At 51.0% G+C, this 285,217-nt stretch overlaps 3 protein-coding genes across 3 annotated transcripts in view; 2 read left to right on the top strand and 1 right to left on the bottom strand.

The window, feature by feature from the left end:
• Nucleotides 1–3,376, bottom strand: part of SNN (stannin) — a 9,256-nt gene extending 5,880 nt beyond the window's left edge. The window contains exon 1 of the mRNA XM_032392156.1: nt 3,269–3,376. The gene's annotated coding sequence lies outside the window, so the exon portion shown is untranslated. The remainder of the gene's footprint in view (nt 1–3,268) is intronic.
• A 72,161-nt stretch (nt 3,377–75,537) lies between these two features.
• On the top strand, nt 75,538–103,378 carry LITAF (lipopolysaccharide induced TNF factor). The gene is made up of 4 exons (XM_032392198.1): nt 75,538–75,593; nt 95,656–95,880; nt 98,518–98,674; nt 101,766–103,378. Exons 2-4 carry the CDS (start codon nt 95,661–95,663, stop codon nt 101,872–101,874), a joined length of 486 nt encoding a protein of 161 aa, XP_032248089.1. The 5' UTR covers nt 75,538–75,593; nt 95,656–95,660; the 3' UTR covers nt 101,875–103,378.
• A 17,592-nt stretch (nt 103,379–120,970) lies between these two features.
• LOC116624395 lies at nt 120,971–264,653 on the top strand. Its single transcript, XM_032392234.1, is given in 67 exon segments — nt 120,971–121,135; nt 124,651–124,704; nt 125,871–126,031; nt 128,487–128,557; nt 130,295–130,460; nt 130,546–130,680; nt 131,309–131,489; nt 133,507–133,637; nt 138,960–139,063; nt 141,274–141,439; nt 145,086–145,271; nt 145,404–145,556; nt 146,977–147,121; nt 149,188–149,346; nt 149,881–150,005; nt 151,841–152,035; nt 154,585–154,740; nt 155,384–155,568; nt 156,506–156,688; nt 157,755–157,846; nt 159,079–159,242; nt 161,244–161,403; nt 161,528–161,607; nt 165,641–165,827; nt 166,625–166,780; nt 167,146–167,279; nt 168,428–168,586; nt 174,269–174,449; nt 178,682–178,893; nt 180,596–180,784; nt 181,216–181,355; nt 182,337–182,499; nt 182,612–182,698; nt 186,401–186,538; nt 186,630–186,749; nt 187,824–187,916; nt 195,912–196,129; nt 197,944–198,137; nt 206,876–207,184; nt 207,927–208,156; nt 208,253–208,414; nt 209,312–209,389; nt 219,554–219,761; nt 222,323–222,489; nt 223,663–223,775; nt 224,112–224,193; nt 227,417–227,554; nt 229,123–229,285; nt 231,305–231,432; nt 231,996–232,136; nt 233,682–233,795; nt 233,895–234,023; nt 234,709–234,870; nt 236,937–237,101; nt 239,345–239,513; nt 239,934–240,118; nt 240,347–240,439; nt 240,610–240,808; nt 241,956–242,086; nt 242,134–242,273; nt 245,197–245,378; nt 246,897–247,102; nt 247,254–247,431; nt 248,138–248,247; nt 248,417–248,530; nt 248,684–248,825; nt 263,691–264,653. Coding segments are annotated over 67 exon segments (9,963 nt in total). The 5' UTR covers nt 120,971–121,038; the 3' UTR covers nt 263,696–264,653.
• The last annotated feature ends 20,564 nt before the right edge of the window (nt 264,654–285,217 follow it).

The following is a 285,217-nucleotide window of genomic DNA, read 5'->3' as shown; positions in this document are numbered from 1 at the left end:
GACTTTCACCCCCAAGTGCACAGAGCCCGGTTGACCAGGCCATGGGCATGCCTGGCCTGTGCTTACTGGCGCCACCCTTCCCCACCCCAAGTGAGTTGTTTGTCCCTGCATTCACTCAGCGAGTATTTCCTGAGAAATGATGGTTTAAAAACTCTGCTCACATCACCCACTGCTCAGAGCCCTTCCTGGCATCAGCAGAGAAGCAAAACTCCCTGCCTCCCTGGATTTCTTCACACCCTCCCTGCCCTCCCACCTCAAACCCTCTGAACTTTCTGTTCCTTCTTCCTGGAATGTTCTTTCCTGACTGTCCCGTGACTGGCTCCTTCTTACCATTCGGGACTTTCTCCTTGGGTGCCTCTGGGAGGGTACCTTCCCAGACCAGCCTGGCTCCAGACGCCCCACCACCCCACACCTGCCATTGCCTTGCATTTTACCATTTCGATCTCCAGCTCTATTACCAGTGCACAGCAGGTGCTCGATAAATGCCCGCTGAGTGTTCCAAGCCCAGAGACATAGTGATGAGTTAGAGGGGCCCCTGCCCTCATGGGGATTGTGGTCGGCGGCTCCCACCCCTGAGCCCGCTCTCCAACCCAAAGCCACTCCCGGGACCTTCTGCATGGGTCCCCACACCTATCCCAATAGACTCCAGGAAGCTGGCAGCCTGAGTGCAAGGGCAGGTGGATTCCCAAGAGGTCTGAGCCCATGAAGGGGCAGCTGTCTCCACGTGCTAGGAGGCAGGGAGAGTGGGGTGCCACCAGGAATCAGAGCCCAGGGGACATGTGAAGCATGAGGGTGGCCGGCTGGTTCCCCCTGAACCCCCGTGGCCCAGGCTGGACCCTACCCACTTGCTTTGCCTCTCCTGACTTCCCTCATGCCCTTCCGAGCCAAGGTATCTCCTGCAAGTCAGCTGACCCCTCACCCTGATCCAGGCAAGCACACAGGGTAGGACAGGGATGCCACAGCTTGGGCCGGGTCGATGGCCAGGATGGCGCGTGGGAAACCTGCACCCTCTCAGAACAATCATCAAAGTAGCTCAACACTCATTCCATACACTTGCTTCATCCTCTCAACAACCCTGTGGCTAACACGGCTCACCGGTATCGGTCCCACTTTACAGATAAGGAAACTGAGGCACAGAGAGTTTGAGTGCATTGCCCAAGACTGAAGAGCCAGAATGCGGGATGTGCCCCCAGAAGTGGGGCCCAGGAGATCAAAGGAGGGGGTCTTCCAAGTGCAGAGGACGGGGCCAGCCTGGTGGACAGAGCAGAGCCAGGAGCCTGGAGGCTCTGGGCGCTCCGCGGGGGGCGGGGGTGGGGGAACAGAACATACCTCCCCACCCCCAACCTCTGTAGCAGCTCCTGCAAAGTTCCCTCAGTCAGGGTGAAGGCTAGCACCCGAGGCCATCTGGATCCCCCAAAACATACAGGACCAATCCTCCACTCTCCCGCTCCGTGGACCCTCAATCCTGCCTCCCTGGGCCAAGGGTGGCCTGACCGTCGGATCTCACCCACAGCTCCTAGAAAAACAAGCTCTAAAGTCCAGGGTCACCAGTCTGCTGAAGCCCGCCCAAGGACAGGGCACTGCTGGGCAGAGTCAGGATGCAGGGGGAGTATATACCCCGTGCCAGATCCAAGCAGGCACTGGGACCCAAGGACGCATGGCACAAGGCTCCTGCCCTCCAAAAACCAGGACCAAGAACAGCAGGGATGCAGATGGGAAAAAGCATTACGGGGCTGAGGCTATGTGCAGCCATATAGCCAGTGTCATCTGGGCCTCCCATCAGCCACCCAATCACACCCCATCCTCCAGAAGAGGAAGCTCGCACCAGAACCCCCTAGGTTCCCTGGGGGCAGAAGAGGAAGCTGGTGCAGACCGAGCCCAGGGACTGCCCCAAGGTCAGTCTGGGTCTCCTGGGGCCCAGGCTTGGGACCCAGACCTGCGGCTCGTGCCCCCACCCTGTGAATCAGCCACTGATCATCCTCACAGGGTCAGCCCACTTGGCCAAACAACTTTAGTAATAACAGCAGATGCCCGACGAAAGTTCCCAATGATTACCATGTGCCAGACGCGGAGAAGCTAAGCACTTCATACAGATCCTCTCTCCGCTCAGCCTCAAAACAACGGTAGTGTTGTTATTAAGCCCACTTTGCAGATAAAGAATCTGTGGCTCAGAGAAGTTAAGTCAATTGCCCAAGGTCACACAGCTCCAAAGTAGCTGCACAGGACGTCAAACCCAGGCAGCCTGGATTCTGAATCCCAGATTTCAACCCTGAGACAAAAATGTCATATTCTTGGCCCCCACCTCCCCACTCCCCTGCCTCAGGCCCAGGGGTCAAGTAAACCCCAGTGCGGCTCCCACCGGGGCAGGATGGGTGACAAGGGCTCGATGCTGGGGACACAGGGATGACAGGCGCCCCGGCAGCTACCGCATGCTGAGCGCGGGCAACGTGCAGGCGCCGTGCCAGGCGAGCTCCACGCACCGTCTCATTTAACCCTGCCAGGCGACGCCGTCTCCCCCACTCCACCAAGGAGCTGAGCGGGGCTGGAGGGACGAAGGGGCTCGGCCCCCTGGGCGACAGCTGGAGGGGGGCGACAACTGGAGAAGCAACTCCAGCCAGCCCGACTGGGGCCGGGGGGGGGGAGGGACGGGGGACCACGATACCCAGTCATGCCCACGCCGCGCAGTCACCGCCGACGAAACTCGGCACCAAACGCTGCGGCCCGTCCTCAGTTTCCCCACCTGCTAAATGGGCGCCAGACGTCGCCAGGACCCGCGCTCCCACCCCTAACCCCCGAAGCCCTCCGGGCCACCCTGGGGGATGCTAGGACGCCCGCCTCCTCCGTTAATTTTAAACATCCCGAGGCGTCCCGAGAAAGCCAGCGGCCGGCCTGGGGCGCGGAACTGCGGGCCGCGGTGGCGGGCAGGCACGGGGTGGGAGAGGAGGGGCGGAGAGACCCGCTCCCCGCAAAGCGGCCGCCGCTCCCCGCAAAGCGGCCGCCGCCCCCCGCCGCCTCCTTTGTCCCGATCTCGCCGCAGCGCAGCGGACAAAGAACCCCCGCCCGCGGGCGCGGCCCCCCGGAACAGACCCTCCTCCCGAAGCCGCGCCCCCGCACGGGCTGCCCCTCCCCCGCCGCAGAGACGCCCCCCCAACCCCCTGGCCCGCGGCTGAGCCGCCCCGCGCGCGCCCCCAGCCCACCGGGGGCCGCCCCTTCCCCTCCCGCGAACCCCCGCCTGGCCCGAGCGCCCGGACCGCCCGGCTCTGCTCACCATTGCGCCGCCCGCAGCCCGGCCCGATCGCACCGCAGCAGCCCCGCGGGCCCTGCTCCGCCCGCCAACCAGCCCGGTCCGGCCGCGGCGCACCGTCGGGACGCAGGAGCCCCGCTCTGCGGCGGGCGGGGCATCTCCGGCTCCGCCCCGGCCGGAGGCGTGGCCCGCTCGAAGCGGCCAATGGAAGCCCGCGCTGGGACGGCGGGCCGGGGCGGGCCGGGGCGGGCCGGGGCGGGGTCACGTGCGCGCGGGGCCGGGGCGGCCCCGGCGGGGCGGGGGCTGCGCGCAGCCGGCAGCCCTGGGGGCGGGGGGCGGACTCGGCTTCGGCGCGCGCAGATTGGGCGCCGGTGGGTGCGGGGCGCCCGCGGCAGCCCTCCCTCCAACGCGGCGAGGTTGCCCTTATTCCCGCCCACTCACAGAGAGGGCAACTGAGGCGCACCGCAGGTAAGAGTGTTGTCTGGGAACAGGGTGCCCCGGCACCCTGGGCCGGGGCTGGAGAGAGAGCGGGACATTGCAGTTGAATGTCCTAGTTTGGGGAAGGAGCAGGTCATTCAGTCGTTCGTTCATTCATTCATTCATCATTCGCGCATCGGTTCACTCCACTCTGCGGAACACCCACCGGGTGCCGGGTTCACCGGTGGCCGAGAGAACATCCACGAACAAAACCAACAAGGACCCTGCCCGCACGGAGCTCTCCTTCAGGTGCGGGCTGAGCTGCGGGGAATTTGCAGCCCTTTGGCCGCTTGTAATCATGGCTCTTTAACGTAATAAGCCCGTGATTAGGCCCCCACCACGTGCCACGCCCTGTACTCTTGGCTTAACACACTTTATCCACCCGACCCATTTTACAGATGAGGAACCCAAGGCTCCAGAGTGAAGTACCACGGTCTCCTCGTGATGGAGGCAAAATTCCAGGCCAGGCCTTGTCTGCTTGGACACGCCGAGGTGCCTTTTAGTGCGCTAATCCCCACTTGTCCACCCAAGAAGACAGTCCAGCGAGATGAGAGCCCCTTTGTGGCCAGCTGGGGCCTACAGGAGGGGTGAGAGTGGGTCCTTCAAGGCCTCTGTGGCCCAAGTCCTCAGGGCCCCCACAGCTTGGAAGGTCGGAGGGGTGCAGGTAGAGCCCCTCATCCTGGGAGCTGGAGCCTTTGTCTGCTGTAAATGTCTTTCCAAGCCTCAAGCAAAGCCTCTGGGAGCAGATGGAGGGCCCAGCTCACGAGGCCTGGTGGTCAGGCCCTGCTTACTCTCCCCACTCCAGCATGGCTGGCCTCTTTCCTTCCTCACAGGCACCAAGCTGTTCCCTCCCCCACCCCCCCCCCCCCCAACGCCCAGCCACCCGACCTTGGCCAGCGCTGTTTCTTTCTGCTGCAACATTCTTGCCCTTCATCTTCCAGATATGCACCCAAGAGCAGTCCCTTTCATTATTTTCCCTCCCCGTGCATTGTGAGGGTGTGTGATTAACTTCTGGTGTGTCTCTCCCGCCAGGCCTTGGTCTGTTCTGTGCATTGCCACGTCTGCAGAACAGTACCTGACACACAGTAGATCCTGAATCCAGGGATGGTGTGTGAGTGAGTGAATGCTCACACTGTAGACCTCCAGGCCTGGCCCAGCCTCCACCCTAGCCAAGGGGGGCCAGGCGCCAATAGTGAGCTGGAGGTTAAGCAGGAATGGGGGACAGAGAAACAGAGGGAAGCCTGGCTCCAGGTCAGCTATTCTTGAGGCGAGATCAAGCATCTCAGAACAGCTCTAGCTCCTGGCTCTGCCCAGCGCTGCCTTCAAAGGCTCCCCTCCGGTCAGCCACACCTAGGAGCCCAGAGCAGGGGGAAGCAGGTTTTTCCCACGGAGCCAGTTCCAGAGCTCTCTGCAGTCCCAGGGTTAAGTTGGCAGAGACCTCATTAGTGGTGAGGACGTGGGAGGGGCAGGCTCAGAACCCCAGAGCCAGGACTGGCAGATGACTGGAGAGGCAAGGATACTGTGGGGGGCGGGGGTGGGGGAGACTCTGGGGCAAAATGGTGAGGGGAATGCCATGTGACATAGAAGTTGAGAGCCCGCTGGGGCTCAAATCCAGCCTTTCTTGCTGGGTAGCTTTGGAAAAGCAGCGTAACTTCTCTGTCCTTGAGTATCATCTGAAGATGGGGGCAGGAGTAAGGTCGCCATCAGGGGGTGGTTGGGAGTCCCTCAAGTGCCTGCTGCAGAGGACGCAATCCTACCCGTTCCCTATGAACAGTAGTAACAGGGTCAGTCAGGTGTGGGCTGAACTTGGGCTTCCCCATGTGGAATTTGGGCAAGTCACTGTGTCTCTGGAGCCACAGATTTCTAGTCCCATGAAACCCACCTGTGAGCTGCTGAGAGGTGGGGGGCTGGGAGTAGGCGACCTGGGACCAGCCTTTATCTTGCCCAGAGTGAGTTGTTTCAATAATAACAAGAGTGATAAGTTATGATAATAGCAGCAAACAGCAAGCACCCCATACGTATAAGCACATTTTAATCCTGTTTTACAGATGGGGAAACTGAGGCACAGAACTCCCCTGGAGGTCTTGTTGAAATGCAGGTTCTGGCTCAGTAGGTCTGGGCCTGAGGTTCTGCATTCCTCACAAGCTCCCAGGTGGTGCTGATGGTTTGTGAACCACACTTGGAGCAGTGAGGGGCTAAGGCACTCACTAGAGGTCACCCAAAGTGGTGAGCTCTGAGCCTGGTTTCATCCTCATATGGTAGGCTGTAGAGTCCTACACTTAACCTCGGCTCTAACTGCCTGCCTGGCCCCAGCTATCTCCCCTACAGAGAAGAAGCAGGAAGTATAGCTCCCCTCTCCAAGCCCATATCCTCTTTCAGGGCCCCTACCACCTCCCTCCGAGGTGACATCTGGCCCTTAGAACCTCCCAGCCCTGAGCATCCCAGGGGTCCTCCCTGTTGATGGCATGGAGCTTCTCAGATGTTCATTAGCCAGGAAGATAATTAAGGGCGAGGGATGAGTTCACCCTGGCTCCCTGGGGCTTGCCGGGGCCCAGTTGGGCCTGCCCCGTGCCAGTCTGGCCCTGTGCCTGCTTCCCTGGGGTGCTGGAGGGGCCGGAACAAGGGAGGGGCTCGCTGGGGAGTAGAGCTAGGGAGACTCCTCCAGCTGGGCCGCCCTGCCTAGCTACAGCTCTCAGGCTGGGCAGGCCTCTGCTCATGAGGCTTCCCCGTAAGGATTCTGGGCCTAAAAACAAAATGAAAACTGCTTGGCCAGGGGGCAGTTTCCCAAAGGGTGAGGGGCAACCCACTGGCGAGTCCTGCAGGCTGAGGTTAGGGTGGGTCACAGAGAAGGCGGCCACTAGCTCTGAATCACACAGCAATTCTCCTTCAAGGGGAGAAAGCTTCACTTACTGTTAGGCAGCATTAACATCCCTCCCGCGCCGGCTCAGCCACTGCCAGCCGGGGAGAGAGCGGGCCTTGCGCTCCGAATCTCGCTCCGTCTACACTCTTGAGCTAGAATTGCACAGCCTCTTGTTTTCTGCCTGTTTATGTTTACAGTCTCCTTCTATTTGTGGCACAGGTATTGCTTTTCCATTTATGGTAGTGACATAGCCATTCCTTTTTATTTTTATTTTATTTTTTTATTTTTTTTAAGATTTTATTTACTTATTTGACAGAGAGAGAGAGAGCAGGAACACAAGCAGGAGGAGTGGGAGAGGGAGAAGCAGGCTTCCCGCGGAGCAGGGAGCCCAATGCGGGGCTCGATCCCAGGATGCTGGGATCAAGACCTGAGCCGAAGGCAGATGCTTAACGACTGAGCCACCCAGGCGCCCCAGCCATTCCTTTTTAAATCCATCTATTTAGGAGGGAAAAAGTGAGTCACCTTGAAGCAGCATATAATGGGAGTGACTAGAGGGGGTATGGGGACATGGAAGCATTGGGGACGGTGGCAGACGGTTGGATGATGTGGGGAACCTCTTGGAGCTGAACCACTCACAGCTCAGGCACCCCACCATCCCCTGACTGCAGGGCCCAGCAGAGCCCTGGCTGGGAGACCGAGATATCCCCCAAGCTCCTGTATCCACAAGAAAACTCTATCTGGGTGGTCATGGGTTGTGTAGGGTCTGGGTCAGATCTGGTCCTCATTCCTGGGGTCTGTGGTGTCATTGTGGGGATCAGCATGCCTCACCTGAGGTGCTCCCCACACCCCTACACCACCCCTGGGCTGCCCTATGTTTCCATCTGTGGTATTCACCCTGCCCCCCCCCACTTGACCACTGGAGCCCGTTAATCACCCATTCACTAAATCATTCATCTATCCAATCTTTATTGGGCACCTACTATGTGCCGAGCCCTGTGCTGGGTGCTGGGTAGATAGCCATGAGCTGGACAGGCAGAACTCAGGTCATGAACTTCAGGTACACAGAATTATGGGCACATCATAATCCGGATCATGGTGTATTCTCTTTGGTCCTTGCATGACCTGCTCTTATTAAAAATGTCCATGATTAAAATAACTCTAGTCATGTAATACACACCCCATAGCCCATCGATCAAAAGGTAGGACCCTAACAATGGCCAACATCTAATCCCGAGGGACCCCCATCCCATCCCTGCCTTGAATCCTGTCTTCATCACTCCCTGCCTTCCTGTTTGGGCAGTTTTATCATACCCACATCCTACAGGTATTCGGGCACACCTTGGAGATATGGTTGGTTTTGTTCCAGACCAACGCAGTAAAGCAAATATTGCAATAAAGCAAGTCGGATGAATTTTTTTTTGTTTCCCAGTGCATGTCAGAGTTATGTCCACACTATACTGAAGTCTGTTAGGTGTGCAATAACATTATGTCTATAAAACAATGCACATGCCTTAATTAAAAAGAAATATTTCTAAAAAGCGCTAGCTGGCTTCTGAGCTTTCAGTGAGTCATAACCCTTTTGCTGGTGGAGGATCTTGCCTCGGTGTTGACTGATCAGGCAGCTGACTGATCGGGATGGTGGCTGCCGAAGGTGGGGGTGGCTGTGGCAGGTTCTTAAAAATAAAACAATGAAGTCTGCCACTTGGATGGATTCTTCTTTTCCTGAACGATTTCTCTGTAGCATGGGATGCTCCTTGATCGCATCTCACCCACAGTAGAACTTCCTTCCAAACTGGGGTCAACCCTCCAAACCCCATCACTGCTTTATCCGCTAAGTTCATATCATATTCTCAGTCCTTTGTTGTCATTTCAACATCTGCATGGCATCTTCAGAAACCACTTTGCTCGTCCGTGAGAAGCAACTCCTCATCCCTTCAAGTTGTATCAGGAGATTGCAGCAATTCAAATAGAATAATAATGAAGAAGTTTGAAATACTGCAAGAATTACCAAAATGTGACACAGAGATGCCACCTGAGCAGAAGAGTATATTCGTTTCCCGGGGCTGCTGGGATAAATGGCCACCAGCTGGGTGGCTTTAACACAAGAGAAGTGTCTTCTCTTCCAGTCCTGGAGGCCAGAGGTCCGCATTCAAGGTGTCGGCGGAGCTGTGTTCCCTCTGAAGGCTCCAGGGAAGGATCTGTTCCCTGCCTGTCCCGGCTGCTGGTGGCTGGCAGCCATCCTTGGCAACCCTTGGCTTGTGGATGCGTCACTCCAGTCTCTGCCACCCTGCTGTCACGTGAGTTCTCCTCGCGCCCCGCCCCCCAACATTATTGCGGAATCATTGACAAATATAATTGTATATATTTAAGGGGTACAATGTGATGATTTGATACACGTTATGGAATGATTATGTGGTGAGAATGCCTAAGATCTCCCCTCAGAGATTTCCACGCATACAGTACTGAGTTGGAAACTGTCCTCATCATGCTGTGCATTAGATCCTCAGGACTTCTTCGTCTTTTAACTGGAAGATTGTACCCTTTGACCTCCCATCTCCCCATCTGCCCTTCCCCCCAGCTTCTGGCAACCACCATTCTATTCTCTGTTTCTATGCAACTTGCTCTTTTGTTTTAATTCCACATAGAAGTGATACCATACAGTATTTGTTTTTTTCTGTCTGGTCTATTCCACTTAGTATAATGCACTCCAACTTCATCCAAGTTGCACATGGCAGGATTTCCTTCTTTTGTATGGCTGAACAATATTCCAGCATGTGTGTGTGTGTGTGTGTACCACATTTTCTTTATCCATTCATCCATTGAAGGACATTGAAGTTGTCTCCGTGTCTTGGCTATTATAAATAACGCTACAATGACATGGGGACACAGATATCACTTCAAGATAGTGATTTCGGGGCGTCTGGGTGGCTCAGTCGGTTAAGCGTCTGCCTTCGGCTCAGGTCATGATCCCAGGGTCCTGGGATCGAGCCCCGTGTTGGGCTCTCTGCTCCGGGGGAAGCCTGCTTCTCCCTCTCCCACTCCCCCTGCTTGTGTTCCTGCTCTCGCTGTGTCTCTCTCTGTCAAATAAATAAAATCTTTAAAAAAAAAAAAAAGATAGTGATTTCATTTCCTTCAGATCTATACCCAGAAGTGGGATTGCTGGATCCTACGGGACTTGTATTTTTTATTTTTTGAGGAACCTCCATACTGTTTTCCGTACTGGCTGTACCAATTTACATTCCCACCAGCGCTGCACCAAAGTGTCTTTTCTGCACATCTTCCCTGACCCTTGTTATCTCTTGTCTTTGAAGACAGCCATCCTAACAGATGTGACGTGGTATCACACTGTGGTTTTGATTTGCATTTCCCTGATGATGAGTGATGTTGGGCACCTTTTCATCTACCTGTTGGCCATTCGTATTATCTTCTTTGGAAAAATGTCTGTTCAGGTCCTTAGCCCGTTTTTTAATTGGATTGTTTGCTTTTTTGCTGTTGGGTTGTATGAGTCCTTTATATATTTGGGATCCCATTCTGTAGATTGCCTTTCCACTTGATTGTTTCCTTTGCTCTGTATAAGCTCTTTAGTTTGATATAGTCCCCCTTGTTATTTTAGCTTTTGTTGCCTGTGCTTTTGGTATCTCATACAAGATATCATTGCCAAGTCTAATGTCAAGGAGATTTGCTCCTATGTTTTCTTCTAGAAGTTTTATGGTTTTATTTATTTATTTTAAAAGGATTTTATTTATTTATTTGAGAGAGAGTGAATGAGAGACAGAGAGCACGAGAGGGAAGAGGGTCAGAGGGAGAAGCAGACTCTCCGTTGAGCAGGGAGCCCGATGCGGGACTCGGTCCCGGGACTCCAGGATCATGACCTGAGCCGAAGGCAGTCACTTAACCAACTGAGCCACCCAGGCGCCCTAGGAGTTTTATGGTTTTAGATCTTATATTTAAGTCTTTGATCCATTTTGAGTTGATTTTTGGGAGTGGTGTAAGACAGGGGTCTGGTTTCATTCTTTTGCATCAGATACCCAGTTTACCGAATACCATTTATTTATTTAAGATTTATTTATTTATTTTAGAGAGAGAGAGAGAGAGAGAGAGGGACAGCACAGGGAGCCAGCAGAGCCCACTGATGCGGGGCTCACTATGCGGGACTCGATCCCAGGACACTGAGATCATAACCCGAGCTGACATCAAGCGTCAAACACTCAACCGACTGAGACACCCAGTCGCCCCCCAGGACCATTTATTGAAGACACTTCTTTTTCACCACCGGCTGTTCTTGTCGCCCTTATCAAAAAAACTAGTCAACCATATATGGGCTAGTCCCATTCTAATTCAATAAGACTTCATCTAAACTTAATTAATCACATCTGCAAAGACTCTTTTTCCAAATAAGGTCAGATTTATAGGTTCCAAGAATTAGGACTTTAATATATTTGGCGGGGGTGGGGGACACAAGTCCATCCATAACAAGGGCATCCAGACAACCAAAAAAGTGTATCAAGGTGTTTGAATCTTCTGGGGCTTAATTTCTTCATGTAATAGTACGTAACTAAGATTGACCCATACTAGTTCACTTGTTGTTTTTTTTTTTTTTTAAAGATTTTATTTATTTATTTGAGAGAGAGAATGAGAGACAGAGAGCATGAGAGGGAGGAGGGCCAGAGGGAGAAGCAGACTCCCTACCGAGCAGGGAGCCTGATGCGGGACTCGATCCCGGGACTCCAGGATCATGACCCGAGCCGAAGGCAGTCGCTTAACCAACTGAGCCACCCAGGCGCCCACTAGTTCACTTGTTTTAACTGTCCTGTCATATTCCACCGGGTCAGCGTACAGCTGCTCTCTTGTGGATGGCCTTTTGGGTGGTGTCCAGGCATCTGGAAGTGCTGTTTGGATGTTCTTGTGAATGGCTCTTGGTACACACATGCAGGATTTCCTCTGGGGTGTTTACCTAGAAATGGAATCACCAGGACTCAGAATATGTGAGTGTTTAGGAGGCAGTAGGAAACAGCTTTCTAAAGTGGTTGTACTGGGGCGCCTGGGTGGCTCAGTCAGTTAAGTGTCTGCCTTCAGCTCAGGTCATGATCCCAGGGTCTTGGGATCAAGCCCCGCATCGGGCTCCCTGCTCCGCGGGAAGCCTGCTTCTCCCTCTCCCACTCCCCCTGCTTGTGTTCTCTCTCTCGCTTTGTCTCTCTGTCAAATAAATAAATAAAATCTTTAAAAAATAAAATAAAATAAAGTGGTTGTACTATTTACACTCCCACCAGCAACGCATACGATCCATGTCCTCTCTGACACTTGGCATTATTAGATTTGAAAATGTTTGCCAATTGAGTATAAAGCTGTTTCCAGTTGAGACCTTGATTTGCATTTCCTTGATCACTAGTGATGCTGAACATCTTTCTCAACCTAAGGTCTAAACTAGATTCACCTATACTTTCTATTAAGGTTCTGAAGCTTTGTTTTAGACATTTGAGTTCATAATCTATAATCAACATCAAGTTCCAAAGGATATTTACCTATAATTTCTACAAAAGATTTTTAAGTGGTTTTTGTTTGTTTTTGACATTTAAGCCTTTAATCTAGAGTTGATTTTTGTACATATGGTATGAGGTAGGGATTGGTCGTATAACCTTAGGGGCTTTTGTAGGGTGACAGGTGTATTTGGGGGACAGTGGGACAGGACATAGACTGGCACTCTTGACTATACTAGAAATTGCTCACTGGGTTTTGAGTTCAAATTCTGCTTCTCTTATGGATTGCCTGTGAGATCCTATGCTTCAGGTCTGTGAGCCTCCATTTCCTCATCTGTAAAATAGGAATTCCAGTGGGTACTGCCCTTGGCTTGTTTGGAGATTCCATGAGTTAAGTATGCAGAATGCTCCCCACATTGCTTGGTCCATAGCATGAGAACACCGACTAGCATTTATTGAGCACCTGCTCTGTGCCAGGTAACTTGGCAAGCACTTTATATGTGTTATTAACTCATGGAACCCCTGGCAACTCCATGAAATAGATGTTTCCCCCCGCCCTTTACAGATGAGGAAACGGAGTCTCAATAGGAGTGAGTAAATCCTCCAACGGCACACACCTAGCATGTGGCAGAGGACTTGAACCCTGGCGTCACCACCACGCATCAAAGCCATCTCCTTCCTTTCCTCCAGCCTCCAGGATCCGGTCCCTTGGGAGTGGAATGGCTGTCTCTCCAGGAGGAAGTGTCTAAAGGTTGAAATGGAGGAGGGGTGGGCAGTGCAGTTGACCCTCCCCTCCCCGCCCCTCGATTCCCCTGGGGCCCTTGCCTTTGACTCTGAAGCTGGCGAGAGGCTGGCAGCAAAGTCCATCCATCCTCTTCCTCTAGGGCCGTCGGAAGCCACATAGATGACTCACTGGCCGTAATGTTCCCCCGGTGTCATCCATTATCCACAGCTGCCATCCTGGGCCTGGGTTGCTTTGGGGTCAGGCAGGAATTACCCCCAAGGCCCAGCTCTCAGGGGCTTTTCTCCACAGCTGAGCCCGAGTGCACACAGCCCTCTTCTGTAGATCCGAGGGCTGGGGGCTTCCCGCCAAGAGCGGACGCAGACTCCAGCATGTGCTCCAGGCCTGGGGTCTGCCAGCAGACAAAGGGCCCTGAGCTGCCCTTGAGCCCAGCTTTGTCACCTCCCAGTTACCTCTTCTGAGCCTATATTTCCTTATTTGTAAGCTGGGAGTTAACTAGCTCTTCCTTGCTGAAAGTTGTAGAAATAATCTGCACAAGAGGCATGAGTAGACCGCAGCTGAGCTTGTTCACTAGAGTTACTATTATTATAGTCACGCCTCCAGGGGTTGTGTCCCAGCCCGGCTGAGGGTATAAGGCTGGCATGTCTCCTACAGGAGACAGACCCCCAGTGCACTGCCTGCAAAAAGGGCTTCTAATCAGCCAATACGTCCCCCCATAGAAGCTTGTTTGGGGTGATGAGTCGTGGAATAACTGTTTATGGAACACCTACTATGTGCCCTGCAGGCTTCCGTGGTGACTGACAATCATGTCCCTGTATCCACGGCACTTACAGTCCAGCGCCCCAGGAAACGCGGGGTCCTGCTAGGAGACCTCCCAGGGGGTCAGCCCTCAGCCAGGCTGGGGCACGGGCTGGGGGCAGAGGGCTCCCAGGTCTGCCCCTGGGTGGGGTAGGGGCTCATGCACACCGTACAAAGCTCACATCCCCCACACCTGCCTGTTGGAAGGCCCTGCCTGAGGAGCAGGGGTAAGCGTAGAGCTGCTGGGATCATGCAGACCCATTTTTGTCTTATGGCATGTATTAGTTTATTGCTACATAACAAACCACCCCAACCCTCAGCAGATGACGTTTTTCCTCGCAGCTTCTGTGGGTGCGGAGTTCAGGAGGGGCTCCGCTGGTTGGTTCTGGCTCAGAGTCTCTCAAGAGGTTGCAGACAAGATGCCAGCCAGGGCTGTGGTCACAGGAAGGCCTGACAGGCTGGAGGACCCATTTCCATGTGCTGTGGGCAGGAGGCCTCTGCTCTTGAGCGTCCTCACAACATGGCAGCCGGCTTCCCCCAGCCTGAGTGATTCCAGATGGGGAGCAAGAAGGATGCCTTGTATGAGCTCGTCACACAAGTCACCCTCCCCCATTCCCACTGTATTCTCTTCCCTGGAAGTGGGTCAGTAAGGCCAGCCCACGCTCAGGGGAGCGGCTCCATTTTTTGAAGGAAGGGATGTCAAGGAATTTGTAGGTCTATTTGAAAATCCCCATATTGGGTGACCTTGGGCAAGTCCCTTCTGTGTGAGCCTCAGTCTCCTTATCTGTGAGATGGGGGTAATGAGTCATAGCCCCTACCTGGCAGGGCCTTTGGGAAGTTGAGACAAGAAGATACAAGTGCAGAGCCTGTTGTGTTAGTGACGCCCCCAGTAAACCCAGGTGGTTGATACCACTGTGGGTATTTAAAGGGATCTATCCAGGACCAGCCCCTTTAAAAATAAATAAATAAAACAATCAGGTGGAGAGGGGGGTATATGTTAAAATGATTGGCCATGAGTTGATGGTTGTGTGGAGGGGAAGGATGGTGTGTGGAGGCTCCCTTTATTATCATCTGTGAGTTTGTATATATTTGAAGTTTTCCATAAGAAGTTTTTTTAAAAAATGGTGTGAGCCTAATGTGCCCATTTTACAGATGGACAAACCCCAGAAGCAGGCAGGAGGATTGGAGTATGAGTGGGGGTACGTAGGGCTGGACTGGGGCCCCACGTGTGTTTTGTTCATCCTGGGGAAGGGGCGTGTGCATGGACTCTGGGGCCTGCTTCCCTGCCGGAGCCTGGGTGTAGAGAGGGATCTCCCCTGCCGTCTGAGTCCAAGATCTCCAGCAGTCCATCCATCTGAGAGCACCTGGTGCCTAACTATTATGTCCATACCTGTGAGAGGCATCTTTTTAAAAAGATTTTATTTATTTTATTGTATTTATTTAGAGAGTGATCGAGTGCAGGGAGAGGGGCAGAGGAAGAGAGAGAGAGAGAATCCTAAGCAGACTCACACTGAGTGCAGAACCCAATGCAGGGCTCGATCTCACAACCCTGAGATCATGACCTGAGCCGAAATCAGTAGTTGGACACTTAGCCAACTGAGCCACCCAGGTGTCCCTAGAGGCATCTTTTAAGTGTATAAATGTTAATGTTGTTTTGACAAGGGGTATATTTTATTCTTTTTTATTTTAGATCTTTTTTTTTTCAAAGAAGATACTTGTTCATGGTAAAATCAAAGGGACAAGCCAAGCTCCTTCCCTTATGTCCTCCAGTCACTCCCCAAAGACAACTATTGAATTTCTTTATTCAACAGGTGTTTGTTGAACACCTACTATGTGCCAGACACCGTGGTAGGTGTGATGTCCACTGGAAATATGATATGAGCCTCGAATGAGAGCCACACGTGAAATTTGAGATTTTCAAGGAGCCACATTTAAAAAACGTAGAAACAGGTGAAATTAATTTTAATGTATTTTCTGTAGCTTCATATATCCAAACCCAGGATATGGAAGCGATATAAAAATTATTAATGAGATACCTTACATTGTTTTTTTCGCACTGAACTAGTCTGCTCGGGCCGCTGTAACAAAGTCCCACAGGCTGGGGGTTCAGACAACAGAAATGTCCGTTTTCACGGCTCTGGAGACAGCAAATCCGAGCTCGAGGTGCTGGCGGGGTGGGTTTCTCTCCCTGTTTCTTAATCTCTTCTTACAAGGATAGCAGGCAGATTCGGGCCCATCTTAACTGCCTCATTTTACCTTTTTTTTTTTTTTTTTAATATTTTATTTATTTATTTGACAGAGAGAGAGAGAGATCACAAGTAGGCAGACAGGCAGAGGGAGAGAGAGAAGCAGCCTCCCCGCTGAGCAGGGAGCCCGATGCGGGACTTGATCCCAGGACCCTGGGATCATGACCTGAGCTGAAGGCAGACGCTTAAGCGACTGAGCCACCTAGGTGCCCCAAGATTTTATTTTTAAGTAATTTCCACACCCAGCATGGAACTTGAAGCCACAACCCCGAGATCAAGAGTTGCATGCTCCACCGACTGAGCCAGGCACCCTGACATATAACATATTAATTTCAGATATACAACATAATAATTTGATATTTGCATGTATTGCAAAATGATCAACGCAGTAAGATTCCCTAACATCAGTCACCAGAAACACAGTTACAGATTCGCTTTTCTTGTGATGAGAGCTTTTAAGATCTATTCTCTTAGCAACTCTCAATATGCAAGACGGTATTATTAGCTGTAGTCACCATGCTTTATATGACATCCCCAGGACTTCCTTATCTTTTTTTTTTTTTTTTTTTAAAGATTTTATTTATTTATTTGAGAGAGAGAGAATGAGAGAGACAGCATGAGAGGGGGAGGGTCAGAGGGAGAAGCAGACTCCCTGCCAAGCAGGGAGCCTGATGCGGAACTCGATCCCGGGTCTCCAGGATCATGACCTGAGCTGAAGGCAGTCGCTTAACCAACTGAGCCACCCAGGCGCCCAGGACTTCCTTATCTTATAACTGGAAATTTGTACCTGTTGACTACCTTCACCCATCCCCCCCCACCCCACCCCTCCCTCCAACTGTTCTTTGTTCTTTGTTTGTGGCAACCCCCAATCTGTTCTTTGTTTCTATGATTTAGCGTTTTTAGATTCCACATGTAAGTGAGGTCATACAGCATTTGTCTTTCTCTGTCTTATTTCATTTAGCATAATGCCCTCAAAGTTCCATCCATGTGGTTGCAGATGGCAGGATTTCTTTCTTTGCTTTACGGCTGAATGGTGTTCCACTCTATACGTATACACCGCATCTTCTTTATCCATTCATCCATCGATGGACACTTAGGTTGTTTCCATGTCTTGGCTGCTGGAAATAGTGTTGCAATGAATCCATATCTTTTTGAGATAGTGATTTCATTTCCTTTGGATCTATACCCAGAAGTGGAATTGTTGGATCATATGGTGGTTCTATTTTAATTTTTTTGAGAAACCTCCATACTGTTTTCCACAGTGGCTGAACCAGTTTACATTCCCAACAGTGCAGGAGAGTTCCTGTTCTCCACATCCTCGCCAACACCTGTATTCTGTCTTTTTTGTAATAGCCATTCTGCAGGTGTGAGGTGATCCCTCATCGTGGTTTTGATTTGCATTTCCTTGGTGATTCGTGACATTGAGCACCTTTTCATGTACCTTGTACTTGTGTACATACTTGGCAAGTACTTTCACAGACTTGGCCATCTGTATGTCTTCTTTGGAAAAATGTCTATTCAGATCCTCTGCCCATTTTTAAATCACATTTTTTTTTTTTTTTGCTATTGAGTTGTATGAATGAGATATCCCCATTTTTAAAACTACAGATGGTAATATTCCATACATGCTGTTCTTTGCTTTTCTCACTTGAAAATAGATCTCAAAACTCGCTTCCCATCATCTTGCATAGATATGCCTTATTCTTTTTGATTTCTTGATTTTAAAGAATAATTTGAAACATATAAAAGCATGGTGCTGCTGAGCTAGAATCACAGAACCCGGCGTTTGTTGAGTGCTGACCACCCTGAGCTCCGGTCATCTCATCCAGTCGTCCCCACAATCCCACAAGTGGGTGCTTTTCCAAAAAAAAAATTAAAATGCATGAGCTGCTTTTATAAAAAGGTGGAAAATAAAAACCACTAACTTTCAGGGAAATATCAAGTCCTGGATCATAGAACTGCCAGATGATAGGGTCTGTGAGACTTCCGTGTCGAGGTTAACAGAATAATAAAATACTAATGTATAATGTTATCATATTTCATTAATATGGAGTAGTATTATAATAGAGCGATATATGAGCAAGAATATAATATCATCAGGAGGAGCTGAGAACTGGGCTGGCTCCCAGTGGTTCCCTGTGGTTCCCACAGGAACTGTGACTGGGGCTGGTTCTGGGGCTGTACTGTGGACACTGTACCAGAGCCCAAGGGTCCAGGCAGGACTCTGCCCGCCTTGGATCTCACTCGAGGCAGGAGGAAGCTTCTAGAAGGGGAAGTGGTGCCAGGAATCAACCTGGAACTGGCCTACCGGCCTTCACGTGTGAGATGAGAGATGGGTAGAGGGCACATTCCTATACCACAGCCCACCTTCTAAGCTCCAGAACCTTCTGGGCCCAGGGCCAGCTACTCTTTCCTGTTTGGGGATAGGGGTGGTCGTTCTAAGCCAGCAGGCTCTGTCAGGACATCCTTGGGGCCTCTGCCAATGCTGGGATCCCAGGCAGTGTGCCTGCCCTGTCAGGGGCTCCCTGTAATTCTAGAATGGGCTGACGGGATGACCACAGTGCCTGCCTCCGAGGTACAGTGAGGGTGTAGCTTACATGGGTAGCTGATACTGTTGTGAGCATCTTGAGCCCCAACAGGCCCTGTGTGACCCAGGGAGGGGCTTTGCCCAGAACCAGACTGCCCCCGTGGAACGGGCTCCTCAGGGAACGTTGTTCTGGGCTCTAAGCCACATAGGCTGTGGGTTCAGGCCTGACTGTGCCTCATCCCAGCTCTGATACCCCCACCTCTCCGCGCCCCAGTTTCTCCATCTGTATGTAGCATGGGCTTGGTCCAGGGGCAGCCTGAGCCCTTGGGAAGAACTCTGGTCAACAGGGGCGTGCAAGAAACTGAGAATCGTTTCTGAGTAGAGCTGGTAGCCCCGCAGGGCTCCCTGATTCCTGATGCACTGAGGAACCCCCGCCTGCCCTGAGCTGGGCCCCTGCCAGGCCCTGTCCCTGCCGCTCTGGCTCCCGAGGGAAGAGGTTGTGGCTGGCAAGCACGTCTCCAGCAGGTCCTGAACTGCCGGGCCGGGAGGCCAGAGCAAAGTGAGCGGCTGAGGCAGGAAGGCGGCTCTTGGCTCCGAGTCTCCTAGGGCCTCTGCCTTTCCACCTGTCCTTGGTCCCTCTGTCTCCTCCCTCCCTCCCTGCATTGCAGTATGTGTAGCCACAGCCGCTCCTGTCTTCTCCCATCTGGTCTTTGCACACGGGCCGCTCCTACAGCCCGCGGGTCCCCTCCCCAGCCTTTCAGGCCCCCCACCCATGGTCTAAGACTCTGCCTGGGAAGCCCTCCCTGAGCTCCTGCTCTGCGGGCCCCGGAGGGCTGGGATCAGGTCTGTGCCAACTGTGCAGCCCAGTAAGAGTGGATCCTCAGGTAGTGCTTGCGTGTATGTGTGAACATGTCTCCCCGGCCCCCAAACTTTGAGATACCAGGTGCAGTCCTGGGAGAAGCAGGGAAGAGAGGGTGCCCACCCCCGGGGCACTTGCGGTCTACAGGGAGGCATACGTTAAACATATAGTTCTATAATTACCCCATACAGTCCCTGAAGGAAAATACGGTGCCATGAGAGTGTGTAACGGAGGGGATGCAACCCGGCCAGGGGTCTGAGAAGGTCTCCTGGACGTTTAAGCCTAATCTGAAAGCTGAGAAAGAACAACCAACCAGGCCGAAGGAATGACAGGTGCAAAGGCCCAGTAGTCACGGAAGATGCAGAGGGGAACATGTGGGAGAGGCTGCAGACACACAGAGATTGGGGTGGGAGGCTGGGGGCAGAGGCGAGAGAGGGTGGCTGAACTGTACCCTCAGAGAAATGCGAGGGCACTAAAGGATTTGCCGTCCCCGGGGAAGATGGGACCCCAGTCAGATGTTAAAAGCATACCATGTTGGTCTGCCCTTATGGAAAACAGATCTGAGGGGCTGGGCCAACAGGGAGGAGGCTCCTACAGCCCTGAGTCACTTGGACTGAGGCAGGGATGAAGAGATGAATTTGGAGGAGTTTTCACCAAGAGCTAGCGCCACCCCCTCCCGTCCCCCCGGGCCAGGTGGGGACTGGCTCTGCAGAGAAGAGCAGGAGGACCCAGGGCGAGGCCTGGAACAAGGTCTGACAAGCCTCAAGTGCCTGGCTGCCCATCAGTCCCCAACCAGACAAGAGTCCCGGGACCAGAGCCACGGGCCTGGGGACACAACGGGTGCTGACCCTGTCCCCCTCCCCCCCCTGGGAAAACACATTCCAGGAGCCAATACCCTTCTCCCCCCCAGAAATAGGCACCCTTGGGAGGAGACTTGAGCCCCGCCCTGCCCGGGCGCTGCTGGGTGACCCTCTCTGGGCAGGGAACCTCACCTGCCTTCTGGGCTGAGAGCCCACTGCTGTCCCCAGGCTTCCTCGGGGACCTGGGGCTCTTCTCGGGAAGCCCCTGCCCTTGCTCAGCCCAGCCCCACCCTAGAAGTTCCCTTCAGCTGTTCAGGAGGCCCATGCCAAGTCCTGGGGACAGGTCGCCAACAGGAAGAGCTAACATTCTGGAGGAGGCGGCAGGGAACATGGAAGCTAATAAAGTCGTTGCATGATAAGTTTCAGAGAGGCCTCAATGCCCTAAGAAGTGATGTGATGGGGAATAAGGGGGAGGGTGGGCTGGAGAAGAGCATTCCAGGCAGGGGATCCGCCAGGGCCAAGTCTGGAGGTGGGAACAAAGAGGCCAGGGGATGGGGAGGATGGAGGCTGTTGTGACCGTGACCCTGGAGGTGGGGGGGTGGTTCACTCTCTTAAGCCACCAGAATCTCCCTTCCCCTTCAGCCTGGAAACCCCCTCACCCATAGTGCCCTGTTGCAGCCCTACCCAGGGTCTTTCCAGGGACTGCCCCTTTCCCCCTGTTACAGGTCCTCCCCTAGAGTGGGATTTCCCTAGGACCTGAGCCGGAGCGGGGAACTCATGTTCATGGTGATGGCCACATGCGTGGACCTCCTAGGGCGTGCCAGGCCTCAGCCCCTCAGCCCCTCACAGCCGGCGCATTTTATGGATCAGGAGACCCAGGCAGACAGGAGGATTCATTCAAGGCCACGTGGCGCAGAAGGCAGGAGTCAGGGTTTGAACCCAGCTCAGAGTCATCCCGAAGGTTTGCCTCGGTTTTGTAATGGGAGGAGTTACGGATTCTCATGCCCCTTTCCTACCCCTCCTTTCACTTACCCAGTAGAGGAAATGTCTCCCCCAGCTCCCCAGGGGCTGAGCCAGACACTGCAGAGCTGTTCGGAATCCTCCTTCACTGTTCCCTCTCTTCCAGGGGCTGGTGCCCCTCAATGGGCCTCATGGCAGCTTTAACACCCACCCCGTAGGTGGTGGTTCTCTCTCCCTCTGCCTTGAGAAAAAGGGAGGAAATTAAATTGTGGCAGGTTATCACTGATCTTGAGAAAGCCGCACTGAGGTCTGTGGGCACTTCTCTCTGAAGATACACCTCACGTGACTGCGGTACGTGCAATGTGTCGACAAGCCTGGTGTTCCCGAGGGACACCGCAGGTCCTGCTGGTCAGCAAGCCCCCCCTGCGCCCCCAGAAGCTCCTGGAGGTGGGGGTCCTCACAGCCCATCCCATCCACCGTAAGAGAAGTCATAGGAGGGCTCAGAGTCACCACCCTACCTTCCTTGGAGCAGTGCCCTGATTTGGGTAATATCCTAAAATCGATTGTGGTGATGGATACATAACTCCATGAATACACGAAAATCCACGAAACTGTACACTTTAAGTGGATGGACTGCACAGTATATGAATTACATCTCAATCTGTTTAAAAAAAATCTCAGGTGTCCTGTGTCCTCCCCCACCCAGGGAGGGGCGGGGATCTAGATCTGCTTGGACAAATGAAAAGTAAAAAATGCCACGTGAACAGTCAAATATTTCCTAATAGCAGTAATCAGAGCTAACATTTCTTTCTGACCGGTGACGTGCTGGGCTCTGTTCTGAGTGTCAGCTCGTGTGGCTCACAACAACGCCCCCATCAGGCCGACGTTACCATCCCGTTTGACGGATGGGGAGACTGAGGCACACAGTGGCGACATGAGTGGCCAAGGTCAAAGAAGTGTCAGAGGCGGGGTTTGAACCCCACCATGTAGTCCAAACCCTCATTCCCACCTCTTCCCCGATACACACAAAAGTAAAGAGGGTAATAATAGTATAATGATCAGCAGGTGTCACCACCGCCCAGTGGGCCAACGGGCAGGTCCCGCCGCTTTCCCCTGAGCGCCACCAGGCTGGCTCAGTTCCAGACACAGCGCATTTACTGCAATCATGTGAGGTATGTCTTTTGGGAAAGATACAACTTCCTCTGTGTTTCTTTTCTTTTTCTTTTCTTTTTAAGGGCAGCTTCCTACAGATGACCTTGATTCAGCACCATCCCCGCCCCCCCCACCCCCCCAACCCCCGCTGGATTATCCTGCTGTAAATCATATCATTAGGTCATTTCATCCATAAATTCTTCAGAATGTATCTATAAGTGAAAAGAACTCACCCTTAAATATCCACATTTTCATTTAATTCTCACACCTACACGAAGTTAGTGATTCTATAATATCCTCTAATATCACATCTTCCCACCACTGTCTGCTAACTATATTTTTATGGGTGGCTGGTTCACATCGGGAGACCAGGTCTGTACATTGCATCTGACTGGTAGATCTCTTAAGTCCCTTTTAAGCTATAATGATTCTCCCCTCTTTATTTCCTCACGTTTTGATCACTGCAGTGTGGAGCCCTTGCTTGTGATCATTGATTTGCTGCCTCTTTAAAAGCTCCAGCAGAAGTTTTGGGAGGGGGGAGGTTGAGGGTGGAGTTGGGGGGGTTTGGCCCAGCCTCCTGGCCTTGTGGAGAGCCTGGGATTTGCCACCTTACTGGTTGTCTGAAAAGAAAGAAAATTAGGTCTGGGTAGAAAACAGAGGCATACTGATGTTGGCAGCAGCTAAATATATTCATTTGTGCATTTTGTCACAATGCTGTCAATCCCACCTTCACAGCATATCAGGAATCTGCCAGCTTCTCAGACAGAGCTGATGGTGGCCTGGGCCAGGGTGGTGGCTTTGGTGAAGAGGGAACAGTGCCCAGGTAGACTTGATCGGGTGCTGTATGGATGCAGAGGAGGGCAGGAGTCATCCAGGGGGCTTTGGATAGCAGGCTCCTTTCTTGCTGGGAAAAGCAGCCTTCTTGCCTCCAGCTCGTGTGCCCAGACCCCTCTCCCCAGCTCACAGCTGCAGCTGGGGAGGTGACACACACACACACAAAATGAGGGTGACTCACTCCTCGGCATGGGCCACCAGCACCCGCGCTCAGCCTTCCAAGATGATTAACCAACAAGAGGAAAGAGGGGTGAACAAGGGGGATGATGCCAGCATGAGCTGCTTCCCAGCGGCCTGACCTCAGTCAGTGCAGTACCTCTCTGAGCCTCAGTTTCCGCATCTGAGTAGTGGCATTACGTGGTGATCCCTGCTCTTCAGTGATGGTCCTGGAGAGAGCCAGCATGGCCCCGAGCAGGTCAGGAGGATGTGAGGAGTGGCCAGTAGGGAGGCTGGGATGATGGCAGCTCAGGGTGCAGCTGACCAAGATATGGGGCTGAGCACATCCCAGCTGGCCCTTAAGCCAAGCCTGAGCACCCTGGTTATAGGCACAGCTGAACTGATGAGTGGGGGGGAGGGACATGATTGGGGTGCTGTCCGTGGTTCTGAAGCCTTCCCCCCACTCCCCTGCCCCGCGACTGGCCTCTTCCAAGCTGCTTTATTTTCCTGTTCTATCTATCTATCTATCTATCTATCTATCTATCTATCTATCTATCTAAGAGAGAGAGAGAGAGAGAGCAGGGGCAGAGGGAGAGGGAGAGAAGCATGGAGCCGATGTGGGGCTTGATGCCAGGACCCTGAGATCTTGACCTGAGTCAAAACCAAGAGTCGGATGTTCGACGACAGAGCCACCCAGGTGCCCCTTTATTTTCCTTTTCTACTTTGATGCTGAACATGTAACATTAATAGAGAGGCAGCTGAGAAGATGACTAAGGCATGGGCTCCAGAGTCAGATAGCCTGGGTTCAAATCCTCACTCAGCCACCTATCTACTATATGACCTTGGGCAGCTCACTTAATCTCCCTGGGACTTAGTTTCCTTATCTGTAAAGTGAGCACAATCATACAACCCTCCTAAAAGGCATGTTGCAAGGACTAAAAATGAGGTGAGTTAATACTTATAATACTTGCAAATGCATGCTTAGAACCATGCCCAGCACAACTAAATGGGAGCCCCTTGCGCCCTGTCCTGCATCCTTTTGACATCACCTCCGTAGCCTCTGACGGTTTCTTTGATCTCTGCGTGATAGCATGTCCCAGGATCGTCTTACATGCTTTCTACCTGGAATCAGCTGTTTCTTACAGGAGTCCTGTTCCTTCTGGTGATCAATGGGAATTAGGGACTATAATCTAGACATTCAGGGTGCTCACTGCTGCTGGGTTATCATTGAATCTAGGCTTCAAGCTGGAGAAACTGAGAACTCACTCACATTTAAGATTATAAGGTTTCATTTAATTTCTTTGATTTTGTTTTTGTATCTCTTTTTTTCTTACACAGAAAATCTTGGTTTCTAACACATTAACATGATTTCTTATCTTTTTCTTATAACATAAAGCTAATAGTTTCAAAGTAATGATGCCAATATAATTAGTACCTATAAAATGATGGAGGGCAGTTGAACCTTGCCTTGTGGTTCTGTTTCTTTGTGGTTCTGCGATCCTTAGGATAAAGCCCATTAGGGATGTACAATCAAAGTGCTGTTTTAAAGATACTTCCAATGATCCTTCTTCATGTAGTTGCCAAGTTGTAGTTGCCAAGTTGACTTTCAGCCAGGTTTATTCATTCCTGCTGGGTTTTTTTCTTTTTATTTTAGGAGATTGCTTTTTTTTTGTCTTTGCTTTACACTTTTATAAACAGTTTACACTTATAAAATAAGAACTCTAAAACAAGGGGCGCCTGGGTGGCTCAGTCGTTAAGCGTCTGCCTTCAGCTCAGGTCATGATCCCAGGGTTCTGGGATCGAGCCCCGCATCGGGCTCCCTGCTCCGCGGGAAGCCTGCTTCTCCCTCTCCCACTCCCCCTGCTTGTGTTCCCTCTCTCACTGTGTCTCTCTCTGTCAAATAAATAAATAAAATCTTTAAAAAAAAAAAAAGAACTCTAAAACAAGATATACTCAGGGAATTCTAACTTCCACTCCTGTTCCCTTTACTTATTGCCTCCCTCCTTCATAGGTAGCTATTTTTGTTAGTTTATGCTTTCTGTCTCCATTGTTTATTTTTGAAAAAAGAAGCAAATGTGTATATATCCCCAGACATAATCAGAAGATAGCAAACCCTGCATACAGGGTTTTGTTTTTATTTTTTATTTTTTGGATTTACGTGGATTTTGTTTTTATTTTTTGTTTTTGTTTTGGATTGGATTTTGTTTTTATTTTTTCATGTGACTCCCGTATCCTGGAGATCAGTCCAGTGCAGTATCAGGAGAGAGCCTCTACCCCTTCTTGCAGCTGTATAATAATTCTCTCCTATATGGCAGGGTCTACAGTTTATTCAACCACTTTCCTCTTGGTGGATGTTTAGGCTGTTTCCTTTCCTGTGCGTACATGATTTCTTATTTTGGTCAGTGCACTTTCTTTTTTTTTTTTTTTTTTAGAGAGAGAACACTTGTGCGTGGTGGAGGGGAGGGACAGAGGGAGAGGGAGAGAGAGACTCTCAAGCAGGCTCCACACTCAGCAAGGAGCCTGGCGCAGGGCTTGATCCCATGACGCTGAGGTCATGACCCGAGCAGAAATCAAGGGTTGGATGCTTAACTGACTGAACCACCCAGGCACCCTGATCTCATGGAATTTTTTGGGGTTAACTTTTCCTTAAGACTCTTTCTCTAGAACAGTTTTAGATTCACAGCAAAATTGAGAGGGCTTCATGGGGTTTTTAATTATAGCTGTGATATGTATTACATAGGAGTTCATGGTGCTATGGGGGTGCATAACAGGGACTCTGCTCTAGTCAGAGCAGTTACTGAGGGCTTCCTGGAAGAAATGGTGGTCATGCTGAGATCTGAAGGAAAAGTTGGAGATAGATGGTAGATGACAAGAGGAAGAAAAATTGTTCCAGGTGGTAGCATGTGTTAAGGTCCTGTGGCAGGAGTGAGCATATTTCCAAGTAATTGACAGAAGGCCCATGAGGCTGGAACTCAGAAAGTGAAGGGAGTGAGGGGGTCATGCCTTAGTCTGGGGTGAAGTTGGTGGAGATTTGAAAGAAGTAGGTAAACACGGGTAATAATTAAGAGGTAAAATGCATAGAACGTTATGATTCTATTAGGTGGAGTACAGATTCCAAGCTGCCCACTTCAGAGACACAAAGTACTGGTTTAAATACTGGTTTAAAAAGAGGGAAAGAACCCTCTTTTCACTCTTGCATGCAGTCCTGGTGTACGTGTTCTGGTTCTGGTTTGGCTGCTCCAAGGCATCACGGACCCAGGCTCCTTCTGTCTTGTTGCTCTGCTATTCCTATGCTCTTGTCCTTGTTCTTATGGTCCAAATAGATCACACCGTGTCCTGCACTGTAACTAGTGGGGAGGGAAAGGAGAAGGTAAGGGAGTGAAGAAGAAGGAGGACTTAACCCTTTCCTGTAAGGGCAGAACTGGGAAGTTGCACACATCACTTTTGCTCACATCCCATTTGCCAGAATTTTTTTTTTTTTTTTTTGAGAGAGAGAGAGCATGAGAGGGAGAGAGAGAGAATCCCAAGGAGGCTCCCCACCCAGCACAGACCCTGATGTGGGGCTCAATTGCACAACCCCAAGATCATGACCTGAGCTGAAATCAAGAGTCAGATGCTCGAGGCGCCTGGATGGCTCATTCGGTTAAGCATCTGCCTTCAGCTCAGGTCATGATCTCAGGGTCCTGGGATCAAGTCCCACATCAGGGTCCCTGCTCAGTGGGGAGTCTGCTTCTTCCTCGGCCCCTCCCCACCCCGCTTGTGCTCACTTGCTCTCTCTCTCTCTCTCAAAAATAAATAAATGAAATCTTTAAAAAAAAAAAAGAGTCAGACGCTCAACCACCTGAGCCACCTAGCCGCCCCCCACTTGCCAGACTTTATTCACTTAGCCACCCCTAGCTACAAGGGAGGCTGGGAGATGTAGTCTTAATTCTGAGTGGCCTTGCCCAGCTAGACCCTGGAGGTTCTATCACTATGGGAGAAGGGCGGGTGGAGGTTGGGGCGCAGCCAGCAGTCTCTGCCACTGTGAGGGTTTGGACGTGGAGGGGAGGGGAGCAGAGGGAGGTGGTAAGGAGGCCTCCGCACTCTCGCTTGTGCACATGTGTGGCTGGAGGTGCCACTGGCTCAGACAGGAAGCACGGCGGGGGGGGGAGGTTCTTTTTGACCTTGTACCACATAGTGTAGCACATGAGCTAGCCTTGTGCGTGGTGGAGGGAGCATGATCACGGTGTTGGGGGAGCGGAGGCTGAGTGTGGAGGGGCACAGTTCCGGCAGCAATGTTCCGGTTGCAGCTGACTGGGTGACCCCACACTGTTCTTGGAGAAGGGGGCAGGGGTGGGTCTGGCCCACCTGGCATGCCCACCTCCAGCTCCCCATGAAAGGACTGCCTAGGGGCTCCTGGGGGGCTCAGTCAGTTAAGAATCCAGCTCTTAATTTCAGCTCAGGTCATGATCTCAGGGTCCTGAGGTCGAGCCCCATGTTGGCCTCCCTGCTGGGCCTGGAGCCGTGCTGAGGATTCTCTCTCCACGTCTCCCTTGGCCCCTTCCTCCCCACCCCCTCTTTCTCTCTAGAAAAAAAAAGAAAAAGGACTGCCTATATCCCCAGGCAGAAAGCAGGTGGGTGCCGGGGGACCAGTGTCCACCCCTTGCAGTCCCCTCTGGGCTCTGGCGGGGATAGCAGTGACTGCCACCCCTGAGGGCCTGGGGAAGGCAGCCTGAATCTGTCCCAGGACTAGGAGACACTCTGATCTGAGTTCAAATTCCACCTCTACCCTGTGACCTTCGGCAAGTTACTTAACCTCTCTGAGCCTCAGTCCTCTCCTCTGTCCAGTGGGGATGAGGCAGGACGTGCCTCCCTGGGGTGAGGACAGGGCGCCTGGATGGGGCTGGCCCATGGCATTGAGTACCCAGGGAGTGATCATGTTCTGTGTTCTCCATGCCAGTGCTGGGGTTCAGCTCCCAGGAGCCCTGGATCCCACCTTCTCTGTGCTGGAGCAGGTGGGATGCGCTGGCCCGTGCTGTGGGATTGAGTCTGAGGGGAAGTCGGGCTGGAGCGGAGGTGGTCAGCACCACAGTGTGCCCCTCACTCCCACCCAGAATGATCCCAGGTGCCCAGTTCCCAGATGTTGACAGAAAATCACCACGAGCAAACAGGAGCCTTCACAACCAGACTTCCTTCTGCCTGATTCAGGTCAGGGCGGGAGGTTCCCACCACCCCACTCACTTGTAGACAGTGGGGGAAAGCGCATGTGCAGGAGTCAGGCTGCTGAGCTTCAAAGCCTGGCCTCGCCACTTCCTCTCTAGCTGACCTCACCCTCTCTGAGCCTCAGTTTCCCCGTCTGCCAAGTGGGGGTAAGGAGACACCTGCCTCACAGGAACATTGGATGTCACAAGCTCAGACACTTAAATAGCTCAGTCCAGAGCGGGGCACATGGAAAGCACCGACTAATGTCACATGAACCTCCGTCGGTCTGGGCATCCCTGCCCGAGGGGAATGCCGTGTGCAGTCAGAGGCGGTGAGGGGCACGAGGGCAGGGGACTTGCAGCCGCTGAGAAGGCAGGGCCATGAGCACAGTTAAAACTCATGAGTCTCGGGGCGCCTGGGTGGCTCAGTTGGTTAAGCAACTGCCTTCGGCTCAGGTCATGATCCTGGAGTCCTGGGATCGAGTCCCACATTGGGCTCCCTGCTCGGCGGGGAGTCTGCTTCTCCCTCTGACTCTCCCCCCTCTCATGTGCTCTCTCTCATTCTCTCTCTCTCAAATAAATAAATAAAATCTTAAAAAAAAAACAAACTCATGAGTCTCGTGCAAATATAAAATCTTCGAACATGTGTCAAAGATTTTATTTAACTCATCAATTAATGGAGGAACTAAGATGATGTAGCAGCCAACTTAAAGGAGCATTACAAAGCACACACGTGTGTCCGCAATCAGGAATGCTGGCCTGAATGTACAAACAGGTGCAAAGCTGGTCGACATCCACAGGGCAATAAGCAAGTGTATCTGTGCTGGATACAATTCATTTGTATTTCTGTGACTGAGGATAATTTGCATTACAATCAGTTTGCTACAACTTAGAGTTGTCACATAGCTTGAAGATGAGGCCAAGATGACCAAGAAGGGTGCACTAAGCAAGGCACCCAGTAATCTTTTTTGCCTGTTTCAAAATGTCTCATCACTTTTCCTGACAGTGTGCACACACACAGACACACGTACACACACATGTATGCGTGCATGCACACATAGTCACGCTAACGCATGCCCGGATCCCACAGGCATGTCTCACACTGTGTGTGTGTGTGTGTGTGTGTGTGTGTGTGTGTGTGTGTGTGTGTGTGTATCTGGGTGTCTTTCAGTCTCAGATGCTCTCTCTTTGAGAGAGTGACATTGACATTGACTCCCACCTCCGCACCTTTGCTCCAGCTGCCTCCCCTGCTAAGCACACTCCCTCGGGGCTTCTCTGCCCACTGAAATCATGTGCATCTCTCAGAGCTCCTGGTGAATGCCTCTCTGAGCTGGAAACCCTCCAAGCCTCGGGTCTTCTTTCCCTCCCTCCCTCCACGGGGCGCCCGTGGAAGTAGTGTGGGCTCTGGAGTCATTCAATCTGCGTTTGAATCCCGGGTCTGACACTTCCCAGCGGGAGGCAAGTCACAGCATCTCCCAGAGCCTCAGTCTTCCCACCCAGAAGGTGGGAGAACAGAACCAACCTCATGGGGATTTTGTTTTGTTTTGTTTTTAAAGATTAAATTAGCAGAGGCAGGGAGTGCTCTTGGCAGAGGGTCTGACACATAGTAAGTGCTCAATAGATATCCGCTGTCATTGCTATGAAAATAGGGCTCAGAGTTCCCATTTCCTGGGTGGCTGTGAGGCCCCTCGAAGCAATGCTTGCAAAGGGCTCTGTCAGCATGTCTGGGGGGGAGGGGTTGCCTACAAACAGCGGGGTGTGTGGGGGGGGTTTCCTTGGCTCCTCGGGCCTGCCCCTACCCAGCTGCTGTCAGGAGATGCTGGGTTCAGAGCTGGGAGGAAGTGGAGAGGCTGCCAGGAGCCCCAGCCCCAGGTGGGGGTACTGGGGGCCCGATGGCTGCAGCTGAGCTCAGTCCTGGGGCTGCTGTGATGGATGCGGGGCTGGTTGGTGGAGGAAGTAGCTGCTCCAGCCAACAGCTGGCTGACACTGATGGACGGCAGAGGAAGCAGGGATGCAGGGAGGACCGGAGAGGCTGAGAGGCTGCAGAAGGCTAAAGCCCAGATCCAGGACAAAGCTGCCTGGTGCTCAGCTAGAAGAGCAGCCGGGTGCCCCTGGTAGGCTTATGGGGTGGCGGGGGATTGGAGACAGCACGGGCCTCCCAGCTGGATGACCTTGGGCATGGCTTGTCCCAGACACTCCTTCCTCGTATCCCATCATGAGGGCAACTTTAAACAGCCCATGAACTCCAACATCAGGCACTCAGGGGACAGCACAGGGAGTGGGAAGGAGAGATCTTTTCAGCAGTGGGGACATTTGAGCTGTATCCCAAAAGGCAAGTGGTGGACAGAAGTAAAGGTGAGTTTTTCCAGGAAGCAGGGGCAACATGTGCAAAGGCCCAGATGCAGGAGTCACACAGGGTGAGAGGATAGGTATATGACAATGATTTTATATAGGCATATATTGTAAAATGATCACTACAGTGAGTCTAGTTAACATCCATTACCACCCACGTAGTTACCATTTTTTTCTTGAGATGAGAACTTTTTTTTTTTTGAGAGAGAGAGAGAGAACACGTGGGGTGGGGAGGGGCAGAGGGAGAAGAGAGAATCCTAAGCAGGATCCACACTCAGCATGGAGCCTGAGGTGGGGCTCGATACCATGACCTTGAAATCAAGACCTGAGCTGGAATCAAGAGTCGGGTGCTTAACTGACTGAGCCACCTGGGTGCCCCAAGATGAGAACTCTTAAGATCTACTCTCTTAGCGACTTCAAAATATACAATACTGTGTTGTTAACTAGAGTCACCATGCCGTACATCACATCCCTGGAACTGACTTATCTTATAAGTGGAAATTTGTTCCTATTGACCACCTTCACCCATTTCACTCCCTGCCCCACCCTGGCTTCTGGCAACCCCCAACCTATTCTCTGCATCTACGAGCTCAGCGTTTTTAGATTCCACATATAAGTGAGATCATACAGTGTTTGTCTTTCTCTGTCTGACTTATCTCACTGAGTGTAATGCCCTCAAGGTCCCCCCATGTCATCACAAATAGCAGGGTTTCTTTCTTTTTTTTATATAGTGGAATGGCATTTTATATTTATATATATATATATCGCATTTTCTTTATCCATTCATCTGTTGATGGACACTTAGGTTGTTTCCATGTCTTGGCTGTTGGAATAATGCTGCAGTGAACATGGGGGTGCAGATGTCTTTCCAAGGTAGTGGTTTTATTTCCTTCGGATAAATACCCAGAAGTGGGATTGCTGGATCATATGGTAGTTCTGTTTTTAATTTTTTGAGAAGCCTCCATAGTATTTTCCATAACAGTGGCTCCAGTTTGCATTCCCACCAACAGTACACAAGGGTCCCCTTTTCTCCACTTCCTCGCCAACACTTGTTATTTCTCTCCTCTGTCTCCCCACCCCCCTTTTATAATAGCCCTTCTAACAGATGTAAGACTATTTTGAATGCTGGGCAGGGTGTGACTTTATCCTGAAGGTGCTAGGGAGCCATGGAGTGTTGCAAGCGGGGGAGTGATTCATGAGATCTGTGTTCTAGAAAAAGAACCCTGGTTGCAGCTTGGAGGGTAGACTGGAAAGGAGACGTGGGCCATTTGAAGGATGAGGCACTAATTCGAGAGAGAAGCTAGCCCGGGCAGGGAGCCAGGGGTGGGTGGGCAGAAATGATGGTATTTTGGATGCACAACGGACAAGGCTCAGGGATGGTACTTTTCTGGGCAGATGTTACCACCGAGAGGCACAGATGTTCTGGTCATTGGCCATTTAGCCGGTCATTCTTCCTCACTCAACATGGGCTACAAAGACAGCCACGAGGAAAGGACTCTGCCACTGACCAGGAGTGGGGAGTGTGGAAGAGAAAAGGACACCAGAGCCACACATGGGGCGCTTTTCTACATGCTCAGTGGTTTGCGGTGCACATGACCCACATCTGATCCTCATCACAACCGAGAGGAGGGTGTTAATATTAATATACATGGTGTGCGGTGTTGGAATTTAGGCTGGTGGCTATATTTGGGGAGGAGAAAGGAAGGGAGCAGTGATTGGGGGTGAGAAGGATGGGGTTTTCTGGGATGCCGACAGTGTTCCAGTTCTTGTATGAACTACCGTGTGCCGGCTCATTGAGCTGTGACTTAAGATGTGTGCCTTTCCTTTTTTCTGTAAGGGTTTTATGCCTCAACCAAAAATAAAAACATAAAGAATGTGTTATATTGCATTTTACAAACGACAAAGCATTGGGTTAAGTTTTGATGGGGTCAGGGGCACACTTAAGGTTCCGTTAGTAAGTGGAAGAGCCGAGATCGGAACCCAGGAGTGCCCAAATCTGGAAACTTGGTTCTGGTCTCCCTCTTGGTGAGTTTCAACCGAGCTGCCCTTCCTCGAGTGACCTGCAGTGGGAGGCAGAGAGCAAGGGAAGAGCCACGAGGGCCAAGAGGCACCCTGCCAGAAGGGGGCGCTGCTGTCACAGGCGGCGGGCGCGGGGAAGGGAGGCAGGCAGGACAGGGCATGCCCCAGGGAGTTAGCTCTTACTCCATTTTACAAGGAGGACCCCGAGGGCCTGGGAGCAGGAAGGAATCTCCCAAGGGGTAAACTAGCATCGCAGGATTCCCCCAGTCCAGTGCTCTGGTGGGGGAACCTGAGCTGCATTTCCCGGGTTTGAGGGCACCAAGGAGCACATAGAGGTCAAGAGTAGGGTCCAGGACCCCCAGCTCTGCCCTTAGGAGTAAGCCCTTCTGGTTTCACTGATGTCCTGCCCAGCTCTGCTAGGAGGCAGGGGGATGATGGAGATGAGCCTCAGGGCACGATCCAGGGAGGGAGCCAATCCTCCCTGAATGAACCGTCCAGGCTTCTCCCCGTGGGTGGGTACCCAGCACACCCTGTATAGTGGGGGGAGGGGCGATGCCAGGTGGCACCCTTCAGGCGAGGTGTCCTGCAGCTCATCTCTTGACCTTTTTAATTTCCTAACTCGAGGTGCGAGAGCAGCAGGGGGAGGCCTCTGAAGTTACACACCTGTGGGGTTCCAGCCTCCCACCCATGATGCCCCATGGGTAGAAGGCAGAGGATCCAGGCTGGTGTAATTGCCCCCCTAACGTGGCCTGGGTTTCTTCCTGCTTGCCAGCAGTTAGCTTTAGCAAGCACAACCTCAGGGAGACAGGTGGGAAGCTGGTGGGTTCAAACCCCATGCAGCTGCCTCCCACACGGTGTGACCCCGGGGCTCTGTAGTCACCTCTCTGAGCCTCGCTTGTAAACTGGGGAGGCTGAGCCCCATTTTTGCCAGAAAGCAGCCTCTTGTGTGAAATGAAAATGCCCCGCACAGGCCTGGCACACAGAGGGGGCTCTCTTTCCTCTGGCAGACCCCATTTGGCCAGCTGGAGTCTGCAATGATGAGAGCCAGAATTTAGGGCTTTGCTGACAATTAATTTTTTTTTAATTGGGAGAGGGGTAAATCTCCTATGCAGATTTCCAAATAATTTGCCTTGATCAGCTCAGTGAGAAGGACAACACCAACGGCGATAGGTCATCTTGAAGGCATATATCCTTTGTCACATATACCTTGACGAAATGGTCTTTCTTCTCAGTGGTCTTCTTCCCCAAATGCACGACCCCGTTCTGATCATGAGGAAGACATCAGACAAATCCCAATTGAGGGACATTCTGCAAATGCATGACGAATACTTCTCAAAACTGTCAAGGTGATCAAAATAGGGGAAGTCTGAGAAACCGTCCCAGCCCAGAGGAGCCCAAGGACGCATGACAATTACATGTAATGTGGTGTCCTGTCTGGGATCCTGGAACAGCAAAGGGACATTAGGAAAAACTAAGGAAATCCCAATAAAGCTTGGACTGTATGTAGTTCATAAGAGTGAGTCAGTGTTGGTTCATTACCTGGGGCCAGTGCCCCACGGAATAGTAGGAAAAGTGGGTGTGAGTCTGCAACATTCTTAACTGTACTCACAGTCTCCAAGTCTTGAGTCTATTAAAATTTCAAGGTTATTAAGAAAATTTTTGAGGGTGGCCCTGAGATTGCTAACTTCTTATTTTCACTAATGAGCACATTAAAAACCTCACCAAGCCATTACCCCCCCTCCCAGGGTTTCAGAAAAAGAAGGATGTTCGCAACAGCAGGAAGGCCTCCTGTCTCCGAAGAAAGGATGAGAGTTGACAGGGAGTGAGTCCAGGTTAGCAAAGAATTCAGACTCTTCATTTTTCTCATCTTGCCGAGGACCCATGAGAAGTTGGGGTTTGGCATCAGCCCTGGAGGATGTGGGCAGAATGAGAGATGGTTAAAGACCGTGGGCCAAGACCAGCAACCACCCGACAAAGGAAGGGGTGAGGTTCTGTAGTACAGAGTGCTCGGGGGGGGGGTGCAGAGCTGGGTGGCAGAGATGGCAGGTGATAAGTCTCCAGAGCCAGCAGGGTGACCGACTATCCCGACTTGCCTGGGATGGAGGGGATTTCCTGGGCACAGGCCTTCGGTTTATAACCGGGACAGTGCTAAAAGAATAAAATAAAATTTTAAAGGCCAGGATGGTCTTGGGTGAGCCGGGTTGGATAGTCACACCTAACCAGGCAGGTGGGCTGGGGGGTAGTAGAGAGCGCAGGCTTGTCCTGAGGGGATGGCACCAGCCTTCAGCAGCTGTCCCCAACCTCCTAGAAGGAGAAAGGCAGGGTCTATGTGGCCAGATCTTGTGATTTCTATTATTTATTTGTTTGTTTATTTATTTTTTCAGAAGAAGCTAGAAAGTTTTTTTAAAAACACACAAACTTCCAAGTTTCAAATATGGGCAGCTAATTCAAACAACTGTGGAATACTCTCCAGGCAAAACCAAACAGCGCGTTCCATGATGGACCCCAGGCGGCCAGTTTGAGACCTCTGGGAGTAGCTCTGATTTGCATCCTTGAGCCGGTCCTGTGGCTCTTCTGAGCCTCAGTTTCCCTGATTGTGAGATGGGAACCATTTTGCCTCCAATAGGGCTGTGGGATCTGTCTGCAAGGCAGGTGCTCAGGCTGACACCTAGGAAGCTCTCAATCAATGGGAGTTAATCAGAAAGCACGCAAACGGCCACCACAGGAATGTCCATCACCAGATGAATGGATACAGTGTGGTCTGTCCATACAATGGAATATTATTCGGTCTTTCGAGGAATGAAGTGCTTACACCTGCTCTAAAATAGGTGAATCTTGAAATCACATTGCTACGTGAAAGAAGCCGGTCCTTAAAGATCATGTACAATTTATAGGAAATGTTCAGAAGAGGCAAATCCATCAAGGCAGAAATGAGCCAGTGGTTGCCGGGGGTAGGGGGTGTTGGGGGAAAACCGGAGTGGGGGGCAGTTGCTAATGGGTATGGATTTTTGGGAAGGGTGATGAAAATGTTCTAGCGTGGATGGTGGTGATTGTTGCACAACTCTGCAAAAAGCCACTGAATTATACACTGTAAATGGGCGAATCGTCTGGTATGTGAATGAGATTCCAATTAAGCTGTTAAAGAAAAGCAAGTAAGCCACGAACACAGCTCATCCTCCTTCCAGCCCTGCTCCAGCTCCCTGTGCAGCCTGGAGCAATGCACTCCCCCTCTCTGGGCCTCAGTTTCCCACTTGGAGAACTCAGGTGTTGAATCAAGTACGTCCTGAGCATGCATCCAGCTGATAGCTTCTTTTATTGTAACAGATGGTCACATATTCACCAGGGCCACCTGCCCCTCCAGACCCGGGATAATGTGGGCTGTGGGTAGCCCATCAGCTTGGAAGCTTGTCATTCCACCCTTGCCTGACAGACTGCAGAGAGACTGGTAGGAGCCAATGGGATCCCAGCGGAGACACGCAGATGTTTGCTGTTGACAATAGACATGTCAACAGATGGTGACGAAAGAATTTGCCAGCATTTGATGCCTGTTTACCAAAACTCCCGCAGTGAAGTTCACCTTCAGCTCCCAGAAGGGGTGGACGGGTGGCTGGGGGTGGGGGGAGGCGCTGCTTGGCTTGGAGTCAGGGACGCCTGGCTCTGATGTCCACTTTCCTGCTGTGTGGCCTGGGGCAAGTCGCTTGACCTCTCTCAGCTTCAGAAGTCTGAATGGGAGGTGGTAATGCCTACCTCCCAGAGTGGTGGCAGGGATCCAGGATGATAATTTGTAGAGAGCCTTTACTGTGGGGTCAGCGCCACATAGGGGCCCCAACGAGGGCAGCGCTTCTGATTCCTTAACCTCTCTAGACATCTGTTTTCCCATCTGTAATCTGACAGGATTTATCTGGATCAGTGGTCCTCAACCGATTTCACCTCCCCTCCCCCAGAGACATTTTTGGTTGTCACAACTGGTGAGGGGTAAGGGGGAAGTGCCGTTGACATCGAGTGGGCAGAGACCAGAGATGCCGCCAAACACCCCACGGTGCCCAGGACAGCCCCCACAGCAGGGAACAATCCAGCCCCAGATGTCCATATGGCTGATACTGGGAAACCCTGGACCAAGGTCGCCTCTAAATTTCCCTTCAGCTCTAGAAGATATTGGGGTTTGATCGGCATTGTTCTGGGCCATGCAGTCTGCAGACTTGGGCCCCACATACCCCTTCTCGCCTCCTGTGGGCTGGTTTTCCCTGTCTCAGACTCAGTGTGGGCAAGCGTCGCATGGCACCCGGCCAACCCCACTGCCACGTCTGTCCCCCGCGGGGAGGAGATCGGGTCCTTCGTTCCGTGACACAAGAAGGGGGTGTGCAGGCCACTGGCCATCCAGCGGCTGTCAGGAGGGCCCCACGGTCCACGGGGGCCCAAAGCCTGCCGCTGAAGCTGTAGCATTGTTCCATCCCCTGCTTGACTGTCTTGCGTTTTCCTTGGTGACTCCGAGACCACCATGCCGTGGGCACCAGCATCGGGACTCTCCTCGGTGATAGGCAACAGATATGACCTGACCGCCAGCTTGGTTTTCTCAGCCCCCGGACGCCGTTTCCAGAAAGTTGCCGTCCGATGATTCTTCACTTCCCCAAAGCATAGAGCTCTCCCTCTCCCTTTCCTCCCCTGCCTCCCCCGGGGCGGGTGGGGGGGATGCCGCTCCAGCGACCCTGGGGGTAGCAGTCGCAACAGTAATACTCACCAATGAGGAACATTTGTGTGTCCTTTGCCGTGCACCACGCCTTGTGCTAAGTGTTTTATATGCGTCCACCCGCCTAATCTTCACAAGCACTTAGGAGGTTCGGTTATTAGTCCACTTTGCAGATGAGAAAACCAAGAGATAGTTTCTTGTCCAGATCATACCGGGATTAGGTACTCCTCCCAGACTGGGGTGGCTTTTTAGCTCAGGTGAGCTGGTGCACACAGGCCAGTGCCCCGGGGGGTCCCGTTTTCTGATCATCTCAGAAGTTAGAACCTAGTGACAGGCCTGGAATTCTGGGCTCTTCTGCCCTCTTGGCCTAGACCTTTCCCTGGAGGCCTGGGCAGCATCTTGGAGGTAGGAGGGGAGAATCCTACAGCCCCAGGACATCTGAGCCGGCAAGCAGGGCCCTGGGGTGGGTGTTACCCTGTCTTACCTGCCCAGGTGCCCCAACCCCTTCTGGGATCAGCACCCGAATTGCATGACTCCATTTATACGAAATGTCCAGAATAGGTAAATGCATAGAGACTGGGGATTCGGAGTAGTGGTTGCTAAGGCTGAGGTGAGCTGGGGTAAGGGATAGGGAGGTGATAGCTAAAGGGTTTCTTTTGGGGGTGCTGAAGATGTTCTAAAATTGATGGTGCTGATGGTTGCACACCTTTGTGAACAGACTAAACACCATTGCGACGTGCATTTAAAGGGGTGAGTTGCGTGGTATATGAATTGTATTGTGATAAAGCTGTTAAAAAAAAAAAAATCCCGAGGCTCCTGGCTGAGCCAGGCCCATTTTGCGGGTATTTCTTTAAATGTGACATACTTGGCCTCCAGGGGGCCGTGTTTGGCTGGTGAAAAATCAGGGCATTTTTATTCCTGTTCTGCGTTCTGTAGTTACATAAATTCCTGTATCTGCCTTGCTCGCCGCCGGCGCCAGCATTTCACCTGTGCACTGCCTACTTGCTCATGCTCAGCCTAGCTTTTGGGGTGCCCTGGCTGGGTCCCCCCTCTGCATCCAAGACTGTCTGTCCCTCAGCATCAGTCCCAGCCTTGTTTCACTCTTTAAAAGGGGCTCCCAAGGGGCTGGGGGGGGTCAGGTGGGGCCACTGCAGGAGACTGCACATGTGAATAGAGGGATCAGGTATCCCCGTGCTGGGACAGCCAGGGTTCTGGAAAATAGCCTGGGGCAGGAGGGACACGAGGAGGAGGCATGGTGACCCGAGCCCAGAGGGCCGGGCTCCGACCCCAGAGGAGACACAGGGAGAGTGGGAGAAACACCGGCTTCTTGCATGGGGTCTGAGAAGGGAGGTGGGCTCAGTCAGCTGATGCAGTTGGGTGCAGAGGGAACGAGTGGGCTCTGGAGACTACTGGGTTCGAATCCCCCCTCTATCAGCCCCCAAATGTAGACTCTGGGCAAGTGGTCTCCCTTTATCAAGGCTCAGATTCCACATCTGTTAAATGGAGCTACCAACAGCCGGTATCTTGTAAGTTTGTTGTAAGAAAATTGAAGGCCGTGATGTGTTCTAAGCCCTTGGCAGGCAGCCAGGGTGCTTTACTGTCAGTTGGAACGCTGTGGGTGAGGCTCTGGAGTTCGAGCCCTGAAGGAATTCTGGCCCGCTGTGTGACCATGGGCAAAGCCCTCAACCTCTCTGAGCCCTGTTTCTACATCTGTAAAGTGATGATAACTGTCTTCCGCACATCACAGGGGTGCCGGTGAGGAATTAAGTGGCACCCAGCAGAGTGTAGGCACCTGGTGCGCCCAGCGATTCTTGGAATCCCGACTTGGTCCTGCCCCCCCCCCCACCCCCCGGCTCCTGGGACGTCGGTCCAGACCACGCACCACAAACCAATCCTCTCCTCTCTCCAGCTTGCTTGCTTCATCCCTCCCCAGCAGTGTCTTTCCCGTAAGCAGCCTTGCTGTTAGCTGAGCGAGGACGGGGTACGGGGCTGGCTTTGGAACACCTGTCCTGGTGCCATGGTTGGAAATGAGGTGCTCTAGCCCCTGGCTGTGACTCAGCAGCTGGGATGCTACTTCCTGTCCCATGGGAGCTGGGGGCAAGTCAAAGAGGAAGTCTTCTAGAGCCGCGTCTGCATGGCGTGTGTGTCCCTTTGTCCTTACAGAACATTTCATAGTAATAACCTCAGCTGTGCAGGTGACTCTGGCTCTGTCTCCCATGATGCATGTGACCTGTGAAGTCACCTCAAATGAGCTTCAGTTTCCCAGACTACAGAACATGCATCGGGACTGGACCCCATTTGTTCATTTGTTCATTCGCCAATCCGTGCATTCGTGGGGTTGTCCCACCAACATTTGTTGAGCACCTACTGGTGTACCTGCCGGGTACTGGGCTAACTGGCAGGATCCAGCTGTGAACACCTGGAGGAGGGCCACGTGCTGGGTCCCGTGAGGAGTTGCCGGTGGGTTGAAACCTGCAGCATGGGAAGGAGCCGGCTGTACAGGGTGTTGGAGGAAGAACATTCTGGGCAGCCGAGCAGCACGTGCAAAGACCCTGAGGCAGGATGGGGTTTGTGTTGTCAGCGCTCACTGGAGGGTGAGGGATCTTCGTGGGCAGGAGGAGGGAGCGGGGAGATCAGCTGGGGCCCCCAAGACAGCCCGGGGAGCTGTGCTTCATCCTTGGGCTCTTGAGGAAGCCATCATGGGACCCTTGCTGGGGAGGGACTTGACTGGATCTCTCAGACATTTGCTGCGGGGCCTCTGGTGTCCTATCCACCGCGCTGGGCTCCGGATACAGACGATAACTAAGGGAGTTAGAGCTGATTGCATACTCTGTGCCAAGGACCACAGTAAGCCCTGATATTAATATATGTGTGTATTTTAATTAAAAAAAACCCCACTTCAGCCTCATAATGACTCTGACATAGGCCTATCCTTATCCCCATTCTAAAGGTGGGGAAACTGAGGCACAGCAAAATCAAGTGGCTTGCCCAGGTCCCTCGGTAGTGAGGGGAGGGGTTGGAGAAAGGGGCTGAGTGTTGTCAGGATTGGGGTGGCTGGGGGCACCTCCCGGGTGTCTGGCTGGGTGACTGGTGATTGGTATGCCCACAGCGGCATGGGGTTCTCCCTGATTCTGTGTATTGGGGTGCTGTGCTTGGGTTTCTGGCCCTTCCTCCAAGAGGCAGCATGGAGTGGTTGTCCAGAATACAGGCCCGGAGCTGTGTGACTTTGGGCCAGTCACATAACCTCTCTGTGCTTCAGTTTACTTATTCATAAAATAGGGACCCTCGAGGGTCTGTAGGAATTAAATGAGCTAATGCCTGCTCTCGGAACCTGCTCGAATTGTGTTAATAAGGAAGAAAAAGGCTCAAGCTTGACCAGATGGGCAGCAAAAGGGCCCCGTTCCAGGAAATGCCTCCCAATGAGTTGCTGACAATAGTGACAATGAGCCCAGCCCGGGCCCACTTCCTGGAGCTCAGGTATCCCCGCTGCCTGGGGGTGCAGGGGCCTGACTTAGCTCCATGCCAGGCTCCGGCGGGGGAACGGGGGGGGGGGGCCTCCGTCACTTTGGCTGGACTCCTCCCACAGTTTCCTTAATCTGAAGCAGGGACCAGAAGTGCCAATCCTCGTGCCTGCCCCCGTTGGGGCTCTGCCACTGCCCACTCAGAAGGGTCAGGCGACTGTCACACGGTGCCTCATGTGGACATGGTGACCATCTTTGGGTGGCACAGTCATCTGGTCAGAAACAGAAACCACGTGACCCTCAAAGGGAAGGAGGGCAGAGAACCCAACTGGGATGTCCCCAAATCCTGAGGACTCCCTCTGGCAGCCTGGTGAAACCCACGGGCCCCATATAAAGATTTTACTTTATTTCCAAATATCTTGGGCTCTAGTTGGACAGTGTATTTTCCAGAGGTACTGACCACGAGAAAAATGAAAAAAAAGGAAAACAAAACCAAAAAACCCCATGTAGCTCGAAGGTGAGCAGAGGGCAGTGCTGATGCCCTTCCCGGGGTACACACATTTGGCTGGCTTCTGAAAGAACAATTCTACAAGCACGGAGAAATGTGTGTATCTTGGTCAACTCAGAGTTTCCACGGTGGGCACTTCCTGTGGACCAGTCTTACCCAGTAGAAACATAACTAATGCAGGCCACGTGTGCCTAATTTTCTGGTAACTGTGTTTAAGAAAGTGAAAAAGAAGCAGAGGAAATTAATTTCAACAACATATTTGATTGAGTCCGATATACCCAAAATAGTAACATGTCAGCCCATAATCAGGGTTTTAAAAACATTCCTGAGGTATTTTCTGTTCTTTTTTGTTTTTGTGTTTGTATCAAGTCTTCAAAACCGGGTGTGTGTTTTACAGCACGTCTCAGTTCCGACCAGCCGTGTTTTGGCGGCTCAGTTGGCCACACGTCGCTAGAAGCCACCGCATTGACAGCAGCTCTAGACGTTGAAATTTCCTTATAGGGAAACTTGGGGTTTTTTTTTCCCCCTTCATTTTACAGTTACTTAAGACCTGCACTTTGTGTCTGGTTCTTTTTTTTTTTTTTTTTTTAAAGATTTTATTTATTTATTTGAGAGAGAGAATGAGAGAGAGCACATGAGAGGGGGGAGGGTCAGAGGGAGAAGCAGACTCCCTGCCGAGCAGGGAGCCCGATGCGGGACTCGATCCAGGGACTCCAGGATCATGACCTGAGCCGAAGGCAGTTGCTTAACCAACTGAGCCACCCAGGCGCCCTGTGTCTGGTTCTTGCCCTTCTTTTGTTCTTTTCCTTCTCTGTGTAATCTGATTTTGATGAGGACTTGATAAAGCTGATCTTTAAGGTGAATCTTCTGTCTTTGCCCATACTTTGAGTGTTCTTTTCTTTCTCAGTGTCATCTTTTCCTCTCTTTTGAGAATATTTTCCTCCAATATTTTATGGTGAAAATGTTCAAACATATAGAAAAGTTGAAAGAATTGTCCAGTAAACACCCCTGTACATATCATCTGCATTGTGTTTTGTTACATTTGTTTTATCACTTGCCCATCCGTCCATCCTTCAGTCTCTCCATTCCTCCATCTCTCCATCCCTCCATCCCTCCATCTCCCATCCATCCATCTATCCACCCTCCATCCTTCCATCTCTCCATCCAACCATCCATCCATCCATCAACCCTCCATCCCTCTCCATCTAACCATCTATCCATCCATCCTTTGGTCTCTCCATCCCTCCATCTCCCATCCATTCATCAATCCATCCATCCATCCATTCATCCATCCATCCATCCATCCATTCATCCATCCATCATCCATCCATCCATCCTTCGGTCTCTCCATCTCTCCAACCCTCCGCCTCCCATCCACCCATCATCCATTCCTCCATCCATTCCTCCATCCATCCATCCCTCTATCCTGCCATCTCTCCATCTATCTTGCCTTCCTATCTTTTTGATGCATTTCAAGGTAAGTTGCTAACATCAGTACCCTATCCTTAAACACTTGGGCACTTTTGTTTTTGCTTTTGTTCTGGGCATGCATTTCAGTAACTAGAGTTGAGTATTCAGGATCTTTTTCAATGCCCCCCCCCCCCCCGCCCCGCAAAATAAAATACACAGCTTACAAAAGAAGCTAGCTAAGTATAACTGCAGTGACAGTCATGGGATATAAAAACCCTTGTGATTCCTGTTAGTGACAGAGTCACAGGCCTGTGGGTGTTGCTACATTAGGAATGAAGTTGTATACTAAATTTCAGTTGGAGGCTAGTGCAATAAAATGTAATTTTTTTTCCTATCTAAACCCACAGATCCTCTGAATTTGGGGACCCCTAGTCAGTTTTTATTTCATGAAGCTCAAATAAATCCTGCCATTACCATGTTAAGGCAAATGCTACCAAGAAGAAATACTGAGCATTATCATGTGCATTATCTTATTTAATCCATGAGGATAAAAGAAAGCTGTTTCTCTACTCACAACATGTCTGACATTAAATATGCAGGGATTCCCCCAACCAGTTCTCCCAACTCTCCGCACACCAACTAGGTATCCCCTAATTTAATTCAATTCTGACCCTGACTACCTGGAGTTAACCCCACAGGTTAAGGGCTCAATCCCACAAGACGACCCCACTTCAGACACCAGTCACAAATATTAGGGCCCCAGAGTGTCCCCACTTTTGTCTGACTTGGCTGCAGTTGAGGACCTTCGTACCCCACCCCACCCAGGTTTGATAATTTGCTGGCACAGCTCCCAAAACTCAGAGACATCTCTGTTTACCAGTTTATCACAAAGGGTATGATAAAGGAAACCTATGGATTATGGACAACCAGATGAAGAGATATAATAGGGTGAAGTCTGGGAGGGTCCTGAGCACAGGAGCTTCCAACCCCGTGGAGCTGGGGTGCGCCACCCACCCCGCCGCACATAGATGCGTTCACCTTGGAAGGTGGCCGAAGCCTATAGTTTAGGGGTTTTTATAGAAGCTTCATCATGTAGGCATGATGGATCATTAACTCAACCTCCAGCCCCTCTCCTCTCCCTGCGGACAGAGGATGGGGCTGAAAATTCCTTCTAATCACCACTTGGTCTTTTGGGAGAGCAACCCCTATCCAGGAGCCCACCAAGAGTCCCCTCATTAGAACAAAAGACACTCCTATCACCCAGGAAATTCCATGAGGGTTAGGAGCTCTGTAGACTATGATCTGGACTGACTGAGGGAAGCCATCCCGCTGGGGCACACAGCCCACCTCTGCAACCTTGGACAAGTCACTCAACCTCTCTGTGCCTAGTTTCCTCTTCTGAACATCCAGATAATAGGACCCATCTCAGGGTTGTCGAGAAGGTTAACTGAGTTAATGTATGCAAGCACCGGGAAGCCTAGTACACAGGAAGTGGCGTGTAAGCGTTTGCTACGATTATGATCTAGAAAGTGCCTTTATGCGAGGAACATTTCAGATGAGGTTCCAGCCCTGGGGCTGCAGGCCTGGCCCAGAAGGTGGGTGTCCCTGCCACCTGCTGTGGAGCCCCCCCACCCCATTCCTGCTTCTTTGTGGACTAGTGCCCACTCTGTCCGGCACTGTGGACCTGATACCCCAGCTTGGGTCACATGCCCCCGTCCTGGCTGCCAGGAGCCTGGAGTCTTCCCAGGAGTCTTCCCAGTGGGAAGCAGGGCTTCGGCCCGCTGAGACCCATAAGGGGGGGAATTTCTCCAAGTGTGGGAAGGGCAGTCTGGGCCCCAACAGATGGTGCTCTTCTTGCCCTGTATGCAGATGAGCAGAATGAGGCTCAGGGAGGAGACAGCCGGCCTGCGAGGGCCCCACCGTCTGGCTCTCTCCTACCTCCTGCCTCCCCCATAAACACCCAGGGGCTTTGTGCCGCCAAGAATCTGCTCTTGCCCCAGGGTGGAGATGCTGGAGGCGGCCCACAATGCAGGCCTTGAAGGAATGAAAAGCCCCAAGTCCTGGATCAGAAACGCCCTTTGTTGTCCCCCACACAAAAGGTTTCAGTCCCTAGGGTCAGGAGTGGGACGCTGATGGCCAAAGGGGGTCCCGCTAGGGATGCTGATCCCTGATCCAAGGAGGGAGGCCAGAGGAGCTGCTGCAGTTTGGGTTTGTGTTCTGGTTTCCGGCGGAGCCTCATTTCTCACTTTGGGGCCCACTGTCAGGCCCCAGGCTGTGCCCCGGGGGGGAGGGCAGCACGGGGGTGGGCAGTGGGGTGTCTGTGGTCAGACAGACAGCAACCACCGTGTGTGGGATGACGTGTTGCAACCGGAGAGATGACACAGGTGCGCTAGGACGGGAAGGCTCCCCGGGCCCCATGGCCACACCCAGATGTGTCCTGTCCCCAGCTGGCCACGGGAGGCAGGGGAGGGGAAGGGAAGCACTGGAAAGGGAGTGACCCACGTGGGGGGCTGGCCAGAGGGGCTGCGTGCACGCATGTGGCACCTGTGCATGCATTCTTATATTCTGAATGCATCTGTGTGCGTCTGTGTGTGTATGAGTGTGTGTGGGGGCATACGTCTCTTTGTGTATCTGTTTGCATGAAGTTTCCATCTGGGATTACATGTATCCCCTGTGCGCGTCTCTGTGTATTGGTGGGTAGCCTAACGCATACCTGTGGTTTATGCTCATAACCATAGCACTTACATGGCGCTTCTTGTGTACCAGGCTTCCCAGCGCTCACGTGTATTAACTCAGTTAACCCTCTTGCCAACCTATTGGGGCGGGTACTATTATCTCAATTTTCAGAAGAGGGAACCGGGGTACAGAGAGGTTGAGGGACTCCCCTGAGATTCCAGCCATGGGATCTGACCCAGGCTGGCTTCCCTAAGTCAGCCCTCAGGCTCTACCTGGATAGGCACCTCTCGGGGAATGTGTCCACCCACGTTCCATCCCAGCATGATGTACACACGGGGTGAAATGTACACCTGCCTGTGCGGTCAGACATGCGTGTGGGCAGCTCTGTGGTTCACGTATGTGTGTGCATATGTGTGTGCTGGGGGCTGAGAGGCCTTCCTCCCTCCCCCCCAGGCCCTCCCCCACCCCACACCCCACCAGGCCCCTAGCCAGCCTTTGTTCCCTCTGCTGTGGGAATCCTGTGGAATTCTAGGCATTTGCTTTTCGAGGGTGAGGGGCGGGTGGAGGGCGCAGCCTGGTCACTTGCAGGGGCTGGACCCTGATCTCCCAGAGAGCAGGGCTGATGATGTTTGCAGAACCCAAAACAAGGTCTGGGTGACATCTCCCCTGGGCCTGGAGCCCTGCCTGCAGCCGCCTCTACCTGACTCTGTGGGGCCTCCTCCAGGATGGGCCGGCCAAGGGACCCCATGTGCCAGGACACCAGGCCAGAGGGCGCAGGGGAGGTGGCGCAAGACGCTCTGGGTCATAGAGTCAGACACAGCTCTTTGTCCTGAGCTGGGGCCTTCGGGAGCCTCTCGGCCTCCCTGGGCTGCTTCCTCCTCTATAGAGGCCTTTCCAGCAGGGAGTGCACCCTGGTGGCCCTCTATCCCTGCCCAGCTCTTGTGCCTCCCCCCACGTCCTCCCCTTGCTCATCCTCTCGGCTTTCTCAGCTTCCCCTTGCTTTCTCACTGCACCTGCCCTGGGTTGAGAGTGACCCCTCCCACCCCCCAAAAAGATATGACCCCCGGGACCTGTGAATGTGACCTTATTTGGAAACAGGGTCTCTGCAGGGGCCATCAAGTTTAGGATCTCGAAATGAGATCATTCTGGATTTAGGGTGGGCCCTAGACCCAGTGACTGATGTCTGTAGGAAGCGGGAGGGAGGGTTTGCAGCAGAGAGGCAGAGGTGCCCGTGACGACCGGGTGGATGGAGGGAAGCAGCCCCAAGCCAAGGAGCCCCTGGAGCCCCTGGACACTGGGAGAGGCAAGGATTCACCCCTCAGGCCTCCAGAGGGAGCACGACCCTGCTGACACCTTGATTTCAAACTTTTGGCCTCCAGCATGGGGAAAGGGGAAGTCTCTGTTGTTGCAGGGCGCCCAGTGTGAACTTTGTTCCGGCGGCCCCGGGAACCCACTGGGCCACCCCTGCTGCCGGCCCTGAGGTGCACTTAGCCCGGAGCAGCCTGGTATTGGGGCTGAGGGGCACCATATTTGCCAGGAGGTGGAGAGAACCCACCTGAGAGTGACGGCAATGCAGAGGAAAGCAGGGCCAAGAGGTTGAGACAGGTCCCTGACAACACTGCCTGAGCACCTGGATTCAGCCAGACCTGAAACTGTCCCAACCCCAGCTTCCTTGTTGTTCTGCAGTTCTGCTCCTCGTCTGAATTCCACCACCTGCTACGGGCAGGTGACTTTCACCGCGTTAAGCCTCGGTTTCCACACGTGTAAAACAGGGTCGATCATGACAAAACTTCTGTAGACATTGCTCAGCTGAGCCAGGTCCATGGAGAGCAGCTGGGATTGCTGTCCTCGCGAGGACTGTTACCCTCGGGTGGCACCTGTTGTCCACCCGTCAAGGGGCAATGGGAAACTTTAATTTGATGGGGAGGGTGTACATGATAAATAAACGTATCTTGTAATGTGTGGCCATCACAAACCATGGTCCACATCGGCTTGGAGGACAGTGTCATTGGCTTAGCGTGGTGCTTGGCACAATCACCGTACAATTAGTGGTGGTGTCTGATTGGCCGCTGGCTTTCATTCATTCACTGGCTTTCATTCAGTCACACCACACCTGTTTCCTGAGCATCCGCACCGCTCTGGCACCACCTTCATGAAGGCAGTCAAGCCAGAGGGCTATCCTCAGGGTGCTTGGTCTTGTTGGGGAGGCGACCGAACAAGGAGATCGACAAGCACAAGACGGGGAGGCGGGTGGGGAGCAGGAAGGAGGCCGGCCAGGGTCAGGAAAGGCTTCCCGGAATCAGGGGCAGCCTGAGGCCAGAGCAGAGGACAAGTAGGCCACGAGTAGGTAGGGAAAGGCATCCCAGGCAGCAAGACCAGCAGGTGCAAAGGCCCAGGAGCAGGAGTGTGTGGAACAGTAGGGACTCATCAGTATTCCGAGCAGCCAGGGCCGAGGAGGTGGGTCCTGGTGAGCCATGAGGCCCAAGAGGTCTCCCCCAAGAGCTTGGCCTGTGAGGGGCTGGGCTTATCCTCAGGGCCTTAAAGATCATTGAAGTAATTCTGGTTCAAGGCCAAAGCCAGACTTCCGACATCTCTTACCGAGTTCCTTCTGTTAGTACCCCCAACTTTATGGTCCAGACCTGATTCTCATGCCCATGCTTTTCCATCCAGAGGGACCACGACTGGGAAGGGAAGTGAGGAGCCAGGACTCCCAACACAGAGAGGTTTAGACGCCCCAAAGACTGGGGCTCTGGTAACACCTGGCATAAGGAAGGTCAGTCAGTGTCTTTGGGAGTTGGGTAGGGCCCAGGAAGACCCTACACACACACACACACGCACGCACGCACGCACGGTGACTGATTCCAAGACTTGCACCACAGCCCCCCCAGGCCTGGGACACTGAGAGATATGTGCAAAGGTGAGACTTTTGGGGCGCCTACCACATACTGGGCTCTGGGTGGAGGAGCATCTAACACAAGATCATGTTTTATCTGCACTGCATCCTGCGATCCACACACCGCTGTAGCCCCAGAGTCAGGATTTGAACCCAGGGTGCTCGACCACGGTGCTCCACTGTCCCTGGTGAAGTCTTCCCAACCCAGCTGCAGCCAACTGAGGAGTCCCTTCCCTGAAAGCAGCTATGGGGTCCCGCTAGGGAAGGAAGGAGCTGCCCAGATCCCGTTTGCCAGGCCGCGGCGTGCTGGTAGCTGTGAGGAGAGGCTTGCGAAAGCTCAGCTGCCGCCCCCACCCCTCACCGCCCCCCTGCAGCCCAAAGGGAATGACATTCCACTGCTCCTGGGAACCTCCCCCTCAAAAAGCCTCATGTACCCAAATCCCTATCTCAGGCTCGGTTTCTAGGGGACCTAACCCAAGATGAGGTCATGTCTGATTTCCCCAGCCTAGAATCTTCCCATATGCTCTCCATCTTTCCAGAAAGTCTCACTTCCTTGGCTCCGCCTTTGAAGCCATTCTTCATCTGTCCTCTGCTGCCCTCCCCCCAACCCCTCTTGCTTCTAAGGTCCTGTGCTAGCCCACCACTCCATAAGAAGGGGCCAGACCGACTTCTTCGGACACTTTCTATGGAGATGTGTATTTCCATCCATTTCCAGAGGCCCCCTGGTGCATTGCAGGCATTTGTTGGGTGTTGATTTGGCTGGACATTCCCTAAAGTGTTTTCCTGGAGCTTTAGAAGACCCAGTCAGTTCCCAGGATTCTGAGCTGGAGGAGAAAGGAGCCATGGCACAGATATTCTTTTCACAGGAACATGGAAAATCTGGGGTGGCTCTGAGCATAGCAGGTTCTCTGGGGCCACACCAACCTCAGGGCTGGTTGGGGCCAGGATGAGTAATGGTTGTTAGGCAGAATAACCTGCTTGAGGAATGAACCAGGTCTTAGTTTGGCTGCTGATTCATCACCAAAGAATGAGAGGTATTTCCCCCTCTCTCCAATCTCCTTCAAAGAACAACTACGTGTTTGTGTTCTGAAGGGCTGTGTTCGCCTTGGGCCAGTGGAGAATCGAGAGGCCTTGGTACATTAGTACAAAGCCTAGTACCTTCGTCAGGACTCACCCATTGCAAAGAACAGAATCCCACTGAGATTAGCTTCTGCCAAAACAGAACCTATTGTTTTGTGTCCCTGGAAAGTTGGGTGTGCAACAGCTTCAGGCCTGGCTGAATCCGGGGTTCGGGCAGTGTTATGGGGGATCTGTCTCCATCTCTTGGCCCTGTTTTCCTCTGTGTTGCCTTCATTCTCAGGTGGGATCTCTCCATCTGTTGTCAAGATGGTGCCCCTCAGCCCCAGGTTTTTATCTCACTAGCCTAATAGAGATTTTCTCTTCAACAATTCTAGGAACAATCTTGGGGTTGAGTCTCATTGGCTCAGCTTGGGTCCCATGCCCCTTCCTGAAGCCATCACTATGGCCAGCCTTGGTCATGTGCACAGTTCAGCCCAAGAACCTGGGGTGGGGCTAGGAAGAAGGGGAGTTTTGGCAAAATTGGTGAGAGATGCTGTCTACACCCGGATGGGGTGTCTAATCATAGGGGGTGTAGACGGGGCTGCCTGGCAGAGCCTTGTGGTGGTGGTGGAGGGGTGTCTCTAGGGAGGCAGGCTTCTCTGTGGCAAAGGCCTGTCCCCCTGGCGAGGAGGATCAGATCCCAATTTCATCAGACTTAGAAAAGTAAAGTAATGAGATCATTCTCACAAGTATTATGGAAAAATTCATACCATGTCCTAAATTCTGGGACTTTCCTCAGTCAGCTCAGTCTCCAGAACTTTTAAGGAAGTGGCTAAGAACATAGGATCTGGAGTCAATCCCTAGGTAGGAATCCTGGTTGTCAGTGTGACCTTGGGGCAGTCACTCAACTTCTCTGTGCCTCCATTCCCTCATCGGAAAAATGGAACCATGGCATTTCCTGCTCATGGGACCTCTGTGAGGATTAAATGAAGCTCTGAGAGTTTGGGTGACTTGCCTATATCTCAGGGGCTAGGATTAGCACCAGCTTGGTTGACCCCACATTCTAGGCTCTTTCTGTCCCCAGCGCTGACACAAGCAAGAGCTTGCTGACTGTTGTATGAATGAAGGAAAGCTTTCCCTCCTTCTGCTCCGAGCTCCATCACTGGGCTCCTTGAGTACCCAGGACAGGGGAGCTCAGGGTCTCCTGAGAAGCCTATCTTAGACTCGGTCCCCCCAGAAGCAGACTCAGACAAAGATTCGGGGGGAAGTCATCCCAGGGCACACTGTCATCTTATCTGACCATGCTGACCTTCGTAGAGTCTCATCCACTGCTTTGCTTCCACACTCCAAACCTCATGCATGTTCCTCTTCTGGCAAATTCTAACCCAGAAGGTTCTGGGAAACTGGTTTCCAGCTTAACTGGGTGGACGCAGCACACTTGTCCCCCCTCCTCAGGTCCTCCATTCCATAGCTGGGCAGCTGGGTACCTTGGCTCTCCCCCACATGACCTGCTCCTCCTCCCAGAGGGAGCTCATTTCCTTACACGCTGGTCTCAGGCAGAATTCCAAGAGGGTGAGGGTGGAAACCCGGCTTCCTATGGCCTAACCTCAAAATTTGCAGGATCACTTCTGCTGCATTCTGTGGGTCAAAGCATGTCACAAGGCCAGCCCAGATTTGAGGGGTGAGGAAACCAATTCCATCTCTTGATGGTAAGAATTGCAAATTACTGTGGCCATGTTTTTCAATCACAACACACCTAACTGCCATCGTTAGAAGTTTGTTATGGGAAACATATTTAGGTACGATGACAGAGAATGTCAATGGAGCCGCCTCGAGATGTGCAGTGCACGATCTGTGCAACTGTTTGGATGGCCCTGCTGATGGCCATGGACTTCAGTGTTCTCACATACTCGCTGTGGTAGGTATCTGTTACTTTTGAATGCCCAGTGTCCAGCACTCCTTTTGGGGATAGTCACTACCCATCCATCACCTGTATTTTAGTGGGGCTGACCCTCTCAAACTCCAGGTGTGGGCATGTGACCAGGAATTCTATCACTCTAACCATAGTGATCGGTCAAAGGATGGGCATATGATCCATGCCAGACCGTGAGATTCAGTCATGGGCCTTTTGCTGAAACTGTTGGGAGAAAGGTGTTCTCTTTTCCCCTTTTGGGGTTGCTTGGCTGATAGGAAGCCTGGAACTGCTGGAGATCATCTTTGCAATCAGAAGAGAAGGGACTGCCTGAGAATGAAACAGTCACAGAGGAGAGCAGAGTTGAGAGAGAGAGAGAGAGAGAGATTCCTGATGACAGCATTTGAGCTCCTGGATCCAACCATGCCTGAAGTCCTTACTGTGGACTTTCCATTTATGTAAGCCCATACATTCCCTTTGATGTAAGTTTCTAGCCCTTGCAACCAAAAGACATCTTAATGATACAATGCTATACAGCTACTTGGGTCATAATGAGGATTCAATGAGCTAACAATATATAAGGAATATATGGCTTATAGGGGTCCTGTGAAAGGTAAGCTCTCAGGAATTTCTCTTCTCCCCCACCCCCTACCCCCCAGTGGATATAGTTCCAACTTAGAAACTACTAAATGTATTGAACCATTTAGAACAGGCATGGATGGGTTTGGCTGGTTGTAGAAAAATAAGCACGTAAAACCAAAATTTTACATTACCGCCTGGACTCTTGACACCCTCTATTCTTCATTTAAATTCCGAAAAGGCAGCAGAAAAGCCACGGCTTTAAATAACCGTGTGAAATGATGCAAAAACAATCTCAAGAGACACCCTTTGTGTTTACTCTGCAAGAGGACAGAAGTGGGGCAGTGTGGAGAGATGGACATCTGTAAAGACCGTCTCCTCCATCTGCACAGAATTAAAAAGGAGTTCACGAGTGTGGGGTCTAGAAGTGGCGCTGTCATGACTGCCTTCTCCTCGGGCGCTCGGGCTGCCCTGAGTTTGTTTTTCCTGGGCCTGAGCTTAGATGTCGGGGCACGGGTGGAGGGGGTCCTGGGATTTCTCCCCACCCAGTGAGTCGGGGGAGGCCGCAGGCGGCTCGGGGTCTGCATGTTTGGAAAAGTGTTCCAGCTGATTGTTTACTCTGTGTCTACAGCCGGCCCACTATGGTGGCCACACCGGGCCTTCCAGATGCTTCCAGCTGGGGCCCCATAAACAGGCCGTGCTGCCTGGCCCATCATGGGGCCTCGTCCGCCTTCCCCACTCAGGCTGCTGGAGTGGGTTGCCAAAAATGCCCCCCCCAAAACTGAGTCTCCCCCCCCCCCCGCCACCAACCGCTTTGAACTGGCAGGTCAAGGACCAGAGCAAGCCCACAGATGCGTTTTGTTTTGCTCTGTTTTATTTTGTGTCGTATTGTTTAATTTGAGCTGGCAATTCAAACTCAGAAGGTTTCATAGGGGACTCTGGATTCTGGTTTGTCTTGAGAAAATGGGAAGGTCTTGCAGTCCCGGGCCTGCAATCCCCCCACCAGCAAAAAGGGGCTACAGTTAAGCAGCACTTGGGTCTGGCCCCGAGTTTTGGTGGCCCCCGAAGCAGGCTCTGACGCCGAGACCTGGGTGCAAAGCAGTTGATGAGGGAGAGGGTCCCGGGAAGCACGGGGAGGGGCTGGGCAGGGATTACTGGTGTCGGTGGGTAGTCCCTGCTGCGGCCCCACTGGGCACCCCTGGGACACCATGTAGAACGTGCCTCGGGGAACTAGGCTGGTGCCCTGCAGCTCCTGTCTGTTGCTGGTGGGGGGCTGCATCTGGGGTATTTACTCCCCCCGCACTGCAGGTCTGCCTAAGAGAAAGACCTCACGGATGGGGAGTCATCGTACACGCTGTTGACGTGTCCTGGAAGGGCCACCACAGCGCCTGCCACACACTTTGCGCAGGGCCTTGTTCTCTATTTGCCACACTCCCCACCCCTCCCTATCGCCTGTCCTCCTGGTAGGAGGCCATTTGGGATTCCTTCCTCGTGTCGTCATACTCAGTGCGGCTGATTTTCTTACAGAGGAGAAACACCCCCTCTCTGTTCACATCACCTTCAAAAGTGCAAAAGAAAACTAGTAGCTCAGGATGCCCTGTGGTTTTAAGTATACTCGGCTCACTTCTATTTCTGCTGCTGACCTGGTCCCTGCAGGGGGCTGAGCAGGTGGCCTCTCACGCGCCATGTGGACCCCACGTGGCAGTTAGGGCCCCCGGGGTGCTGGCTTCCCCCTGATGACCACGTGGAGCTATGCCCACTCTCAGCCCGCGTCTCTCTCATCCACCCTCATGACAGCCCCCGGCAGTCCCCTCCACCCACCAGGAAGCAAGGGCATTACGGGGTCCCTTGCTGGGAAGAAAGCCATCCTGTGCTTAGCCCACCGCACACAACAAAGGCCCAGAGGAACGCATCCAACATGCTCTTTAACCCTTGCATTCTGACAGTAACCAGAGTAGAGGCAGACCCCACAGACTAAGGGGTCTGACCCCTGGCGGCCCCCACTTTAGATGTCAGCCTCCCCACCCTTCTGCCCAGCTGACTACAAACTCGGGGCTGCCCATGACTCCCCGCCCCCCCCCCGCCACTGCCCCAACTTCGGGTTCCATGATTTGCTAGAAGGACTCACAGAACTCAGGAAAGGACTATTCTCACTCTTATAGTTTATTATAAGAGGACAGAGGAACACCCAGATAAAGAGGGATGTGGGGTCTGGAAGGGCCCCGAGTGCAGGGTCCTCAGTCCCCGTGGACTTGGGCTACGTCACCCTCCGAGCACGTGGATGTGTTCACCAGCCTGGAAGTCCCTCAAACCCCATCACGTAGGGGTTTTTATTGAGATTTCATTATTAGGGAGGCTTGACCGGCCACACGATCCCCGGGCCTGGAGTCATCTTATTAGCATACGAAAGACCCTCTGTCATGCAGGAAATCCTAGGGTTTTAGGGGCTCTGTGCAGGAACCCAGGGCAAAGACCAAATACCCCTTCATGCTTCTGCTTTTCTCAAACTCCTTCAGCTTGAAGATGTCTAATCCTTACTGGAGCTGGTCCCCTCGGCACCTGCGACATCTTTCTGACCCCTGCCTGAGCCTCAGCCTCCCCGTCTGAACAGCGGGGATGACCCTTTCCTTGCGTGTTGTGGGAACGAACGAGATGTATGGGTCTGTGCGTGGATGCGCCAGGCCCCAGGCCTGGCGGGGAGCCGAGGGGCCCCATAGAGCAGTGACGTTCGTCCCCATCACTGTTCCCATCTTCGAGATGAAACCGAGCTTCGGTGAGTGAAAGTGTCTTTGCCCAGAGACATCCGGCAGCGTGTGGCAGGGCTGAAGCCAAATTCCCGCTTTCCAGGATGTTCTTTCTGTTCAGCCTTACCCTTAGCCACCACTGTGTTCCTAGTTCCGCCAGCCCGAACTGCCCTGGGGTCACCTGCCTGCTGAGCCTGCGCCAGTGCCACACCTTGATCTCAATGTTCCCCTGTAACAATGCCCTTCCCTCTCCTCTGCCAACGAACCATGGCTTCACCCGGAGCTGCTTCCTCCTGGAAGCCTTCCCTGACTGCCCTCTCCCTCTGGGGGCTCTCCCGGCAGCCCAGTATGAATCAGCAGGGGCCCTGCCCTCCAGGAGTTGGCAGCATGTGAATCACGGATGCCTCTGCAGTGGGGCAGGTCTAAACAGGCAGACAAACCTGTCTGTGAAGGAGGTACCCAGATAATTAGGAGAAAGCAGCCCCAGGGACCTGGCATCTGGCTGCATTGCCTGTCCCCCCGGGTGGTGCAAGAGCTCTGGTCTTCCCGCCCACGTGAATGTCCTTCCCTCTCTCCCACCACAGGGATCCGAAGTGGAAACATAACCTAGAGTCAAGAACCCGACTGGCTGCCCTCTCGTGGGAAGCGGGCACCTCCTGGTTATGCCCCATACGGGACAGCTTTTGCAGGGACCACGTGCCCCTGTACCTCTCCAAGGAATAGGGATCTGGGAGGGGACCCACCATCATCAGGAGCCACAGGGAAGCTCTGATGCCCCCCAGTCACCTCTGCTCTAGCAAGGTGGAATTGCTCCCACAGAGGGCTGACTCACCCCTACCATGTCATTTCAGCGCCTCCTGGCCTCCCCGCCCTTCCTGGGGGCTCAGACAGACAGAGAGGTGGGGAGCAGGGGTGAGGAAGTCGGTGGCCGGTCGTGAGCTGGGGCAGGGGAGTGGGGACACCCAGGGCTCTTCAGAGGCTCAGGATCCAGGCCTTTTGTGCTCTGGCCTTGGCTATCTTTCTGTCCAGGTTGCCCGGGCATGTAGGTGTCCTGCCGGCTGGGTTGGTTCTGCTGCCCACTGGCCACGTGCCATGTGCTCTGGCTACAGGTGGCCCCACGAGAGGTCAGCCAGCCGTTTCCATGGAAACCACCTGGGAGGAGACTAACGCCCCTCCTTCCTCATTTTTCTACCTGCCATCCAGAAAACCCTCCTGTCTGGGGCCTGAGCATCTCCCCGCCTAGGCTGACACCCCCCACCCCCACCTCAAGCCGTGGCCCCAGTGCAGATGAATGAGAGCCCAAGGCCACCGCACTCCCGGAAGCCATAGTGTCACAGGCCTGGGAAACTACCTGGTCTGACTTACGGGAGAGGCCCGATGGTAAATCTGGACCCAGCTAGCCTTGTTTGTGCAAGATCCACTTCTCCAGTTTCGGTGGCGTGGGCAGTGCCTTGAGATCCTCAGGCTCTGAGGCTGTGTTTCCATCCTCCCCAGGGGCATGTGGCCACGCTGGGCACCTACATTCTGATAAACCTATTCGCCAGGCCAGGTGGTGATCTCAGGGCCTCCACGGGGGGCAGAAGGCCACCGCATGTCACTTGTTTGGGCAGGGGGGCGGGGGAAGGCTGCTCGCACTCCTCTATCTTGCCTACAGCATGGCAGCCAAAAAGGCTTGGGGGGACATGCTCTAATTAGCTGCTGCTTAAATAGCTATTTCCAGGCAGTGGTGGGTGGTAAAGAGTCTTTATAGGCATGTCTTCTGAAGATAGGGTTGCTAGATTTAGCAAATAAAAACAGAGAATGTCCAGCTAAATTTGAATGTCAGATAAACAACAGATCATTTTTAATGTAAAAATATCCCATGAATTATTTGGGACGTACGTATGCTAGCAAAAATTATTCATTGTTTATTCAACAGTCAAATTTAACTGACTATTCTGTTTTTTTCTGGTAACCATATCTGGGAGGTAAGACGGCCCACAAATTTTGAGGCTCCTACCCCCTTGGCTTTTCCTTCCTCCCCCTCCCCCTTAGATTTAGTTATTTGTGTGTACTGGGTGGGGAGGGGTGTCAAAGTGTTTCCATCTGGATTGACATTGTGATGAGGTCTTGGCTTGTCCCCGACATACAAACTGGCCACCAATTCACATCCGCCCAACTCCATCCAAGAGTGAGACCCTGGCCACATGAGCCAGCTGTTCCTCCTTCCGGTACATCATGGGCCACCTTGAATGGTTGTACAGGTTGTACACAGTGCAACTCCATATTTGAAAATACGATCCTTTGCAGTTGTGCAGTGCACAACCTGCACAACCCTATATAGCAACTCCTTTCCCATGTCTAGACTTTAACCACCAGGAGCTTTCTTTCTCTCATTTGCTCCTTAAATTGGGCTGCCCAAGGACACCATCCCCTTGCCCCCAACTCCCTCCATCCAAGGAAAACGTGGGCAATCTGGGAAGGCCTGTAGCAGTGTTTAAAAACAGTTGAGTGCCCAGGCTGTGCACAGAAGGGCTTTTGATTCTCAGGGCCGAACTAACATCTGCTGGAGGGGCACTCCCTTCCCGCTGCCCAGCGTGCGCAAAGAGCCGGATTAAAGATTTCCTGCCCGCCTGCCCGCCCACCACATCCTTTCCTGCTCCTCGGCCTGGCCAACCCCCCCCAACCTAGGCATAATTTTAGAAACTTAATAAGATGCTGTGCCGCACATTCTTGGCCTGGAGCCTGTGGGGGCAGGTCCTAGAAGAATACAGACATTTCTTTCTTAGGCCATGCCAATAGAGATCCTCTGTTTTCCCCGGGGACAGGTTTCTGAGGGGCCATTGTACATAGACGGGCTCCTCGCACACTCGCTTCTTTGTAGGGTTCCCCCCACCACCCCATCCCACCCGCGCTGGATTATTTTGCAGGGTCAGTGCCAGCGTCTCTTCGCCTTTCCTGCGGTTCCCCCAAAGCTACCAGGAGCAGTGGGGATGGGGGCGGGGGACCTGGATTCAACGGCCCCCAGTGGCGGTGGCGGTGAGGATCCCTTTGCACATTGCTGAGGTCAACTGGTATCTCGAAACTAGAAATGATGGGCGAGGGCCTCTGGGTCTGGGGAAAGAAGGCTGGCTTGATTTTAGGATCCAGAGCTTGGACAACACTGGAAGGCTATTATTCCCTTCCCAAGCCAGGAAAGCCTGAGTGGTCTTTTCAGATTTCAAGGAATTGCCTCATTCCTGGAACGGATGTTCTCGAGGCTTCTGGAGTTCAAGGGAGAAGCGGGTAGGAAGATGCACATCCAGAGTCTACTATCTAGTGGCTAATGTCTATGAAGCACTTGTATGGCAGGCTCCGGCTGCAAGCGTCTCCTTCATCTTCTCTTCCTTCAGCCGTAGTGGATGGGTGACCATTGATGTGCCCATTTTACAGATGAGGAAGCTGAGGCTCTGGAAGATGAGGCGTCCATGGTCACGCGGCAAGGCAGGGTCACAGCCAACACTGAAGCCTGAATCCTCAGCCTTGAGAGTCACCCACCCACCCGAGTCTTTTGTTGTTGTTTAAAAAACAGCTTTTTTGAGATCTCATTCCCATACCATACGATTCCCCATCTCAAGTGTACAGTCCCGTCAGTGGCTTTCAGTATCTGGAGTTCTGCAGTCATCCCCACCCTGAGTTTTAGCATGTTCTCATCATCTTGGAAAAGAAACCCTTACCTCTTAGCTATCACCTCCCCTGCTCCCCCAGCCCCTGGCAATGACTCATCTGCTCGCTGTCCCTGTGGATCTGCCTCTCCGGGACATGGCTTATGCATGGAATCGTACAAAATGTGGCCTCTTGTGTGCGGCTTCTTTCACGGAGATCATGTTTTCAGATGTGAGGGCGATCTGGCTGGGACATCCGTCACCCCATTGATCGCCGGGGTTGATTCGGTTGATCCGGCTGCCTGGGCAGGCATCCCCTTCCTCCCTCACCGCCCCACGTGCGTCCCTCCCGAGGCTGCGTGCTCTGTGGAAGAGCGTGACCTTCCCTGAGAAAGGAGGACCGTTCTTCAGTCGAGGGTATCCGAGTAGCTGTGCTCCCCCCCTGCTAGAACCTCCAGACAAAGCTCTCACTGAGCATCATGTTTTCAAGGCTCATCCACATCAGAACGTGCGTCAGACGTTACTCCTTTTATGACCGGATAATATTCCACGACGTGGATGGACCTCATATTTGTGCATTTGTCTGTTGATGGACATTTGGGTTGTTGCCACCTGTCGATTACTGTGAATAGGGCTGCTAATAGGGGATCTCAGGATCCCCCCCATCATAAGAAAGCTGTTCCAGTGCCTACCTGTGGGCCTTCCTCATGCTGGGATTTCCCTGCCTGGGGTCCCCCTACCCGGTCGGATCTGACGATGCGTCAGGCTCCAGCTCACCTCCCTTTCCTTGCAGGGGTCGCTCTCTGTTCTTCTCAGCTTCCGCAAGAGGCGGGGAGGTTGCTCTGCTTCTGCATCCTTTGGCCTGTCATCCTCTTGCTGTGTGATATTGGGCCACTCGCTCAGCCTCTCTGGACCCCAGTGCCTTTCTCTGTGAAATGAGGACCTCATTCTGACCCCATGGGGCCGCCGTGAGGACTGACGTGGGCAAGAGCTCAGCGTGCTGGCAGCCCGGAGACAGGCGATGTGGCATTGGGGTGAGCGTGTCTTCGTCTCTGCAGCTGGGGGGATTCTTACCCCGCCAAGTCCTAGCCCCCACCCCCACCCCAGGCCCTGGTTGCTGTCCTAAAACACCCTCAGCCTGCCTTGGAGGAGCTCGGGCTAGAGCACATGTTCTTCACCACGTGCAAGTTTACCGCTCAGGGACATTTGGCAATGGACCTCTTCAGTTGTCACAGTGGGATGAGGGTGCCATTGGCATCCGGTGGGTAGAAGCCAGGGCCGCTACTAAACATCGTCCAGAACAGGACGGCCCCCAACAATGATCCTCCCCAAATACCAATAGCGCCAAGGTTGAGAAACTCCGATCTAATAGATAGTATCGTTACTCATTTTTCCTGTGTGTATTTATTCACCTATTAACATTTTTCTACTGAAGTATAATTGACATAGAACATTACGTTAGTTTCAGGTTATAATGGATTGGTTCGATATTTGTATATGTTGTGAAATGATCACCACAATGAATCTAATTACTGTCACTATTCAGTTACGAAACCCTTTTCTTCTTTTGATGACAACTTTCAGGATCTGTTCTCTTAGCAGCTTTCAGATACGTGCCACGACATGATTGACGCTGGACATCACATTCTTAGGACTTGTTTATTTTATTTAGCACCTCTTGATCCCCTTCATCCATTTTGCCATCCTCACTCCCAGCACCTCCGCCAGCAACCGGCAATCTGTTCTCCGTATCTATGAGTTTTGCTTGGTTTTTATTTGTTTGTCCAGTTGTTTAGATTACAAGTGGAAGTGAAATCATATGGTATTTGTCTTTCTCTGTCGGACTTAGCATCACGCCCTCAAGGTCCATCCATATTGTTGCAAATGGCAGGATTTCATTCGTTGTTATGGCTGAGTAGTATTCCGTCGTATATCTGTACCACATCTTCTTTATCCATTCACCCATCGATGGGCACTTAGGTTGTTTCCATGTCTTGTCTCTTGTGAATAACGCTGCAGTGAACATGCGGACGCAGATAATCTTTCCAAATTAGTATTTTTGTTTTCTTTGGATAAAAACCCAGAGGTGGAATTGCTGGATCAGATGGTAGCTCTAATTTTTTTTTTTTTAAGATTTTATTTATTTATTTATTTGACAGAGAGCACAAGCAAGAGGAGTGGTGGGCAGAGGCAGAGGGAGAAGCAGACTTCCCACTGAACAGGGAGCCCGATTCGGGACTCGGTCCCAGGACCCCGAGATCATGACCTGAGCTGAAGGCAGACGCTTAACCGACTGAGCCACCCAGGTACCCCGAGTTTTAACCTTTTGAGGAGCTTCCGTACTGTTTTCCAAAGCGGCTGTAACAGTTTGCATTCCCACCAGCGGTGCATGAGTAGTCCCTTTTCTCCACATTCTTGCAAATACCTATTATCTCTTGTCTTTTTGATACTAGCCATTCTGACAGGTATGAGGCGATAGCTCATTGTGGTTTTGATTAGCATTTCCCTGAGGAGTGATGTTGAACATCTTTTCATGTGTCTGTTGGCCGTCTGGATGTCCTCCTTGGAAAGAAATGTCTATTCCGATCCTCTGCCCATTTTAAAGTTGGATTGTTTGGTTTTTTTGTTATTGAGTTTTATGAATTCTTTCTTTTCGGATATTAACCCTTTATTGGGTATATGGTTAGGAAATAATTTCTCCCATTCAGTAGGCTGCCTTTTCATTTTGTTGATTTATTTTTTATTTTTTTGTGCAGAAGCCTTTTAGTTTGATGTGGTCCCATTTGCTTAGTTTTGCTTTTGTTTTCCTTGCCTTTGGAGTCAGCTCCAGAAAAATCACCACCCAGAGTGATGTCAGGGAGCCCACCACCTATGTTTTCTTCTAGGAGTTTTATGGTTTCAGGTCTTACAGTTAAGTTGTTAATCCATTTTGAGTTAATTTTTGTGTGTGGTGTAAGAAAGTGGTCCAGTTTCATTCCTTTGCATGTTGCTGTCCAGTTTTCTCAACACCATTTATTGAAGAAACTGCCCTTTACCCACTGTATATTTTTGCCTCCTTTGTCATAAATTAATTGACCGTATACGCATGGGTTGATTTCTGGGTTATCTGTTCTGCTCCATCCATCTATGTGTCTCTTTACGCCAGTACCACGCTCTTGATTACTATAACACTGTAGCGTAGTTTGAAATCAGGGAGCATGATGCCTCCAGCTTTGTTCTTCTCAAGTTTGCTTTGACTCTTTGGGATCTTTGGTGATTCTGTACAAATTTTAGGATTGTTTGTTCTATTTCTGTGAAAAATGCCATTGGAACTTTGATAGGGATTGCATTGAATCTGTAGATTGCTTTGGGTAGTATGAACATTTTGACAACATTAATTCTTCCAATCTAGAAGCATAGAATATCTTTCTGTTTTATTTGTATTTTCAATTTCTTTCATCAGTGTCTTACAGTTTTCAGTGTACAGGTCTTTCATCTCTTCAGGTATATTTATTCCTAGGTATTTTATTCTTTTTGATGCAATTATAAATGGGATTGTTCCCTTAATTTCTCTTCCTGATAGGTTGTCGTTAGTATATAAAAATGCTAACGTGTTTTTGTGTGTTGACTTTGTACTGAATTTATAACTTTTCCGAATTTATTAGTTCTAACCGTTTTTTTTGTGTGTGTGGTCTTTAGCGTTTTCTATGTATAAAATCATAGTTTACAGTTTTACTTCTTCCTTTCCTAGTTGGGTAGCTTTTATTTCTTTTGCGCACCTAATTGCTATGGCTAGCATTTCCAATACTATGTTGAATAAACATGGTTAGAGTGGACATCCTTGTCTCATTCCTGATCTTAACAGATAAAGCTTTCAGCTTCTCACTGTTGAATATGATACTAGCTGTGGGCTTGTCATACACGGCCTTTATTATGTTGACATATGTTCTGTTCATACCCATTTTGTTGAGAGTTTTTTTTTATCATAAATGGATATTGAATTTTGTCAAATGCTTTTTCTGCATCTGTTGAGATGATCATACTATTTTTATCTTTCATTTTGTAATGTGGAATATTATGTTGATTGATTTGTGGATGTTGAACCATCCTTTCATCCCTGGAATAAATCCCTGTATGTATTTTATTGATAACCTTGCCCCTTGTCAAAATGGATTAGAAGTAACTAACAAAGATCACAACAAAAACAATGAGATTTTTTAAAAGGAGGCAACTGTCATTAAAAAAAAAAATAGGAGGAAAGGAAAATAAAACAATACCCATGTTAAAGCACACTACTGCTTCCAGAGCTGGAAGGTACATTTGATCTGAGGTTCCTAGTGGCCAGAGCAAAAAGGGAAATAATCACAATGCTTACCATTCCAAAGTTGAAGACAAATTAAGAGCTCAAGGGAAACCTGGCTTTCCCGGGTCTGAAGAACTCAAGGCTTTTCTCTTATCTGCCCTTTATCCAGGGCCCCCAGCAATGTGCTAAAGCCGACACTGTCCTCGACGACTACCCTACGCAATAGCAAATGTCACAGTCTCTAGAGCAGGCCCGTGACATAAGGCTAAGGCCAGCTCAGCAAACGCAGCCCTTTTTCAAGCGCCTGACCTGAGTATGGTTGTTTACTTTCCCGACCTATTGGCAGAAAGCAGAGTCTGTGCTTCAGGCAGTTCAGAACGATGACGGTAACAGGCACTACTAGACTTCAGAGCTATAGTAGATTTCAGATCCTTCTGGGCTCTGCGTGCTCTTAGTGCCTGTGACTCCAAAGTCACCTTGTAACGGACCTAGGGTCGCGGTTGGAGAAGGGAGACAACTTGACAGGATTCCATAAGGCCCTAGGCCTGGGTTCAGCCAGCAATCCATCAGGCATTCCATGATCCAGCCGGCCTGGGTTCAAATTCCAGATTCACCACCCACTGAGTTCTGTGACTCAGCTAAATTCCTTCACCTTTCTGAGCCCCGGCTTTCTCTTCTATAAAATGAGGTTTACAACAGTCTCTACTCGTTGGGTTATTGTAGAGATTAAAGGAGATGCCGTACATAAACAAACACACAAAACCACATAAGCCAGTAATTGTTGGCATTGCGATTCTTGTTCATAATTATTATTGCTATGAGTACTTTGTTAATTGGAATTGTTCAAAATAAATAATAAGAGGACTCAGCCACTAGCTTCAGGAGTTTACATTCATCAGTCTTGGCCTCACCTCTTCCAGGAAGCCCTCACTGACCGCTCCACCCTGATGCACCTAGAACCTCACGTCCTTCCTCTATGCCCTTTTCCCATTGACCATTATAAATGCATTTGGTAGTCTCATTTACGTCCTGCCTCCCCACTGGACTCAAACTTGGGCTTGGCCATTTCTTGTTCTCCAGGGCTTGCCATAGTCCCTGGCATCTTGTAATGATCACTGCATATCTGTTGCACGACCAAACGGGGACAGGGCAGCCTCGGATTCCTTTCTCCTTCCTGGAGGAGAGAAAGCAGGTCAGGCATTTCTCGGCAGGGTGCCGATGAAGCCAAGGGTGATCACATGGGTGTCTGTCTGCAAGAGGGATTAGCTCCTGGCCTTGGAAACTGTGCCACACGTCTGTCTGTCTTCATGCTGTGGGGGAGCAGTTGGGAGTGGGTGAGGCCGGCCCAGCACAGCCTCAACTGCAGACTGAGGGCTGTTGCTGGGGAACGGGGAGCACCGAGCACAGTGAGCTAGTTTCCCACACCCTCTTTACCTGTTCATTCAGGCATCACCTCCTTGCTGTGTGGCCTTGGCCAGGTCCTTTCACCTCTCTGAGCCTCAGGCGTGTCCTCTGTCAAATGGGACAACCAAAGTACCTCTCAGCATGGCTGTCAGGGTGAGATATGAACATCCACGTTGCCCAGCTTGAGAACTACTCTGAAGATGTGAGCTGTCTTCTGAAAATTCTTTAGCCTTATTTGTTCACCCGGCAAGGATTTATGGAGCACCTACTACGTCCCAGACCAGCTGAGTGCCAGGGCCGGGAGACATAATCAACACGATCCTGTTTCAAATAAACCAGATTCTTTTAAAAATGTTTATGAGACAGCTGGGGAAATGTAAACCCAGACTGGATGACATTGGATGGAATTCAGAAATGTGTTAATTTTTTTTTTTTTTTAGCACGTCGTCGTTTTGCAGTTATATATTTAAAAAAAAATCCTCATCTTTTAAAGACTCACACGAATGTGTTTACAGATGAAATGTGATGATGTCAGGAATTTGCTTCGACATAATGCAGTCCATAAAACTAAAATGATTCCCCAAAACAAGTTTATTAAAAAAAAAGAAATCCAGAGGCGCCTGGGTGGCTCAGTCAGTTAAGCGTCTGCCTTTGGCTCAGGTCATGATCTCGGGGTCGTGGGATCGAGCCCCGCATCGGGCACCTGCTCAGTGGTGAGTCTGCTTCTCCCTCTCCCTCTGTGATCTCTCTGGCTTTCACTCTATCTCAAATAAGTAAACAAAATCTTAAAAAAAAAAAATCCAGTGGTGGAGAGGATGTAGGGGGGCATGGATGAGATCAGTAGATGCTGTAATAGTGCTTGGTGAGTTTAGCAAAAATGCAATCCCTTAACTAAGTGGCTAATTACACGCCCTGCGTGAGCAAGGCCCTAAGGAGAAAATGGGGAGCCAGAAGTAGGGGTCCGAGTCAAAGGCCATGGTGGGAGTTTTGTGTTGATTCTAACTGGGCGGCGGTGCCAGGTACATGCACTGGAGCGCGGGGGGGTGGGGTGGGCAAGGGGTGCCCAGAAAGTGCCTGCCAACCTCCTTTCCTTCTTGCTGGCCCTTGTCCTGCAGGAGCCTGCCTGCAAGCTTTAGCGACGAGAACCCCAGACCTCGTGGAGGTTCATGGGGGTCCCTGGAGGCAAAGCCAGCACCGAGCTGTGTCCCCAGCTGTCCATCTGCCCCGTCTCAACACCTGCCGGCCCTTGTCCTCTGTGTTCAGCATATACCCAGTGCTATGGACCAAATGTTTGTGTCCACCCAAATTCACATGTTGAAACCTAACCCCCATCATGATGGTGTTAGGAGGTGGGGCTTCGGGGAGGTGATGACAGAGAAGATGGTTGCCTCCCAGCCTCGGGAACCATGAGAAATAAATCTGTGTTGCTTCCAAACCACCCCATCTATGGTATTCTGTCCTAGCAGCCGAAACAGATGGAGACACCCAGCATAACATGCTCCGGGCCACATTCTTCATGGTCACAACCTACTGATGGTTGGGGTCCATGGCCCACGTGACAGCCCACCGAGAAAAGATGCCCACCTCCCAGCCCTGGCTTTGAGAGGCTTCCACGGTGGGAGGCCAGGAAGGGATGCTCTCCCCACCCTCCAGAGTCCTGGGGGCCCCACTCAGAGAGGAGGATGCTCTTTCCCACATTACTGCGGCTCCCTGACACGGGCACCTGGGTCACCGATGGCTCACGTCAGGGGACAAAGATGGGGATGACCCAACCACCCCAGCGTCAGCTCTTTGAAAAGGTATGAGTCCTAGCTCTTTCGGAAAGCTGTTTGGCAGAGTGTTTCAAGGGCCCGGAAAGGTCTACACTTTCCTTTCCAGTGATCACACTTCTGGGAATTTGCCTGAAGGAATTAATCCTTAAAAAAAAAAAAAAAAAAGAAAGGCCACGTGCCTAGTGGTATCTACTGCCGCGACATTTATAATAGGGAATCATCGGGCGTGCCCCACGTGTTGTAAGCCTTGGTGGATTCATAAGTAGGCATTTTTTAAAAGGGAGTCAAGAGGGCTCTTTATCCACGCATCATCCCAGGGTCCTGGGATCGAGCCCCGCATCGGGCTCCCTGCTCTGCGGGAAGCCTGCTTCTCCCTCTCCCACTCCCCCTGCTTGTGTTCCCTCTCTCACTGTGTCTCTCTCTGTCAAATAAATAAATAAAATCTTTAAAAAAAAAAAAAGAAAAAAGAAAATGAGGTCTGGCATTTTAAGGCGGGTTTCTTTTTTGGAGGATCCTGTGGCTTTCTGGAAGGGAAGAGAAGGACGAGTGGAAAAACCCAGGGAGGCTCTTGAATTCCCCCCGGGAGGCAGCACCCCTCCGGACAGGGATTTGGCCTTTTTCACACTTGGGTGCAGCTCAAACAACCCGGCCTCTTTCCTGGAGACTGAGGCAGGCACGTTTGCTTCTTTCTAAAAGGTTTTGAAAGCTCTTTATTTTATTGCAAAAGCAATTCATGCTCATTGTTAAAAAAAAAAAAAAGTACAGAATTGTAGAAAATAAAGCTCCTGCCCATCCCCCCCCCCCCCTTCAGAGGGCCACCTTCAGATGTTTGGGTCCTTTCTTTCTTTTATTTATTTATTTTTTTTTCCGTACGAAGGGTTTTCAGACTTTTTTTTTTTTTTTTTTAGCTCCAAGCCCCAGTGAAAAAATAGATTTTGCATTGTAATGCCGTATATGCGGACGCTGACGGAAAGCTACCTAGAAATTTTATGCATTGCTGCTTATTATAAGAAATGCTGCTGTCTGGGGTTGTCTCTCTTATCCTATCCTGTCCTGTCTGTCCTGTCTATCCTGTCTGTCCTATCCCATTCCATCCCATTCCATTCTGTTTAAAAGACAGGGCGGCTGGTCATGACCCAGCCGTATGGCTTCACGTCCCACTGCTGGCTGGGACGTTCCGGAAAACAGAGGCTGTAGGTGTTCACGTTCAAGGTCAGCTGTCCATCCCCTACTGACCGCCCCCCTTCCTCCCTGCTCTACAACTTGCCTTTCCCACTTGAGGATTTCACGGCCCCATCTCCGGAACTGGACATACAGGGCTGGGACCACTTTTTCTTCCTTTAATGGCGGCAGAGGACTGTCTGCAGTGACTTTTCATGATGTGTTTGTCCAGCTCCTTCTCAGTAGCCATTTGCATTGTCTACGCCCTGGGCTGTCACCAGCGAGGTTCTGTGGGACGTCCCATGTGCGCACACAGCTGCAAGGACATCTGTGCAGTGAGATCCCAGGGTGGAACCCCCAGGTCCACAAGGGAGCACCTCTCAGCCACCTCGATGGCAGCCGGGAATGGTCCGGAGAGGGGCTCACTGAGGGGTGCTTGAGGGGTGGGGGTGCAGGAGGACTGATTGCTCCCCGCGGGGCGCCCTGCATTCCATGACTACACAGGACTTCACTTCTGTTTCGTTCGAAACCTGCTCACGACGCTGGGAAGTACTGTATGGGTGTAAGAAATGAGGCAGGCCCCAGATTCACTTCTCCTTTCTCCTCCTTCGCTTCCTCTTTTGTCACTGGAGGGCTTTGGAGGAGGGGACCCTCCGCAGCCCTGATTCCACAGCTTTCCCACGCCATTGGCCTTTCTGGCCAGGGGCCTTAGGGCTCTCGTGTTGTGCGACATGGCCTACCGGTTCGCAGGCAGGAAAAGCTGGCTCCACGCACACGTGCATGCGATTCGGAATGGGGACCCCTGGCTGCAGTGAATTAGAATGAGAATTCGAGCAGTTAACATCAGAATTTATTCGTAGTCCTACCTTAGTTTCGAGGGTCTGACACAGGTGGCAAAACCTTGGGTCTTGATTGCTTCCTCACTAATAATGTTTTAAAGAGGGGACAGCCAGTGCAAAGGCCCTGAGGCAGGACTGTGCTAAGACCGCAGGGAGGCCAGTGTGGCTGGAGAGGGGTGAGTGAGGTCAAGGTGTTTGGAGATAAGTGCAAAGAACGGGGCTTCAATCATCTAGACTTCTGGAGGCCTTAGGGAGGGCCCTGACACCTCTCTAGATTGTGAGGAAACTGAGTCAGGAGCTCAGGTTGGGGGGGGGGGTTTGGTGACTTGTGTCCAGAGTTCATTTGTTTGAGTGGGACCATTTTCTCATCACTGGGCCGTGGCTTGCTGCCCGCAGATCAAGACTGTGATTCCAGAAACAAATGGAAGCATGCTCCTAGGCCTTACGGGTTTTTGTTCCTGATGGAAGGAGAGCTTCGGAACAATAGCAACACACTAGTAGCAGCCTCGCTCCGTGCCAGGCAAGGTGCCATACTGCCTCGCTCCGTGATTTTTTCTCCCTGTCATGGCCACGCGGGGAACTGGCAGGACAGCCGAGAAACCGGGGGAGTCTGGAGGCGGGGGCCAGCTGAGGTCTTGCTGCTGGGAAAGAGCCAAAGGGAACTTTGGCCCAGGCCTCCTGCCAGAATTGAAGTCATCACCGACCGTTTCCTCTGAGCGGAGGGGCCTGACCACCTACCCCCCACCCGCAAGCCCTGCTCAGGGCCTCTGGAGGTGGGGCAATTCCAGGCTTCCCTGGGCCCACAAGCACAGCCCCCAGCCTGCACTTCTCCTTCTGGCTGGTGGGAAAACCAGCCCGGAACCAAGTTCTGCAGCTGGTGTCAGGCGCCCCGGATCTGGTGGACCAACACTGGCGTTCAGGTTCAAATTCCAGAGAACGCAGGAACAGGCCAGCAATGGTGTGCCCGGGAGAAAGCCCCAGAGGTGGAGGTCCCTTTGAAAGCCGAATGGGAAGCCCTGGACAGACACACATCCATTCCACAGCCCTGGACTGGAGGGGTGGGGCGGTGGGGGTTGCACAGGGGTGGGTGGAACGTAAATCCCAGAGTCATACTTCTGTAACCCACAGTCACATGGCGCACCAGGCACCGCTGTCCCCAAACCCTATGACGAAGCATTATCATTTCCGCTTGACAGATGTAGCAGTCGAGGCCCAGAGAGGTTTACGCAAGGTGCCAAAGGTCACACAGCTGGTAATGGGAGCGGCGGCCTTTGGGGCCAGTCTTGTGTTTAGCGCCATGCTGTGGAGAGGTTCTCGGAGCTTAGAGCCTTCCAGATCACCTAGACCTTCTGGGCCGTAGAACCTCAGAGCCTTTCCCTCCAGTACAGCCTCCTACAGAGCCCCCCAGGGAAGGAGAGGCTGACCCACGTAATGACAGCTCACCTGGGCCTCCATCCGGGCACTGGCTGCAGGTGCCCCCGCTCACGAACAGAGACCAGGGACTGCCTGCTGACCTGGGCCTCCCGCTCTGGCCCCAGCAGACTGGGCAGGTAGCATTGCCAGACAGAATGGAGAACATCCAGCTAGATGTGAGTTTCAGACAAACAAGGAGTGATTTTTCTTTGTTGTTAGTCTTTTTTTTTTTTTTTTAATGTTTTATTTATTTATTCATGAAAGTCAGAGAGAGAGAGAGAGGCAGAGGCAGAGGAAGAAGCAGGCTCCCCGCCTAGCAGGGAGCCCGATGCGGGACTCGATCCCAGAACCCTGGGATCATGACCTGAGCCGAAGGCAGACGCTTAACCATCTGAGCCACCCAGGCGCCCCTGTTGTTAGTCTTAAGTATGTCCAGTGCAGTATTGGGAATACATTATAATTCTGCAATATTTGGGACATACGTACACTAAACAATCACTGGCTGTTTGTCTAAAATTCATATTTAACCGGGCGCCTTGTGTTTTGATTTGCTACATCGGGTAGCTCTCCCAAGGCCGCTCTCCACGCCCCCTCGCCCCCCAGCTCACCCCATTTTCGCTCCATCTCTCGGCAGCAGAAACAAAGGGCTTGTCCAGGGCCAGGATGTGGGCACAGGATTCCCCTGGCCTCAGTTTCCCCATCTGCCTGGCTCAGCAGTAAAAATCTCTGCTCCACAGGGCTTCTTGGAGGAGGAGTCGTGTGACGTGTGCAGGAACTGTGTTTTGCAAACGGAGGAGGTATTATGGAAACATTAGGTACCAGAATTTGTTGTTAGGAGTAGCACAGACTAGTCCGTGGAGGCTGTTTCTGGGGACTGAGTTCCTTCTCTGAAGATTCATTATTTTATTTTATTTTTTTAAAGATTTTATTTATTTATTTAACAGAGAGAGACACAGCAAGAGAGGGAACACAAGCAGGGTGAGGGGGAGAGGGAGAAGCAGGCTTCCCGCTGAGCAGGGAGCCCGATGCGGGGCTCGATCCCAGGACCCTGGGATCCTGACCTGAGCCGAAGGCAGACGCTTAATGACTGAGCCACCCAGGCGCCCTGAAGATTCATTATTTTATTTTATTTTATTTTATTTTATTTTTTTTATTTATTTATTCATGAGAGTCAGAGAGAGAGAGAGAGAGAGGCAGAGGCAGAGGGAGAAGCAGGCTCCCCGCCTAGCAGGGAGCCCGATGCGGGACTCGATCCCGGGACCCCGGGATCATGACCTGAGCTGAAGGCAGACGCTTAACCATCTGAGCCACCCAGGCGCCCGGAGATTCATTATTTTAAACAAGCAATTTGTACGTGTCCTGTAAATGTCAGATAAATGGAGGGGAGTAAAAGGACACAGTCTCATTATTCAGAGACTACAGTTTGTGGTGCTCTTTATCCTCAAGAAAGTGCAAAGGCATTTTCCCAGGTGTGTGTGTGTGCATTTTCCCCCCCTTTTAAGAAAAAAACCAGGATGATCTGCATTCTTCTAGACAACTCGTTTTTCTCCCCCAGCTGCTGTAATTTCTGATGTTCTGGAGGGCATTTGAGGGCGGTTCTCCCTTTCTGTCCTGTTTGTGTGATTCCAGGGATGTGGGCGCACATGTGTTCACTTCCCAGATCTCATGCTGAGCCTTTTTGGGTTAGAACACAACAGCAAAGTCTTTGGTAGGAACAGAAACAGTCACGGATGTCGTGAAAAGCCATGTAGCCCCCCCACCTTTTGCTGTGTCCTAACAGGGCATACACGGGATGCCTGGTTTAATTTCTTTTTTTTTTAAGGATTTTATTTATTTACATGGGAGAGAGAGAGCATAAGCAGGGGGAGGGGCAGAGAGGAAGAAGCAGACTCCCTGCTGAGCAGTGAGCCCACCACGGGGCTCGATCCCAGGACCCCAGGATCATGACCTGAGCCAAAGGCAGACGCTTAACTGACTGAGCCACCCAGACGCCCCCCTTTTTTTCTAATTGAGATAAAATTCACATATATAAAATTTAACATTTCAACTATTCTGAACCCTATGATTCTGTGGCATTTAGTACATTCAAAATATTGTGCAACCACTCCCATGATCACCTTCCAGAACATTCATAGCACACCCTAAGAGAAACCTCATACCCATTAGAAGTCGCTCACCGTTCCTTCGGGCCCCAGGGCCACCACTAATCAGTCCTGTGTCTGCGTAGAATTGTCTGTTCTCGAAATTTCATAGAAATTGAACCATATGATATGGGACACCTTTTCTGTCTGGCTTCTTTCAATGAGCATAATGTTTTCAAGCATAATGTTTCCATCCACCTGGTAGCACGTGCTAGTACTTCTTTCCATTTTATGCCCAAATGACATTCCATCATATGGAGACACAACATTTTTTGTATCCATTTATGGGTTGACGGACATCTGGGTCATTTCCACCTATTGACTGGCGTGAATGTTGCCGCTATGAACATTCCTCTCTCTATTTTTGTTTGAATACCTGTTTCCAATCGCTTTGTGTATATATTTAGGGCTTGGGCAGAAGCTGTACCATTTTGCATGGCCACCAGCAACGGGTGAGAGTTTCAGTTTCTTCACGTCCATCCCAGTACTTGTTATTTTCCATTGAGAAAAAAAAAATTTTTATGACCAACCCAGCGGGTATGAAGCGGTATCTCATTGTGGTTTTGATTTGCATTTCCCCGATGACTAATGATAGGGAGCATTTTTTCATGTGATTCTTGGCCATTTGTATATCTTTTTTGCAGAAACATCTACTCAAGTCCTCTGTCTATTTTTAACTTAGTTTTATTTCTTATGGGAAAATATACATTAAAATTTACCATTTCAACCATTTTTCAGGGGACAGTTCGGTGGCATTAAGTACATTTGCAATGTGCAACTGTCACCACCACCCAGCTCCAGAACATTTTGTAGATGAGACTATTTTTTAAAAGCAGTTTTAAGGGGGCGCTGGGGTGGCGCAGTCGGTTGAGCGTCTGACTCTTGGTTTCAGCTCAGGTTGTGATCTCAGGGTTGTGAGATCGAGCCCCACATCGGCTCCATGCTCAGTGTGGAGTCTGCTTGAGATTCTCTCTCCCTCTCCCTCTGCCCTTCCCGCTCGTGCTCGCTCTTTCTCTCTCAAATAAATAAATAAATCTTAAAAAAAAAAAAAGCAATTTTAAGTTTACAGCAGAATTGAGAGGAAGGTACAGAGATTTCCCACACCCCTATCCCCCTGGCAACCCGGGCATGCACAGCCTCCCCTGTTATCAGCATTCCCCACCAGAGTGGGACATTTGTTTGTCTGTTTCTGCCAAAAAGGCAGTTGGGATTTTGATAGAGAGCACACTAATCTGTACATCAGTTTGGGGAGTCATGCCCGTGATGGTTAGTTTTATGTGTCAACTTGGCCAGGCTATAGTAGTCAGTAATTCAAGTAAACACTAATCTAGGTGTTGCTATGAAGGTATTTTTAGATGGGGTTAACTTCTACAACAAGTTGACTTTAAGTAAAGGAGATTATTTTGGTAATTTGGGCCTCATCCAATCAGTTACAAGACCTTAAGAGCAAAACTGAAGTTTCCCAGAGGAAGAATTATACCTGTGGAGCAGAGCTTCTGCCTGAGGGCTTCATCTCTCTCTCTCTCTTCCTAGCGCTCTTTCTCTCAATCCATCCTATCCTGTCTAACTATCCATCCTATCTATCTATCTATCTATCTATCTATCTATCTATCTATCTGCCTACCTACCTACCTACCTTATCCATCCTTCCTATCTATCTATCTATCTATCTATCTATCTATCTATTATCTATCTATCCATTCTATCTATCTACCTATTATCTATCATCTATTTATCTATTCTCTCTATCTATCCATTCTATCATCTGTCTATCATCTATCTATCCATTCTATCTATCCATTCTATCTATCTATCTATCTATCTATCTATCTATCTATCTATCTATCTATCATCTCCTTCCAGTACCATTTTTCTGATAGAACTCTGACTGATATACTACATGAATATCTTTCCATTTATTTAGGTCTTTAATTTCTTAAGCAATATTTTGTAGTCTTCAATGTACAAGTCAAACTTCCTTAAATTATTTTCTGAATCTTATTTTTGTGCCATTCCTTGCTAGTGTAGAGAAATGCAACTGATTTTTGTTGATCTAGAATCCTGCCACCTTGCTGAACTTGTTTATTAGCACTGATAGTTTTTTTGTGTGTGGGTTCCTTAAGATTTTCTCTATATAAGATCATGTTGTTGGGGAGCAGAGACAGTTTTACTTCTTCCTTTCCAATCTGGATGCTTTTTATATCTTTTTCTTGTGGAATTGTCCTGGCTAGAACCTTTGTCCTGGATAGAAGTGGCAAAAGCAGACGTTCTTACTTGTTCCTGACCTTGGGGGGGGCGGGGCGGGGGGAACATTCAGTCTTTGACCATGGAGGATGTGAGCAGTAGATGTTCTTTATCAGCTTGTGGAAAGTTTCCTTCTATTCCGACTTTGTTGAGTGTTTTTCTCATGAAAAGGTGTTAGATTTTGTCAAATGCTTTTTTAATATCTAATTAGATGATCATGTGCCAGGTTTGCTTTCCTTCCCTTCTCTGAGGCCTTGGGTTGGAAATTCAATCTCTGTGGTTTCTCAGGGATTAAAAAAACAGTCACATAAATAATCACCACCTCACAGGCACAGTTAAGTGTTCAGTTAAGTGTTCAGGATATAGGAAAAAAACAAAGCCGGCTCCGGGTGTGCTCAGCAGTTGTGGGGAGAAAAACAAATAAAAACGTGGTAGCACCGAGTAAAAGACAGCAGTAAATTCAGGTGTGCAATTACTTCTCCCCCTGCAGAAAGGAAAAAGGAAAGAAAGGGGAAGGGGAAGGCAGGTGGGCAGGCAGGAGGGAAGGAGAGGAAAGGAGGCAGGGAGGAAGGCATTCACACGTTTCCTAAACATTTTGCTCTGAGTTTCTCTAGGCCTTGTGTCTTCCTAGTGGCAGTCTGTGATGCTCTGGGTTAATGTCAGGACGACAGGTCTTTTTGCCCACCTTGAGAATGGAGAATGGCAGAGGTTGGGCATAATCCAGCTTCCTCTATCATTCTAAAATAAAAGATTGGCCTCCCTAATAACATCAACCTGGCGATTTCTCATGGGGACTTTGAAATCCCCTCCTCCAGTTGAGTTCATGGCTGATAATGGCTGGGTGCACATGGTGAAAGGTGGTGAGAGCTTTGGACAAGGACGGAGGGGACAGTTTGCTGTGGGACTTTGGGCAAGTCCCTCTCTCTGAGTCTCAGTGTCTCTGGGGTCTCTGTGCAAAAGGCAGGGGGTTCTATCACCGGAGGAGTTCTAGGATCCAGTAGGATCCACGTCTATGAATCCCTCAAGTGGCTCATAGGCTTTCCACCCAAGTGGCATTTCTCTAGATGGCCACATTAGGGTTCCTGGCATCTCCAGGACTCTGTACTTTGAAAACCACACGAGCTCCTTAATGCCTTGTGATGACTTCTCAGAGGGCCCATGCTGGAACAGGGCAGCTGCTATTACTTGAGCAGGCAGACAAGGCTCTGATCAGATAGGCAGGCGGTACCCATTTAGGGGCAGAGGACTGAGTGGATGTTGGAACAGGAGATACTGATTTCCAGAGCTTTTACTGATGGAATGAGAAAGTACCTAGGGGCTGTGGACCACCCTGGGGGCATAGGAAGTAGTAAGATAAACACTCAATCTGTGCTAACCCCTTTGCCTGCATTATCTCGGTGAATTCTTCGTAGAATTTTTGAGACAGGTACAGTCATGCCCATTTTACAGACAGGAAGCTGAGGCCCAGAGAGAGTGGGTGACTTGCCCAAAGGCACACGGAATATTTCGGGCTGTCTGGATGCATCTGAACGTACAGAATTGAGTACTGGGGAGAGAAGGGCCGCCCTACGAAGGGCAGGGAACCTTGGATCTGGGACTGGAGGTTGATGGTCTGCGTTGTCTGAGGGTGGGGAAGGAATGCCAGGGATGGGGTACCTACGGGAGTGGGGAGAGCAGGGGGCGGAGATCAGGAGGGGATGGGACCGACGTGCAGGGACAGAATCCCCAAGGGGAGACTGAGGATGGGGCGACTGGGGGCCTCCGAGGTCAGAGCGAGGGGCTTGGGCTGAAGCTAGGGGGTCCCGGGAGTGAACGGGGTCGGGGTGTACTCTGGGGGTGTTCCGAGGGACGGAGGGGACGGGCAGGACGCGGAGGGTGGACAACCTCGGGCAGGGTCCTGGGCCGGGTGGGCCAGCACGCGAGTCGAGGCACTCCGCGGCGAAGCGAGACCCGGAAGCCGGAGCCGCCCCCCCCCCCCCCCCGCCCCCCCCCCCCCCCCCCGGCCTCGCCCCGCCCCCCCGGCTCCCGCCCCCGGCCCGGCCCAGCGGCTCCCCAGCGCCGCGCGCTCAGACCTCCTGGCTCTACTGGTGGCGCCGGCGGCGGTGAGTGCAGCGCGGGCGCGGGCGCGGGCGCTGGTGGGGGGCGCGGCGGCCCGCGCGGGAGCCGGTCTCGGCGGCGCGAGCACTGGCCCCGGGCTCGGGAGCAGTCGAAGCCGGGAGACCCGCGGCATCGCGCCGGTCGCGGCGGCGGGGACCCCGGCGGGCCCCGGGAGTCGAGGCGGGCTGGAGGGCGTAGGGGTCCCGCCGAGATGTGCCGCGCGGGGCCCGCCGGAGCCGGGGCACGGGATGGGTTCCGGCCCTGCTCCCGCGAGTGGGTCCATCGCCCGTTCTGGGGTAGTCCGAAAGAATTTCCGGACGCCGGTCCCAGAAATTCGGCTTCTAAGGGCCGCGCTGTTATCTGCGCTTTTCGCCCCGCCACCCTCAGCGGGTGCCTTTGTGGACACCGCGGGGCGGTGGGGGGGGAAGGCTAGGGAGCCCCCGAGAGGTGAAAATCCGGACAGAGCGCGAAGGGAGTCTTGGCCCTGGCTAGATCCCCTCTCCGCGAGTTAAGGTGGGCACCGGGTGAGTGCAGGGGTCGGCCCAGACCCGCCCACTGCCGGTGCCGCCTGGATGCGGGTGGCACCGGCTGGGGAACCTGTGGCAGAGGTGGACATCCCCCCTCCCCCGCCAAGCCTGGCAGGTGGCCTCCTCCCCTCTGTTCTCCAGGTCAGTATGCATCTGGGCAGTGGGGTGGGTGTTGTGTCCGCACCTCCTGGTCAAGGTCAGGGGTTGGGGAAATGGGCATATTCTGGAAGGGGCGGTACATTCCAGGGATCAGGCCAGTTGGACCTTCACTAGTTTTCTCGTCGCCTTTGTGCTTCTGATTCATGGGGCTGATGTCATTACCTGTTGGACTGACCTTTGGTGTTTGGGAAACCCAGTTTCTGGAAGCCACGGGCCTTCCCTTCTTAACCCCTCAGGTTAGACTCTCCCACCCGTCTTCCCAAGAGGGATAAATCCCTCCCTTTGGCCTGGTGGGCTGGTGCTGGTTCAGGGGCTGCCTGGAAGGCAGGTTGGCCCTGAGGTTCCCCTGGGGCCCTTGTAAGGAAGGACATGGTTTGCATTAGTGTATGCTTGACTGCCTCACTTACCTTCCTGACCCCACCCCCAGCCTTTTCAGGGTGGTTCTTTTAAAATGGGACTAACCTGGATGCCATTGTAAAGAGAGGAATGAGCTGGTGTCTGGGACTCCACCACCGTGTTTGGTTTTGTCACAGTTGGATCAGAATCCAGAGAGCAGGTGACTTGTTCTACCTGGCATGGAATAACATCTCCTGCTGCACTTGGCTTACCTCTAAGCCAGCCTTTGTCTGGGATCTGAATGTGCACCAGCCTCTCTAAGAAACATTAATTGTAGCTCTCCTATGCGGGAGGCCCATCTTCCCTCTTTACTGTTTTCCTCTTACTTTAAGGCATTGATAATAGATGCTCTTATTCACATTTGGAAAATATCCTTGTAATGTTTTTGTGGATGAAGTGACTGGGTGATCGATCTGAGATGGAGGATCAATTTCTGAGGTCTCTAAAATACTAGATAGTTTGGTGAGTATACCTCCCTTTGCTCCTTCAGTCCCTTTTATGGGCTGGCTGTGGGGAAACAAAGTGCTACCCTTGCCCTTTAAAGGACACAGAAGAAATGGCTCCAGGCCCTGAGGGGTTTATGCTGTGGGTCGAAAGTGGAAACACATGCAGGCAAAAAAGTCAGTGTTCTCTAATTTGTGGAAAGAGCTTGAGGGGAGTGGAAAGGAGGGAGGTGTGAGCGAGGAGCCAAGATAGCCACAGTGGGTTTAGTAGCAAAGCCGAGGCCTGAGTTTATGTGGCAGAAGGGGCATGTAGACATGGTGAGCAGCATTCCAAAGGAGCAGAAGGGTCTCGGCAAAGCTTCAGAGGAGGCACAGACAAGACAAGGGTTGGACCATAAAAGGGAAGCCGCGGGGAGGGAAGGAGCCAGAAGGCATTTCCAGCCTAAGTTAATTTTCAAGGAGATCAGCAGTATATATTCTTGCTGTTAACCACCCACGCTGATTGGAGGTGTGTATTAATACCACTCTAAGAATGGGCCGGTGCCCACCTGGGACTTAAAATTCTTCCACCAAAGATGAATCAACCCAGAGCTACAGTGATGGTGGAAGACAGGAGACTCATAAGAGGAAGTCCTAGAACCTTGGCATTACGTGTTGTCCTGTATTTCTTTTTGCTTTTACAGCAATGAAAACAGCCCAGTGGGAGAGGTGGTCCATCTCATCAGGCAAACAGACCTCCTTAACTCTGCCTTTCTCTAGTACAGACGTGTTTATGGTGTCTTTGTTGCCCAGTTGGCCTGCACTGGTCTGTTCTGAACTCAATTGGTGTTTTCTTAACATTAAAATTGTTACTTATGCTCAAAGTGGTGCTTTTCGTAGGTCCCCGCAATTTCTTCTTACTGTTTGAGCCTCTGTTGCTGTTCTGGGCTGCTGTGAACGCTTCCTTGGCTAATGTAGTTGTCCCTCGGGTGCAGATTATTTTAGTAGGACTGTGTGTAATTTCATAGGATTTAAGACACGGACAGAGGACTGCCTGGCTGGCTCAGTCAGTATAGCGTGCAACTCAGGATCTCAGGGTTGTGAGTTCAAGTCCCATGTTGGGTGGAGAGATTACTTAAAAATAAAATCTTAAAAAAAAAAAAAAACAGAAGAAAGGAAATATTGAGGGTGTTTGTGTGGTGGTTCTCTGCTCACCTGTAGTAGGTCGGAAGTTCATTCACCGGGATCCTAAAAGTCCGAGGCACTCCCTCCTTTATTACTTTCTTCTTTATAGGTGTTAACTTGAGAGAAAAGAATGGAGAATTTCAGCTACTTAGCTCATGGACCTTTAGAATTGACAGTGTTCCTGGAGTAAATTTAAGAGCTCAGCATTGCCTTGCCTTAACCTTGAGTCTGGGGAGGTTATTTGTAGGTGATGCATTGATGTTTTTTGAAAGTTATATAAAAAATAACACTATTGCAGAAAGCATGGAAGGTAAAGAAGATTGGGCATAATCTCAGCCTGTGAACCAAACAGCTAGCATCAGCTTTCCTTGTTTGTTCCGCAGCTTGATCTTTTATCATGGTGCCTGTTTATCCGAAGCTACAATCTGGGTACATACAATTTGTATCCTGATGCAGTCCTGTTAATGTTCTCATTGTGCCGCTTCATCAAAACCCATCATTCCTGTGGAAACTTGCGGATGTGGTTTCACCAGGAATCCAGAGGGAAGTCGCCCTCTCTGATTCCGGGGGAGCAGCCCACCTCCCCAGTGGAAGGATTTTCCATCCCGCAAATCACTGTAATTTGTACTTACGCCATCTTTGAACCTGGCTCTCAGACTGTGGTAACTTTATCTTTGATTTGTGGGACATGTCACCCTGTGGAAACAGACAGAATTCAGAAGATGGTATTTGAAAATAATTTCTCTGAAATATTTCCTATGAGCTCCGGTGTTTTTATTGAGGTATACCAAATTTGAATTTGTTTGAGGGCAGCTAGCCCAAGAGCTGTCGTAGTGTTTTCTCACTTCCTTTCCCGAAGAGGGCTGGAGATCCCATTTTCCACTTTTGTCTAAATTCTTCCTCCTTACTAATTTAGAGTTTAGAAAGCACCATTCGCCTGAGACATTTTCCGGAACCGTGGGCAAGTTAAATTCCATTATAACAAAAACAGCATTGCAGTATCTTTGTATTTTCAAGTTTGCTAGCTAGTGGCCCTTAGTTTAAGAATTTTGAGCAATATTCGATTTAATACATGTACAAGCTAGATAGTTCCTTAGAGTTTTTATAATCAGATTTCACTTATGTTCACATTATTGAAAGAGCATTTTTCTCCAGAGATCGCAAAAGACCAGATCTTTTTGGCCTTCCCAGCTGGTTCTCCACCTTGTGTACAAACAGGGCTGTTTTCTTAGGCGTCGGGGACCATTTGCAGGAATGCCCTTTGCAGCCCCCCCCCCACCTTTTTCTTTTTTTGCTGAAGGAATCCCTTTTCCCCTAGGGTCATTTCAGTGATGTGAATATTCCAATATTGGGAGCTGGTCTCTGGGTTGCTTCTCTGGGGCTGGAGGGTGGGGGCAGGGAGTAGAAGTGAATAATCTTCCTTTTCTCTCCTTGAAAGAACTGATTTTAAGAAGGAGGATTAAGTTGGTGGTGAAAAAGCTGCTTTATCTTCTCCCTGAAGGCCTTGCCCTTTTCTGTGTTGATCTGATGTATTTTTAGAAGAGTTTATCACCCACATGTGTTTAAAACCATTGTGAGAGTTTTGAAATCCATGTTTTAAGGGAGGGGTACAGATCCTAGGCCAGGCATCCTTGTGCATCCAGCTGGGAGGGGTTTTGGAGATTCCTTAAACCTCAAGGCCTGTACATTGCTTACGTTTGGGGATATCTTTTTCTTTCTTTTTTTCTCTTTAATCTCCCCAATTAGAAATAATTAGAAACCCTGGTCACAGAAACTGGCTTCACTTCATCTTTTGCATTTAACCAAAATACCCTTAAAAAAAATGCTTTCTTAAAAAACAACAACAACAACACCTTTAAAAAATTTTTTGTGTTTTAAAATTGAACTTGAATGTCTTTGGGTGAGACCTGCCTGCCCTCGTTCACCTTATAGTTTAGTTTTGAGTTTGCAGGAAAGTTGTAGCCAGCACAGGGAGTTTCTGTTGTTAACACTGTTGCGCGTCATCCCCACAGTACCCTCAAACCAAGGAACTGACATTGGTGCCTCGCCATTAACAAAACTCCAGATTCTATTTTGGAGTTCACCCGTTTTTCCCCTGACTTCCTTTTTCTTTTTCTTTTTCTTTTTTTTTTAAGATTTTATTTATTTATTTAATTGACAGAGAGAGAGACAGTGAGAGAGGTAACACAAGCAAGGGGAGTGGGAGAGGGAGAAGCAGGCCTCCCGCCGAGCAGGGAGCCCTATGCGGGGCTCGATCCCAGGATCCTGGGATCATGACCTGAGCCGAAGGCAGTTGCTCAACCAACTGAGCCACCCAGGCGCCCCTGACTCCCTTTGTCTGTACCAAGTTTCCATCCTGGGTACCACATGGCATTTTAACACCTTTTCCCAGCATCCTCTGGTCTCACAATGTCTCAGTCTTGTTTCCATGACTTCTTGAGGAGTACCGGTCAGAGATTTTGTAGAATTTCCCTCAGATTGGGTTTGTCTGGTGTTTTTCTCATGGGCAGGGGAAGAATTGGCATGGAGGTGAAATGCCTTTCTCATGACATCAGGGGGTACCTGATATCCACAAGACATTGCTAATAATCTGAACCTTCTTCATTAGGTTGAGGTGGTGGTTGCCAGGTTTGCCCATTGTCGAGTTCCTGTCTTTGTCTTTTTGTAGACTGTCCCTTAATAGCAAGATACTAAATCCAGCCCACCCCAGCAAAGGGGTGGAGAGACTAAGCTCCACCCCCTGGAGGGAGGGGTATTGACACACACCATTTGGAATTCTGTAAGGAAGATTTGTCTTCTGTATTTAAAAAATACGCACTTATAAAATGCTTGCACGATAGATATTGCCATCGTATATGGGGTATATGTGCTGTGTATGTTTGTAAAATCTCAGTTCTACAAGGATGTAGTGTGGGCATAGCTCTCCCAAAGCCCCGTGGGGACCCGGGAGAAGTGTAGAACCCAGCCCTTGCCCCGGGGAGGTGTAATGTGGTCCAGGTAGGGAGACAGAATCTAACTTGCAGACAGGATGCAATTAGGATGCACGAGGAAGGCGTATGTTGTAGAGGGCTGGATTGTGTAGGCTCGGCCAGGGGCATGGGGGCAGGCTTTAAGAGACCTCAGTAGGTAACATTTACCACCCCGTTCTCACCTGAAATCTTGCTAAAGGCGAGGCGGATGTTTCCCATAATTTTCAAAGACATGACAGTTATAATCCCCGCAGTCAACTGGAATATAGCCAGAATTGAGGAAATAAGCAAATAGAAGACTTCCAAGTAACACAGATATTTATCATCAAGGCAGACGCCCAAACGTGTTTACCTTACTCATAGAAGGCACCCAAGGAAACCAGGAGCTCTTACTTTGCATAGAGTTCTTACACAGTGGGTGCTGGTTTCCCATGCTGAGAGGCTTTGGCACAGTAAAGGCAGGGGTGGTTAGTTAACCAGCAGCCCCAGTCTGGACCTTCCGCGGTCTGGGATAGCACAGAACCACCAGATGCCGACCCAGGCGCCATCTTCTTATTTTTTGTAGACTTTAAGGAAGCAGAGAGAAATATGGGATTGATATTAGAAAATAGTTCGGATACTTTTTGGGGAGGGATGCTGCAGGAAGCTTCCAGTCAGAATAAAGCAGTAGCAGAAGTTATGAGGCTAGAGTTCAGACATGATGCGGGGAGAGGGACCCCCTTGGCTATGGACCATTGGGCCTCTGATGTGTGTTTACACTGATGGGAGTTGCTGCGAGGCTTCTGCCGGGGTTGGTTTCTCCTGGTGTTCTACGTTTTGAGGCTTATTTTTAGAATCTAACTCTCTGTCTTGGCAGGAGTTGAATATTTTAAGGGGGGTTTTCAAGTTGCTCTTGGGCTGCTGGTTAATTAAGCAGAACCCTTGTGTGGGGTCCCTCCCTGAAAGGTCCAGCCTGGCACGCACCTTGCCTGGGCCAGGGAGGCCCTTGGTGGTGGGAAGGCTCCTGTGATCCGACCCCACCCTCCTGGCCAACTGCCACCCGCCTCCCCATAGGACACAGGTGTGCCTGTTTCTGTGCATTCAGCCATGCTGTTCCCCCCACCCCTGACCTGCCCTTGCCTGTGTCCCCTCTAGACCCTCCACTTGCCTTAGAATCTAGACTCAGTTTCCCCTTTGGGTCTGTTCCCATATCTCCCCCATGTTGGTTGACTTTGCCTCCCCAGAGGGATTCCTTAAGGCCGGTGAGGGAGAGTCCATGTATCCCCAGTCCCATATAAACCACCAGCCTTCAGAACCCCCTGCATGAAAAATGGGTCATAGCACAAAATTCAAAGAGAAGAACTTTATTTTGGTAAATAGGATGCTGTTGGTACAAATTTGGGGATGATGTAGTGAGAATAATTGTTTACACATCTCACTAAACAGAAGTAATCAGAAGCTTTAATCACTCTGCAAACACTCAGGGAGGGGCTAAGGGCCAGGTGCTGAGCAGCAACGTGAGATGGTTCAAGGGACAAAGGGCTGTAATGATGTCATTTCACCCACAGGTGAAAGTACATGGGAGGCTGGGCTGGGGAGGGCAGATACAGGTTCATTTTTAATTTATGTCATTTAATTGTAAATATGTTATGATTAATAAATACTGAGTCATATAAATTTAATAAGCTGTATTTAATAAATCTATTTTATTGAATTTCTTCTTAATTTAATTTTTTATTGCTATGGCTCAGTATACAAAAGATCAGCAGAGTGTAAGTGAAGAGTGTCCTTCCCACTGCATCTCCCAGTCTGCCCCCTCCCCTGCTCGTAGACAGCCGCTGTTACCAGTTTCTTATATATCCTTTTGGAGACATTTTATGCATATTCTATAAGGTGATATATATATCCTTCTTTCTTATACCCAAATGATGGCCTGCTATGAACACTGTTGGGGCTTTTTTCATGCATTTTTTCAATGCATCTAAGAAATGCATTTCCACACATAAAACTCTTGCTTGTTCTGTTTTGATGGTTGTGTACTATTCCCTTGGCCTGGATGGGCCGTCACGGATCTGCCCCGTCCCCTGCCGATAGATAGATAGGCGATACCCTTGTGTGCTCATCATTTGTCACTTCACCCATGCATGGGATAGCGCGACTATAAATACCTAGAAGAGGAACTGCTGGGTCAATGGACCGATGCACGTTACATTTTGGAAGATGCTTTCATTGCATATTTACAGAAAAGTTGCAAAGTTAGCACAGAAGCTTTCCCATCCAGTTTCCCCCACTGTAAACGTCTAGGGTCATCAGGGTGTGTTTGTCATGACTACGAAACTGACATTGGTGTCCCGGACTCTTAACCAATTCCAGACTATTTGAACTCAGAGGAAGAACTTTTATTCTACTGGACTCTGTTCCAGGATCTAATCCAGGATGCTGCATTGTATTTAGTTATGTCCCATTCTCTTCTGGTCTGTGACAGTTTCTCAGACTTTCCTTATTTTCTGTGACCTTGGCAGTTTTGAGGAGTACTCTCCCAGTCCTCTGTAGAGAGTCTGGGTTTGTCTGATGTTACTCTCATGATGAGCCTGAGGTTGAGGGTTTGGGGGAGGAAGACCACAGAGCCGAAGTGCACTTTTCACCCCATCATATCAGCAGGTGCATGGTGTCCATGTGACTTCTCACTGATACTAAGCTTGACTCTGTCTCTGTGCCATTTTACCTGCCTTTCCTCGAGCGAGATGAGCGTCTTTTTGCTTGTGATGACCCAGGGTCAGCTTGAGTGTGCGGTTGAGGAGTGGGTGCAGACCCCTGGGTCCCTGGGAGCCTTTTTGGGGGAGGGCTGGTGGGGAAGGAGCACCCCCTGAAGGATACAGAGGTGCAGGGCTGGGCCAAATGAGAGGAAGACCCTCCAGCCTGGGGAGAGGAGAACAAGAAATAGAAAGTGGGCTTAGTGGGGTCATGGCTGAGGGAGGAATGAGGCCAGTGGGGGTGGGGGTAGTGAACCTGGGGATGAGGAAGAAAAGCAGGGAGCCAGAGGGGCTGAGCACCCAGGCTGAGGGAAGAGGGGTATTTCTTTTTACATTTTGGTAAGGAAGGATTTGAGCCATCATAGAGCTCTTAGGAGGGAGCCAGCTGAGAGGTGGGATTGGCAGGTGGGGGACACTATTGGGCCAGAGTCCCCGGGGAGATGGCGGGGCATGCCCAGCTGGCCACACTCAACACGGTTAAATGAAGTTTGAGCCAGAGAAGGGCTCCTTCTGGATTGAGGGCAGGTGGACGGGCCTGGGTATTTTGGATGGGAGGTTGAGGGAGTCGGGTCTGCAGGGGGCAGAGGCGTGGGGGCCCCACGTGGGAGGGAGGACAACCAATGACCACAAGCTCAGCGGCTCAAGTCACACAAGTCCATTATCTCCCGGGTCTGGAGGTCAGAAGTCCAAAATGGGTGTCCCTGGGTTAAAATCAAGGTGTCGCGTTCCTTCTGGAGGCTCTAGGGGAAAATCCATCTCCCGGCCTTTCCTGGCTTCCAGGGGCACCTGCGTTTCTTGGCTTGCAGCTCCTTGCTCCGGTTTCAAAGCCGGTAGGGGAGCACCTCCTCTTTTCTCAGGCCCTCCTGCCTCCCTCTTATGAGGAGCCTGTGGTGACATTGGGCCCACCAGGAACTCGGGACGGTCCCCTTATCTCTTAACTGAAGCAGAGCTGTTTAAGGCACCACGCTCACACACTCACACGTTCTGGGGATTAGGATGTGGACGACTCTAGGGGGCGCTATTTCAGGTGGGTCATGGCCCCAGAACCGGAGCACGGGGTGCAGTGGGGTCTGTGCTTGGATCTTGGCAGTGAAACCTCTGGGCCACTGTGGGCAAGCGATCCCCTCCCTGGTCCTTGTCTGCTTCCCTGCAGGTCATTAGCACGTGCCCAGGATTCTGAGCACATCCACTTGCCCCCTCTGAGGTATGGCTACTATTAGCCCATTTTCCAGATGAGGACACCAAGGCACAGAGAAGTCGAGCAACTCTCCCAAGTTCACACATCCTAGAAGTGGCAGAGTTGGGCCTTTGAACCAAGGGAGCTTATTAGTTCCAGAGTTTCTGTTCTTAAACAATTCGACCTGCCTCTAGATTCCATCATCTTAAAATACATTCCATCACCTTGACTTTTGAGCTCTTCCATTTCCCTCTCCGTGCCCTGCCTGTTCCCATCCTTCCGTGTCTTCTCTTGTCTCGTGATCATCAGTGGGTCTTCAGCAGGCCAGGCCGTAGTCTGAGCCATTCCTAGTGACCCCTGAGACATGGGTGGTGCCTACCCACTCTTGTAAATGACCGGGGCCTGCATGCAGGGGTTTCTGGAAACCCACCAGGCCCACCTGTACCGTCCCCGAGCTCGGTGGTGGCTGTGGCCTCTGATTCCCCATCAGCTCAGCTCCTGGTTGGATTCTGCAGTGAAGCCGGTCGTGTCTTCTACCATTGCCCAACGAGACCTCTCAGCATCAGGCATCATCTCTCTGTGCTTCTTTGCTTTGGGGGCTGCCTGTTGGTCATCTCATCAGAATGGGAGGGGTGCCCAGGGGGCTCAGCCGGTTAAGCGTCTGCCTTCAGCTCGGGTCGTGATCCCGGGGTCCTGGGATCGAGCCCCGCATCAGGCTCCCTGCGCAGCGGGGAGTATGCTTCTCCCTCTCCTTCTACCCCTCCCCCTGTTTGTGTGCTCTCTTGCTCTCTCTCTCACTCTCTCTCAAATAAATAAAATCTAAAAAAAAAAAAGGGATGGGAGTGGGCAGGAAAAATGACTGACGCCTTAAGTCCCTCATCTGCCAAGAGTACCCCTTCCGTCCCTGCCAATTATAAAGAGGCGCTGAGGATGGAGATGCCAGCACAGATGTGAACTGTGTCCCCCCCTTTTCTGTCCACACCTGGCAGCAGGAGATGCTGATGTTTCTGGCATCTTGGGGTACAGGATAGTTAGAGCCTCTGAGTTTTCTTGACACCATGAAAAAAGGACAGACTGCCATTTCTGGAGAATGGATGACACACCATCCATGTGGGTCAAGGGGCTCAAGAGCCACACCAAGGACCAGGTAACGAACGTGGAGGGGCAGGTGTTTCTGAGTCTGGGGTGACAGCAGCGAGGAGCCTGCTCATGAGTCCGCATTTTGAACAGATGCTCCTGTCGCAGGATGAACCCCTCACTCTCTTGGGTAACCCCAGCCAGAACCAGGAGCCCCTTCTGCAGAGCGGGGATACCAACAGCGTCAGAAACTTACATCGAGGAGTAGAGAGAGCCCATCTTGAGGTTCAGAGATTGTGGGTTTTTTTTTTTTTCTTTCTCATTCTGTCTTGTTCATGTTTGCACACCTAAACATTTCCCTTTCCCACCCACATCTTGACTCGATCTCCTGCCTTGACATCCCGGGGTACCCTGTTGAGAAATACCACTCTTCTCAGAAATCCTGGAGGAAATGAAGGATTTCAGACCCAATTAAGTGATTCTAGTTCTGGAGCGTGTTTGGTGACACTTGGGCCAAATACTCCCGTTACCTTGAGCTGAACCAGGAGACCATCTGTTCCTGAGGCTTGTCATTGTATAAACATCTTCCTGCAGAAACGTTCTCAGCTTCTAAATTGAGGTGTTAGGGGAAGACCCTCCCATTTACGTCTGCTTCCAGATCTTGATACCATCCAAGATGGGTCTGGTGTTCTACCCACATTTGTTGGAAGTGTCACGGTGACCAGCGTGTCCTGGGTTGCCTGGGGTGAGCCCCAAAATCCCATATCCAGGGAAGCCCCTCCATCCTGGTGGGTCACCCTGTAAAGTACCCATGGTGTTTTGAGCCTAGTTGTAGGTGCTAGGGATGTGGATTTTAATAAATTTCATTCGGGCCCACAGACTGATCCGGAAGCCAGACAAGTAAAGAAAAGTGCTCTGTGACAAGTTTGGTGGAGAAACACATCTTGGTCACAGCTAACACATACTCACTGCTTCTGTGCCCCTCATTGCTCTGGGTGCTTTTCACAAGGGGACTCATTGAATCCTCCCAAGAGCCCTAAGACACTACTAGTGTCTCCATTTTATGGGTGGGATAACCGAGGCACCAAAGTCATGCCATGAGGCATGCCATCTGACCAGAGGCAGTCTGGCTACAGACCCTGTGCCCTTGATCTCTGCACTGTGTAGAGAGGTTCAAGCGGGGATTAATTCTCCCCTGAGATCGCTTCTTGGGGGGGGTGATGCACAAGCGGGGATAGGACAGGTGAGAGGAATTTGCAGCCCGTTGGGAAGGAAGGACACCAAGGGCAGTGGAAAGAGCATGCCTGGGACGTGTCCGGGGACATCTAAGCCGGGCTGTGGACGCATCACAGACGTGCAGTGTAGTGGGTGGTGACGTGGGAGGTGGGGTAGGCGTAGGGGTTCATGGTGCCCTGGGAACCCCCTCCATCCCAGGCAACCCAGGATCTTCAGTCATTCTTGTCTTGGGGGCACTGGGCATGTCAGAAGGACCCCAGAGGTTTTGGGCTTAGGTAAATGGGGCTCCAGGATGGGCTGAACTAAGTCTAGTAGAGTTTGGAGGCTCAAATTGCCGGCCTTGGCTTGTGACACAGAGACTGGAGATTTCTAGCAAAGCCTTTATTTTCCCCCTTTGTGATTGAGGTGAAGCTCACATAGCATAAAACTCACCATTTCAGAGTATGCAGTTCAGTGGTGTGTAGCACGTCCCAGTGTTGTGCAAACACCACCTCAATCTAGTTCCAGAACATTTTCATCACCCCACTTAACCTGTACCACTTAACAGCCCCCCATTTCCTCTCCACACCCTCCCTCCAGCCCCTGGCCAGCACTGACTGCTGGCCTTCTGTGTCTGGATGCACCTGTTTCGGGCGTTTCAAGGAAATGGACTCATACCCTATGTGGTCTTCCCTCCCTGCAGCATCACGTTTTCGAGATTCGCCTGGAGATCTCTTGGGGCCAACTGTGCAGTGGTGGTAAGGCTGGTCTGCCAGCCGTCTCCAGACCTCCCAGAGGTGCAGACCCTTCCCCGGGAATTGAGGATTCCGGGCAGAGAGCGCTGCTGGGCTTGGCTCGGTAAACCCCGAAAGCACATCTGTGCGGGCACAGAACTGGAAAGATGATCCTCAGAGCAATGGGAAATGCCCAGAATAGCAGCCCCGACTTGGGTGTTCCAGGGAATTCTGAGACTGTTCAGGCTGAACGTTTTAGGAGCAGATCTGTTGCTGAAAGCGGGGCCTCTCTGGGATTGTTGCAGTGTCCCGAGGTCTCAGGCCCCGTTCATTAATATCAGCTCAGGATGTGAGGATTGCCGGGCCTGACAGTGTGACTTCTCTCCAGCATTTTGAGGACACTGCTTCTCTTTCAACAGAGCAATACTTAAAAGGCTGAGGCTGAGCTGCTCTGAGACTCCACTAGCAAGGGGCCTTTGCCTTTCCCACCCCAGGTGTTAAGAGCAGGTGGCGGAGACGCCCGGCACCATGAAGTCCCTTAAATATGCAGCTTCGCGCCCACGTTAGATCTCTGGGAGGTTCTGGGATCTTCCCCTTCTGTGTGTCTTTCCTCCAGAACGAGAAGGAAGAGCTTTGTGTGTGGATGTCTACCTTTGGTTGATACTAAGGTCCTGGCCCCCTGATCCTTATTAGAGAAGCAGATCGTTTTTTTAAAGATTCATTTATTTTGGCGGGGGGTGGCAGAGGGAGAGAGAGAATCCCAAGCAGACTCCCCGCTGAATGCAGGGCTCGATCGCAGGACCCAGAGATCATGACCTGAGCCGAACGAAACCAAGAGTTGGTTGCTTAACCCACTGAGCCATCCAGGCACCCCAAGAAACAGATTGTTTTAATTCACAAAGTCATCAGTGACAAAATTAGTTGGAATCCATAATAGGTATTTTTTCTCCCTGTCTTGAGTGTGTGCCATGAGAGTCTGCAGGACATGCATCTTTTTACACGTGTAAGAGAGGCAGAGAGAGAGAAAGGCGTTCCAGTGTGTTGCTCCCATATTTTCACGTTTCATTTAGGGGTAAGGTGTGCAAAACAAGGCTGTTGATTGTATCTGCATCTCCTGGCCTCGGAGGTGTTCGGTGAGGTCAAAAGCAGCCCGGGGTCCACCGGATGTGGGTGCAAACCCTAGCCATGCCTCCTCCATCTTTGTGACTTTGGACACGCAGCTTAACCTCTCTGGGCCCCAGTTTCTCCCTGTGTGAGTTGGGATAATGATAACAATAATCCGCTCAGCGGTGTGAGGACCACATGGGATGACACGCGTGAGGATGTGAATTACAGAGCCTGGTGCTGCAAAGTAAGAGCCCGTTATGGTTCATCTTAATGCAGCTGTGAACCTGGGGTGGGGGCGGGGAGTAGTTGACGGGGATAGGATTTTGCTCAGACCAGGACCTCTGGACTCAGATTCCCAAGTATGGTTTAAACAGCCTGGTTATCTGGTACCCTTAGCACCCTTCAGTTTCTTCCTATGTGAGAATCCAGCAGATTCGATGCAGATTCAAGACTCAGAGGAGTGACCCCAGCCAGTCCCATCCTGCTTGGCCCCATTCGGCAGAGGGGAGCGCTCCCCGGGCTGGTCACCTTCACCCTGCCCATCTCCCTTGGTTGTGGCTCATTAGGTTAAATCGTGAGAGAGCTGAGCATGGTTGGAAAAGAATATACAGATGTAAGGGACCTCAGACCTCAGTCAGTAAAAGGTTAAAATTTGTTCAGACAGTTGCATTTATGATGGCAAGCAAAGGGGAGACACATTTTGGGAATACTGAAGGAACAAATATCAGTGATTTAAGAAATTCATTGGCACCCAAATACCTCATTCCACACCTCTCTCCCCCATTCTCTCAGCGGGGACCCAGGGGAATGGAAGTCAGTTTGGGGGGAGGGGCGAGGTTTAAAAAAAAAAAGAAAGAAAGAAAGAAAAAACAAGTCTTAGATATTACAGTAGTGTGTGGCCTCCAAAACTCAACCCTATCCAACGAAATCTTATTTCTTAGTATTTCGTTTTCTCTTGTTAGGCAGAAATTAAATTATATTTAAATTAATTAATTAAATTTAAATATAATTTTATTTTTCTCCTTGGGGGCAAGGGTGGGGGGGTGGAGGCAGCTATAATGAAAACAAGACAGAAATCCTGTTCTGTACCCAGGTTTGACGAGTGAAGCTACTCCCGGGATTCAGTCCCGTAAGCCCAGGATTAAATATCCTTACACCCCTCACTGCCCATTTAAGAGAGAATCTCTCGAACCATGAGAGACTATGGACTCTGAAAAACAAACTGAGGATTCTAGAGGGGAAGGGGTGGGGGAATGGGTTAGCCTGGTGATGGGTATTAAAGAGGGCACGTTCTGCATGGAGTACTGGGTGTTACACGCAAACAATGAATCATGGAACACTACATCAAAAACTAATGATGTCATGTGTGGTGATTAACATAACATAATAATAATAATAAAAAAAGTGGATTAAAGAAAAAATGTGGAAAAAAAAGAGAGAGAGAATCTCTCACTGAGGAAATTGTGGAGACTTGGAACAAAGGGAGTTTTCAGCTAGGGGCCCCAAAATTCCAAGTGGCACATTGACAGGTGAGAAAGTGGGGGCCAGGATCCTGCGGCTGGTCGTAGGCCAATTTCCAGGTCCGCCTCCAGCCCTTCTTGTATTAGAAATGCTTCTCTGTGCATTAGGCATGCCTCCTTTCCCGTGGCCTGTGGTCACCCTGGGCTTCATGACCTGGGGCCTCAGCGCAGCATGGAAACGCAGGGCCCCCAGTTCCCTAAGTCTTCATAGATTCAGGATGGTAGCTGCAGGGTGTTGGGCTGAGCACGGTCTCCGGGGTGTAGGGCCTGTGGGGCTGCCCTGGTCACATTTTCTGATTTGAACGGTGAGTTTGGAATGCCTCCCTGTGGATTTGGAAGTCATGGCAGAGCCATTCTGAGGTGGGGAACACGGAGCTCCCCAACCCTGATGAGCATTTCCTTCATCTCTGTGGGGATGCGCGGGGGAAGGTGGATGGAGAATCGCCTTTAACGAGTTCTTTTAAACGGGCAGTCAAGAAAAACTACTCTCGGGGGCCTAATAACAAAGTTAAACAAGTGGGGAGGGAGGAAGGAGACCCCCTCGTTGGCTCCTTTATTCCTCCGCTGGAGGCTCCCTGTAACTATGACAACCTGGCTGTCCCAGCCAACCGCCCAGGGCCACAGAAGGGGCGCTCGAGGCCGCGCTTTTCGGTGGCAAAACTATGGCTTTGCTCTTCTGCTGAACTGCAAGATGCTTTCCTCTTTGTCCCAGGAAAAGGAGCACAGGTATTAGATGGAATTGTGCTCGCACCTCAGCACATCGGTGGCCTGATCTGGAGGGACAAGGGTTCTCTGGGGACAGTGGACTGTGTGTGTGTGTATCTGTAGGTGCATCTATCTGTGTGTGTGTGTGTGCGCACGCGCATATTTGTGCGAGTGGGGGTGGGAGGGAGGGGGGCTCTTTGCCCCCCTTGAAGAGTTCTGCCTTGGGGGGCAAGGACCAGGAGGTGGCGGCAGGTAGAGCAGACCCTCCCGGAGGGGGCGGCGCGGTGGGTGGCTAGCTGGGCCCCCTGCCCCCCTGGGGAAGCCCAGTTGAAATGGTTGCGGGGGGAGTGTGGGGAGAAGAAGAAAGAGCAGGAGGAATGAGCGAAGTGGCATTTCCTGGCCTGGGGCCTGGGGAAGGGAGGCTGTGGAATTTATTTAGAAAAGCCTTCAAACCAGCTGCCTACGGGTTTTGTTTTGTTTTCACTCCCCTAGCCCGCCGCTCTTGTTCCTTTTCAGCATCCTAAGCGTTGTTTACGAGGCTGTTTGGGACAAAATCAATGTTCCCGAGAGGCAGGGTCCTCAAGTTCAGAAACTAGGCTGCGGCCACGAGACCAGGATGCTCGTGTGCTAAGCAGGCCGGCCTTGATTTCCAGAAGCGCAGGCCTTTCCTTCCTTGAGAGGAAAGGAGCCCCCCCGCCCCCCCAGCACCTCATGTCCGCTCTGGACAACAGACTCAGCTGCCTTGGGTCACTTTTGGAGGAGGGAGCAGTGGTTCTGAAGGGGAGGGATTCGGCTTCCGAGTTGAGTCATTGTTTCCCAGCGGTTTGACCCAGGCTTTTTTTTTCTGCACAATTTGGGGCACTCCAAGGTCTCCTTTCCCCTCCCAGAGCTGTCCACTAGCCACCACAGCACACCGTACTATTTTAGGCCCTCTGTCCGCCCCGGTGTTTTCGGCCCTTGCGGTTTTCTGCTGTGAGTCAGTTTTCATAATAAATTGTGTAGGCAGCTGGGGGTCTGCCTTTCCTGAAACAGGAAGGGACAGCGAGTCCTTGACGTTCGGAGAGGTCGTGAATTCCTCCAGCGCACCGAGGGAGGCGGCCGGCCCCCACCTGGAGTCTGGTGGGGCCAGAAGCGGCAGCTGGGGGCAGGGGTGGGGGGGGCGGTGTTCCTGGGGAAGGAACATCAGCCAGCTTCGGGGGGGTGAGCCTGGTGAAGAAGTGTCCTGGGGCTGCCTCCCTTCTTCCTTCTGCTTTTCCGTTCCCGTCTGTCAGAGGAAACTGACAACATTGTATAACCACTTTGCACAATCGTTTTCTCATTTTTATACCCGGGACCCGTTTGCACAAAGATGCCCTGCGATCTCGTCAGCTCCCCTTCTGCCTTCCTCCTGATTAACTGTCCCCGCAGACTTGGATGTGGCCGCCACCCACCATCCCCCCCCTCCACAGCCAGGGCCCTTCCAAGGTTTGCCTCTTGCTCCAACAGACCTGCTTCATCTATGCTTTCTAGGGTTGGACCTTTCCTCTTCTCTATAACCTTCCATGACTCCCCGTGTTCCATTGTTCTGCCGTCCTGTAGAAGCAGGAAAGTGTGAGCCACGTGGGTAGTTTAAACATTTCTTAGTAGCCATGTTTTTAAAAAATACAAAAACGGGTGAAAGGAATTGCAACAATGCGTTTTACTTAACTTCACTTATCTAAAATGTTATCATTGCCAGTATAAAAAAATTACGAATGAAATATTTCACGTGAATGTTTTACAATTTCTCAAAATCCAGGGTGTATTTTATGTTGACGTCATATCCCAAATTGGATGCTAGTATTTTGTCAGAAACGTTTGATCTAGATTCAGAGCCCATGACGTTTGCTGTTGGAAAAGTAGATTCATATAGCCAAGGTGCCCCTCGGAAAGGTGGGAAAACTTAAGTTTCTGTAAGCTTATAGAATTTTCCAGTAATTGCATGGTGTATTAGATTTGTTTAATTTTTTTTTTAAGAGAGGGAGAGAGTATGCGAGTGGGACCAAGGGGCAGAGAGAGAGGGAGAGAATCTTAAGCAGACTCCGTGCTGAGTGCAGAGCCCAACGTCGGGTGGGATCTCACGACCCTGAGACCATGACCTGAGCCGAAATCGAGAGTCGGACGCTTAACCAACTGAGCCACCCAGGCGCCCCTGGATTTTAAATTTTAAATCATGTAACCTTGAAATACAATGTAAAAATTCAATTCCTGGGTCCCAGAGGCCACACTGAATGCCAGTGGCTGAGTGTTGGGGGGGGGGTGCTGGGCAACCATATCGGACAGCCCAGATGGAGAACATTTCCATTCTTCCACAAGGTTCCAGCGGGCAGACTTACACAGTAAATCCCAAATACCTCCATAGGGCTTTCAGATTTCCTACAGCCCGGCCCCAACCTGTCTAGCTTTATTTATTGACTCTCTTTGACATGTGTCCACTTTCCCATGCTTCTCTTTCCCCTCCGAAATCCCCTGTCCTCTCTTCCCCCAGAGAAATCTCTTTCCGTCTCTGCTTAAAGACAGAGAGCTTCCTCGAAGGAGTCTCCCCTTCTCCCCGCGGCAGAATTAATTGCTGCCTCCGCTTCTCATGGGTTCCCAAAGACGAGGCAGAGTGTGGGGGGGGAAGAGGCGGCAGGACCGTGGCACGCCGCCCTGGGAGCTCATTTCCCCATTTCTCCTGAGGCAGGTTTGAATGGATCTTCTAAGGCTGCAGTAGCCCTGCCCCTTTAGAAAAACACGGTGACACAAGGGCCGCACTGTGTCTTCCAGCCGCCCCGGGGCTGGGGCTGCTGTGCACAGGGCTGCAACAGGAACACACCCTGGGTACCGGCCACGTAATTCTAGGCGGGCATCAGCTCTACCCCCACCGGGGGGGGGGGTTGGAGCGGGAATGGGGGGGGACCCTTTCTTTGCCCTCACAAAAGGAAATATATGCCTGGCTCCGATACTCCTTTCTCGAAATGGGAGCCAGCGTGTGTGTGTGTGTGTGTGTGTGTGTGTGTGTGTTTTTAAAGATTTTATTTATTTGACAGAGAGAGATACAGCGAGAGAGGGAACACAAGCAGGGGGAGTGGGAGAGGGAGAAGCAGGCTTCCTGCTGAGCAGGGAGCCCGATGTGGGGCTCGATCCCAGGACCCTGGGATCATGACCTGAGCTGAAGGTAGATGCTTAACAACTGAGCCACCCAGGCGCCCCATGTTTACTTTTTAAAACTATAACATACAAATAGAAAAGTGCACACATTGTAATTGTCCCACTTGGATGTTCACGTAGTGTGCACACCATGTGACCGCCCCCAGGTGAAGAAAAAGCACAGGAGCGGCCCCTTAGAAGACCCCCGCACCCCTCCCTTCCAGCCTCCACTCCCCACCCCTCCAGGAACAACCGCTTCCCTGACTTCTGGCCCGTGACTCATTCTGCCTGCTTCTGGATGTAAATGGCATCACACCGTGTGTCCGTCTCTGCCTTCCTAGTCTGTGGTTGAGTTTGAATGCCTTTGTCTTTTCCGGCACCTAAAATGCTTTTATTTTTTTTATTTTTTAAAGATTTTATTTATTTATTTGACAGAGACACAGCGAGAGAGGGAACACAAGCAGGGGGAGTGGGAGAGGGAGAAGCAGGCTTCCCGCTGAGCAGGGAGCCCGATGTGGGGCTCAATCCCAGGACCCTGGGACCATGACCTGAGCCGAAGGCAGACGCTTAACGACTGAGCCACCCAGGCGCCCCTAAAATGCTTTTAGTAAAAACCACAGTGGTTAAAAAGAAGCAGACAATGCTCCATGTGAAAGGCAGGCCATTGTTACTTGGTCCTTTTCAAGTGTGAAGAAGAAAAGCTTCTGCTCTAAGTGGGGTGATGTGTGCCCATGGCATTTTTCTAGGTTTTGATGATTTGGGGTTGTAAGTATTTACCTTTTAGCTTCATTTAGGGAATCCCTTGTTAGGGTGATCATTCTTGGGTCTGGGAGGGACATTAGCTCCCTTTCTGGCTTTTGACAAGGCTGGACACAAGCCTTGTCTTCATGTTTTCTGTTTGTCCGGTAGAAATTGGAAGATTCGGGTGGAAAAGGGAGAGGGAGAGGGGGGTGTCACTCGCATTTCTGATCCCGTGTCTTCTGGTTTTGCTTTAGGTAAAATGTCTGTTCCAGGATCTTACCAGGCGGCCGCCGGGCCTTCCTCGGTGCCCACCGCACCCCCATCCTATGACGAGACAGTGGCCGTCAACAGTTACTTCCCCATGCCTCCTGCCCTCGTGCCGGGGCCGACCACAGGGCTGGTGACCGGCCCGGACGGCAAGGGCATGAATCCGCCTGCCTACTACACGCAGCCCATGCCCGGCCCCAACCCCAATGCAAGTACGTGCCACCCCCTGCACCCCCCTTACCTCTCCTTGGCCCTCCACCCTGGCCTTGGGGACCCTGCGAGAATCAGGGGAGCCACGGAAGCGCGTCTGCTTAAGGGTCTAAGCCAAGTGCCGGTCAGTCCGGCTAGACCCCTCGTCCTGGAACGTGTCCCATCTAGTCTTCTGGGTTCCACACCTCGGGGGCTCACATCTTTTCCCTAACAAAGCAGTTTATGAGCTCTCCCAGGTCGGCCGCAAAGCGACCCTTTGTGCTAACCACAGGCCCACCAACAATCCCAGAGAAACTGGGCAATGGGAGTGGGCTTTTAAGGGGCCCCACCCTTCCTGCTGAGGCCAGGGCTGCAGTGGGAGTGGGGGGAGAAGAAGCAGCCAGGAGTTAGGAGCTGGTGAGCAGACACTGGCCCAGCCCACGCCTGCGTGGCTTCCCTGCCTTCCAGCAACTTCTTTGTGGCCTTGCCCCCTGGGACTTCCTGCCACCCAGGTGTGCCCAGGTGTGTAGCTGATTCAGCATCCCCAGCAGCCAAGGAGGGAGGAATCGCCAGCTCAGAGAGTAGGCCCGTGAGTCAGACTGCCTGGGTTCGCCTGACCGCCTGGTGCCTCAGTTTCCCCACCTATAAAATAGGGTTCATCAAGTGCCTCCATCAGTGGGTTGTTCAGATGAAATAAAGTTCTATGAGTAATCCTTTGATAAAAGTGAGCTATTGTCGTCGTGTTCAAGTAACTTTGACCCCTTCAGGTAGAAGAGAACAAGGTGACTTCAGACTGATCATGCTCTGATCAATAATTTATTGCACCAAAAAAAAAAAAAAAGACTTTAATACAGTTTACATGTGAGTGGTCAAGTATGCTTAAATACTGCTTTTCTGGAAGGAGAGTCTTTCTAGGAGTATTAAGTTCTGTTGGCTTGGACAACAATGAATTTCCCCTAACACATAGATTATAGAAATGGCATTCCAGCACCACAGAAAGGAACAGAAGGAAGTCACTTTGACAGAAATACGAGCTCAAACAACTTTGCCAAAACCCAAAAACATTCTGAATGCTAAGGACTTCATGATTTATATCACTCCAGGCTCTCCTCTGGTGGCTGTGAACGCCTGTACGAGTTTTTCTTACCGTTTTCTCTTTTTAGCACGATTTTATGTACTCATTTCATGTGTCAGCTCAATTCCCAGACTCCTTGCAAAGCCTGGGCCAGCGTCCCCGGGCTCAGTAAATACCAGCCTTACCACTGGGTGTTGGACTTAGTCAAGAGCCCCATGTGAAATGAACGAACTGTGTAATCAAGGGCTCGCCATGACCTGGAGTGTGAGCTGCTTTACTATCCTTATCTTATGGAATCCTGGCAACAACCCTATTACTTCCATTTTTAAAAATAAAAGCGTTACGGAGATATAATTCCCGTCCCCTGGAGTTTAGTCTTTCAAGGTGTCTGATTCGGTGCGGTCAGTATAGTTACAGAGCGCAAGCATCAGCACTCATTCCAGACTCTTTCCACCACCCCAGAAAGAAACCCCATCCCCCCTGCCCCTGGCAACCACTAATCTATGGATGAAGATAATTGAGGCTAAAACCCCGTCATATCGCCATTTCTGGAGTTACCATCTGCAGACCACCTTCGTGGAACCACACAGGTTGCTGAAAGAGCCTTCTGGGGACCTTGCCCCGGACCTGCTGACTCCTCCTGTCCTGGCTGGGGGGGCGGGGGGGCCGGGGGGGAAGGAACCTGCATCAGCAGTAAACTCCCCACCCGATTCCGTGGTCAGTGGGTTCGAAAGCCTGGTCGTGCTGAGCCAAATCCCAGCTCCAGGAACTTCTCCCCATCTCACATGGGGGGGAGGTCGGGGCGTGGAGAGCCCCCCAAATGATAATGCTGGAAATCTGCCACTGTTTTGGTAAAATACACGTCCCGTCAAATTGATCACCAGAAGTGTCTCTCGGGGTACAGTTGAGTGGCATTAACAAGCACATTCACATTGTTGTGCAATCATCACCACCATCCCTTTCTAGAACCTTTTTTTTTTTACTTTTTTATTGTTATGTTAACCACCATATATTACATCACCAGTTTTTGATTGTAGTGTTCCATGATTCATTGTTTGCGTATAACACCCAGTGCTCCGTGCAGAACATGCCCTCTTTAATACCCATCACCGGGCTAACCCATCCTCCCAACCCCCTCCCCTTTCTAGAACTTTTTAAATCTTGTAATCACGGAAATTCTATACATGCCAAACAGCAGCTCCCCGTTACCCCCCTGCCTCTCTCCCAGCCCCTGGTGCCACCGTCTCTTCTCTGTCTGTGAATTGGATGATCCGGGTGCCTCATATACGTGAAATCCTGCTGTGTGTGTCCTGTGGCTGGCTTACGTCCCTCAGTGTCATGTCCCGAAGGTTCGGCCGTGTTGTAACGTGGGGCAGAATGTCCTTTTGAGGCCGAGCGAGACGCCACTGTCTGGCCAGCCCCCATCATGCTTATCCGTTTGCTCACCCATGGACACTTGGGTGGCTCCCCCTCTTTGGCTCTCGTGAACGGTGGGTGGGCCAGTCCCCCGTGGAGACCGGCCCCCCCCCCGGTTGTCTGACGGATGCTTTCCCCATTCACCGATCGCCCCTACCTGTTCCCGCAGTTGCTGTGCAGACCGTGTATGTGCAGCGGCCTGTCTCCTTTTTCGACCGTCCGGTCCAGATGTGCTGTCCTTCCTGCAACAAGGTGATCGTGACTCAGCTGTCCTATAACGCCGGCGCCCTCACCTGGCTCTCCTGCGGGAGCCTGTGCCTGCTGGGGTAAGTCCGGGGCCCACTCGGCTCCCAGGCTCCTCCTCGTTCCTCTCTTGCAGGATTTCTCCACCGCAGCACATCTATCTGTGCCACTCAGACCACTCCCTGCGTGTAGGGCAAGCACAGCAGCCCCGGCATCAGTCTTAGTTAAAAATCAACATTCTGAGGAATGTCTTTTTCTTTCTTTCTTTTTCTTGAAGAATTTCACGACCTAAATAATAATGTTTGCCCGACTGTGAGAGAAGCTTTGAACAACTTGCACATTAAAATACTTCACAGTCATCTCTTCAACACTTCTTATCCTTTTAGGACCCCGAGTATTTTTCCCATGGTCTACACAGGGAAAGTGTGTCTTTATGTCTGCCCCAAGGGTATTATACTGAAAGAGATCATAGTTTTTGTTCTGGGAGAAATTTGAGGAAGCACAGTTTATTTATTTATTTTTTTTCCCCAAACAGATAAAGGCAATCGCCTTATTCCTGGCTCTGTTTTCTCCCTCGAAGGAAACAGTGTCTGTGCATTTCTCTTTTAGGAGCCCTGGCCTCTTGTACAACTGGCTTGTTCCTGTTTGTGGCTTAGCCTAAGAAAGAATGATATTTCTCTTCTTTATTTCGAAGGGAGGCGCAAAGCCCCAAAGAGCTTAGCTTCCTTGAGGACACATGTTCAGTGGGGGTAGAAAGGAGAGCAGACAGGTTTCTTGGCACTGGATTCCCTGTCCTGCCCACGGGACTGCAGTGAAGGCTGACCTCTTCAGTCCCTGGACCAAAAATGTGAAATAAAAGCTCATCGTCCTTGGACATTTTATTAAAAAGCATTTTTTTTTTTTTTTTAATCTTGGAAACCAGGGAAAGACAGGATGAGAACTCTTGAATGTCAGCCTCTGCTGATCTAGCTCTCAAATCGAGGCAGCTTTTCTATCCCTCCCTCCTTTTCTTCCCTTCACGTGGCGTTGTGGGTTCAAGTCCTACCTCTCACTGCTGTGTGACTGTGGGCAAGTGACTTCACCTCTCTGTGCTCCAGTTCCCTCCTCTGAAAACTGGAGGTAGTAATGCCCCCGCCCAGGGGGGTTGTTGAGGACAAAATAAGTGAATATGTGTGTCCCACAGCTCGTAGCTCGGAGCTCTGTTTGTATTCGTAAGCGTGCGGTAAGGTTTAGTGCTAATGCACTGAGGCGCCCTTACTTGAATTTGGGTAAACTTAGGCAGTAGGAGGAAGTTTTTTGCATGAGGTTGTTTCCTCATCAGGCTGTATCCTGTTTCTCCTTTATGTAAATCATTGTCTTCCTGTAACTTGTTTTTTTGTTTTTTTTTTTTAACTGAATCATAATTGACATGCAATAGTATATCAGTTTCAGACCTACAAGATAGTGATTCGATATTTTTATACATTATAAAATCACCATGATAGGTCTTGTTAACCATCTGTCGCCCTGTCAAGTTATGACAGTGTTACGGATTATATTCCCCATGCTTGCGTTATAAAATGTTGATTTTTAACTAAATTTGGACCAACATTTGTTGTAAGGCTGTGGGGGTGTTTTCTGATACCGTCTAGCTCTCCAACAGCAGCTGGGTGTCTGGTGATTCCATTCAGTTCTGACACTACTTGGAGTTAGTGCAGAGCCCACGGCTTAAGGACCCAGTGCCCTAGACTGCCCCCCAGTAGAGATGCGAGTCGCAAGCCTCGGGCCACCCGGATTTCTGACAACCAGCTATAAATTGAGGGTCCTACCATCCCTTCTTCCAGTTTGCTAATTTGCTAGAGCAGCTCACAGAACTCAGGAAAGCACTTTATTTACATTTACCAGTTTATTATGAAGGACACACATGAGCAACAGCTTGATGAAGAGGGACAGAGGATGAGGTCAAGAAGGGTTCCCAGTGCAAGAGCTTGTGTCCCTGTGGACCTGGGGTGTTACCGCTCTCTTGGCACGAGGATGCGGTTACCAATCCTGAAGCGCTCCAAATATAGTTGTTCAAGTGTTTTTATAACCTGACCCCAGCGCCTGTCCCCTCCCTGAGGTCTGTGGCTGGGGCTGAAACTTCTAACCTTGGAACCACAAACCAAGGATCTTTTTGGTGACCAGCCCTATCCTAAGGCAGGGACCCTGCCCTGGTCGCCTTATTAGCATAAAATCAGGTGTGATTGAAAGGGGCTTGTTTTGAATAACGGAAGGCACTCACTCCGGTCACTCAGGAAATTCCCAGACTTTTGGAGCTAATTGCCAGGAACTGGGGACAGAGACCAGATCTATTTCTTATTCTACCACAGGCTGTCTGAAACTCCTACCTGGGTGCACGGATAATGGATTATGTAGATTAAGAGATGTTATTTGGGGAATTTTGTTTGGTGGTTACCGTAAGAAGCGCCCTCTCCATATGGAAGAATAATCAGTCTAGACACCGGGGTTAGCAAACTACAACCCTGGGGCCAAATCCAGCCCATTTTAGTTCTATGGGAACATACCACACTGTTTACAGATTATCTATGGCGGTTTTGGCAGAACAAGGTCCATGTAGCCTAAAATATGTACCATCTGGCCCTTGACACAAGAAGGTCACTGACCCCAATCTAAGACTGAAAGATGCTGGCATGCCCCAAGAGTTGAAAATACCCCCAGGACGGTCTGTCTTGAGAGAACAGGCTCGGCGTGGGTTGCTGTATTTGTTGCCGTGACAGATAACCACAAACGTGGCGGCTTCAAACAATACAAATCTATTCTCTCACAATTTTGGAAGCCGCAACACAAGTCCACAGTCAAGGTGCTGTGCTCCCTCGGGTGGAGACTCTAGGGTCCTTGGCTCGTGGCTGCAAGACTTCAGTCTCTGCCTGCATCATCACGTGGCCTTTATCCCTCCCTGTCTTTCTGTGTATCCCCTCCTCTTCTTGTAAGGACATCAGTCTTTGAGTTGAGGGAGCCCCCCTGGATCTTCCAGGACGATCCCATCTTGAGATCATTCATGACACCTGCAAAGACCCTGGTCCTAAGGACGGTCAGAACCAGAGTTCCTGTGGGCTTAGGACGGCCGCCTATGGTGGCCGCCATCCACAACTGTGACAGAGGGTGACACGCTCTGTGTCTGTTTTTGTCCTCCAGGTGCATAGCAGGTTGCTGCTTCATCCCCTTCTGTGTGGACGCCCTGCAGGACGTGGACCACTACTGTCCCAACTGCAAAGCTCTCCTGGGCACCTACAAGCGCTTGTAGGGCTCGGCCCGACCTGCAGGGCGCCGCATGCTGCCGGAAGCGCTCTCCGCCTCTCACCCCGTCCTGCCCCTGGTGTGTGTGTGTGGGGGTGGTCCCACCTCGGTAGCCGCATCTCTCCAGGGGCTTCACCTTCGTGTCTTCTTTTGGGGGAAAAAAATATCGCAAAAGTAACACACCTCCTCCAGAACCCCAGAGATTGCTGCTTGGAGTTGTGCACAGGACATGCAAAGACATTCACCTCGAGTGCTGGTTCCCGCCTACCGTGTCGCCAAGTCATCCCCACCTAACTGACTGTTGCCCCATCGGAATATCTTCTGGCGATTGGCCATCGGCTGGCTTCACTTCTTGCCTCCGTGGGCCTTTCTGGGGGGAGGTCTCAAGCTGAGAAGCCACAGGTTGCCTTATTTTTCGAGACTGTTCTGGCCCAAATACGGCCGACCCCGCCTTTAGTGCCTGCGTCCGTCCACCTGTTCCCATTTCTGGTGACAAAAATCTTTGCCTCATCGGCGAAGGGCTTGGCTCTCAGAGCCTGTCACTGTGGGCTTTTCATTAGCACACAAATTCACTTTACTTTATACATTCCTTTTTTAAGTGCCAGGGGGAGCTCTTCCCACCCACGAGGTCCTACATGTGAGCTGGAGATGCAGGGCTGGCTCTTACCGGGGACCTGCCCCCCGCCCCGCAACCCCATTCTCGGCACCAGATCCTCAGCCCCTTCCGGGGAAGGGCTTTTTTTCTTCTAGAGGAATTGTTTGTCTTAACAACCGTTTTTTCTGACCTCCTTTTCGTCTTAATTTTGAAAGGAGGGATTTATAGAACCATTTTTCTTAACCATATGATTGCTACCACTTCCTATTGATCAATGCATTCTTTTTTTTTTGGTCCTTAACAGAAAAAGCAATGGATAATTTTATCCTTTTATCCACTGCCTCTACTTGGGTTTAGTGCGGTTCTTAAAAACATCTGTAATGGGACTCTTCAAGGGGGACCTCTTTGGGAAACCCAGTGGTGTGTTTAGAGAGACAGAGGAACGCACAGGGTGAGCACATCTGCGTATCATGGTGCTGGAGAGCTTGGGGACCTGACGCTTCAAAGGAATCTAAATTCTGATTTTATTTTTCAGAAATAGAATTTGTTGTAGGACATCAGAAGACATGATTTCTAGGACTCAATCAACAAGCCAGAGTTCTCGGTTAGCTGCTGCGTCATCTCCAAAATCAAGATAAAGCTGGGCTCGACTTCCTCGAGAGTCCCCGTTTTGATAATAAATAGGCACAGGGAATGCATGTGAATAATAATATGTAGAAATCCAGCCTAGATCTGGAACGAAAATCTGTATATTGGCCGAAAATTATAGTTGTAACCAGTGATCCAGCTTATTCATTCGATGTTTTGAAAGTTCCAGTAATTATTTTTGCAACAAATACGGATACTACATAGTACTTTGGTGTTATCTGCTTTTGAAAAAATAAAGTCTTTGGTTCACTCAGTGAACTATTTATCAGTTCTTACGGTGTGAAGAAAGGTCTTGTGTTGCGTTTCCAGCCACTGATACAAAGAACCTTTATTTGTTCCATGATGGTAGAAAACCCTTCATGATAAAAACGTCAGACTCGCTGAATATCCCTCCATGTCAAGATGACCGATGGTGAGTTGGGTGGATGGCTAAGGAGTCCGATTTGGACGTTAGGCTGTTGGAGCTCACTAGGCATTATCTATGGCATAAGGCATAGCTTTCAAGTTTTAATAAGATGCACAGAAGAAAGCTGTCCTCATTCATTTTCCAAACAAAACATGCTTTGTTAATTGATCGGGGCAGTTGTGAGATGCGAGAAGGGGGGCATTGTTAACTCTGCCGGGAATATGAATGTCATCCACCCTTCTCCTACCTGGTGATAAAGCTTCATTCCGGAAGGCACAGGACAATCACGTCCTCTTGGTGTGGCCGACGTTGTCGTTTAAACTCTTAACTTCAACAGTCCTGAAAAAATTGCTGCTCACCCGATCTTGAGCGTGTGTTTTCCTTTCATTTGACAAAATGAGGGCTGTGCATATTTAGCGGTTTTGCTCAGATGGGGGTATATAAATTGTCTCAAGCTGTTATTAATTACATATGCAGAGTCTACAAAACAAGAGCCCTATTTCAAGGACCATAAAACATACACTCTGTGGGACTAAAAATAATGTCAGATGCCTGGAGTAGGAAGCCTCCATCTGTCATTCCCTTGTATTGTGTGGAGTGTGGGCTTACTCATATATGGTTACAAATTAAAAGGCTCTTTTGTTTGGCCTCTGTGCATCGGGGACGTCAGAGTTAAGTTTGTTAACACGGAATCACATTCAACTGATGGAAGAGCCTTATATCTGCTTAGACCTCAAAGTAGGATTCTGCCAATTTCAAGCCCCCGATGGCTGTCTGTCTTAACCTGCTGTTAGTCCGTCTAGGAGAGGTGGGCTTCTGCAAAAGTGCGGGGTTTGTGTCTTGTTAACAAAAAGCATTCAGTTAGTTATAGCTTCTATTTAAGCCAACTAGAAGCACATGACTGGTTCCTGGCTGACCACAGCGCTACCCATGAAAATGTTTTCTCTGGGACAATCGGCTTCCCAGTTGCTACTGTGAGCACTTCTGTTGGGCACTGAGCTATTCATAAACGTGGCTTCATACACTCACACAGCTTGGCCTCGCTTTTCTCCCCAGCGACAGCCTCTCGTGTTCAGGATGTTAAAATCCTTCTCTGATATTCTGGGCTCAAAGATCTCTATTAGGAGTAAATGGAGACGTTGGAATTTTACTTCCAAAATTCTGATTTCCATTTTGGATCCTATTAAAGTTATCTCCTGCATTTATGACTTAAATGTTTACAATGAGCCGTCTGTTTTTCATAGGTGCATGGGAGAATTGTAAGTAGATCCAGCAAGGCATGAAAGAGAGAAACCAGGAGGGATTTTTTTTGGTTGTTTTTTGTTTTTTGTTTTTTCCCCAGTCTTAAGAATTTGAAAGAAACAAGATTCTAAGGCTCAGATTAAAACACACACACAACACACACACAAAACCCCAGTTCACAGCCAAGGATACCAGCTAGCACATTTAACCGTTTTGTGACTAATCTCCTCAGTATTAGGAAAATGTTCACGCATTTAAGTACGTTTATTTCCCTTTTAAAGAAGCTATCTGAGATCAATTTTAGGTTCACAGCAGATCTGAGTAGGAAGTACAGAGATTTCCCAGGCATCCCCTGTTCCCCACATATGCACAGCCTCCCCCCACTAGAGGGGACATTTGTTACGACTGATGAACTTGCACGGACCCATTAACACCCAAAGTCCGTAGTTTCCATCAGGGTTCATTCCCTCCTGGTGGCGTACCTTCTATGGGTTTGGACAAAGGTGTGATGACATGTGTCTACCATTAAAGTATCCTCCAGACTAGTTTCACTGCTCTGCGCTCTGTCTGTCCATCCCTCCCTCCCCCTTAGCCCCTGGCAACCACTAATCCTTTTACTCTCTCCACAGTTTGGCTTTTTCCAGAATGTTCCAGAGTTGGAATCATCCAGGATGGAGCCTCTTCAGATTGGCACCCTTCCCTTGGCATTATGCATGTAAGGTTCCTCCCTGTCTCCTCATGGCTCGAGAGCTCATCTGTTTTGGGTGCTGAATAGTGTTCCGTGGTGCGGACGTGCCACACGTTCGAGTGGGTCTAAAGCTCTCGTGCTGCCGCATCTCCCAAGTGCTCGTGCACTGTTTCCCAATCAGGCAGCATCAGCCTCGTGGTGCGTGCAGCGTGACGGGGCAACGCAGAGCACAGTGTTGTTTGTGAACCTGCGTGTGTATAGTCGTGCATGTGTGTAGGGATCACAGTGCAAAGTGAGTGCTAGGGGCGACCTCTGGGAGCCTCCGATCTGCCACCTCTGGTCTTCGTGTTATCACTGATTGACTCCTGCCTGGTCATACAGCTGGGGTACCAAACACCGCCCTGCCTGGGAAGACTGAGCAGTGGGCCCCGCACGGCCCTGCCAACAGGTCTGGGGGCTTCTGTTTTTTAAGCTAAAAGTCACCTGCCATGAAAGTGTCGCATGCCGTGTCGTTTGGAATGTTCGAGGTGCTGTGCAACCCTCACCTCTACCAAATTCTGCACATTTTCATCGCCTCCCCCCTGCATAAAATTGCACCCCCGTGAAGCAGTCATGCCCCTTCGCCTCCTCCCCGGGCACCTGGCGGCCTCCCCTGTGCCTTCTGTTTCTCTGGATTTACCTAGTTGGCGTATTTCATGTAAATGCGGTCCTCTGATCTGTGGCCTTTCGTGTCCGGCTACTTTCATGCAGCCTGTTTTTGTTTTTGAGGTTCATCCATGTTGTAGCAGGTCTCAGTGCTTCCTCCCTTTTAGCGACTGGAAAGTATCCCTCGGTGTGGACACACCACTCCACAGTTTGTTTGGGCTGTTATGAACAGTGGAAGCTGCCGTTCACGTTGGCTTGCGGGTTTTCGCGTGGACGTCTGTTTTCGGTTTTCCTGAGTATCTACCTGTGAGTGGAATTGCTGAGCCATACGATAATTCGGTTTAACTTTTGAAGAACCTCCCCGCTGCTGCTTTTTATTTTATTTTTTTAAAGATTTTATTTATTTATTTGACAGAGAGAGACACAGCGAGAGAGGGAACACAAGCAGGGGGAGTGGGAGAGGGAGAAACAGGCTTCCCGCAGAGCGGGGAGCCTGATGCAGGGCTGAATCCCAGGACCCTGGGATCATGACCTGAGCCGAAGGCAGACGCTTAACGACTGAGCCACCCAGGCGCCCCTCCCTGCTGCTTCTTAAACACATGTTTCCTATTGCAAAGCCACCTCTAGCAAGGGATCCCCTTTGCGAACTGAGCTGGCATGGAGAACTTGGTCATCTCCCGCGACAAGAGCCATTTGGAGCAGCCTAGTGGCCACAGAGCTGGGTTCGGAGCAACCTGCCCCCCAGGCTGGCCCGCCTCGATTCCTGGGCTGATCTGAACCCTCTTCAATCCTGGGGCTCTTACTGAGCCTGAAAAGTGAGGAGGGGTGGGTGCTGCATCTCAGCCCTCTGTGTGGACCCTCTTTTGGGAAGGTGCTACGGACTCCAAAAGAGAGTCCTCAGGTGCAAACTTATTTACCTGTATGCTCGGCTTGGTGTGCAGCAGTGAAGGGGGACGCTGTCCCCTCCCTTGTGGCATTGACAATAGAAGGGGAGAGAGAGACAGCAAATAAACCTAACATTACAAACTGTTACAAGCCAGGAGGGAGAAGGGCGGGGAGACAGGGCTGGGCAGTGATGGCATGTGTGGGGAGGGGCGCCTCATCCTCTAGGGGAGCAAGTCATTCTGGTGTTTTCTCCTTGGTAGGAGGCGGCCTATGGCAGAGGAGTCTGAAAGTTTGCTGCTCTGTGCGACTTAATTTGCTGTTTCTCCCTCTCTGGGTGGAATCACCGGATTCCTCCCATTTTCTTTGGAAGAGCAGCCGTCCTTGAAACCTAATCCTTTCCTCTAGCTCTTGTCTCCTGATTTCCTGTTGATAAGCAGGAAGTGCGGGGCTGGCTTCCAGTAAGTGGTAGATTCTGGTGGGGTGTGGCTCTGCCCACCTGCCTCTGGTCGGTGGAAATGGGACATCTGCCCGCAGGGCTGCATAGTTCTCCTAGGTGTCTGCCCCTGAGGGTGGGGACCCCCTCCTGAAGCCGGGTCACCCGAGCAGACTTTGCCATCCCGGTAAGGACACTGTGGGTACGTCCAGTGGGGACGTTTCTGTCGATTTGTTCCCAGGGTGTCCCAGGCTGAGAGAGGAGGGGAGGGCATAGATGGTAAGAACACACACAGCATCTTAGGAGAGTTCTAGAAACTCTATTTTACATTTCTTGTTCATGTTTGAAATTAAAGTGGTAGAAAAAAAATCCTCATCATGAGGCTGGTGGGGAGGTTGTGCGTTGGGGTCTCGCCTTTCTGCACATTCTCAAACCCAAAGCTGTTAGCACAGCAGTGACCTCCTGCATGTGTGTGTGTGTGTGTGTGTGTGCATGTGCACACACGCGTGTGTGATCATGGCATGTTTGTCAGTTGGCATCTGGACCATGGAATTACAGGATTCTTTCCCCATATCACTGAGAGCCTTTCTTTGTGGTTGCACTGGTTAACTTTCCCCTGCTTTATTGCTTTTTAAAATTAATTAATTAATTTTTTAACTTTTTAAAAGATTTTAAAAAGGAGCGCCTGGGTGGCTCAGTCATTAAGCGTCTGCCTTCAGCTCAGGTCATGATCCCAGGGTCCTGGTATCGAGCCCCGTATCGGGCTCCCTGCTCCGCGGGAGGCCTGCTTCTCCCTTTCCCACTCTCCCTGCTTGTGTTCCCTCTCTCGCTGTGTCTCTCTCTGTCAAATAAATAAAATCTTTAAAAAATAAATAAATAAAAAATAAAAGATTTTATTTATTTGAGAGAGAGAGAGTGAGCACAGGGGGAGGAGCAGAGGGAGAGGGACAAGCAGACTCCTCTCTGAGCGAGGAGCTCAACGACGCGGGGCTCGATCTCACGACCCTGAGATCATGACCTGGGCCAAAACCAAGAGTCGGACGCTTAACTGACTGAGCCACCCAGGCGCCCCAAAATACACTTTTGAATATATTTTTATGGAGGGAGGAGCCCAGGGATGTCTGCATGGGGCTCCCGTGTGCCCCCAAGTTGCAGAGCCTGGTCTGGGGTTTGGTTTTTATTTCAAAGCTCTATCATTGATGTGACGGACTCGATTGTGCCTCTTTCCTTCAAGGAGTGCTTCCTGGACGTGTAGCATGGTCCAGGGACACAGCAGCAGACAGAGATGCAGGCTCCTTGCTCTTATTTATTTATTTGAGAGTGAGAGAGAGTGAGTGTGAGCGTGCTCATGAGCATGGGGAGGGGCAGAGGCAGAGGGAGAAGCAGACTCCCCACTGAGCAGGGATCCTGATGCAGGGACTTGATCCCAGGACCCTGGAATCATGACCTGAGCTGAAGGCAGACGCTTAACGACTGAGCCACCCAGGTGCCCTGCTCCTGGCATTTTAAACAAGAACGTTATCATTTTAGGATTGCCTTGCATGTTATAAGGTTATCTTGTGTACTAACGCTTCTTTGCATATTGTCTTCACCAATCCTGCCAAGAATGCTTCCAGATGGAAAGGAAAAACTTCATCCCCATTTTACAGATAGAGTAATGGAGGCACAGACCAAGTGATTTACCAGGGACCACTGAACAATCCATAACAGAGAGACTTCTGGTCCTGAAATTCACCTCATGCTTGCCAAACTACAGATCCCTGGGCCTTTTGCCTGGAGATTCAGATTCAGAAGGCCCGGGAGGCGCTCAGGGTATGTATTTTTTAAAAAACCATGGGTGGTTCCTGGGGCCCCTGGGTGGTTCAGTTGGTTAAGCGTCCGACTCTTGATTTCGGCTCAGGTCATGATCTCAGGGTCGTGAGCTAGAGCCCCGTGTCGGGCTCCTCACTCAGTGGGGAATCTGCTTGAAATTCTCTCTCTACCTCTGCCCCTCTCCCAGCTCACTCACTCTCTCAAATAAATAAACAAATAAAATCTTTAAAAAAAAAAAGCATGCGTGGTTCCTAACGACAACTGAGTCTGGGACATACTGCAACGTGGGATCAGATCAGGTGAGGAACTGAGGACAGACACTCTTGGAAGCCTGGTCCAGATCATCCCTTGTTGGGGGGCGGGGGGCTGTCCCGTGCACTGAAGGGGGCGGGGCAGCATCCGTGGCCTCCACTCATCAGATACCCACAGCACATGCCCCAGTTGTGACAACCAGAAATGCCTCTAGACGTTGCTAAATGTCCCTCAGGGGACAAAACCACCCGTTGACCCCAGTGCTAAGTACCTGGATCAAAGCATCATCTCCTCTGTTTGGGAGTTGGTGTGTTTCTCATTGACCCAAGCATGTCGTTTTAAAATATGCCCGTTTCCGTAAAAAGGCACTGATAAATGCTACGACATGGATGAAGCTTGAAAACACGATGGCCGGTGAAAGAGTGAGGCACAAAGGCCACGGTGGTAGGACTCCGTCTGCACGAGCTCTCCAGAGTAGATAAATGCACAGAGACAAAGCAGCTTGCTGGCTGCCCGCGTCTGGAGGGAGGGGGCTGTGGCTGCCTTGCAGGTACGGGGTCTCCTCTGGGATGGATGAAAAGGTCTTGAACTAGACAGAAGCGGTGGTCATGCAACACTGTGAGTGTATTAAATGCCACTGAATTGTTCACTTGAAAATGCTTCGTTGTAGGCCAGGTGAGTTTTACCCTCATGCAAAATGCGCCCACGTGTGTGATTTACTGTGACAGCCGGTAAAATGGGGCCAGAGTGAATTGTGCGTGCAGGGTAAATCAGAAGGGATATCTCGGGGCGCCTGGCTGGCTCAGTTGGTTAAGCGTGTCCGGCTCTTGATTTCAGCTCAGGTCGTGATCTTAGGGTCGTGGGATCGAGCCCCGTGGTGGGTTCTGCACTCAGCAGGGGTTGTGTTTGTCCCTCTCCCTCTGCTCTTCCCCCTGCTCACTCTCTCTCATAAATAGATAAATAGATAAATAAATAAATAAATAAAATCTTTAAAAAAGGGCTATCTAAATGAGGTTGTAACCATTAACGAGAATAGTAAGAGTATAACATGTAATTAAATAATATTGGTAAAGCAAAGGGTAGAATTTGAGGGCAGGTCCTCTGTACTACCGTCTTTGGAACCAGGACAGTGCAGGGGAAGGGGGCAGTCCAGGCTTGCTGACCTCCAGAAGGAAAAAGAACTGAAAGCAGCAGTTCCATCAAGAACTGTGCCTGAGTCACCTACAGCCTGCATTGTAGTTGGGGCAAGTCATTTAAACTTCCCTGGGCCAAGTTCCTCTCCTCTCGAAAAAGAGGCAGGCTGATCCTCCCCGCTCTAAAAGTCTGTGCTGGGGAATAGGCGGGTCCAGGGGAAGGCTATGGAACATTCCAGAAAGTGAAGGTACATGCCAGGACATGCTGGAATATGGCAGGGGCCGGCTCTCTTGGCCTATCAGGGTCAAGCTAGGGAACTCAAGACACATGCTCAGCACCAAGCAGTCAGTCTCAATTAGGACCAGGCAGCGTTCAGCTTAGATGAGCAGGATCAGAAGAGCCAAGCAGATGAGACTCAGCCATAAGAACTGACCGCCTGGGTCTCCTTTCCACCACCTGCTGCCAGGTGTGAGTGGCCGCCTTCCTCCCCCGCCTGCAAAGCCATCATGAGAGCGTCTCTCTGGCATTCACGGACCTCAGGCGAGGTGTTTCTTCCTTGGGTCGTGATTAACGGAGCCCATTCCCTGGAAGCAGGAACGAATACATGCTTGGATGTGGGTTCTAGTCCTCATAGGAGCTCATTGATTACCTTGCAGGCCCCAGCAACCGGTGGCGAGGTGGCTGGTGAGTGTCTGAGTGGGGAAAAGTGGGGGAGAAGGGGCTGGGAGAGGCAGGCTTCTGAACCCAGAAGTGTTCAGACTCCCCTATGGAATCTCCTCTGTAGACAGCCGCGGACAAAGAGTTTCAGGGTAAGAGCTTTATTGTGGGGAGGGGGCAATAGCTTTATTTTATGGAGATAGAATCCGCCCATTTTAAGTGTACGATCTATGGGGTTTTTGGGGGGTATATTCATTCATAGAATTTTGCAACTATCACCATAATCAATTTTACAACATTTTCATCACCCCAAAAACAGACCCCGTACCTTACAGTTGCTAACCCCCAATCTCTCCCCAAACCCCCACCAGCCCTAAGCCCCTACTAATCTACTTCATCTCTATGGGTTTGCTCCTTCTGGGTATTTCATACAGTGTGTGGTTTTCTGTGTCTGGCTTTTTTTTTTTTTTTTTCACTTAGCATAATGTCTCCGAGTTTCATCCATGTTGTAGCAGGTGTCAGGAAGGCTTCTGCTGTGCGGATCGACCACATTTTGTTTCTCCATCAATGGCAACCTTTTGCTACGAAATTCATGGTTGTGAAATGGCAACTTGCTGTATCCGCCGTTCAAAAAAGAATCAGCTGTGTGCTATTTGTTAGTAAAATGATGGCTTGTTAGACAGTTTTACTCTGTGTTCTTTGAAGATTTTTCTTCTTTTTTTTTATTATTATTGTGGCAAACCAAGGTAGGAACTTTCGAGGATGAACGGGGTTGCTGTTGATGGTTGTACGAGGCGGCAGGTGTGAGTGGGGGCGGTCCTGGGCAAACCGGCGGTATGGATGCCCGGCTCCTGGACCAGGTGTGCGCAGGGAACTATCTTGCTCCAGCAGACCCTCGATAAGGATGCTGAGGAGGCCAGCCCCTGCTGAAGACCCTGTGTGTGATTTCTCAGGCTGACTGCAGGGCTCACTGCTTCCCACTCTTTCCCCATCTCCCTCCAACTCAGGGTCCATAAAACAACCACAGCCTTTTGTTTTGGGAATCTCCCAATGGCGAGAAGACTCCCCACGTCTGGGCTGATCCACCTGAACCTCAGTGGGCGCCCCGTTCCCCCGGGGCGGGGGTGGGGGGAGAGGAACAGGAGGGCGTCCCACTTACCCCATCACATTGAGTGATTGAAGGGTTAAGGGGTCATTTTAGGCTGGTTGCTTTAACCAGATGTTCCACATCTGAGAGCTGCGGGAATGGGTCCTTGGTCTTCGATTTGTGAAACGGAGCCTGTATTGGGAGGCCTGCAGCTGGTGTGTGAAATGAACAGTAGGCAGGACAACCCGACCCGCTGAAAGAGGAGGGGCCAGCCACCCACGCGGGGTCCGTGGGCAGGTGGTTCTCTACGCATCAGAGACCCCACCTCGGGGAAGTGAAACCTACAGGGTCATTTTCATTGAAGATGTAGTTTCAATACACCCGCACAAAGGAAGTAGGGTCACAAGATTTATTATGGAAAGAAATGGGGTGGGGCCCCAGTGAGTCAGGGGACGGGCAGTCCTCTGCTCCAGGTTATGAGGGAGCAGGGGATGGAGAGCAGGGTAGTCTGCACCTGTGACTTACAAGGCGGTAGGGTGGAGGACCCTGACTTTTCAAGTGCTCAACTCTAAGTGGTTATCGTAAAAGGTGCCCCCCCCCCCCCCCCGCCCGGGGAACGCAGGGTGGGAACTTGGGGCGGGAATCCTAAGCTGGGGTTCTCATCTTAAATGTGCAGATACTGGGTGTGAGCTGGGTTGTCCTTGGTCACATGCCTGCATAGCAACTCAGAAGAGCTGATTTCTCATCACAGCTGACCCCGCAATGAGGGATACAGAGGGAAGGGTGGTCTTTGCCCTTGACATTATTACACTGTTGTTTAGAGTTTTGCATCCCTGGTGCTTACCTGCCTTCCCTCTTTCCTGTAAAACATCCAAATGCCTTTTGTGTTTCTTTTCCCTCATTCTTCACTAGCTGCCAGTATTACATGCAGACTTCTTGGCCTTTCACTCATAAACAGTTAAAAGTTCTTAAATGTTCCCAATAATGTCTTTTAGAATATTTTTTAAAGTTTATCTTTTAATCTCTGCACCCAACATGGGGCTCAAACCCACGGCCCCAAGATCAAGAGTCGCATGCTCTTTCAACTGAGCCAGCCAGGCGCCCCCATAAACAGTTAAATTTTTTTTAAAAGATTTTATTTATTTATTTGACAGAGAGAGTGCAAGCAGGGGGAGCGGCAGGGAGAGGGAGAGGCAGGCTCCCTGCTGAGTAGAGAGCCCGATGTGGGGCTTGATTCCTCAGATCCTGGGATTATGACCTGAGCCAAAGGCAGATGCTTAACCGACTGAGCCACCCAGGCGCCCCAAACAGTTAATTTAAAAGCATTCTATGCCTCATAGCAAAATTGAAATGGTGCAGTAAGAATGGACTCTTCCTCACACCTCTGGCTCCCCGACCCAGTCCCCCCCAGTCCCCTCCCCCAGACAAAACCACGGTTACCAGTTCCTGGCAGGTTCTTGCCCGCAGTGTTCTACACATTAACAAGCAAACACATTTATTTTCTCTCTTGCTTCGATCTTTTAACACAGGATGATGGCTTAAAACCTGTAGCGCTCTGCATCTTGCTTTCTTGATGGTGGAAATATGGGGAGCACGGTGGTCACTGATGTCCACACAAAGGCCCCTGGAACCTTGATGTTACAGTACAAGGCTAGAGGGATTTTGCAGATAGGATAAGGTTGACAGACCTTCAAATAGAGAGACTATCCTGGATTATCTGGGTGTGCCCAATGTGTCGAGGTGAGTATGGCCCCCTAAATATGTTCACATTCTGATCCCCAGACCCTGTGAATGTTACTTATATGACAAAAGGGACTTTGCAGATGATGAATGTAAGGACCTTGAGTTGGGGGAGATTATCTTGGATAATCTTTAAGATGGGGACGGGAACCATAAGCCAATGAGTGTAGGAAACCTCCAGAAGCTGGAAAAGGCAAGAAAATGGGTTCTCTCCACTCAGCTTCCAGAAGAAATCAGCCCTGCCAACACCTTGATTTTAGCCCAGTGAGATCCACCTTAGACTTCTTTTTTTTTTTTTTTAAGATTTTTAAGTGATCTCTACACCCAACATGGGGCTCAAACTCAGAACCCTGAGATCAAGAGTTGCATGTTCTGCTGACTGAGTCAGCCAGGCACCCCTGAGTCTCTTTTAGCTGGATGAAAATCTATTGATGTGTTGTTTTCTGTGAACAGGGTGATCGTATATATACCTGGTTCATTTATTGAATAATCTTTCTCTCCAACTGTTCGTGATGCTATTTTTATCACATGGTAACTCCTGTGTGTACTTTTTTTTTTTTCCTGGTCCCTCTGTTCTCCACTTGAACACAATATGGAGCCAGAACACACTAGACCGATAATTTCCAACGCCTTTATTATGCCAATGAATAAATAAATCCAGAGAGGTCACGTGACTTTTCTAAGCTCACACTAACTGTGCAAGTAAAGAGATGAGCTAGAGTTCCCCACCCCACCCCAGCTTTTCCAAACTCACTAGTCAACAGGGAGCAGGCTTTATTTCAAAGATAAAAGATACGGCAAAAAGTAGAAATCATATGATGCCAGCTCTGAGATTATAATGAAATTAAACTGGAGACTAATAATAGATAGCAGGGAAATCCCAAAATACTTGGAGATTAAACAATACACTTCTACATAACATATGGGGCAAAGAAGAAATCTCCAGAGAAACTAAAAAGTATTTCAAACTAAATGAAAATGACAGCACAACTTAACCAAAATTTGTGGGACTCAGCAAAAGCAGTGCTTACAGGGAAATTTATAGCATTGAATGCACACATTAGATAAGCAGAAAGATCTACAATCAGTTATCTAAGCTTCCACCTTAGGAAACTAGAAAAAGAAGAGCAAATCAAAGAAAGCAGAAGAAATCCTAAAAATTAGGGCAGAAACCAATGAAATTGAAAAAGTATATCAGAGTCCACAAAACCAAAAGCTGGTTCTTTGAAAAGATAAATAAAATTTACAAGCCTAGAGCCAGGTTAACTAAGAAAAAGAGAGAAAGGATACGAATTATTAATATCAGAAATGAAAGAGAATGCATCACCATAGATCCTGTGGACATTAAAAGAATAGTAAAGGAATATTAGTCACTCTAAACCCACAAATTTGATAACCTAGACGAAATGGGCCAATTCCTTGAAATGTACAAGCTGCCAATACTCATATAAGAAGGAAGAGACGATTTGAATAGGCCTGTATCTATTAAGGAAATCAATAATTAACCAATCATTAATTAACCTTCAAATCAATAATTAACCTTCCAAAACAAAGCAGCCCAGATGGGTTTGCTGGTGAACTGAACTCTACCAAACATTTAAGGAAGAAATGGTACCAGTTCTCTATAATATTTTTCAAAAGATAGAAGCAGAGGGAATACTTCCTAACTCTGAGGCCAGCATTAATCCATTACTGAAATCAGACAAACACAGAAACAAAACAAAAAACCCAAACAAAAAACAAACCACAGACCAGTATCTTTCATGAACATAGATGCAAAAATCCTCAACAAAATATTAGCAAATTGAATCCAACAATGTATAAAAGGAATTATACACCACGACCAAGTGGGATTTATCCCAAGTATACAAGGTTGGCTCAACATTTGAAAATCAATTAATGTAATCCATCACACCAAACAGACTAAAGAAGAAAAATCACATGATTTTTATCAGTAGATGCAGGAAAAGCATTTGACAAAATCCAATACCCATTCATGACAAAAACTCTCAGTCAACCAGAAATAGAAGGGAAATTCCTCAACTTGTTAAAGAATATCTATCAAAAAATCTGCAGTTAACATCTCACTTAATAGTGAGAATCTAGAAGCTTTCCCACTGAGATCAGAAATAAGGGAGGGATGTTCCCTCTCACCACTCCTTTTCAACATTGTTCTGGAAGTTCTAGCTAATGCAATAGGACAAGAAAAGGTAATATAAGATATACAGATTGGAAAGGAAGAAATAAAATTGTTTTTCTTCCCAGATGACCTGACCATCTATGTATAAAATCTGAAAGAATCGACTAAAAGACTGTTAGAACTATTAAGCTATTATAGTAAAGTTTCAGGATACAAGGTTCATATACAAAAGTCAATTGCCTTCCTATCTATTAGCAACAAGCAAGTGGAATTTGGAAATAAAAATACCATTTCTAGTGGTATCTCCCAAATGAAAACCTAGGTATAAACCTAACAAAATATGTGTAAGACATACACGAGGAAAACTATAAAACTCTGCTGAAAGAAATAAAACTAAATATATATGCAAAAGACCCTAACAGACACCTTATAAAGATCTATAGATGGCAAATAAGTGCATGAAAAGATACTCTATATTATATGTCATCTGGGAAATGCAAATTAAAATAATGAATTTTACTTTATGCCTATTTATACCTATTTGAATGGCTAAGATCTGAAACACTGACAACATCAAATGCTAGTGAGGATGTGGAGCAACAGGAACTCTCATACGTTGCCCTTGGGAATGTAAAATGCTGCAGCCGCTTTCAAAGACAATTGGTGGTTTCTTAGAAAACTAAATATACTCTTACCATGTGACCCAGCAATCATGCTCTTCGCTGTTTGCACAGAGGAGTTAAGAACTTACGTTCACACAAGGGCGCCAGGCTGGCTCAGTCGGTAGAACATGTGACTCTTGATCTCGGGGTCGTGAGTTCAACCCCCACGTTGAGCATAGAGCCTACTTAAAAAAAGAAACTTATGTGCACACAAAGCTCTGAACACAGATGTTTATAGCAGCATTATCCATAATTGCCCAAACTTGGAAGCAACTAGGGTGTCCTTCAGTAGGTGGATGGATAAATAAACATGGTACATCCAGGCAATGAAATATTACTCTGTTCTAAAGAGAAATGACCTATCCAGCCATGAAAAGATGGGAGGAAATTTAAATGCATATTCCTGAGTAAAAGAAGCCAACGTGAGAAGACTACATGCTATGTGTATGTACGTGCTATGTACATGACATTCTGGAAAAGACAAAAGTATGGAGACAATAAAGAGGTCAGTGATTTCCAGGGACTGGGAGAGGGAAGAATGAATAGGTGACTTGCAGAGGATTTTTATGGCAGTGAAATACTTTGTATGCTACTATGGTGGGAGATATAGATCATTATACATGTGTCCAAACCCACAGAATGTACAGCCCCAAGAGTGAACCCTAAGACAAAGTATGAACTTTGGATGGTAACAATGTGTAAATGTAGGTTCTTCAATTGCATCAAATGTCCCACTGTGCTGGGGTCATTTGATAACAGGGGAGGCTCTGCATGTGTGGGGACAGGGGGTATATGGGAAATATCTATGCCTTCCTCTCAATTTTGCTATGAACCTAAAACTGCTCTAAAAAATGAGGTCTTAAAAAATATGGCGGGTGTGGTTCATTAAGGACAAGATCTTTTGTGAAATGCTCTACCCAGGTAAGAAGAGCTCACTGCGCCCCCTACTGGTTAGTTCTCTAGAATGGGATATCTCTTGCCCTACCTATGCAAAATAATGCCATCTTTTTTTTTTTTTAAGATTTTATTTATTTATTTTGAGAGAGAGAATGAGAGAGAGAGAGCACATGAGAGGGGGGAGGGTCAGAGGGAGAAGCAGACTCCCTGCTGAGCAGGGAGCCCGATGCGGGACTCGATCCTGGGACTCCAAGATCATGACCTGAGCTGAAGGCAGTTGCTTAACCAACTGAGCCACCCAGGCGCCCTGCCATCTTTTGATGGATTAACATGGAGGCTTGTTAATTTTCATAAGTCTGACTTGGGTGCAATAGGCCTTAATTTATCCTCTGCCTTAATTCAGAACTGGGAGCTCAATCCCCAGTTATTGGCAAGCCCAGCCCTGCCATCTTTTTTCAAGGAGGAAGCTGGATTTAATTTTGGTGGGAGCATGAGGGGCTGGGAAGGCTTGTCTAGGAGGGTCTTTCTTCGAATCAAGTCCTTGAGTCCTGGTGCTCTGTCCAGCAGGTTCATCAGCTTTTTGTCCAGTAATGATAAAAACATGGAGAAGTGGGATCAGAGATGCAGGGAGCCTTACTCTGGCCAGCTCCGGTAGAATAGGGTGATGGCACATTCAACTAGTCATCAGAATGGTCTGGAGGGAGTCATCCCCACCCACGCCCCCACCGTGGTTCTGATTTTCCAGGCCTAGAATGTACTGTGTTGACTGGGAACCACCATGTAAAACATAGCAGGGTTTTCTCTCAAATTCCTGACCGTGAGCAGGGGAGGATTCTAGGACTGTGGACAGAGACTAGAGTCTCCTGGAGAAGATGCAAGAAGTGATAACCATTGAGCTAAGCTGCAGAGTTGAGAGAGAGGAGACTCTGGAGCCCGGGGGAGTCCAGCTGTGTGACTTGGGACAAATGACTTAACCTTTCTGTGCCCCACTTCCTTGTCTGTACCCTAGGATATTAGTTGCACCTCACTGGTGGTTTTTGGTGGTAGGCTGAGGGGGAGGTTTGACTGAATGAGTTAATATTCAGTGAGGGTTTTGCCCCGTGCCTAATACAATTTTTTTTAATTGAGATTTATTTGACACACAACAATGTATAAGTTGGAGGTACACAAGGTCTTGACTTGATATTTACATTGCAACATGGTTACCAATGTAACATTAGTTAACACCACTGTGGTGTCCCATAGCCATCATTTCTTCTAGTATGGGGGGCAACTCAGATCTAATCTCTTAGCAAGTTTAATGTTTATAATCCAGTTTTCTGGTCTGTGATCACTGTACTGTGTATTAGGTCTCTAGGACTCTTATCTACTGGTTGCAAGTATACAATTTTCTAATAGCATTATTATCTGTTGTTTTGTTTTGTTTTGTTTTTGAGGTTTCAAGGCAATCTCTCCTTCATAAACTCCCAGTGATCCTCGGGCATAAAAACCATTCCTTTCTCAGAAGTAAGGCTCTCCTCGGTACGCTTCACGTCTACGTGTCTACGTGTGCATCTCATTTCCCCACTGGGATTTTAGCTCCTATAGGCCCGCCCATTCGATGTATTTTCTTCTTTTCTTTATAGCATTTGGCACCACCCAGAACATGTTGTGGGCCTCCAGGCAGCTGTAAGGGGACTTTTCAACCTTCAGCCCTACAGGTTGGGGGCCAGTGAACATGTTTGAGCTGGCAAAATTCCTGGTTTCAAAATAGGAGAAGAAAGTGGACCAAGTATGAGTATAATTGATGGTTTCCCGAAAACATCATGTGTCAACCAGTCAACTGTGTCTCAGTTTAACTCTAAGAAAGTAACATTGAATGTACACTTCACTGTCCATCAGGGGATGAATGAATAAACAATCTGTGGTTTATCCGTCCTATGGAATAGTACACAGCCACAAAAAGGAGGGAAACGTGGACAGCCTGCTACATGGCACGTGAGCCTGGAAAACAGGACGCTCGGTGAAGGAGACCAGTCACTAAAGGCCACATAGCAAATGATTCCGTTCCTGTGAAATGTCCACAGTAGGCAAATCCATGGAGACTGAACGCAGATCAGTGGTGATCAGGGACTGGGGTGACAGGGAATGAGGAGGCTCCTGGTGATGGGGTTTCCTTTTGTGGTGATGAAAACGTTCTAAAATTGTGTGTGGTGATGGTTGCACGACTCTGGTTGGGCCGAAAACCATTGGGTTGTGCACTTTCAATGGGAGAATTGTTGGATCTGTATTATATCGTAATAAAGTGGTTTATAAAAAGCAGATTTATTGTGTGAGGTAGGTGCCAATGAAGAGGTGCTGGGCCTGCAGGGCTGAAGGAGGTGGTGGCCCAGGAGGTTGGCTGCCTGGAGTCTAAAACCAAAGGTGCGGGTGGAGGTCAGTTTGAGCTGAGGAAGAGGAGGTGGGGTCTGGGAAAGGCCACAGAGCACAGGTGAGCAGACCTCCCCCTCTTTTTTTTTTTTTAAGATTTTATTTATCTAGCAGAGAGAGAGCAGAAGCAGGGGGTGCAGCAGAGGGAGAGGGAGAAGCAGGCTTCCTGCTGAGCAAGGAGCCCGATGCGGGGCTCGATCCCAGGACCCTGAGACCATGACCTGAGCTGAAGGCAGACACTTTAACGACTGAGCCACCCAGGCGTCCCTCCCCCCTCTTCTTAACTGCTGGTCCTAATGTGTCAAGGAGGGAGGCCTTGGGCCTGAGCTCTGAGAGACCCTGCAGCTGTCCTGTTTGGTGACAGCCATGGCTAAGGCCTGGCTTCGCCTACCCAGAGCAGTGGGACAGACAAGCCCAACCTAACGGTGATGATGGTTTCACGACATTGTGAATGCACTCAGTGCCACCAAAGTACCATTTAAAAATGGATAAAATGGTAAATTTGATTAGACCCCGTTAAAAGAAAAAGAAATCAAACCATGGCCATGTTTGCCTTCTGCCCTGAGAGCTCCATTTACAAGGCTTGAAGAGGCAAACCTTTCTTTCCTCTATACTGAAAAGGGATTTTCCCCCTCATTGGTCAGAAGCCCCCCCACCCCTCCTCCTGGGTAGAGTGCTAAGAACTTTATCGGACGCTTCTGATTGGCTGGATCTTTGCTCTGGAAGCCCCCTCCTCCTCCTCCCCATCAGCCCTGGGATGGGAGAGTTGATCCAGGCTGAGCCCGCCTCTTTGGGAAAGAAAATTCCTTTCAGGGTGCTCTGTGCCATCAGAGAGGCTGATGGTGTGGGCCTCCCTTGGGCTGGTGGTGATGCTGGTGCCCATGGGGCTCCTCGGTCTGGTCCTGCTCTGGGCGCTGGTGGCAGTGACTTCGGGGAGTAAGTAAAGCTGGCGTGGTGCTGGTTCTCTCTGGGGCGGAGCTGGGCCAGCAGCTCATCCACCTGGGACAGTATTTTAGCAGCTAGATGCCTGTTCACCTGTTCCTCTGCCTCCCTTGGTTTGGCCTTTCATGGGGAAAAGGAGAGCGAGCTTACGGGTGGATCCCTCATTTCTTGCTCCTGTCTTCCACCAACATCCTCTGAAACCTGAGACCAGATCTGTAACCCCGAGCGATGAAATGCTGACCTTGGACTCTTGAGCCCGTGTGCGGGGATGCTTAGCTGTCTGCCGGGGTATATGAGGTGGTGAGCTTGAAGATACTAAGTAGCTCTCTGATGCAGGGTAACTGGGTGAAATGAGCTTTTATGTGTTGTCTGTTTACTGCAGAAGGGTCTAGGGCAGCTCTATCCAATAAAACAGAATGGGGGCCAATGTGTAATTTGAAAGTTTCTAGCAGTCATGTTTAAAAAATGTTAAAAAGGAACGGGTGACATTAATTTTAAGAATATATTTTACTGGACCCAGTATAGCCAAAATCTCATTAGAAAATGTAATCAATGTAAAAAAGTATTAATGAGATTTATTTTCCATTCTCTGAGATCCAGTGTGTATTTTATACTGGGAGTGTATTTCAATTTTTTTAAGATTTTATTTTTAAGTCATCTCTCTACACCCAATGTGGGGCTCGAACTTACAACCCCGAGAGCAGGAGTCACGCACGCTACCAAGTGAGCCAGCTGGGTGCCCCCATATTCCAGTTTGGATACTAAATTTTCATTGCAAATACTTAATGTGTGTTTCGATTTCCTAAGATTTAGAGTTGAAAAAGGAGTTTTGTATACTAAGTTGTTCTAAACGTACTTAAGTTTTCCAGTGGCTGACTTCAGTATCGGTTTTTAATTTAAAATTAAATGAATAACAAAAAAATTATGTTAACAAATTACAAAATGAAAAGCTCCTCCATAACACCAGCCACATTTCAGATGCCCGATAGCCACACGTGGCTGGCATCTGTCTATTGCCCTGGATGGTGCAGGTCAGATTACAGCTGTTTTTTGTTTTTTGGGTTTTTTGGCTACATTTTTAGCACTTATTTGCCTGGTGCACAGTAAGTACTCAGTAAATCTGTGCTGGATAAATGAATCAACAGGGACCAGAACTGACATCTGAGAAAGCTGAAATGAGTCCTGATTTCATTTCTAGGCTGTAGAGATAACCTCAATTTCAGTCCCTTTCAGATCTCTCCCTAGAAATGAATAGGATCCTATGGGAAGATTTCTCACCTCCCAAGACTCCGTGTCCCCCCCCTCCTTTGTTGATCTTTTGAGTATGATTATTGAATCATTTTGAAACTTATTTTTAATTTAAATTTTTTTTTAAGTGCTTGAGAAGTGGAAGGGAATAAGACTCAGTTTGAGCACTAATGTTCTTTGCACACATCTCGTTTCTGAAGCTCATGGTGGATGGGGGCTTGCGGGCTCGGCTGCTTTGCAGAGTAGCTGGTGGGTAAAGCAGGTTGTTGGATGAGCAAGCAAGCAGAATGCTGGATCTGTGCCCAATCTGGAGTTTAATTATTATGCATAAATTAATGATTATACGTAAACAGGTTTAATTTGGTGCCCAGAGTACATATTGCCAAAGAGTTGGAGGAAAATTGGGAGGGAAAATCCATTGAGTTAAATGTCTTTGAAATGTAGTTTTATCCATCGATACTCTACTTGAATGCAAAGAGCATTTTGTTAGATGACACACAACATTTGGGAGGTGGGAACATCCTACCATGTTCTTTTGTTGCAAAGGGTCTATACAAAATGGTGTAAAATGCACTTTCCCCTGTTTGGGGGAAGTGCTTTGTCTTTCAAGGGATTAAACAGGCTGACATGGGTAATGGTTAGCATTTGGGGCACAGTGGGGTGGTTTTTTTTTTTTTAAGATTTTATTTATTTACTTGACAGAGAGAGACACAGCAAGAGAGGGAACACAAGCAGGGGGGAGTGGGAGAGGGAGAAGTAGGCTTCCCGTGGAGCAGGGAGCCTGATTCGGGGCTTGATCCCAGGACCCTGGGATCCTGACCTGAGCCAAAGGCAGGTCGACTTTACGACTTAACGACTTAACGACTTAACGACTGAGCCACCCAGGCGCCCCTGGTGGGGTGGTTTTGAGGATAGAAATAGTATTACTGAAAAGCCGTTGTATGAAAATGGCTGCAGATGGATGGATACCTGGCTGAGGCTGTCCCAGGAGGGCCAGTGATGGCCAGAAATATGCAGGCAAGTGGCTGAAAGGAAGGATAAATGAGAATGACAGAAGGTGGAAGTGGGAAGGCCTCAGGCTGGGATGGGCGGAGGGAGAGCTGCTGGGGAGGGGGGCTGGGAGGTTCCCTGCAGAGGGACCTCAGTGGCCCGAGGTAGGGGCTAAGGAGGTCTAAGGAGGTCGGGAGCCCAGGCTGTTCATGCTGTGGTTGTCTTCTGCAGCTGAGAAGGTGGTGGGGGTGGGGATGAGGTGTCCTGAGACCCACCAGGGAGCAACACTAGGGTCCAGCATTCACTGCTGCAGCCCCTTGGTCTGGCTTTGTTGGTTCGTAGTGGTCAGGGAGGGCCCTACTGGGGCGAGACCTGAAGGAGCCTGGGGTGTGAAGAGCAGAAGGAAGAGTGTTCGGGCAGGAGGGAACAGCATGTGCAGAGGCCTTGAGCTGAAGAAGAGCCAGTGTGGCTGGAGGGTGAGGGCAGGATGAGATGTGGCCAGAGGGCAGAGTAAGGCCAGCTCTTGTGGTCAGGATGTCCTTATGAGTGCATGTGGCTCGGGAGTGGTGGGCAGGAGACTGAGGAGCTGTTAAACCAGGAGTGATGGGATCAGGTTTAGGTTTTTAAGATGACTCTAGCTGTGGACGATGAATTGTGGACATGGGGGAATAGTTAGGAGGCTACTTCCATCATCTAGGCAAGAGAAGGTGTGGCTTTGTCTAGAGTGATGGCCAGGGAGATGGAGACACACAGAAGGAGGGAGGGAGGAGAAGAGGGAGGCCGGGATGAAGAGATGGAGAGAGAGATGGGGGGGAGGGGAGGGGAGGGAAAGATGGAGAGATGGAGGGAGGGAGGGGAGGAGGGAGGGAGGGAGGAAGGGAGGGAGGGAGAGATGGAGGGAGGGAGAGATGGAGGGAGGGAGGGAGAGATGGAGGGAGGGAGGGAGACCTGCATTTGTTGATGGAATTGGCAGAGCGTGCTGATGTACTGGATTTGGGGTGGCAATAAGGGAAAGGAGTAGAAGTACAGATGACTCCCAGGTCACCAGCTTAAGCAATCGGGACAGTGGTGTGGGCAAGCAAGATGGGGAAGAGCAGGTTGGGTAAGGGGTGGGGAGGTCACTCCCAGCCCTATGGGAGACAGGAGAGCTGGCGTTCTCTCTTATCCCCTTGAACCCTTAACCGTCCCATTCACAAGTAGGTCAGTAGCCCATGGGTTGGGGCTCTCCTCCCTCTGGCCTTGCGCTCGTTCCATCTGATCTGTGATTTCAGAAATTCCAGATTCGCTGGGGAGACAGGCGGCCTCCTGCATGATGGCGTGCACAGGTGAGTAAGTCTCCCAGGAGACCTTATCACACCTCTGGTGACCAGGAGACAGGATGGGGTGGGGGTGGTTGTGGGAACAAGGCTGACCAGCTGCTGGGTGTGATTCAGGACAGCCTTGGAGTGCATGTCCCCATTCCCAGGGGAGGCCGGTTGGGTGGAGCGAGGCCAGTTCTGGAAAAGCCATCTGGTCATCAGCAGTTAGAGAAGCAAACAACACACCCAAGGTAAAGCGCCCACGGGCTTTGGCCTCGTACCTTGTGGTCCCCAGGTGGAATAAACGTCTGTGCTGGGTGATTCTATTTGCATTTTGAGGTGGAGTAGATGAAAGAGCCTCAGGGCAAATTCTTTGGAGGGAGAGAAGCATCCTGGGAGTGAAAGGCGTGGCTCTGTTTGAGCACATGAACATGTTAATTCACTTGCAAGCCCCAGAGAAGGGTGGGGTGTCACAGTCGGTTTTGCAATCTGTCCCCTGGCCTAAATAGAGGGTTAGAAAAGTATAGAGCTGTCTGCTCCCTAAATCAGCCCTTTCCGCCACCTCAGCGCCCCTGAGTCCCGTCAGCTTGACGGTTCTGCCCCCATAAGGGATCAGGGCAACACTTTCCTCGCACACGCTATAGTCCTCAAGGTGAGGAGTCGGACTTCCAAGGTTGGCATCCCAGCTGTGTGACCTTGGGTGAGTTAGTTAACCTCTCTGGGCCTCCGTTTCTACCTCTGTAAAATGGGGAAACTAAGAGCACCCACCTCAAAGTTGGGTAAGAGGCCTAAATGGGTTCACATAAGTGTAGATCATTAGTTCTGAACCAGGATGATGGTACCTCTCAGGGATATTTTGCAATGTCTAGAGATAGTTTTGGTTATGGCAACTGGGTGTCCCATCAAGTGGGTAGAGGCCAAAGATGACATATAAAGCTCTTAGAAGGGGGCCTTAGCATCTGAGAACACCGGTTGACATTTACTAAGCACTAACTGCTAATATTGTAATTTTCTTCTTGACCCTCATAGGAGTGTGTAGCCCCCCAGCCTTCCCCTGCACCAGGAGCAGGCAGCTCATGGCCCAGATGGAGGGAGGGAGGTGGGAACAGGATGTCCAAATAGTCTCCGTGCAGTTGGGTCCCAGAGGGTGATGGGTTGTCAAGGTGACACTGTGCCCTCTGTCTGCTCTCCAGGGTCAGCTGATCCCCACCTCCCTGTGGGCACCAGATACACCTATCACTTTTCTACCAACACCAGTACTGGCCTGCAGGGAGACCCAGTGGGAGGAAGTGGCCTTGGCCTCCAAGGCTTGGCCATCGTTGATGTGCTTGGCCCGTGCCAGATGGCCTTATGGGTGAGTGTCTTTGGGTAATGGAGAGGTCACAGTGATACTGGGGAAGGCCAAGGGGAAGCCACAGACCCCCCAGCTTTGCAATAGAGAGGAGATTTCTGAGGAATCTCAAAAATCAACAAGTCAGGACTCCAGGGGGTGACATGGGCACATGGCGCCATTTTGGTTGTAGGAGGTGCCCAGTGGGGGAATAGCAGTGTTTAAAAAAAAAAGAGTAAGGGTATTCCTTGGAACAAGTAGAGCCATGGGATGGAGACAAGCTGTGTCTTTGGTAGGAATGAGGGTCAAAGCTCGGGAACCTGCAGGTCCCAGGAGTGAACAAAGCCAAAACAAGTCAAGAGCCTTGTAGACAAATGAACACACTGGAGTGGATATCCAAGGCCTAGATGGGCAACTTTATACTGGACACTGGACCTTGCTGTGCCTGGGTCCATGGCTCAGGTTAAAGGCAAATGGTAAGGCGGCGTGGGGTGGTATTTATTCTGGGTTCAGTTGAGGCAGAATTATGAGCTAGACTTGGTGGTCATAGATTTCCTTTTATCAAGATTTTCCCCAGAGTTCCCTTGTGTTCTTGCAAGTGGAAGTGCCTGCCTATTCTTTCCTGTCTCCTTCCTGATGGTTCTCCTCTGTTTCCTGGACAGACCCTTCCACCCTGCATAAATGGCCTCTTGGTTTCACTGGAGTCTTCCCTCATGCTTAAGAAGCATTTTTTTTTTTCTTTCAAAAGATTGTATTTATTTATTTGACAGAGAGAGACACAGCGAGAGAGGGAACACAAGCAGGGGGAGTGGGAGAGGGAGAAGCAGGCTCCCCGCAGAGCAAGAAGCCTGATGCAGGACTCAATCCCAGGACCCTGGGATCATGACGTGAGCCGAAGGCAGTCGCTTAACCGACTGAGCCACCCAGGCGCCCAATATGTAAACTTCTGTGCCTGGGTTCTTTCACTTAGTATAATGTTCTCAAGGTTCATCCACATCATAGCATCTATCAGATCTTCATTTTTAAAAAAATATATTTGTTTAAAGATTTACTTATTTATTTTAGAGGGGGGAGGGGCAGAGGGAAAGTGGGGGAGAGAGAGAGAAGTAGACTCCCTGCTGATCGGGGAGTCCGTTGTGGGGCTCAGTCTCACAACCCTGAGATCATGACCTGAGCTGAAATCGAGTCAGATGCTTCACCAACTGAGTCACCCAGGTGCCCCCTTTTTAACCATTTTTAAGTAATTTTAAGTTAAGTATTTTTAAGTTCAGTGGGTTTTCAAAACTATCTTCCATGACTCTATGGAAAATTTGGAGCATATGGAATGCAGTTATAATGGGTAGCTTTCAAGCAAGTGGTCAGTCAATAAGTGGTATCATTTCCGTGGCTGAGGGATCCACTGTCCCGGACAGCCTCTTGGTGCCAAGGGGGACTGGATTTCACCCCGACATTTCAAGCCTGGGTGACTGGGGAGATGACAGACCCTCTGCTGGGGGAGCGGGGCTGGTTTTCAGGAGAGCGAGGAAATAGGTTTTAGACAAGGTGAGTGAAGATGAGCCACTTTGAAAAAGTGAAATCCAAGGCCAGGGAAACCGTTCTGTATGGTACTATAATGGTGGATACGTGTCACGGTACGTGTGTGCAAACCCATAGAGTGCACACCACCAAGAGTGACCACTGGTGTAAACTATGGGCTTCGGGTGATGCTGATGTGTTTGTGCAGGTTCATTGATTGTAACAAATGTGCCATGCTACTGGGGATGTTGGAAATGGGGGAGGATGTGGGATGTGGGTATGAATATATATGAGGTATGTGGGAAATCGCTGTACATTCTTCTCAATATTGCTATCAATCTAAAACTGCTCTAGAAAGAGTCTGTTCTTTTAAAAGTGGTATCGGTCGTGTTAGGGAGGCAGTTTTTAGGGGTGGTCTTATTTTTCATCTTTAGGGAGTCCATCTTCTTTGGCAATAAGTACACATGCGTGCGCGCGGACACAAGCACGTGCACACCCACGCACCCACACGCGCGCGCACGCACACACACACGCCCACGTATGCATGCATACGCCCACGGTGCTTTTGGGACATCCAAGTGTTTTATTCATGGTGGGCAAAGTCTTTTTTGTTTGTTTGTTTGTTTGCTTTGCATTCCTAACCTATTTTTACTGGATAGCTGTATGAATCTTTTATCCAAACTTCCAGGGCCTTTTGGGCAAAATGAGAAACTAGTGAGAACTTTCTGAACATTTATCAGGGAGCGGTAGGTCCTGGTTGCTTTAACTATTTACCCCTTGGAGATATTTGGCATCCACCACCTAGAAACTGAACCTTCTGCTCAAGGGAAGGATCTCTCTGCCTACCCCCCACGTGGGGCCAAGTATCATGCTGGGCCCCAGAACTGCTTTGTGTGGGGGGTACTAGTGAGGTCCTGGGGTACCCCAGGAGAGGTCACTGACTCACGGGTGCTTTCTGCTTCAGCTCCAAGATTTCCAGGTGACATCCATCCTGGGGTCCAAGGTGGCAGTTCTGAAGGACTCGGAGAACTTGAGGTAAGACACTAGGCCTTGCTCCTCATGGGACCAGACATGCGAGTCCCGTACCCTCCTCCGACAGCTGCCAGGTGCTGGGTGCACCAAGTTAGATTGGAAGAATGACCCCCCACCTTAGGTTTTGACCTTGTAGGTACCCAGACCAGATCACTGATGAGGACTGATGTAGGATCCTTGAGCGACTCTCAGTAGCCTCGGGTGGCCTTCCCTTACCTGGTGGACGGAACTCACCTCCTATTTCCCTGCCCGTCACCCCCAGCATGTCTAGATTTTATGTTTGCCAAGCACTCTCCGGGCGTTGTCCTTGAGTGCATTCTGGAAGACACTGGGTGTCTTCCGTTAAAGCCCACCCCTCTCTTCCCTGTCTCTGCTGAGATGGGGGTTTTCTTAGAGACCCATGGCCTTTCCCGTCCCAAGCTAAGCCTCCCTTTTGTGACCCGGCCAAGCCTGGAATTCTCTCTCCAGCTTGTTTCCCAGGACTCCCTGACAGTGGCCTCCGTGGCCTCAAAGCTCAGTCCACCCGCCAGACTGAAGACAAGCCCATCTCTGCAGATTCCTCTTCCTTTTTTATTGCAAATTCATTTGTTTAAAAAAAATAAAGCCTTTGTGCTGGGGTGCAGGGATGGGGGATGCTGCCGAGGGGCAGATGGATCCCCCTGAAAGGCTTAGGGTGGTCTCCTCCACGGGAGCAGTGCGGGCTATTGTCCTTGGGCTCCTCATCAGAAATGCTAAGTCAGAGGGCTGGGGGTTGTCAGATCCTTGAGGCCAGACTGACATTTGCTATTCTGGAAGGGGCGGGCACCATTAGCATTTCTCTAGGGCCAGGCCTGAGACCCAAGGGGTCTCCAGTTGGAGCTGGAGAAGGGGCAGTGACCTCCCGGGGAGGTACAAGTAGGGACACTTCTGTCCCTCAAAATTCTGCCCTGTTGCCTCACTGCTCAAGTTTGGCTCTGTTCTGTCCCCACACACAACTGTGGGGACTTCACCACCCATCACCTCCCCCCTCTCATCCCCTCACCTGGCAGATGCAGGACACAGGCTCCTTTCGGCCAGGTGAGGGGTGGCCAGATGAGGGGTGGCCGGATGAGCATTGGGCCGAATTCTGGTCCCAGCTCCTCCCTAACTTGCTGTATGATCCCCCCGAGTAGCTCCCCCTCTCTGGGCCTCTTTTCCTCATCTGCACAGTGATGGAGTCTCAAGTCCTGGGGTTGAGGGGCAGTTTGAGACCCATGACACTGGAGCGCACCTGCCTGGGTTCGAATCCCAGCTGCTGTCCCAAACAAGTCACATTCTGGTCCTGAGCCTCCATTTCTTCCTCTGTAATGTGGGTGTGTGGATGTGGGGGTGTGTGGGTGTGGGGGTGTGGGGGGGAATGCTAGGTACCTCCCCGGTGGGCTGGGAAAATGAGAATCTTTGGAGTTCAGAAAGGTCTTGGAAGTGCAGTTTTCTATTATCTGAGGCTGGGCACACACAGGTACTTTTGGGACAAGTGTTAGTAAGTCCGGCGGCGGCAGCTTTGAGCAAAGAGTTGGCTGCCCCTTGTGTTTGATTCAGAAGTTGCTGGGGAACCCAGCTGAAGAGGGAAGCAAGGCTATTTGGGAAGATGCGGGGGTTGGGGGGGCTTCCTTGGCGGGCCGACCTAGAGCAGGAGGAGCAGGGATACCGTGGCCCCCACAGTGAAGAGGTGGCCTGGTGCCTTGGAGGGCCTCTGCCTGACTCCCGCCCGCCTGTCCCCAGCGCCGCCCTGGGCCGCCACCCGCTGCGCTTCGTCCTGCAGGCAGGGCGCGTGGCCCGCCTGTGTCCCCGCCGCGCAGAGCCTCGCTGGGCGCTGAACGTGAAGCGCGCGGTGCTGAGCCTCCTGCAGGGGCGCCCGGACGCCCGCGGCTCCCAGACCCTCGAAGAGGTGAGGCCGGGGGGAGCCCGGAAGGGGTGGGGGCAGGGAGCTGACAGGGGGCTGACATGGGGCTGATGGGGTCCCGCCCGCCCAGGTGGACGTCCTGGGCAGGTGTCCCACCACATACCAGCCACATGGTGCGGGGCTGCGCAAGACCAAGGACCTGGCCCGCTGCTCCCTGCGCAGAGTGCGCTCCTCCCTGCGCTCCCAGGCCCTGCCCCGGGAGGAGGTAAGTGCCCCCAGGTCCTCCCGTCCCCTCCCCCAGTCCCGTCTTCCTTCCCCTCCTCCCTCCTCAACTGCCCCCTGCCCCGTCTACACCATCAGTCCCTTTCTCTCTCCTTCCCTCCAAACTCCTCTGCTCCCACCCCTCCTCCATCTCTCCTCCCCCTTCGTCCTCCCTTCTCCCTTCCCCACAGCTCCTCTCTGCTGCCTGGCCCCCCACCTCCTCTCCTCCCTCCTGTCCACAGCTCCCTGCAGAGAACGTGTTTTGTAAATAGCACCTTTCTGGGGAAGGATAAGAGGTGATCCTCGGTGCCCGTAACTACTATTAGACAAAGTCTTGATATCTGGCGTCCCATGCAGCTACCTCTGCCGTTTTTCATTTTCCAACTGAGGTTTTATGACCTGTTCCTGGGACTTTCTTGCTTCCCTTGTGCTCGCCCTGCCCCCGTCATCCTTTGCTTGGGCTGGAGGTACTACAACCCAGGTTGGGGGGAGGGTGCTGATGTCCCGTGTTGAAGCTCCCAGTGCGCCCCACCTCACTCCCTCCAGCCCTCCAGGGGCCCCATCAGCTAGGTTCCTTCACAGCCTGGGCCTCCCCTGAGCCCCTGCCTCTCCCCGCCCCTGTGGTCCAGCAGGCTGGCCTGGCCTCCCACCTGACCTGCTTCCAGAGTTTCCAGGCTGGCATGCTGAGTGTGGCCTCTTGCGCGGAGCTGGACACCGTGCGGCCCCTCTCTGAGAAGGCAAGTGGGGTGCAGATGCAGACGCTTTCCTCGCTCACCCTGCTGCGTGAGATGTCCCTGGATCCGGCCGTCACAGGTGACCAAGCGTGGATATGAGGACCCTCAGAGGAGCCTTGAGACCTCCTTTGGTGGGGGGGCTTAAGCAGGCCTAGGCTCTATCCCTCTGTCCCTGGCTGTCTTGAACCGTTTCTGAAAATGGCTATCATCAGGAGAGTCAGTCTCTTTTTCTAGAAGTTTCTCTAGAAGTTTCTGCTGGCTCAGCTGGCTCAGGCTTGGTCTTGACCTTCTCCCAGGGTGTTTTCAGTGGAGATAGAATCTTCTGGTTCCCTGCTTTTGTGAGAGAATTCTACCTTCCATCTGATGACCTGACCATTTTGGGGGGCAAGCTGACTCAGCTTTCCTGGTTTTCTGGAAAGTCTCTGCCAACACATGAAATTCCCTGGAGCTTGACTCTCTTCTCCAATTTTGCATGGAAAGAAAGAAGCAAGGCATGCATCTGAGGAAAAAGATAATTTTTCATGATTGAAAACTGTTTCTCTGCATAATAAAAATGCTTCTTACTGCTAACACTTGGGAAGGATTTACTTGGGCCAGGAGCTGTGCTGAGTGTTTTATGTGGATTATTTAATTTGGTTTTTATTATGAGCCCATTAGGAAGGTACTGTTATTAGTTACATTTTCAAATAAGGAACTGTGCCTCCAAGGGCTAAGAGGACTTGTCTGAGGTCACATGGCTAGTGAGCGGCAGAACCAAGACTCGAACCCCCGCTCTGCTCTGTAGCCCTGGCCGGGAGCCCTGTGCTTCTGAGCCCAGGCTCACTGCTCCACCTTCGGGAGAACCTGGCAGGTGGGACCAGAGCCCTGCGGCTTCCCAGCATCCTCTCTGGCTCTATGGAACACGGGCTAAGATCCCAGCCTGACCTGCCTCCTGAGCTCTCCCTCAGGCACCTTGCTAGCCGTGACGGGGCATCTAGTCGTGTCTAGTTGGATCTTCACTAAGATACAAGTGGTTTTGTTTTTTTTTAAGATTTGGGTTTTTTTTAATTATTTCTTAAAGCTTTTATTTATTTATTTGACAGAGAGAGACAGAGAGGGAACACAAGCAGGGGGAGTGGGGGAGGGAGAAGCAGGCTCCCCACTGAGCAAGGACCCCGATGCGGGGCTCAATCCCAGGACCCCGGGATCATGACCTGAGCCAAAGGCAGATGCTTAACTGACTGAGCCACCCAGGCGCCCCTAAAGATTTATTTATTTTGAGAAAGAGAGAGAGAGAGAGCGTGTGAGCAGGGGGGAGGGGAAGAGGGAGAGAGAGGGAATCTCAAGCAGATTCCATGCTGAGCACAGAGCCCCACGTGAGGCTTGATCTCATCACCCTGAGATCACGACCTGAGCCGAAACCAAGAGTTGGATGCTCAACCGACTGAGATACCCAGGCGCCCCATACATGGTTTTATTTTTATTTTTAAATTAAAAAAAATTTAATTTGTGTGCTGTACCGTTAGTCCATTTAAAGTGAACAATTCGATGGCTTCTAGTATAGTCACAGAGTCATACACCTACCATGGCAACCAACTTTGCAACATTTTCGTGATTCCACAAATTTCACACCCGTCTGTCATCACCCCCTGTCTCCCCGAGCCCCGGGCAACCACTGGATTTGCCCAATCTGGACATACCGGGTAGATAGAATCATATAGTATGTAACCTTCTAGGACTAGCTCCTTTCACTTAGTATGTTTCAAGGTTTGTCCACATTGTAGCCGATGTCCGACCTTTTTATTTCTGATTAATCTTTGATGGAATGGATGGACTTTTCATGTTTTCTCTCTCAATCCCAAGAGGGCTTTGGAGGTAACCTATTTGACTATCGCTCACAGATGGGTATAAAGGTTGTTTCTTTCCCATCTTTTGCTGGTAGCAACAATGCTGCCATGATTTTCCTTGTGCATGTCCCCACCGCCACACCCCCATACCCCTTGTCGGAAACATGCAGAAGGAAGCATTGGTAGGGTTGGGGGCGGCTCTCATGGGACCTCCTTCTTATTCTGGCATTCCCCCATATGGTCCTCCGCATCTAGTGCTTCCCATATCAGATCCGGACGATGGAGATGTAACTCCAAGCAGCCTGTTGTACGAATGGGAGGAAACACAGTCTCAGGCTACGGTGGTCACAGTGGCCGCATCAGTGAGGAAACTGTGCCTGGCTCAGACCACGAGCTTTGAGGTAAGTGCTTTCTCCAGCCCTAAGCCAGAATCTGCCCTGGGTCCCTGAGACACCGTGTTCTTTTTTGCCAAATCCTTTATGGTCTATCCTCCTAGATGTTCAGGATCAGGGCTGCTACGTACAGTTGCGCAGGTTGTGCACTGCACAGCTGTGCCTGGTTACAAAAGCAAAAGAAGGGGAAGAGATCTAGCTGGTGTGTGCCAAAACTTGTGCCCCAATACAGGTAGGAGATGAGCAAAGAGGAGGCCTTTCTTTCATCTCCTGTTGGGCTCTCAGGCTGGCATTCTGAACGCAGTAGGGATGTGGCTGAGTAACCACTTCAGACTAGGAGTCTCAAGCAGAAGACACTGGAGTTGAGACCTGGGGTGGTCTCTTTGAAATCTAGGGGGAAGGAGCTCTGAAAAGAGCTTGGAAAGGAGCAAAGTCTGGAGTCTGAGCCCTGAGGATGGGTCTGGGGAGCAGGCCGCCCAGCCTCGCTGGAGTTGGACAGTGAGGACCAGTGGGGCCGGCTCCCACAGGGTCTCATGGTCAGGATGATTTCTAGAATGTTCCAGGCACATAGTGATCTTTGTCCCACCATCCCTACCATTCACAGCTCTGGGTGCCACCACCAGTGACAGTTTGGATGACTTCCACCACAGCCACGATTTCTGCCCCATCTCAGAGTTGCTGCTGACTTAGCGTGGAAGCCAGGGCTTCTCCTGGAAGGCGTGAGAGATAGGGGGATTTTTCTGACTCAGGCCCCAGTGCCTGTGTGCTGAGAAGAACAGAAAGGGGTGTTTTTCCTCTGGTCCCGTAACAGCCTGGGAGGGTTCACACTATCCTTGTTTGTTTATTCCGGATAATACCCGTTTCATTGGCTGCTTACCCAGGACCCAGGATTTGGGGAACCGAAATCGGTCATTCAGGGGATGAGCAGAACTGGGGCCCCGTCTCCAGCCGTAGGCATGGTGCCAAGTGTTCCAGGCACACCCTTGCCCTCCAAAGCTCAGCTTTCCTGGCAGCACTTGGGCGTGGGGGCTTCTCAGATACACACGTGCCCAGACCCTGAGCCTCGATATTCTGACCTGGCAGGTGTGGGCTGGGAACTGGCATCTGGGTGCGCAGCTCTGGGTGTCTCTGTTTCTCTGGCGGAGTAGGGTACAGGACGATGTTGGGGGGCCAGTGCCCAGCCAGCCATAGCCCTCAGAGCCAGGAGCACCCTTAGGCTGGAATTCTTTGCACCAAAGGCCCTCCTGGGTGCCCTGCCTTGGTGAGGTGAAGCGTTTCTTCGGGAGTTTGTGGAGACTGGGCCAGAGGCATCCAGGCGGGGGTGGGTTGGCCTTCATCTCCAGGGGTGGGGCTGAGATGAGCAGACCCCTGTGTCCTGCTCGGCTTCAGGAGTGCCTGGAGTGCTTGAGTGGGGACACCCACATACCTGTGAACCAAATATGCTGGGCCCCGGGGGCTTGGGGGACAGGTAGAGCAGGGAAAGGGGGGAGGGGCAAGGAGTCTCTGGCATGGGCTGCAATTTGAAATGATGGATGGTCTGGGAGGGTTTCCTGGGGAGGTGACCTTGAGTAGGGGTCTGAAGGACCTGCAGAGTGGGCTGTGTGGATGTATGGTAAGGGTTGGGGGGGGGCAGAGCACATACGCTCCAGGGCAGGAGCTGCTGCTGGGGGAGTTCAAGGCTGAGTGGCAGGGGGGCCGGTGTGGCTGGAGCCTGGTGGGGAGGGCAAGAGGGGGCCCTTGGCAGATCACTTTTTCTCGGGGTAGTGGGGAGACTTGGAGGGTATTGTGCAGAGGAGGGAGGTCACAATCTGATGTGCGTTTTAACGCTTACACACTGACCAAGGCTGGAGAACAGACTGAGGGCCAGGTGGGATGCTGGGAGCCCAGCTAAGAGGCTATTGCAGTAACGCGGGGAGACATGACATGAAGGACGGTGGGCTGGGGGGCAGGTGGGAGGTGGGGGAGAGAAGGATCAGATTCAGAAAAACACTGAGAAAATATATTTTTTTCATAATATATTGAATATGTAGGGAGATTATATTGATTGTATTTATTGACTACATATTAAATATATAGTAAAATATATAGAATACACAGACTATATTATATGTGTATATACTGAGTGCATATTGCATGTACACACAGACACTGTACATTTTGTGTAGGTATGGATATATAGCGGAGACACCTGCAGCTGGGTCTTCACTGTTTCGGGAAGTGGGAGCCGGGCTCCCAGCTTGTTGATCCATGGGCCTCACCTGGGGCTTTTGCGGGAGTCAGAGAGCAGCCCAAAGGAAAGGGGCGATCTGCCTCACAAGGTGGTCCTCCAGCCAGTAAGTGACCGGGCCAGCTGTCAAGCCAGGCAGCCTGACCCCACAGCAGGGTTCTTACCTTGACACGACTGGCCCCTTGGGCCAGATCATTCTTTATTGTGGGGGTCGTCCTGTGCATTGTAGGATGTTAGCAGCACCCCTTCCCCCGTTGTGACCACCGAAAGCATCTCTAGGTGGTGCCCGGTATCCCCATTTGAGAACAGCCGCTTTATTTGCTGAACCTCCTGACACCCTGGGAAGCCCCAGGACAGGCCCGCTTCCTCTCGTCTGGCCCCCAGAGCACGCTCTGACCCCCTGCCGCAGGCCTGCCCCTTCCCTCCCGGAGATTGGCAGCACCGGCCCCAGAGGGCACAGGACGGCTGCTCTGTATTTATAGCTCGAGAAAGGAAGTGAATTGTTCCCACTGGGGACGTCCCCCGGGCTGGGGGTGAGTTGCTGAGGACCTTGTTCCTGAAAATGGCTTTTCAGGGATGCCTCAGTGCACACCAAGCAGCTCCTCGGCCCCCCGGAGGGCTGAGGGGACCCCGCTTGGTTGCCCAGGGGACCGACCTCCCCGGCTGCAGCGTGGAATGCCCTTGCCCCTCCCCATTATTGGTGGGCAGGAGACAAGATTGGTTTTTCGGTCTGGAAACAAAACCAGGAGTCTGTTCAATCGAGAGCAAATTCCCCAGCCTGACCCTCCGCAGAGAGGCCCAGGAGCTTCGACGTGGGGGGCAGCAGGCTGCGTAGTCACGAGCATCAGTGGGCGATGTGGGGGGAGGCCTGAAGAGAAGCAGGGAGGATGCCAGGGAGAGGGCACAGCTCACGGTTACCGTCTGGTATTCTAGGAATAAGGAGCCCAAGCCTCGGGTCTTTATTAAACACCGATTGTGTACAGCCAAGGGTTTGAGAGACTGTGTAGACCATGGTGTATCAGAGCTGATGGTGGGAATCCAGCAGGCTGGTTGCTAAATGCAGCCATTATTATCGATTGGGTTAGAAATAAGTCCCGTTAGAAACAAAGGTGGTGAGTACTCAAAACCGTCGCCTGCCCGTGACCTCCACGCTCAAGGTCATTTGCACCTGCTGTCGTGGAAATCGGATGTGCTCTGGTGCGTCTGTGCGGCTCTTCCCCAGTCTGCGTGCCGTGCCAGCACACGGACAGCTGGAGAGGGGCCATGGCGGGAGTCGTGGCACCCTGGAAATCAGCAGGTGCTACAGATCAGGGCTTTCCTTTTTCTTGTGTTTTTTTGGGTGTTTTCTTTTTGTTTGTTTTGTCATTCCCCCCAAACACCCCCACGCCCTGCCAGCCCGGAAGACACTGGTTAAGAGTGTGGGTTTAGGAGCTAAGTGGCTTGGGTTCAGTTCTTGACTCAGGGCTGAGACTACTGACACCTGACTTAGGTGCTCAGAGAGTCGCGAATCTTCTCTGTTAAGTGGGGCCAGTGACAGCTGCTCCCCATAGGGCGTTGTGAAGGTCAGATGGGATGACGCATGCACATGGCCTAGAATAGTGCCTGGCACACGCTGTACAAAGTGACTGGGGCTGGTGGTGGTGGTAGTATTGTGTGTCCTTGTTCTTAGTGGATAGGCTTCTCCCTTCTCTCCCTGCTGGAGGGGAAACCGGAATGAGCTGCCGAGATCCTTCCTGCCATGCCTGGCTCTGGAAAGCTAGTCCTGATGCCAACACTTGGGGCTGGAGGCCTGCCTGGAGGAGGAGGAGCACACCCGGGTGGACACCTGGCCCCCCCCAGGTGGGAAGATGCCTGCCCAGCCAGGCACAGCAGTGTGCATCCTTGCTGGAGGACATAAAAGCATGCGTGTCTAAGCCCAGAGAATCGGGTTCTACTGGGGAAAGCTGGAAGGAAACAGATCTGACCCATCCAGAAGGCAGGCAGCAGGCCTGGAATCAAGAGGCCCCGGGGTAGCTGGCCCAAGCTGGGGGGACAGAGAGTCTTTAAGGCCAACAGCAGTCAGGGCCAGCCATGATGGTGGCAGTCACCCCCCAACAAGGGCCTGGCTTGGGTGTTCTGCGCAAGGGAGCAAAGGCAGAGCTGAGGGTAGCCACCAGCTCTGCTAAGAGAAGGCATGTTATGGGAATGCTGCGTGGACCCTGGGGTGGAGGCAGGCATGCTGGCAGAGAGGTGGGTGGGCTGAGCTGGCCAGTGAGGGGCCTGGTTTGCAGCCTGTGTCTTGCTGAGCCAAGCTGTGTGCATGGGAACTGGGTCCCCACCACTCACAGCACGGGAGGCCCGAGGCTAGGCACGCTGCTCCCAGCCCCAGCGGACCCCTGGCTGGCCGGATGTGTGTGGGGGGCTCGCTTCTGGCCTTGGCCAAGCCTGGGGAAAGCGTGGGGGCTGCCAGCAGAGAGCAAGGACCAAGCCATGTATCTCCTGAAACCTAGGGAGTGCATGCTCTGAATACAGTTCTTTATTTCCCTGGGTGTATTTGGACCCTCAGCAGCTGTGCTGGTCAGGCCTGCAGACAAGGGACAGAACCTGGAAAACCGTTCTTAGCCATCTCTGCTTGTAATTCTGAAAAAACGTTCTTGTATTTCTTTTTCTTGTTTATTATATTTTTTTCACTTAAAATATTAGAAAAGATTGCCACCTCACTCTGTGAAATCTGCTAAGACTCCTTAGGATAACTAGATCGTGGTCCTGGTGAACACTTACTGAGCTTTTATCAGAGCGTAAAGCCCACAAATGCAGATAGCATGTCTGTTTTTCTCCCCACCGTGTCCCTAGTGCAGGGCCCGACACATAGTAGGCACCCAATAAATGCTTGTTAAAGAATAAAAATGGCCCAGCCCGTGTTCCAGGGATTCCGTGGAGAGGAGCCCAGACATGTGGCCGCATTCCATTGGGTCCCAGGACACCTTAGGTGGAAGATGCTATGATTTTCCCACTTTCTTTGCAGTCCCACCTGAAGGCAGGGGAATGGCTGAGATGAGCCTGGGGCTCCCCTCCTCCCCCGGGTTGCCCGGTGTCTCATGCTGCCCCCCCTCCCCGATTCCTAGTCCGCAGAACTCTTCCTGACGCTGGTGTCCGAGCTCCAGGGCCTCTCCCCAGATGAACTGATGGCACTCTGGCGACAGTCTTCCTTTAAATGCCGGGACAATTGGTAAGGACCTTTCTGTTGGGGGGGGGGGGGGGGGGGGCGGGGGGGGGGGGTGGGGGCTGGCTGGTCTTGACACTGTCCCAGGTCCCCACTGAGGGATGGATGGTGATATCTCGTTTCCTCTCATCCCTGGGATATTGACTTGTCCTTCAGTCTGGGGATGGCTGCCAAGAAGGTGATTAAGCTGGGAGCTTGGAGGTTCCCACGGGCCGAGCCCTCTTGGGACTAAAGCTGAAGGGCCTGACAGAATAAATACAGGCTTTGTTCTCTCCCCAGACTGGGACCCTCTTGCCGAGAGCTGGAATTAGCATTCCAATGTGCCTTGGGTACCCCTCTGCCCGTGGGTGGGGGTGCCGGCCAGGCTGGGATCCCACCACCTGGATTCTACTGATGTGGGGCCAGCAAGGGGGTGTATAGAGACCCCGGGTGCCAAGGGGGGTCTCCGAGGAGCTCTGTGAGCTCGGGGCTGTGCAGGGGGGGAAGCGTGGGGCTCCTTCCCGAAGTCCAGCCGCTCTCCAGTCCCCTGAGATCCAGACGTCTGGGACTTTCTCAAAGGCTTTCAAAAAGATCTCTAAAAGGTTATCAGCTCCAAAATATGAAAAGGAAAAAAAAACCCTGCAAAATGAGCATTACCAAATGTCTAACTGAATGACTGCAAAACCAAATGGCTAATGCATAGTCACCTTTTGAAGCCCTCTCTCTGTATTCTCTCATTTATTTTTATTTTTATTTTTATTTTCTAAAAGATTATTTCTTTGAGAGGGAGAGTGTGTGGGGGGAGGGGGAAGCGCAGAAGGAGAGGGAGAGAGAGAATCTTAGGCAGGCTTCATGCTGAGCATGGAGCCCAACGTGGGGCTTGATCTCATGACCCTGAGAGCATGACCTGAGCTGAAATCAAGAGTCGGACACCCCTGTATTCCCTCATTTAACCCCCACAAGGACCCCCGTGGGGTAGGTGGCTTTATTGTATTTCCTACTTTACGTTTGCGGAAGAAATCCAAGGCACAGAGGAGTTAGGAAACTGGCCCAAAGTCACACAGCAGAGTTGGGATTTGAACCCAGGTGGTCTGGGCTTCTTCATCCAGTACCTATGGGCTTAAATAGAAGTGATGTTTGACTGAGGCACCGTTTTTAATTATGTCTGGTGTAGGCAAGGGCCTGGGGTCTTTGGGAGGAACTGCCTGTTTCCACGGTGACATATACCCTGTTTGCTGTTTTGGATTTTCCTACAAGCCTGTGTCTCCCGTGCCCATGTAGATGTTGGGAGTCAGGGAGGCGGGAGACCCATCCCAAATCTAGGAGTTTCTGACAAGATGGATCCTCTAGAAATTCTCTTGCTTCTCCTGCCGCCTCCACTTCTGGCCAGAGCATGGTTTCCCAGGGCCCACATCTATAGGGAAAAGAGGAGTTGCAAGGGTGGGAAGTGGGAAGAACAGGTAGTTGTTACTCAGATGAAGTGACATCTGTGTTCCCAAGGACTCCTGGGCATGTCGGGGCAGGCTCATTCATCAGCATTCCCATTTTCCAAATGAGCAAACTGAGGCCAGAGACCGTTTACAGCAGAGAGTGGGTATGTGGGTCAGGGTGGGGTGTCAGGTCCTCTGCCGTCGCGGGTGTCACTCATCAGGGTGGTGGGGGACCCTGTCCACCCACAGCTATGCACCCTGCTGGCTCACGGTGCCTCCCATTTCTGCTGTGCCCTGGGGACCCTCCTCCCATTCGGTCATGTCCCTACTCAGAGCCACCATTGCATAAAAGTTAAAAATCTTTTCTGAGCTTCTGAACCTTTCTGCAATCTCAATAAAGAAAAGAAGAATCCTGATGGTGACCTTGGGCAGAGAACACAAGTGGCAACCTGCTAGCTGTTGGTTCCTGTTGGATGGCAGGGGTGCTTGCTCCTTGGTGATCGTGGCAGCTTTCTGCAAGTGGGCTGGGCTCGTGTTGCATGAAGCCGCTGTTTCCTGGTGGGGGGCAGACCTGCCAGGGTTTGGACTGGGCTGCTCTTGTCCCCGTGGACCCTAAAAGCCAGGGCCCCAGGCCCGCCTTGGCCCCTTCCAAGGTGTGTGATCCTGGACATGTGCCCATTGCATTTCCTGGGGCCTCAAAGTGTTCCCCACATGACCGGAGTCGGCCTCGACGTGAGGCCTGGAAGGCGCGCCGCAGGTGTGGGCCATCTCCGTGACATCCCATCCCTCGGTGTCTCTCGATCTCAGGCAGCCGCTGGTGGACGCCCTGCCCTCCTGTGGCACCGAGCCCTGTGTGGGCCTCATGAAGGACCTTATCGTGTCCGGGGAGGTGGAGGTGGACGAGATGGAGGTGTGGCTCTGGTCGCTGGCCCTTGTCCCACAGCCCACGGATGCCATGGTCCACACGCTGCTGGTGAGCCCCTGTTCCCCCACCCGGCCCCCTGTCATCCTTCCCCCACTTGGCTGCTGATTGGACACAGGGGGTGACCTTCTGTCGGGGCCTTGTACCAACCCCTCCTGGTACCCGTGGGGACAGACCAGAGAGATCTTGGGTTCGAGTCTCAACAGTGTCCCCCCCCCAGCTGTGTGATTCTGAGCAAGTGACCTAACCTCTCTGAGCCCGTTTTCTGATCTGGAAGATGGGGATAGAACAAGTACCTCCCTCGTGGGCTGGTGGTAAGACACAGGATGATGCGCGTAAATCGATTCTCCCAGAGTCTGAGCACTTTAAATGAGAGCGGCTCTTGTTATTGTAGACAAATATGTCTACTGAGTCTTGAAACCAAGAAGCGTGTGTGAAGGTGGGCCAAGGGTTTGCAACAACCTGGGGGTCTTAGTTAACCCTGACGAAGCCCCTGGGAGGTGGGTGCTTTGATGGCGCCCATATGGCCAGAAAGTGAGGCCCCAGGAGGCTGGCAGCTTGCCTGAGGTGGGGCAGCTGGTCCCCCCCTTCTCCACAGGGTGTGTGTCCTCACTTGTCCTGGGGGCACCATCACTTGTCATCCCTCACCCTGCTGGGCCAGGCTGGTAGTGGGCGAGGATTTAAAGGACACCAGCAGGGAGCAGGGGTGATCCAGATTCGGATCCCAGCTCTATCCCTTAACCATGATGATCTCCAGCCAGGCACTAAACTTTTCTGTGCCTCAGTTTCCCCATCGTGGGGTGGGGGCAATGCGTAGGGAGACTCTGTAGATGAAGGAGTTGTGATGTGTGCCAAGTGTCATGCACGCGGCAGGTGTCAATGCTGTGACCCCTTGTCAAAGATACGCGGTGAGCAGAGCCAGCGGGGTCCCTCGGCTCACAGAGCCCAGGATCTTCATCACCTGCCTCACCTGTCCTCCAGACCAGAACTGGCGCCTCTCCGGACGGGTTTGCTCGTTCTCTTGTCCGGTCCATAAGGACGCACGTGTGCCGGGCGCGTGCAGGGCCTGGGCTGAGGGTGCGGGCTTACTTTTTGCAGCCTGACAGGGGTAGGGAGAGGAAGGGATGAGGGGCCAGGGAAAAGAGGGAGGGGCGAAGAGAGGGGTGGAGGAGGGAGACGGGAGGCAGGCAAGAGAGTATTTTAATATACTTTTTATTGTGGAGTGATTTTAGGTGTTCAGAAGAGTTGCAAAGCTCATACAGAGTTCCTGTGTGTCCGTGGCTCGGGGTCCCCAATGTTAACATATGACGTCACCAGGGTGTATTTGTCACATCTGAGAAACTGACATTAGTGTGTTGTTATTAACCAAACCCCAGCTGTTCAGATCCCACCACTTTCCCCACAATGTCCTGTTGCACAGTCCCAACCAGGGTACCCCGTTGCGGGGTGGGGGGGGGCGTGTTTTAAATTACACATTAAACTACACAATCAGGAGACTGCGCTAAAGTGTTCTGTTTAATGGTTTTACACCTGCGCAACCACTCCTAGAAGAAGATTGGAGGACATTTCCTGCTTCCCCCCACTTTTCATGCCCCTCTCCATCCGTGACCCCAAAGGTCACGGGGATGCTGACCTTTTTTGGCCATCGCTCAGTTTTGCCTGCTCTTGACCTTCACACTGTGAACTCACGTGCCCCTGGAGTCTGGCTTCTTCCGTATTCTCTGTGATACGCGTCAGTGCTGTGTGTGCGCGTGAGTGTGTATGTGCGTGCGCGTGCATGCATGTGCGTGTGCGGACTCTGTTCCATTTCTGGGCGGCATTCTACCTCTTTGCCATTTCTTCTCTGAATGGTGTCTCTTGAAGAACTGGAGTTAGAGGGTTCTGGTTTGGGAAATGCAGCCTAGCCGTCTGTCTGAGCTAGCGCTTCACCTCCCCAGCGTGCTGTCACTTCCTGTTTTTGTTTTGTTTTCTACCAGCTTTGTGGTTTGGCCTTTTGGGGAAGGTTGGTTTGGGGCAGCATGAGTGAGCGTTCAAGTCCAGTGGAAAAGGGAAATCGGTTGTAGGAGGGTCCCAGACTTGGGGATAATTTTATCTTTTCATCTTTAAACATCAAAAAAGTGAGTGAGAACATGTTAAGCAGACTTGTTTTCACTGAAGCATAACTAAAGCTTTCCTAAGTGAGAGATTTTTGCTTTAGGAGCTGGTGTTGATTCCTGTGAAGTCAAGGAAGGCTGACAGTTCGGGGCAGCCCCCCGGGGCAGCCATCCACCCAACAGGGTCATTACTGTCCGGGCTGCTCCGGGAGCCCTGGCCTGAGCCTGGAAGTCCTGGTCCTGTGGGTCCCGGGGAGGTGAGCCCAGGGGCTACAGCTGCCCAACCTTCCCCACAGCGCTCCACTGCGCCCCTGGCTCCATCCGGGTCCTGGGAGGGCCCAAGTCCACCCCGCTTACCATCCACAGAACTAGAGGAGGCGGGGGCCTCCAGCAGGCGGGAACCCTCCTCCCACGTGCTTGAGTGGCTTCTCTGCACTTTTCATAACCGCCGCGCTCCCTCCCCTGTATGCAGAAAACCGGGAGGGTTTGTTTTCATTTGCCCAATCTAGAATAACGGTGGATGTGCTTTTCCAAGCCGCACATCCCCTTCCTTTTGTGAAGAAAACACACACAGAGACTCACATGCCCTGAGGACACTCACCTGAGGCCGTACGGAGCCACACACACCCGCACACTGAGACGTATGGAGACATACACCCAAGACGCACGCACACATACCTGAACGTGTAGATGTCCACACCCAGACATATCATATATGTACACCCCCCCAGGATACTCACAGGGACAAGTGGGGACATGCACCCCAGGATACATTGGGTGCACACATACACACATTAGGACACGCATGTATATGCATGTATACACACACGTGCACACACACACACTGGGACACACTCAAGCATGTGCATCCGCGTGCACTGGGACGCGCGCACCAGGATATACATGTGTGCTGGTATGCACGTGCACACCCATCTGGGAATACACATGCTCACACATACCATCCAGATGAGTTCACACGTGCGAAAGTAATAGAGACTTAATTCCCAATTCTGTTCCTGCACCTGGCTGTGTGCGGGCACCTGCCCCGTGGCCCCAGCGCCCTGCTGGGTTCTTGCCGCCCCGCTGCAGTGAGTCAGCGGAGAGCACGTGGTGGGAGCGTTTACACCGCGGAAACTGGCAAACACTACACGTGAGGACTCGCGTTTTCCCCTGATTGGGTGGGTGGGTGGGATGCTTGCTAACCACTTACCCTAACACCTCTGGCCATTCCACCGCGTTCTGCTCAGACGACCTCACCACCCCCACCTCGCTCTTCCAAACTGGTGACCGAGCCCAGGAGTTCTCAGCCTCAGCACTGGTGATGGTGGGAGTGGGCACTTCTCCATCGTGGGGGCTGTCCTGTGTAGTAGAGGGCCTTCGGCAGCAGCCCTGGTCTTTTCCCGCTGGAGGACTTAAAAGCATGCATGTCTAAGCCCAGAGAATCTTGGGTGTTGCTGGGGAAAGGCAGGGTGGGGGGCCCAGGCCTCTGGCTTTTTAGGAATCTGTGTGCAGCCAGGGTGGGGGCCCATCTGTACGTGGCGAGGCCTGTGAAGGACCACTCACCAGCCTTCTCGGCTCGGGTGGGGGCCGGTTTCTGTCCCCAGCCACTCCTGCAGACCTCGGGGACCAGCCCCAGTGCCTTCCTTGGTATCTCAGCCCTGGCGCACAACCTCTGTGCCTCCCTGGATGGGCCCTGTGGACACCTGCCTGGCGTCGGCTCCCTCGTGAGGATCCTGGGAGAGGCCTTGGGTGCCAATTGCACCTTCCAGGAGCCGTCGGACGCTGAGCAGGTGAGGACAAGCGGCATCCCGGGCACAGCCCCTTGGTGGGGCCTGACCCACGCAGGGGAGCCCTAGGCTGCGCGGGTGGGTGGGGCGAGCACCCCCACCAGGCCTCAAGGCCCCGCCACAATCTCATTTCAGCTCCAGCTCGTGCTGAAGGCGATTGGCAACGCAGGCCTGGCGGTCACAGCTCTTACCCCCACACTGAGCACCTGTGCATCCCAGAGGAGCTGCCCCCTTGAGGTCCGGCTGGGGGCCATCCAGGCCTTCCGGAGGGTCCCCTGCTCTGCAGACGTGAGCTCCTGAGTGTCATCGGCTGGGGTGATGATGGGGCGGCAGTGGGTCTTGAACCACCGTTTGTTAATTCCCCTCTGTTTGGTCATTCATTCATCACATGTTTACTGAGCACCTGCTATGTGCTGGGCCCTGGTGTGAATACGTGTCCAGGGCTCTGTCCTCATGGAGCCTGTGCCTGGTGGGAGGCAGATGCTTGGCCAGTAAACACACAAACAAGTGTATGATTATAGACCATACAGAAGGCATCCTTTGCTGCACACCCTCTTGTTCAGGGGGCAGCAAGCTCTGGACCACGGGCCCCAGCCTCGCTGGCTGCCGGCTCATCTGTGTGTCGTCTCAGGCTGCTGTCTTGCTATCGCTGCAGAGTTGAGCAGTGGCAGGAGAGACCGTGTGGCCCACAAAGCCAGAAAAATTTACCATCTGTGCCTTCGCCAAAAAGTTTGCTGACCCTTGGACCAGTAGCTCCCCTCTCGTTGTGAGTCAAAACCAAAGTCTTTACGGCGACCGAGCAGGGCCTATGTGCTCTGACCACGGGCCCGCTTAGCACCCCATGGCTTCATCTCCTAATTCCCTCACCCCCCACTGCTCTCCAGCCACACTGACCTGCCTGTTGTTCCTCAAACACTCCAGGCCCACTTCTGCCACAGGCCCTTTGGATGTGCTGTTCCCCCTTCCTGGGATGCTCTTCCCCTGGACATCCCCAGGCTTCGCTTCTTCACTTCCTATAGGTCTTTGTTTAAAACCCACTTTCACCGTGGGGTCCTCCTTGGCTATTTCACCTGAAATTGCATCCCCACTTAATTTTTCCCTCTTTAGTACGTAGCACCTCATGTGTTCTATATTTCACATCTTATCCTTGTTTGCTGTCAGTCTTCCTGCACTAGAATGTAAGCTTCAGGTGGCTCCCGTCACCTAGCACCTAGCTCCTTGCCAGGCACATAGTAGGTGCTCAGTAAATAGTTCTGTAAGAGTGGATGTGGGTGGGTGGCTGTGCTATGAAGGAAACCAGGGCACAGGGTGAGGGAGGTGGCTTCAGGAGGGGGCCAGGGTAAGCCAGGCACTTTAGGAAATATCTGCTGTGTGTCAGGCACAGAGCTGTTTTTATAAATTTTTATTGGAATGCAGCCATACCCATCTATTTACCTTTTGTTACCTGTGGAAATCGGCGAGCCTCTGGACTGGGGCTGGGGGAGGGTGGGCTTAGCGGTGGTGGCCCTACCACCTCCCACAACCCGCCCACAGGGGAGCATGTCGGGGAGGCCTCCTGCAGTGGAGACTTTGTGACTTCGTGAGAGCTGGCACCAGGCAGCAGGGCCACCTGCTGAGCCAGAGCAGCTCGGGGGATGTCGTGCTTCTGGGTGGAGGGGGGTGGTGGTAGATGGGCCCCAGGTGATGGCCTTCGCTCTACCCAAGCCAGCGATCTGCGCTCTCCCGTCTGTACCAAAACCCAGAGGAGGATGCTGAGATCCGCATCAACGCCTACCTGGCCCTGATGAGATGCCCTGGCGAGGAGGTGTTTGCGCAGGTGCAGCGGACCCAGGCAGCCGAGCGGTCCACCCAGGGTGAGCAGTGGCAGCTGGGGGAAGGGGTGCTGGGGCTGGCCCAGAGTCTCCTGGTGGGTGCAGGGTTTTGGGAGCATGCTCCTCCTCCGCCCCTCAGGTGCTCTCCTAACTGCTTCCTGTTCTCCTTTTCTTGCCACACCACCTGGCCAAGTGGCCTTGTGTGCCCCCACCTCACATGTATGGCAGTTGGACAACCTTGGACAAGTTGCTTGTCCTCTCTGGTCCTCCATTTCCTCATCTCTAAAAAGGGATGGGAGTCACTGGCTTCCCTTGTAGCTCTGGACAGTTCATGACCTAGTACCTGGAAGGGAGACCCAAGACTGAGGAGGGATGGTATCTGCGAGCCACAGAGCCCTTCTGGGGTCATAGAGGTTCCTTTAAACAGGGGCCTCTGGCCATAGTTCCTAAACCTAAAAGTGAAACTTCAAAAAATAAGTTCAGCTGATTTTCAAAAATCTTTTCTATGATGGACAGTGAGTTGAGTGCCTGGAGCCCGACAGCCTGGGTTCAAATCCCAGCTCAGTCACTTCCTACCTGTGTGCCTTTGGACAAGTTACAAACCTTTCTGAGCCTCTGTTTCTACATCTGTGAAGTGGGGATGATAATACCACCTCCCTCATAAAGGGAGCATAAACTGAGTCAAAACACAAAGAGTTTTAGAACATTTTAAGTGCTGTATGTGTGGCCATTTAAAGTTTCAAAGCAGACAGGAAAGTAGAAATGGAAAATTAAAGCCTACCTTCTTCTTCCCTTGGCCTTCAAATCCCATTTCCTGAAGGCATTCATTGTGAACAGTTCTCTTCTATATCCCAACAGAACTTGGAGTGTGTGGTCGAGTATGTCCATGTATCTCCTAAACAGTATCAACTCAGGATCATGTTATACTTGCTGTTGTGCTCCTTGCTTTTTGCCTTTGTTGTTTCTGGGGGCTCTTTCCACATCAGGGCATGTGGACTCTTATCACTGCTTCATGATATCCTACTAGGAGCTTGCACCATAATCCATTTTACCAGTCCCCACTGATGAGCATTTTGGTCATTTCTGGGTTTTTGCCAAGAGAAACAACCAGCAAAATGAACCTCTCTGCACATCCATCTTTGGGACCTTGTGCTAATCTAGCCATAGAATAATTTCCCAGAGGACAGAGAGCCAAGTTACAGGGTGTACACATTTAAAAGTCTGTGATACTGCTGAATTACCTTCTAAAGAAATGGTACTGCTGGAAGATGCAACTGTTTGTTGGCAGTTTCAGGGATGGGATGAGATATGTGTGGGATGGGGGGAGAGGCCGCTGAGCCAAGCCCCATCACCAGGGGATCAGCCAAAGGGCTCAGCCTCGATGAAGGCCCTGAGGTACCAAGCCTGTGTGTTACCCAATGGGAACAAAAGCCAGACTCCACTCTGTTCCTTGGTGGATTGTTCTAGAAGCTCCCTGGTGGGCATTCTGAGAGCCTGGGACAACCAAGAGGATTCAGGGTTCCCAGTTAGACTCTAATATCCCTTGTTGGACTCTCCCATTACTGCTCTCATTTGATTTTTACTCCTCCAGAGAGCCTGAGAGTGTCCCCATCACGAATTGCATGTCATCCCTTTCCCAACCCTGAAAGATACTCAGTTCTTTGGCTTCCTCTTGACTTGTCTGCACAAACAGCCCTGGGAGATGGGCTGTTATTTCATTTTACAAATGAGGAAACTAAGCCTCAGGGAGGGAGAGTAACGAGCCTGAGGTCACGTAGCTTATGAGTGGTGGAACTGAGATTCAGACTGGGGTCTGACTGTCAAGCCAGAGCTTTTCCCACAATGCCTTCTTTTCCCTTCAGGAAGGCATGTCAGAATGCTGTGCACAGGCCAGATTTCCAAGTTCCATTAAGGAACTGCTGTTTGCCACTATTTCTGGAAAGAAAACATGGATAACTAAGCTCCTGGGAAGCCCCTGGCATGTGGAAATAGCAGGACTCAGGATAGGGGATCGGGGGGCTCTTTTCTCTGGGCTGTGCCAGCTCCAGGTTCATCCTTCCCCTCCCTCCTCTTCCTTCCCCTCCCTGCTGACTGTGGCGGGACTCCAGTGGGCTCCTTTGTGTGGAGTCACCTGATGCAGCTGCTGGAGACCAGCGACCCCCTGAAGCGAGCTCTCCAGGAGGCCCTCCCTGAGGACATCCTGAGTCGGGAGTTCCAGCCGGAGGCCTGGAAACACTCGTCCTATTCTGATGTCACCTTCCGCTCAGGTATGGCCATCATGGGCAGCCGCTTTCCTGCTCTGGGGCCACAAAGCCCTGGGGACCTGGGAACTCTAACCCTTGAGGACATGTGGATCAAAGACACTCTTTCCCAAATGTCATCTCTTTATATGTAAATTGGCATTGATTCTGTTGCCTGCCTATGAATTGGAGAACTTTTTCCTCGGTGTTACAAGGAGATTAGCACCAAGCTGAGGCTGTCGCCTCCTTATCACAATGAAACAGAGCATTGAGAAGCACCCTATTCTAGCTTAGTCACCTAAACTACCTCGGCAGCTCCGGAGGTCTGGGGGCGGAGAGGGGGTGCTCTGGCTGCCCCCTCTCTGCGTGTCCAGCAGGTGTGGGTATATTTGTGACCCTTCTGGCCTTCCCTATGCCCTTGGTGAGGCTTACGCCTGAGGCACGTGTCCTGTTGGAGAACACGCACCACATCTTGCGCTGTCTCAGACTATGGTGCCTCAGTGGCCAGACCCTGCTCTGTGAGGGGTGGGGAGTGTACTGATCCTCTCTCTCTCCTCCTAGTGTCTGGCAGCCTGGGAGCCAACCTGGAGGGGACCCTTCTCTTTTCTCCGGCCTCCTTTCTCCCCCGTTCTGCCATGACTAACCTGACCATCCACGCCCTAGGTCGTGCCTTCAACCTCCTGGAGGTAAGGGGAAGGGGCTGCTGTAGCTCTTGGGGCCTCTTCTAGACTCGGGGCCAGAAATGATCCCATCCATTCATCTTTCCATGTATTGCCTCTTGTCTGTATTGATCCACTCCTCCATCTTGTACCCCCAGTTCCTTCCATCCATCTACCCACACATCCATCTCTTTTATCTCATTCATCTCTGTACCTTCCCACTCATCTCTCCATCTGCCCTCTCACTTATCCATTCACCTATTCTCTCAGTCAGCCAGCCACCCACCCAGCCATACAGCTATATATCCCTCTACCTTCATGCATCATCCATCCATCCCTCTCACCCATCCATTTATGTAGCCTCCCACCCATTTCCCCATCAGCCTCTCACCCCTACATCTATTCATCTGTTCTCCTAGTCATCCACACACACTGCTATATACCCACCCACTCACGCATCTATCCGCATATCCACCCCTATATACATCTATACATCTGTCCATCCATCCTTCCTTCCTTCCTTCCTTCCTTCCATCCATCCATCTATCCATCCATCCATCCATCCATCCATCCATCCATCCATCCATCTCCTCTATCTATTCATTAATGTGCCATTATACCCCTCTCTCCATCTACCCTCTTCCACATCCATCCATCCATCCATCCATCCATCCATATATCCACATTTATCTACCCACCCACCTGTCATCCATTGCACAAATATCTGTCTTCTAACCTGACATGTGCCATGTGCTATGCTGGGCTCTGAGAATATGACAGTCAACCAGAGAGACGTGATCTCTGCCCAGAGAGGTAGACAGATAAAAAATTAGTAAACATGGGGCGCCTGGGTGGCTCAGGCGTTAAGCGTCTGCCTTCGGCTCAGGTCATGATCCCAGGGTCCTGGGATCGAGTCCCACATCGGGCTCCCTCCTCGGCGGGAAGCCTGCTCTCCCTCTCCCACTCCCCCTGCTTGTGTTCCTGCTCTCGCTGTCTCTGTCTCTGTCAAATAAATAAATAAAATCTAAAAAAAAAAAAAAAAAAAAAAAATTAGTAAACACACGGATAAAACAATGGCAACTTTAAGTATTGTGTTCAGGAAGGTGAAGTTTGAGCTGCCACCTGAAGGAGCATGAGCAGCCTAGTGAAGAGCTGGGGTTAGAGCCTTCCAGGCAGGGGCACAAGAATGTACAAAGGTCCTGAGACAAGAAAGGACTTGATGTGTCAAAAGAGCAGACGTAGATCAGGGAGGGCAGAGAGAAGCAGGGGCACATCATGGAAGGGTTTTAAGCTGGAGAGTGATGTGACATGATTTGAACGTTCTGGCTGTTGTGTGGAGAATGGATTGTGGGGTGCAGCAACAGAAGAGGGAATATCTGTGAGGTCCTATGTCCAGCAAACTTAAGAGTAGTGGGTTACCTTGGCGCCCTTCCATCTCCTTCCCCCAGGCCCCTGTGGCTTGTCCAAGAGAGGGTGCTCTGATTATAGCATCTGAGTGTGACCTAGAAGTTTTGTGCTGGTCTCTCAGAGGAAGGAGTGATAGATTTGGTCTGGGGGTGGGGGATGTGGGAAGGGAGGGATATGGAAATTCAGGGAAGACTTCCCAGAGGTGGTGACATGTGAACCAGGCCCTAAAGAATCAGTAAAGATTTTTGCTGTGCAACATTTGCCCAGCAAATGTGGAACTTGACGATCTGAAAAGGTGGTGCCCCTTTGTTTGGGCCCAGGTGGACCCTGGGGAGCCCCGAGTACCCTGCCCAAGCCTGCTACCCCCTCCCCCCACTTTGAGTCCCCAGCTCTGCAGCTTTGGATCACCCATGGGACCGAGCTGCTCCTCAGTGAGCCCTGGCTTTTCTTCCCAGCTTGGCCTCCGGCTGGAAAATGCAGAGAAAATCGTCCACAGGCTGTTTGGCGGGAAGTCATTCTGGGGGCAGGAAGAGAAGAGAGAGGCCCAGCCAGAGAAATCCCCAGAGCCAAAAGCAGGGCCCACACCACAGGCAGCCAACCCTGACTGTCCAGGAGAAAGGTCCAGAAAGATGAGAGACCTGCAGCAGAAGGTAAGAGGAGGGCGGTACCTGCACCCACCCTGCTCCCACCCCTCACCAGCCTGAGCTTTTGGCCTGAGGACTCAGGCATCGATCAACTCTGACCCTGCCCGCCCTCCCTCCCCGCGGTGCTCATAGAAACAAGTAGCTGGTCCAGAGCTGAGTAGTCACCTGCCTTATCGTGAGAACGTATTGATCAAAGCATCACAGACAATTAGAAAAGCGTCCAAGTGCTAAGTGCATTTCCACCAACAGAATGCCTCCTTATAATCAATGCCCCGACCATTACCAGCACCCCAGAGGCCCCCTGCCCCTCCCTCTTCTAGTCTACCCACCCCAACCAAGGATGATCACTAATCTGCCTCCTAACTGCACTGATTTAGTTCTACTTTGTAAAAATCAGCTTTGTAGAGGTAGGGTCTACTTTTAATAAGCAGTGTGAGTTTAAAGTATACAGTTTGATAAGTTTGGACATATGTATGCACATTCATAATGATGAGCAACCACCACTTCTATCTAATTCTAAAACATTCTCATCACCCCAAAGGAGACCCTGTCCCCATTAACAGTCAGTCCCCATCCTGTCCTCCCCCAGCCCCTGGCAACCACTAATCTGCTTTGGGTCTCTATGGATTGACCTGTTCTGGACATTTCATATAAATGGAATCAGACAACACGTGACCTGTTGTGTCCGGCGTCTCTCACTGAGCATGATGTTTTGAGACTCATCCGTGTAGCGTGGATCGGTCCTCCATCCCTCTTGAGGACTGAGTAACATTCCATGGTATGGATAGACTCCATTGCGTTTATCCACTCACCTGCTGATGGACATTTGTGTTGTTTCCACCTTTTGGCGAGTGTGAATGATGCTACTCGTGTCGTTTTGTTCGTGTGTGTCTGGCTTCTTTGGCTTAAATTTTGTTGGTGACGATCCATCTATGCGGCTGTCTATATTCCTGCTTTGTTCATCCTCCCTGCTGTGCAGCATTCCATGGTATGAACATACCAGAATTTCTTTGTCCGTCCTACTTTTGGTGGACTTTTGGATAATTTCCAGTTTCTGGCTTATTGCAGGTAGTCCTTTGAATATTCTTGCACATGTCTTTTTGGTGAAAGCGTGTATGCGTTTCGGCTGGGCATATGCCCAGGAATGGAGTTAGTGGGTCGTGGAGTCCTTGAATATCCATTCTGTGGGTGGGGAGTTCTATTTTACGTGATTATTCTTCCATTGATGGACGTTTAGGTTGTTGGCACCCTTTGACTCTTGTAAGAAGTCATTGCTATGTACATCTGAGGGGGATCGAGGAAAGTGGCTGGGCATTTGCTGACGTGTTCACACCTTTACCAATCGTCAGGTGTGAACCCATAGGCCCAAGGACACAAAGATGGTCGGGACATGGTCTGTGCCCTTAAAGCCTCTTGGGCTAGAGCTGGGGCTGGCCAGCAACGAGAATGAGGTGGTGGGCGGGGTCTGAAGACTTTTTTTTAGAATCTGCATCCTTTTTGTCTGTTATTTTCACACCTGGAATGGAGAGTCCTATCCCAAGATATATTTAGCACAAGCACAGCAATAGTGGTGACAGTGCTTGGTCTCAGTGTTGGAGGGGCAATAGGGAGTGGTGGGGACTGTGGCCGGTGGGAAATGCATGTGGCAGCCACCGTCCAGCTCTGGTTTCTTACTGCCCCTTGTGGTGGTGGGGAAGGCAGGCCAGTACTTCTCTTTTTCGAGAAGCCAGATAATCTGGATTTTATATGTAGTCACCTAATTATTAAACATTGGAAACAAATTCAAATTTTATTGTATATTATTTTTTTAAAAGACTTTATGTATTTATTTAACAGTGAGAGACACAGTGAGAGAGAGGGAACACAGGCAGGGGGAGTTGAGGACTGATTTAACAGTGAGAGACACAGTGAGAGAGAGGGAACACAGGCAGGGGGAGTTGAGGACTTCCACCCAGAAGCACGACATCCCCCCCACTGCTCGTGCTCTCTCTGTCTCTCCAATAAATAAATAAAATCTTTAAAAATATGCACTGTGAAAAATACGAAGAAGGACAAATGGTCACAGACCAGAGGAGACAGGAGAGACAGGACACGTTAATGCAGTGTGGTCCCCGGATTGGCTCCTGGAACAGAGGGAGAATTGGAATGGGGAAATGTGAAATCTGAATGTCTGGAGTTTTGTTAATAGTACATGTCCTTGCTGGCTTCTTTGCTTTCCCTGTGCCCTGGCCAGGAAAGATGCTGCCGATAGAGACAGAGCGAGGGGTGTGCGGGAGCTCTCTGTACCATCTTTGCAACTTTTCTGTAAATCTAAGAATATTCCCAAATAAGATGATGATGAGAACACGCACACCCACACACACTGCCCTGGGCATTTGGGCAGTAGCGTGCAGACCAAAGAAAACACACCCGTGGATTCTGCCTGAGGGCCATGAGTTTTGCAAGCCATGTTCCAGACACCAAAAGCCCTTGCCCTTGCCTTCTGCTCCCCCGGGCCCCCACCTGTGTCCAGGCACCAGACCTGCTTCTGGTCACCGGTCTGGGCTCTACCTCAGGTGGCCCAGAGGCGCGCGGAGCGGCGGGCGCTGCGCTGTGAGCTGAGCGCGAAGGTGTTCGGGCACGAGCTGAGCTTCATGAACTGTGGGGTCATGGGGAGCCACGTGACACGCCAGTCCTTGAACCTGGCCGAGCTATCAGTCAAGCTCCTGAAGGTACCTCAGGCTGGGCTCGGCCCCTCCCCGCCCTGCTGGCCCCATGTTGTTTCCTTTGATGCTTTGGGGGGAAAGTACTAAAGAACGTTTCAGACTTAAGACCATGGTATTTCGAGCCAGGCTGCCCAAGTTCAACCCGCGGCTCCACTTCTTACCTCCTTGGGAGCATTAACTTGTCATGGCCTCGGTTTGTGCGTCTATGAAATGGGCATGATAGCACAACAATAATGGTAGCAATAAAAGCAGCTACTTTATGGGGCTGTTGTGTTAAATGAGCTAATGCAGTAAAAATGCAACAAAGCCTTTAAAATGCACCTGGCACGTACTCAGTGCTCTGCATCGTGGGCAAGGGCCACATTCCTCCTTACCTGACTCACCCTGGATCCCTGACCTCTGACCCTTTTCCGCAGTAAACTGCCTGCGTTTGAACTCCGCTCTACCTGTTTCTACCTACGTAGGTTTGGCCAGGTGACGTCATCTGTTTGTGGGCTCCGTTTTCTCGTCTAGAAACAGGGCATGATGACGCTTTCCCTTCCTCTCCCACCACCCCAGTGTGAGGATCAAATAAGGTTGTGTGTGCTCAGTGCACGCCTGGCCCACGCCAGGGGCTGTCACCTGCGTCATGACAGTTCTCTGGCCGCAGGGGCAGGAGGTAGAGGTGACCCGGAGGCTGAACCTGGCGGTGCAAGAGCTCACCTTTCCCACCATATCCGGCCTTCCAGCCCGGCTGAGCCTCAATGTCTCGGCCGCCATCAGCGTCCAAGTCCGAGGGACTGCCAACTTCCAGCAGCATCTGGATTTCTCTGTGCGTGGCTACATCAAGCCCAGGTAGCTGGCTGGCTTCTTGGAGCTGGAGGAGGGAGGTGGGTGGGCGGGGGCCTCCCCCTACAGAGGGCCGCAGGGAGCTGGGCCATCAGCACAGGCTGGAGGGGATCCCTGCTCTGCAGACCATCCATGGTACCGTGGTACCATCCATCCTTTGATTGAGTGTTTTTTGTGCCAAGAGACTGTGAGGAGATGCTGGGCAGCTGTGCCCACTTGACAGGTGAGAAGACTGAGGCTCAGTGAAGTGACATCCTGTGCCCAAGATGCACAGCAGTGCCAGGCAGCTGGGACTCTAGTGTCTTGCCATGAGCCATGCTTCCCTCTGTTCCACTCGGCCTCCGAGGGGAGGGGAGGAGGGAGGGAGGGAGGACCATTTAAGATGAACGGGCTGTACTCCTTCGAACCCACATAACTACCGATGAGGCAGACACTCCTCGTATTCCCACGAATGGCTGAGAAAACAGGCTCCAGGCCACCCAGCGTGGGCAGAGTGGGTTCAGGGCTCCGTCTGATTCTGGAGCGGGTCCGGGGCCTGCTGGGCGACTGTCCCCCACTCAGTTGGCCAGGCTGTGGTTTCTGGGTCCGATGTGGGGAGCGTGGGCATCCTATGCTGGCTGCTCTTTGGCACAAAGACCCCAGCTGGGACTCAGGCAGCCCCCGGTCCCAGCCCTGCCGCCCCCGTCCCGGCCAGGGGACCCCAGCAGGTGGTTTCGCTGCTCCCAGCCTGTGTCTGCGTCTGTAAGTTCAGGCCGATGATGGCGAGGTCCGGATGGACCGGATGGCGTGGCTGGTGCGCTGGAGGGCATGGTCCGCGGTGACTCGGGCCTGGCTCGGGCCTGCGGAGAACAGCCGAGAGCGGCCGGGGCGGTGAGCACGGGGGTGCCGTGTGCGTGGCCCCTGGGGCCTGCAGGCTGCAGCCAGCGTGCGGCTCTCCCCTCAGTGCCCTGCTCCGGGTCTCGGCGCAGATGGGCGCGGTGGGCGCCCTGGGCCAGGCCGGGCTGAGGTGGGTGACCGGCGTCCGTGGCACCGCCAGCCTGGATGGTGGGATCCACGCAAGGAAGGGCCGGGACCTCAAGGTGCATCTGAACACTCCCGAGGAGGCCGTGGAGCTGCTCAGCTTCAGGTGGGCGTCCTGCACACGTGAGAGGGAGCCGGTGTGTGCGCGCGTGTGCAAGCGAGGGCGAGGGTGGGTGCGGGCATGGGTGTGGCCCGAGGGCTTGTGTACGTGTGTCTGTGAGTGTGTGTAACTGTGAGCACATGTGCATGATCGCCCATGTGTGAGCGTGAGCTTTGTATGAGTGTATGTGACCTCGTGTGTCTGTGCATATGTGTGTGTGTGTGTGTGTGTGTGTGTCAGTGGGGGAGTGTCTGTGACGGGGACTGTGGGGTGGCTGAGAGGTGGAGGGGGGACCTCCCGTATTCCTCAGCTCTTTACAGGGGTCCCTCTTGGTTGTTCCCAGCCTCCCAGAGAGGTGAGAGTTGGAGAATGAGTTATTTCAGATGAAATAGGAGTAAAACCAGGCTGCCCTCAGTCACACCTGCTTCGTCTCTGTTGTCCCACCCTAGCCAGGGGCACTCTGTCCTCTTGCTGTCCTCTAGGCCCTTCTCCCAGCAGCAGCCAGTGGGGTCCTTTAAAATGTCAAATCATGTCACTCCCTGCCCCCCCCACCTCTTTAAAACCCTCTACTTGTTTCTAGGATAACCCAGGTCTTCGTGATTGTCCTTCCTCATAGGGGTCCTGCCCACCTCTCACCTGTTTCCTTCCACTACCTCCTGCCCTTCACTCACCCCCTCTCCCTCCACCCTAACCCCCTTGAACCACCCTTCTTTTTGTTCTCCTAAAGAGACCACTTTATTCCCACCGCAGGACCTTTGCACCTGCTGTTCCCTCTGTCTAGAATGCTGGCTCCTTCTTATCCTTGAGTCTCTGCTCATGTGTTACCCTCTGCAGAGCCCCCCCCCCCCCCCAGGTAAAGGAGGCCTTGCCCTGTCCCCAAGACAGACCCTGTGCCACCCCCATTCAGGTTTGTCGTGGCACTTGTCACCGAGTGCTGTGGGTGAGTTCCCCAAAGGCCCATCCTGTTTGTGGTGGAATTCGCCCCAGCACCAAACTGCGGCAGCTCAAGCCATATTTGTCCAATGAATCAATGAAAATGACTTGTCTGGGACGTTCCTCTCTCCTCACCCAGCTCTAAGCTGTATCTCGTCACCGGGGATGATGTGAGGAGCCTCAGGAATGTCCAGCACCCTTCTGAGGCCCAATCCTGTACTGACAAGAAAGGTAGGCCGTGGGGTCTTTGCCTTTGCTGTCCCAGGTTGGGCGTCTGGGAGCCGAGGGGAGAAGTGCCAGCTCCAAATGCTAGAGTTGCTCTTCTGCCCTAAAAGTATTTATATCCCTTAATTCTTTGATTCTGCTTCTAGCACTTTACCCTATGAAAATAAACCAAAATCATTTTAAACTGTGCTGTGCACAAAGATGGTCACTGCATTGTTATTTACAAGGGCACAGTCGTAGGTGAATGGCTCATTACGTGAGCTTGCAACAGGTTGTTACATTTTCAGATGGTTGGAAAGTCATCAAAGAATATTTCATATGTGAAAAATTTATGAAATTGATGTTACAATGGCCAGAAATAAAGTTTTATTGGCACATGGCCGTGCCCATTTGTTTACCTAACGTCTTTGCCTGCTCTCGACAGTCAACGGCAGAGCTGAGTGGTTGCGACGGATCCTGTGATTAGCAAAGCCTCAGATATTTACTGTCTGGCCATGGAAGTCCAACTTCTAGTTTAGTGAACCCCCTGAGATATCCTGTAACTTTAAAACCCCATAGTGAAGGAGATATTTTGATAACACTAGAAAATTCTTTGATAGTAACATCGGGGGAAGGGCAACAAAATTGACATGAGATTGGGAAGGAAATACACCAAACCATGGTGGGTCTTGCGGGTCATTTTTTTGAGTAAGGTCGGGGAGGGGCCGCTCTCAATGAATGGACTCCTTTAGTTGGGGCACCGTCCTAAACACGTCGGACGTGTCAGTCCTCACAGCTACACCATGAGGCAGGAACTGTTACCCATCCCAGTTTACAGATGAGCAGCACTGAGGCACAGAGATGTTAAGCAATCTGCCCAAGGTCACACAGCTGGCAAGTGGCAGAGCTGGAATTTGGACCCAGGTGGTCTTACTCTGGAGCCTGCATTCTACACACTCATGCTCTTAAAGTCTACACCAGTGGTCCTCAAGGGGGGGTGGTTTTACCCCCCCTCCACAGGGGCCATTTGGCCATGCGTGGAGACATTTGGGTTCTCCTAACTGTTGTTGGGGTGGCTACTGACCTGCAGTGAGTGGAGCAGAGCGGCTCACCATCCTACAGGACGGCTCCCACCGCAAAGCCTTATCCAGCCCAGAATGTCAGTGGTGCGGGGGTTGAGGACTCTGGTCCACACTCTTCCCGCCTGGAATTCTCTGGCTCTCTGCTGACCAGAGCGGCCCGCCCCGCTTTCTCCACAGCGTCCCACACCTGGGGCTGGCAGCTATGTACAGAGGTCACCTGGCCGGCAGCTGGTCAGCCCTACCTGCTCTCGGCGCCTGTGTTCGTGGCTGTGACACTGACGAAGAAGGACCGGGGCCTCCGACAGTATCTGCTGGAAGCTGCCTATACCTTCCATTCCCAGGTAGGCCCTGTGGAACGGCCCCTTTTTTCCCAGCCGAGCTGTGGGTCTCCCTAGGTCTTCTACTCCGGCATCAGCCTCATACGGATGTGGGGCTCCTCTCTGGAGCTGTTGGGCTGGGTGGGTCCTGCTGTGGTCTCCTTCCTGCCTCAGGACCCTTGCACATGCCCATCCTCTGGCTCTGGCTCTGTGACTTGTTAAGTCTGAATCAGTCTTCAAATCTCAGTTCAGGGGTCTGCTGCTCAGGGAAGCCTCCCTTGATTATCCCAAAGTGGCCATGTTCTTTTGTTACTTGCTCTAATAGGACCATGTTTTTTCCCTTTAGATCACTTTTATGTGTTTTTGTTTTTGGGGTTTTTTGTTTTTGTTTTGTTTTGTTTTGTTTTGTTTTAGAGCAGGAGAGAGAGAAGGGGTGGGGGCAGAGGGAGAGATTCTTAACCAGGCTTCATGCCCAGCATGGAGCCCGATGCAGGGCTCAATCTCACAACTCTGAGATCATGACCTGAGCCGAAATTAAGAGTCAGAGGCTTAACTGACTGAACCACCCAGGCGCCCTGATCACTCTTATGTTTGTTACTTAAAGCTGCTTGACTACTATCAGTCTTCCCTCCTGGTCACTCACTTCCCAGGAAGAGCTTTAGCGCCTGTGTTTCTCACTCCTGTGTCCTCAGCATCTGGCACAGAACGGGCATTCGACACCCTCCTATCTGATCTCCCAGTTTCTGCTCCTCTCCTTGCCATCTGTTGTCCCCCAGCAGCCAGACAGGTCTTCCTAAATCCTAAAAGGATCTTGTCCCTCCTCTGCTCAGAGTTCTCCGGTGGTTTCTATCACTCTGAGTAGGAGCTGGACACCCTGACCTGCTGGGCTGTCCTCCCCATCTCCTGATTCTTTACGAGGCTTACCGCTCTCCACACACTGATGTCTTTTTTTTTTTTTTTTTTAATGCCAAGCACATTGCTGCCCCAGGACCTTTGCACTGGCTGTTTCCTCTGCCTGGAACACTTTCCCAGATACCCCCTTGGCTCTCTCTCTCGCTTCCTTCGCTTTCTGAAATACCACCTCCTCAGAGGCAGCCTTCCCTGACTACCCTGTCTGACCCCTTACTCCCACTGAGTTTATTAGCAGAGTACCCATCCCCAGGTGCTCTGCTATCTACAGTTGTGTCTGGTGGTCCTGTGCTTCCCCTCTAGGATGTAGGTGCCACGAGGGTTCACATATTTGTGCATCTCACGCTCAGTCGCACTCCCTGTGCCTACAGCTAGCCTCGCACAGAGCAGTGAACCTTTCCTGGTGGTGTAAGAATGCTCATCAATGCAGGGTCTTAAAGGGGGCTTGTGTCTTAGGCTGTGTTTTCCTTGAAGCGGACCTGAGCTAAGGATTTGGCTAAAAGTGATTGGTTAAGAAAAGTCTCCAGGAGGACCCAGTATAAGAGGGTGGAGAAGTTAGGATAAGGAAGGGGAAGAACTGAGTTGGGGGGGGTGATGTCAGGTGAAGTGGCAGCCTCTGCCCAATCCCGGGGCGGGGGTGGCCCTGGAGCATGGGTTACGTCTCAGAGTGTGGTCCCCTTGAGGCTGAGGAGCTGGGCTAGTTTTTACTCCTGTGAAACACAGAGGAGGGCAGTGTTCTGGAGGCCCTGGTGCTAGGTGTCAGCAGCAAAGCGTGCGAAGGCTGACACACAGGCACGCAGAGCGGGCTAAGGGTCCCGAGGGGGCCTCTGCAGGGTGCCCGTGGTGCGTGCCATGCCTTGCGTCTCCCCAGGCTATTTGCCGGACAAAATGAGACCCTGTTGATGTGGTCCTGAGTTGTCCTGCAGGGCTTTGCTCTTCTCCAGGTACTGCCTGAGATCTCCAAATTCCCAGTTTGGTTCTTGTCTTGTGAGGCCAAGGAGGAGCCTAAGACCTCACGTTTTTGAATGGTGGGGCTGAGGGTCTTCTCCCAGGAAGAGGGAAAACTTTTGGAGCTGGATGAGGTTCTCGAGACTGAGAAGTCTGCTCTGTTTTCAGAAGGACAGCTGGCTCCCTCAGGAAGCTTTGGTTCACCTCTTCATGGGCACCCCCAAGTCAGAGGTGCCCAGGGATGTCGGGGTGGACATCAGGTACAGCTTGCCCCAGGGGAAGTTCCGGCTCAAGCTTCTACATCCCAAGAAGAAAATGGAGCTGGATGGTAACGAGTGTCCCCTTCACAGTCGCTGGGGCTCAGAGATAAGAAACCTGGTGGGAGGTCGTCCCGTGGGGAAGACAGGGGCGGAGGTTAAACCCTGGTCCTTAACTCTTGTTTTGTTCCCCAGGAAAGATTGAGACTCTTCAGAGTGCCCGGGTGGGTCACCTGGAGCTGATACTGGATGACAGGGACGTCTACTACATTAAGGTTTGTTGCACATCCTCAGGCCTCCTGTGTTGGCACCTGCCACCTTCCAGCCTCTTTCAGCCTCAGTCCCATGGTCCCTGCTTAAAATAGTCAACATCACTATTGGTGTGTTAGTGGTTCTTACCCTTCCTCCTACCGTAACATTTGTGACCTCTTGGTGCTCAGAAACGTATAAAGAAGGAAAAAGTGGGCTCGAACCTCACTACCATTTAGGTGAAAAATTGACGGTATTAGTAATACAGGAGCATGCATGAAACTCAGTGGAAACGGGCAAGTTAAAGCACGGTACTCCCCGATTTTCCAGAAGAAATGGCTGTGTATGTCCCATGTAATCTGTGTTAGTACCTCGGGGCTGCTCTAATAGAGTACCCCAAATTGGGTGGCTGAAACACCAGAAATTTCTCCTGCACAGCCCTGGAGGCCAGAAGTCCCAAATCAAGGTGTTGGCAGGGGTGGTTCCTTGGGAGGCGGGGAGGGAGACACTGTTGTGTGCCTCGGGCGTTCCTTGGCCTCTAGCATCTTTTCCGTATGTCTTCACATTGTCTTCCTCTTTCTGGGTCCAGATTGCCTGTTTCTTTAAGGACACCAGTCATACTGGACCAGGACCCACCCTCACAACCTTGTCTTTTTTTTTTAGATTATTTATTTATTTATTTGACAGAGAGAGAGATAGCGAGAGCAGGAACACAAGCAGGGGGAGTGGGAGAGGGAGAAGCAGGCTTCCCACAGAGCAGAGAGCCCGATGCAGGGCTCGATCCCAGGACCCTGGGATCATGACCTGAGCCGAAGGCAGGCGCTTAACGACTGAGCCACCCAGGCGCCCCCACAACCTTGTCTCGTCTTGATCATTTGCAAAGACCCTATTTCCAAATAAGGTCCCATTCATAGATACTAGGGGTTAGGTCTTCAACATCTTTTGAGGGGACATGATTCAACCCATAATGCTATAGATTTGACATACCTTTTACTTTTGAGTTTTGTTTTTTGTGTGTATTTGTTTTACATGAAAAGATCACAACCTTTTCTTTGTTGGCACTTTTTTCCCTACTTGAAAATCTACCTTGACAAACTTTTTGTGACAGCACAAATTGCGAGTACAACTTAAATTTTATTGCATTAAAAAAAATCAGTGATACATTTAAATAATTAAGTTCAAAGGATATGAAAAGGTATAGAACCGAGTGTCCCACCCGAATGGTAGAGCACGTGGCTATTTAAATAAGGATTAAAGAGAAACACGCCATTCCCCAGTGGCACTAACCACTTGCCAAGAACGTTTCCATCCTTGCAGAAAGTTCTGTTGGCCAGCACAGATCTAGAATTGAAAACTCTCCCCCAGAGCCAACCACTGTTTGATTTTAGTGTGTGTGACTCTTCTCAGAGGGACATTCTTAGCAGTGGAATTCCCAGAGCAAAGGGTGCATGCATTTTTCTCTTAGAAGCTACTTTTGAAGGTTCTTCACCAGGGGTCCCTGGATGGGACTCAGCGGGGCTGTTGAGGTCCCTGCAATTGTGCGCAAGTTTTGCGTCTGTCTGTCCGCCCTGCTGGAGAGAGGCTTCAGACCTCCCATCTGATGTTCAACCTAGTCTGTTTGAAACCGGCAGTTTTAGCCTTGCTCCCGCCAAGCAGGACATCCGAGCACCGGTGGCGTTGGGTCTGGCCTGTCCACCTGGGTCTCCGGGGGCTTCTCAGGTCCGCCTTTGAGACTCCACAGCCGGGGCTGGGATTTTGCTGCACAAACACACTCTCCACCCTCAGATCCGCTTCCTTCCCCTGGGTGGGGAGAACACCAAGTGTCTGGGGAGAGCGCCTTCCTCCTAAAGCCCCAGCTGCTTGACTCCTGAGGCTACAGATCATTGCCAAACTCCCAGGAGCCTGCCAGCCTCCTCTGGTTGTTTGCTAAATGCCCAAGTGCTAATTGCTTCCATTTTCCAGCAGACCTTCCCGCCGCTCTCCAGAGGGCTGTCTGCAGCCTGCAAACATTTGCTTTTAGACACCTTCCAGTTTCAGCTGCCTCAGATGCATGACAGCAATGGGAACAGCGGGGTTCTGGAAATTTCCAAAGCCTGTTCTCAGGGGGCCATGGATAGCCTTGGGCTCAGAGGCCCACCTTCAGTCCTCTCAGCAAGCCCGTATGAGATGAAGACACCCAGGCAGAGCAGCTTGGAAATACAAAGCAGCAGATCTGGGTTCAACCCAGCTCAAAGCCTGTGAGGCTTAGGAATGGCGTGCGGGAGCGTGTGGCTTTCAGTGCTTCCTCCCGGTGTGCAGGGAAGTCCCAGGTTGCCCGGGGAGCCCTTGTTTCCCGTCGACCTGGCTCAATGTGACTAGTGCGCTCTTCACCTGCTAAGGGGCCTGGTTTGGATGAAATATTCCATAATCATTCTCTTCACAGGCTGCACTTGGCTAATGCCAGGCAGCCTCTGATATCGACAACGTAAAACCATCACCAAGACACCCCTTAAAGTGAGAGAAGCAGGGCAGAATGGAGAGCCTACATCTGTTTTTGTGAAAAGCAGGAGGGAACTTATAAGTCTATGCTTCTGTGCACACGTGTGCCTGAATGCACATGAACATGCACACACATACACACACACACAGTCATATACGTCCTTCCTTCCCCAGGTGCAGGGAAGACCAAACGTCAGGGATTCTGAGAATCCCTTCCTCTTAGAGCCCCAGCTTTCTGGAGGATGCACAAGAAGCTGGGCACAGTGGCTGCCCCTGAGGGAGATGGGGAGACTAAGGAGGGGATTGAAACCTATATTTTTCAGTGTCTTCGTTTTTTTTTTCCAACGACTATTTATCTAGTACCTAGAGTGTGCCAGGTACTGGGAAGAGAGCTCAGTGAAAGAGACACAATTTTCTCCTCTTGGAGCTTACGCTGTAATGGGAGAGACAATAAATGAAATAAATAAGCAAATTGTACGGTGATAGGTGGGTATATGTGCTGTAGGAAAAGGAAATCTTTGAGCTGGACACAGGGGTCTGAGGTTATGTGAGAAGGGTCTGGGGGTTGGCTTCAGTTTTAAATAGGATGAGAAAGGAGGCCCAGAGGATGTGCAGAAGAGAGCCATGGGTTCTTTGGGGGAAAGGATTTCAGGTAAAGGATGCAGCATGTGCAAAGGTCCTGAGGTGATAATTTGCCCAGAGTGTTAATAGCACAGTACTCAGGCTTATGTGTTTGGAGCAGAATAGGAGAGTGGACAGAGAGGTGGGGGGATAGATCACGTAAGGCCTTCCAAAAGAGGAATCAGAAGAGAGCAAATCGTGACTGCCAAGAAACAAAGGCAAAAACGGGATTTCGAGAGTGCCTAAAATAGTGGACAGTCTGGGAATGGTGGGGTCGGTTTTACATCTTCGGGGTGAGCGCATCAGCGGGCAGTTAGCAGAGAGGTCTGCTGGATTGGTCTACAGTTGGCAGCAGCAGTCAGCGATGACAGTTGCAGTCGCTTATGGTTCTCCAGAAAATCTCCAGCACCGTGACGTGTAGCGTGTGTTTTGGGCTGTCCGTGTGTCCTGCCTGCCAGTATCCTCCCACGGGCAGTCCCTTCGGCCAGGTCTGCACTGCTCACTTCCAGAGAAAGCCTCAGCCTTATTGGTCTTTGCAAGGACTTTGACTTTTACCCCGAGGTAGACGAGTGTGTATGATCCTGTGTGTCTCAAAGGGGTCACTCTGGTGGGGAACAGGCATCAGGGCCCCGGGGGGGAGCCGGGACAGCCGGGACGAGGATGTGGGGGTGACACAGGTGCTGATGGCCCACGTGGTCAGATCCCAGAATATTCTGCAGAGAGAACTGGCCCAGAGCTGGCTGACGAGAGGGGCGGGGGGTGTCCTTCACATTTACATCTGAACTTATAACAGGGACTACCTACTTTGAAAAAGGTCAAGTTGAAGAAATTGGAGAAGAACCAGCCAAGAAGGCCATTAGCTAAGCTCTGTCCTCTGTCCGGTCTCCGTTCTTATGGGCAGAGCCAGGCCCGCTGGCCGATCCCCCCCACCGCCCCCAGGTGATGCTGGGGTCTTTTCAGGGCCGGAGTGACCTGTGGCCAGCAGCTGGGGGCGAGGCCCAGCGGTGTGAGGTCCAGCTGGAGGTGAAACTCGTGACAGCAGGGAGTCCTGTGGTCCTTATCGGGAACCTCAGCCAGCAGACCGGCAGCAAGTTGGCCTTCTCCGTGTCATTGAGCAACCTGCTGAGCGACCAGGCCCACCTGTCAGGTAGGAAGAGGGACCCCCTGCTGCCACTCCCTCTCTTCAGTGGGCAAGGCTACTGGAGGGGGAGGGCTGAGTAGCCCACATGGAGTCTCCGTCCCCTCCACCTGGCAGTATTAACATCCCACCCCAGGGAAAAATCCAGGCTCCATATCTGCTCACAACTTCCCTTCGGTCCCCCAGAGGCTCCCCCCAACACTGAATGCCCAAGTTGCACGGGGCACGGTTTAAACCTTAAACACATTGCCTGGCCTGGGCGTGGCCGGTCTGGCAGATGCCCGCCCGGACGCCAGAGCTGGGGTGTGGCCCCCTAGCTATGCTCCTCGTGGGGTGTTCTGGGAGATTCCAAGGGAACGATGTCAGGGGCTGGGGCTGCTGGCCACCTGGCGTGGGCACTTTGGGTATTGTCGCGGGCCCTGCTATACCTGTGTGACCTGGCTGAACGTCCATGTGGCAGGAGCAACTTTCAGAAGGTGAGGTTTACCAGATGGCCTAGAAGGCACTGTCATTTCCCTTCTGTTCTACCTTGTTTTGTTCTACTTTATTTAAACGTTTTGGCCCGAACCCACAAAAGTGACTTTTGGGCCACCGACAGTGGCCACCAAGTAATGCTGTGAGCACTTGGACACCAAGGTTCCTTGGCAGAGACTCGGGCATGGGTTCCACCAGGACCCCCCATCCCCAGGCCCCCTGGGCGGTTCCCATTTCCTTGCCTTGCCTGGTGCTGGGGTGGGGTGTCAGTCCCGGGGTGTGGGCCATGACCACTCCACGCCTGCCCCTCTCACTGCCTACCCCCCGCGCAGTGCTGCTGGAGAAGGCGGTGGAGGACGGGCTGCAGGTGGTGGCCCTGGGCGGCAAGCTCTCTGTGCCCGGTTTCGTGGGACTGCACCTCGTGGGCCTCCTACAGAGGCACAGCCGCCTCTGGACCAGCTCCCTGAGGATCAAGTACGGCCTTCTGGGTACGGCGCCGCATGCCGGGCTGGGGGCGAGGTGGGAGGGGGCAGGACCCGCAGCATCTCCGGGGCTCTAGCTCTGAGGGCCAAGGTGCCACCTTGTCACCTTGTCTTGCCCTCACCACACTCTTCCTTAGCCACTGAACACCTGCCAGTTAAAAAAAAAAAAAAGCTGTGTGTGTGTTTGGGGGAACATAAGCCTGTCTTTTAAAACCTCTCCCTCCATAGGTTCCAATGAGTGACATTAAGTGGAGCAGATCGGAGCAGGGGTGGGGGGTGGCTGAGACCGGGCTGGATGCTCCTCTCCCTGGAATGGGGATGGAGGGCTGCTGGCCGAGGACGGGCAGGTGTCTCTGGGTTGCGCTGCACAGGTCAGGCGAGGCAGCTGGCCCAGGAGTGCAGCACCATCCAGAAGCTGCGGGCGCATAGTGGCTCAGAGGTGACCTATGAGCTGGAGCTGGACCACGAGCTCCACTGCACGCAGACCCCAGCACTCAGCCACAAGGTGGGTGCCCTGGCTGGGCGGGGGTCTGGAGAGAGCCGGGAGCTCATCCTCACAGAGAAGGGTTTGCTCAAGGTCACGTATGGGAACGGAGCTGGAATCGGAGCTTTGGTCTCAGGCTTCCGTGCGTTGGTTCCGTTGGTCTTTATTGAACACCTGCTGTATGTGTACCACTCGGGGGAGACTTTTGCGCATGGCAGCAGTTGGTCTGTGCCATCCCATTGCTGGGCAGGGGCAGAGAGAGAGAGACAGACCAAACCAAGAGAGCTGTAAGTGACATGGGTGGTAGGGCAGAGGCTGAGCAAACAGGACAGGTAGTCTGGTTTGGATGGGGCAATGGGGAAGTCTTCTTCAGAAAAAAGAAATTGTAAGCGGAAAATGAAAGCGTGCAACAGTTCTGTTCCTATGGAAGCATGCTGCACGCAGGGGGAATGGCAAGTGCAAAGGTCCTGGGACAGGAGGGAGAAATGGAAGGTCAGGATCTCACAGTTCACCAGAGTGGCTGGCAGGGTGAGCAAAAGGGAGAAGCAAGCAGCTGTGCCTTTGTTTAATTTACTTAGTTCACGTTTGCCTCTCCCCCTGGATCCTTGCCCCCGTGAGTGCAGGGTCTTCTTGATTCTTTATTCTTGGGTATCTGATGTCTGGTGCTGGGCATCATATTACTTGGTACTCGGGAAAGATGTGTTCAGTGAAGGAATAAATGAACGAGCCTGTATTGCCTTGACCTGTGGTTCGGAGATAGGAGAGGGCCGCAGGATGGCAGGTGTAAAACCCTGGTCCGCTTCGAGTCTATCCAGGGAGCCAGAGGCCACTGTGGGAGAGTAGGGGGCAGAGAGCCGTGCGGTTGGAGCCATTTTCCCATGGCAGCTGGCTCTTTCAGCCCCTTATTGGGGCGTGGACCAGGGTGAGGCCCATGAGCCACTCGCCTCAGGCTCAGCATTTAAGGGGTACCAACAGCCCAGTCAGGTAGGTGAACCATATTCAGATGCGCTGTCCTGCAAAATCAAAATCAATGTAAAGACCATTCTCCTACAGAACTGTCTTCCCGGAGAGGCAAGCTTGCCTCCCCCAGGGTGGGTGGCGGCAAGGAGGCCTGGGGACGGGGCAGGCAAGGCTTTCTCAGGGATCTCCCTGGTGCGGTGTGTCCCCAGGTTCAGCTGCGGCACGAGGAGGGCTTGGGCTCCCTGCACTCACAACTGGAGGCCAGCTACGGGATGCGCTGGAATGAAAGCAGCAATAAGAGGAAGCTCCGCATCAGCCAGACCTTCCAGAACGACTCGGGTCCAGCCCTGAGCAATTACTTCATGGAGGTGAGCCCAACCTCGGCAGAGCTTTAACTTGCATGGTGGCATGGCAGCTGGGCATCCCCCCCATCCCTGGCCCCCCACATGTCCCTTCGGGCCTTGGTTGCAAGGACGCTGCAGGCTAAAACTCAGCTTAGCCTTTCCTTACCCCTCTCCCTTACCCCTCTCCCACCTCTAGTCCCCGTGTCCCTGGGGAAGTCTAAGAGTCTAATATCTGCACGGCGTGCAGGGGTGGGTGGGGGAGGGACGCTCATCTGCAAGGATATTTGCAGTGGGTTGTCTGCAAGGGGGCTTGGGAAGCACAGATTTCCAACTATACGTGCATTTGGGAAACGGCTTCACTTTCAGGTTTTACCAGAGGGTTATCTGTTTCTGGTAAGTAACATATACGTGAGTGCTTAGCCACTGAATAGGCGATGGGCTCTTGTAAGGCACGCACTAAGTGTGTTTGTCTTTAAATTGTTTAAAAATTTTTTTAGTTGTGGTAAAATACCTATAACCTAAAATTGACCATTTCTACCATTTTTAGGTGTATGGTTCGGTGTCATTAGTTACGTTCACAGTGTTGTGCGGCCGTCACCATCATCTGTCCCCAGAACTTTTTCATCTTGTAAGCGTGAAACTCTGTCCCCGTTCAGGAATAACCCCCTACTCCCCACTCCCCCTGACACTTGCTATTTCCTGTTGTTTTGGGTGGTAGCCATGCTAATGGGGGTGAGGGAGTACCCCATTGTGGTTTTGATGGGCATTTCCCTAACGCTGAGTGATGTTGAGATCTTTTCCACACCCCTGTCGGCCATTGGTTTATCTTTGGAGAAATGTCTATTTAAGTCCTCGGCCCATTTTTGAGTCAGGTTGTTTGCTTTGTTGTTACTGCATTGTTAGAGTTCTTGATACATTCTGGATATTAACTACTGATCAGATACATAGTTTGCAGATATGTTCTCTCATTCCACCCATTGCCTTTTCCATCCTTTGACAGCATCCTTTGGTCCATAAAAGTTTTACCTGTGCAGGTGGTCTGATTGATCTCTTTTTACTTTTGTGGCCTGGGTTTTGAGTGTCCTATCTAGGAAATCCTTGCCACATCCAATAGTTTTCCCTCTATGCTTTCTTCTAAACGTCTTCTAGTTTCAGCTCTTAACATTTAGGTCTTTGATCCATTTTGAATTAGTTTTTGTGTGTGGTGTGAGGTGAGCATCCAGCTGCATTCTCTTGCATGTGGATATCCACTGGTCCCAGCACCGTGTGTCGGACAGACTGTGCTTTCCCCCGTGGAGTGTGCTTGGCATGCTTGTGGAAAAATGACTTGATCACAAATGTGGGAGTTTATTTGGGGGGCCCTATTCTATTCCATTGGTCTGTATGTCTGTCTGTGTGTCCCTGCCATACTGTTTTGATTACTGTAGCTTTGTGAGACCTCCAACTTTGTGCTCTTTTTCAAGATTGTTTGGGCTGTTCAGGGTCCCTTGAGATCCCATCTGAATTTTAGGACGGATTTTTCGGTTTCTGCCACACACACGAAAATGCCATTGTGATTTTAATAGGGATCGGGTTCGATCTATAGGATGCTCTGGGGAGTACTGACATCTTACCAATATTTAGTCTTTCCATCTACGAACACAGGACATCTTTCCATGTAGTCGCATCTTTAATTTCTTCCAGTAACATTTTGTAATTTCCAGCTTGCAAGTCTTTGGCCTCCTTGGTTAACTTTATTCCCAAGTACTAAATTGCTTTTAAATACCAATACTGTCTGAATAAATTCTCCTTGTGAAAAAAAAAGTCACACTTGAAATAAAGCTAAAATTCCTTTCTCAGTTTCCATCTTCCATCCTGGCCCCCTCCTCAGTTACCTGGAAGAAAGAGCAGTTACATTCTAGGGTGCTGGGAGGGAGATCTCTTTCTGTTCCTTTGCTCTATGTGCCGGTCACAGGCACTTGGTTTTGTTTGGTGAGTCTTGCTGTGTGTATCCTTCAGCTACCGGTGTTGGAGAACTTTCTTGTTACTTTGTAGAGATCTACTCTATTCTTTTAAACTCTTGCATCGTGCTCCATCCGTAGCTATGTTCCATCTTATTTGGCCATTGCGTGCTTGTGGTTTCTGGTGATGCAAGCCTGAACATCCTTGGGCACCCATCCCTGGGTACACGTGTGCCAGAGTCTCTGGGGCACACGTCATAATACATAATTTCTGGGTTTTGGAATTTGCCTATTTTTAATTTGCTGTCTTGTGACAGTTTGGCCTCCAAAATGTTCGAACCGATCACCCTTCCCTCCAGCCATGTCCACGAGGAGCAATTTCCAGACTCCGGCCAATACTTGACTTTTAACATTTGAAAAACTTTGCTGATCTGGATGGAAAGGATATCTTGTTTGAATTTGCATTTCCCCGACCACTTAATAATGCTGAGCGCCACCTTTTCTGTATTTTTTCTACCATTGCATTACCCTTTCTGGGGATGGCATTTTTGTATTGACATTTGAAAAAAACTAGAATTTTGACTTCATTGGTAGGAGTTCTTTATATAATTGCAGTACATGCGTTATATTACTATTCTAAATTGTGGAAATTTCTTATTTCTGGAAAGCATCTGGTCCCAAAAATTTTAGTGAAGAGATTAAAGAGTGCTTGTTTCTGCAAGCCTTCTCAAATGTGGCAGACACCATGCTAGGTTCTGGGGAGACATGCGTAAGATACTATTTATCCTTAAGAAGCTGACAGTGAACAGAAGAGGGAAGGGCAAAGTGAGCAATGATGAGCCACTTATTATTGCCAGGCTATGTTTCAGATGTGTTGTTTGTATTATTTCATTTAACCCTTGTGAAGTAACCACTATCCTCATTCTGCCGAGGAGAAATTGCGTAAACAGACTTGTCTGAGGTCTCACAGCTATTATGTGGCAGGATTGGAATTGAAATTCCAGTAGGCTTCATTGCATACCTTAGGCTCTTAACCTCTTGGCTGGATTGGATTGTGCCAGAATTAATTGACTAGAAAATAATTTACTAAATGGTTAGTCAAGAGGGGAAAAGACTTCCCAGTTCATTCTATGAGGCCAGTATCATCCTGATGCCCAGACCAGACCAGGACATCATGAGAAAAGAAAAACGAAAGACCTCTTATAAATACAGATACAAAATCCTCAAGAAAACACTACCAAACTGAATTCAGCAATATATAAATAGAATTACACAACATGACCAAAGGGGCTTTATCCCCAGAATTCAAGGTTGGTTTCACATTTGAAAATCAATCAAGGTAATATACCATATTCATGGAGTGAAGGATGGAAACCACATGATCATCTGAAGAGAGGCAGAAAAAGTATTTGGCAAAACCCCATACCCTTTCATGATAAAAACACACAATTAGCAATGGAAGAGCACTTCCTCAACCTGATAAAGGCCATCAATGAAAAATCTACCGCCAACATCAAACTTAATGGTAAAAGCCTAACTGCTTTCCCTCTAAGATCAGGAAGAAGCTAGGATGTCTGGTCTCACCACCTCTATTCAACATTGTACTGGAGGTTTTAGCTAGGGCAGTTAAGCAAGAAAAAAAAAAAATGAAATGCATCCAGATTGGAAAGGAAGAAGTAAAACTATTTCTGCTTACAGATGACACTGTTATATGTAGAAGACCCTAATGAATCCACGAAAAGATCTATTAGACCTAATAAATGAGTTCCTCAAAGTTGCAGCAGACAAGATAAATATATGAAAGTCAGTTGTAGGGCGCCTGGGTGGCTAAGATGGTTAAGCATCTGCCTTCGGCTCAGGTCACGATCTCAGGGTCCTGGGATCGAGTCCCGCATCAGGCTCTCTCCCTCTGCCTCTCTCTCTCTCTCTCTCTCTCTCTGTCTCTCATGAATAAATAAATAAAATCTTTAAAAAAAAAAAAAAAGAAAGTCAGTTGTATTTCTCTACACTAGCAATGAAAACTGTGAAAATTAAATTAAGAATTCCATTTGCAGTAGTGTCAAAAAAGGATAAATACTTCAGCACAAATGTAACAAAAGAAAGTAGAACTAATACTCTGAAAACCACAAAACGTTGTTGAAAGAAATTAAGGAAAGCTGAAATAAATGGGAAGACATCCCATGTTCTTGGATCGTAAAACGAATCTTAAGATGGCAACATTTCCTAAATTCATCTACAGATTCGATAGTCCCTATCTATGCCTATCCAAAACCACGTGATCTCTTTTTGCTGAAACTGACAAGCTGATCCTAAAATTCATATGGAATTGCAAGGGACACAGAAGAGCCCAAACCACCTTGAAAAAGAAGAACAAAGTTGGAGAACTCATTCTTTCCAATTTCAAAACTTACTACAAAGCTCTGGTAACGAAGGTAGTATGGTAGTGGTGTAAGGGTAGACATACAGACCAATGGAGTAGAATTGGGAGTCCTGAAATAAAGCCTTATATTTACAGTCGGTTGATTTTTGACAAGGTTGCCAAAACCACTGAAGAGGGGAAAGAATAGTCTTTTCACCAACGAGTGCTGGTACCACTGGATATCCATGTGCAAAAAGAATGAAGTTGGACGCTTACCTAATACCATATATAAAAACTAATGCAAACCAGATCGTAGACCTAAATTGAAGAACTATAAAACTCTTGGAAGAAAACATAAAAGTGAATCTTTACCACCTTAGAATAGGCAAGGGTTTCTGAGCTTTGACACTAAAAGTGTATTAACAGCAACAAAAACTGATACATTGGGCTTCATCAAAATTTAAAAAGTTTATGCTTCCAAAGACTCCATCGAGAAAGAGAAGTAACCCACAGGATGGAAGAAAACATCTACAAGTTTTATGTCTGATAAGGGATTTTTTTCCCCAAATATATAGATAACTCTTACAACTCAACAAGAAAAAGACAAGGGATTTGAATAGATATTTCTTCACAAAAGGTATACACGTGGTCAATAAGCACATGAAACGATGCTCAGTGTGATTAGGGAAATCAGAATCACAGTGAGATAGTACTACAAACCCACGAGCAAGGGTAAAAACAAAAAAGACACTTAAGTGTTGGTGAGAATATGGAGATGTTAGACCTCTCGTATACTGGTTGGGATCACCAAATGGTATGACAGTATGGAAAAACAGTTTGGCGTATCTTTAAAATGTTAAGAACAGAGTTACCAAATGATGTAACAATTCTACTCCTAGGAACTAGAGAGAATTGAAAACCTGTGTTCACACAAACCTGTATGGAATAGTTATAGAGTATTATTCATAATAGCCAAAAAGGAGAAACAACACAAATGCTCAACAATGAATGGATAAATAAAATAGGATTTATCCATACAATAGAATATTGTTCAGCAATAAAAAGGAATAAAGTTCTGATACATGCTATAATACACCATGCATGAATCTTGAAATCATCATGCTAAGTGAAAGAAGCCAGACGCAGAAGGCCACATATTATATGATTCCACTTATACGAAATGTCCAGAATAGGCAAATCCATAGTAACAGAAAGTAGATTCATGGTTTCCAGGGGGCAACAGGGAGCGACTGCTAATGGGTACAGGGTTTCTTTGGGAGTGGGCTGGGCAGTTCCTGATAACCAGGGAACTCAGTCCAACCCCTGGCTGTCGCGGTGAGCCGGTAGAATGTTCTAGGTTGGGAGTGGAGTCATCTGATTAGCATCTTGAGCACGGGTCTCCTCCAGTTTGTGCTGCAGGTGCCTGAGAGGCAGGTGGATTACCGTATGCAGCTGTATCACTCAAGCCTTCACCAGCCACACGTGGAGAGCAGCACACACCTGAAGGTGCAGTACAATGGGCAGCTGCCCTTTGTGGCAGGCTTGCAGTGGAAGGACACGTCTCGAGCTACCCTGTGGAAGTGGGAAGGTGAGTGTCATCTCTAGACTCTTTGGCTAGGCGTTAAGATCTCTGGACCCCAGGCCTTTGCCCGGACTGTGCCCATTACCTGGAGTAACCTTTCCTTTGTGTTGGTCTGGATGTCAAGACTCAGACCTTTAATGTGTCCCATGACACAATTATATCCTGATTCCTTCCCCTCATCAATAGATCTCTACATGACTGTCCCTTGCCTGATTCTCCAGGCTTCTCTTACCCCAGTTTACCTGTTGCCCATTATCCTGCAGCCCCACTGGCCTCTTTTCCATTTCTCCAAACATACCTCAGGGCCTTTGCAGTTGCTGTTTCTTCTCCCCAGAACACTCTCTCACTTTTAAGAAATGGATTTGCCATAGTTTATCCTTGAATTAATTTTATTTTTATTGCAGTAATACATAGGTTGAAAAGTAAAGTAGAAACTATGAGTTGGTAATTGTTGAAGGTGGTGAGTATTACATAGGGGCTCATCATATTATGTTCTCTACTCATGTATGTACCTGAAATAATTCTTTAAAAGTTTATTTTTTAAAGCTAGTGTATAATAAATACAGTAATCCTCTGCTTCATGTCTTCCTATCCCAAGTTTTGCTTAAAACAGCAACCACTGTAAACTGTGTTAGCTCTTTCTTGTTAAGCTCTTTGGCTCTTAAAACACTATAATTATACTGTTATTTCTTGATTTTTCTTTTTTAGGCCTTCTCCATATATTTCTAACCAGAGAGGATGAGAATTTAACTCTTAAACCCTTTTCAGATATCTATTTCCCTAAAAGAGTTGGTCAGTGAATATTCAATATTTACTTAATTGTGACTCTATATGTGTCCTTCATAGCTGAGATACTGGTATACTATGATTCTAACTTTATGTTTTTCCTGGAGTTATAATTGTCTTTTTCCTGTTTGACCAGTTTTCTATTTTCCTCTTTATAATTATTCCCAGAATTTTTAGTATAAGTACAAAACTTTTTCCAGATGGTCAGACACATCAGATTATGTATCAGCTTCAATTAGTTCTTATATGTTTCTTGGAGACCTTCTTCCTGGATCCTCTGTCTTTCTGCTCCAATGTAGACCGGTTGCACAGCTTTGGTTCTGGGGCATCCCTTCCCTGTCGTCCTGGGAATTCCTTCCACTTCTCTGGGTCACAGCCCTGTTTCTTGCACTCATGTCGTCTTCTTTCTTGGTTTACTCTTTTGTTTTGATGGAGCACATCTTCCAGCAGCTTCCTGAGAGAAGTGTATTAGTTTCCTAGGGCTGCTTTAACAAATGACCACAAACTGAGTGGCTTAAAACAACAGAAATGTATTCTCTCACCAGTTCTAGAGACTAGAATTCTGAGTTCAAGGTGTCGTCAGGGCCATGCTCCCTCTGTAACCTGGATAGAATTCTTCCCTGCCTTTTCCTAGCTCCTGATGGTGGCCGTTGCTACTTGGGGTTCCTTGGCATATAGTGACATTGCTCTCATCTCTGTCTCTGTTGTCACTTGGCTTTCTCCAGGTGTGTGTGTGTCTGTGTTTAGACTTCCCTCTTCTTTTTTTTTTTTTTAACTTTTTATTTATTTATTTGACACAGAGAGAGAGAGGGAGACAGGGAGAGGGAACACAAGCAGGGGGAGTGGGAGAGGGAGAAGCAGGCTTCCCACTGAGCAGGGAGCCTGATGCGGGGCTCGATCCCAGGACCCCGGGATCACGACCTGAGCCGAAGGCAGACACTTAACCGACTGAGCCGCCCAGGCGCCCCTTCCCTCTTCTTAAAAAGACACCAGTCCTATTGGTTTTAGGGCCCACCCTACTCTAGTATGACCTCATCATAACTACTTATATCTGTGATGACCTCATTTCCCAAATAAGGTCACATTCTGGGATATACTGGGGGGTTGGGATTTTGTATATTTTTGAGAGACACAATTCAACCCATAATGGGATGTAAACATTTTGCACCCCTGAATGTTTAAATTGTCTTCATTGTACCTGGGTAATTTGGCCAAGTAGAGAATTTTAGTTTTCCTCTTGGGATTTTGAGGACATCGCTCCAGTGTCATTTCAAATAGGATGCTATTTCTGGGCCATCATCCTTTGTATGTGCCCACTTTCTCACTCTCTGGAAGCTCTTAGGAACTTCTTTGTATTCCGAGTGTCTTCAGATCTTATTATGATGTGCCCTGGTGTACACTGACTTTCATCCATTGTACTGGGCACTTCGCTTAGACCCTTTCAACTTGGAAACGTCATTTGGGTCTGGGTAATGTGCTTGTACAGTTTCTTTGATAATCTCCTTCTTTCTGGCTTCTGGAATTCCTGTTGGTCAGATGTTGGTCCTCAGAAACTGAGCCTCTAATTTTCTTTCTTTTCTCTCCTTGGTTCCATCTCCTTATCTTTTTTTGTTCTGTTTTGAGGACCTATTTCCTTAACTCCATCTGCCAGCCCTTCTAGTACATTTTAATTTTGGCTATCTTGTATTTCCAAGAGCTCTTTTTTGTTCCCAAGAGTTCTTTTCTTGTAGTGTCCTGCTCTGCGAACACAACTCTTCTTACTTCTCTGAGCGGATACGTTACAGAACTGGGGGACTTTGATCTGTTCTCCCTGAGTTTCTCTTAACTTTTTTTCTGAATTGCTATTAGTAGCTTTCCTCAAATGTCAGACAAGACTTAGGTATGTGCTGTGTTTAAGGACTGGCCACTCAGAGCTTGTTTGGAAGAAGCTCTACATGTGTTTGGGGGTACACTTTGATGGGCTTCTCTGTCGAGCAGTTGAACGGGGACCCCTGGGGTTTGTATCTGTGGATCTTTCTTTTTCATTCTGTTCTTTCGCGGAGCAGTTTTCCCATCCCCTGTGGGACGGGTGCAAGCGGGACAGGGCCCTGGGCTATTCTCTTCAGCATCTCCCTGTTCTCACATGGGCAGCTCACCCTCTGTCGTCATTGTGTCTCGTTTCCCTACATCCAGGCTTCTCTGCCTCAGTTTGCCCAGACAGTAAATCTCCAGCAGGTGGGAGGTCACCCTCCCCTTTGACAGACTCCCACTGCTTTTCATTTAGGTCTCTGCTCAATTGTCACTTTCTCATGGGAACCTTGGCTGTCCTGGGCCGATCCTCATCAACCCCCCCCCCGCCCTTTATTTTCCTCCATGGCACTCAGCATTTTTTACTTAGGTCTCATTATATGTTTATTTGTTCAAGATCTGTCCCTCCTGCCATCCACTGCCTCTGGACTGCTAGTTCCATGAAGGCAGGAGCTGTGCCTGCTTGTTCACTGCGCATCCCCAGTGTCCCGAGCAGTACTGGCTGACTTAGTCCTTGAATGGATTAGGCTATTCATGACAAAATATGAGACCTGCTTTCAGTGAATCATGGACAGGCAAAAGGTTATATTGAATGTCACCTTTTTGATGATGGTGGTGAGAGTGATGGCTCTTCCTTTTTTTTTTTTTTAAAGATTTTATTTATTTATTTGAGAGGGAGAGAGAGCACATAAGCAGGAGGGAGAAGGCAGAGGGAGAGGGAGAAGCAGACTCCCCGCGGAGCAGGGAGCCTGATGCGGCGCTCGATCCCAGGACCCTGGGATCATGACCTGAGCTGAAGGCAGATGCTTAACCCACTGAGCCACCCAAGCGCCCCAGTATTTACTCTTCTTAATGAGTGCTTCCTCTGTCCCAGTACCCAGTGAGCAGTCTTACTGTACCCATTTTATAGATGATGGCAGCACAGGCTTAAAGAGGTTACAGCTTGGAAAGTAAAGGCCACGTTCTTTATTACCTTCATTACCACACGCCTGTGCCGTCTCTCCAACTTCTTCATGCATTTCTTTTGCCCAACATGTCTCTATGAAAACTTGTCAAACCTACAGAAAAGTGCAATGGATTGTATCGTTAACACCAACATACTTTCAGCCCAAGATTCCACCGTTAACATTTTACCCCCACATATCTACCCCCTTACCACCCGTGTTATTTGTTGGTGCAGGTCGAAGTAAGCTGTAGACCTCTGTACATTTCATGCCTTAACTAGAGTGGAATGCACTCCAGGGTACCATTTAATGAGTTTTGACAGGTGCGCACACCGGTGTCGCCCCGTCAAGATTCAGAACATGAGCAGTGTTCTGTAAAGTTCCCTCCCTGTCCCATCCCAGTCATCCTCAGTTCTGAGACATGCCCACAGGGGCTGTGATGAGGCTACCTCTTGGTACCTGCCAAGGTCGTACCTGCTTCTCCCTCTCTACCTCTTGCAGGAGCCTTGAACATGGATAGTCCGTGGCTGATGGTCTCCGTGGCTCACAGGCTGGACTGGCCACGCCGACCCATGTTCCAGGCTGTCCTGGAGCTGACACTGGGCAAGGCCTGGACCCTCAAGAACCTGGTGATGAACGTGGCCTACAGGAACCAGGGCCTTGACAGGGAGGGCAAGATCCACATCTACACCCCGGCTACCACTTACCTCCGGGTGCGCATGCTCGGTTACGTCCTCTGCTCCCCTCCCTGCCATTGGACTCACGGCCCAGGAACCTGGTTCCCTGCCATTCAGAACTTCTTGCATGCAGAGGGAGAACAGCACCCAGGCCTGATACCAGGTCACAGATGTGGGCAGTTTGGATGGCCCAGCATTTATAGTCTTCAGAATTAGTTGCCAAGTGAATTTGGGAGAGTGGACCGCCCCACCCCCTCCATCTCAGTTTCCCGTATTCTTGCTTAGCCGCTGATAGGTTAAAACATGAAAGCAGGTTGAAGGGGAACTCGGAAACAAGTAGACATCAGGCCTTTGCCAAAAACCAGAATGAAAACTTCAAGGTCGTAGGTCAGTTTCATACCAGCTGCTGTGTGTAATTGAGTATGCTTCTTTGCACCTGTTTGATCTCTGAAGCATAACAGTTGGGAAGAAAACCAACCCGTGAAGGATGCCCCAGGTGTCCCCCCAGGGAGCCTGACACATAGCCTCTTCCCGTGTTGGGATGATGAGTGGGACACAGCAGGAGGTCCGGGCCTGACTTGGACCCAGAAAGAGGCAGCTCTGTGGGCCCACCTGGGGACAGCAGAGTCCCTCTGAGGCAGGGGCTGAGTGGTAGCAGGGTGGGGTCAGCCAACCAGCTCCTGCAGACACCCCAGCCAGGGGCCTGACAGTGGCCTGTCCCAGGCGGGTGGCGGGGGGGGGGGGGGGGGGGGGGGGGGGGGGGGGGGGGGGGCGTTTGGCAGCAGAGATGGTAGCAGGAACTAGTTTGCAGGTGGAACCGATAGATTTGCTGACAGATTTGCTGGTGGATGGGCAGTGGGAGGGAGCGCAAGACAAGACCTAAATGGCCCCAAGGTTTTGGCCCAAGCAGCTGGGTAGAAGGAGGGGCCCTTCCCTGAAACGGTAAGCTGGCAATGGGGGTCCTGTAGGTTCTGGGGGGAGACCCAAGGTCAGTGACCTATGGGACAAGGTTTTATGGAGTTCTAGTATGTGGCAGGGGCCTCAGTCATGCCTAAACCCCATTTTGACCCCATCACCTCCACTTGGGAGGCCCTGAGCTGTGTGAACAGGGGGCGTGGCCTACGGGGTACGGGCACCATGCTATTCCTGATGGGGCTTGTGCCAGGGGCAGTGGGCTCGGGTGCACAGCCCTGCACAGAGCTATGGTGCTCTACCTCCCCTGTTCCTTCGCCGCCCCAGGTCCCCAATCACTCCTCGACGGGGGCTTCAGGTCCCTGTTCGGGCACCACTTGTCGGCCTCAGAGACTCCCCCAGCTCTTCCCAGGGCTCTGAAGACCATAGCAATGGTGCAGGAAGAGAAGGCCACCTGCGGGTGCATGCCCCTCGGGATATGGAGACCCTGCCTGCTAATAATAGTGGCCCAGTGAGATCATACTCCCTTTCCGAGCCAAAGAGGAGAGAGGGGGAAGGGAGTTATCTTCTCTCATAACCGATACTTCAGATTCTCTCTTTGCTCAGGGCTGAGGGATGGAGGGAAGTTTGTCCTCTTTCCTCAAGACCCTGTAGGGAACAGCAATTTCAGCCTGGACCCGTCGGGAAAGGCCTCACAGGGATGGTATCAGAGGGGTTTTGAAGGATGAGTAGGAGTTCCCCAAGTGGGAATGGGGAGAAAGGGCATCCCAGGGGGAGGGCATAGGGTGTGCAAAGGCTTTGGTCGTCCTCCCCTGCCTCGCCGTAGGTATCCACGGTGACAACGTTGGCCCAGAGCCTCTTCCGCAGCCGGAGTGAAGTAGAATCAGCCTGGAGTGCCGCAGTGTGGAGCGAGATCCACGCAGAGAACAGCCAGGACCTTAAGATACTTCACTGCTGGTTGAAGGGCCCCCTGCAGGAGATGAACCTAACGGCCGCCTACAGGCACATGGAGCAGGTGGGTCCAGGCAGCCCATGCTGGAGGCTCCGCTGTTGAGAGACCCCCAAATCCTTCACCTGGGATGGGAAAGCATTTAGTGCTCAGCCTATGACCTTGGGCCTTCCTGAGCTCAGTTTCTTTATCTGTAAAATGGACCCCAGCCGTATTAGCGCAGACCCTGGAGCAAAGCTCCGCCTCATGGAACCAGAAGCCCGAGACCATTCCCCGCTGGGCACCTGGGGAGGTCCAGGCACGGCGGTGCACCCATGCGATCTTGGAGTCTGCTCTGGGGTGAGGCTGCGGTCCTGTTCAGCAAGCCCTTCTCAGGTGGTCACTCCCGAGGTGATGGGCGGGCAGGGGGAGCTGCCCCTTGGACCCCCGGGCACCATGTTTAAGGAGCCCGGCCCCCGCTGGGCCATCCCTCTCCATCAGCCCGGTCCTTGTTACAGCCCCAGAAGACCCACGTGTCGCTGACGGCCCTGGTGACCAGCACCAGGGGCCAGCCTCGGGACCTGGAGTTGGAGGGCAAGCTGGAGGAGGTGATGCGGGACAGGAGCTGGTACCAGAAGCGGGGGACCTTCCTCCTCAGGTCCGTGCGGCCCCTTCCCCTTATGTGCGGCATCTGCCAGGAGGGTCTGCAGCATGGAGGGTCCCGGGGGGGCAGGGTAAGCCGTGCTACCTGGGAGGCCCACGCTGCTCCACGGGGCCCAGGCGGAGCCCAGAGCTCAGAGATAATCGCCTGCCTCCCTCAGAAGTCCCTGCACAGCTAGCCCCCTTCCATGAGGATGCTAAGAAATCTGGGAGCAGAAGTCTGTCCTCACCCCAGCCTGAAAGCTGCTCTGGGGAATCTTTCTAGTTCCTAGAGGTGCAGCTGGTTGGAAAGGTTGTTCTTGTGGTCTGGAGGTGTAAGGGGGTGGGTGGGTGGGGGAATCAGCAGACCTAGCCTCAGCTCCAGCCTGTGTCCAGACCAGCTGCCTGGCCTTAGTTATCTTCTATAAAAACAGCAATAACCACGACGTGACAGGGGCTGTTATCTGCACAGACCTCGTTCCTTCGTTCATTTCATTTATGTTCATTGAGCACCTCCTGTGTGCCGTGATGCACTTTTCTGGGAAAACAGGGAATAAAAAGGACAGAACTCCTGCCCTCAGGGAGCTTGCATTCACTGCACAGACATTATCTCCTATGATCCCAACCGTGGTTGGGATTGGGGTCGGGGGCTAGTATTTGAGCCCCCATTTCCCAGATGGGAAAACTGAGGCACAGAGAAGTCAGTGCTCAAGGTAATAGACCCCAGCTGCTGCCTGTCCTTGGGTCTCTGTTGCCAGGGGCTGGTGATGACCCCCGCCGTGCCCAGGTCACTGGGTTTTCACGAGGGCATGGCGACATGGGGAATGGACGTAGATTGGCGAGACGCAGGGCTGATGTGTGTCCTGATGTTCTCCTCTCTGTGACGGTCTTAACCCTGCAAGCTTGTGACAGGCCCAGTCTGAGCTCCTGGGGCCCAGTTGTCCCCTGACCCTGCGAGAAGCTTTAATGCCTTTGGCCCACTCTCCCCTCTCCATGCCAGGCACACCTTGCCTCTGCCCATCCCGCAGAGCCTCCTCCTGCAGGAGAGCTTCACAGCGGATAGGCAACACCAGCGATGCTCCCTGGAAACTAGGCTCGTCCTGAACGGCCAAGAGGAGACCCTGCAGACCGTAGTCCTGGGCTACCAGGCCGGACACCCCTACGTGAGTGGGCTCTGGCGTGCAGCTGGGAAGGGGCCTGAGAGCAGGGGGAGGCCCCCGTCTGCCGCTGACCCATCTCTGTATGTGTGTGCACGTGTGTGCCCTTCCCTCCCAGGTCTGCGCAGGCCTGACCCACCCATACGACGGCAAGGCTGTCCCCAGGAACGTGGAGGGGTGCGCTGTTGCTTGGAGCCAGCACGCCGTAAGTGAGCAGAGCCCGGGGACTGGGCACCCCAGCAGTCCCCGATCCAAGCTGCCATCTCCTCTGAACTGGACGAGCAGAATGCTCTCTGGCCTGGGTTTTCTGTTCCACTCTGTCCCCACTGTTCTAGCCTACCTGACGGCTAGAGGGGGCTTTCCAGTATGCCGGCAGAATCATGCCACTCCTTCTCTCTGGACGAAGACCCTGGCTGTGCCCCTCTGGTCTTACTGACCCTCCAGGCCACCTGAGACCACTCTGTCCCTTCTGCTGCCACCTTTCACTCAGCCTCCTTTTGGTTCCTCACCCAGCTCTTTCCTGCCCCAGGACCTTTGTGTGTTCTGTGCCCGGAGCTGTCACTCCTTCAGCTTTGCCTCCTTCCCTTGTACTCACTGCTGAGGGTTTAGCTCACGCGTCCTCTCTTCCAGGAAGCTTTTCGTGGCCCCCAGACCACCTCCCATCCCCCGGTTACGTGTCCTGCACACCCCACACTTCTGTTCCTAGCACTTCCCGCAAATCTCAGTCCTATTTTGACGTGATTCTCTGACCAATCACTGTTCCCCCTGCTAGTCCGTAAGATCCGTGATTGATACCGTGTCTGCATACCTCACGTCATGGCACTTTATTTCATTACACTTTGCAGATATTGCATTTTTTTTAATACACATTGAAGGCTTGTGGCAACCGTGCATCCAGCAAGGCTGTTGGTACCGTTTTTCCAACAGCATTTGCTCACTCTGTCTCCGTGTTCCATTTTGGTGACTTGGGCAATATTTCACTTTTTCATTATTATCCCATTGGTTATGGTGATCTGTGATCTGTGATTACAACTGGCTGAAAGCTCAGTTAGCATTTTTTCGCAATGAGGATTCTTTAGATGAAGGTATGTACTTTTTTTCTTTAGTCGTAATGCTACTGCACGTTTAGTTGACGACAGTGTAAACATAACTGGTGTGCGCACTGGGAAAGTAAGAATTTCATCTGACTCGCTTGTTGCCAGACTGGCTCCCTGGTTTCCGGGGCGGTCTGGAACCGAACCCGCAGTATCTCCAAGGTACGCCTCTGTTTACCATCAGAGCTGCAGGGCCTGGCACATCATCATCCGCGCTCAATGAATCGTTGTCACCCCCGAGTTATTGAGAGTCTGTTGTGCACCTGACCCAGAGCAGCAGGCGACAACCTTTTTCCAAGAAGGAGCGGATAGTAACGATTTTTGCCTCTGGGGGCCGTGAGGTCTCTGTTGCAAGTACTCATCCGTGCCTTGGTAGCACAGACGCATTCTAGAAAACACACGTGAATGGGCCCGACTGTCTTCTGATAAAACTTTAGCTAAGGACTAAATGCTTGTATGCGACCCCCCCCCCACACTGCCAGATTCATATGTTGAAGCCCTAATGTGAAGGTATAGGGAGGCAGGGTCTCTGGGAGGTGGTTAGGTCATGAGGCTGGAGCCCCCACGATGAGATTTCTGTCCACCTGGCGAGGGCGCAGGAAGGAGAGAGCCGCCTGCCAGCCAGGAAGAGGGCCTTCTCCAGAACCCAACCATGCTGGCGCCCTGGTCTCGGACTTCCAGCCTCCAGAACCATGAGGAATAAATTTCGGTTGTTTAAACCACTCCGTTTATGGGACTTCTGCGAGAGCAGCCTGAACTGACAAAGGCAACTTTATTTACAAACACGAGGCAGGTCTGGCTCCCTGGCCGCAGCTCTCGGACCCCTGGCTTAGAAGGTGTTGGCATTAGTCTTCCTGCGACTGAAATTCATTTTTGCCCACATGCCCATAGTGAATGATTCCACAGCTCTGGGCCCCCGTTTCCTCGTCTATAAAACAGAGACAACAGTACCCATCTCTTAGGCCGTGGTTATGGGGACTGAAACGTAGTGTAATAATCGTCCTCAGGTACTTGACACGTGCCCACTCGGCCCTCATCCCAGACTCCTTCTGGATCCCTGTAGGAGTAAAAGCCCCGGGAGGTAACCCCATTCTCCAGCAAGCGTTTATTGAGCACCTACTATGTGTCAGGCCCTGGACGAAGAAGTTAGTGGGGGTTTCTCCCTGGTGGGAGATACAAAGGTCTGCTGAAGGAGGGTGAAGGGGGGCCAGCTGTTGAGCACTGAGACCTCTTCTTCGAGGGTCCCCATCTGCCCCACCAGTTAAACAAGGCTGTGGATGGCTCCCAGAGCTTGGTAGCCAGAGTCCTTGGAGCTCCTGAGACGAAACAAAGGACAGAATGGCAGCCCAACACACCTGCAGAAAAACCTCCCCATGGTGTTGAGTGTTTTTTTTCAAACCGGAGATTGCAGAATGGTGCCATGGGCCAGGTCCAGCCTGCAGATGTGTTTTGTTTGGCCTGCTTCGCACTTCACATTTTTAAAAACATTGTCCACATTTAAAATCAGAAGATTCGGGGTAAAACCCAGATTTCTGCTTCTAATTAAAAAGAAATCAGAAGATTGGACACACGAGACCTAAAATCCCACCTGCGGACAAGAGGCGAGAACCAAGTCAACGGGGACCCTTGACCCCAAGTCAATGGAGTTGAATTTGGCTCTCTGTTCTTTCAAAAAACCCTGTCTTTGTTTAATGACACAAATTTATTTTTCTCCTCTTGGGCTTTTATTTATCCCTCTTCCATCTTGTTTCTAAAATAAAGCCACGGATTCTTCTAAAGTTGTACACAGACGATAAAATTCCGCAGCAAGACATTTTTAACGTCCCCATCAGCACAGATCGGAACAGATGGTGTACCCTGCTCCCGTGGGCTTGGCATGTGGGGGAGGCTACAGAGTTGCTGAGAGAATACGTGATGAACCATGTGTGTTAGTGTCTTGTGGCTGTTTTATCACAGTACCATGAACTTGGTGGCTTAAGACAACGCAACTCACCTTACGTGATCTGGAGATAAGAAATCCAAAATGGGTTTCACTTGGCTAAAATCAGGTGTTGCCAGAGTTACATTCCTTTGGGAGGCTCCAGGAGAGAATCCATTTCCTTGCCTTTTCTAGCTACTAAAAGCCACCTGTTCTCTTGGGTCATGGTCCTTTTCTCCATCTTCAAACCCAGCAGGAGTAGCATCTTCTCTCTCTCTCTGACCCTTCTGCCTCCCTCTTATAAGAACGCTTATCATTACCTTGGGCCCACCAGCTGATCCAGGATAATCTTCCCATCTGAAGATTCTTAACTGCAAAGTCCCTTTTGCCATGTAAGGTAACGTATTTATAGGTTCCAGGGATCTAGACGTGGGCATCTTTGGGAGGGAGGGTATTATCCTTCTTGCCACACTATGAATTCAACATTCTTTCACTTCAGCCTGGCTTTGGCCTTGGGGTTGCAGGTGATCACGAGTGATTCTGCACCCTTCCAGATATTTACTGAACAGTTGCCATGTGCCAAGACCTGTGTTAAGTATGAGACATACCGCATTGAACAAAACAGACTAATACCAGGGCGCTCCCTTGGAGTGAGACAGGTCCTCAGATTTGACCCCTCAAGCCCATGCCATTAACCCTACTTTAGCATCCCTGTTTGAAAGACCCGCGTGCACCTGTCCCCACTTCCTGCCCTGTGTGTGGATAGTGTGGACAGCTTTAACCCATCCATCTTGGGGCCATTTTCTTCTACCTGGTGGATTCTAAGGCTGGCTTCTGCAGGTACTTGGAGATGGGAAGTCCTCTCTCTCAGTGCCACTGGTTCTTGCTCACCCAGGCTCAGAACAGGGAGGTCGAGGCCACTTTGAAAGTCAACCAGAAAGTCATGCTGCACTTAAAGGGTCTGCACCGTGACCGATCTCAGCGTGGGGAAATCTGGCACAGCCTGGCCCTGGACGCAGCTCACGCCTCCCAGGTACCTGTCCCCAGGTTGGGCGGACACTGGTTTGCAGCCTCTGAGCGGACCTCAGCTATTGGGGAGAGTAAGTGGTACTGTTTCTTTCCAGCTGAGGCTCCCCCAGGCCCTGCGTTTGGATGGGGACGTCGTCTTCAGACGGGGTCCCCGGGGAGCATTTGACTGCAGCCTGGACACAAGGGCCATCATCAACCACAATGTCACATCCCAGGTCAGATGGCTCAGCTCCGCCTCCTCGCTGAGGGAGGGGAGGTGTTCGGGTCAGAGGGCAGGTGTCCCTGTGCGGTGGCTGAAGAGGGGGCGGGGTGGCCGTGGCAGTGAGCGTGGGATGACTCAGGATGCGTTGGCTGTTGTAATAAAAGCCTGCTTTCCTGTGAAGGTTTACTGCCCAGTCCTGTCACAGTGCAGTGCGGTTCTGTGGCTTTGCTGCCATTTGTACAGGGGGACGGGGACAGTGGGAATCATGCAGGAGGTTTTCTTGGGCCGGCCCCTTAAGGGGGGGGGGGCAGGCCACTCCTGCTCACATTCCATTGGCCAGAACTCATTACATGACCCTACCCAGCTGCAAGGGGGGCTGGGAAATGTAGTTTTAGCTGTGTGTCCAGGAGGGAAAGAAAATGCAGCTTGGTGACCATATATAGTAGCTGCCATAGGTATATATTTGCTCGTTCCATACACGGATTGTGTCTCTGCCACATGCCGGGCTCTGCACTATGTACTGGGCTTGCCTGGGCAACGGTTTCTCTCTCTGTCTCCATCTCCAGGGAGCTTTCAAGTCCAAATCTTAGCTCCACTGCTGATTGACTGTGCGACCTTGGGTAAATTATTCAACCCCACTGAATATCGGTTTTCTTGCTGTGAAATGGGGATAGTGATACCAGCCTGTGAGAGCTGGGGTGGGGATTAAATGAGGTGACAGTTATAAAGCTAGTAGTCGAGTGTCCACTTCATGGTCAGGGTCAAATAGAATGCAGCCGTGAACATGGGAGACAGGAGCAGACGCTGTGGCAGGGGACATAGGGGCACCGAGGTCCCAGAGTTATCTTCCCAGCTCCATGTCTGGGGCCTCACTTCTCATGCTTCCAAGTAACGCAGCCTGAGTAGGATTGGGGCTAAGAAGCATCACAGAAGGTGGTTTCTGGCATGTGCTCTTGGCTTGGGCTGTGGGCATACTCTGGGATGACCTGTTGCTCTTCGAGTGCCCAGCCAGCTACCTTCTGGAGTTCTGCATCTCCCTCCTCTGCTCCCTCTGACCCTCCTCCTCCACCCCCCACCCTGTCAACAGGTCTCGGTCCAGCTGAACAGATCTGACTCCCACTTGGCGTTCCTCCTCCAGTTCAGACATCCCCACAGACCAACATTTCCTCCAGACTTACAGGTACAGACGTGGTCCCTCTGGGATGACCTCAAGTTGCCTGCCAAGTGCTGTCTCCGAGCAGAGCAGACAGTTTGCTGGGAGATGGGGTGGAAGGAAGGGAGGATGGAGGCCCGGGTGTGGGGTAGGGGAGGCCACACCAGGATGTTGGGCTTAGCCAGACAGCCAGCCCAAGAATCAAGAACAGATGGCAGGGAGGTTTCCAAATCCATCATTTGGAAGTGATTGTCCAGGCCAGAAGGAGTTTGAGCTCCCTGGGTGGGGGGGAGGGGATAGAAGGATCACAGTTCACCCTTGAAAATGGAGAGAGGCAGAATTGTCCTCTCAACCCTGTTCTGTATTTGGAAGAAGCCATCTGATCCTTTTTTGACCTCGGAGTGTTTTGCCCAGTGTGGGGTGGAAACACTGAAGGGTTTAACTCTACAAGGAAATAAAGGGCAGGAAAGGGGGGCCAGGCAGGAGGGCTGTGCTCTGCTGCCCCAGCACTGGGTGCTTAGAAAACCCCACATGTTAGCTGATTCACCGAACAAGCCTCGTGTGCTATACACAGGAATTAGCGGACTGGGGACTTGGAGGCATAGATGGGTAGTCCCATCTGGGATGAGGCCCAGAACTTGACAGCAATTTTTAAATGCCTGCCATGTGCTCAGCCATGTGCTGGTGGCTTCGGGAACTCTAAAGGAGCCTGAGAAGAGCTTTCGATTATGGAAACTGGTCCTCCTCAGAGGCACCTGTTTTCACAGGTCAACAGCTCTGAAATCAGGATGTGTCTTCAAATTCCCACCGGTTCGTTGTTTTGTTACCAGCTTTTTCGCTTTCATGGAGGGGGATGGGTGTCCATAAAATCACAGCGCATCTCAGGGCCCCTGGCATCCCAGATCTGAGGGTGTGCTATCACTCTAATCGATGGTGTTAGGAGCTGATGCCTCTGGAGTGTTGACCACGTGCCAGGCTCTGTTCGCAACACTTTACGTAAGTGGCTCATCTCATGGATGCCCCATGACACTGCTCTGGTAGCATTCTGCAGATGAGAATCTGACACAGAGAGTGGTGACATGACTTGTACATAGTTACTGAGTGTGTAGGTGGAGGATCCCGGATGGGAGCCTGATGCCCCTGGCTGTGCTCATCACGGGGCAGATGTACTGAAAACCTGGATGCTGGGTCATCTCAAGGGCTCAGACTTTATCATCACTTTTTTTAAAAAAAGATTTTATTTATATATTTGTTTTAGAGAGAGCGAGCGCACAAGCAGGGGGAGGGGCAGAGGCAGAGGGAGAAGCAGGCTTCCCGCTGAGCAGGGAGCCCCAAGCAGGACTCGATCCCAGGACCCTGGGATCATGACTTGAGCTGAAGGCAGATGCTTCACGGACTGAGCCACCCAGATGCCCCTATCATTACTTTTTATTTATTTATTTATTTATTTATTTATTTATTTATTTATTTTTATTTTTTAAAGATTTTATTTATTTATTTGACAGAGAGAGAGCACAAGTAGGCAGAGCGGCAGGCAGAGGGAGAGGGAGAAGCAGGCTTCCCGCGGAGCAGGGAGCCCAATGCGGGGCTCGATCCCAGGACCCTGGGATCATGACCTGAGCTGAAGGCAGACGCTTAACGACTGAGCCACCCAGGCGCCCCTATCATTACTTTTTAAAACAGCAGGAGCCTTTGTTCACCTTAGCTCTGTGGGTGAAGTGGGGCTGGGGAGCTCAGCCTTGTCAGCCTCTGTCCCCCCTCTTGAAGCCCCCCGCAAAGCATCCGCTGCTGGAGCCGCACGCAGCAACTCGCCTGGCAACTATGTGTAGTCCTTCCCCTCCTCGCGCGGCCAGCGCTCCAAGGAGATCAAGGCCTGTTATCCGGGCATTCTTTGTTATCAAGGAGGTGCACCCGGTTGGCCGCCCCTAGAGCCCCTGACCTTGAACGCCGAACATGTTTTTTCTCCATATCCTGCCTGATGGGAATATAGAGGGAGCACAGCATCCGTACATTCCCAGGGAGAGGGGAAAGCACCTGTGGGAACGGATGCGTGTTGTCTCCCTAGCCAGATATCAGTGGTCATGAGTACAGTGTGATCGCATCGTTGTGTAGGTATCTACCCGATGTCATGACCTATAGCATTTGTGGTCCCGTTGTCTGCACAACGGGGCCACTTGCATAATTTGTACCTAGGACCGTACCAGGCCATCCTAAATAGTATATCCTATTGGCAGAGTCTTATTTATCTGCTCCTGTATCAGTTGGAAAACTTTCTTCTTTGTGTCTTCCCGGGAGGGGGAAAGAGGGGTTTTCCTAAGCGTAGAGGCGTTTCCAAGGGCTGAGATTGGCAGTTTGGATTCACCAGGCAAGGCCCGCAGTTGCTGATTGCGGGGGTTCACGACCCACCCAGCAGGCAGTCTTATTCTGTATAGGAGCCAAGGTTAGCCCAATCAGCGAACAGGTTCCCCTGCACAATCTAAGGGGGAGAAGTACGCTGTTGAGTAGGCACCAGAAAAGGCAAGTCATGATTGTCTAACTGAACGCGTGAGATACCACCACCCCTGGCTGAGGTTATGTTTGCCAACACCAACTCGTCCCCGCTCTGGTACGCAGTGGGGTGAACCTCCGTCTAACGATGCCTCATGAGGCAATTAGGATAGCGTCCCTTTTTATATGAGGCCCGGGTTGTGTGCCTCCATTGTTTTTGGCGGAATGGGGTGGAGAAATGGGTGGTGGATAGGTCTCCTTCTGTCCCTTCCCCCATGGGACCCAAACTCCAAACCACGGTGGACTTGTCTGCCATTTCCAGGGTCATTTAATTATATCTCCCCGTGGAGGTAGATCTCGTGTCGGGGGCATTAAAGGTTACCTTGTGTCCCCACCTGCAGCAGAGAACATCCTTCCTGCGTGCTGTGTCTGCTTGTATTCTAAGTCAGGTCCGTGAGTGAGGAGCGTATAGGCCCTGGGACGGTTGAAACGTACGTGGTCATTTAATGTCCACAGAGCTGTTGACCGGTGGCGTGTCCAAAGGGCCGGTGGATGGGTTTGTCATCACATCTGTTGCCAAGTGCATCCGTGCCCTGCATCAGTCCAGCTGCAGCGGGAGGGGATGGTACGGGGAAATGCCAGTGGGTGTCTTGAGCTTCGGCTCCCTCCTGCACTTCACGTCCTGCAAAGCGGGGGCCTTGGTGGCTGTCAGTGGGCGCCCCGCGAGCTGCGCACAGCTGTTCTAGGCCACCGATGGTGGCTTCACTGGGTAGCATGCTTACTGGGGCAAGCTTGCAGGCGTCCTGCATCAGTGTCCACACGCATCCGAGCAGAACAGCAGCCTCCAGAGAGAGGCAAGGGACCCATGCAGTCGACCTGCCCCCTTGCTACCTGTCCAGTGTCTCTTGGCAAAGGTCACGGTCATTCCCAGCACAGGTTGGGTGTTGTTGGCAGGCGGTTGCGATGTCTTTTTAACACGGTGGTAGACCCCCAGTTCTTAGCAGTGGCCCACCAGGACTGTTGTTCTGGATGTCTCATCTTCTCGGCGAGCCAGGTGGCGATGTCTTCTGTTGGCACATCTTCCAGGAGGTGGACGCAGGCCAACTCATTAGCCTGTTGATTTCCGGCTGGGGTGTGTGCTGTGTGTGCATCTACGTGGTAAACGGTGATGTTCATACCTCTTAGGCATCAGAGTATGTCCTTCCGTATTCGTTGCCCCAGAGTGCGTGCCCGGTCCCCGTGCCGTCCTGTGCCTCCTGCTGGAGCAGCCACAGGGTCAGTCCTCCGTAGGCTGCCCCGCTCTCAGCTGTCTGTGCACAGAACAGTGGGGTCAGGGGGCGCCTGGCTGGCCCAGTCGGTAGAGCACATGACTCTTGATCTCTCGGGGTTGTAAGTTCGAGCCCCGCGTTGGGTGTAGAGATTACTTAAAAATAAAATCGTTAAAGGGGATCCTGGGTGGCTCAGGTTAAGCTTCTGCCTTCGACTCAGGTCACGATCCCAGAGTCATGGGATCAAGTCCCATGTTGGGCTCCCTGCTCAGTGGGGAGTCTGCTTCTCCCTCTGCCCCTCCCCCCACCCATGTTCTTTCTCTTACTCTCTCGCTCTCTCGCAAATAAATAAATAAAACCTTTAAAAAAAATGAAATCATTAAAAAAAAAAAAAGGATCAGGAACAGGCTCACAGAGCCGTACCATCATGCTGCTTGAGGCTCGACCCATTGACTACTGTGTCCCCTGCTGGAGCCTCTCTGTGGAGGGTTGGACCCATCAGGGTACCGCACATGCTCAGGGAGTGGTCCGTCTCCTTCCGGACCCACCCAGTGGGTCCCAAATTCTAATCTTACACTGGTGTACTTTTCAAACGTACTCCTTCAATCTTAGCCCTAACCACACATAAAATTCTTTCCTGAAGATTCTCCTTCCCGAACCTTCTACAACTTTCTTTTTTCATCTAGATTTTGTCCTAAGCTTCCCTCTCTCTAAACAACCAGTGTCATTTCAGGAAAAAATTGTTTTCTTTTCCCTTAACCAAAATGTATTCTCATTCTGAAACCTTTCTTACGCATTTCCCGCCTTTCCTACAGACAGAGTGTGGCTTTCCTTATTATTTCCAGCAGTCTGTATTTTAAAGAGCCTCCCCCCCTCTTTTTTCTTCAGTCTCTGCAGGCGATGTTTTGGTTATTTCCTGGGGTGTTCATATTATAAAGACATGACAAGATTTACAACTTCAAGGGACAGAGAAAGGATGCTAGTTTTTCTCCTAAGAGTTAGGAGGATAATTGCTATTTAACATTTTTCTTTGTAGTAGGGGTTAGAAAACATGGAAAATTTTGTCTGTTTCCTCATCAGTTATCACTAGATTGATTGGCTGATTTATCACTTTTTAGAGATTCTACCTCTTAGTGTCCTAATCAGGCTTTATTACAAGTTCCTGGATCTTTTTTTTTCTTTTCCAAGTTTGTATTTAAATTTCAGTTAAAATTCAGTGTAATGTTAGTTTCAGGTGTACAACATAGTGATTTAATAATTCCACGTATCACCCAGGGCTCATCACAAGTACGCTCCTTAATTCCCATCACCTGTCCCTCTCCCCTCCCCCGCTCTGGTGACCATCAGTGTGTTCTCTAGAGTTAAGAGTTTGTTTCTTGGTTTGTCTCTCTTTTTAACCCCCCTAAGTTCATGTGTTTTGTTTCTTAAATTCCACATATGAGTGAAATCATATGGTATTTGCCTTTCTCTGATTGACTTGTTTCGCTTAGCCTAATCCTCTGGAGCTCCATCCATGTCATTGCAAATGACAAGATTTCATTCTTTTTGATGCATGAGTCATATTCCATTGTGTATACATACCACATCTTCTTTATCCATTCATCAGTTGATGGACATTGGGGCTCTTTCCATAATTTGGCTGTTGTAGATAATGCTGTTATAAACATCGGGGTGCATGTGTCCCTTCGAATTAGTATTTTTTTAAGATTTATTTATTTATTTGCAAGAGAGAGAGAGCACGAGCACAAGCAGGGGGAGCGGCCGGCAGAGGGAGAAGCAGACTCCCCACTGAGCAAGGAGCTTGATGTGGGGCTCGATCCCAGGACCCTGGGATCATGATCTGAGCTGAAGGCAAACGCTTCACCAACTGAGCCACTCAGGCATCCCCAAATTAGTATTTTTGTATCTTTTGGGTAAATACCTAGTAGTCAAGTGCCTGGATCTTAATCAGTGGCATCCTGTGCCCTTCTAGCTTTGCGAAACGGTGCGTTGAGGTCTCTAACTTACTATCATGCTCTCGTTTCCCTTCCCTGCACAGCATGCACTTTCTCCAACAAGTGCATTAGACTTGCTGGCATTTTCGGGGCATCCCGTACTCATGCAGTGGTCCACAAGCATCTGACCTATGGGCCACTCCCTCCCACACAGAGGTCCCTGGCCAAGTTGGCATTTCCCCCACAGATTTCCCTTTTCCCCTTTCCAACACCTCCGCACTCATGGGGTTTTCTCCAGCTTCCTGGCTAGCTCACCAGTTATGCAGTTGATCCCTGGCAGACTCTAAGCCAAGGGTGGGTGATGGCCCAGTGAGACTGAAGAAATGACCTGGAGACAGCAATCAAAACAGAGGTTTCTTGGGGGCACTTACATACAGGGAGGCCAGGAGCAGCAGACTGGAGAAAACATCCGTTGCTGGGATCTACACGCAACAAATTTTATAGTGCAGCAACCGGCCCAGCAAATATTCGTAGCCTCTCCCTCCTTGCATGACCAGCGCTCCAAGGAGATCAAGACGTGCCATGTGGACATTCTTTGTTACGAAGGAGATGCTCGAGGTTGGCCACCTCCAGGGCCCATGACCTTGGATGCGGAACATGTTTTTTCTACATAACCTGCTTGATGGGAGTATAGAGGGAGCACAGCATCCGTACATTCTCAAGACAGTGATTAGCAGGGTCATTCGGGGTATGCTTGCACAAACCAGCCAGCCAGCATGTACCATACACCCCCTCTATGAAATTTTAATCCCATAGACATCCTGTATTTGTGTGCTGTATGCACATCTGTGATTTGCACACAAGAAGTTTGTTTTTTTTTAATACACCCCCAACAAACCAGGTTTTGCATTTGGGGGCAATATTACCCGTGTTGAGAATGCATGTTCTTTGGGGGTCCTCAGGCCCACAGAGGCCAGGAGGAAAACACGGGTGTGTCCTAAAAGTTCTCAGCCCAAGCCACGTTGGAATCACTTATGGAGGTTTTAGAACATACCTAGACCCCAGCCTGGAGATGCTGAATTGATTGGTCAGGGGGTCCCAGGCATACTTTAAAAAAAATTAATAAACTTAATATTTCAGAGCAGTTTTAGGTTTCCAGAAAAGTTGCAGAGAAAGTATGGAGAGTTCCCATGTAATGCCCCCACCCCCCGACCCACCCTGTGTTCCCTCTTACAAACATCTTACATTAGTGTAGTACATTCCAACGGGCAAGCTGATATTAATATATTATTATTAACCAAAGTCCATAGTTTACATCCAGGTTCACTCTTGGGGGTGTATAGTTCTATGGGTTTTGCCAGACGCAGAATATCATATACCCATATTTACTGTATTACAGAGAAGAGTTTCACTGCCCTAAAAATCCCCCATGTTCCACCTACGGATCCCTTCTACCCTTAACCCTTGGCTACCACTGAACCACTATGTAGCCTTCTCAGGCTGGCCGCTTTCACTGAGTAAGATGCATTTAAGGATTTTTCAAGTCTTTTTTGTGGCTTGAGAACTCATTTCTTTTTATCACTAAGTAATGTTCCCTTGTGTGGATAGACCAGTTCATCACCTCCTCTTTGGAGGGATAAGGCATGCTTTTAAAAGTTTCCCACTTGACTGCAATGTACATCCTAGGGCTGGAACAACTTCTGCCCTATAGATGGGGAAACTGAGGCTCAGATAAGGAAAGGGGCTTCAGGTTCTGCAAAGTTGGTAGAGGAGCAGGCCTCCCTGCTCCACCCCCACCCCTAGGGGCCTGACCAAGCCTGGCCCCCAGTATGGCTCCTCCTTGTGCACCGGACACCTTCCCCTTTGAGTCCCAGAGCTTCTGGGGGTCTTCTGGACCCCGGGGGGGGGCACTGTTGGGGGCATCCTTTTCTGTAACTGAGTGGCCCAGGGGTCTTCTGCTCCCTGCCCCCCCGCTGTTCCCTTCAGGCACAAGCATGAATTTTAGAGCCCATGCAGGCCCATATTAAATATGTGACTCTCTTTGGGCCTCAGTCTCCCAATCTGTAAGATGGAAATTCCCATTTCACACATGCTGGGAAGGACAAGGTAAGACTCTGTCCCTGGGCCAGGAGCTGGGGTCCGGGAAGGCAGTCCACCACCGTTCCCTCTGCCTCCTCTCTTCCTGTGTGCTTGCTGTCTGTGGGGCTTGGTGGTTCTCAGAGCTGGAGAGGCTCGGGAAGGCTTCCTGGAGGAAGGGCCCTCCCACGTAGCTGGTTCCCACAGACCCTTCCAGTAATCCCTCCACTTCTAAGCCCTCTCCTGCCTCCCCTCAGGTGCAGGTGGCTGCCCGACGATACAAAGACCACGGCCTCAGTGGCTCCCTGTCTGTGCACACGTCCAGCCGGAAGCTGGTTCTGCTGGAGGCCAGCACCAGCCAGGACACCCAGAGACGCAGCCGGGGCTGGGACATGAGTGTCCTCCTCCACCAAGCAGTCCTCAGCGCCCCCCGGGCCATTCAGCTGCAGCTGTCCAGCAAGGTGGCCCCAGCCAGGTGAGGGTCCCCAGGGGCCGTGCGAGGCAGGGGAAGGGCCTCCAAGGGCAGAGGGCTCGTGTCCTGGGAGATGGGAAATCTTCGTTCAGAGAGGTGCCCTCTTCCATGACTCGGGGACCAGGTCTAAATCACCCCTACTTTGGCCGTTCTTGATTTTAAGCCATTGAGGGAAAGGAAGAAGGAGGCATTCAGTTTTCTTCATCATTCTTTTTTCTTTTCTTTCTTAGTAATGACTGCATTCATTGTGGATGACTTGAAAGATGACAATAAAGTATAAAGCATAAAACAGGAGTCTCTAGAGATAGTCACGGGGAGTAAGTTGGTACAGTCCTTCACCTCGGACTGTATCTTCACATGGGCGTTTATCCACTACGATATGGCCATCAGGGTCCTGGGCCATGGAGCCAGCTGCCCGGGTTCAAACCCCAGCTCAGCCTCTGGGACTTTGGGCCAGCCACTGTGCCCTCCTGTGCCTGAGTCTCTCCCCCTGCTTCTTGGGGTTGTCCTCGGGTTACTGGAGCGGCACACGTGCATGCCCCACCAGGGCCTGGCCAGCGAGGATGTTCACTGCCTAGCTGCCATTGTCACTGGCCCTTGGAGTATGACTCATTCTGGCACAGGTCGGATCTCCCTTGAATGTTAATGCCCTGTTTCCCGCGGAGTCCCAGCATTGGCTTTGTGAATTTGAGGAGACCCAAGGCTCTGGGTATGGTTCTAGATAAACCCGTCCCCAGAATTACCACCTAGAGCTGTCCATCCACGGATTCATCCATCTGTCCGAATGTCCAGCGTTGTCTCCAGTCTTTCAAGGGTTTGAGGCAGATTATAAAAACCTATATTGTTCTAGGTCGGGAATTGACAACCTTTCAGGCAAAGGGCCAGTTGGTAAGTATTTTTGAATCTATGGGCCATACAGTCTCGGTGGCAACGACTCTGCTGTTGTAGCCCAGAGACACCTGAGATGACGTGCACATGAATGGGCGTGGCTGTCTCAATAAAACTTTATTTACAAAACAGGCAGTGGGCTGATTTTGGCCCACAGATGTATAGGTTGCCAACTTTTGTTCTAGATTTTTCAAAACACATGAGGAAATGAGCGTGAAGGGAAAAGAAAAATGGAGAAAATAGGAAGGTGCTCAAAGTGGCTTTAGGAAACAAAATGCATGTCATGAGGTCCTGTACATTTTTTAGAGCTCAGCTTAAAATTTGGCTCTGAGCCTCCTAGTAGTCAATGAAAAAAGAGAAACCAACCAGTGGCGTTATTTTCAAAGGCCATGGGGAAACACATACACACTCACACCTGTGTGAGTATGCACCAAAGAAGGCATGGCTGATCTTGTTTCTGGTGTTGATCCTCAAGGGAGGTGTCTCTCGTGGTGTCCTATGAAGAACATCTGGGTGGATGATAGGGACCATGTCCTCTTCCCAATTCTCCAGGACGTTTAATACCAGCCTTGTTGAAGCTCTTTATTTTCTCATCACTCATCATCATATGATGCATTGATAACTTATCAGCAATATCCACTCAATATCAGTGGTTCTATTTTATCCCCCACTTTACAGAAGAAGAAACTAGGGCTCAGAGAGCTTATGTCCTTGTCCAAGGCCACAGTTAGTGAGTAGCAGCACTGGGATTCAAACCTAGGTTTGGCTGACCCCAAAGCCCATGATCTTAACCCCTATTACACTGCATCCCTGTGGGCTGAGAGCCAGTAAAATCAGTCCTATGATGGGTCTGGACAGTGGGGTTCAGGGACCCACCTCCTGTCTGTGGGGATAAGTTTGTACCTTATCCCCATCACGTTCCTTCCTAGGGTTTGGCTGTTTTATAAGGTGCTGGTGGACCAGAACACAGCACAGCTTCTCCTCAAGGCTTCCATGGAGAAGAGGGGAGGCCAGGTCCTGACCCTGCAGAGCCAAGTCCAGCACACGGTGGCTTGTTGGACAGCTCTGCCCCGCCTCCTGACCCTCAAGGGCATGCTGAAGCAGAAGGAGACGCTCAGAGAGGGTGAGCCTGGGGAACACCACAGGGCAGGGGCAGTGGGGGTCTTGGGCAAGCATTTTCTGTGGAACCACAGAGTAGATTAAATCCTGCACGTTTTCAAGTCCACTGATAGTCTGTTTCAGTATCTCACACATTGATGATACCTCTTTGTCAGAAACAAATACCCGTTCTGACAAAGTGAATCTTCTAACAAAATACCAAACCGGCTTCTTATGCAAGACTTGTCAGAGCCTTTAATGTACTAATGGATATTGGAAAAACCCAGGAGGAAGAGTTAGGGGCAGTGTTTCCCAAGCATATTTTTTCTAATACTTTTAATTCTGATGTAATTTCAGACTTACAGAAAAGTAGCAAGAACTTTACAAAGAATCCCATGGGCCCAGCTCCATCAATTACTGACATTTTACCACATTGCTTTATCATACTTCTTCCTTATCTCTTTCTGTCTCTATATATACACATATATGTGTGTATGTACTATTTTTATTTGTGTATGAAAATACATTTTATTCCTGAACTGTGTTTTACTAAGTTGCAGACATGATAGTTCTTCACCCCTAAATAGTGCAGTATTTATTTCTTAAAAATAAAGATAACTCTCGGGGTGCCTGGGTGGCTCAGTTGCTTAAGTATCTGGCTTCAGCTCAGGTCATGATCTCAGGGATCGAGCCTTGAGTCTGGCTGTCCACTCAGCGGGGAGCCTGCTTCTCCCTCTCCCTCTGCCGCTCCCCTGGCTCATGCTCTCTCTCTCTCTGTCAACTAAAGAAATAAAATCTTTAAAAATAAAATAAAAGATATTTTTCTACATTCTACAGTGCAGCTATCAAAATCAGAAAATTGAGAGTATTTCTTTCCCTTTCATGATATTTACATTTTTGAAGAGTACGGGGCAGTCATTTTGTAGACCATCCCTTATTTGGGGGTTGGTCTCATACTTCCTCATGACTACTTTCAAGGAAGCCAAAGTAGTAAGGCACCATCAAATTCAGAGGTACCTGAGGTCAGTACATCCCAGTATTGGTGACATTAGCTTTGATCACTTGATTAACACAGTGTCTGCTGGATTTCTCCCGTTTTTGTTTTTTTTTTTCCTTCATATTCTGACCTCAAAAAACAGGTTGAAGAGCATTTCCTCCTCTTTTATTTTCCAAGAGTTTGTGTAAGATTGGTGCTCATGCTCCCTTAAGTGTCTGATGGACTCTACCCACAAAGCCACCTTGAGTGCTCTTTGTGGAAAAGTTTTTTGGAACGTGCATCGATATAGAGGTATTGAGGTTTTCTATTTCATCATGTGTCAGTTCGTAAGTTAAACTTTTCAGGGTATTTGTCCATTTCAACTAAGTTGTCAAATTTATTGGCATAAAGTTGTTCATTATATCTGTTACATCCTTTTAATGTATATGGGATCTATAGTGCTGGCCTGCTCTCCTTCCTAATAGTTGTTACTTTGTGCTTCTCTCTGTTCCTTTGGTCTAGTTAGGATTTCATCAGTTTTGTTGATCTTGTCAGCCAGCATTGGGTTTTGTTTTCTCTCTAGTTGTCTCTTTCCAATTTCTTTGATTCCAGCTCTTATCTCTGTTATTTCCTTTCTTACCCTTAATTTGGATTTACTCTAGTTTATTAAGGTGGACCTTCAAGCCGTTGATTTTTAGACCTTTTTTCTTTCCTAATATAAGCATATAAAACTGTATATTTGCCTCTCAGTGTTCTGTGAACTGCTTCCCACAAATTTGGATGTCGTGTTATTTCCATTACTATTTATTTTGAAATATTTTTGGATTTCTCTTGTGATTTCTTCTTTGACCCATGGGTTATTTAGAAGTATATTGCTTAATTTCCAAATATTTGAAAATTTTCTAGATAGCTTCTTGATATTTATTTTCATTGTGGTCAGAGGGTCAGTCTTAAATTTTGTTGTGACTTGTTTTACAAGCCAGTATATAGTCTATCTGTGAACATACGTTATGCACTGAAAAAGAATTTGTATTCTGCTGTTGTTGGGTGTAATGTTCTATAAAGGTCAGTTAGGTCAAGTGTTTGGTTGTGCTATCCTGATATATATCCTTAGTGATTTTCTTTTTGTCTTGTAATTGTAGTAGTTAATGAGAGAGGGGTATTAACCTCTCCAGCTGTGATTGTGGATGTCTCTATTTCTTCCTTTTATTCTGTCCATTTTTGCTTCATGTATGTTGACAAGCTGGTATTAGGTATATGAGCATTTATGATTGTTACACTTTCTTGATGAATCAACCCAATTATTGTGAAATGTGCTGTGTCTTATATGACTCTTTGGAGTCTGTTTTGTCTGATATTAATGTAGCTACTCTTGCTTTTTTATTGGCATTTACATTGTGTGTATTTTGCCACCTTTTTTCTTTAAACATATCTGTTTCTTTATATTTGAATTTCTTGTAGACCACATATAGTTGGATTTTGCTTTTATGTCTAGTCTGACAATCTCTGCCTTTTAATTATACTAGTTAGTTGATTGATGTTTAATGTAATTATAGATATAATTGGATTTACATCTATTTTTCTATTTTCTGTTTTCCCAATATATTTTTGTTCCTCTAGTCTTCTTTTCTTGCCCGCTTTTGGATCAATGAAAAAATTAGAACTCAGTTTTAATTTATCTATTGCTCCTTAAGCTTCTGTTCCTTGATATTATTTAATGTTCTACTTAGCATTTGTATTGAAGCATCTCACATTAATTGTAAGAACCTAGACTTTCATCTCCCCCATCCTTTCTGCTATAGTTGCCCTCTGTGTTAGATCTACATACACTATAAACCTCCAATACAATATAATAATTTTTGCTTTAGTCATATTGATTTGAAAACAGTTAAGAGGAATAAAGTGGTCTTTTATATTTTTACATACATATTCATCATTTTTGATGTTCTTCCTTCTTTCCTAAAGATCAAACCTTTTTTCTGGTATCATTTCCTGTCATTTTAAAGAACCACCTTTAGCATTTCTTGGCAGGCAGGCTAACTATCAGTGAATCCCCTTCATTTTGATTTGTCTGAAAATGTTATGTTTGCCTTCACTCTCAAAGGGTATTTTGTATGTGCATATATCTTAACACATTTAGAAAATTTTCACTTTGGGAAAATTATTTCTTGAGATATTTTTTCTGTCCCATTTTCTCTTTCCTCTCCTCCTTGGGATTTCCAGTTGATGAGTTTTAGAACTTTTGATACTGTTCCGCAGGTCTCTGAAGTTCCCTTGATGTTTTTTGTCTTTTTCTTTCTTCAGATGTCTATTGATTTGTCTTCCAGCTCACTCACTTTTTCTTCTGTCTTCTCCAAATACCACCCAATAAAAATTTTTGGACTATTCAATCCTTTTTTTTTTTTTTAATCTCAGATTTTGTATTTTTTGTTCTAGAATCTCCATCAGGGTTTTTCTTTTTTTTTTAAACTTTATTTAAATTCAATTAATTAACATGTAGTATATTATTAGTTTCAGAGGTAGAGTTCAGTGATTCATCAGTCTTCTATAACACCCAATGCCCTCCTTAATGTCCATCACCCATATCCCCCATTCCTTCAGCAACCCTCAGTTTGTTTCCTATGATTAAGAGTCTCTAATGGTCTGTTTCCCTCTCTGATTTCATCTTGTTTTATTTTTCCCTCCCTTCCCCTACGCTTCTCTGTTTTGTTTCTTAAATTCCACATATCAGTGAAATCATATAATAATTGTCTTTCTCTGATTGACTTATTTCACTTAGCATAATATCCTCTCGTTCCATCTATTTCATTGCAAATGGCAAGATTTCATTTTTTTGATGGATGAGTAATATTCCATTGTATATATATACCACATCTTCTTTATCCATCTGTTGTTGGACTTCGGGGCTCTTTCCATAGTTTGCCTATTGTGGACATTGCTGCTATAAACACTGGGGTGCAGGTGCCCCTTCAGATCACTACATTTGTATCTTTGGGGTAAATACCTAGTAGTGCAATTTCTGGGCCATAGAGTAGCTCTATTTTTAACTTTTTGAGGAATCTCCATACTGTATTCCAGAGTGACTGCATCAGCTTGCATTCCCACCAACAGTGTAAGAGGTTTCCTCATTCTCTGCATCCTCGCCAACATCTGTTGTTTCCTGACTTGTTAATTTTAGCCATTCTGACAGGTGTGAGGTGATATCTCATTGTGGTTTTGATTTGTATTTCCCTGATGCTGAGTACCATCAGGGTTTTTCAAAAATGATTTCCATTTTAGAACTGGGATTTCCTATCTGTTCATTCAATACAAGAATATTTTCCTTATGTTCTTGAGCATAGTTATAAGAACTGTTGTAAAATCCTTGTCTGCTAAAATCCTTGTCCTGTTTCTTTGTACGTCTAGGAATTTGAGATTGTATTCTGGACATTTTGAATAATGTAGAGACTCTGAATTCTTTTTTATTTCTCTAAACAGTGTTTCCGTTTGTTTGCTGTTTCTGGTTTTTCTCTTATTTTAGCTGGCAGCTAGGCTCAGAATCCAAACTCTCTCCTCTCTGGGAGGATGCAGCTGAAATCAGTTCAGTTGTCTTATTTTTGCTGGACTGCTTGGAGTCTGTTCCACCCTTGTGAAGTTCAGGGATCAGCAAAGATTTGAACAGAGTTTATAAGTAGAATTTAGGGTTTCCCCTGGGTGTCTTTCTCCAGAATTCCCCACTTTACTTTCCATTTGTTGTTGTTACTTTGAACTCTGTTCTCAGACTCTTGCATCAGTTAGACTACAGATTGCTGTCTGAATGTTGTCCACCTTCATGGCACCAAAAAAGAGTAAACACATGCAAATCATTTAGCACTGGTCATTTCCTCCAAGTGTTAACTCCAATCCAGGGTCTGCCTATTTGTGGTCACTCTCCTGTCACTTCAGATAGTTGTTTATTAATTTTGCCTAGAGTTTACAGTTACCATCTTGGGAGCATTGGTCCAGTTAAGCTCCCCCACCATTAATAGAAATGGAACTCCTCCCATGTCTTTTTGACATGTTCCTATATTCTCTGACCACTTCCTTCCTTTATGACCAAAAAGATGTTTCAGTCTCATTTCATATTTTCTGTGACGTGAAATAATCCATTTCTCAAGGATCCTTGGTTCCTTTCAGTGCAAAATAGTATGTAGAAACTAAGATCTGGGTGCTAGGTATGTTTATTCCTACTGGACTATCAGTCCCGGGCCTTCTCAATGGATGGATCTAGAAAATGGAAGCGTACACACACACACACACACACACACACACACACACACACTCTTCTATATCTGCCTACAGATAGATAAGTTTAAAACCATTAGTTCACACTGATGTCCTCAATTTCAGTCTATCCTCAAAAAGCTCATTTTCACTGTTTTCCATTTTCATATTTTTTATTCCCTTCTCCAACAGAAAGAAACCTGGCTCCAATTATCCATAACATGTTTACTTATTTGTTCAGCCCAAGAATACATAGAAAGTAGTTTCAGAGTTACTACCCTATACCTCTATGAAAGTAAACTTTATTAACTAGAATTCAGTATTTGATTAGAGTTCCTTTTGTCTTTGGCCTGAATGTAATGTGGTTGAGATTCATCCAAGTAGTTGTTGAAGGCATAAATCCAAACACTGTGTTCAAAAGTTCGTTAGGATTAATCCCCCTACCCACTCCCATATGATTCTGTTAATCATTTGAAATACAGTTGGATTCACTGGTTTCTGTTGTATTCCATTTTTAGGTTTTCCCCTATCCTTACTGATTTTATGTATTTGTTTTTTGATTATGTGAAACATTAACAATGTTCCCAAAGCCAGGATTACACAAAAAGGGACCCTTTGCCCACGCATCCTTGACCCCAGCACCCTAGCTGGACATCTGTCCAGGGCCCAGTGTTTCAGAACCTAAAGACTCTGCTCTTCCCCCAAGAGGTGGATGCCATTCTCTGGTCTGGTAGTAACATTAGCACCAACCCTCCTACTCCCAAATTGGCTAAAATGTGCCCAAACCAAATTTCATGATAAAATAACAAAGGTTTGAAAAAATTAAACCTGGGGCGCCTGGGTGGCTCAGATGGTTAAGTGTCTGCCTTTGGCTCAGGTCATGATCCCGGGGTTCTGGGATCGAGCCCCATGAGCAGGGAGCCTACTTTTCCCTCTCCCTCTGCCTGCCACTCCCCCTGCTATACTCTCTCTCTCTCTCTCTGTCAAATAAAAAATAAAAACTAAAAAAATAAATTTAAGCCCATTCAAATAAAAAAATGTCACAGAGAACTCTTCTTGTCAACTTTACTTTGAGTTACACTGATGGTCTCTCTTTCATCCTTTAACACATAACACATATTACTTCATTTTTGAAGGCAATGATTGAGGTATAATTTCTTGGAGTGTAATTTACATATAGGAAAAAACCCTTTATGTTCTGATAAACTCATACAGTTGTGTAGCTACCAACACGGTCTTGATACAGTTCCATCTGTATCATCTCCCCCCAAAGTCTCTTCTTGCCACCCACTGTAGTCAGTCTCTCTCCCACTCTCATCCCTGGCAACCACTGAGCTGTTGTCCATCCCCGTAGTTTTGGCTTTTCTATAATGTGACATCAGTGGGAACATACAGTATGTAAACTCTTGAGTGTGGTATCTTTTGCCCAACATAATGTGGTCGACACGCATCCAAGTTGTGACACATATCCATAGTTTATTCCTTTTTATTGCTGAGTAGTATTCCGTGGTGTGGAGATACTGCAAATTATCCACTCACAGTTGAAGGACATTTGGGTGGTTTTCAGTATTTTCCAGTTATGAATAAAGCTGCTATAATGATTAGCCTACAGGTTTTTGTGGGAGTCTATGATTTCATTTCTCTTGAGTAAATACCTAGGAGCGGAATTGAGGGATTGTACAACAAATATATGTTGAAATCTACAGGAAACTGCCAGACCATTTCACATTCCCACCAGTGTGGTGAGAATCCTTGTTGCACTGCATCCTTGCTAGCAATTGGTGTTGTCGATTTTTGATTTCGGGGTTTTCAGTTGTGATTTATAATTGAATCCCATTTTGGTTTAAATTTGTGTTTTCCTCAGGACAAATTATGTTGAACATCTTTTCAGAGGCTTATATACTACTTTTAAATTTTCCTGAGCAAAGTGTCTCTTCAAACATTTCCCCACTTAAAAAATTGAGTTGTTTTCTTGAATTCCCAAACTGAATTTGGGAATTATTTATACAAGTCCTGTGTAAGATGTGTGTTTTGAAAATATCTTCTCCCAATCTGTGGCTTTATATTCTTTCACTGGAGTCTTTTGAACAGCGGAGCTTTTAAATTTTGATCAAGTCCAATTGATTATTTTTTTAATGAATAACGCTTTTGCCGTCATATAAGACATCTCTATTTACTAAATCTGAGGCCACGTCTTGGAAGTTTTATGGTTTTAGATTATTAAATTTGGGCTTGTGGTTAATTTTGAATTAATTTGGGTGTATGATCGGGTAAAGATCAAGTTCATTTTTTTACTTGTGGATTTTCAATCATTTCAGCACATTTATTACAAAGACCATCCTTTCTCTGCTGAATTATCTTTGTACCTTTGTCAAATATCAATCAACCATGTGTGTGGGTCTATTCCTGGACTCTATGTTGTCCCATCCAACAATATTTCATTTTTGCTTCTTTTTTTTTTTAAAGATTTTATTTATTTATTTGACAGAGAGAGACACAGTGAGAGAGGGAACACAAGCAGGGGGAGTGGGAGAGGGAGAAGCAGGCTTCCCGCTGAGCAGGGAGCCCGATGCGGGGCTCGATCCCAGGACCCTGGGATCATGACCTAAGCCGAAGGCACATGCTTAACCGACTGAGCCACCCAGGCGCCCTATCATTTTCGCTTCTTAATAGTCTAGTGAAATCTTACTCTGGTTATCCATGATTAACTGGTTAGTATCTTAGAGGATATGGTGACATAGGGCCCTACAATGTAAGGAATTTGTAAAAAGATGATCGCAAGATTCTGCGAGAAACTCTATCCGTGTGGAAAGTGCTCTGTACTCTGTGATTGAGATTTGCATGAGTTCTTTGTCTGGAAGCACAGAACAAGGGGGTTTAAAGCAGCCCAGGGGTGCACAAGGGCCTCCTTCATGAAGGTGGTAACCCACGAGTCCAACCTTTGAATGATAGGAGGGGAGGTATAAGGGCAGTTGGACCACACTGAGGCTCTGAAAGAAACTGGTCAGGGCAGGAGATTGAAACGGTTCTGATACGAGCGAGAATTTCCCTATTGCATGAGTTATATATGGGCATGGATTCGCCCAAATGTGTAGAATCTTCTTCTCTGGATGGATGAGACCTCTGAGCAATATTTCTGTCCCTAGAATTCCAGGTTGGATCCCTCAAGTCTTCCTGGGTCTCAGTTTTGTTATCTGTATAATGGGGCCATTCTATCACTATGGTCTGTGACTCTCTTGAGCAGGAATTGAGCACCGGTATTAACGGACACCCCTTGTTAGGCATGCTGCTTCCCCCCTGCCCCCCCCCCCCGCCCCAAGCCCTTTTGTTTGTGAATTAGCTTGCTTGGTCCTCAGAGCATCCCGGGAGGGAGCTGGTTTAATTTGGTCCATTTCCCAGATGTGCCCCACACCCTGACAAGAGTTAGAATTACATCATGGATCTAGGAGCTTCCTACCCCAGGATCCTTTTCCCTCCTGCCCAGAGCAGCCCAGTCCCCTGGGCTGACCCCCTGCTCTGGACACCTTCTCTGCCATCCTCTGCAGGAACCATCAGGATCACTGCTGACTCAGCTGTGCTGGGCTTCCTCCTGCGGGACAAGCATGAGAAGGCAGGGAACAGCACCAGCGTGCACAGTGTGACCGGCATCCTTCCCCAGAAGAGCAGCCAGGCCTTGCCAAGAGAGCTTTGGCTGAGAGGGCGACTGCAGGCCCAGCCAGGGAGCCTCGGGGGCCAGGCCCGCCTCCGAGCCCACACGGCCAGCCTGGCTCTGGGCGGGGTCTGCACCTGGGGCCCTGGGCACGGCCAGCTCTCAGGCAGCCTGAGCCACAACATCAGCACCTTGAGTGAGGCAGGTAGGAGGGGCGGACAGGGCCGCATGCCTTCCTCCCCAAGGGCTCCCAGTTCCTGAAGCCAAGGGAGGGGGGAGAGAAAGGAGCCTCCAGCTTCCAGCTCTATTTCCTTCCCCTGCCGGCGTCTGTTCTTCATCCAGAACACACAATACAGAGATAGTCGTAGTTCCTGAGTATTGACATGCTTCCAAACCCAGTGGCAGAGAGCCCCTGCTGCCACCCCCTCCCCCAGGGCCCCCCACCACACCACCTCCCCTCCAGCTTCTCAGTCTTGGAAGCTGGTCTAGTGGGGCCTCCATGATATGCTGCTACCACAGATAGGAAATAGGACACCCAGCTTCTTGGGGACATTTCAGTAAGGCCTGGCGGGGCCCAAAGGTGCAGCAGCTAGGGGAGAGCGAAAGATCAGACCCCCGCCTCCCGCCCCATTCCCCTCCTGCTCTGTGAGAGCCAGTCCCTGTCCCTGGGGGGCTTAGAAATGAGAAGGGGACACCTGACCTTCTCACTCGTGAGTGTGGTACCTGGTGAAATCATCACTGCTGAGGATCGGAAATGGTTTCATGTTGACACTTTCATATGCTTCGCTCAGGTATATTGGGGGAAGTGGGACCTGAGAGGCCAGAGTTTGCCTCAAGGCCTGCCGACCCTGCAGAGAGAAGGTGGGCTCGCCCACCCCCTGCCCGCTTAGGGCTCCCATGGAGTGCAGACTAGGCTCAGCCATCTCCGTGGTTCCCTTTGCTCCCAGGACTCCCCTCGGAGGCAGAGATGCTCTTGTCACACACCCACGGGGCTTCCAACCTCTCGGGGAGCCTGGCACTGCGGAGTGCGTGGGGTCAGCTGGACGCTGCCCTCGGCCTGGACTGCCCGGCCCCCGGCGCCGGGGGCGGCAGGCTCCGCGCCAGCCTGGCCCACACGGTGCCCAGCCTCAGGCGCTGGGGCCTCCCCTTCTCCGTGGACAGCCAAGGTCACTTCCAGGTAGGGGGGGTGGGTGGGGGGCTGGGCACGGGGCCCCGGGGCGGGGCGGGGGGAGTAGCGGGTCCGAGGGACACCCACAGCTTCGCTTCTGCCCAGAGCACGGGACACCGCGTGGCGGCCGGGCTGACGGCGAGCGTGGACAGCGAGCAGCTCCGCGTGGCCCTGGAGGCGAGGCGACAGCGCGGCCACCACGGGCTGACCCTGGAGCTGCACCATGGCCTCTCGGCGCTGCTGGGCACCGTGCCCGCGCGGCTCAGGGTGAGTGACCCACCCCGTGAGTGCACCCCAGCTGCCTCTGTCTCTCCAACTTCACGGGTGGGGGTCACCCCACCCAGCGGCTCCTGCCACTGCGCCCCTGCCACCCGTCCCGGCTAGACCCCTCCCACCCAGCCTGGCCCCTCCCCTGCCACGTTGGCCCCTCCCCTGAGCCCCCATCTTCCCTCCCAACTTCCCACTCTCCCTTCCATCCACCGTCCCTTCCATCCTTGCCATCCTGCCTGTATCTCGTCCTCTTTCTTCTGTCCACTCGTCTTCTCCTCCACCTGTCCTATCACCCCCCCACCTGGTAAAGTTAAAACTGCCCACACCCTGGCCGTCCGCTCGTCCTCTGGGTACCTCCCCTGGAGGAACTTCCAACACTGCAGAAGGAAGGGAGGGCGAGCGCAGCTGACTCTTGCGTTAGTCTCCAGAATGAAAAGCAGGAAGCCCCGTGTGCGCTGGCGCTCGGCCGGCCGCACCCTCCGCAGTGTGTGGGAGGTGGGCCGAGCGATTCGGGCACCCCGCGTGCTGCAGCCAGGCTACCTCCTCACTGACCGGTTGCGTGACTTCGGGCAAGGTGCTTACTCTTTCTGTGCCTCAGTGTCCTAATCTGCAAAAAGCGACTGCTAACAGTTCCTAGAACCAGTTAGAACCTGGCACACGCAGGCCCCGTGAGGACGTGAGCTCTGGTTCCCTCGGTTTAATGAGGATGCTGTGGGTTAGCGCTCGGGCTTCTGGACTTCTCTTTGGGGGGTTATTTTCCACAAAGGGAGGTGGGGTTGAGCCGGATGTGTGCGCTCCATGTGGGCTCTAGGTTGGGGGAAGAGGCCTCCCGTTGCTACGTTCCCCAGAGTGGCCGTCAGCAGGCCCCCCTCCCCGCCCTGCTGGTCTCCGCAGGTCAGCTGTGCTAGAGACGCCTCGCCTGACCAGCTGTCAGGGCTGTGCTGGGGGGACTTCGCCAGGCAGCCTCTCGAGGTACATGGGTCTCTGTTATAGGCGGGACAGTGGTGGCAGATGGTGGTCCAGCGTAGGTAGCTCCAAGCTCTCCTGGGCCGGGGCACAAGTGAACAGTGGTTCCTCTCTATCACAGGCAGATCGTGACAGGGAGACCTCCCTGAGCTCTGGCAGGTCCTGTGGCTCCTGGACCCGGGGTGCACTAGACATGGGGCAACCACAGGGCTGCCTGCAGACCTTGTCAGTGCTGCTCTGCAGGCAACTGAATGGGCAGCTGGTTGCAGGCCTGGCCTGGCTGAGCTCTGTGGCCTGGTGGCAGTGGAGGGGGACGTAGCCCAGAGGACTGCCTGGAAGAGGAGGACAGAGGTGTTCTGCTCCTGAGGCCCGCCACCCTAGCCTGGCCGTGTGCTAGCGTCCCCCGCAGGAGCTGGGTCACACTGGGGCCTAAGTGGTGGGAGGGTTAACTAAGAGAATAGGAGGGTCAGGACTGAAAGGGTTTCAACGGGCTGGACAGAGGGGCTGCCTCCCCCCCCCCCCCCCATCAGATTGAAGAGTCAGGGCACGTGGAATTGGCAGCTGCAGGCATGGCACACACTTGGGGGAGGGGCTTGCTAGAAAGAGTAACTGGAGAAGGGTTGAGACGGGAGCGGTGAATGGATAGCCCTTCCCTCAGATAGCTGTGGTCTGGAATGCTGGGAAAGAGCTAGAAATCAAGGCATTCCTCAGTTCTAGAGCAGCTCAGCAAATCCAGGCCTATGGGGAGGGGGACATCAGGGACCCTGAAATGCTCTGAGAGGACACGTGACTTGTCGCCATTTTCAGCTCTTCAGAGAGAAGCACATGGGCAGGACTAGAGTTTGTTCACTGGGTTTGTGGGTGGCCCAGCGGTTGGGGGTTCCCTTGACCACCCAGGCCAGGTAGAGAGTGAACCACTACTTGGTGGGGTGTTGTAGGGACACCTGCTCGGCCTCACCGTGCCTTTCTCGGGGGCAGAATCTGGCTGTGTTGTCCTTGAATGGCTCCCTCCTGGTCCACACCCGCACGGCCAGCCTGGCAGCTCAGGTATCTTCTGGGGACACGTTCGCCCGGGCCCACGTCCACACAGCCTGCGGCCACCGCCATACCCATCTGGATGCCAGCCTCCAGCACGCATGGCCCCCCCTTCAGGCTCTGGGGGTTGCCCCCGACAACCACATCCAGCTGTCTGTGGGGGGGCACGAACCCCCCAGGGCCAGGCTGGAGGTGGCCCTGGGCCAGTGCACCCTGACCGCTCGTGGGGATATTGGTGCTGAGGTCAACACCACTCACACCAACTGGACCCTGTCCCTGGTGAATCACTGTCCTCTGCTGGAGGTAAGCCCCCTCCCCGCCCGGCAGTGCAGGGGCCTGGCAGGGCTCCCGCCCCCTCTATATTATTAACTTCTTACTGTATACCCAGCTCTGCACTCAGCATGAGAAACTTCCATCCTGACTTTGGGGGATGCATCGACTACAAAGCTTTGAGCCAAAAATGGAACCCGAACTTAATTTTCTCCCTTTTCACAAAGGGGCCCCCTTGGTTGTCTTCCTTTCTGGGGCTCAAGTTGATTCTTTTCTCCTGATCTTGCTAATCCTGCCTCCAGGATTCAGGGTCTGGGAGTAATCAGAAGAACATTAAGAAGTAACAGCTGACTTTTGTGAGCACTGTATGCTGAGGCTTCTCAGACATGCTCCCCAAATCCTCACCGCCTCTAGGAAGGGGCTGCTTGTGTCCTTAGTCCCAGGGTCTGGGGCCCAGGGAAGTTGGGAGATCAGAGCGGAATTAACCCCATCCCTCCCCTCTCATTCCCATCTTGGGTCGGTGCCTCCATGCGGGGTGTGTCGTCAGCCCCCGTGGGACAAGTTACTTAGGCTCTCTGCCCTCCAACCAACGATCGTTGATATCGATGCTGAATTTCCAATAGCCGGTGCTTTCCGGGTGCCTGGCTCTGGCCAGCAAGTCCCAAGTATTAGCTCATTGACATCTCCCAGTGACAGGTTGCTGTGATCAACCCCCATTTCCCAGATGGATAAACTGAGGTTGCAGGTTCAGAAAGATAGAGTCAGTGTTGGAGCCAGAACTGGAGCCCACGACTGTCAGTGGGGTACCCAGGGTATCGGCCACTTCGCAGAGGGAGGTGCCAGTGGAGTTGAGGCCATAGGGTGACACCACCCTCTTCCCAGCCAGGCCCGTCCCCAGCTCCCCGACCTTGGCTTCTGAAGCTGCCCTTAAATCCAGCCGCTTCTCCATATTCCAGGTGACGGGCATTCCGCAGGCCCTGCACTCCGAGGGCAGCCTGAGCTGGGGCCTCTGCGAGGTCAGTCTGGCCACGGGCCTCCGCAGTGACCGTGGGGATGCCCACCTGCAGTTGGCCCGCACCTGTGGGCCCCAGACCTCGGTCATCGGGCGCCTGGCCCACTCCCTGCCCCCGCTGGGCCGCCTGGGCCTGCCACCCAGCAGCGCCATCAGCCTGGCCGTCCGGCCCCGCCCTGCCGCCCGCAGCTCCCTGGCCGTCCAGCTGGGGCCATGCCGGCTGCAGGGCACGCTGGAGCAGCGCTCCGGGAACCAGAGCGCATGGACACTGGCCAGCGAGCCCGGCTGCCCGCTGCTGGAGGTGGGTATGGCAGCCAGCAGGGCAGCCGGAGGGGCCTCCAGAGCCCCTGCCAGTGTGCGGCCTGGGCCTGGCTGGCGCCCTCCTCCAGGCGCTTCCCGAGACCCCAGTCGCTATTTCCCAGATCCTCTCTCCAACACTCGGTTCCCCTCTAGTCTCGTATTCCCGTTTGGTGGACGGGAAAATCGAGGCCGAGAGAGCTAAGGGTCACTCAGCGCTGTGCAACAGAAGGACCACAGACTTGGAATTTATGAATTTGTCTTTTCAGGGAAATTCTGAGTGCAGAAAGGCAATGAGGGGCACTCACCTCTTCTGAGGGTGGGGACAGGCACGTGTTGGTTATGAGACCACAGCCTGGGCTTTATCCGGGCCAAGAGATGGTCTGAGAAGTGTCCTGTGATGTTTGGGGGAGGGGAACCCAAGTCTCAAGAAAGGGGGACACTGAGTCAGACAGGACTGGCGTCCTCATCTGAGGGGGACAGGCCACCCTGCCTGTCCCCTTGTCTCTCCCCCTCCCGATGGAGCTTCCTGGGGGTAGGGATAGGGTCTGGTCCCCTCGGCATCCCGAGCACTCGCAGATGCCCTGCCTCTATGAAATGACCCGACTGAGCCGTGAGAGCATAAAGCATCATGGGAGGCCCACCGACTCAAGCTCTAGGATGAAGGAAAAGTTCTTCCTTTGCGTCCAGGACAGTAGCCAGTAACCACATGTAGCTACTGAGCATGGTGCTCACCAGTGCAACCGAGAAACTGAGTTTCTCCTTTTAGTTCTTTAATTTAAATGGCAACAGCCCCACGTTGTTAGTGACCATCCTATTGGACGGCCTAGATTAGAGGCACAGAGAGATCAGGTACAGACCTCAGCTCTGCTGGTACCCCCTGGTACCCTGGGCATGCGCTTTGCCTCTTTGAGCCTCAGTATCCCCATCTGTCACGTGGGGACAGTGACTACCCAGCTCAGGGCTGGGAACAGGCTGAAGAGAGGTGGTTCCTGCAGAGCACTTAGCATGAGGCTGTGGGGGTACTGAGTTTCTACACTGGATAGTTGTGTTTTGTGATTACTGCTGTTTTGTTGTTATCTGCATGGGGTGGGGGGAGCAAGGGAAGCACAGATTGGGGGGCTGGGGGCTGGAGGGATTAGAGGGTGGCTGATGGAGAATCGGGTTCTCTCCTGACCTGGGACCTCTCTCTGAACCCCCTCTGGTCTGGCAGGGCCTGGGCCTCCCAGCAGGGACAGAGCTCATTGGCTCCCTGCAGGCCGCAGGTGGGGAAGCAGAGGCATCCGGGGCCCTCGCATGGGCCGGCCAGACCGCCTCCCTGACCTTGGCGGCGGCCGTGCACCAGTCCGAGGCCACACTCCGAGTGAAGCTAAGTCACGCGCTGCCCGCATTGCGGGCCGTCCCCCCGGAGGCCTTGCTGACTGTCCAGCTTGGGTGGGAGGTCGGGCACCGGCTGGGTCTGGAGCTGCAGGTGGGGGCCTGTGAGCTGCAGGGCAGTGGTGAGCTGCACCTGGACCGTGGGCTACGGTGGCAGGTGCTCGCCCAGAGCTCCTGCGAGGCCCTGCAGGTAGGTGGCACTTCGGTGTGGGGGGGGAGTGGGCCTCAGGGTCTCGAGGGGGCAGGGCAGGGGCCTTCTTTTCGACCACTGGAGAAACAAGGGGGATTGACTGAACCCCAGAGGAAGGGACTCATCAAATACTTATTGAGCCCACTCTGTGCCCTGGAAATACAGCCATGAACCAAGCAGAGGTAAATGCCTGCCTGGGGGAGACAGGCAATCCCCGGCATACATCAGTGAAGGGCAGACTCTATTACCTAGTGATAAGGACTACGGGGAGGCAGAAAGTGGGAATGGGGGATGAACGACAGGACAGATACTGCAATTTTTTATAAGTCGATCAAGATTGTCCCTAGAGACAAGATGACATTTGAGCAGAGACTTGAAGGAGAGGAAGGAGGAGCCGTGTGGAAATCTAGGGAAAGAGCCTTCTAGGCAGGGCCAGTGCAAAGGCCCTGAGGCAGAGCCAGAGAGGCAAGGGCGTTTGCTAGGACCAGGGTCAGCAAACCATTTCTCTAAAAGTCCAGAGAGTAAAGATCTTCAGCTTTGCAGACCGTGCAGCCTCTGTTGTAACTACTCAGCCCCGTGGTTATAGCCCGAAACACCATATAAACAATATATACACAAATGGGCGTGACTGTGTTCCAATAAAGCTTTATCACAGCAGGTGGTGGGCTGGATTTGGCCCGTGGGCCATCGTTCACTGACTCCTGTTTTATGAAAAGCACATGAGGTGGGAGGGTACTCAGATTCAGGATCCTTTGTAGAGGCTGAGAGAGAGGACTGGGTGGAAGTTGGGGTATGGGGGTTTGAGAGAGGGGGTGGGGGAGCAGGGTGCTCCTTCTGCCAGGCGCTAAGGTGAGGAGCCAAAAGATGCTCTGTGTACCAGCCTTGCTGTCAGTTTTGTGGAGGGTTCCCGTGTGTGTTGGGAGCAGATGTCTGGGTTTGCCCGGGGAGGGGGAGAGCCAAGAAGGGGGAGGATTTCCAGCTCCCCTGGTTTCGAGACTCTTGGGCAGGTTGGTTCACAAGACCGGGTTCTCCTGGCTGCCAAAATCGGATCCCTGGGGATTCGGGGAGGGCGGGGAGGCAGGAGGGGAAGTTCAGCAAATAGCGGAGAGCTACCGACAGGGGGCCCTCGGGCACTTTGAGAACGTGATCAAAGTCACAAACCCTCTCCTAGAAAGACATTCACGCCCCATTGGGTGGACAGTTCAAGGGAGAGGCCATGGGACCCCTGATGCCCATTTTGAACCCTGTCCTGGTCAAGAGCCCTGCTTTCGTGTCTCTTTAAACCCCTCCAGGCCCTGGGGGTCCCGGGCCGAGTCAACAGCTCCGGGACCGTGGCCGTGAACTCTGTGGCTGCGGACGCCTGGGTTCTGGTCGCCGTCGACAACAGTACACTGCAAGGGCTGCTCATCCTCAAGGCTACAGAGGTGAGGGCATGGGCGTCGGGGTGCCTGGGGTGGCCAGGGAAGGGGTGCTGAGGCCCGAGGAGAAGCACCGGGCACTCGCCTAGCTCCAAAGAGGCCCCGGGAGATGGGAGCCTCAGGACCCATACGTGGAGAATGAGGCTTCCAAGAAGAAGCCCCTCGGCCCCCCGCTTTTCTCTTGCTTGTTTGCTTAAAAAAAAGTTTTATCGAAGTGCAACATAAATACTATAAGGAGGGTGCAGAGATGAAAAATGCTCAGCTTGGTGAAATTTTCGCAAACCAAACACCACCTACCTCAAAGCACGGAATGTGACCAGAACCCTAGAAGCCCCGCTCTGGCCCCCTTCCACTCACCAGCCAGGCCCAGGAGTCCCCATGCACGCACGTTCTTGACTGTCACGTCCGTAGAAGCACACAGCGTGTTCCTTTTCACAGCTCCCTCCTCTTGTCAAACATTAATTAAACACAAATTTATTAAACACAAATAAACATTGTGTGGGGCGCCTGGGGGGCTCAGTCGGTTAAGCCTCTGACTCTTGGTTTCAGCTCAGGTCGTGATCTCGGGATGGTGAGATCGAGCCTCGCGTCGGGCTCTGCGCTCAGCGTGGAGTCTGCTTAAGACTTTCTCTCCCTCTCCTTCTCCTTCCTCCCCTCAAACAAAGAAGTACATCTTAAAACAACAACCCGTTATGTTTGTGAGGTTGCGTGGCTTGTTGCCAATCATACCTCATTGCTGTATAGTATTCCACAGTGTGCGTATATTGTAAATCATCTGTCTGTTCTACCAATTAGCTTTTGGGTGGTGTCATCCTTTTACTGTACATCTTATGAATTAATCATGTACCTGTTTTTATTTTGTTTTAAAAATTTTTATTGTGGTAAAATATAAAATTTACCATCTCGGGATGCCTGGGTGGCTCCGTCAGTTAAGTGTCTGCCTTCGGCTCGGGTCATGATCAGGTCTTGGGATCGAGCCCCGCATAGGGCTCCCTGCTCAGCGGGAAGCCTGCTTCTCCCTCTCCCACTCCCCCTGCTTGTGCGCTCTCTCTCTGACAAATAAATACCTAAAAAAAAATTTTTTTTTAATTTACCGTCTTAACCATTTGTAAGTATAGAGTTCATTAGTCTTCTGAATATTCACGTTCTTGTGCAACCCTCCCCACCATCCATCTCTGGGACTCTCTTCACATTGCAAAACTGAAACTCTATCCCCATGACACAGTAACTCCCCATTCCCTGCTCCCCCCAGCCCCTGGCAACCCCCCTTCTACCTTCTGTCTCTTTGGGTTTGACTACTCAAGGTACCTCCTACAGGTGAAATCACACAGGATCTTTTTGTGACTGGCTTCTTTCGCTGAGTGTCATGTCCTCAAGGTTCATCCATGTTGTAGCAGGTGTCAGAATGTCCTTCCTTCTTAAGGCTGAGTAATACCATCATCCGTCAGCCGATGCTCAGGTTGCTTCCTCCCTTTGGCTATTGTGAGTAGCGCTTCTATGAGCACGGTCATGCAGATACCTTCTCAAGACCCTGCTTTCAATTCTTAGGGACGTAAGTGTCCGGTTTTTGCCTCTTACAAATAGCGCTGCCTCAAGCACGCTTGCATGTGTTTGAATGAACACGCACCGAGTGGAATCGCTAGATCAGAGGGTGTGTGTAGGTTCAGCTCTGCCTGCTTGATTTCATGTGAACTCGCTGGCCTTCCCAGAGCTCCCTGGGAGAGTCACTAACCATCACTTAAGTGTGCGGAGCAACCTTGCAAGTCATTCTGCACGTCATTCTGTGAGCATCATCTGAATGTCTCGGGAGTTTTTATTTGTCTCAGGGCCCGGTGTTTTTCCTTCCTGCTGTATCCCAACCTGCAAGGCGTGTCCTCAAACATTCTGTGGGTCCCTCCCTGTACCTCGCCGAAGACTCTCTTTCTGAGGTTCTTTTCCTGGGCTCCTCCCAGTGAACTTTGTGCTTGCCGCTTACTTTCTATCAGGCATCCCAAATGCACTCACTGCATTTGCTGGAAATTCTCCTGTTTTTCTACGGTGCGGTCGGCAACAGGGAGGGGGAGACAGGAGGCTTGATTTCATTCTGAGCGGTTTATGTTCCCCTCTGTGGGCGAGCCTGGCCACCTCCCAGGCACTGAGTTCTTGTTTCTCTTACTGCTCTGCAGAGCCGGCAGGAGGCGGAGATGTTGCTCACACACGGCCCGGCCCAGCCCAGCCCCGCGAGCCTCCCCGCCCGGGTGCTGCTGGAGCTGGCCACCGAGAGCCATGGACCCGGCTACAGACGCTCCCTGCGGGTCGCACTGGACGGCAGACAGGTGTGCAGTTCTGCGAGTGGGGCCTCCGGGAGCTGGGGGGTCTTGGGGGTTGTGGGGACAGCCCAGCCCAAGGCCCAGGTCTCAGTCGTCCACGCCGGCAGGTGTCCGAGGAGCTGACGTTCACTCGGCAGCCAGAGCACATCTCCCTGGACTACACCCTCGAGCACAACATCCCCGCGCTGCGGACGCTGTGGGTGGAGGACAAGCTGGGCCTGCAGGTCAGCCTCGGCGAGCGCCAGTGGTAATGGAAATCCGTGCGTGCGTGCGTGCATGCATTCAACAAACATTCTTGGAAGGATGGTGGAGTCAAGGGGGTGGTGGAATAAGGTTCAGGCCTCCTCGGAGCCTCAGTCTCCTCCTCTGGAAACTGGGGATAACGCTCCTTTCGCTCCTTTCCCTAGCCCAACCACGCCCCTGGGATGGTTGCACATTCTCCTTTTCCAAAGCCTCCCTGCGGACCCAGTGCTTGTCCTCGACCCCCTTTTAAGCCTTCTCCACACGCTCTCTCCCTGGACGGGCTGCGCCAGTGGCTCACTTGGGTGCCATCCATTCAGTGAAGCTCCCCATTGCTCCCTCCCCTGGGCCCCAGACCTGCCCCATCTGCTTGTGTATCCCCACTTGGGGCCTGGTGGGCACCCGGCTTGCCCAACCCCGCCCCCTGCCCCTCCCATTTCCCCTCATCCCCCCCCAGCAGCACAGGCAAAACCCTCGGTGTCGTCCTCCATCCCTGTTTCACTCACACACACCAGACCCCGCCTTCCGCAGATGCTGGTGCACCCTCCCAGATGAACCCGGAGCCCGACCCCTTCTCCCCATCTCCAGCTTTGTCACCTGCTCCAGGCCACCTGAGGTCACACCTGGGGTCCAGCCACCTAGCTGGGCCCCCGCCTTCCACCCCTGCCTCCTTGGGTCTCTACCCAGAGCCCCTCCACATCCATTTGAGTTCCTCAGACACCAGCCTGGCCCCAGAAAGCCTCGTGCAGAGATCTGGTCCTGTCCCCTCTCTGAGCTCACCCCCTGGGACCCTCTGTAAAGATGCCCTTGTTTCTCCTCTGCCGCTCAGAGCACTTCTGGGACCAGCTGGATGGGGACTACCCCCGCCAACCCACCCGCAACCAATTTGCCGGTGCCCCCTTCCCTGCACGTGGATGTGTTCAGCCCACCCCAGAGCCCCGGAGCCCCACAGTTGAGGGATTTTCATGGAGGCTTCATCCCATGAGCATGATGGATCGTTAACTCACTCTGCAGCCCCTCCTCCCCTCCCTGAGGATGGGGGCCGGGGCTGAAGGCTCCAATTTCTCACCAGGGCTTGGTCTTTCTGGGGAGCCCACCGAGAGTCACCTCAGTAGAACAAAAGGCGCTTGTCTCGCCCAGGAAATTCTAAGGGATTTAGGAGCTCCGTGTAAGATGCTCCTCTCCCCCACTCACTGGGGAGCTCGCAAGGGTGGGAGCTCTGTGTCAGGAACGGGGATCACAGACCAAGTATGAGCAGGAAGTGGGGACAGAGACGTATATACCTACGCCTGGGTATTTCTTAAAATCTCACACCCTCCCTGATCGCTTTCTCTTTTCCATCATCTTCCCATCACCGGGCCCGCGATGCCTTCTGCCTCGTCCTGGTCTCGTCTCCCACAGCCGGCGTCCGGGCTGCACGGGCTCCGCATGCCTGTGTTTCGTGCAGGACTGCATCTCTGGGTGCAGAACCGGGCCCGGCACATAGTAGGTGCTCAGCCAGCATCACTGAAGGCCGGGGCAACTCTTCCTGCTTTTACAAAGCGGCTGACGTCACGCAGCGGGGGGCTTTATGCCGCGTGCCCGGATGGGGTGCAGAGGTTGCAAATGCAAAGCCTTCGGGGGCCAGGCGGAGAGCTGAAATGGGTCGGGTGGGCTGCTGGGGGACTTAGAGAGCTCATGCCCTGTCGAAAATCTTCCAAAGTTACGTATATTTTGCCAACTTTTTTATTGTGGTATAATACATAGAATAATTACCATTTTAAGTATTTTAAAGTGTTTAAAGTTCCAGGGCGCTTAGTCCATTCACAACGGTGTGCCACCCTTCTCTCATTCCAGAACTTTCTCCCCACCCCAGATGGAAACCCCATAGCTATAGGCAGCCACTCTGGGGCCAGCACGCCCCACCCAGCAACACAGCGCATGTAACCTTGTTCTTCCTTAAACTGGCTCCTGCAACGGGGTCTCGGCTCCCCCCCGCCCCCCCCACCGCAGCACTGTGGGTCTGTCCGCGTGTCATTCCAGGCCTCTGTGGACGTTCCCAGCAGCGGCTCCAGCTTTGAGCATTCTGGACGCATCTCGGCAGGGCCCACCTCCCTGAACTACTCCGTGAGCTGTTATCGCCGTGCTGGGCACCTGCAGCTCGCTGCCTGGAGTGAGCACAATAGCGTGAGCCTGTTACAGGCCGGGCTCCCGGGCAAGGCCCGCCTGAGTGCCAAGCTGCAGACACATGGTAAGGCGCCCAGGGCACGGCCCCCGGACCGGAGGGCTAGCTCCCTCCACCCTGGAGCCTGCTCACCAGTCTCGGAACATCCTTGCCCTTGAAGGTCTGATTCCCGGGGCAGCCTGTATTCCTTGCCTAGGCTTGCTGAAGATGTATAATCTCTAGCAGTCCTGGAGGCCGGGTGTCTGCAGGGCCATGCTCCTGCCGAAGACTCTATGGGGAGAATCCTTCCTTGCCTCCTCCAGCTCCCCGAGGCCCCAGCTGATCCTCGGCTTGTGGCCACATCCCTCTGATCTCTGCCTCTGTGTCTGTCCCTCTTCTCTTCTTATAAGGTCCCCAGTCATTGGATTAGGGCCCTCCCTACTTCAGCAAGGCCGCATCTCAACCTGATTTCTGCAGGGACCCCATTTCCGAATAAGGTCACATTCATAGGAACTAGCGGTTATGGCTTCAACATAATTTTTAGGGGTAAACAGTTTAACCTCTAATGGAGCGGGAAGGTAATGAGAGGCAGAGTTGATGGAGGGCTTACTGCATACCAGGCAAGCTCTCCATACACAGGAGCTCAGTGAATCTGCTCAGCCATCCATTCACACCAAGGGAAGGTCAAAGCCCGTAGTGGGGCCTCTGAGCCCTCAGGATCCCGGGATCCACACCCTCAGTTCTCTGACCCCATCTTCTAGCCCCTGCTCATTTCACTCCTTGCTAGTCTTCAAACACATCAGGCTGGCTCCTGCCTCAGGACCTTTGCACAGGCTGTTCCCCTGTACATCTGCTTGCCTCAATCCCTCGCCGCCTTCAGATATTTTTCAAACGTCATCTTCTCAGTGAGGCCTTCCCCTCCCACCCTATTTATTGGTACCCCCACACCCCTCGGGCTCCCCCCATCCCTGTTCCTGGCTTGGTCGCTCTAACACATAATGTGACTTTACTTACTCGGTACCTCCATTTCTCATTACCTGTCTTCTGCCCACCCCACACTAGAATGTACACTCCACAAGGACAGGGATGATTTTTGCCTGTTTGCAGAGTGGAGTATAGTAGGTATTCAATTAAACATCTGTTGAATGAATTCATGAATCTATGAGGTAGGGGTTAGTAACTGTCCCCATCCTGCAGGGGAGGAATGGAAGCTCAGAGAGGTTGAGTCACTTGTCCCAGGCCACAGAGCCATTGAACAATGAGATCAGGACCTGAATCCAGGCAGTATGACTCCAGAGTCACCCTCTGACCCTTGTGTAGAATGCAGAGATCAGGACCTCTGGGGGAATCCCAGGATCATCTCCTGGCCTCAAACTTTTCCATCCTTGGCCTTCAGCCCCCTGAGGGCTGAGTGGGAACCTGGATCAGCCAGGGGGACTGACTTCACAGACTGCTCTGAGGAAGGGCTTACTGGGGACATGATGGGTAAATGATGCGTGGGTAAAGGATGACCCAGTTCCTGGCCCTGAGAGGTCTGGTGTGGTCACCTGCAGCCAGGGAGATGTCTCACTTCCACACTGCTGCCCACGGTTGGCTGTCCCAACCCCTTGGGGGGCATTTTCTTAGTGTCCCTTTCCAACATTCTTGGTGTCCCTGACAGTCTGAAACATCCCCAGGCATGGAGACTGGGGGGCCCCTTCAATGTGTGTCCCCTCCTCCTCGGGCCCCACGCACAGCAGGTGTATGTGGTTGAACACTGCTCAGGGAAGGAAGGAGAACATTTCCTGGGATGTGTATGCCCGATGGGTAGGTGTTCGCAGATGTGTTATCTCTATTCACCTTGGCAACGTCACTCAAGGTGGGCAGGCTCTGCCCTCTTTATTGATGAGGAAATCGAGGCTTAGACCACCACCCGCCCCGATGGGCCCAGATGGCAGGTGATGGTGCTGGGCCGGGTGAAACAGTCCGGAGCTGTGAGCTGTACCCCTCCGCCCGCCCCCCCCCCCCCCCCCAGGGAACCTGGCCTCTGACACAAGCTAGGCTTCACCTCTTTACCCTGGAGAACTGTTTCCTACTGTAGCAAGGGGGATTTAAGTCCAAAAATAAGAACAAAGCTCCTAGAATCACCTTTCCTGGAGGGTTTTTACCTGTCCGCCACATGGAGGTGTGGTCGGCTGGGCGGCAGGGCCCTGGAGGTTCCCCGGTGGGCGGCATGGGTAGTGAACCTCCAGCCTGGGCCAGGTGGGCTGCAGGTCAGTATCATTTGATATTGTTCAGATGTTTGATAAACCTGGAGAGAAGTATTCATTCATCCGTTTCCTCACTCCCTGCGGTGTGTCCGGAGCTGTGCCAAGTGCTGGGAACAGAGCAGGGAACAGACTAAAGGCCCTGCCCTCACGGGGCTGACTGTCCCCAGGGAGGGAGAAGGAAGGGTCGGGAGGTACTTGAGGTGGGCACTCAGAGGTGTCACCTCAACAGCAACCCTGGGAAGAGGAGGTGGCCAGGCCAGGAGCATCGAGGGGGACCCCGCCGCCTGACCATTGAAGCCCCAGGGGCTCAGAGAAGGGAACGCCTTGCCTGGCGTTGATCCCACATGCACAGGGAGGTGAACCGAGTCCCCAGCAGCCTCTGCCCTTCTCTGCCCCTAGAGACCCAGACCCAGGCCAGCGTGGCCCTCCACGGAGGGGATGGTGGCGTCAGCGTGGACGTGGCAGGCCTGGTGTCCTGGCCGACGAACGGCTCCCTGGAGCTGGTGGTGAACGCCAGCCACACGGCCCCTGCTCTCCAGAGGCTGGGCCTGCCCTTGACCAGCCAGGTGAGGAGTGGGTGGGCCCCCCAGGCCAGGCTGGGCTCCCCGCTCATTCCGTTCACTCCATCCAGTTCCCCAGCATGCTGGGGACCTACTATGTGCATGACGGACAGATGCTCTTGCGCTGTGTCTCTCGGGCACTTCACAGTTTGTAGAGGCTGTTGGTGATGCTAACAGCTGTCCGCAGCGTCTGCCGAGCCATCTCTGTAGTCCCGGCCGCGGGCTGTGGGCACGGCCCGGGTTCCAGCTCCCCGCCCTGCGTGCTCGCCGCCCTCCTGCTCTTCCACTCGGGCCAAAGCCCAGCCTTTGTTGGTGGAGCCCCTGCTCCGTGCCCAGTGCCGACCTGGGGGCTTTCTGTGCCCTGATTCAGTTCCTCCTCCTAACACCCCGCGAGGGGCAGGCGGCCTAGCTCTTACGAATCCCAGCTCTGGACGCCAGATCCCAGCTCTGACTCGTGTGTCTGTGGGGCCTCGGGCAGATTCCTTAGCCTCTCTGCGCCCTCAGTCTGCTCACGAAATGGGGCTGATAACTGTCCCGATAACACGGGGTTTGGGAGGATGGAGAGCGTTCACACTGTGAACACACTCGGGGTGGTGCCTGGTGGAGCAGATGCTTTTTCACCATCTGTGGGTCACACGCGAGCGTGCGTGTCACCGGCCCAAGGTCACATAGCAAGGAGGCAGCAAAAGGGACTCAGGCTGGTACCCGGGCCCTTTCCCATGATGCCCTCCCATCTCTGAGAAGGGCAATCTGCTGTGGCCCCCTGAATGGGGCCAGGCCCTGTTCACTGTCACTTGGTGCAAGGTCGCCTAGTCAGGACACCTTCTGGAAGCTTCATTCACAACCTCTTGTTTCGGGTTACCAGCACTGCCCTGCCCACACTCCACTCTGCCGTGAGGAGAGGCCATTCCCAGAGGCCCAGTCACCCCTCATGCAGCGAGTCCTTGTCACTGTTCCCACGACCCAGCAGGCCCGTTTCCCGCTCTCCCTGACCTCCTCTAAACCCCCTTTTCCTAGCCTCGGTCCGGTGGTGGGGAGATGTGGGGGAGCTCATTCTTTGCTGATGTCTGGGGTGCGGGTCTGGTGGGGTGCAATCCGGGCTGCCGGGGGGGAGCTGCAGAGTGAGGCCTGGGAGGGTCCCGGGGCCCCTTCACACCTCACAGCCTGCTCCTTCCTCAGCTCGTGTTCCAGAAGCTGTGGGCAGAGGAACAGATGTGCTCTTCCCTACGGCTCACCTGTGATTCTCAAGCCAGCCTGGTCCTCGACATGCGTGGCCAGAGCCAGGCGCTCCGGTGAGGGGTTCTCTGTAGCTCTGGGGGCCCCCTCCCCCCGAGAAGAGAGGGGTGGGTGAGGGAGACATCAGCAGACCCCTGCTGTGCACTGACCTCCAACCCCCAGCACCCCCCCCCCCAGACCCCCCTACAGCCCCACTGCACAGATGTGGGAAGGAAGGTGCAGGGAAACAAAGTAACTCGCCCAAGGTCACACGGCTAGTGAAGTAACCTTGACCTTTGGGGGCAGGACCTGGACGAGCAGTTCTTGGTCTGGCAAACGAAATGTATCCTAGGCCTCAAATACAAATTAATAAATGGTACAACCCAGGCCTCAGGCCCTCTCTCTCCTTCCAGCAAAGAGCTGCAGGTCTCCGGCCAGCACCGCCTCCCCATCCTCCTGGGCCGCTGCCCCAGCAGAGCCTCAGCCTCAGCCAAGGTAACTGTGCCTGGCCGCCCCTGAGCCCTAACTGGTTCCAGATGCCCTGCCCGAGGCGGGCGGGGGCCATGCGGGCCGGGGCCCCGCCGGGGAGCGCTCACACATCCCCATCTGTGCGCAGGCCCCGCTGGGCTGCCCTCGGAAACCCCTGGCTCCGGCTTTCTCAAACATCCCCAGGCTTACATTCCTGGGCCAGGCCCGCAGCCCCCAGCTGGGCCCACAAGACCCCAGGGAGCAGGGGAGGCCGGCCCGCCCCGTGCCTGGCGCCTGGCGCCGCCTCACCCCGCCTGGCATGCTCCCAGCAGCCGGATCACATGGCACAGCCCTTTGAGCTGAACCAGCGCCGCCTCCCAGGTGCCCCAGCTTCTGCCCACGGCCCAGGGTCTCTGCATGTCTTCCTGCCCTTGTCCGCGAATCCTCTCCCCGCCTGGAACCCCCAGGACAGCCCCCGGTCATGCATCTGGCCTGCATGTAGCATTTGGGGGTCCTGGGTGGGGGGTAGATGGCAGGCCCAGGCTGGCGCTGCCCCCCTTCCTCCGTTACCATGACCTGTTTCCCTGTCTGCCCCTCTTCCCCAAATCAGGAATGCCCAGCACCCGGCCCAGGGCCCAGCACATAGTAGGTGCTCAGTGAAAGATGTTGACTAATGAATGAGTGACTGATTATTCCATTTGCCAACTAGTTGCTTGGTTATCCCACTAGCCACACGGTTTTGTTAACTGCCCTCCCTGCCCAGGCCTGGACTGCCTTTGTTCACAGAGCACCTACTGTGCGCCAGGCCCTGCCCTAGCACGTTCCCACACCATTCCAGTGTGCCCAAGCTTTGCTGCCGACTGCATATTCAGGGACCTCTTCGTTTCCCCCCAATCTTTATTTTGAATAGTTTCTAACCTATAGAAAAGTTATTTTAGGACAGTGAACATTCCCCAGTTGTTAATAGCCTGCCACAACTTTCTCCCCATACTTACGTGTCATATATATTTCTATATTCACGCATGTGCACGGGTACATTTTCTTTATCATTAAGAGATGATATGGACGGGTTTCTGGACACATACCTCTTTACTCCAAAATACTTCAGCGAGGGGCGCCTGGGTGGCTCAGTTGGTTAAGCGACTGCCTTCGGCTCAGGTCATGATCCTGGAGTCCCAGGATCGAGCCCCCACATCGGGCTCCCTGCTCGGCGGGGAGTCTGCTTCTCCCTCTGACCATCCCCCCTCTCATGTTCTCTCTCTCATTCTCTCTCTCTCTCTCAAATAAATAAGTGAAATCTTAAAAAAAAAAAAATACTTCAGCGAGTGGTTCTGATGACAAGGCTATTTTCTTATACAACGCAGCATAATTTCAAAATTCAGGAAATTTAACATGATGTAGTCATACTGTTATTTAATATATGGTCCATAATAAAATTTCCCAGTTGCCCCAATAATTTTCTTTCAAGCTGAATTTTTTGTTTGTTTTCAGTTTGTTTTAAACCGAGGACACACTCCAGGATCACCCAGAGTACTTAGTTGCCCTATATCTTAAGTGACTTAATCTAGAACAGAGGTCTGCGAACTTGTACTATAAAGAGCCAGATGGTAAATATTTTAGCCTTGAAACCCAAGATGATCTCTGTTGTAACTGCTCAGTGTTGCCACTGTAACAAAAAAGCAGCCGTAGCCAGTGTGTAACTAAATGGGCATGGCTGTGTTACAATAAAACTTGATTTACAAAAGCAAGTGGTGGGCCGAATTTGGGCTAAAGCAGACCCTTGATTTAGAAATTCTTCTCCCACACTGTACCTGTTTTCCCCCCATATTTCATTATTAAACTTTTTAGACCCTGGAAAATTAAAACAATTTTATAGTGAACATCCACATACCCACTGCCTCGGTTTTCTCACTCTTATTCCACTCCACTTGCTTTATCAGATAGCTCTCCATCCATCTTTATTTTTGACGCATTTCAAAGTAAGTTGCAGATGTTGATATGCTTTCCCCTAAGCATCTCATTGTCTTTAACCACCTTTTTAAAAAAAGATTTATTTATTTATTTGAGAGAGAGAGAGTGTGTGTGTGCGCGCGCGCGCGTGCGCGTGCAAGGAGAAGGGGCAGAGGGAGAGGGAGAATCTCAAGCAGACTTCACGCTGAGCACAGAGCCTGATATGGGGCTTGATCTCACAACTCTGAGATCACGAACCTGAGATCATGACCTGAGCCAAAATCAAGAGTCAGACACTTAACCGACTGTGCTACCCAGGTGTCCCCATCCTTAATCACCTTTAAGAAGAAGTCATATATTGACAATTTTGAAATGTCCAGGCAATTATTTTGCAAAAATCCTCCATTTGGATTTGTCAGACTCTTTGTTCAAGATTCAGGTTGAATGTTTTGACTGAGGTCAAACTAATCTACGGAGCTCTTTAAAAATATCAGTTTCAGGGGCGCCTGGGTGGCTCAGTCGTTAAGCGTCTGCCTTCGGCTCAGGTCGTGATCCCAGGGTCCTGGGATCGAGCCCCACATCGGGCTCCCTGTTCCGCGGGAAGCCTGCTTCTCCCTCTCCTACTCCCCCTGCTTGTGTTCCCTCCCTCGCTATGTCTCTCTCTGTCAAATAAATAAATAAAATCTTAAAAAAAAAAAAATCAGTTTCTCCATCCTGTTCCCAGAGGTTCTGTTTTTACAAGCTGTAGTAGATAGGGACCCAGAATCTTTATGTGTAGCTAGTGTCCTAAGTGATTCTGTCACATAGCCAGTCTGGAAGATAGCACATTATTTCATACAATTTTCACATCAACACATTAATAAAGTGTCATCATCCCAATTTATCAGGTTGGAAAGCAGAGACTTAGGTGGTTAAGGAGCTAGCCAGAGGTCATCCACCCCATGTGACAGAGAGCCAAATGGGCATCTGTTTGATGGCCCAACCTGTGCTTTGTTCCTTGCACTAGACTGCCCCCTGCTGTCCACTATGGTAATGCAACTGGAATTCTTGCCTGATGGCCCCAGGCCATTAGCTGTCTTCAAGTCAGTGTGACAGCATGAAGGACAGGGGGAAGTGGCTGTCATGGGCACCCCTGATGGCCTAAATCGAGGCTCAGGACCCTTGTTTCACCAGATTTCAAACCGTCCAGGAAGCCTGTGGGTGTCTGGGGCCAGAGCCTACAGCCTGGAGCCAGGATCTATTGGAATATTCCATCAGAGACCAAGGAGAAAATCTCTCACCTGCTTTTCTTCTGACCCAGCTACAGTACTCGGAGCATGAGGCCGAGAGCATGATTTTCTTGGCGGTGGAGGAGCATCATTTCCACGTGGGCACCAGGCTGGTGACTGCGAAGGCCAAGGTCACCAACATCATCAGGCTGGAACAGACCTTCCCCCAGGTGTGCGGAGGGTGGCCAGGGCGGGCTGTGGGTGGGGGTGGGGGTGCGGCAGTTCCAGGAGAAAAGAGGGATTTGTGAGGGGCTGTGAAGTGGGTGAAGTACGCTGGAATGGATTCTCAGCTGCTCTCAGTGTCCCTCCCTCCCTCCTCCCCCCACATTATTTGTTCAGCCCCTACTAGGGCCCGGGGCAGGCACCACTCAAGAAGCTGAGGATATTGCCTGGGACAGGACTGGTGGGTCCTTCCTCTCATCTGGTGGGGAGAAAATCACACAGATAAATAAGAGAACATTCCTAGATGGATACATTCTAGAGAGAAAAGAAAATGGGGTCATAGGAGTGGGTGTGTGGTTGGGGAGCTCTTTAGGTGGCCAGGAAGGCCTCACAAAAAAGGTGACATCTAAGCTAGCCGCGGATGACAGGCAAGTGTTGGCCATTTGAAAATCTGGTGAAAGGGCATTGCAGGCTGAGGGAACAACATGTGCAAAGGGCCTGGGGCAGGAACGAGTTGGCCTGTTTGAGGCATGGCCGCTGGGCTAGAGCAGAGCGGGTAAGTAGGAGATCATGGGGGTCTGATCATAGGGCAGGACAAGCCACAGGGAGGAGTTTGGATTTCGTTCTCTGAAATTGGAAGCCTTTTGAGGATGCGATCCAAATGATGATTTCGGATCCCTCCAGCTGCTATATGGGGAGCGACCTACAGGGGGCAGCAGAAACACCAGTGAGGAAGACCCTGGGCTTAGCAGGGTAAGAAACAATGGTGTCTTGCGTCAAGGTGGGGCAGTAAGACATTCAAGAGTAAACTCCCCCCTCCTCCCAGCAAGTCCCCCTGCAGGGCCCTTGAGCCACCCTCCAATGGGGGCACCCACCTAACAGGGAGAGTCTCCTTCTCTGAGCCTTTGCACAGGCCATTCCTTCTGCCTAGAATGCCCTTCCTTGTGTTGTCCACCAACTTCTTTCTCTGTGTTCCTTTGCCTCTTGAGTATCTTTCATGCTACATTTGTCCCCTTGTCCCATCATTTTTTGTCTCTGTGATGTCTCCCCATCCGCCGGGAGCCCCTGAAGAGCCACGACCAGTCTTGGTTATCTCTGTATCCCATCGCTCAGCCCTGGGTCTGGATCCTAATGTCTGCTCAGCACATGTTTGAGAAACCCTACTCCCGACCACAGCAGCTCCCACGAAGCACTGCCCACAGGTCAGCCCTGGGCAGACACACCCTCGCATTATCTCAGAGATTAGCGCTGTTCTTCTCATCCGCTCGCATAGACTTATAGACGGGGGAAACTGAGCTCAGAGAAGTTAGGAAACCGGCCCAAGGCCACACAGCTTGGAAGTGGAGCTGAGGGGTGGTGATCTTTTCACAGGGCCATACCTGTGCCCCACACCCCTCCCTCACATTGGGGAGCCTTTGGCTTTATGACTTCCCGATGGATCTGACAGCCCAGTAAACCATTTATGCGCCACAGATGTTCCCTGTCTTTCTTCTTCTGAAAGTGCCTCTTCTTTCCTACCCCAAGCAGGAGTGAGGGCCGGGTTCCCCAGTGACCCAGAGCTGTCTTTCTCTTCCAGTTCAGCGTCCTTCCTAGGGAGCTGGTCCTGCATACCTTGTACGAGAGAGCCCGTGGGACCCACACCCTGCACCAGACAGTTTTGTGGGATGACCAGGAGGCAGTCCTCAACGGGAGCCTCTCCAGGCCCTTCCGCAGGCCCGCTGGGAACCTCAGCCTCCAGGGTGAGTGTCCGAGAGGTCACTGGTGGGGGCGGCCTGTGGGCTCAGTGAACCATCTTTGAACAACTGCTTATCCCAGGTGCTGTTCCAGGCCCTGGGGATCCATCCGGAAGTAAGATGGCCCCAGGTCCCTGCCCTCAGGGGGAGAGGCAGTGAGCAGGGATGTGAACATGGAGAAAATCACATCAGAGTGTTTCTGAGAGTGGGAAGGATTCGACTGAGGGGTTCGGGGCTCCTTTAGGTGGGGTAGGGGACGAAGGCATGTCTGAGGAGGTAACATCCACACTGAGCCCTGAATGATGAGAAAGAACTGGCTGTGGCGGGGATCTGAGGAGGGGCATTGCAGGCAAAAAGAAAAGCAGGTGCAAAGGCCCTGAGGTGGGACAAGGCTGGGATGGTAGAACCACAGCAGCGAAGCCACTGTGGCCGGAGTGCCCTGAAGGGGGGGTGAGGAGAGGAGACAGGCGGGAGGGCTGAGGGACCCGGGTCATGCAGGGTCCCGGTCCCCCAGCCGGGAGTTAGGGCTATCCTGAGTGTGAGAAGACAGGAAGTGTGCTAGATGGGGCAACCCCAAGCTGCCCAGGGGGTTTCAGAGCGGAGGCTGACGGTCGGCAGGGGCAGTGAGTGCTGTCCCCTAGCAGCCCCACGGATGGCACCCATGTCCCCTGAGGCCATCCAGGAAACAGGTGGCCCTGGGAGGGGCTGTGCCATCACAAGGACTGTCAGTTTCTGTATGGCGAGTCCCCTTTACACAGAGCAGAGCCTGTCCTGCTGTCTGCCACGTGGGAGACACAGTGCAGACCCCCCCCCCGGGGGCACAGCTTGCTGGGTGGTCGGATGGCGTCCCCTGTACAAGGCAGAGGAGACGTGTGGCCCCTCAGCACACCAGGGCAGCGAGCCTGTGCATGCACGGGGTTCGTGGGGGGTGCTGAGCAGCCCGAGGACCCCGCTCTGTGGTTAAGGAGCGTGGGAGTTGGGGGGTCAGAGGGTGGAAGGAATGAGGGTTACGGCGCTGAGGGTGAGGCGCACGGAAGTGGGTCAGTGTTCCCTGGACCGATGACCCCGTGGCACCTTGAGACGCAGCTGGTGTCACCGTCTCTGGGCGCAGCTCCCAGGAACCTGCGTAGGGACAAGTGGGACCCCTTCCAGAGAGTTCCGAGGTCACCAAGGTGGCCCCTGTCTACTGGGGAGTCTCAGCTGGACTCCTGCCCAGGGGTCCGGGAAGACAGGACCAACTGGTGGCCTCAGGAGCTGGGGTCAGGCGAAGCACGAGGTCAGGGCAGCTGGACTCCACGTAGGGGACAAGAGAGGGGACCCTGGAGGCACGGAGACTGTCCGCTGTGAGGCCTCAGCTGTGGGGATGGCCACCTGTGTCACAGTCCGGGACAGAGGGAGAGCGGAGGGCAGCTGAGTGTGGCCCGGGTGGGTGAGGGGCAGTCACCGGGGCACCGGGCACCCGCAGCGTGAGGGAGGTCACAGCGGTACGAGACGTTGGCTGGGAGGTGGAGGGGGCAGCTCTTGCTGTGTGACGAATGTCCGGGAACTCGGGCTGGCGGGCACGTGCTGCTGATGTCGGCTGGGCTGTCTGGCTCGTTCCGGGGCCCGCCGGCGGCCAGCCTGGCTTCACTCCCTCGGTGGCTGGGCGGGGGTCCCCAGAGGGCGAGCGGGCGCGGAGGCCTCTTCAGGCCTGCGCTGGGATCCGGTGGCCTCACCCTCACCACATTCTCTTAGCAAGTCCCAGGCCAGCCCAGGTTCAGGGGCCACGGGGCCGGATTCCGCCTCGACGCAGGAGGCGCGGAGTCTCCTTGAGGAGGTGGGGAGTGGAGACCTGGGGCTCTCACGGGGACAGTGCGGGGACCGCGCTGAGTGGTGTGGTGGCCGAGTGAGGGCGGAGCTCCTGAATTTTGTGCAGATGACCCGAGCGCGGGGCCACCTGCCCGAGCTGGCGGCTGTGTCCGCTGAGATCCCCCTGAGCCCTCGTGCTCCCCTCACGTGCCCGCCCCTCCCTGTGCCCCCGCCCAGCAGAGCTCAGCCACCCGCTGTCCCTGTCCCTGTCCCCACCGCCGCGCGGCAGCCTCCGCCTGTCCTGCGAGCACTCACCACGGGAACACCGGGACGACCTGGTCGTGGGCTGGGATGGCAAGGACCAGGTAGGTGTCAGGGCCGGAAGGAGACCCCGGGAACTCCACCGACCCTGGAGCCTGGGTGGGACAGTCGGGGCCCAGGCCTGCCCGAGCCTGAGGAGCCTCACCAGGGCCGGCCCGGCGGGTCCCCGTCCCCAGGAGCCGGTAGGGGGCAGAATCGGGTCCCGGCAGCACCTGAGCCACAACAGGAATGCCTCTGGCTGACACCTGCTGAGGGCACCTCAGCCCCGCTTTCACATGATGAAATCGAAGCCCAGAGAGGTACAGCGACTTGCCCGGAGTCACAGAGCTTAGTGGAAAGCAGGGCTGGTGTTCTAACCTATGAAGGCCTCCAGCCCCTCTGTCCTCAGTCCTGTCTCTGTCATACACTGTCCCTGTCTGTTCTCCTCCAAGCCTCAACATTGCCCTCTGCAGAATGGGCTGCGTCTCTCCAAGGCCCCTCCCACAGTGGGGCTGTGTGCTCAGAGCCCGCTGCCCTCACGCCCTTGCCCTGGAAGGCGTCTGTGCAGGGTGGGGAGGGGGCTGCCCCTGTGGGCAAGGCCTCCGGCTCAGCCTGTCCCCCTCCCCAGGTGGTGGTCTCGTCCTCTCTGCAGCTGGGGAAGGGCAGGCTGGCCGCCCGCCTGGCCCTGGCTCACCCCTTCAACCTCTCCTGGTGGCACGTGGAGGCCAGCAGCCTGGCTGAGGGCAGGGGTGGCCAGCAGAGCGGGCAGGTGAGTGGGGAGCATCCGAGGTGCCCACGCTGGGGGCGTCTGGGGGTTGGGGAGCTGCATGGCTGAGCCCACAGCCCACGACCTGGGTACCGCGTGCAGGGGAAGAAGGGTCTGCTCATCTCCCGTCGGGAAGGACTCTAACAGAGTCACAGATTCCTGAAGTTTGTACCCCGAAGGGTCCTTCATTCGTTCATTCTTTCATCGATACCTTATTAAGCACCTACTGCACGTCAGGCCATGTTCGAAGCACACCGGCCTGCATCTAAAGAGCTCGCACTTTGGCAGGGCGAGAGCTTACGCGCATGTCCGACTCCTCATTTATACACTGGTCCGATGAGTCGGGAGCTGCAGAGGGTCCACACAGGGCAGCTGGGCTCCTCAACCAGCCGGGTGGCCTCGGGTCGCTCCTGGACCCTCCCTGAGCCTCGGTGTTCTCAGCTGTGAAATGGAAGCCAGAAGGCCAGTGTGTGTCAAGAGTAGACCATCTGTGCCAGGCCAGACAGAGAGCTGGCTAAAATTCAAGCCAACGAATGAAGAAAAAATGGAGAGCTGTGATAAGCCCCGTGAAGAAAGCAGGGAGGAGGCGGAGCAGAGGCTAATCAGATGTGGTGGTCAGGGAGGGCCTCCTGGGGGAAGCGGCTTGTCCCCTGAGGACCTCCGGATGAGAGGGAGCCAGCTCGTGACAAGCTGGAGGAATAGCATTCCGGGGTGGGGGTGGGAGGGCAGGAAGAGCACGTGCAAAGGCCCTGAGGTAGGAACAGGCTGGCGAGCTTCAGGAAGAGCCAGAGGCGGTTAGGCTGGAACAGAGTAAGTGGTGGGGCAGGCACCGGGGAGAGGAGATCAGCTGAGGGCCCCTGCCTTCGTCGGCTCGGGCTGCCGTCACAGAACACTGCGGCTGTGTGGCTAGGTGCCCTTTGCTTAAAACAGAAACACGTATTCCTCCCCTTTCTAGAGGCTAGAAGTCCGAGATGAAGGCGCCGGCCTGTCCGGTTCTGGTGAGCGCCCTCTTGCTGGCTCGCAGTCTCCTGCATCCTCACCTGCCGGGGAGAGAGCTCTCTGGGGTCTCTTCTCATAGGGGCGCTAATCGCATCTTGAGGCCCACCCCATGACCTCATCGACACCTAGTCCCTTCCCGTCAGCCCTGCCTCCTAATACCATCCCTGGGGATGAGGGCTTCCACAGCACAACAGGGGCATGGGGCGCACGGTTCAGTCCCCAGCAGCCCCAGAGGCCCAGAGTGAGCGGCGCGGATTTCCTTCTGGCTTTGGAGACAGCAAGGCTTGGGTATTGGGAATGAGGCGTCTTCCATCTAAATACTTCCGGTCTCCTGGGCTGGGTATGGCTCTGAGCACCTGCAGATGCGGGCAGGAGGGAGGACAGGGTCTCCAGCTCCCCTCCTTCGTCCCCTACAGTGGGGGGCTCCATCCTCCCCACTCTACCTTTCCCACCCCTCCCACTCCCTTCTCCATCCCCTGCACGCACACAGATGGAGAGCATCAGCCTCTCCTCTGGCCCTCCCCTCCACCACCCTCCATCTCCTTGCAGGTCCAGTTGGCCTGGGACAGAGGGCAACCCGTGACCTTGCACCTCACCTGGACCAACAGGTCCTCGGAGTTCAATACCATCTGGGATGGCTGCCTGGCCGCCTCCCCGGGGCAGGTATGCGCTGGCGGGACTGCCAAGCCAAGCACGGGGCTCTCTCTAACTCTGGGCCCCTGTGCTGGCTCCCCCAAGTCCCATATTCCATCTTCTTGTCAGCTCCAGGAAATTTGGGGCCTGAGTGCCCTCCGGGCCTGTGGGGCCGTAACACAGACCCCGGCCGTGTTCAGCGAGCAGCTCGATCTGTCCTGGGACCGGCGCCGGGTGCAGCAGAACCTGACATATGAGGTGAGGCCTAGAAAGCCGGGTCCCAGGCAGGTCACCCGCAGGGGGGCCACACCTGCTGTACAAAGTTTCTGGCTCTGAGGCCATGGGGTCTTGTGCCAATGCTAGCTGTGCTGGAGGATGGTGAGCAACTCACTTCTCCACTGTGAGCCTTGGTGTTCTCATCTGTAAAATGGGTTCCCTGACTGGGGTATAGTGACAGCTCTGCGGGGATGAGGGAAGCAAGGCGCCCAGCATGAGGTGAGCACTCGGAGCCAGAGGAGGGAAGGAGCTGGTGACACCAGAGGGCTTTTGGGGGCAGAGGGAGATCAGGTTCCTGGAGGCGTCAGGTTGGAGTCTTCCCGGCATCACTGCCCACCTGGGGCTGCGGCTGGGGCTGAGCACTGTTCTGCAGAGCCTGGGACAGGGACCGGACCACGGAGAAATGGGGAGAAATGGCCCTGAAAGCCAACCTTGTTCCTCCTGGGGTCTCGCACCCTGGGCTCTGGGACCCTTTAAACTCAGGCTCCCGGTGCTCCCCACAAACATCCGCCCAGCGTATAAATCACTGCTGTGGCCGACTGGAGCTCTCATGATGGGACTTCCAGCACCTGACCCTCTCTCGTGAGGTCTCCCGTCTGCAGCTGGCCTTGGCCCCTCTCCCCTCTCATGGGATGAGCCCCTGCCTCACGGTGCCCTCTCCTGCCAGAGGCATTGGCCATCGCAGGCGGACAGGATCCACGCCGAGGCCATGCTGCAGCACATCTTCACCGGCTCCTGCACCACTCAGAGCTTCCAGGGGGAGGTGGGGACCGACTATACCCACCGGCTGCACCATTCCCTGCACCTGGGGCTCTGCGACCTGCCCAGGGTGAGTCTGTCCCGGGGAGGGGGCCCGGGCACCCATGGAGGGAGGGTGAGGAGAGAGGACAGCATCCACAGAGCGCAGGGGTGTGTGCGAGGGAGCTGGGTGCCCACATCACCGCTCTGCCATCTGCCGGTGGGGTGATCCCAGGCAGGGCGGGTCGACCCTCTCAAAGTCCAGGGTTCCATCTGAGGAACAGAAGAGGCAGTAGGCTTCAGCATGTAGGGTGACTGTGAGATATGAGATGCAACACAGGAAGAGAGCTTTACACGTAAATGAAAGGTGCTCAGCTGCATCGTTGTTGGAGGTGAGGTGTTGGGACCCCTTTCCCAAAACATTCTTCCTGGGTTTGTTAGCTGGTTGATTGGTCCTTCCTCCTACCTACCAACTCTCCCATCCATCCACCCACCTACTCCCCACCCTTCTGTCCATCCATCCCCCCATCCATCCATCCATACACCCACCCAGCCACCTACTCACCACCTTCCCATCTATCCACCCACCCATCCACCTACTCACCCACTTTCCCATCCATCCACCCATGTACTCCCCACCCTTCTGTCCATCCATCCCCCCATCCATCCATCCATAAACCCACCCATCCACCTACTCACCCACCTTCCCATCCATTCACCCACCTATCCACCTACTCACCCACTTTCCCATCCATCCAGCCACCTACTCACCCACCCTCCTGTCAGTCCATCTGTCCATCTACCCAGCCACCCACCTACTCACCTACCCATCTACCTACTCACCCACCCTCCTATCCATCCATCCATCCATTTCCCCAACTATCCATCTATCCCAGGGTCAGAGATTTTCTGTAAAGGGTCAGATAGCAAATATTTTAGCTTTTCTTTTTTTTTTTTTTAAGACTTTATTTATTTATTTGACACAGAGAGAGAGAGTGCGCACAAGCTGGGGGAGTGGCAGGCAGAGGGAGAGGGAGAAGCAGGCTTCCCGCTTGAGCAGGGAGCCCGATGCGGGGCTCGATCCCATGCCCCGGGGATCATGACCTGAGCCGAAGGCAGACGCTTAACGACTGAGCCACCCAGGTGCCCCATATTTTAGCTTTTCAAGCCATATGATCTCTGTTACCATCACTCAACTGTGCTGTCATAGGTTATATGTAAACTCATGGGTGTGGCCATCTTCCGATGCATATTTATTAACAAGAACAAGCAGTGAGCCAAATTTGGCTCTTGAGCCAGGTTGCCAACCCTATTCATCCATTTGTTCAGGAAGCATTTGTGGGTTTTACTTAATGCAGGGCCCTCTCCTAGGTGCAGGGACAAGGAAGGTGAAGGGGACAGACTGGGTGCCCCACCCCTTGGAGCTCACATTCCAGTGGGTGGAAAAAGTTAAACAAGATGCATGATACGGGGGCACCTGGGTGGCTCAGTCGTTAAGCGTCTGCCTTCGGCTCAGGTCATGATCCCAGGGTCCTGGGATCAAGCCCCGCATCAGGTTCCTGGCTCACTGAGGAGCCTGCTTCTCCCTCTCCCTCTGCCTCTCTCCCTGCTCATGCTTTCTCTCTCTCTCTCTATCTCTGTGTCTCAAATGAATAAATAAAATCTTAAAAAAAAAAAAAAAGATGCATGATATGTACTGAGGCATGATGAATGCTGTGAAGGAATGACGCAGGGAGAGGGGACAGGGGATTGCAGGGGGCCCCACTGACAAATGCGAGCTCTGCACAGGGAACAGCCAGTGCAAAGGCCCTGTGGCGGAGCATGCTGAGGGTATTGGAGGAACAGAGGGCAGCCTTTAGAGAGCAAGGAGGTGAGGTTAAGAAGATTATGCTGACTTGTGGGCCATATCAGGCAACCAGCTTTTCTTAGTACAACGGGGAGGCGGAGAGTTTTGAGCAAGGGGATCATGTCCGATTTGCATTTTTCACCGTCAGTCTGGCTCCCGAGTGGAGGAGGGACCATGGGCTGAACTAGAAGGGAGACCCAACAGGCTCTTGCGACAGCCCCGGGGGTCTGGACCAGGCCCGGGCATGGTGGGGAGAGGAAGTTGCAGCCCCTGTGCCTCCCTGACCGCTGACACCCACCCTCTCGTTCCAGGCTCTCTCAGTCTCTGGGGAGCACACCCTGGGCCACAATGGGCTCCTGCTGGATTCCCGCTGCCAGATGGGCCTCGCCCCGGACCCAGACCATGGCCTGCACCTCAGCCTGACCCTCCGCAACCACAGCAAGCCTCGGGCACCAGACTTCTCCGGGGAGCTGGAGGTGGGTGGCCAGGTCGGGGCTGCCTGCACCCCCCCACACACACCCCCAGGAGGATGCCCTTCCTCCAGCTCTGGCCTGCGAGGCCACCACCGCCTGGATGGCCCTGCCACCTGGTGGTCACTGTCAGAACCGCAGGCTGGCACGCTGCTCGGCTTCCTCCCCTGCAAAGCGGGGAGTAATCGCTGCACCTACCCTAGCTCCCGTGGGATTCATGCTGCGAGGATTAAGTATGTTACTACGTGCAGATCACTTAGAGCAGTGCCTGGGACAAGGCAGCCACTCAGTATTACCGATTCTCCCAGCAGCCCAGGAAGGTAGGAGGGCGCAGAGCTGGGCTCGATGCCTTCTCTGTCCCCACCGGCCGAGTGAAGGGAAGGGCCTTGGGAAGGGCCCTCGCTGAGCCCTGCCTCCTCATCTGTAAGTGGGGAGCGGACATACTTCGCAAGGCAGCGGGTAGGGTTCCGGGCACCCCCTCCCTCTGCCCCCTTTAAAATAGGCACACAGTAGGTGCCCCATCACTGTTACCATCTGCCCACCTCCGCGTCCCCCTGGCCAAGTGCCCCTGACTTCGTGACTTTCCTTCTTCTGACCTCAGTTGTCTCCTCTGTCCAATGGGAACAAATCCCACCTCATCTGCAGAGCTGTTTGCACATAGTAGGTGCTCGTGAGGTTTCCTTCCAGCATCCGGAGCTGGATGGGGATGGCTCTTCTGCCTCTGGAGGTCGCTCGGCCTGTTCCCTGCATGGTGGCACGGTGGTATCAAAAGAGCTTCGCTCTCCAAGCCTGTCCGGGGTGACCGCTTCGTTTCCCCGCCTGCCAGCCAGGCCCCCAGCCGCTCCCGCGCCTGTCATCCCAGTGCCCCAAGGCCTGCCGGCCTGGGAGTGGGCCCCCTGCCCCATGTGGGGGTCCATGCGGTGGAGAGAGGTCTTTCCCAGCCTTGTTTGGTCCTCATGACACTGTGAAATTTCAAAAGGCTCTCTGGGCTGCACCCCACCCACTTGGAAACCTCGAGGATGGATTTTCTGGAACATGTGTAGTGAGCCCCCTGAATTAGATTCCTAGGGCTGCCGAACGGAGGACCCCCCAGCGCGGTGCTGGAACACAACAGGATTTTTTTCCTTTCACAGTGCTAGAGGCTAGAAGTCTGAAATCAGGGTGTCAGCAAGTCCGCACGCCCAGCAGAAGCTCTAGGGCACTGTCCCCCCGTGCCTCTTCCTGCTTCTGGGGGTCACCGGCAGGCCTGGGCGCTCCTTGGCTTATGGCCGTGTCATTCCAACCTCTGCGTCTTCACACGGCTGTCTCCCAAGGCTATGGGTCGTTGCATTTAGGGCCCACCTGAATCCAGGACAACCACATCTGCAGAGACCCTATTTCCGAATAATCGGAACCAGGGTTCAAACTTCCATGTGCCTTTTTGAGGAACACGTTCACCCCGTAAGGCGCCCTCCTGTAACACACACACACACACACACACACACACACACACACACACACACACAGTAATTCCGATTCCTGCTGAAGTTCGAAGGCCACCGTACTGCGTCATTTGACAGAACTGGAAACCGAGGCACAGACAGGGCAACGCACTTATTCAGGGTGGTATGGCTCGTTGGTAGCAGCATCTGGACTCGAACATGGGGCAGCTGAGTCCCGGCCAGAGGTGGCTCCCCTCCCCCCAACAGGCCTCCCCTTGCAGGGTGTCCTCCAGGGTTCCTTCTGTGACCTCCAGCCTCATTGTCCATTCAGAGCTCACCTGTCCCGAGTCCCCCTCCTGCAAGGCTGGGCATCTGCAAGGGTCGCGACAAAGTGCTCGGGGACTGTGTTTGTGCCCCGTGCTCCCCACAACAGCTCCTTGAACGTGCTGAGGCATTTGCCGTGCTTCTCCTGAAATTACAGAAAGCACGGCAGGTAGAAACAGCTGGGCACCAGGGACGGCAAAAATGTCAAGGCCCAGGGCCACCCGGATCAGTTAAGACAGCGGTGCCGGGGCGAGGCCTGGCCTCGGCGATGTTTAAGCCATGGGGATGGTGGGTGCCCCTGGCTTATCAGGCCCCAGATGTGGATTTAATAGGTACTTTCTGCAGTTGGCAGGGATAGTGAACCTTGTGGGGTTGTACGTGGGGGTCCCAGTGCCCCGGGAGATGTGGGGCAGGGGTGGGCGCTGCCTTTTCTCTCCTTGGGCCCGGGGCTAGCAAGAGCGGGGGGACCAGGCCCCACTCTGCTCTCTGCTCCCCTGTTTGCAGATCCTCAGCGCCAAGGCTCAGCAGCTTGGCCTGCGGGGCCGGGTCTCCACCTCAGCTTCTCGGGCCAGCATCCAGCTAGAGGGAATTGTGGACAATGGGGACGAGAAAGTGAGGCTGTCGGTGTCCCGGGCCCCGAGCTGCCTCCAGGCCGCTGTGACCCATGAGGAAGGTGAGTAGAGACAGCGAGGACTGCTCAGATGGCTGGGGCGGGGCCCAGCTGGGCCCCAGAGAGGACAGAGATCGGGGTGTTGATAGTTGAGGAGTCAGGGAACCCGGTTAGGACTTCGTGGCGCCCCCAGCTCAGAGGAGACAGTGAGCCCCCTGCAGCCACCTGTATGGGGCTGTGATGTCAGGAGAGGTTGGGAGAAGGGTCCAGGTGGGCAGACGGGAGGTGGGTATGGGCTGGGGGATGAGAAGGAGCCCAGGCCTCAGGGGGTCGGGAAGCTGATTTGGGTGGTGCGCTTCCAGGCCTGCAAACGCTAGGGCCTGGGGCTGACGGGAAGCTCTCCATGGAAAGGAGGAGGTGTAGACAGCCGGGCGGCAGCCAGGCGAGTCCCGGGGGCAACAGCAGGACCCTTCCTGGCCCCAGGGAGCCGAGAGGAGAGCGTGGTGCTGCGGGCATGTGCCCACAGGCGAACGGCCGAGGTGGAGGCCCTGCTCCAGGACGGCGGGCAGCCCGTGCAGCCCCTGGGACGCCTGAGCCTGCAGGCTGCCAACCAGAGTCTTCGCCTGGAGGCACACGGCTGCCCGGGAACCCTGCTGGGCCGCGTGGAGGTGAGGCGGCCCCGGGGGTGGGGGATGCTGTTTTCCCTGGGGCCCAGACCACAGTGCCGGGGCTGCGAGCCTTTTGGGTCCAACAAGGCCCAGAAAACCAGAGGCAGCCCCGTAGCATGCAAACATATCCTGGGGCCCTATGGCTGGCACCGAGAACCTCCTGTCCACCCCAGTCCCGGGAAGCACCCCCCTCCCCGGAGTCCCCAGCCTGTCCCTCTGTGCCCACAGTCCAGGATGGCAGCCATAGGGGCCCAGGTGGGAGCCCAGCTGGAGAAGAAGATCCGAGGCTTGGATGCCTACGTGGAAAGGTTCCGGCGCCTGGTGGGTAGACTGCACCGGGGGGTCGGGGACACACTTTGAGAAGGGGAGGTGCTGTGTGGAGATGCCCCCCCTTCCCCCGGCGCATCCTGTGCCCTCCACTCACCAGGCGTGAGGATCTTCTGGAGTGCCCCAGACCCTCACACCAATCCTGCCTCGATTTCCCTGCCCAGGTGCAGCCGGCGGGCACCCTGGACAGCATGGTGGGCCCCCTCCTGCAGTTGTCCCACAGGGGACTGGGAGCCGTGGTGGCGAGTGGCCGGGCAGTGGCCGCGCCATGGGGCCAGGCCAGGCAGGCGCTGATACACCACTTGCCCCCCTACCTGGAGAGACTACGGGCGGGGCTGGAGCAGCTGCGGAACGAGCTGGAACGTGAGTGCACGAGCGAGGGCCCAACCCCAGAGCCCTCCCGGCCTGCGGGGCCTCATGGGCCTGCAGCCTTTGTGTTCTCTCTGCTGCCTCCATCCCTGCAGCTCTCCAAGCTAACATCCCTCATGCCCGCTGCCTTGGTTCTTTGCGGACTGCTGGTCTATTTTTTTTTTTTCCAGTCCCCGCCTGATTTCTTTTGGGCCTACAGCTTTATTTCTATTAGGCCCAGTGCTGGAAGATCCCAGAGCCCATTTCTGGTTCTGTGATCAGCGCCAGCGTGGCTGTGTGGTTCAGGCTTCTGTCCTGGTTACTAAGTCGCCGCTGCCCCGAGCGTCCTCCAAGTGATGCTGGGAACCTCAGGCCTCTCCACACGAGCACCAGGGCCGATAGCTGGCCCTTCTCTCCCACCCTGCTTCTGTCTCTGGGTCAGAATCCCCACGGCCACCCCCAGCTTCCGTGGCTCGCTAGGGCTCAGTTCTCGGAATATTTTCCTGCTCACAGCTAGGATTTGTTACAGCGAAAGCACACAGAGCAAGATCAGCAAAGGGAAGCGGTGCGGGGGCCCGAGCGAGGGAGGGAAACCAGGCACAAGCTTCCAGAATCTTCTCCCGGGGAGGTCACCCAGGACGCCTTCAATTCCCCCAGCGTCACATGGTGACCACCACTGGTCTGCCAGGGAAGCTCGTTAGAGGTCCTGCACCGAGGGTTTTCTTAGGGGGCTTGTCCTGGAGGAAGCCTCCCCTGGCACACACCACCATTCCGGACTCACAGGAGGAAAGGGGGTGTTGGGCACAAGCCATTTGTCCCTGCAAATGGTTTGGGCAGAGCGAGGCCCTCTGTTCGGTTCTGGGAGTGGTGGCAACCCTCCTCCCATCCGGGCTCCCACATGCCAGCCCAGGGCCGACCTTGGGAACGGGCCTTGCAGAGGGGAAGTCTCGGGCCTGCCGGGCTGGCTCTTTCCCTGCACTCCCTCGTGCCGCCACCTTATTCCCTGGAACAGGCCCTGTTTCCTGGAGGCCTGGGTCATCAAGGGGGCCGGTCCCCCTGCCGGGGTCTGGGCTGCAGGCCCAGTGACATCTGGCCTGAGGTCAGGACTCCGGGTGGGGGGATGGGGAGGGGGCTCACGGTGGGTGGCGGCCACCTGTTGCAGGGCCCCTGGCCACACTGAAGGACGCCTACCTGGAGGTGACCCCACAGCCCCTGGACGAGGTGTGGCGGGAGCGGGCCGAGGAGGCCGTGCGGCTGTGGCGGGCCCTGGGGCCCAGGCCCATCAGGGCAGCCGTGGAGCTGGTGAGGTGGGGCGAGGGGGTGGGACGCGGGCCTGCCAGGTGGGGTGAACCCTGATGGCTCTTCCCGCCCGCCTCCTGCAGGCCGCCCACCAGATGCTGTCTTGGGCTGAATCCACTTTGTCCCAGGCCCTGCAGAGGCTCTGCAAGCCCTTGCTGGCCCTGTACAGCTTCTCAGCCAGGTACCTTGGGGACCGGGGACCGTCCTTCTCTGCCTCCCTGCCCCAGGCCGGGCCCCAGGCTACAGCACCCTTGGTCTCGTGTATTCCTTAGGACGACCCTGCCAGGGGGGCATTTTCAGTCCTCATCTGTTAAGTTGAGGCTTATTCTTCATTCCACGGGTATTGGATGAACAGGTTCTCCGGGTGGGAGCTGTTTTAGGTTCTATGGATACAGCAGTGAACGAGACCCATCCCCATCCTCACACTGAACAAAGAGCTAGGTTATCTACACCGTACTCGGCCACACTTTCCTCCAGAGGGGCCTCAGGGTAAAAGTTTTCAGGCTTTGTAGGCTTGGTGGTCTCTCCCTTCATCTTCCCTTTGTTTTTCAATAATCCTTTAAAAACAGAAGAGCCCCTCTTACCTTGCAGGCCCTCCAGAAACTGGACACGGGCTGGATCTCGCCCATGAGACATAGTTTCCTAGCCTGTGCTTTGGTATATCGGGTGGTAAATGCTGGAGACGAACAGGCAGGACAAGTGGGGTGGGGGGCACCCTTGGCATGGTGAAGCCATGGTCTGCTTCTTTGAGAAGGTGGCGTTTGCACAAGGGCTGGAAGGAGCTGGGGGAGGGGGCCCTGTGAGCATCATGGGAAGAGTTTCAGGCAGAGGCCACAGCCAGTGCAAAGGCCCAGGGGTGGGAGTGTGCCTGGCCTGCTGGAGGAGTATGGAGGAAACCAGTGGGGCTGGAGTGGAGGCTACAAGAGCCTGAGGGTTGAGGGGCATCCAGGTGGCCTGGAGCCTTTGTGATGACATTGACTTCTACTCTGTGATGGGAACTCACAAAAGGTTTCGAGCTGAGAAAAGACATGATGTATATCCCATTTAAAAAGATCCCTCTGGGGGCGCCTGGGTGGCTCAGCCGTTTAGCGTTAGGCTTCCTGCTCAGAGGGAAGCCCCGCATTAGGCTTCCTGCTCAGAGGGAAGCCTGCTTCTCCCTCTCCCACTCCCCCTGCTTGTGTTCCCTCTCTCGCTGTCTCTGTCAAAAAATAAATAAAAATTAAAAAAAATAAAAAGATCCCTCTGGCCCTGGTGGTGAGACTCGGCTGGGCGCAGGGGCGTGGTGTGGATGGAAGTGCGGAGCCCCGTAAGGAGTGGCCCTCGGTTGTGGGTGTCCGGGCGAGACTCGGGAGCCATGGAAGGGCTGCAAGGTGTTTAGATTCTGGATATGTTGTAAGGTCAAGCCTGGAGATTTGCTGACAGATTGGCTTAGGTGTTGGAACAGGTGGCGCCGAGGTTTTTGGCCTTGCAAATGGCAGGAGGGACGGTCTGGTCCATTGGCGGAGCAATGAGGGATGACTGGTGGCAGGCAGATGGGGGCTTTATCAGTTTCCTCTTGCTGCCATAGCCCCTTGACCCACACATTTAGTGATTTCAAACAACACAGACTTATCCTTGTGTCGTTCTAGAGGTCCGAAGTCTGGGAAATCCGTTTCAGTGGGCTACAGCCAACGTGTCGGCCGGGCTGGCTCCCAGGGAGGCTCCAGGGGAGAACCCACCCCCTTTACCTTTTCCAGCCTCTAGGAGCACCGGCGCTCCTTGGCTCAGAGACCCTTCCTCCACCTTCAAAGCTGAAAGCCACAGCATCACTTTCTCTCCAGACTCTGTCCTTCTATCTTGTCTCTCTGACCCTCCTCCCGCCCTTTTTCTGATGACATGAGCTCACCCGGATAATCCATCCCAGAATCCTTCACTTAGGCACACCCGCAAAGTGCCTTTGGCCACATCAGTTCCCGTAGTCCTAGGGCCCAGGCACTTGGAGGTCTTCGGGGGCCTTTATTCAGTCTGTGTGGCAGGAGCGGGGATGGTCAGGGCGCCATTCTGGACGCATTGAGCTTGAGAAGCCATGAGGACACACAGTTGGAAACGGCCAGTAGGAACTGCTATTTTGAGGTCTGGGCCGTACAACAGTCTGGGAGTTGTCAGAGAGGAGACTGGACCAGATGGGGCAGCAGAACCAGCCTCAGAGACAGGCCTGGGCTCTGGGGTGCGTGCGCCCCTCCCCCTCCCAGGCTGGGGCCCCCATCAGCAGTGGGGGGGGTGCTCGGAATGGCAGCGGCCCCAGCCAAGCGACCTCACAGCACGTGGGGACCGGGGGAATGCTTGGGCTTGAATCCCGTTCTGACTCGGGCAAACTTGGATCAGTGCTCGGTGCCTCGGGTGGTGCTCAGGCCACCAGGGCTCTCGGTGCTGTCACAACGTGGGCTGGCCGAGGGAAGCTGCCAAGGGGGCACGGTGTCAGCTGGTGTGCAGAGGAATGTACTAGTCGGGGCTGTTTGCAAAGGTAGGGGCTGACTGGTGCGGTTAGGGGGCTCCTGCCCGGGGGAGGTCCTGGCAAGGGGTCAGCACTGGGTGCTTGTGCTGAGGAAGGGGTGCGGGGGGCAGGGAGGCCTCTGAGACCACTTCCGGCCCCACCGCTGCAGGTCCTCCGGGCCTCCTGGGGGAGGTAAATGTCCTCCCCCACCCCCAGCCCCCTGGACCTACCTCCACCCGCAGTCGAGGGCATGAACTATTCCTCATCTACCTCCAAGCCCAACGTGTGCTGAGACCTCTCTGCTCCTTCAGACCCCACAAAGTCGACCTGACCCCTGTTTTCTGCCCTGAGAAAGTTTCAGGGTCCTCCCTTGATGGTCGAACTCCCAAGGTCCCCTTTGGCTCCGACCTCCCCTTTCTCCGATGCTTTTGCTGCCCACCCCACCTCCAGGAGCCCTAAATGTGGGCCGGCCCATTCTCGGGGTTCACATAGACCTGACCCAAGGCCCTGGGGGGCAGCACGTATGTACCCCCCCCCCCGGCAGGAGCCCAGACATCTGTGTCCTTCCAGCGAGGCCGCTGTGTCTGCCCTGAGCCTGGACCCTCCTCCACCTCCTCTGTGCTCCTTCCAGGAACTGTTCGGTGCGGGTGACTTTGCCGCTGCTGCCGGCGGGGAACGAGCCCCTGGCTGTGGCCCGGGTGACCGGCTACGTGGTGGAGAAGCTGCTGCGGCCGCTCGGCGAGCTGTCCAGGACCAACGTGTGGGCCGAGTACTACCGGCTGCAGCATCGTCTGCTGGAGAGCCCCCACGACTGTGAGTCTCGGGCCGCCCTCCTCCCCGGGAAGCCCTGGACCCTGTGGGGTGGGGCAGCAGGACGTGGCAGGGGCAGACAGAGAGGGGCCTGGTCCTGGGTGGCCCCCGGGACCTGAGCCCAGTACCGCAGGGCCCAGAGGTTACTGGACTGTCACAGGTCATAGTGGACGAGGACTGGGCTGCAGATCCGGGCTTTCGTCCAGCATAGGAAAGCCTGAGTCTGGGGCCCAACCCAGAAGTGGGCCAAGCGGCTTGGGGCTCGAGGCCAGCTCCCTCCCCCTTGTCGGTCCTGGAGACGCAAAAGGCAGACCTCCAGCTGGAGCCGGAAGGCGGCTAATGGAGTCCAGACTCGTGGTCAGGCAGGGCCGGCCACCACGGGCTGTGCCAAGACCGGATGTGGCTCCAGGGGCTTGGGGCCCCGTGGGAGTTTGCATCCAGCTCGTGCCCGAGTGTGGCCCGGGCGAGTCTTCCCACCTCTCTGGGACTTGGTTTCCCCTCTGTGCACTGGAGGTGGCACCAGGGCTCACTCCTCTGGGTGACAGGCACGTGTGGTTTGTGAGCCGAGTTCCTTGGTGCCGGGGTGGGCCTCAAGTCCACAGGCAGGTGTGGCACTCAGGGCCTGGTAGGACTGGTGTATCAGTGTGGTTCGTACCGACCACGCGGGAATGCTGAGGCTCGGGGCAAGCGGTTGCCCTCCTAGGGTCAGGGGTACTTTCTCTGCTGGGCAGCACGGTGAGGTTGAAGTCGGCCTTGGAGTTCCGTACTTGTGTGACCTTGGGCTGGCCTGTGACCTTGAGCTCTGATGGCTGATGAAGGGGCATGCAGGACCCTCCTCGTGAGGCTGGCTGGGCCAGCAGCCCCCTGGCCTGGGTATGTGTCCCCTAGTGCCCCCCCACTTCTAGCCCAAGTCGCTGCTCAGCAGCCGAACTGGCCCGGTGGGGCACGCTGTCCCTGTCTTGATCTTCTGCCCACCTGGACGAGGGCAGAGCCAGGCCCCCATGGTAACTTCCTTGCATTAGATGGAGCCTTTGGTCATACTTTTGTGTGTTTTTTATACTGATTATTTTTCAATAGCTTCATTGACCCACAATTCGCATACCACACTGTTTAGTTCAAGCATATAATTCAGTGGCTTTGAATATATTCACAGAGGTTCACATCCCCCACTGCCGTCGGTTGTAGAGCATTTTCATGACCTCACAAGCATCCTCTGTCCCTTAGCTGTCACCCTCTGTCCTTGGCTCCCACCTGTCTCCCTCCTGGCTCCATGGATTTGCCTACTCTGGACACTTCATATGAAAGGAATCCTGTATCAGCCCTTTCTTTTTATTGTCGACTTCGCTGGAGATGGTGGAGAAGAGCTGGGGATAGACCCCCCCCCCCCATGTGGGCTGCCCAAGGGGTCACAGGCCAGAAAGGCTCTGGACACCCTGGAGTACCCCCTGCGCTCAGGGTCCCCAGGGTAGCGGGCAGAGCGGGCAGAGCCATCTTACCTGCCCTGGGCTTTCTTCTTCCCAGACCATGCTGTGGTGGCCGGGGCCAGGTATGTGGTGACCTTTGATGGCCAGGTGTGGAGCCTGGGTGTCCACTGTGGCCGTCTGCTGCTGGCCAAGGACTTTGCCCACGACACGTTCTCACTGACACTGAACCGGGCCCGCTCGGGGCTCCCGTCCCTGTCCGTGGAGCTGAACCGTACCACCCTGGTGCTCTACCCGAGCCTGAAGGTGAGCATGCGAGAGTGGGAGGGGCAGGGGGCCCAGAAGGATGACACGTTCCTGTCACATCCACACACCCATGGCCTGGGCCCCAGACCCTTCCCACCTGGTGCCCCACGTTGCCTGCCACCTGTCTGCTCAGCCCATGTCTGGCCCCCAGACCTACAGGCTGTATGATTCCTCCTCGCCTACGGAGAGCTGTCTGCACGTCGATCTGCCTCCTGCCAAGACGAGGAGGGATGTCCCCAGGATCGAGCTGACCAGTGAGGACGGCATCTCCATCACCTGTGATGTCCGAGCTGGTCTCTGCAGCCTGACTCTGGGCCTCTGGCTCCACGGTGGGTCTGGGTCCCAGCTAGCAGCCTCCGAGCCGGTGGGGTCGGCCTTGCAGAGGCTGGGAGATCCCCAGCCAGGGACACTCTCGGGGTCCTCGGGACGCTGGGGGCAGGATGCCCAGGGACTCCCTCAGGCTGCTGCTGATCTTTGGGGCTTACAACCTTAGCAGGCAGGAGAATAGTCTGAAGGGCTCAGGATGGGAAGGAGGTCCAAGGCCATGTCTCCCTGCTGGGTCACGGCAGTGCTGGGACCGTCCCCACTGCAGGTGGACAGATCCTGCTCGGCTCGGTGCCCACTGGCCTTGTCTCTGCAGCTGTAATACCCCGGTCGCCGCCTCCTCCCCTTCTCCTCCTCATTGTTGGCTGTGGTTTGGATGACCTCACTGAAGCTCATGGACGGGCCACCATTCTCACAGCCCGGATTTAAGCCCAGGGTTCTCTGACCCCATATTCTACCTCCTTTCTGGGACATCGACTCCGGGTTCAGGGCAGCCCCAGAACAGCTCTCCCGTCAGCCCAGGCCACTTGGGATGAGGACGGTGGGCATGGGGAGGGTCCCCAGAAGGGACACAAATGCTTTGCTCCCTTCTCCTGTCCCTCTGATGAGGGGCTAGAGCCCAGGGGTGGTATGGGCGTCGGGTGTGGAGGGTCCGGGCGTTTCTGGAACCTGGGCCCAGACAGGCTCTCACCTGGCCCCCTTTCTGCACAGGGGTGTCTGCTGGCCTTCTGGGCACCAATGACAATGAGGCGGGCAATGAGCTGATGTTGCCGGATGGCACAGCGGCCCAGAGCCTGGAGGAGCTCGCCCTCGCCTGGCAGGTGAGCTGGTGCGCCAGCCCTCCTCCTCTGGGGGGTCGTGTGTCCCGGGGGCTGTGTGGGTAGAGATTGGCTTGGGGCATGTGTACTCTGCAGACAGCTTCTCTGTCCAAGCTGCCCAAGAAGGAGGAGGTCCAGGCGGCAGGCCTGAGTCTGGGCTTTGTCTCACTAGGTGGGTGGCGACTGCAGGGCCATGGAGAAAACTCAGGAGTGCCCAGGCTGGAGCCCCACCTGCTGGGCCTTCTTCCAGGACCCCCGTTCCTGCCTGGGGAACTGCTTCAGGGTGGTGAGTGTGAGGCTGGGTCTGGACCCCAGCAGAAGCCATGCAGCAGGTAGACCAGGGGACCCAAATTGACCCCTATCTTGCCTCTGCCCCTCCCCTGTGCTACTCGCAAGGGCATAACGCGCAAGGACCGAGACCGTGGGTGCTGGATTTCAGGTGGACCCCATGCCATTCCTCAGCCTGTGCATCCAGGAGACCTGTGGCACCCAGGAGCTCCACCCTGCCTGTAACCTGGCAGCTGCCTACATCCACTTGTGTGCCCGGGGCTTCGTGCCCCTGGACCCTCCTCCGCAGTGCGGTAAGCCACCCCCCACCAGCCATCCAGCTCACCCCTACCTGGCTGACCCCTGCCTTGCCTCCCAGAGGGAAAACTAGTTCCTTTCTCTTACTTAGTTCATTATATGACAACGGAGTGCCTGTCCGCCTGGCAGGAGCTAAGAGTCAAAACAAAGTTCTGTGCAAAGGAGTACTTAGAAAAAAGAGGCCCAAAGCCTCCCCCTGCCCAAGCCAAGGCTGGTGAGCCCTGGGACATCTGACACAGGAGACAATAGCATAGACAACTATAAACTCACCTCCTGAAAATGTATAACCACAGATCTGCTCTTCAGGGGTTTGAATGTACACTCTCTCCAATGTCTGGAAAGCCCTGGGTCAACCACTGTTGTGCATGATTCCCACAGCTGAAGCTCCACTGCACAGGGCTGGAAGTCAGCGACTGCCCCAAACAACAGGAGAAGGACCTCTGTTAAAGGAAAGATTACTCATGATGCTTGGAAAAGACCAGGCAGGCAGGCTGTATTCAGGGGGACTATCACAGTGGTATAGGGAGCACTGCAATGGGGTTTGGCCATATAGGGGAGAGAGATCAGGCTCTGATTACAACAGGGAAAAGTGGGGACTGAGAGCCAAGGAGCAGGGTGGGGGGTCTGTGGATGGAAAATTACCAAGAGGAACCATCAGGGATGGTGAAGTTCTGGCTAACTCGACCTGCCAGGACTCTTGCTGGAGGCAGCCCAGACTGATCAGAGGAACCCTGGCTGATGGCAAGGTAACCTATTATTCTGGCTAAATTGACCTAGCAGAATTCTTGCTAGGCCTGGCCAAGGCAGAGACAGAAGCCCCCCCACCCCAATGTCAGGTCCTCACTGAGATTTCCGCAGAACCTGAGTAGAATCTGGTCAAAGAAAGATACTAGAATTTGAAACTATTAAATACATATATTAACTGAAATTTAAAACTTACCAGATTTGGGGCGCCTGGGTGCCTCAGTGGGTTAAGCGTCTGACTCTTGATTTCAGCTCAGGTCATGATCTCAGGGTCACAGCATCAAGCCCAATGTCAGGCTCTACACTGAGCATGGAGCCCGCTTAACATTCTCTTTCCCCCCACACGTACTCTCTCTAAAAATAAATAAAATATTGAAAAAATTAATGAACTGGAAAATATGAGAGAGTCTCACGAAATTTCAGAATGGGAAAATAAAGAGGTTGAGAACTGGAACTCCTCAGATTCCAGAAGCACAAGGTATCCCAGATACTGTCAATCAACCCCGATTAAGACACATCAGAGTGGCAAAGAAGTGATCTTTCAAGGAACAAGTAGACAACCAATCTCCCACCAGCAAGGACCGAAGATGGTAGAATATACACCTTTAAAGCATTAAGAGAACAACTGTCACGTTAGATTTTATACCCAGCTCAACTATGATTTAATGTTAAAGGTGAAACAGATTTTTAGCACTGCGCTATCTGAAACCATCTTTCCCACTGATGGAGACTCACTCAAGGAAGAGAACCCCACACATTTATTCATATGCATCCGTGGCTGTTTTTGTGCCGCAACAGTAGAGTGTTGGCAACGACTGCCAAGTCTAATTCCATTCATTACAGTAAGTGTTGGCTGATCCTCCGTGTGAACCAGAGGAAGCAGGAGGGAGAAATTAAAGAGTAATTAATGAAATAGGAAGAAATGAACAAGAAGTCAAAACTACAGATCCAGTAGAGATTTTGAAAAGTCATTTGACACCTTTGCTGATAAATTTCAAGATGTAGGTTAAGTACAATCTGGCCAGATTGATTTGAGAAAGAATGTTTAAATCATTTCCTAGCCATTCAATCACTGAACCTACAGGCTGAAATGTACCTCTGAAAGACATCAGGCAAAGCTGAGTGAAGTGAGTAGCACACCAAAAAATAGATTTCAAGATTAAAATTTTTTTGTTCTGTGAAAGACCTTCTTTAAGAGAACGCAAAGATAAATACTTACAAACCCACATATCTGACAAAGGACTCTTATCTAGAATAGGTAAACTCAAATTTAACAGGGAAAAAAAATGGATTGCCACCCAAAGCTGGGGTGGCAATCCTTATATCAGACAAATTAGATTTTAAACCAAAGACTATAATAAGAGATGAGGAAGGACACTATATCATACTGAGTCATTCCAACAAGAAGATCTAACAATTGTAAATATCTATGCCCCTAACATGGGAGCAGCCAATTTTATAAACCAATTAACAAAATCAAAGAAACACATTGACAGCAATACAGTAATAGTAGGGGACTTTAACACCCCCCTCACCAAAATGGACAGATTATCTAAGCAAAAGATCAACAAGGAAATAAAGACTTTAAATGACACACTGGACCAGATGGACTTCACAGATATATTCAGAACATTCCATCCCAAAGCAATAGAATACACATTCTTCTCTAGTGCCCATGGAACATTCTCCAGAATAGATCACATCTTAGGTCACAAATCAAGTCTCAACTGGTACCAAAAGATTGGGATCATCCCCTGCATATTTTCGGACCACAATGCTTTGAAACTAGAACTCAATCACAAGAGGAAAATCGGAAAGAACTCAAATACGTGGAGGCTAAAGAGCATCCTACTAAAGAATGAATGGGTCAACCAGGAAATTAAAGAAGAATTTAAAAAATTCATGGAAACAAATGAAAATGAAAACACAACTATTCAAAATCTTTGGGATGCAGCAAAGACAGTCCTAAGAAGAAAGTATATAGCAATCAAGCCTTTCTCAAGAAACAAGAAAGGTCTCAAATACACAACCTAACCCTACACCTAAAGGAGCTGTAGAAAGAACAGCAAATCAAGCCTAAACCCAGCAGGAGAAGAGAAATAATAAAGATCAGAGCAGAAATCAATGAAATAGAAACCACAAGAACAGTAGAACAGATCAATGAAACTAGGAGCTTGTTCTTTGAAAGAATAAGATTGATAAACCCCTGGCCAGACTTATCAAAAAGAAAAATGACCCAAATAAAATCATGAAGGAGGGGCACCTGGGTGGCTCATTCGTTAAGCATCTGCCTTCGGCTCAGGTCATGGTCCCAGGGTCCTGGGATCAAGCCCCGCATCGGGCTCCTTGCTCAGCGGGAAGCCTGCTTCTCCCTCTCCCACTCCCCCTGCTTGTGTTCCCTCTCTTGCTGTGTTTCTCTCCGTCAAATAAAATCTTTAAAAAAAAAAAAAAAAATCATGAAGGAAAGAGGAGAGATCACAACCAACACCAAAGAAATACAAACAATTATAAGAACATATGATGAGCAACTATATGCCAGCAAATTAGATAATCTGGAAGAAATGGATGCATTCCTAGAGATGTATAAACTACCAAAACTGAACCCGGAAGAAATAGAAAACCTGAACAGACCCATAACCACTAAGGAAATTGAAGCAGTCATCAAAAATCTCCCAAAAAACAAGAGCCCAGGGCCAGATGGCTTCCCAGGGGAATTCTACCTAACATTTAAAGAAGAATTAATACCTACTCTTCTGAAACTGTTCCAAAAAATAGAAATGGAAGGAAAACTTCCAGACTCATTTTATGAGGCCAGCATTACCTTGATCCCAAAATCAGACAAAGACCCCATCAAAAAGGAGAATTACAGACCAATATCCCTGATGAACATGGATGCAAAAATTCTCACCAAAATACTAGTCAATAGGATCCAACAGTACATTAAAAGGATTATTCACCACAACCAAGTGGGATTTATTCCTAGGCTACAAGGTTGGTTCAACATCTGCAAATCAATGTGATACAATACATTAACAAAAGAAAGAACAAGAACCATACGATCCTCTCAATAGATGCAGAAAAAGCATTTGACAAAGTACAGCATCCTTTCTTGATTAAAACTCTTTAGAGTGTAGGGATAGAAGGTATATACCTCAATATCATAAAAGCCATCTATGGGACGCCTGGGTGGCTCAGTCAGTTAAGCGTCTGCCTTCAGCTCAGGTCATGATCCCAGAGTCCTGGGATCGAGTCCTGCATCAGGCTCCCTGCTCCACGGGGAGCCTGCTTCTCCCTCTGCCTCTGCCTCTCTCTCTATCTCTCATGAATAAATAAATAAAATCTTTAAAAAATTAAAAAATTAAAAAATAATAAAAAAATAAAAGCCATCTATGAAAAACCCACAGCAAATATCATTCTCAATGGGGAAACACTGAGAGCTTTCCCCCTAAGGTCAGGAACACGGCAGGGATGTCCACTATCACCACTGCTATTCAACATAGTATTAGAAGTCCTAGCCACAGCAATCAGACAACAACAAAAAAATAAAAGGCATCCAAATCAGCAAAGAAGTCAAACTCTCACTCTTTGCAGATGATATGATACTTTATGTGGAAAACCCAAAAGACTCCACCCCCAAACTGCTAGAATTCATACAGGAATTCAGTAAAGTGGCAGGATATAAAATCAATGCACAGAAATCAGTGGCATTCCTATACACCAACAACAAGACAGAAGAAAATTAAGGAGTTGATCCCATTTACAATTGCACCCAAAACCATAAGATACCTAGGAACAAATCTAACCAAAGAGGCAAAGAATCTGTACTCAGAAAACTATAAAATACTCATGAAAGAAATTGAGGAAGACACAAAGAAATGGAAAAACGTTCCATGCTCATGGATTGGAAGAACCAATATTGTGAAGATGTCAATGCTACCTAGAGCAATCTACACATTTAATGCAATCCCTATCAAAATACCATCAACTTTTTTCAAAGAAATGGAACAAATAATCCTAAAATTTGTATGGAACCAGAAAAGATCCCGAATAGCCAGAGGAATGTTGAAAAAGAAAAGCAAAGCTGGCGGCATCACAATTCCGTATTTCAAGCTCTATGACAAAGCTGTCATCATCAAGACAGTATGGTACTGGCACAAAAACAGACACATAGATCAATGGAACAGAATGGAGAGCCCAGAAATGGACCCTCAACTCTATGGTCAACTAATCTTCAACAAAGCAGGAAAGAATGTCCAATGGAAAAAAGTCTCTTCAACAAATGGTGTTGGGAAAATTGGACAGCCACATGCAGAAGAATGGAACTTGACCATTTCCTTATACCACACACAAAAATAGACTCAAAATGGATGAAAGACCTAAATGTGAGACAGGAGTCCATCTAAATCCTAGAGGAGAACACAGGAAGCAACCTCTTCGACCTCAGCCACGGCAACTTCTTCCTAGAAACATCGCCAAAGGCAAGGGAAACAAGGGCAAAAATGAACTATTGGGACTTCATCAAGATAAGAAGCTTTTGCACAGCAAAGGAAACAGTCAACAAAACCAAAAGACAACCGACAGAATGGGAGAAGATATTTGCAAATGACATATCAGATAAAGGGCTAGTATCCAAAATCTATTAAGAACTCATCAAACTCAACACCAAAAGAACAAAGAATCCAATCAAGAAATGGGCAGAAGACATGAACAGACATTTTTCCAAAGAAGACATCCAAACGGCCAACAGACACATGAAAAAGTGTTCAATATCGCTCGGCATCAGGGAAATCCAAATCAAAACCTCAGTGAGATACCACCTCACACCAGTCAGAATGGCTAAAATTAACAAGTCAGGAAATGACAGATGTTGGCGGGGATGCGGAGAAAGGGGAACCCTCCTACACTGTTGGTGGGAATGCAAGCTGGTGCAGCCACTCTGGAAAACAGTATGGAGGTTCCTCAAAAAGTTGAAAATAGAGCTACCATACGATCCAGCAATTGCACTACTGGGTATTTACCCCAAAGATATAAAAGTAGGGACCCGAAAGGGTACGTGCACCCCGATGTTTATAGCAGCAATGTCCACAGTGGCCAAACTGTGGAAAGAGCCAAGATGTCCATCAACAGATGAGTGGATAAAGAAGATGTAGTATATATATACAATGGAATATTATGCAGCCATCAAAAGGAATAAGATCTTGCCATTTGCAACGACGTGGATGGAACTGGAGGGTATTATGCTGAGCGAAATAAGTCAATCAGAGAAAGACATGTATCATATGATCTCACTGATATGAGGAATTCTTAATCTCAGGAAACAAACTGAGGGTTGCTGGAGTGGTGGGGGGTGGGAGGGATGGGGTGGCTGGGTGATAGACATTGGGGAGGGTATGTGCTATGGTGAGTGCTGTGAATTGTGTAAGACTGTTGAATCACAGACCTGTACCTCTGAAACAAATAATGCATTATATGTTAAAAAAAAAAAAAAAAAGAAGAAGAAGATAGTAGGAAGGGAAAAATGAAGAGAGGGATATCGGAGGGGTAAATGAACCATGAGAGACTATGGACTCTGAGAAACAAACTGAGGGTTCTAGAGCGGAGGCGAGAGGATAGGTTAGCCTGGTGGTGGGTATTAAAGAGAACACGTATTGAATGGAGCACTGGGTGTTATACGCAAACAATGAATCATGGAACACTACATCAAAAACTAATGATGTAACGTATGGTGATTAACATAATAAAATTAAAAAAAAAAGAAAGAAAAAAATGGAAAATGGGCAAAATGCCTGGAGACATTTCACCTAAGAAGACATACGAGTGACACACAAAAAAAATGTTCAACAGTACTAGCCATTAGTCAAATGAGAACACTATATACCTATTAGGACAGTTTAAAAAAAAAAAAAAAGTGACACCAAATACTGGAAAAATGTGGAGAAGCTAGTTCTTGCATATATTGCTGGTGGGAAAATGTAAAATGGTACACTCTGGAAAAAAGCTAAACATACACTTACCATTTGATCCAGCAATTGCATTCCTAGACATTTATCCCAGAGAAATTAAAAAATATGTTTCATGCAAAAGCCTGTCATGATTATTCGTAGCACTATTATCTGTAATAGCCCAGAACTTAAAACAACCAGAAGAGCCTACTTTGGGTATGTCCCTATACCCTGGGATCCTACTCAGCAATGAAAAGGAACATATCTTTTATTTGACAGAGAGAGAGCGCACAAGCAGGGGGAGTGGCAGGCAGAGGGAGAAGGAGGCTCCTTGTGGAGCAGGAAGCCTGATGTGGGGCTCGATCCCAAAACCCTGGGATCATGACCTGAGCAGAAGGCAGACACTTAACTGAGCCACCCAGGCGCCCCGGAAAGGAACATACTACTGATACAGGCAACAACTTGGATGAATCTCAAGAGCATTACGCTGAGTAAAAAGAAAGCCAAATTGAGAAGGTCACATATTATAAGATATTATTTATATAACATTCTCAAAATGATCAGTTATAGATATTAAGAATAAATTAGCAGCTGCCAGGGTCAGGGGTGGTGGGGAAAGGAGTGGTCGTGGCTACTTCCCTGAGGTAGCACAAGGGAAATGTTATGGTGGTAGAAAGAATTCTGCATTTTGATGGTGGAGGTAGGAAGATGAATCTACACCTATGATGAAATGTCAGAACTATATACACATGTTCTACCAACATTAATTTCTGGGTTTTGATATTGTACTAATAATTATGGAAGATGTGACCACTGGGAGAAACTGCATGAAAGATACACAGGACCTCTCTGTACTTACTATCTCTGAACCTTCTGCAAATCTGTAATTATTTCAAAACAAGAAGTTTTAAATGTTACACACCAGGCCCAGATCGTGTTATAGGCAAGTTGTAATATTTTACAGTTAAGTGTTCCAGAATAGAAAAATAAAACCTTTCTCTTCTCATTTTAATGAAGTATTATGATATGAACATCCCACAAGAACAATACAGGAAGAGAAAGAAGCCCAGCTGCACACTTGAATACAGATGTTACTAATACATTAATAAGCAAAATTCAACAATCTCTGGAATCCAAGGGATGTACTGAAGTATGAAAGATCATTCAGAACCCTTCTGGTGGGGTATCTAATAATTGCATTGGAAACATCTTGATCAAAATCCAGAGAAGGACAAGTGACATTGGCAAGATGGCAGGCCTAGAAGCCAAGACCCTCACTCCTCCATGGAAACACCAAATGTATAATAAAATGGACCAAAGTATTCCGTGAGAAGTCTAAAAGCAGCAGTATCATCCAAATGAGTGCCCAACCAAGAAGAAGCTGACCTCAAGACAGTAGGGAATCCCATGGTGTTTTTGCTTGCCTGTTACAGTATGGTTTCAAGGAAGCCAACCAATTCCGGACTCCTTCCTCGGGATGGAAGGAAAAGTGTGGAACTTGGCTTATGACGTTCGGACTGGCCTGGGGGCTGCCAGAGGGGCAGGGTTCTGTCTCTTCTGTCTCTCCTGGCTCAGAGTGCTGATGAGAAGGGTGGCCTAGCCTGGATGTCAGGTTGGAAGTTGCTGAAAGCACTTATGGGTACCCATGCAAGAGAGGGCTGTAGGGAGTCTGCAGACCAGCAAGCGGCTAGGGGCAAGATTATAGGCAGAATGCAATACTGTATCTAAACCGCTGAGAAGCAGGGGTGAGGCTCCTAGGGAAAGGAAAATATATAAAAGAAGCTGGGTATACTGGGGATGTGAAATTAAGGCACACACATGGGCCCAGGGAAGACACAACCCTCCAAAAATATTTGGGAGAACCCTGAGCCTTTATATCAGGCTGATCCGTGAAGGTGTTCCCCCCACGCAGGGACAGTCTACAAAGACTGGGAGAGGTGGAGGTCTTTTCAAATGCCCAGTCTCAACAAAAGATGACAAGACATAAAAGAAAGAGGGAAGGAGGGCCCATTCAAAGGAGTACAGAAAACCTCCAGAAATGAACTCTCAAGACCCATAGGCCTCTCTCACTTACATGGCAGAGACTTTAAAACAACTGTCCTAAATATGCTCAATCACCTGAAGAAGGTGGGCAGACAACTAAATGAAATGAAGAAAATAACGTAGGAGCAAAATGAGAATATCAACAAAGAGAAAGAAACTTTAATAACCAAATTCTGGAGGTGAAAAATCCAGTATATGACTTTATGCTGACTGCAGGAGATTCGCTTTAGATCTGAGGACACATAAAGGTTGAAAGCCAAAGGATGGAAAGAGATCGTCTATACAAATAGTAACCAAAAGAGAACAGGGGTGGCTATGCTGATAAGGGACAAATCAAATTTAAGAAAAAAAAAACCATTACAAGGGACAGGAAGGGACATTATGTAATGATAAAAGGGTCCATTCACCAAGAAGAACAATTATAAGTATATATGCACCAGACATCAGAGCTTCTAAATATCTGAAGCAAACATGGACAGAATCGAAGGGAGAAAAACATAGTTCTGCATTGAGGGTGCCTGGGTAGCTCAGTTGGTTAAGCATCTGCCTTTGGCTCAGGTCATGATCTCAGGGTCCTGGGATTGAGCACTGCATCGGGCTCCCCACTCAGTGGGGAGTCTGCTTCTCCTTCTGCCCCTCTCCCCCAATCATGCTCTCTCTCTCTCAAATAAATAAATTTTTTTTTTTTAAAGATAGTTCCACATTGAGACCTTAAACCCTCCCAACCCACCCACCCACTTTCAACCATGGATAGAACAACCAGAAGGATGATCATTAAGGGAATAGAGAATTTGAACACTACAGATCAATTGGACCTAACAAACATACAGCACTCCACCCAACAACAGCAGGATATATATTTTTCTCAAGTGCACATACAAATTCTCCAGAATACACCATATGTTACACCACAAAATAAGTCTTTTTTCAAAAGATTTTATTTATTCATTTGACAGAGAGAGCACAAGCAGGGGGAGCAGCAGAGGGAGAGGGAGAAGCAGGCTCCCTGCTCAGCAGGGAGCCTGATGTGGGGCTTAATCCCAGGACCCTGAGATCATGACCTGAGCCGAAGGCAGATGCTTAACCAACTGAGCCACCCAGGCACCCCCCAAAAATAAGTCTTAATAAATTTTTGAAAACTGAGATCACACAAACTATCTTTTCCAATCACAAAAGAATGAAATTCCTAGAAACTTAGAACCAGAAATCAATAGCAAGTGGAAAATTGGAAAATCAAAAATTGTGCAAAATTAAACAACACTCTTGACCAATGGGTCAAATAAATCACAAGGTAAATGAGCAAGTATCTTGAAAGTATGATGAAATGGGGGAAAAAAAAACATGCCAAAACCATGGTATTTAGAGAAAGCAGTGCCAAGAAGGAAGTTTACATTCTTTTCCTATAAATACTTACATGAAAAAAGATCTCAGATCAACAACCTAACTTTACACCTTAATGAATTAAAAAAAGTGAACCCAAAACTAGCAGAAGGAAATCACAAAGATTCAGAGATAAATGAAATAGTGAATAAAGAGAAAAATTAAGTTTTTTTTAAAAGATCAATAAAACTGAGAAAACTTAGCTAGATTGGCTAATTAAAAAAAAAAAAAAAAAGAGGATTCACCTAAAATCAAATGAAATAGAGGACATTGCAGCCAATTTTTACAAAAATAAAAAGGATTTTAGGAGTACTGTGAACAATTGTATAACAAATTGGACAACCTAAATGAAATGGATAAATTCCTAGAAACCTCTAACTTGCCAGGACTGAATCATGAAGGAATAGAAATCTGAACAGCCCTGTAACTAGTGAGAGGATTGAAACAGTAACTAAAAACCTCCTCACAAAGGAAAAAAAAAGGAAAAAAAACAAAAAAAACAAAAACCAGCCCAGGACTGGATGGCTTCACTAGTAGATTCTATCAAGCATTTAAAGAATGAAAAGCTATCCTCCTCAAACTCTTACAAAAAATTGAAGAGCGAACATGTCCAAATCTACTCTATGAGGCCAGCATTCCCTCTATACCAAAGCCAGAGAAAAACACTTCAAGAAACAAACTACAGACCAATATCCCTGAAGAATATAGATGCAAAATCCTAAAGAAAAGAAAAGAAAAGAAAAGAGTACTAACAAACAGAATTCAAGAGTGTATTAGAAGGATTATACACCACAACCAAGTGGGATTTATTCCTGAAATGCAAGGACGGGTCAACATAGGAAAATTATTTGATAGAATATAACACATTACCAGAATGAAAGACAAAAACCACATGCTTGTCTCCGTTGATGCAAAGAAAACATTTGAACAAAAATTCAATATCCTTTCATGATAAAAACACTCAAAAAACAGACTAGAAGGAAATTTCAACTAATAAAAGGCACACACGACAAGCCCACAGATAACATATCCAATGGTAAAAGACTGAAAGCTTTTACTCTGAGATCAGGGTAAGACAGGGATGTCTATATTGGCCTCTTCTATTAAATACAGTACTAGGAGCGCTAGCCAGAACAATTAGGCAAGAAAAAAAAAAGGCATCCAAATTGGAAAGGAAGACATTATCTCTGTTCTCGGACAAAATGAACATATAAATATATATAAAACCTATGTACCTCCAGAAAACCCTAAAGATTATACAGACATACACTCTATTACAACTAATAAATTTGGCAAAGTTGCAGAATACAAAATTAACACAAAAACTGGTTGCATTTCTATACACTAACCAAAAGGAAATTAGGAGAATAAATTCCATTTACCATCTTATTAAAAGACATAAAATACTTGGGAATAAACTTAACCAAGGAGCTGCAAGACCTGTACACTGCAAACTATAAAACATCGCTGAAAGAAATTAAAGAAGATAGAAATAAATGGAAAAATATCCCACGTTAATAGATTGGAATACTTAGTGTCATTAGGATGTCAATACTACTCATTAGGATGTCAAAACTACTCATTAGGAGGTCAATACTTAAAGGAATCACCATCAAAATCCCAATAGCCCTTTTTTACAGAAATTTAAAAAAGCAATCGGGGCACCTGGGTGGCTCAGTCATTAAGTGTCTGCCTTTGGCTCAGGTCATGATCCCGGGGTCCTGGGATCGAGCCCCACATTGGGCTCCCTGCTCAGCAGGAAGCCTGCTTCTCCCTCTCCCACTCCCCCTGCTTGTGTTCCCTCTCTCGCTGTCTGTCTCTATGTCAAATCAATAAAATCTTTTTTAAAAATCCATCCTAAGGGGCACCTGGGTGGCTCAGTCGTTAAGCATCTGCCTTCGGCTCAGGTCATGGTCCCGGGGTCCTGGGATCGAGCCCCACATCGGGCTCCCTGTTTGGCGGGAAGCCTGCTTCTCCCTCTCCCACTCCCCCTGCTTGTGTTCCCTCTCTTGCTGTCTCTCTCGTCAAATGAATAAATAAAAATCTTTAAAAAAAAAAAAAATCCATCCTAAAAATCATATGGACTCTCAAGGGCCCCCAAATAGCCAAAGCAATCTTGAAAAAGAGCAAAGTTAGAGGTCTTCTACTTCCTGGTTTCAAACTTATAACAAAGCTACAGTAATCAAAGCAGTATGGTATTAACACAAAGATATACAGACCAATGGAATAGAATAGAGAGCCCAGAAGGAAACTCTTGTGATTTTTGGCAAGAGTGTCAAGACCATTCAATGGACAAAGCACAGTCTTTCCATCAAATAGTGGGGAGGCAGGGCAGGGGGCGGGGATGGGTGTCTACATCCAAAAGGATGAAGTTGGACCCTTCTTTTATACCCCATACAAACATTTGCTCAAAATGGATCAAATGCCTAAATATAAAAACTGAAACTATAAAGCCCTCAGAAAACGGGGAAAGTTTCACAACACTGAATTTGGCACCAAGGGCACAGTCATCTAAAGAAGACAGACAAATTGGACTTCATCAGAATTGAACACTTCTGTGCACAAAATGACACAATCAACAAAGTATAAAGGCAACTTATGGAATGGGAGAAAATATTTGCAAATTTTATCTGATGAGGGGTAAATATTCCGAATATATAGAGAACTCCTGCAAACTCACCACCAACAAAACAACTTCATTAAAAAATGGTCAAAGGAGGAGCATGTGACTCTTGATCTTGGGGTCATGAGTTCGAACCCCACATTGGAGATTACTAAAAATAAACTGAAAAATGTTAGAAAAAATGGTCAAAGGACCCGAATAGACATTTCTCCAAAGAAGACATCCAGACAGCTGACAAGCATGTGCAAAGATGCTCAATATCAGTCATCGTCAGGGAAATGTGAATCAAAACCACAATGACCTATCACCTCACACCCATTAGTATGGCTACTATATTAAAAAAAAAAAAAAAAGGAAATAAGTGTTAGCAAGGATGTGGAGAAATTGGAACCTTTGTGTACTCTTGGTGGACATGCCAAAAAAAAAAAAAAAAAAGATGCACCCACTCTGGAAAACATTATGATGGTTCCTCAAAAAATTAAACATAGAATCACCATATGATCTAGCAACTCCACTTCTGGGTATATACCCAAAGGAATTGAAAGTACGGACTCTAACAGATTTTGGTACCTCCATATTTGTAGCAGCTTTATTCACAATAGCTTAAAGTTACAAGCAACCCAAAAGTCCATCACAGATGAATGGATAAGCCAATGTGTGATACATACAATGCAACATTATCCTTAAAAAGGAAAGACATTCTGACACTTGTTACATATGGGCGAACCCTGAGGACATTATGCTAAATGAAGGAAGCCAGTCACAAAGAGACCAATACTGCATGAATCTACTTTTGGGAGGCACCTAGAGGAGTCAAAATCATGGAGACAAAGTCTCCCACTGCTGGTGGAGGGGGGAAGGGGGGCCGTTGCTTAACGGGGACAGAGTTTCAGGTTTGCAGGATGAAAAAAAAAAAGTTCTGGAGGTGAATGGTGGCGATGGTCGCACAACACTATGAATGTCCTAAAGAGCGCTTTCCTGTGCACTTATACGTGGTAATTAAAATTTTTTAAGTTAAAGAACGTTTACGGAGCACCCACTCCATGCTAGGCATGGTGATACACCAATAAGCACTGTACTTCTAAGTGAGGTAACTATAAAAGAAATGAACACATTTAAGGAGCCAGAATTCTAAGAGCATGAACCGGCACAGACAGACGGACACCCAAACACACAGGAATTTATAACTGGGTTTATCTGAAACAGACTGGACATTTTGGCAGAAAGCTAGAAAATATCTTAAAAGTATATCTCATCTGGAAAAGAACCAAAAATATAATCTCTGTAGAGGACAGAAAAGGCATTGAATAGAATTCTTTAACGTTCATATTTCATTTTTTAAGAAATTCAACCCATGACCAATAGGCGGGAACCCACCCCCCCACCCAGAAGCAGATGCTGTGACATGTTTGGTGTCTAGACTTTTCCATCACGGTTGGGTGGGGACACATCAGAAGCCGTGTGAAGTCAGCAGCCAGATAAAGATACGCTCTCTCTGCTTCTACCGCACACTCTATTGTCAACCCCATTCCACCCAGACCAGAAAACAATTAAGGACAAGAGATCTGAAAGAACAACTTATAAACTCACCTGCTGATGGCGACTTGCCTAGGGAGGGCGCCCAGGGTCCGTCACTTCTAAGTTGAAGAGATCCACATTTTGGTGTGAGCCACAGATTCCAGGGGTGAGGCTAGATTGCTCTGAAAGTGGAGGGAAACCACCCAGAGGTCACCAGATACTCTAGATCTACCCGAATGTCCCTGCTGCTTTGGTGACCTGGATATACTCTCTTTATCCTTCAGGAGTCAGCTCAGGCATGACCCCCCTGAACTTCCCTTCACCCCCACTTTGGGTTGGGTGCATCCCCCATGCTCCCAAAGCCTTGGGTGCTGGAGTTCAGCCCTCTCCCTAGGCTGGGAACCCCAGGGTGGGGTCGAGGTTGGGGGCACACCATGTCTTGGTTCTCTGCATCGCAGGTGTAGGGAACCACCTGACCATACCTCCTGCTCTTTTCCAAAGGGGGAGAGGTCCTTTTAATGAGGGTTCCCCTGGGCCTGATGCTGCTGGGGACTGCCAAAAGGGCTCCCCATCCTCTGGGCGCACAGCACGGCCTTCTCTTCTCTTTCCAGTTTGAGATTGTGCCTAAGCCAGCACCAGGCGGCCAAAGATTTCAGATTCCTTCACCTTCTCCCACCAATCCCAGCTCCTCAGCAAGGCCAGGATTCTTGGCTGGGACAGAAACACCAGCATGAAACGCCAGGAGGCTCAGGGATCACACTTGCTCCACATACAGCAAAGGAGAGCTTGGAGTCGAGGATTTCAAAATACTTCTGGGGACAATGAAGTTCACAACTGGTCGGGAGGATTCTCTACCTTCCTCTATACCTGCACTGCTCTCTAGGAGACAGCCTGGCCCCCTGGGCCCACCTCTGCAGATGGACCTCCATTCCAGCAACTGTTCTTGTGCAAGAGGTTTTTTCCCTTGCTCAGCTGCTAAGTCTGAGGCTTCCACTGTGTGAGCCTGGCCTGCCCTGGGGTCTTCCTAGCTCGGGATTGGCTTTCCCTGCCCTCTACAGCATCTCCCTTAAGACATGAGGCTCCTTGAAGTGGACTGATGGTCCCCAATTCCTTCATCATAGGCCCGGTGGGAGAGTGTCCCTCTTTAGGGTAGATACTGAATCTGAAACTGAATTGTTTTGGGGGGCACTTGAGAGGGCCTCCTTTTTGAGGGGCTGGTTTCCACAAACACCTGCTAGGGGCACCCAGGCCCCAAGGATACAGCCTTCAAAGCTGTTCACTTTCTTTGGGAAGGCAGACTTGTCCCTTAAATTTTGTACTGAAAAATAAATCTGGCAGAATCCCTTAACACAAACACTGGATTGATGGGGCTAATCATCCACTGGAATGATAGAGGAGGCTTGGGTGGCTGTGAAATCTGCCCACCAGTAGGAGGCCCCCCCCCCAAGCTCTCTGTACCCAGAGTCCTAAGGTCCCGATTCTGGAACAAAGGGCAAAGCATCAGACACCAGGAATGGGTCAACCAGAATATGAGATGCCAGATTCAGTTGCCCAGGCCTCCCCACACATAAATCCCCAGCACACAGCAGATGCTCAATAAAGTTTAGAAGAAGGAACTCTATAGAGAGTTTGAGAGTTTTCTGAAGATGGAGTGAATGGGGCCAGCCCAGTGCATTCCCACACGCTGGAGGGACGTGGCAGGGGAGGGGTGCTCTGAGTTGTTGAGCATGGGCTATACTGTCATGGGTTACCGAAAGACCCCAGAGTCCAGGCACTACTCTTTGAAAGATGTTTGATCTTTTCTTAGACCTTACAGTAGCCCAGTGAGGCATGCATGACCCCATGTAATGGAAGAAGCAGGCTCAGAGAGCCCAGCGGACTTACACGAGGTCATCCAACTAGCAGACGGCCAGGCTGGCACTGATCTGGGCCCATTGGACCCTCAAGGCTGCCAGCATCAGCCACCACCTCCTACATTTGCAAGAGCTGTGCTCTATGTAGTCTACCATTGACATGAAGAGTCAAGTGCACATTTGCCCTGTTCCAAGACACATCCGTAGTGCTTATTCATTTTTCCTCACTGCACATTAAAATGCCCGATGAGCCATGTCACACATGATCAGAAATGCACCCACAACCGTCAGGCGCACTATGCTAGGCCTTGTTGCAGGGAACTTGGCCCAGGAAGAAAAGGAAGGAACGAGACTGCTCATAGTGGAAAGCAAATCACTGGAATGTTGGAGGGGGGCTGGGCAGAGGCTGAGCAGTTCAGAGGTTGATGCGCAGTTGATTTATAACCACACGACCTCAGTTTCTAGATCTGTTCAAAGGATCGGTGATTTCTGGTCCAGACAGGAAACTGCAGAAGGTTCCCAACCTGCCTCCCACGCTCTGTCCCCAACCAAGCACTTACCAGGAAGACAGCAGTAGGCTGGGCATGCGCCCAGACCCCAAGGGGGAAGCTCAGTTCTCCTTTCTCAAGGCAGATTTGACGACACCAACACTGCAATTTGGAGTGTATGGCTGGGTATGCACGCACATGTGCAGAATTTAGAGAAAAATGGATGGGACAGGGAATGATTCCATTGAAAATACCTATTAACAGTTCTACAGCATATAAAGAGCAGGTACAAATAAATTTTTTTTTTTAAGGTTTATTTATTTGACAGAGAGATAGAACAAGTAGGCAGAGAGGCAGGCAGAGGGAGAAGGAGAAGCAGGCTCCCCGCCGAGCAGGGAGCCCGATGTGGGGCTCGATCCCAGGACCCTGGGATCATGACCTGAGCCGAAGGCAGCTGCTTAACCAACTGAGCCACGCAGGCGCCCCCAAATAAAATTTTTAAAAATCCAGTCTCCATGGAATGACTTGGTAAAGGAGAGAACAGGCAAAAGAAGAGAAATACAGCTAAGGGGTAAACATTAGGCAGAAAATTTAATTTTACTGGTAACCAAATACAAATGAAAGTAACAATGATAGTTTTATTACGCTGCAGAGTAGGTATTTAAGTAATAATACCCAGAACCGGTGAGGCTGTGGGCAAAACCAGAGCCCTCAAATTCTGTAACTGGCAGTTTGAATTAGTACCTCAGGAGTGGGTTTCTAACGTCTTTTTAAAACCATTCATTCCTTTGACCTAATAAGCCCCACTCCTGGGACTTTATCCAAAACCAGGGAGGGAGGGGAAATAGGAATGATTCCCAAGAATTTCAAAATAACTTCATTATTCAAAATGATGAAAAATTACAGACCGCTAACAGGGAAATGATTTTTTAAAGTTGTGGTCTATTAATTTGATACACTGTCTCGAACTCATTTGTCAAGAAGTCCAACATGAGGCAATATATTAACATGAAAAAAAGATTAGCCTCTAAGTGAAGCAGAAGACAAGACTGCATAAAAATCTGCACTAAGAATGACCGCATATGGACAAGAACCGGTAGGGGATATAGGAAAATGGAAACAGCTCATATAGGAAGAGTGATCACACTGTAGGCGATAGTTTTTTCTTTTAAAAATTCCTTTTGGGGGTGCCCGTGTGGTTCAGTCAGTTAAGCGTCCAACTCTGGGTTTCGGCTCAGGTCATGATTTCAGGGTCCAGATCGAGTGGGGTGTGGAGCCTGCTGGAGATTCTCTCTCCCGCTCTGGCCCTGCCCGCACCCCACATGCTTCCTCTCTCCCTTTCTCTAAATGTGACTCTTGATCTCAGGGTCGGGAGTTTGAGCCCCACACTGGGTACAGAGATCATTAAAAGGAAAAATAAACTTTAGGGGCACTTGGGTGACTCAGTCGGTTAAGTATAGGACTCTTGATCTTGACTCAGGTCTTGATGTCAGGGTCATGGGTTTAAGCCCCGTGTTGGGCTTCACGCCCAGCGTGGAGCCTGTTTAAAAAAAAAAAAAAAATTATTTAGAAAGAAAAATAAACTTAAAAAAAATAAAGATGCCTTTTAAATTGGTATGATGCTGTTTGTCCCAGAGATTTTTAAAAACTGAAAGGAAGGGAGAGGAGAATGGAAAGATAGTATTTAATGAGTATAGAGTCTCAGGGAAGATGAAAACATTATGGAAATGTATGGTGGGGGTGATTGTACAACATTGTGAATGTGTCTGATGCTGCTGGATGAGAGACTTAAAAATGGTAAATTTTAGGTTATGTGCATTTTACTATAGTAGAAAAAAGTAGTAGGAAGGAAATACAGGCTCAAGGGAATTTTTTTGTTTCTGAAGTCAGACGGGTTGGGGGGTAGCCATGAGTGGTACCTGTTTATAGGGACAGAAGCCTAGAGGGAGAAGGGGAAGGTGGAGACAGAGGAGGGTGAGGAAGAGGACGGAGGAGGCAGGTGACCCCTTCCTACTTGAAGCTGCTTTCTGTCTTCAGGGAGAATAACATGCAGGTCGTTTCTTGGAGGAAGCTTCTGTAGGGGAGGGAAAAAATGTTTTTGCTCTACCCATCTTGGGTTCTGTGGCTGGGGCCCTGTCAATTATGCTGACAAGAGACAGACTGGCAAGAGGAAAACAAGTTTATTAGCATGTGCATCAAGCATGCACATGGGAACACTCGCATGAGTAAGAGAGAGAGAGAGTTAACAAAAGAATAATACATTTTTAGAGAAGAGATAAGTCAAAGCAGAAGGACTTTGAGCTTCTAGAGGCAGAACACTGAGGGAAGATAGATATACTGGGAAACTAAGGGTGGTTAAGGCTAGTCTTTAGCCGGGTTTGTTATGCAGATCCCTCTGGTGATGCTAAGGGACTCGAGTTCTCTCTAGGGATTAACCTGTGCCCTTCCAGGTAGGTAGGGGAGGGAGAAATCTTTATAAATTTAGTACTGCTCTAGACAAATAGGGGAAGGGTGGAGACTTTTCCTGAGTCTGCTTCTTCCCAGCGCCTCAAATCCTTATCCCCATGGGGCATATTTTCAGGTGGCACCTTCTGCTGCCCTTCCCCTGTCAGTCCCGTTCTTGCCATCTGTGGGGCTTCCGACCAAATTAAAGCATATAAAGAGCAAGTATCGATACATTTTTTTTCTTTTTTTCACAGATCTAGTCTCCATGAGATGGTTTGAGTGAAGCCTGAGTTTTACAACAAAAGGGGGCAAGGGAAAACTGCTTATGTTTGACCACTGTCTAAGTAAGGAGGAAACTGACCCAGTCAACACACATCTTGGGGAAAACCATGTGAGCTTTTATTACCTAACCTCAGTTATGGATTATTCTTTAAAGACAGGGAAGGGGGTAGAAGTGAGGTCATATTGAAGCTCTCCGGCCAGCATTTCCACCCTCAGGGGAGGAGTGGAGCCGATGCTTGGCTGCTGAATGCAGAGGACGCTTTCCAGTGACTTCCTGTTGCCCCAGGGGCTCTGGGAGATGATGTATATCTTAGCCTATTTCTCCAAGAACAACTTGGAAGAATGTAGCATTTTCTGAATGTAAAACTTTTCAAAAATTAAGAGAAAAATGGTAACCTTAAGTCAACTTAAGACTTATTTTATTTGGTCGTGGGGAAGGGGGTTTAAGCTAATCAAGACAAGAAGGGGCTGTCAAGGCCACAGTCTAGGCAAGCAAATTTGAAGGCCTAGAGGAGGCAGATTTTCTGAGGGCGGGGGGGAAGTACCAACAAGAACCTGAAGGGGTTCAGAACAAGTCTCCCCAAAATGTGCAACTTTGGCACATGAACTATTTTGCGCTGAAGGCAACTGAGACCCTGCCAGCTCAAGAGAATGTTGCCCCTCCCTAAGTACCCAGAAGAATCTAAACTGAGGGGTCTTTCCCAGACTAAGGGCTATTACCAGAGATAAAGTTTATCTGCATGATTCATCTGTATGGCAGGGCAAACATCTCATTACCAAACATCTGTTCTAATTGCCCTGCCAATGCCCTCCTCCCCCTTTGAAGCCCCAGACCCCCATCCCATCTCTTAGCTCAGGACAGCATATAAACCTCATTTTTCCTTTCTGTCTTTGAACCTCTCCTGTGTATTCCTGTGGATTCCCATACATATAAAATTAAATTTGGTTTCCTCCTGTTAATCTGTCTCATGTCAATTTTTTTTTTTTTTTTTTAAAGATTTTATTTATTTATTTGACAGAGAGAGACATAGTGAGAGAGGGAACACAAGCAGGGGTAGTGGGAGAGGGAGAAGCAGGCTTCCCGCGGAGCAGAGAGCCCGATGCGGGGCTCGATCCCAGGACCCTGGGATCATGACCTGAGCTGAAGGCAGACGCTTAACGACTGAGCCACCCAGGCACCCCTCATGTCAATTTAATTCTTAGACCAGCCAGAAGAATCTGTGAAAGGTAGAGGAAATCTTTTCCTCCCTAACATACCAAAAAGGGAAAAGAGCTATACCAGAAGAAACTTGGGAAGGTTGTTGCAGAGATACCACCATTCCTGAAGCCCCGTGGTGGGAGGGGAAGGGAGAAACCTCAGGCATGGATCCTTTCCCAGGTGAAGGGAACCAACCTAAAGTCAACCTTTAGGAATGCTAATCTCAATGCCATTTAAATTGACCCAGGGCGGGCACCTGGGTGGCTCAGTCGATTGAGTGTCTGCCTTCAGCTAGGGTCATGATCCCGGGGTCCTCCTTGCTCAGCAGGGAGCCTGCTTCTCCCTCTGCCTGCCACTCCCCCTGCTTGTGCTCTCCCTTTCTCTCTCTCTCTCTCTGGCAAATAAATAAATAAAATCTTTAAAAAAAATAAATAAATAAATAAATTGACCCAGGGACTAGAGGAGGAAGAAACACTTCCAAGTTTTTTATCAGGGACATTATATGGAAAGCCAACAATTACAGCACAATAAAGGAAAACCACAGATGAACTTCGCTTACATAAAAATCAAAGCAAAAATCCCAAATAAAGTATTAGCAAATAAGATCCACCATGATCGTTAAAGGGAGAAATCACCAGAACCGAGTGAGACTTGTACAGTATGATAAGGACACCTTTTAATTTACTTTATATTAATGTATTAAAGGAGATAAATCATGCTCATCATAGATGCTGAAAGGCATTTGACAAAATTTACCATTTATAACAAAATCTCTTATCAAATTAGAAAGAAGGATGCTTTCTTAACATGATAAAATTACACACATAGACTCACACATCCATCAAGCCAAAAATCAGCATCATCTGTAATGGTTGGAAGCAAGAGAAGTTTCCATGAGACTCTGGAACTAAAGAATGCCCCCTATCACTACTATTTTGTTTGGATGATTCTAACTGATGAAAGTAGTTAAGAAGGGGGAAAAAAAAGAAATTTGAGGAGAAAGAAAGGAGAGAAATAACTGTGTTTACTTTGGAGAGTCCAAAAGAAGAAATGGAAAAATGTGGCAGACAGAAAGAGATTTCACTAAGGGATAGGGTATCGAAGCACGTACCCAAATACCTAGCCTTCCTATGTACAAACAGTAAGCAGTTGGACAAGTTAACAAAAGAAAATGTCCCGTTCACAACAGCAACCCCCACTCCATAAAAAGAAAACTGCCAGAAACAAATGCACTGGAATGTATACAATCCAGATGGAGCGATCTTTTTAAAGCCCCTGGAGGAGAAAAAAGACTTCAAATGTAAAGAAAGCTGTACTGCATATGTTCTTATCTAGAAAAAAAATATCTCTCTCAACGCGAGAAAGGTGTAACTGTCAATATTGAGTGTCGGGGAGGATGTGCAACTGGAGCCCTCACACATGGTGGGGGTGTGAGATGACGTGCCCACTCTGGAAGGAAGACAGGTTGGCAATTTCTTCAAAAGTTACACACCCTTTTGCCATACAGCTCAGCAATTCTCCTAGGTTGCTACTCAAGAGAAATGAAGATGTGCGCTCACACAAAGACTGGTGCACGAGCACCCACCAACTGCAATGAATGAACAGACAAGGTGTGGTGTGTCTGGGCTATGGAAGGCTGCTCAGCAGTGAAAAGGAATTACTGGTACCCACTACAAGAGAGACGAATCTCAAACACAGTAGGCTGGGTGAAAGAAGCCAGATGCTGCAGACCACAGGTTGTGGGACTGCATTTACATGAAATGTCCCGAAAAGGAAAATTAGTAAAGGCAGAAAGTGGGAGAGTGGCTGCCTGGGGCTGGCGGGGGGAATAGGGAGGGACAGCAAATGGCACAGGTGCTCTTCTTGGGGTGGAGTGTTCTAAAACTGGACCGTAGTGATAGCTGCACAATTCTATAAATTCGCTAAACATCACTGAAGTGTACACTTAAAATGGGTGATTTTGAAGGTATAAAAATAAAGCCACTAAAAAAGCAACTTCTTAAATTTAACATGTAAATATGATCTCAACGACAATACCCCACTGGGATCTATGTGCCCACACATAATTTTTCAACTACATGAGCTGATTCTAAAGTTCATGAAATTTTTAAAAACAACAACAACCAGAAAATTTCTGAAAGAATAAAAGAACAACTAACACTATTAGGTACTAAAACAGATTATGATCCTATAGTAATTAAAACAATTTCATACCAACAAATATATGTATGAAAATGTATATAAAATGTATCAATGGAACAGAAGTGAAAAATACAATTAATACATTCAGGAATTTAACATATAAGGAAAGAATTCATTTCAAATCAGTGGAGGGAAGTACTCTCTAGTTACTGGTATTAGAATGACTTGGTAGCATCTGGGAAAAACACTGTTAGACCCCTCTACCTTTTCCTTTCTTTCTTTCTTTTTTTTTTTTAAAGATTTTATTTATTTATTTGACAGAGACACAGTAAGAGAGAGAACACAAGCAGGGGAAGTGGGAGAAGGAGAAGCAGGCTTCCCGCCGAGCAGGGAGCCCGATGTGGGGCTCGATCCCAGGACCCTGGGACCATGACCTGAGCCGAAGGCAGACGCTTAACGACTGAGCCACCCAGGCGCCCCTCTACCTTTTTCTTTCATCCAAATGAATTACGGATGAGTCAGAGATTTAAACATAAAAAAAATCAAACTGTTAAAGTACTAGAAGAAAACCCAAAGAAACTTTTAACCATCTCTTGGTAGGAAAGTCCTTTCTAAGCAGGACTCAAACCCCAGAAATCCAGAATATATATGTTTTATGATCTAATAAAAAAGTTTTAAAAGTCTGCAAGCCAGCCTCAGTGGATTATTACCACTCCCATCCTAAACAACTCTGAAACTAAGCAGAATACATAATCATTTGTAGGAATTGGAGAGCACAGCACAGAGCTGCAGATCTTGAGAGAAGAAAAGTACTTGAGATGAAGTCCATGTTCACCATGGCTTTCTTTAGAAAGGAGAAAAAGAATTGACACTGAGCAGGGATGTAGAGCCCAAACAGAGATCAGTGGTCTTGTTAACTGGAAGTAACAGAGATAAGAGTTCAAAGATGCTAGAGCACCTAAGACTTGCAGGGCAAGCACAGGAGAGGAAGGAGCCACACAGAGGGAGCCCCAGAAATCTGCATAGAGGTTCACCTCAGATCCTTGGCCAGATCCTAAGCTGTGTATGTGCAGAACGAGACTCTGAGGTCTAGTGGAAAACAGCTTGGATGTGTGTGTGTTGGGGGGACGGTAAGTAAACTGAACAGAAATATTAGAGGTCATACAATTCCAACCCTAGGAGGAAAGATTCTGATTAATCATCCGAGGCTTTCAGTTGACACCCCCAAAAAAGCCAGGCCTTAAGAGTTTGGAGCATACCCTAGGAGTAGGGGTCATATGCTAGAACTTGGGAGAGGAGGAGGTGGGATTTCAAATAGACCCATTCTAACAAAGCTGAAACCAAGCCTTGATATGTTCAAGGTGATTAGTCAGTCAATTTAACTGTCTGCAAGAACAAGACTCAACATTCTTGGGGTGCCTGGGTGGCTCAGTTGCTTAAGCGTCTGCCTTCAGCTCAAGTCATGATCCCAGGGTCCTGGGATTGAGCCCCACGTCCAGCTCCCTGCTCAGCAGGGAGCCTGCTTCTCCCCCTCCTCCCCACTCATGCTCTCTTTCTCACAAATAAATAAAATCTTAAAAAAAAAAAAGCAACATTCTTTAGAGGAAGATAATATAATCCAGAATCTTTACAACATGTCACCCACAATGTTCAACATACAATCCAAATTTCCTAGCTGTGTGAAACAGGAAAACACAATTAATAAAAGCAGATCCACACATGACCCAGATGCTGGAATAGGCAAAGACCTGAAAATATGTTAAAGAATTTGGAGGTAAAACGGGACAATGGATGAAAAGATGGAAATTTAAGAGAAAAATGGAAACTCTAGGAAAGAACCAAATAGAAGTTTTAGAATTGAAAAAATACAAATATCTGAAATGAAAAATCTATCAGAGGATTTTTTTTTTTAATTTTATTTATTTATTTGACAAAGAGAGAGACAGTGAGAGAGGGAACACAAGCAGGGGGAGTGGAGAGGGAGAAGCAGACTCCCCACTGAGCAGGGAGCCCGATGCAGGGCTCGATCCCAGGACCCCAGGATCATGACCTGAGCCGAAGACAGACGTTTATCGACTGAGCCACCCAGGCGCCCCTATCAGAGGATTTTAACCACAGACTGGACACAGCCCAAGAGAGGAATCGGTGAATTTGAAGATAGGTCGATGGTAGTTATCCAGACTGAAGCACAGAAAGAAATAAGAATTAAAAATGAAATGGCAAGAGAGGGGAAAAGAGTAAGAAACAAAGAACACATGTCTGAGATTTGCAGGACAACATCGAGTTGTCTGATATATGTGTAACTGGAGTCCCACAAGGAGAGAGAGAGAGAATAGGCCAGAAGAATATCTTAAGGGATAATAGCCAGTAATTAATCAAAATTGATGAAAGATACCAACCCACAGATCCAAGAAGCTCCACAAACCCCAAAAAGGATTAAGACAAAGACAACCACACCTAGGCACATCATAAACTAATGGAAACCAAATAAATGGAGAAAAATCTTAAAAGCAGCTTAAGGATGAAAGAGACATTCCATTCGTGGGAACAACAATAAGAATGACCACTGAATTCATTAGAAACAGTGGAAGCCAGGGTTGGCCACAGGCAAAACATTTGCAGGAACGCGCGGGGCTGTGGGCCAAAGGCAAAGAAAACAAGAAGCAAATATCACATTTTGGGTTACCCTTCTATGTTCACATGGAGTAAGGTCTCCTGGCAGGGATGGATTTGCTTTTGAAGTTCATCAATTTGGTCAGTTTTCTCTGATAGAAGTAACAAAAGATGTATCACCCATAAGCACAGGTGGTTTTGGAACATGATGACTTGGGGAGTGGCAATTTTAATGCATCGTTGTCTGGTCTTTGTATTTTGCTTTGTGCCCTGTGACAGACGATGAGGTCAGGTGTCCATGCGCAGGGACCTCCTGTTCTAGAGAAAAGACATTGCCTGGCCCGGAGCCCTGCCCCCTCCAGTTGCCCCCACCTTTTCACCATCACATGTCACACCCAGCCAGCCTCTCAGCCTAGACTAGGGCAAGCCCTGCTCATTTCACTAGTCTCGGCGGGCTGACAGCCCAGAAAAGATGGTGGGGTGAACAAATCCATCTGTGCGCCCAGACCAGATGCCCACCCTGCACTCGTTCTCCAGACCAGGGCTGGCTTCATGGGTAAGCACACTGCAGAGTCAGTACACTGCACTAAGAAGTACCCCCATGCTTGCCCGAATGCCCTGTTATCACCATCTTGAATCTTAATAGTGTTTGGTCCAGCGGCCCTGTGTTTCCATTTTACGCTGGGCCCCACAAGTTTTGTACCTTGTTCTGCTTCAGAGCCACTAATCCCTAGATTCTCGGGTGCCTGAAACAGGTCAGAGTTTCCATAAAGCAAGGGGCTGGCCAGCGACAGAGCCCCTCCAAACAGGGCACCCTATCTCTGGCTCTAGAGTAACCATCCTGCAGCTACTTCCTAAAGGAGCCTTAAACAGCTTGACTGTTTTAAGGATTAGCAGCCCACTTGCACAAGAGTGGGTCCGTTTCACAGAACTGTGAAATTATTAGGAACAAGAGGGGCCAGCGCTAAAGGGCTGGGGCCCCTTATACATATGCATTCTGTGCTAAAAACTCCTGGGAGGCACAGGACCCAGTCGGCCTTATGGGGTCCCTGGAAGTGGCCCGTCCTGAGCAGGACAAGTCTCCACAACCCTTTTTTTTCAACGTTGGAACAGCTCCCAGGGTTGAACAAAGGTGATGTTTGCACCATAGCTGGCCCAGCTCAGCAGCAGACCAGCTGTGTCTCAGTGGCCCTGGTGGATCAAACCCACAGCTCAGGCCAGTCACCCCGGGCTCTAGCCGGCCAGCCTAACTGGGACCAGCCATTCCCAGCTGTGTTCCCGGATCTGAAAGGCCCTTCCCTTCCTGAGAAGCCTCTTTTGGGGTTTCAGGAAGGAAGTGGGGACAGAGAGAGGAAACCACAAACCCTTATAACTCTAATAACAGTATCACCTTTGGTCGGCACCCCCCTCGGACAGACGCTGTGGTCACGGGGAGAGGGTGTTCCACTGGCTGCATTTCATCCTGAAACCACCCAACAGCTCTGAGAGGCCCACAGATGGAGACCAGCCAGCAAAGCTGGGTCATGGACGCCCTGGGTCCCTCTGGCCTGGGGGCCTGAGATCACGTTTGCCTCTGCACCTTCTGGACCAGAGGAGCCCGCGGTGTTGGCCATGGCCAAGTTTCATTCTGCTGACAGAGGTTTCTCTTGAAGGAGACTGGTGAGGCCAGGGCCCAGCCAGCTCATCTGTCCCTGGGAACAGAGAACCCCAACTAGGAAGGGAAAGTAGGACTGTCAGCTTCTGCATCTCTGAAGATAGCCTTATAGAAGGATGGAAGGACCCAACACCGTGCTTCTTAATCAAAGGGTGAGGGGTTCCTTGGCTCCAAGAGGACTTAAATGTCACCTGTTTCCTTTTCCTGCCCGGTCCCCAAACTCGGCCTCCAGAGCCTTTCGTTTTGAAGGCTAAATTTAAAGCCAGGACAAATCCCTCCTCTCTATCCCTGACACCTAGCCCTGTGCCCTAGCCAAGAAGGCTGGTGACGGGCAGGGTCCTTGCTCCTGAGACCAAGTGGGCAGTACCTGGAAGACCCTCAGACATAGGCATGAGCTCTTTGCCCCTTTTGTAACTGTGGTGACCACCCTGAGAGCCAATTACACCCCCTTAAGCCTTCTGGGAACACTTAAGTCCTGGGCACTGCAGAAAGGATTAAGTCAACTGAGAAGAGGCATGTTTTTCCAATTAGTTATAAACCACCCATGTTGGAACTTGCGCAAAACTGGCCACTGGCTTTCATATTACCCAAGAGTCCTTGCTCGATCTTTCTCCATTAATAAGTTCACGGGGCTTTCAAGCAAATTTGGTTCTAAAGGCCCATGACCATGGAATAAACAGGATGCTCACAGAGAAATGCCTCCACCAGAAGGCTAAAGCCCAAAGTCTCATCTTCCATGAGGCAAGCAGTGAGGGAACAGATGGAAATTCGCTTAGACCTACCAAACATTTCCTACCTCGGGCTCATTAACACACGCCAATGTGTGCAATTATGTTTATGTTGGAATTGGATATGCATTTTACTACATGCATATTTTTTTTTTAAGCAGATTTTTTCCCACTGACATTTCTCTCCCATGCCAAGTCTGGTCCAGCCTGCCAAACTGGGGAGATCAAGAGCTTGAGCCAGTGAGCTCATTCTGAAAGAGCCTTGTCACAAGCCAGAAAAGCAAAGAATGTGGGGAAAGCAGGGAAAACGCCATTCTCACGCTACGAAGACAAGGCAGACTTGCAACGGGCAGGGCAGCTCTAGCATCAGGGGAGGGAAGACGAATGGGTCAGAGGAGTTTAACAAGGTCATGCTTCTTCCCATTTTGCCGATGAGGAAACAGGCTCATGGAGGCCATGCGTCCCAGGTGCCACACACATTGAGTTGTGGGGGAGCTGGGATTTGAAGCCATGTTGTCCAGCTTAGAACCCACTTTATCCCTTACGTGGTTGTATCTAGCAGGTGGTCCTTGTGATGGCCAGAATTCTAGGATGCCTTCCCAAGATCCCCACCCCTTGTGCAGACACATGGTTCCCAGTTATTCAATCCAACCCTTACCGAGGTGTTGCTGTGAAGGCACCATGGGGAGGTCATTAGTGTCCCAAACCAGCTGACCTTGAGACAGACAGGCCTGCCCTTATCATATGTATGCTTTCAATTGGAGCCCAGAGGGCAGAGGGGGAAATCGGGGATTGGGAGCTCAAGAGTTTGACACTGTTTCTGGCTTGAAGATGAAGGGGGATACGTGGCAAGAAATGGGGGTGGTCTCTAGGAGTGAAGAGCAGCCCCCAGCCTGCAGCCAATGAGGGAATGGGGGCCGCAGTCCTGCAACCACAAGGAACTGGATTCTGCCAACAGCCTGAATCAGCTTGAAAGCAGATCGTCCCCAGAGCCTCCTGCAAATAGCCCAGCCAGCCTAACACCTTGATTTCTGCCTAGCGAGGCTTTGAGCAGAAAACCCAACCGTGCCGTGTCAGATGACCTACTGAGCTGGTGGCAATCTGTTATGTGGTATGATGGTCCCTCACGAATGGTCTCAAAGCACATGTCCCAGCTGTCACACCGAGCAGAGACTTGGAGTTCTCCTGTGCCCCCTCTGGGGCCCCCGGAGGCCTGACGCTGCCTCTGGAGCACTGGTCCTTCTCTAAAGGTCCTTCTCTAAAGCATACTAAGAGGACCAGCTTTGGAATTAGAAGATGTTTCCAGGGCCTCACCTGTCTTCTCACTGCCGACCTCAGGGCGAGCCACGGGACCCAGACCCGTGCTGCCCAGTACCACCCGCAGCCATGGGCCACAAAAGGCGGTTTACATTCAAATTCATTAAAATTAAGAATTCAGCGGCACCTGGGTGGCTTAGTTGGTGAAGCGCCTGCCTTCGGCTCAGGTCATGATCCCAGGGTCCTGGGATTGAGCCCTGCATCCGGCTCCCTGCTCAGCAGTGAGTCTGTTTCTCCCTCTCCTTCTGCCCCTCTGCCTGCTTATGCTTGCTCGCTCTCCCTCTCTCTCTAACAAATAAAGTCTTAAAAAAAAAAAAAAAAGAATTAAGAATTCAGTTAGGTAAGATTGCCAGACAAAATGCAGGACACCCAGTTCAATTTGAATGTCAGAAAACAATTTTTTAGCATAACTAAATCCCAAATATTGCATGGGACATAAAGAATATTAGTTTGTCTGAAATTCAAATTTAACTGGGCAGCCTGTGTTTTTTTTTTAATTAATAAAGGTCACCGGGGTGCACAAACACCAGTTTTAGATCTACAGAATTGTGACAAAAGTAGAGAGTTCCCAACTACCTCACACCCAGATCTGCCTATTGGTAACATCTTAAGTTAGTATGGCACATTTGTTGCAAACAGACTGATGTTATTAATTAAAGTGCATACTCTTTTCGGACTTCCTCTTGTCCTGTGCCCTTTCTCCGGGCAGAATCCCACATTACACTGAGCTGTCCGGTCTCCTTAGGCTCCACCTGATCTAAAAAGCCACCTTTGGCTATGGTCCCAGCTCCCCCTGGCTTTGACAATTTCTCAAGCGTTCCCCGTTTTTGATGACCTTGACAGTTTTGAGGAGCACTCGGCAGGGATTTTGTCGCATGTCCGTCAACTAGGATTTGTCTCAGGTTTTTCTCATGGTGGAGGGTAAAGCTTGGGGGGGAGGGGGACAAGGTCACAGAGGGTAGGGGTCATTCTCACCACACCCTACCAAGGGCAAATCACACTCTCAACGGGACTTATCATGGCTGAGGTTCACCTTGGTCGCCTGGCTGAGGTGTGGGGGTCCAGGTTTCTCCACTGGAAAGCTACCCTCTCCCCTACACCTTTCCACGGGGTCTTCTTTGGAAGGAAGTCACCACGCACGACCCACACTTAAGGAATGGGAGGCATCCTTTATTTGTTTGCTAAATTTGGCAGCCCTACCAGAGGCCTAGATGCACATCAAGTGCTCGATAGCTCGATGAGGCTAGGGGCTGCTATACTGGGTGCACGGCTCTATTCTAGGTCAAGGAAAAGCAAACAGGCTACCCAAACAGGTCATTCACAGACCACCGGTACTATTGTTCACTGAATATTTTTCCTTCAAATGGACTCACTTTTTAAAAAGGAGACCTGAGGGGCGCCTGGGTGGCTCAGTCGGTGAAGCGTCTGCCTTTGGCTCAGGTCATGATGCCAGGGTCCTGGGTTGGAGCCCCGCATCGGGCTCCCTGCTCAGCGGGGAGTCTGCTTCTCCCTCTCCCTCTGCCCCTCCCCCTCCCTCTTGCTCTCTTTCTCTTAAATCAAATCTTAAAAAAAAAAAGCCTTGATATCACTACCTTACGACACCCTAGCTGCAGCCCAGCACTGAGGATGATCCAGGACACCCAGCGGGTGCAGCGGGTAGGTGGTCTAGCCCGGTTCCTCCGTGGGGGCTTTTCCCATCCTCTGTTCCTCCTCCTCAGGGAAGCTGGAGGGATGAGTGGCTTGGTCCTGGTCCCAAGAGTTCCTGAGTTCTTCATTTGCCCTTCCTTCGGACTCCAGGCGCCCCATCTGAGAAGGCAAAAGGCTCAGCGGTCAACCAGCCCTCGGGCAGCTCGAACTAACCCCCAGGTGCTCCCGGCCAGAAAGCCATAGATCTGTGGCTGCTACACCTGGTTGGTTATAAGACTCACCGGGGAGCTTTCTAAATGCTTACATCTTCCTGAGCCCTGCCCCCACGAATTCTAATTAAAGATGTGGGGAGAGAGGAGGTTGAAAGCAGCCCAGGTGGGCCTGAGAATCAGCCACGTGCCCTAGTCCTGAGGCTTCCGGGCGTCCGCACGGGCTCGGAGGTGCTCTGGTGAAGTCTTGGCTCCCAAAGGCAACACGGCTGTGCCCTGGAAGACCCCAGAGCGGGGCAGAGCCCCGGCTGACTTTCCAAAACAGGCCCTGCCTATTCGATGGAAACTGATAGGTCTGCTTTCCCTCTGTGCCCAGAGAGTTAGGTGCCAACAGACCCTTCTGAGAAGCTCTCTTCCTTTCCCTATTTGCCCAGGGGGGAGGGAAGTCCAATGGTTAGGTATTTCCACGTTCTGGGGCCTCATTGCTTCTTCTTCTTAATCCTTCTTGCCTGGATCTCTGGTCCCTCGGATCAGGGACAGAACCAGACGGCATCCCCTCTGGGTTGTCACCCACTGCATTTTGGGGGATGAACTCGGTTTCTTGGGTTCCACAGGTCACCAATGGAGAGGAGTGGTGCTCAGGATGGGTTATACCCAAGGCTTGCCCACAGCACGCTCAGGTGATTTCGATGATGAGATTTAGGGAAGATGCAGGGCCTCTGGACCAAGCGAATGCACCTTTGCCTTTGGGACAGACATGTACTTTTTGGGGACAGAGGGCAGACTGGGTAGGTAGAATACTTTTGGGGGACAGAGGGCAGACTGGGTAGGTAGAATGCCTCCCCCAAAGAGGTCCGTATCCTAATCCCTGCGAATGTTACCTTTGCAGACTTCGCAGATGTGATTAGATTAATGGCCTTGAGATGGGGGAGGTTATCCTGGTGAGTCCGATTTGATCACAGAAGTTTCTGGAGCTGTAAACCAGAGAGAGGAGGCAGAGTGGGAGGTCAGAGATTTGAAGCATGTGTAGACACCATGCTCCACAGGGAACCACCACGTGTCTTTTGTTCACTGTGTGTGTCCCCAGAGCCTGGAACCCAGCAGGTGTTCAGTAAGTGCTTTGTGATAGAAAGACCAATGAGGTGACCATCTTTTGAGCACCTGCTAAGACAGCCACGTAGGCAAGTGACTTCACCTCTCTGACCCCAAGTCACCCCTTCTGTACCGATGACAGAAATAAGGTTCAGAGAAGTGAAGCCCACTCACCCAAGGGCACCCAGTTAACAGGCAGTAGGGCAGGGGTTCAAAAGCAGGACCACTGGAACCCATCCAACACTGTCCCCCTCCCGCACCCCCAAGATGGCTTGGCCACGATGGGCAAAACTCCCAGGGTGGACAGCTGTGAAGCTTCTCAGTTTGTTCCTTTGCGTCCTGCGACTTTCCATTCCTGTGCCTGGCGGTCATCCCGTTTCTGACGGCGCAGGGCAGCAGTGTCTGCGGCCCGCCGACAGGGGGAGCTAGCACCTAAGTGGAAAGACCAGGAGCTTCCCGAGTGGGTCCGAGGACTTAGAGAAGAGCCAGCTCAGAATGAAGGCCATGGCCACCTCCCCGACAACGTGGGACATCAGCTGGCCTGACACCTCTCTCTGCCACAGGCTGCCGGCTAGATGCTCTTGGGCAAAGAACTGCATCCCTTTACCGGGGGGGGGGGGGGGGGGGGGGGGGGGGGGGGGGGGGGGGGGGGTTGGGAGATGAAGGTCCCAGAGACACTGACACAATAAAATGAAGTAACATAGGGGAAATCTCCTAGCACAGTCCCTGGCATGTAATTCCTGGTTGAATTTGCATTTTTTTTTTAAATCAAGAGATGTTTACTGATTCCCGTAGGACTGTAATTTCAGATTCTGCCCAAAGTGCATTCATTTGCCCTTTGGGGGTGGGGGGGGTGCTCCGCTGTCTCCTCTCTTTTCCTCCAGCCTTTTTTTTTTTTTTTTAATGTTATGTTAGTCACCACACAGTAAGCACTCCTCCAGCCTTTTTTAAATCAAGTTGTCCGTTTGTACTTCAGAACGCTCTGCTCTCTCCAACATTCTAGCAAGCACCCTCAGGCCGGTTATACATTACCCAGGGTGCTCAATTCAAAGGGTGCTTTTCATTAGGCATGGCCTGTAAGGGCTCCTCTTGTTTGAAAACTGTTGTGTGCCAAGTGTAAACTCAAGAGCATTGTTCCCTGTGGATTCCCTCTGTCTTCCGACCTAAAATGCAGCCATTCACCCAACCTTTGCTGACAGCCCACGTAGGTTTTGCAAGGCCCTGCTTGGAGCAGAGATAGATAAGACCTGATCACATCACGGGAAAGCCTCCTCCGATGGGTACAGAGATACTAACAGATGATTTCAGAACAATGTATGTGCCTATCTATAGAGATCCCCACTGAGAAGGGGCATCTACTCCGGTTCCCACGAACCTACTAAGGTAGCATCCTGTGAGGGAAGAACTAGCTCCACGGCTCCCTGCTAGCTCCACGGCTCCCAGGGACTGACCTCCAAGTCCAAAGTTAGCGGGGAAAGGGCAGGACCAGGACTGGAGCCCCGGTGTGCTCAGGCACTCTCTCCCTTATCCTAAGCAGGCAGGGGCTCCCTGGAGACATCCTCTTGCACGCTGCAAAATGCCTGCTACAATGTAGGTCATTGTGGCTGAAACTGCTTTTTTTTTTCTCCTTATCCTTGCAAACAGGCAGCTGTTCGGTGGTGAGTCTAGACTGTGGCCTGGGCTTTAGCAACACCAGCCCTAGCCCATTTGGTGGCCTGACAACTCTCAGGGCCACACAGTCATGCCTGAGACCCTGGGGACCTGAATGTCACCCCACAGTGTGTCCATCCGAGCTTGTTCCCTCCTCCGGCATTAAATCATACCGGAATGGGCCAGGACACAGAACCCTCGACCGTTTCACGGGGTCACTGCTTCCCTTTCCTGCTTCACCTGATGCATCAGAATTTTTCGGTAAAACTTCGGCTTTACAAGAAGACGCAGCAGGAATGACAAGGGAACTCTGATCCAAAACCAACTAAATGAAGGGTGTGTGTGTGTGTGTGTGTGTGTGTGTGTGTTTTCTTCTTCTAATGTAAAGCAGTTCCAAGAAAAGTGAAGTCACTGCCTAGGGTGCTTATTTTCAGTTCTTAGAAAAGAGACCATTTCAAAAGGGAAGCTGGGTGGCGGGAGCACACACAGCCTGCCCTCATCTGCTGGGGAAGTGGGGGGGGGTGAGGCTTGCTGATAAACCAACTGTGATTTGGCTCCAGAAAACTAAAACCCCCAACTGAGATGCGTTTTCGTTTAGTGATGTCAAGGAGGAAATGCTATGAATCGGTGAGAGCTATTAATATTCGGGGGAACCACAACGGCTGGGGCCACCATGCTGAGGTGACACACTTCCAGCACGGAGCCCCTGGGAGCCACAGGCAGGGCGCGGGGACTGTCAGAAAAACCCCGGGCACCCTCTGGTCCCCACCTCCCACACTCCTGACAGAGGTCACTGCCCAGGCCACCCTATCAGCTCAATCAGCATTTCTCAACCAGGCACTATTTACCAAAGTTAGGTGAGGACAAACGGCACAGGAGACAGGGGAAGGTTCTCGGCAGCCTGGGGTCCGTTTTCTAGCAGGAAAGCAGGTTTCGGGGAAGGGGGGAAGGCTCAAGAGAGCAGACTTCTGGGTAGGTCCCAGATCGAGGACTCCTATTGGGAGCCCCGTAACAATGGTGAAATCATGTTTTCGGCTGAGGATCCTGTAAAGGAGATCCCATGGACTATGTCAGAATTAAATGTCCGTGTAATCAAAGCAACTGGGCCACGGTCCCGGCCAAGAGGAGCCCTAAGGAGACACGACAACTAAATAGAACAGGGTATCCTGGACGGGATTCTGGAACAGAAAAAGGACGTTAGAAAAAAAAAATGAAGGAAGTCTGAATAAAGTACAGACTTTAGTTAATAATAACACCTCCGTGGCGGTTCATTAATCCTAACAAATATGCCATGCTAACGTAAGATGTTAATCATAAAGGAGACTGGTTGCAGTATATGGGAACTCTATGTACTGTCTCTGCAGGCTTTCTGTAGATCTAAAATTATTCTTAAAAAAAAAAGATTTTTTTTTTAAAGGCAGTCGGTGGCTGTAAGAACTCACTCCTCCTCCCAGAAACAACCACTCGGTGCCTGCCATGTGCCAAGCGCATGGACAAGTGATTTCTGTGCATCTTCATTTATTCCTCATATCGGTGCCAGGAGCTGGGGGAAATCTGCATTTTTATGAGATGAGCAAAATAAAGCACAGAGACGTTCGTTAACTTGCTCACAGTCACACCGCAAGTTTAACGACGCATAAAGGGCTCATGTTCAGGTCCACCCGCTGCAAAGTTCCTGATAAAGCTCGGCAAACAGTGCCTGAAAAATCCCCAAACTTTGAACAGAAGCTGGCTTGAAACCAAGCTTCAAGCAGTCCACAACCCCAGGTCAGTAATAAAAACAGCGTGTGCTTTCCAATTTGCCTTGCCTTTAGAAGTTTAAAAACATAAAATAAAATAGAACTACCATCAGAAAAAAAAAATTGCAAATGCAAAACACCAAAACACTGACAACACCAGATGCTGGTGACGACATAGGGTAACGAGGACTCTCATACGCGGCTGATAGGAGAGCAAAGCGGTGCAGCCATTCCAGAAGACAGTGCTAAAGACTGAGCATGTGTCCCCTCCGCCACATTCCTACGTTGAAACCTAACCCCCGACGTGATGGTATTTGGAGGTGGGGCCTTTGGGGGGTGATGAGGTCATGAGGGTGGAGCCCCCATGGGTGGGATCAGTGCCCATAAAAGAGGCCCCAGAGAGCTCCTCACCCCTTCCACTATGTGAGGACAGCCATCTATGAACAGGAAGAGGCACCCTGAATCTGCTGGCATCTTGGACTTCCCAAAGCTTCCAGAACTGAAAAAATTTTAAATGTCGGTGGCTTTAACCACCCCCACCCCCACAGTCTATGGCGTCTTATAAGAGCTGCCTGAATGGACTGAGACAGTCTGGCAGTTTCTCCCAAAAGCTAACACAGGCTTATGTATGACCACCATTGGTGCTCCCAGGCATTTAGCCCATAGAAATGAAAACCTGTGTCCACATAAAACCTGCACACGAATGTTTCTAACAGCTCTATTAATAACCGGCAAAAATTGGAATCAAACAAATGTCTTTCAATAGATAACTAGGGTACATCTATACAATAGAGTATTATTCAGCTATCAGAAGAAATGAGCAATCAAGTTACCAAAACATACAGAGGAACCTTAGATGCACATTGCTAAGTGAAAAGAGGCCAGTCGAAAAAGACTATATACCATATGATTCCAGCTATCAGACATTCTGGAAAAGGCAAACTATGGAGACAATAGAAAGATAAGCGGTTGCCAGGGGTTGAGGGAGAGGGAGGGGTCAACAGGTGGAACACAGAGGATTTTCAGGATGGTGATACAATTCTGTACAACACTATCATGGTAGATACATGATATTATGTCT

The sequence above is a fragment of the Phoca vitulina genome, unplaced genomic scaffold (genome assembly GCF_004348235.1).
Source record: "Phoca vitulina isolate PV1807 unplaced genomic scaffold, GSC_HSeal_1.0 scaffold66, whole genome shotgun sequence".
NCBI classification, from domain to species: domain Eukaryota; kingdom Metazoa; phylum Chordata; class Mammalia; order Carnivora; family Phocidae; genus Phoca; species Phoca vitulina.
Note: the sequence above shows the minus strand (reverse complement) of the source record. Positions and strands in the feature narration are given on the sequence as shown.

Excerpts from the sequence above, each read along its gene's own strand:
- LITAF (XM_032392198.1), top strand. The coding sequence starts at position 95,661 with ATGTCTGTTCCAGGATCTTACCAGGCGGCCGCCGGGCCTTCCTCGGTG. Across the intron at positions 95,881-98,517 it reads CGGCCCCAACCCCAATGCAA|TTGCTGTGCAGACCGTGTAT; the intron begins GTACGTGCCACC and ends CTGTTCCCGCAG. Across the intron at positions 98,675-101,765 it reads GGGAGCCTGTGCCTGCTGGG|GTGCATAGCAGGTTGCTGCT; the intron begins GTAAGTCCGGGG and ends TTTGTCCTCCAG.